The sequence below is a fragment of the Botrytis sinoallii genome (assembly GCF_014898435.1).
Source record: "Botrytis sinoallii strain Bc 23 chromosome Unknown BSIN_028, whole genome shotgun sequence".
NCBI classification, from domain to species: Eukaryota; Fungi; Ascomycota; class Leotiomycetes; order Helotiales; family Sclerotiniaceae; genus Botrytis; species Botrytis sinoallii.
This window is the reverse complement of record NW_024066055.1, coordinates 352,224-637,787: the sequence shown is the minus strand read 5'-3', so window position 1 is coordinate 637,787 and position 285,564 is coordinate 352,224. Positions and strand designations below refer to the sequence as shown.

General features: G+C 37.0%; 61 protein-coding genes across 61 annotated transcripts; 30 read left to right on the top strand and 31 right to left on the bottom strand.

Moving 5' to 3' along the window:
• Positions 1-58,350: 58,350 nt before the first annotated feature.
• Positions 58,351-59,833, bottom strand: EAF02_010978 (uncharacterized protein; the record flags this gene model as incomplete). The annotated part of the gene is made up of 4 exons (XM_038907026.1): positions 58,351-59,349; positions 59,407-59,526; positions 59,575-59,675; positions 59,731-59,833. 4 exons carry the CDS (start codon positions 59,831-59,833, stop codon positions 58,351-58,353), a joined length of 1,323 nt encoding a protein of 440 aa, XP_038753316.1.
• A 561-nt stretch (positions 59,834-60,394) lies between these two features.
• EAF02_010977 (uncharacterized protein) lies at positions 60,395-61,989 on the top strand (the record flags this gene model as incomplete). The annotated part of the gene is made up of 2 exons (XM_038907025.1): positions 60,395-60,553; positions 60,619-61,989. The coding sequence occupies 2 exons, from the start codon at positions 60,395-60,397 to the stop codon at positions 61,987-61,989; spliced, it is 1,530 nt and encodes a 509-aa protein (XP_038753315.1).
• A 314-nt stretch (positions 61,990-62,303) lies between these two features.
• Positions 62,304-63,181, bottom strand: EAF02_010976 (uncharacterized protein; the record flags this gene model as incomplete). The annotated part of the gene is made up of 2 exons (XM_038907024.1): positions 62,304-62,787; positions 62,880-63,181. 2 exons carry the CDS (start codon positions 63,179-63,181, stop codon positions 62,304-62,306), a joined length of 786 nt encoding a protein of 261 aa, XP_038753314.1.
• A 1,024-nt stretch (positions 63,182-64,205) lies between these two features.
• On the top strand, positions 64,206-65,166 carry EAF02_010975 (uncharacterized protein; the record flags this gene model as incomplete). The annotated part of the gene is made up of 2 exons (XM_038907023.1): positions 64,206-64,461; positions 64,562-65,166. The coding sequence occupies 2 exons, from the start codon at positions 64,206-64,208 to the stop codon at positions 65,164-65,166; spliced, it is 861 nt and encodes a 286-aa protein (XP_038753313.1).
• Positions 65,167-65,317: 151 nt separating this feature from the next.
• Positions 65,318-67,957, bottom strand: EAF02_010974 (uncharacterized protein; the record flags this gene model as incomplete). Its single annotated transcript, XM_038907022.1, has 3 exons — positions 65,318-66,555; positions 66,607-67,031; positions 67,182-67,957. The coding sequence occupies 3 exons, from the start codon at positions 67,955-67,957 to the stop codon at positions 65,318-65,320; spliced, it is 2,439 nt and encodes an 812-aa protein (XP_038753312.1).
• Positions 67,958-69,833: 1,876 nt separating this feature from the next.
• EAF02_010973 (uncharacterized protein) lies at positions 69,834-71,301 on the bottom strand. The gene is made up of 3 exons (XM_038907021.1): positions 70,803-71,301; positions 70,636-70,740; positions 69,834-70,461 (listed from the first exon to the last, which is right to left on the bottom strand). The coding sequence occupies exons 1-3, from the start codon at positions 71,109-71,111 to the stop codon at positions 70,057-70,059; spliced, it is 819 nt and encodes a 272-aa protein (XP_038753311.1). The 5' UTR covers positions 71,112-71,301; the 3' UTR covers positions 69,834-70,056.
• A 997-nt stretch (positions 71,302-72,298) lies between these two features.
• On the bottom strand, positions 72,299-72,917 carry EAF02_010972 (uncharacterized protein; the record flags this gene model as incomplete). Its single annotated transcript, XM_038907020.1, has 2 exons — positions 72,299-72,541; positions 72,633-72,917. The coding sequence occupies 2 exons, from the start codon at positions 72,915-72,917 to the stop codon at positions 72,299-72,301; spliced, it is 528 nt and encodes a 175-aa protein (XP_038753310.1).
• A 2,720-nt stretch (positions 72,918-75,637) lies between these two features.
• EAF02_010971 (uncharacterized protein) lies at positions 75,638-77,166 on the top strand. Its single transcript, XM_038907019.1, has 5 exons — positions 75,638-75,908; positions 75,963-76,067; positions 76,122-76,513; positions 76,580-76,657; positions 76,718-77,166. Exons 1-5 carry the CDS (start codon positions 75,753-75,755, stop codon positions 77,124-77,126), a joined length of 1,140 nt encoding a protein of 379 aa, XP_038753309.1. The 5' UTR covers positions 75,638-75,752; the 3' UTR covers positions 77,127-77,166.
• A 445-nt stretch (positions 77,167-77,611) lies between these two features.
• Positions 77,612-78,646, bottom strand: EAF02_010970 (uncharacterized protein; the record flags this gene model as incomplete). Its single annotated transcript, XM_038907018.1, has 1 exon — positions 77,612-78,646. The coding sequence occupies one exon, from the start codon at positions 78,644-78,646 to the stop codon at positions 77,612-77,614; it is 1,035 nt and encodes a 344-aa protein (XP_038753308.1).
• An 832-nt stretch (positions 78,647-79,478) lies between these two features.
• EAF02_010969 (uncharacterized protein) lies at positions 79,479-85,044 on the bottom strand (the record flags this gene model as incomplete). The annotated part of the gene is made up of 2 exons (XM_038907017.1): positions 79,479-79,869; positions 79,922-85,044. The coding sequence occupies 2 exons, from the start codon at positions 85,042-85,044 to the stop codon at positions 79,479-79,481; spliced, it is 5,514 nt and encodes a 1,837-aa protein (XP_038753307.1).
• Positions 85,045-87,255: 2,211 nt separating this feature from the next.
• On the top strand, positions 87,256-89,157 carry EAF02_010968 (uncharacterized protein; the record flags this gene model as incomplete). Its single annotated transcript, XM_038907016.1, has 3 exons — positions 87,256-87,769; positions 87,973-88,915; positions 88,965-89,157. 3 exons carry the CDS (start codon positions 87,256-87,258, stop codon positions 89,155-89,157), a joined length of 1,650 nt encoding a protein of 549 aa, XP_038753306.1.
• Positions 89,158-90,919: 1,762 nt separating this feature from the next.
• Positions 90,920-92,105, bottom strand: EAF02_010967 (uncharacterized protein; the record flags this gene model as incomplete). The annotated part of the gene is made up of 3 exons (XM_038907015.1): positions 90,920-91,257; positions 91,367-91,653; positions 91,786-92,105. The coding sequence occupies 3 exons, from the start codon at positions 92,103-92,105 to the stop codon at positions 90,920-90,922; spliced, it is 945 nt and encodes a 314-aa protein (XP_038753305.1).
• An 884-nt stretch (positions 92,106-92,989) lies between these two features.
• Positions 92,990-95,053, bottom strand: EAF02_010966 (uncharacterized protein; the record flags this gene model as incomplete). Its single annotated transcript, XM_038907014.1, has 2 exons — positions 92,990-94,537; positions 94,694-95,053. 2 exons carry the CDS (start codon positions 95,051-95,053, stop codon positions 92,990-92,992), a joined length of 1,908 nt encoding a protein of 635 aa, XP_038753304.1.
• Positions 95,054-97,476: 2,423 nt separating this feature from the next.
• On the top strand, positions 97,477-100,138 carry EAF02_010965 (uncharacterized protein). The gene is made up of 5 exons (XM_038907013.1): positions 97,477-97,713; positions 97,767-97,792; positions 97,851-97,887; positions 98,063-98,615; positions 98,671-100,138. The coding sequence occupies exons 1-5, from the start codon at positions 97,581-97,583 to the stop codon at positions 99,191-99,193; spliced, it is 1,272 nt and encodes a 423-aa protein (XP_038753303.1). The 5' UTR covers positions 97,477-97,580; the 3' UTR covers positions 99,194-100,138.
• Positions 100,139-100,269: 131 nt separating this feature from the next.
• EAF02_010964 (uncharacterized protein) lies at positions 100,270-101,637 on the top strand (the record flags this gene model as incomplete). Its single annotated transcript, XM_038907012.1, has 1 exon — positions 100,270-101,637. One exon carries the CDS (start codon positions 100,270-100,272, stop codon positions 101,635-101,637), a length of 1,368 nt encoding a protein of 455 aa, XP_038753302.1.
• A 1,788-nt stretch (positions 101,638-103,425) lies between these two features.
• EAF02_010963 (uncharacterized protein) lies at positions 103,426-104,453 on the top strand (the record flags this gene model as incomplete). The annotated part of the gene is made up of 2 exons (XM_038907011.1): positions 103,426-103,875; positions 103,935-104,453. 2 exons carry the CDS (start codon positions 103,426-103,428, stop codon positions 104,451-104,453), a joined length of 969 nt encoding a protein of 322 aa, XP_038753301.1.
• A 501-nt stretch (positions 104,454-104,954) lies between these two features.
• Positions 104,955-105,371, bottom strand: EAF02_010962 (uncharacterized protein; the record flags this gene model as incomplete). The annotated part of the gene is made up of 1 exon (XM_038907010.1): positions 104,955-105,371. One exon carries the CDS (start codon positions 105,369-105,371, stop codon positions 104,955-104,957), a length of 417 nt encoding a protein of 138 aa, XP_038753300.1.
• A 1,130-nt stretch (positions 105,372-106,501) lies between these two features.
• On the top strand, positions 106,502-106,795 carry EAF02_010961 (uncharacterized protein; the record flags this gene model as incomplete). The annotated part of the gene is made up of 1 exon (XM_038907009.1): positions 106,502-106,795. One exon carries the CDS (start codon positions 106,502-106,504, stop codon positions 106,793-106,795), a length of 294 nt encoding a protein of 97 aa, XP_038753299.1.
• Positions 106,796-108,257: 1,462 nt separating this feature from the next.
• On the bottom strand, positions 108,258-109,964 carry EAF02_010960 (uncharacterized protein; the record flags this gene model as incomplete). The annotated part of the gene is made up of 1 exon (XM_038907008.1): positions 108,258-109,964. The coding sequence occupies one exon, from the start codon at positions 109,962-109,964 to the stop codon at positions 108,258-108,260; it is 1,707 nt and encodes a 568-aa protein (XP_038753298.1).
• Positions 109,965-110,537: 573 nt separating this feature from the next.
• EAF02_010959 (uncharacterized protein) lies at positions 110,538-111,869 on the top strand (the record flags this gene model as incomplete). The annotated part of the gene is made up of 1 exon (XM_038907007.1): positions 110,538-111,869. One exon carries the CDS (start codon positions 110,538-110,540, stop codon positions 111,867-111,869), a length of 1,332 nt encoding a protein of 443 aa, XP_038753297.1.
• A 1,112-nt stretch (positions 111,870-112,981) lies between these two features.
• On the top strand, positions 112,982-115,153 carry EAF02_010958 (uncharacterized protein; the record flags this gene model as incomplete). The annotated part of the gene is made up of 5 exons (XM_038907006.1): positions 112,982-113,090; positions 113,157-113,211; positions 113,264-114,460; positions 114,515-114,789; positions 114,846-115,153. The coding sequence occupies 5 exons, from the start codon at positions 112,982-112,984 to the stop codon at positions 115,151-115,153; spliced, it is 1,944 nt and encodes a 647-aa protein (XP_038753296.1).
• A 165-nt stretch (positions 115,154-115,318) lies between these two features.
• Positions 115,319-117,001, bottom strand: EAF02_010957 (uncharacterized protein; the record flags this gene model as incomplete). The annotated part of the gene is made up of 1 exon (XM_038907005.1): positions 115,319-117,001. The coding sequence occupies one exon, from the start codon at positions 116,999-117,001 to the stop codon at positions 115,319-115,321; it is 1,683 nt and encodes a 560-aa protein (XP_038753295.1).
• Positions 117,002-118,456: 1,455 nt separating this feature from the next.
• On the top strand, positions 118,457-119,794 carry EAF02_010956 (uncharacterized protein; the record flags this gene model as incomplete). The annotated part of the gene is made up of 1 exon (XM_038907004.1): positions 118,457-119,794. One exon carries the CDS (start codon positions 118,457-118,459, stop codon positions 119,792-119,794), a length of 1,338 nt encoding a protein of 445 aa, XP_038753294.1.
• A 513-nt stretch (positions 119,795-120,307) lies between these two features.
• Positions 120,308-120,700, bottom strand: EAF02_010955 (uncharacterized protein; the record flags this gene model as incomplete). Its single annotated transcript, XM_038907003.1, has 1 exon — positions 120,308-120,700. The coding sequence occupies one exon, from the start codon at positions 120,698-120,700 to the stop codon at positions 120,308-120,310; it is 393 nt and encodes a 130-aa protein (XP_038753293.1).
• Positions 120,701-123,639: 2,939 nt separating this feature from the next.
• EAF02_010954 (uncharacterized protein) lies at positions 123,640-128,878 on the top strand (the record flags this gene model as incomplete). Its single annotated transcript, XM_038907002.1, has 2 exons — positions 123,640-124,232; positions 124,282-128,878. The coding sequence occupies exons 1-2, from the start codon at positions 123,979-123,981 to the stop codon at positions 128,876-128,878; spliced, it is 4,851 nt and encodes a 1,616-aa protein (XP_038753292.1). The 5' UTR covers positions 123,640-123,978.
• A 487-nt stretch (positions 128,879-129,365) lies between these two features.
• Positions 129,366-133,489, bottom strand: EAF02_010953 (uncharacterized protein; the record flags this gene model as incomplete). The annotated part of the gene is made up of 7 exons (XM_038907001.1): positions 129,366-129,508; positions 129,796-130,794; positions 130,848-131,433; positions 131,498-131,583; positions 131,647-132,287; positions 132,337-132,866; positions 132,974-133,489. 7 exons carry the CDS (start codon positions 133,487-133,489, stop codon positions 129,366-129,368), a joined length of 3,501 nt encoding a protein of 1,166 aa, XP_038753291.1.
• Positions 133,490-134,703: 1,214 nt separating this feature from the next.
• Positions 134,704-136,325, bottom strand: EAF02_010952 (uncharacterized protein; the record flags this gene model as incomplete). The annotated part of the gene is made up of 4 exons (XM_038907000.1): positions 134,704-135,576; positions 135,629-136,035; positions 136,095-136,193; positions 136,256-136,325. The coding sequence occupies 4 exons, from the start codon at positions 136,323-136,325 to the stop codon at positions 134,704-134,706; spliced, it is 1,449 nt and encodes a 482-aa protein (XP_038753290.1).
• A 1,782-nt stretch (positions 136,326-138,107) lies between these two features.
• Positions 138,108-140,629, top strand: EAF02_010951 (uncharacterized protein). The gene is made up of 4 exons (XM_038906999.1): positions 138,108-138,810; positions 138,946-139,138; positions 139,187-139,483; positions 139,533-140,629. Exons 1-4 carry the CDS (start codon positions 138,343-138,345, stop codon positions 140,522-140,524), a joined length of 1,950 nt encoding a protein of 649 aa, XP_038753289.1. The 5' UTR covers positions 138,108-138,342; the 3' UTR covers positions 140,525-140,629.
• Positions 140,630-144,279: 3,650 nt separating this feature from the next.
• Positions 144,280-144,773, bottom strand: EAF02_010950 (uncharacterized protein; the record flags this gene model as incomplete). The annotated part of the gene is made up of 2 exons (XM_038906998.1): positions 144,280-144,340; positions 144,397-144,773. The coding sequence occupies 2 exons, from the start codon at positions 144,771-144,773 to the stop codon at positions 144,280-144,282; spliced, it is 438 nt and encodes a 145-aa protein (XP_038753288.1).
• Positions 144,774-145,460: 687 nt separating this feature from the next.
• Positions 145,461-146,604, top strand: EAF02_010949 (uncharacterized protein; the record flags this gene model as incomplete). The annotated part of the gene is made up of 2 exons (XM_038906997.1): positions 145,461-145,702; positions 145,753-146,604. 2 exons carry the CDS (start codon positions 145,461-145,463, stop codon positions 146,420-146,422), a joined length of 912 nt encoding a protein of 303 aa, XP_038753287.1. The 3' UTR covers positions 146,423-146,604.
• A 255-nt stretch (positions 146,605-146,859) lies between these two features.
• EAF02_010948 (uncharacterized protein) lies at positions 146,860-147,550 on the bottom strand (the record flags this gene model as incomplete). The annotated part of the gene is made up of 3 exons (XM_038906996.1): positions 146,860-146,969; positions 147,041-147,284; positions 147,359-147,550. 3 exons carry the CDS (start codon positions 147,548-147,550, stop codon positions 146,860-146,862), a joined length of 546 nt encoding a protein of 181 aa, XP_038753286.1.
• An 873-nt stretch (positions 147,551-148,423) lies between these two features.
• Positions 148,424-151,228, bottom strand: EAF02_010947 (uncharacterized protein; the record flags this gene model as incomplete). Its single annotated transcript, XM_038906995.1, has 1 exon — positions 148,424-151,228. The coding sequence occupies one exon, from the start codon at positions 151,226-151,228 to the stop codon at positions 148,424-148,426; it is 2,805 nt and encodes a 934-aa protein (XP_038753285.1).
• Positions 151,229-151,707: 479 nt separating this feature from the next.
• EAF02_010946 (uncharacterized protein) lies at positions 151,708-152,216 on the top strand (the record flags this gene model as incomplete). Its single annotated transcript, XM_038906994.1, has 4 exons — positions 151,708-151,790; positions 151,830-152,023; positions 152,061-152,087; positions 152,161-152,216. The coding sequence occupies 4 exons, from the start codon at positions 151,708-151,710 to the stop codon at positions 152,214-152,216; spliced, it is 360 nt and encodes a 119-aa protein (XP_038753284.1).
• Positions 152,217-155,336: 3,120 nt separating this feature from the next.
• EAF02_010945 (uncharacterized protein) lies at positions 155,337-157,471 on the top strand (the record flags this gene model as incomplete). The annotated part of the gene is made up of 2 exons (XM_038906993.1): positions 155,337-157,094; positions 157,442-157,471. 2 exons carry the CDS (start codon positions 155,337-155,339, stop codon positions 157,469-157,471), a joined length of 1,788 nt encoding a protein of 595 aa, XP_038753283.1.
• A 30-nt stretch (positions 157,472-157,501) lies between these two features.
• Positions 157,502-159,963, bottom strand: EAF02_010944 (uncharacterized protein). The gene is made up of 2 exons (XM_038906992.1): positions 159,314-159,963; positions 157,502-159,093 (listed from the first exon to the last, which is right to left on the bottom strand). The coding sequence occupies exons 1-2, from the start codon at positions 159,596-159,598 to the stop codon at positions 157,822-157,824; spliced, it is 1,557 nt and encodes a 518-aa protein (XP_038753282.1). The 5' UTR covers positions 159,599-159,963; the 3' UTR covers positions 157,502-157,821.
• A 430-nt stretch (positions 159,964-160,393) lies between these two features.
• On the bottom strand, positions 160,394-161,429 carry EAF02_010943 (uncharacterized protein; the record flags this gene model as incomplete). Its single annotated transcript, XM_038906991.1, has 2 exons — positions 160,394-160,644; positions 160,946-161,429. The coding sequence occupies 2 exons, from the start codon at positions 161,427-161,429 to the stop codon at positions 160,433-160,435; spliced, it is 696 nt and encodes a 231-aa protein (XP_038753281.1). The 3' UTR covers positions 160,394-160,432.
• A 698-nt stretch (positions 161,430-162,127) lies between these two features.
• Positions 162,128-163,102, top strand: EAF02_010942 (uncharacterized protein; the record flags this gene model as incomplete). Its single annotated transcript, XM_038906990.1, has 2 exons — positions 162,128-162,130; positions 162,213-163,102. The coding sequence occupies 2 exons, from the start codon at positions 162,128-162,130 to the stop codon at positions 162,753-162,755; spliced, it is 546 nt and encodes a 181-aa protein (XP_038753280.1). The 3' UTR covers positions 162,756-163,102.
• A 784-nt stretch (positions 163,103-163,886) lies between these two features.
• On the bottom strand, positions 163,887-165,412 carry EAF02_010941 (uncharacterized protein; the record flags this gene model as incomplete). Its single annotated transcript, XM_038906989.1, has 2 exons — positions 163,887-164,949; positions 165,048-165,412. 2 exons carry the CDS (start codon positions 165,410-165,412, stop codon positions 163,887-163,889), a joined length of 1,428 nt encoding a protein of 475 aa, XP_038753279.1.
• A 1,022-nt stretch (positions 165,413-166,434) lies between these two features.
• On the bottom strand, positions 166,435-167,645 carry EAF02_010940 (uncharacterized protein; the record flags this gene model as incomplete). The annotated part of the gene is made up of 5 exons (XM_038906988.1): positions 166,435-166,659; positions 166,785-166,947; positions 167,006-167,247; positions 167,319-167,486; positions 167,574-167,645. 5 exons carry the CDS (start codon positions 167,643-167,645, stop codon positions 166,435-166,437), a joined length of 870 nt encoding a protein of 289 aa, XP_038753278.1.
• A 2,641-nt stretch (positions 167,646-170,286) lies between these two features.
• On the top strand, positions 170,287-170,970 carry EAF02_010939 (uncharacterized protein; the record flags this gene model as incomplete). The annotated part of the gene is made up of 2 exons (XM_038906987.1): positions 170,287-170,495; positions 170,544-170,970. Exons 1-2 carry the CDS (start codon positions 170,374-170,376, stop codon positions 170,968-170,970), a joined length of 549 nt encoding a protein of 182 aa, XP_038753277.1. The 5' UTR covers positions 170,287-170,373.
• Positions 170,971-171,351: 381 nt separating this feature from the next.
• On the top strand, positions 171,352-173,043 carry EAF02_010938 (uncharacterized protein; the record flags this gene model as incomplete). Its single annotated transcript, XM_038906986.1, has 1 exon — positions 171,352-173,043. The coding sequence occupies one exon, from the start codon at positions 171,352-171,354 to the stop codon at positions 173,041-173,043; it is 1,692 nt and encodes a 563-aa protein (XP_038753276.1).
• A 518-nt stretch (positions 173,044-173,561) lies between these two features.
• On the bottom strand, positions 173,562-174,776 carry EAF02_010937 (uncharacterized protein; the record flags this gene model as incomplete). The annotated part of the gene is made up of 1 exon (XM_038906985.1): positions 173,562-174,776. The coding sequence occupies one exon, from the start codon at positions 174,774-174,776 to the stop codon at positions 173,562-173,564; it is 1,215 nt and encodes a 404-aa protein (XP_038753275.1).
• A 1,072-nt stretch (positions 174,777-175,848) lies between these two features.
• EAF02_010936 (uncharacterized protein) lies at positions 175,849-176,675 on the bottom strand (the record flags this gene model as incomplete). Its single annotated transcript, XM_038906984.1, has 2 exons — positions 175,849-176,325; positions 176,397-176,675. The coding sequence occupies 2 exons, from the start codon at positions 176,673-176,675 to the stop codon at positions 175,849-175,851; spliced, it is 756 nt and encodes a 251-aa protein (XP_038753274.1).
• A 22,035-nt stretch (positions 176,676-198,710) lies between these two features.
• On the top strand, positions 198,711-199,994 carry EAF02_010935 (uncharacterized protein; the record flags this gene model as incomplete). The annotated part of the gene is made up of 3 exons (XM_038906983.1): positions 198,711-199,007; positions 199,061-199,846; positions 199,968-199,994. 3 exons carry the CDS (start codon positions 198,711-198,713, stop codon positions 199,992-199,994), a joined length of 1,110 nt encoding a protein of 369 aa, XP_038753273.1.
• Positions 199,995-201,453: 1,459 nt separating this feature from the next.
• On the top strand, positions 201,454-202,555 carry EAF02_010934 (uncharacterized protein; the record flags this gene model as incomplete). Its single annotated transcript, XM_038906982.1, has 3 exons — positions 201,454-201,714; positions 201,780-202,460; positions 202,529-202,555. The coding sequence occupies 3 exons, from the start codon at positions 201,454-201,456 to the stop codon at positions 202,553-202,555; spliced, it is 969 nt and encodes a 322-aa protein (XP_038753272.1).
• Positions 202,556-203,292: 737 nt separating this feature from the next.
• EAF02_010933 (uncharacterized protein) lies at positions 203,293-204,423 on the top strand (the record flags this gene model as incomplete). The annotated part of the gene is made up of 3 exons (XM_038906981.1): positions 203,293-203,571; positions 203,637-204,308; positions 204,397-204,423. 3 exons carry the CDS (start codon positions 203,293-203,295, stop codon positions 204,421-204,423), a joined length of 978 nt encoding a protein of 325 aa, XP_038753271.1.
• An 818-nt stretch (positions 204,424-205,241) lies between these two features.
• Positions 205,242-208,445, bottom strand: EAF02_010931 (uncharacterized protein). Its single transcript, XM_038906979.1, has 5 exons — positions 207,998-208,445; positions 207,747-207,869; positions 206,782-207,557; positions 206,056-206,719; positions 205,242-205,750 (listed from the first exon to the last, which is right to left on the bottom strand). Exons 1-3 carry the CDS (start codon positions 208,157-208,159, stop codon positions 207,222-207,224), a joined length of 621 nt encoding a protein of 206 aa, XP_038753269.1. The 5' UTR covers positions 208,160-208,445; the 3' UTR covers positions 205,242-205,750; positions 206,056-206,719; positions 206,782-207,221.
• On the top strand, positions 205,503-206,811 carry EAF02_010932 (uncharacterized protein; the record flags this gene model as incomplete). Its single annotated transcript, XM_038906980.1, has 3 exons — positions 205,503-205,757; positions 206,065-206,721; positions 206,785-206,811. 3 exons carry the CDS (start codon positions 205,503-205,505, stop codon positions 206,809-206,811), a joined length of 939 nt encoding a protein of 312 aa, XP_038753270.1.
• A 1,645-nt stretch (positions 208,446-210,090) lies between the features above and the next one.
• On the top strand, positions 210,091-213,307 carry EAF02_010930 (uncharacterized protein; the record flags this gene model as incomplete). The annotated part of the gene is made up of 4 exons (XM_038906978.1): positions 210,091-210,528; positions 210,641-211,354; positions 211,403-212,492; positions 212,541-213,307. The coding sequence occupies 4 exons, from the start codon at positions 210,091-210,093 to the stop codon at positions 213,305-213,307; spliced, it is 3,009 nt and encodes a 1,002-aa protein (XP_038753268.1).
• Positions 213,308-214,345: 1,038 nt separating this feature from the next.
• On the top strand, positions 214,346-217,541 carry EAF02_010929 (uncharacterized protein; the record flags this gene model as incomplete). Its single annotated transcript, XM_038906977.1, has 4 exons — positions 214,346-214,379; positions 214,431-214,470; positions 214,542-214,661; positions 214,709-217,541. The coding sequence occupies 4 exons, from the start codon at positions 214,346-214,348 to the stop codon at positions 217,539-217,541; spliced, it is 3,027 nt and encodes a 1,008-aa protein (XP_038753267.1).
• Positions 217,542-220,449: 2,908 nt separating this feature from the next.
• Positions 220,450-222,086, bottom strand: EAF02_010928 (uncharacterized protein; the record flags this gene model as incomplete). Its single annotated transcript, XM_038906976.1, has 2 exons — positions 220,450-221,073; positions 221,115-222,086. 2 exons carry the CDS (start codon positions 222,084-222,086, stop codon positions 220,450-220,452), a joined length of 1,596 nt encoding a protein of 531 aa, XP_038753266.1.
• Positions 222,087-223,866: 1,780 nt separating this feature from the next.
• Positions 223,867-224,766, top strand: EAF02_010927 (uncharacterized protein; the record flags this gene model as incomplete). The annotated part of the gene is made up of 1 exon (XM_038906975.1): positions 223,867-224,766. The coding sequence occupies one exon, from the start codon at positions 223,867-223,869 to the stop codon at positions 224,764-224,766; it is 900 nt and encodes a 299-aa protein (XP_038753265.1).
• A 1,387-nt stretch (positions 224,767-226,153) lies between these two features.
• Positions 226,154-227,342, top strand: EAF02_010926 (uncharacterized protein; the record flags this gene model as incomplete). The annotated part of the gene is made up of 2 exons (XM_038906974.1): positions 226,154-226,286; positions 226,363-227,342. The coding sequence occupies 2 exons, from the start codon at positions 226,154-226,156 to the stop codon at positions 227,340-227,342; spliced, it is 1,113 nt and encodes a 370-aa protein (XP_038753264.1).
• Positions 227,343-228,007: 665 nt separating this feature from the next.
• Positions 228,008-228,705, bottom strand: EAF02_010925 (uncharacterized protein; the record flags this gene model as incomplete). Its single annotated transcript, XM_038906973.1, has 4 exons — positions 228,008-228,205; positions 228,269-228,446; positions 228,509-228,591; positions 228,637-228,705. The coding sequence occupies 4 exons, from the start codon at positions 228,703-228,705 to the stop codon at positions 228,008-228,010; spliced, it is 528 nt and encodes a 175-aa protein (XP_038753263.1).
• Positions 228,706-233,076: 4,371 nt separating this feature from the next.
• On the bottom strand, positions 233,077-235,556 carry EAF02_010924 (uncharacterized protein; the record flags this gene model as incomplete). Its single annotated transcript, XM_038906972.1, has 5 exons — positions 233,077-234,303; positions 234,351-234,613; positions 234,663-234,918; positions 234,971-235,023; positions 235,496-235,556. 5 exons carry the CDS (start codon positions 235,554-235,556, stop codon positions 233,077-233,079), a joined length of 1,860 nt encoding a protein of 619 aa, XP_038753262.1.
• Positions 235,557-236,849: 1,293 nt separating this feature from the next.
• EAF02_010923 (uncharacterized protein) lies at positions 236,850-239,764 on the top strand. The gene is made up of 2 exons (XM_038906971.1): positions 236,850-237,884; positions 237,936-239,764. Exons 1-2 carry the CDS (start codon positions 236,971-236,973, stop codon positions 239,440-239,442), a joined length of 2,421 nt encoding a protein of 806 aa, XP_038753261.1. The 5' UTR covers positions 236,850-236,970; the 3' UTR covers positions 239,443-239,764.
• A 2,618-nt stretch (positions 239,765-242,382) lies between these two features.
• Positions 242,383-242,787, bottom strand: EAF02_010922 (uncharacterized protein; the record flags this gene model as incomplete). The annotated part of the gene is made up of 2 exons (XM_038906970.1): positions 242,383-242,464; positions 242,549-242,787. 2 exons carry the CDS (start codon positions 242,785-242,787, stop codon positions 242,383-242,385), a joined length of 321 nt encoding a protein of 106 aa, XP_038753260.1.
• A 1,623-nt stretch (positions 242,788-244,410) lies between these two features.
• Positions 244,411-245,684, top strand: EAF02_010921 (uncharacterized protein; the record flags this gene model as incomplete). Its single annotated transcript, XM_038906969.1, has 2 exons — positions 244,411-244,544; positions 244,592-245,684. The coding sequence occupies 2 exons, from the start codon at positions 244,411-244,413 to the stop codon at positions 245,682-245,684; spliced, it is 1,227 nt and encodes a 408-aa protein (XP_038753259.1).
• A 1,393-nt stretch (positions 245,685-247,077) lies between these two features.
• Positions 247,078-248,660, bottom strand: EAF02_010920 (uncharacterized protein; the record flags this gene model as incomplete). The annotated part of the gene is made up of 3 exons (XM_038906968.1): positions 247,078-247,913; positions 248,046-248,308; positions 248,362-248,660. The coding sequence occupies 3 exons, from the start codon at positions 248,658-248,660 to the stop codon at positions 247,078-247,080; spliced, it is 1,398 nt and encodes a 465-aa protein (XP_038753258.1).
• Positions 248,661-256,238: 7,578 nt separating this feature from the next.
• EAF02_010919 (uncharacterized protein) lies at positions 256,239-257,351 on the bottom strand (the record flags this gene model as incomplete). Its single annotated transcript, XM_038906967.1, has 2 exons — positions 256,239-257,211; positions 257,275-257,351. The coding sequence occupies 2 exons, from the start codon at positions 257,349-257,351 to the stop codon at positions 256,239-256,241; spliced, it is 1,050 nt and encodes a 349-aa protein (XP_038753257.1).
• Positions 257,352-280,526: 23,175 nt separating this feature from the next.
• EAF02_010918 (uncharacterized protein) lies at positions 280,527-281,063 on the top strand (the record flags this gene model as incomplete). The annotated part of the gene is made up of 1 exon (XM_038906966.1): positions 280,527-281,063. The coding sequence occupies one exon, from the start codon at positions 280,527-280,529 to the stop codon at positions 281,061-281,063; it is 537 nt and encodes a 178-aa protein (XP_038753256.1).
• Between the last annotated feature and the right edge of the window lie 4,501 nt (positions 281,064-285,564).

The window sequence follows — 285,564 nt, the reverse complement described above, 5'->3', positions numbered from 1 at the left end:
CTTGACGCATTGTTGTAGCTTTTTTATAGTTAAAGAGCTAATATGTATATTACTGGTATTAAATTATTCTTACATTAATTTAATCGAATCCATAAATAATAATCAAGGAATAAATCGTTTTTCAATAGAATATACATAATTGGATAGAATAGAGTGTTTTGGTTCAATTTGAGAGGAAAGTGCAAGAAACTGATTTCTGGGAAGAGATTTCAATTTGAGTCGGGGAACAAAAGATTTATATGAAAAATTTATAGATTCAAGTATATCAATAGGAATATTGAATTTATACATCTATATAATATTCTTTAAAGAATATAGTATCCTAGTTTTTATATACAAAAAGGATTTGGACAATTGGGAAATAGTCTTTTTCTATAATTTAAAGTTATATTTGGAATTTAAAAATTTAAAGAACTAAATAAAGTTAGAGATTTTATAAAATCAGATTTAATCTTAGAAACCTCTTCAACAATTTCGATATCGTTGTAATCAAACAAGAAAACCTTTCCCTCAGGATATACTATATCTATATCAAAATAGTTTGATTTCAATAATTCATTCTTTATGAAAATCTCAGCTTTTTGTTTAGCAATCTGATATTTAAAATCTACCGAATAAAAAACTAGTTAATGAAAAAGTGATTATACTAATTATAAAATTTGAATAAAAATACAAGATTCCGAAAGATCCTTGTTATTAATGGAAATAATATAGTTGAAAATATCAATATAACCTTTAACAATATAAAGTCATAGTAAACCGAAAAATAGATTCTTTTTATCCTTATTAGGGTGATTCTCATTATTAGATCAAATAAAAATATATATAATACATTGAATACCTTCAACCATAAAGCTAAAAGTAATATATTATCTCAATCCAGTATTCCCACCATCAGCTATTCTTATAGAAATAATGTTTTTTGAGATAATCTAGTATCATAATAAATCTAAATAATTGATAAATACTAGGGAGATTATATTATTATCAGATCCTTAATCAATAATACAATAAGATCTGCTTAAAACAATTTCAATAATATATTCCTCTTCTAGAATTGAAACAATTCCCTAAATTCGAAAAGCTTTATCCTGATTAAAGATTTTAATAATGATAGATAAGATCGGGATTTTAATTACCTGCAGATTTATAGACTTGGTAAGATCGATTTATATAATTCGGAATTCTAGTGTATAATTTGTATCATTTGGTAGATATAGAAAATGTTGCTTCATTTGATTTTGATTCAAGATAATATTTGTAATACAAGTATAATGGACTTTAGTTCAGTTATTATTAGATCCAGATTGTATTATAGTATGTAAGGTAGATTTATTTATAATCTCAATAGTAGATTATATATTCTTCTTTTCTTCTTAATAATATTTTTTTGAATCATAAGATATTATAGGTTTTTAGACATATTAGATGAGATTTGATAAAAAATTAATATATCAATTCTAAAGGTTCCCGATTTAAAAGTGGAAAACAAGCTTTTATAATCAATAGGAGTTTCTCCTACTCTTGCTACAATATTGGATAAAGGCTTAGAAGGCTTAATGGATCTTTTTATTGGGATTGAATAGAATATAAGTTTTGAAATGTATTCCTTATATTTATATATTATAGAAGGGCTTGAAGAAGCTTGAGTTAATTGAAATTGAGGTGTGAAATTACAAAATAAAGCTTAAAACAGATTTTTTAGAATTGACTTAGGTTTTTCTCGAGAATAAGAAACGAAAATATCGGGATATCTATTGCGAAGAGTATCCTTTATATGAGTATCCTTTGTATAAGATATAATATATTGATCTCCAATAGTACTAAATATATTATTAAATCTAGCTTTCTTACAAAACAATAAATTAAAAGCTTGAATTTGATCTTTTTGCTTATCATCCATATCCACATCAAATTTTACATTAAAGGAATATATTTTAGATATAGGCATCTTATTATCTGAATAATCTGAATTATCATTGATTTATACTAAAGAGAAAATGAAACCTAATCTAAAAGAAATTGAATTCGGACTAATGGGAGACTTAGGTTTCTGGTAGTCATTTAGATTAATTCGATTATTAGTATTAAATGATTAAGAATATATATAAGCTATTGATATAGTTATAATAAAATAGTTTAAGAAAACCATACTTCTTAAAAACAGCTTGTTCCCAGTATTGAAGAGATTGATTTATACAGTCCAACTTAATATGATTATAGATTCCGTATTTAAAATATAAAGGCTTTTTTGAGTAGTTATATTGTTCCATTCCATTGATAATATTATTCCAAAAGTTCTTTAAATCTAGTTCAGCCTTTTTTGCTTGTATACCTATCGGTACAGAAGCTTGAATATAAGCAAATTGGAATATTGGATTTGATAGTCTCAAATTCGAATTATTGTTTCCTCTATTATTAAAATTATAGTTGTTGTTAGGGATATTCCGATTTTGTTGATTGGAGGATTGGGATTGAAATATTTATCCTAAAAAAGATTCAATTTTCTTTTTGAATAAATCCTTGAGGTTTTGTTTCTTTAAAGTATTAGTAATATAATTAACAATATTGTTTGGATAAGCATCTTTTTTATTTCTATATTTTTCTGAGTATTATATATTATAGAATAGCTTTTATTTAGGGATTTGTAAATAGCATTTAGTTTAATGGATTTTGAATGGAGATCAGGGTTGATAAGATTAATAATAAATGTTTTAATCAAGATTTCTTGAATATTGATTTGAAGAATATCGATATTATATTTAGAGGAAGATATATCTTTATAATCTATTTTTGATTATAGATCCTTAATATATTAATAATATTTTTGAATGAATTTGCTTTTCTCTTGAATTAAAAAGCTTATAGTATTAAAAACTATTTGTATCAAATCTTCATTTTCCTTGCTCGAGAAATGGTTAATAAAATAATAATAAATTTATCTTATAAAACCTTATTTGCTAAGTTAATATCATTTATAACCTTAGAAAACTCTTTATCTTATTTAGTTATTCGCTAATTCTATTAGCGAACTTAAATAGAACAAAATTGAAAAAAGTATATAGCTTATAAGTATCGTTATCAATAGCAAGATATATAGTTTGCTTGGCTTTCTGAATCTATAACTTAATAGTATTCTTTTTTTCGAGAAAGATAATATATTATTAACCTTAACTTTAATCTATTCAGTATGAACTGTTGAGGTAATGAAGTTATTCGATATTGTAAAAGAATTCGGTGAATAGTATATCGAAAGGATTTCTTGAATTTGAAGGATAAAAAATCGAAGTTGTAGTTTGATAAGTAATAAATTAGATTTTCAAAGGGGTTTTATATATCCTTAGCAACTGCTGAGCAAATGGGAGGTAAAGATTTCGTTTTTCAGAACTAAAATAAGGATAATATTGAAAGAATTGAATAATAGTTTGGATTTGCTTGAAGGGGATAGTGCTGATGTCATCCAAAGTGAGATTGAAAATCTGCGCTACAGATTTCCGGAATCAAGAGTAATATTAAAAAGGTGTCTTAAAAGTCAAAAGGAGTTCGTATTCTGGTAGTAAGGTAATGCTGAATTCTTACAAGAAGTGCTATAAAAATGAATATATAGAGTATTTCTGAAAAGAGAGGTATTTGAGAGATAAAAAGAAGGATCAGAAGGAGTTGTTCAAATGCTGGATTTCCATAACTATATAACAATCCTCCAAATCAACGAGACTATATAATATTTACAACTCTTTTGAAAGCTCTTTTGATACCAGTATATTGATCGTTGTACAAGCATTGCCATGTGATGAACTTAGAGATAAAGAGGGTTTCTGAATATTCTTAATTAAAAGACTTAACTGCAAAGAGAATAGAGGTAAGATATTGAACATATCTTGAATCCCTGCGTAGGTCACCAGAAAAGACGTATAGAATAGGTAGATTTATTGGTATTAAGTATAGTGCGTATTCTATTGAAAGCTATGTACAATCCAGTTGACTATATCAATCAAGATGATTACGTAATACGCCTAATGCGTTTAGCCTGCTTTCTGATATAGATAGAGGTTTTAAAAATCCGGGTGCGGTAAGGCAGGAGATTTTGGTTTGAAAACAGAGTTGATAGGTTTATATATAAATTTCGATTTCTCTCGATATATTAAACTATCAGTATATATAGAAGACAAGGTTAATAATCTTAATTCAATCAAATGCCCGGTAGGTTTGATAGAGTGTATTTGGTATATGATTTGGATATAAAGTTTAGTGGAGAGAAAATGAAAAGATAATTGCGATAGAAGATTTTATTATTAATTAATCTATAATCTTGAAGGGCGATTCAAAGGTCTTTTTGGATAAATAATAGCTAATAGTATGTGGTTGAATTCTGAAGAGTTTTGTGTATAATAGTAATCAATTTAGATAATTTATATACTATATTAATAAGATTATCGATTGGCTTTTTGATATCAAGAATAATTATACCCATAGAGGCTGCAATAAGGTTAATATTATTATTAACTTATTGAATAAGGTTTTTGAGTATAATATTATTAAATACTTTTTTTGAAAGAATTGTCTATAAGCAATTTTTAATCTAGTTGTTATTGAAATCAGTATGAGCAAGATAGTCTTCTGTTTTTCAATTCAATATATTAAGGCAAACTACCTTATGGTTAGAATGGTATATAATACAAAAATTAAAGCCAGATAGGAATTCAGCCTATCTAGTTTGTCTTTGATTTAGCATCTTTATTGATATAAAATACTCTAGATTTTTATAATCAATAATAATTTCAAATAGCTTCTGGATTCTATATAATTTGGGTTTCCATTTTTCTAAAGATTTGATAATAATTAGTAATTCCTTATTGTAAATCTTGTAATTGTATTTGGCTGTATTATATTTCGAGAAAAAGTATACAATTGGATATAATCGGTCCTTATCATTATATTGAGAAAGCATTTTGCCTACAGTCTAGTCTGAAGTATTTGTTTCAACGATTGTGTAGTGGTGGTAATTAAATATTGTAAAAACTGAAATGGAGATAAAGATATACTTCAGGTTTTCAAAGGTATTTTTTTAATTAATAATCTAATTCTATATATTCTCTTTTTTCAATAAATGATTCAAAGGTTTTATAATTTTAGAAAAGTTATAAATAAAGTGTTGATAAAAGTTAACAAATTCTAGAAAGTATTGGAGATCTTTTAGCTTAGTTAATAATTTCTATTCGAGAATAGTCTTAACCTTATCGAAATTCATTTCAATATTATTAGAAGTAATAACTAGACTGAGATATTTTGTTTTTTCTTGTTTCGAATTTATATTTATCAATATTAATTTGTAATCCAGTATTAATGAATCTCTAAATAATTTTGTAAACTTACTTTGATAATTTATAATATTTTTAGAATAGATTAAAAATATCATCTAAATATATTATATAATTCTTATTCAGGAAATCAAAAAGAATATGATTGATATAATTCTAAAACGAGGCAGAAGTATTGCAAAGACTGAAAAGTATCACCAGGGATTTGAATAAGTTGAATAAGTTGTAAAAACAGTTTTTCATTAGGGATGCGAAGACTCAACATCTGTACGCGGTGCATCCTACGAACCTCCAGTTCTCTCTTGAGAGTCTACAGAGCTAAGATTGAGTCGCAGATGGAATTGAAAGAATTGGAAAAAAGAGGTTCAGAAATATAGCGAAGGATTATATTACAATTTTACGATAACAATATCTACAAAAAGTTGAATACCAGTTTTAGATGTGGATATGAAGGTTATGGAAGCTCTGGTTAGATTCAATATCTATTATTGATTATTATTTCAAATACAGAAATATAATATGTAGTAGGTCTTTTCTTTTTAGAAGAGTCTTTTCGATATAGAGCTTGCTGTTGCTTTACTCATACTATAACCCTTTTTTATATCCTTTGGCTTTCAGTTACTCGAATACTACAACAACACAATACAAAGAATGCTATCGCCTTCAAATTAATACTATACTCTGGGCATTAATACAGTATAATCGTCCTATATAGTCTTAGACTGAAGGTGGACGTAAATTCAATCAATCAATCAATCAATCAATCAATCAATACAGTATAACGTTTTTCTTTTAATTTCGAATTTTCGAATTTTCCGAATTGATTTATATATAGACAATAGGGCTTAGGATTCGGCCTTGCCCTACTATTTTCAACAGTTTCGATTATATATATCTAATAAGAGCTGAAGGATATCAAGCTTATGAAGATATATAAGGGGCTAGTTTAAAAGAGATAAAGACAGAAAAGAGTGATATCTTCTTTTACTATCTTATTAGCAAGAGGATCTTTTGCTATATTGGAGGTAACTCGGGAGGGGATAACTCTTGCCTTTTATAGAAAGGGAGGGATAGCAAATTGGATTTAGGATTTTAAAAAGAGAAATTGGATATTGGGATACTTTAATTAGATTAGGGGTAGGGGAAGAGTAAGGAAGGAAGTGTTTTAGAGAATGAAGACTATTTAATCTTTATTTGCACTCCGAATAGAGATTGGGTATAGCACTTCAGCATTCGTTTTTACTCCCTCAAATTGAATATATCTACTGTAGATATCCACTAGCAGTTGTTAGGTTCTTAAAGCCTAGCTGTTCTAAATAGTCTTGGACTGAGAAAAGAACGTTAATTAAATCAATCAATCAATCAACAGTTTTTCATTTGTAATCTTCTACAATCTATAATTTATTGAATACAACAATAATATCTAATTTGATATAAACTTTAGTATAGTATAAGGTATCAAAGATTTCTTTAATCAATAACAGCAAATAACGATTCTTAATAGTAATATTATTCAATCCCCAATAATCCTACCAGATTCGAATACCTCCTTCAGGCTTTGCAGCTAGAAGGAGTAAAGCAGCTGATCAAAAACGGGATTCGCGGATAAATCCTTATTTAGATTATCATCAAGTCATTTGCAAACAACTTGAAGCTCGGCTGGGGATATTGAGTAACCTTATTATATAGAGACTCTTTGCCTAGTATAATCTCGATCTTGTGATTCCAAAAGTGTTGTGGCGGGAGCTTATTAGCGAGGGAGGATAAGAATCTAGCAAACAGATTACAAAGTCAAAATAATAGTTTGCTTTAAATCTTTATTGTAAATAGTATAAATTGATTAGTCTTTTTCATAAACTTCTTGATATTGCTTTTTATGATATTATAATATAGTTGAATAGGATTATTTATTACTATACAATATAACTTATAAGCTTTATTTAATTTATTCTAGATTATTTTTTGTAATATAAGCTTTCTAATCTTTATAAAATTAAATAAAACTATTAGCTATAAGGAACTTTATATCGTTCATCTTCTATCAAATATTTCATAAAATATTAGTTAATTCCTGGCGACTACGCCGCTTACCATCAGCGATTTGATCATCAAAACAACAAGCTGGACTGCTCATGCGGCAGCGCTAAGGAACCATATCACTTCTTTAAATGCACTATAAACAACCTAAAGCATTCAGACTGGCCCCTTGCCCCTATAGAAATGCAATCTAACAAGCAGGCGATCATATATATCAAAAAAACTCTTACATATACCTAGTAAGCTCACTCAGCTAATCACCGACTTAGAGTTCTATACTTAGATCTATTCTAATTATTAAAGAACTCTTAGAAAGCAACAATCTTTTCAACAAAGCTTGCTGCCCATCTCTTATAAACTCATCACTCAACTAATCACTCAAATACATTATACCCTAAAAACCGCAAACCCAATATATAATACAAAAGCCCTGCTGCTCGGCTAAACAAATAGCAATCCACTTTCACTTCTTCTCCTTTACCATAGAGATCAAAGCCCATAACAAGCCTATTCACTCGGGAATCAAGCTTTGCCTCAACAACAATCCGAATCAGATGTTCCTTTTTGGAAATAGAAGTGGATCGTATCTGTAGAGGAGCGAATAGCCCTCTGGTATTGAAGTTAATTGCTAAATTCGGTTGCGATGATTATATTGCTTAAATAGTTCTTTATCTTAGCATGTCTAAATACCCTTAGGGAGGTCCAAAACAGACATTAATTAATATAAATAAAAATAAATAAATAAATAAATTAGTTAATTCCTTAAAAAGCTTTTGTAGTAATAGAGGGTTTAATGGGAATAAAAACATTTTGGTTTGTAATAATCTTTTATATATCCTAAAGTCTATAATAATCTATATTGAAACTGGTTTCAGGATTAGTTGGTTTGATATTATCTTAGTACAGATCTCTATTTTTTTATTGATTTGATAAATGTAGTAGCAATTTGAATTGAGTGGTATTGAATTAATAGGATTTATATTATAAAGGTTTTTATCAGTATTCTTTTCTATAGCTAGAGTTGGAGGATTATATTCCAAAAGTATTAATTGGTTTTGAAATGAAAAGAAGGGAGTCTGGAGATTTTTATCAATAACTTCTTTGGTAAAGGTATGATATAGAATTGAAGTAGATTTCTTTGAAATAGATTTCAAAATAGATTTCCTAATAAATATATATAATATTGGATTGAGCATTATATTTATGAGGTCGGTATATTGTTATAATCGGGGATAATAGTTGTAGTAGAGTTAATTGGATAGTAATATCTAAAGCAATATATGGATATGAACTTAAGAATCATTATTATTCAATTAATAATAGAATTATAGTGCTGAAGCTATGGAAAACCGAGGATTATAGGGTTGTGTATTAGAAAGATTGGTAATATAGAATAAGCTAATTTCTTTATAATTGTTAATTCGTAGATTTAATAGTGTATATTGAAATAGAATATCAGAAGTCCTTCTATCTACAAGTAATAGATTGCGGGTAGTAGAGAGAGGATATATAGGGATATCAAGTTTGGATATAAGGGTTCTATTTATAAATCTATATCCCACGGCTTTATTATCTATTAAGCTAATGAGTAGAATGATTATATTAAATATAAAGAAAATTTCCATTAAGATTTTAAAAGATTTGCTATTTATTGTTTTAAGATATAAAGAATCTTTAGATATAATTAATCTTTTAATTCACAAAGATAAGCTTTTTATAAAGAATTTTGATTTGCAACTATAAATCAAGATTAATCTTTTAATATACTTAACTGGGGAATTGAATTTCCACTATTATTCAAATGTATAAAGCCTTCAACAAATCCGTTTAGATTTATACTACCAATAGGAATTAGAAAGATATATCAAAATAATATTGCGGTAATCGAGAAACAATTAGTAAATAGAAATATATTCTAATAAATAGAGTTATAAGTATTGCAATAGGATCCAGGGTTGTAATAGTGATTGGTAATAGGAAAACGGTGAATATTCGGAGTGTATTAGTTTGTAACAAGGGGACGATCAGGGTATTGTATAATTCCTGAGTTGATATTATATTTTATATTGTTATATTGCTTTTCTTTATAGTTGAATTTGATATAATTAGGTTTTTTGTAATAAAAATAGAGATCAAGATCTAGATATTATTCTTTATTGTAATATAATAAGGGTTATTAGTCTTAACAAACAATATCCAATTATATAAGATCTTCAAAAAGATTAGGTGTAGGTATTATAATAGTAATAGCAAGTTTCTTTTTATTAGGTTTTTTCTGATCATTAAAATTGATACCTTAATTTTTATATTGATTATCAAGATAAATCTTTTTCTTTAAGTTATTATAAATATTTTATCATTAGATTATCTATATATCGATATCGATAGCAAAAGGTTTATTGAGGTGATTAACTAAAATATCAATTAATTTTTATAAAACTTTAAGTTTAAAATCGATAACTTGTTATTCAACAGTCTTTTTGCATTTGATAGTAAGTTATTTGAATTCGGTAATAAAGTTACCAAATAGGGTCTTCTTTATTTTACATTTATTGTAATTTATAAAAACTTTGTATAAAAAATTTAGAATCTGGTATTACTTGTTTAATTTATATTAGATACTTATTATAATATATTATTTAAAGGGCTAAAAATCAGAATTATATATATTATCTGTAATTGTATTAAAGTGTATTTGATTATTTATATAAACAAAATTAGAAAGTAGGTTAACAAGAAATATGATTTTCTGAAATTCTGATTTATTTTTGTAATCTATAATCAAGCAGTAATTGATTATACTATAAAAAGTTATATACTGATCTTGATGTTTTATGATATTTTGTTTATTATTATTGAACTTTTTGGGGATAGCGAGATATTTACAATAAAGTAAAGCTTATAAATTATTGTAAATAGTAATCTTCAATATCTCAATTGTGTTTTTCAATTCGATAATCTTTAATTGAATATTGATAGTTTGGGTTTAAGTAGTAACAGCTTGGGCTTGTAATAAATTTATAATCGATTCAATCAATTCAAATACAACTTGAGTAGTAGCAAAGTGTATAGTATTTGGATTATTGAATAGGTTTGTAAAGGGAGAGATATCGGTTTTGATGGAGTTGAGAATATGATTCAAAAAAAGGAATTGCGAAGGTAAGCCAAATGTAGATATTTTTAATATAGGTGCTTGTTTATTTATCTTTAGCATTTTTTAAGATTCAAAATATTAATAACAAGATGTATAATGGATCAATGATAGGTATAATTGATACAATCGGAATAAGGTTGATTGATTGATTGATTGAATTTACGTCCACCTTCAGTCTAAGACTATATAGGACGGCTGGGCCCGATAGGCTCAACAGATAACTTTTTGATTTACAATATTGATTATAATCTTATTAGAGAAATGAAAATAAATATTGGGGAACAATGCCTGTTTATTATATATATTACATATAATAAGAAAATTCTGATGATCAAAAAATTGTAAAGAGATCAAGCCCTTTTCTTATTTCCTTAACTATTTTTTTTTCATTTTTTTTTCTTTTTTCTTTTTTATTATTACTTTTTCCTTTATTACTTTTTGTTCAAAAGTCTTTACTAAATGCCATGCCCTTATAGCGATTTTGGTGATATTGATAAATTTGATAGCTAATTCGATACCTATTTTGATATATAATAGGAATTATATAGTGATTTTCGATAATAATATATTCTGGAATATCTCTTTTCTTTCTGTTTTGTATATAGAATAGCTAATCAGAAAGTATTGTGATATTTCAATATTACTGTATATATATTTATTATTAGAGTGATTAAATCGATATAGATATGATTTGATATATCCATAATTTAATTTCAATTAAAAGAATGTATTAGCAGTATTTCAATTAATTCCAATTAATAGCTTAATTTTCAATTCGATTTTTCATAAAAATAGTTTTTGAATAAGTTAATACTAATTAATTGGATCTGAGTTTATATTGATTAAAAGTTGAACTTTATTAATTGTGTTGGTATTACCATGGGGATGGTGAAGTAATATAGTATTAATAATTCACATTGTTATAATATTGCTCGAGGTTCTAAAAGCTAAAGGCTACAAATGTATATACTATAATACAGGGGTGCTAGCACATACACTAGCGTGGTCAGTTATATGATTCCTATCCCAACACTAACAACTTTTTAAAATTGTTGTATCGTATCTTTTCTAGTTAATATCCCTTTTTTAGTATAACCATCTATACCATTAATCTTTTTCAACCCATTCCATAACCTTAATCTTTATAATATTATTATCAATCAAGTCCTTTAGAACTTGATACAGTTTAGATTTAATTATCGTATTTGCTGAATTAGATTTTTCATTAATCTATTTGATCTTTACAATCTCCTGTTTCTTGTATACCTTTCGAATCGCCATTATATCGATTATTAGTTTCTTTTCAATAATTATACCAAGTTTTATAAAATAATTATATAATAATCTCGAATTGATACATATGATTAATAATATCTTGTAATTTGGGAAGATCTTGTTAAATATACCTTTAATTACTGTGCTAATATCAAAGCCCAAAACTATATTATAAAGCTCTGATGTTAGTACATTCCTAATAACTTTTTTATATTTAATTAACAACCAATAAATAATATTAGCCCTATCGAATTTGTTTATTAGAATAATAATATATTCAATCTGAAAGAATAAATCTTTATTATTAGTAAAGGATGTTGTTGGTATCAATTTGGTGTTGATTAAAGTGTAAAGTACTTCATTCTTATCAATATGATTGATTGTATTATTCGTCTTGATCATTATTAACTATGGGAAGCTAGTACTTGATATAGTAGAAGTGCTAGCGCTAGTGCATACGCTAGTACATACGCTAGTGCAATACAGTGCCCTCTTAGATCACATGATCGATATCCCGACAGATGTATTTATAAATACAACCAATTTGAGAGAGTCCATATCAAGTAAAATAAATTGTAATTCTCTTTCTAAATTATCAATCTACCATTAAATACATTTATTGAGAGTATTAATATCTTTTTCTTTTAGATTGACTATTTATACCGCATATAATAAATCAAAGACTACCTCTGATTGATATATAATTGTTATATATATTTCTCGAACATGTTGTACAATATATTAGTCTTTTACTATCACCGACTTTCTGAGCTTGTTGTATATACCTTGTATATTAAATGATTCTGAATTAACTAAATAAAGATTTTCATATTGTTTTTTCTAATTGAAATAGATCATATCATTATCCTGTTGAATAATTAGATTATTATTAAATTTGAATAATATATCTAGTATAAATATCTCACACTTTTTTGCCATGAATTTAGTATTTCTAAATTCAGCTTACTTACAATCTACAAATATTTTATTAACTACAATAAGTATATTATTTATTTGTAATTTAATAATACTGAATATTGTATCGTCTTTAATTATATACAATAAATATAAATCATAGATCGATTGTATCATCTTAAAAACATTAGTATAATACTTATAATAAATGTTAAACTAATAATTGCCTACTTTCGGGACACCATATAATAATCATACAACTTACAGGATAAAGCCCTCTAGAACATCCATTTCTGATGGTGGTTGAGTATAAAATTTTCGAACTAAATTCGATGTTGATTATATATATACTTATATAATGTTACAAATACTTATAATTATCTTGTTTTTGGGTAGTATTGCTATTATTGTTAGTATAATACATTGGCTAACACATTGTATTATTAGCGATTATATTAAAATAATACCTTTTCCTTAATCTTTCTATACTTATATAACTAATCGAGATTTAAGAAATGTTTTGTTAGTTTTTTTATTTTAATTTTGTTGATAAAACGAGAATTAAAAATCCTTATATTTGTGGGAATATCCATAATCTTTATAAATTGGAAAATACCGTTTTCTATGAGTCCGTTGATCTTTTTTTGTTTTGATTTTATGAAAATTGTTAATAATAAGGTATCAGTAAACACTATATAGTATTTAACATACTATATATCATTAAACTTATTTTCCTTTAATAAAAAAATCAATAAATTCGGTGGGTATTCTATAGATTCGATATTTTTTTTTTTCGCAAAAAGTATTGATTATACTGGAATTATTACTTAAAAGATTTATTGTTACTAAGATTGGGGATTCCTAGATATATCCAAAAGGATCTCCTTTAGATTCCTATTCCTAATAATAATTAATAAAAGGGTAGATATAATTTTACCAGATTTTAACAAAATTGTTCTACTTGTATTAGGTATAGCAAATTATTCTTACTGTATCAATCCAACTTGTACAGATAATATTTATACTGATTTGGTAGATGGTTGGGATTAATCCTAAGGTCGATTCTGTATATCCTTTATATAAGATTTAATCTAAATAATACGGAATTCCGTTGGTTCGCTTGATAGTTATATTGTGTATATCTTATCTTTTATATTTAATAAATAATATAATCCTGTTTATTCTTTATATTCTTTCCATACCCAAATTTTCGAATTAATAGGTAAATTATATAAAGTTATTATAAACAATTTATTTCGCTAATTCAAAGTGTTAGATACTTGTCGTGTTGCTTATAATTTATAAATCTTATTTATTGTTTTCTTGATTACTAATTACTACTGTAAAATTGTAAATACAAATAGATTAGATTCAAACATTTGTGGATATACTCCAAAAACTAGAAGTATTGAAACTAATCCATTTGGTTCTGTAATATCATTTATTACTTTTATAATTATTTATAGCATCATCTTTTTTATAATAAAACTACCGAGCTTGTTGAAAATAATAGTATATACTCTCTTAATGATTGTATGGTAGTGTTCAATTACACCAATTGATTAATATACTTTAACTGGTATATTCTTTGTTCTTGTTGATATGGTCACAGCATATTAAATAAATTCCTTACTTACAAAATTCTTTCTAGTATTATATATAATAAAATCTAATGGATTGGTATAAATGTCTATTTAGCATTTTCAAAACACATCGAAAGTGTGTTTTGCAATAACATTATCCAGCCATTGCACAGCTTAGAATCGTATACCTTCATCAATAACATATAGAATAGAATAAGTATCAATATATATAATATCAACTATTATTAAATGATTGAAGTCAACATTATCTCGTAGATTGAATTTAAATCAACCCAGTGATTTTCCGTACTTTTGATAATGTTAACAGAACTTGTTGAGCTTATCAATCTCAGCTTTTGAGATATCATTGTAGCCAGCTCACTATAGTATTCGTAAAAGTCTATATACCGATAGATAACTAAAGCAATAATATAGATATCGTAGTTCTATATCGATAAGATAACACTCACTACTTTCAATAGTTTGTTATATAAACTACTATATGTTTATTTACCATAATAGAACTGCATGCTTATTGCATCAAATGCAAGGATAACTTTCTCCTATTCTTGCAACGACAGCATCAATGATATTATTATAGTATATACCGAAACAATCCATATCATTAAGTAACAATAGGAATAGTGTTTCTGCATTCATAATATAAAATTCAATAGTTCCTAGGGGTAGATAGAGTTTGATTAATCCGAAAGATTCAGCTCTTCCGATCCCGAATACTACGTTTGCGACTCCTGTTCTGCTTTTGTCTAAAATAATATTCTCGACAATTGTTTTGTATACCATATATTAATTGAATCCTACTATAGACTATTCCATTGTAGCTGTATCAATGATAATACTCTTGAACTCTTAGAGTCATATTATTATTATTATTATTATTATTAGTAATTTTCAACCGGGCCGTATAGGCGAGCCTCCCAGGGGGCATTACGGTTGGGCTAACTGCGGGATGATCTTCTAGTTTACATGATCCCCCTTTCCTAGGGATGGGGTCTCAATACCCTCAGTAGCCTCCCAAGCGATAGCTAGCGCACTTGCGCCTTTGTCTCCGATCCTCTGAGCGCCTCCGTGCGCGCTTTCCGATCTCCTATATAGTATTTGTTTGAAAGCTGTTTTATCCTGTAAGGGTAGCTTTTGTATATATTCTATTGCAGTATGGTATGCTGTATGCTTCAATTTTCTTCCATATAGCTTTTCTAGATCTATCCCCTCCTACTCCCTGCTTATGTTCGCCTGGATCAATCGATCCCTTTCCTTCTCTCTTTCTATTCTTCTGATAGTGTTTTAGGGCATATGCTTTTATAGAAATCTGTTATAGCAATGAATTTAGCGAATTTGGCTGGTGTATACATTAGCTGTTTCAGTAGTCGTTCTTGAGCTGCTTGATTGCAGGGTGGGTATTTGGGCTTGATATCTGGGGGCCAGGTTTCATAGGTCGCGAGGACTTTGCGGCAATGCACAATATGCTCGGGGGATTTGAATGCTCCGCATGAGCAGTGGATTGTTGCTTCCTTGTGTTTAAATCGTTGGTAATAGCTTTCGAAGTCGCTATATGCTGAGCGGATTGCTAGTATGCAGTGGAGAGTTGCTCGTGAGAGTTCTAGTTCCTTAGGGCATTTGTTTGTGCTCTTTGGGTCCCATTTTTGGTACTGTTTGGAGAGCGTTGGTATCTATTTGATCCACCATGCCTGTGCTGCCGATTCCATAGCAGTTTTTGCTATAAAACGGATACCGCTTGCTGTAGATCGATTCGCATGCCCTAAAGCTGATTTTCTTATCCCTTTGTCAGCGAGTGCATCCGCATGCTCATTCCCTTCGATCCCTGTGTGGCCTGGCGACCATTTGATCTGGATCGAGTGCGTTTGCATCAGTTTGTAGCATTTGAGAAAAGCCCACTGCGATATGATAGAGGCTGTGCCTCTCATTCCCATATCACCGATATGCTATCGATGCACATACAGATTTCCATTTGTTTTATACCGGTGATATTTCTGATCGCTACTTAAAGGCCTCGGTATGCCCCGATCGCTTCCGTGTCGAATACATAAGAATTGTAATGTAATCCATTGTTTCCTTTGTATACTATTGTCTATCCTCTATATACAATATATCCATATCCTACTTGCCTACTATCCTTATCGGTCTGTTCCGATCCATTAGAGAAATATAGTGATCTGATCGTGTGTACGCTTGTTCCACCATTCCTGAAACTGCTCTGCCGCTACCTTTTTCGTAAGACCTCTAGTGGGATCCGTTCGACACCCTGGTGTGTAGTGGGGCCCTGCTAAAGTCGTCTCCTTGATTCGGAGAAGGCACTAGCTGATCACCTAGACCTTTGTTCTGGCTGGCTGCAATTGGCCTTCCCTGCTGCCGGAGGAATAGGTGGCTTTTATCCCTCAATGATAAAGCGGGTGTTTTGAATCAATAGTTTGGGTACGGAAGGCTGCTCTCCATTTTATTTATTCTAGTACTACTTCTGCTGATGGGAGAGCACTGTCCCTCATTATCACTGTATTCGGGGTCGTTCGCCAGACTGGGAGGACTCCTCTGATTGCTATTCGTAGGACCTTATTGATAGCTAGAATCGCTTCTCCTAATCGAGCGCTCACTACTACTGGTGTCCCATCTCGGTGCTGTCCAGTGGTTTTTGTTTGTCCTGCGTACCATACCTCTGCCCCATAGAATAGGGCTGGGTATAAGCAAGTGATCACTGCTTTCCGTAAGGATGCTGCTGGCAGAAATGAATTATATTATAACTACTTTCTAGAATATATTATAACACAAAGTAGGTTCGCTACACCTACAGACGCTTTCCCGGCTCACTTGTAATAAAGCCACTAGTACTAGGCTTCTGTAGAATCTTCTAACTACATTAAACCACCTATTGTATGATTACCTTCAGAAGTTCCGGCCAGGACCAAAACCATTCCTTCACGCCTCCATTCCTGTTTGCTCCTTAAGCCTATCTGATACCTCCATCATGCCCTCTGCCCTATAGTATCCGATTATAGACCGACACACGCATCCGTCCTCTCGAGCCATATAGACAGTGTCGCTGTCGCTGTCATTATATGCTACGCCTCGCGGCTAATAACCGTTTCGCGTTACCTTGCCGAATCTCTCCTGCACAACAAGGCCGACTATGTCTCGCAGGCTTGCTATTTCAGACCCCTAGCCAGGCAGCCCTTCTATAGTATTTCCAACCCACTAACCAAAGCTCTGCTTGTAAAATCCACTCCCCCAATGTATAGTTTGTAGTCGAAAGTAGAGCACTAGGAGCGCGTTGCACATGTATATCGTAGGATTGGCCTCTGCCTGAGATCCTCCGCCGCCGTAATACCGATCGAGCGTTGTCGAGTGTGGCTTGCTAAAAGCGTCCTTCCTATACCGGAGCTCCTTCGCCGCCATGCCGCTCCCGCGCACTCGGAGGTAAGGTGCTAAAAACGTCCCTCCTCCTACTCCATATATGCTCCCGCCGGCCCCAGTAGACACTGTCCTAGCCTTTGTATACTTCCTACTACTCCCCTCACCATTTGTAAATATCCGATCCGGTATACCCGCAGATCGTACGTATTGTTGGGTTGTGAAAACTCTGCACGCTAGCGCCCCAGAGGTGTTCTGTCGATTTTCGTTCGTCAAGTTAAGGATATCGGCCCTGCTCCCAACACAGGCTTCAGTCAGACTCAGCTATATTATAGAAGCTTCATTATCCGCTGTTTCAAGGGCTAGTTCCGCTTCGCAGACGCTCTGCCACGATATGCTCTGGCTCTGCTCCCCACACAGATTCGTAAAGGCATGGTTCCGCATCAATCCCGCTCTCATCTCCCTTCCACCGTCGAATGGTTTTCATCTCCGTTTTGCTGGTAGTCCTCTGTTCCGAGCATCTTCGCGATCACCCTCTGGTGATCAGCTGCGCGTACCTTCGCTCCCAGTACGGCCTCCGATTAGTGTACAACCACCACCCGGCTCCAGCTGACTCTACTTAGCTCTCCGATCGCACGATCGAAGGTTCGTAGGATACACCACGTACAGGTGAGAGTCATCGTATCCCTTTAGAGTCATATCCGTTTTATAAATATAGTTTCCTCCCGAGTTCGATGTGTTTAGAGTATAAATAAGTGTTTTATTAATTAATCTCATTATAATCTCTTTACTATTGATAGTCCATTTTGAATAACAAAGCTTAAATATGATTCTTATTCTAGTGAATCTTGAAGTTTATACTAAGCAAAATAAGCTTCAATCTCCTTATTAGTATCAATATTAGATTCCTTAATATCATTTTGATTGGAATCTTTATATTCAACAAGAAACTACTCAAAACCTTTATCAAAATTATTATTAATATTCTTAAACCACTTTTTGTATTTGTGTCGTGATTTATCACACTCCTCCTTATTGTATCTAATTGATTAATAATCATTCTTTTTACAAATAAAACATTTCTTTTAATTCATAATTTGAATAATTATCGATCACCTCATTCAAATCCTTTATTCTGATTATATCCTCCTCTGTGTTAATACTTCCAGTCGATATAGAATGTTATATTTTCATTTGAATAAACCAGCTCCTATGTTATAATAATTGAACAAAGTTTTTCAAGGAGATTTAATATATTGTTAGCTAAGCGAAAACAAGCTAGAGAGTATACTAGTATTGGTGTATATATATTAATAATCTTTTGATAAAATAAATCCTCGATTCTAATTATATTACTAAATCCTTTATATAAATAATATAATCTTGTTACTATCTATTATAGATAATAAGTGATTGATTTCCCATTATTCTCTAATTATGCTATCACACTCTTTAGTATATAGCTTTCTATTACTGTATAATATTTTTCTTATACTCAAGGCCTTCGAATATATTTACAAACAATTTACAAATCTCCTATATCAATATTAGCATAGTCTCTAAATTTGTATAATAGAAATCAGTGCTATATTAATAAGTATAGTAGAGAATACTTTTGGGAGTAGATTGTTAGGTAGATTAATATATTAATAATTGTTAAGAAATATATTGAATTTGTGTATGAAATTGTCATCTTGTTTGTTGTATTTGTTATTCTTATTATAAAGTTTCACAAGATTTCTGAGAAATTGATTAATATTTATAACTTTTGGTGGTGGATTTGGGAAGATCTTTAAAATACTATAATCATATCCTAAATCACCTCCTCCTCCTCCTCCTATATCGCCTTTATCTCCATCGCTATTATTTCTATTATGACTATTTTATGGGAAATCGTTTCCTCTGTCTCCATTACCTCCTCCCTCCTTTTCCTTTACTCGAATCACCATTACTATCAAATAGATCACCAAATAATTGACCACCTCTTTCTTGTAATAATAAAGACAATTGTAGTGGTGGAGAGTCGGGTTGTCGAAAAGATATTTCGAATCGAAACTGTCCATACTGAATTGGTTACAAAGATAATGATTTCTTCTGATTATAGAATAAGTATACGAATAAATTGGATTCACTATTTTCTTATAGAAAACTAATATTAAATTAGAGAACGGATTTATAATAATAGAATGCTTATAATTTTGATAACACTTTTTATCCAATATCAATATTCTTTCCTTTATTATCTAAAGAACTAAATCCTGAAATTATTGTGATCTGAGATAAAACACTTAATAACTATAATAGCCTATATTGATTGAAACCTAATGATCCAGACTGGCTATTCACTTGAAATACCTCGGGTTTTTTTAGTAATATATATATAGAAACTCGAATATCTTTTTCATCTATCCTCTTCTATATACTTTTCAATTGAAATGTAAATCCCTTATCTGCAAATACATCCACAATCTCTTTATCTGACCATTCTCTATACAATAATCAGATTGTATTAACTAAAGTATTATAAACAGGTTATATTGTGTAAATCTTGTATTTTATAATAAACACACCGCACAAATACAGTTTGTATCTCAATTTATATAAAAGATGTATGCCGACTGCTTAAAAATATCCCGAATTGAAATATTCAAATTCACAAAAGTAATCTGACCATAACTCACTATTCATAATACTTCGATCTGTTAATATTTCATTAAAGTTTATACTTACAAAAATCCCTAAAACCTTTTTTATACCTATTTTCCTTATAAGCTTAATAAGATTATCCTACCATTGCTTCAGCCATTAAATTAAATCATCAAATCACATAAAACTAATAATATAATCCGGATTCAGTGCACACTTCCATCCAACATCGTCATCAACATTTAGGCTTATACTCCGCAGAATCAGGTTCTTTATAATGATCCTGCCATATTGACAGATACAGATAGATAATAAGATAAGATGCTTAAATATAACTTACCAAAACTAGCAAAGGTTTATACTTATTCGTGTAAAGATAAATGCTTTAGCTCAAGCTAATAGCTACTAATTCCGTATTCTTCAACACACATTGCCTTAAGAATAAAATATAGATTAAGATTAATTATAAAAATCTGTTACCACATTCCGACTAAACTCGATTTATCAATATTAAACCACATTAGATTAATACTAAACACAAAAAACTGCCGCCACATTGCCAACAGTCCTTATTTACACAAGAAACAGGTATCAAATTATATTGCTTTGATACAAGAGCTTATACCTCTTCAAAGAAATATCAACCTTAGTCACAAACCCACATTGCATTTGAAATTAAGATGCCAGACTCCTGATCTGTGATATCACTGATTAGTGTTGATATCACCATAAGGATGGTGAAGTAATATAGTACTAATGATTCATACTGTTATAATATTGCTCGAGGTTCTAAAAGCTAAAGGCTACGAACGTATATGCTATAGTGCGAGGGCGCTAGCGCATGCGCTAGCGCGGTCAGTCACATGATCCCTATCCCAACAAATTGAAAAAGGATTCTTTGATTATCATTTCTAATAATCCAAAACTGGTTTTATTCAAGGTGGATTGTATTGTAGTAGCCTCTTTTGCTAGTTTATTTGCTAGTTTGTTTCCTTTAATTAATATATGCTCTAATATCTAATTCAAGGATATTTCAGATCCTTTAGTTATAATAGCTTTGGCTGCCTTGATTACTTGAATTTGATATATTTATTCTGAATAATCTAAGAATATTTTTAATTAAAAAAGATCTATTTAATTATCTAAATAAATCTTGAATTTTTTATTATTATTAATAATTGAACTAGTATATTTGATAGTTTGAGTAACTCTATATAACTCTCCATTATAAAACTAATTAATTATTTCCAATATTAACTTATTCTTAATATGAAATCTGATTATTCAATTATATTGATATTATTCCTACATTAATATCTATTTCCTTTTAATGAAAAAAGTATCTATATAAATGTAAATAGTATTTTAATCTTTATATTTAAAAAATAATATTATGAAGTATTACTGCATTTTCTTTTGAAGCCTAACTAATATTAACTTTAAAAGGGATTTCCTTTTTTATAAAGAGAAATAAAATGAATAATCTTTTTAAGAAAGAATAAATTAAATTTTTTATTAATTGATTTTTCTAATTCTATTAAGTTAAATTGGTTTATATAGCTTTCTTTGAGGAGTGTTGATTGCTTTCTAATTAGTGTATTAATATACTAAAGTAGCTTTTTTGATATTGATTGGATATTTGAATAAGAGTTTTGTTAATTAAAAAGTGTATTACTTGATATTTAAGTTTAATTAAATATTTGCTAGTTTTAATCCCAATTCGATTTTTATTAGAAAATTGAAATAGTTTTGAAAACTTCTAATATCTTTTGAAAAATTAGATTTGAAAAATTACATTTTATTTTTAAAATAAGCTTATTCTTTTTATTAAATCACTAATCTGTAATTAACTATATTAGTTATATAAACTATATATAATTATCAAAAAGCTTTAGAACTTAAGTCTTTTTCAATATTTGCTAGTCAAATTATTCAATAAAAGATTCCTTTTACTTGTATAATTCGGATATTAATATGTTAATGAATTTGAGATTTAGATTAAATTATATATCTAATTATTTAATTAAAAATTGAGATTTAATAATATTCGAATTAAATAATATAATTAGGAAGTTTTAATTAGCTTGGATACTGAGAAAATACATTAATTCTGTTTTTATTAAATCAAATTAAATTGTATTTTTCAAACTGAGTTTGTAGATTTGCTTATAGCTTTCTCAAAAAATCTAATATTCTTTTTTTATAAGAATAAATTTGTAATTAAAGCAATATCATTAATATAAAAAAAGAAATTAAATCGATTTTGAAAAAATAATTCTCTAATATATATTAGAAAAGAATTGGAGAAATTAAATTGTCTTGTGATATTCTGATTAAAATAAGCTTAAAGGATTTGATTTGATTATTAAAAAAAAAGTTTTAATTGTTTTTGTTATAGAAAAGAGATTATCCAGAAAATGAGATTTTTGATAATTTTAATTCTTATAAATATCTAATAATTGATTTCTTAAAATATAATCGAAGGCTCCTTTATATCCATAAATAAAACTAAAGTCTTTTTATGGATTTGCTTATTTCTTTTGATTTCAGTAATTAGAAAAGAGCTACATCAATTACTGATTTCTTTTATTAACCTCCAATTTGACTCTTATATAATAAATTAATAATTTCTATTAAATAATCTAATCTTTAAACTAAATCCTTTTATTAATTTTTTCAAGATAATTAGAAATACAATAATTCTATATACTTTTGGGGCTAAGTAATCGGGTTTTGAAGGTTTTTTAGAATCACTCTAATAACTTGTTTTTAGTATTATAGGTGATATTCTAAATTGATTAGATTATTAAATAGATTAAAAAAGATCTATGGAATTGCTTTATATACTTTTATAATGATTTTCTGAATAATTCTATTTAGGCTAAGGGTTTTTTTCTGGATTTTGATTAAATAAGTATTACTTAATTCGATTTGTAAAAGATTAAACCATCCATTTCTTGGATTACTTATATCCTTCCTATTATGGTTTTGGAGTAATAAAAAGAGATAGAAATAGAATTGATCTAAAAACAAAGCATTTTCCTTTAAAAGAGCTTTTTATTAAAATGTCCAATATCCTTTGATCTTGATAATTCTTCATATAAGCTATTACTTTGAATATTGTTTATATATCCTCTTTTTCTAGAAATTCATTCTAATAATTCTTTTTAGTTATTTTAATAGCCTAAAAATACTTGTTTCTAGTAATTCGATATTCTTCTTTAAGGCTTGAGTTCTTCAGATCCAATTTAATTAATTATTTTATTCTTCCTAACTCTTTTCAAAGATCTATTAATTCGGGGGTTTACTATAACTTTGCTTTTCTAATCAACAAAACTTTAGGTATAGAATTTTCAGTAGCTTTTGAATAATCCTTATAAGTTTGCTTGCTGTTTAATCTAGATTAGAATAATTATTTCTTTTTTTTAAATTGTTTAGCAAATCCTCTTCAAATAAAACTATTGATATTAGAGTAAAGAGAATAGAGGAATATAATAATTCTGATTTCAATATTGATTCGAATTTATCCCAATTAGCTAGCTTTATATTGTATCTAGCTAGTAATGTTATATTAAGAGAACTTGTTTCTTTTTTTTTTAGCTTAAATAATATTCCTGTATGATTGGATCCTATATTTAAAAGTGTTTGCTAGTTTTGGATTTGAAAGACAATTCCTTTTGAGACTAATATAAGATCAATAATATTTGGATTAAGGAGATTAATATAATAAAAGATACTGAAATCAGGTTTATTAAGAAGAGTAAGATTCTAGTCTTTAAACCATTCGATTAATTGATTAGTATTTCCATTTTTCTTCAAAAAGGATTTTATTATAAATAATAAGAATTAAAATCATTTAGAAGAATGGTTTTTTATATAATTATTGAATTATATAAATATTTTTCAATTATAAAGCTCTTTTCTTTAACTTAATTGATTTCATTATAAATATTAATTATTTAAAAGATTTTATTTCATTTCGATAATCGAAGATCTAAATATCAGAATCTCTTAAAGAATCGGGAGAAAGGTTAATTGTAAATTAAAGGGTTTTTGAAATATATAATAGTATTCGTAATCAGTATTTAGAATCAAATCTCAAAAGTGTTTATATGAAATTAGAGTATATAATCAATCTTGCATTTGAATAATTATTTCTATTTTTGATAATCCAAGGTTCTTGAATAATAATAAGATTGATATTGAGTTCTATTATAAGCTATAGAATGTTCTTTATAGCTTGTAAATTCTGATTAAGATTTATTTGAATAATTCGAATATTAATATAATTCATTAATAAATGTTATTTAATTTTTATTGAATAGTCTGATAGATTTCGTATATTTTTGAATTTGCTATATGGTTTCCTTAATAGTTTGAGTATTTCACTATTAAGTATTAATAGAACTTTTCTTTAATATTATATACTATATATAAATATATTAATATAATATACTTGCCTTTATATAAATCACAAAAAGAGTTTCTTTTATAATAAATATTTTGATATTCAAATCCTTAACACTTTTAGTATTGTATAATTGATTTCGATTTATAAAAGTTTTTTATTTTTATATTACTTCTAGTAATATATAATCGCTTTCGAATAGTTAATTCTACTTTTAATTTTATAATAAAAGTAATAACTATAGTTTTCTTTTATTAATAGTTTTTTTAAAAACTAATATAAGCTAGAAGAGGATTTCGATTAATTTGAAATCTGGATTAAAGGTTTTGATTTCTTTTAAAATAAGATCTATTCCTTTCAATCCTGAGAATTCTCTTATTAAGATTTTGTAAATAATAACTTTATACCATTCTTGATTCTTTTAAATCCTCTCGAATTTAATAATATTATTCCAAATAGTTTTTCTTTCTAAAAGGAATTGTAATATAAAGGAATTGTTTGCTATAATAATAATATTGTTATTGAAGGATAAAATAACTGCTATAATAACTAGTTTTTTAATTCCATTTTTTTTAAAAGGCTTTGTTTATTTTGTTTCGAATAGTTAAAAAGAAAAAGGAAATAGAGTTTGGGATTTCTAGTTTGATTAGGATTAGGTGTCTTTGAATGATTTTAATCTTTTTGTTTATTAGAGTAGGTTTAATAGCTTTTCCTTTATTAACTAGATTTTATTCTCCTTCTTTTGCTATAATTGTAAAAGTTAATTTAATTGATATTATAATAATTAGAATTAGATTTTTAGCTAGTGTTTTAGCTTAGGATTCGATTTTCGTATAACTGATTCGAGGTGAGTGATTTGGAATACGATAATATTGAAGATTATAATGAGCTTTCCTTTTTTGATATATTTTCTAAAGATCTCTAGGAATCTAATAGCTTCGATTACTTATTATGTGATTAAAAAAGAGTTGAAACTAGTACTATAAGATCTCTTGCTTTTAGAATTGCTTTCTTTAGTATAATTGCCTTGTTTTATATTTTAAATTATTTGTTCTGATTACTAAGAGGTATTGTAAAATACTATTTCTTATTCTGATTGAATATATAGATAGTATTGATTATATCTTGAGTAATAAAAGAATTACTAAATAATTAAACTCTTCAACTTTTCTTTCAGAACTAATTGACTAATTGATTATAAAATAGAACTAGAGATTTCGAATTGAGAATTTCAGAAAGCAAAAAAAGCTTAAAGATATTGAAATACCTAGAATAATAATAGAATAAGTATTTGATATAATAAAGGCTTTAGAAGAAGTCTTTATTATAATTATATCTCGAAGTATTAATGGATTATTGTAACAATTTATATTAGAAGTTTATATTCTTATTTTGAAGATTTGGAGTAAAAATTTTATGCGAATTTTTGTATGAGTTTGTATTAGAGCACCAATAATAATATCACAAACAATTACTGGTCAGAATCACTTGGGGGCAATTGCAATCAATTTGATTTAATAACTATGATCTAAATCGATCGCGAAAGGGTCATATTTCGAAGAAAAAGTTTCCTTCGAAATTTGTTATATGAATCGGAATAAGGTGTTAATGAGACTTTGAAAATAAAATGAGAAATAAAGCTGTGATAGTTTATTTGATGATGGTATAAACTGTTATGGTATAGGTAAAGACTTATATTATATTATAAGAGTAGAAGAGCTATGGAAGAGTGAAGCCCTACTTATAGGAAGTAGGGCGCGCTAGTATTCTATGCCTGAGGCACGAAGGCAACTACAGATCATGTAGTTGGCGCCGTGACAATTTACTTATTATAACGGATATTATAAATTCAATTTATCTCTAAACATTCTAATTATTATTATATTAACATCTAAAACAAAAAGCAATAGTCTCTAGTTTTGTAACGATTCAGTCCCTTTCAGGTTTCTTTTTCAATCACTTAGCTTCTAGGATCTTAGCTTAGCATGTAATTTATTAATGTATATAGTCCGGAGTCCTTACAGTTCTCTTTTTATTCTTTTCTTTTTTCTTTAGTTTTAGATTTTAAAATAGAATTGAATCCTTTTATAACAATCCTTTATATTATCTAAAACTTATCTATACAAACTTTTGCCGATAACAATATATTAAATAACATTTTACCTTTTTTTAGGAAATCTAAATATCGATATTGTATGGATTAAAAGAATCTATACCAAAAAACAAGGAAACATCTTTGAAGGATAGTTAACCAATAATAATTCCCTAATCCTTATATCAATTCTTCAAAAAGATTAAAAAGAGTTACAAAAAAACATATCCAAGCTTTTCCTTACGATTTCAAAAAATCTAATACAATTACAATCTTTCAAAGTAAAAAACTATTGCGTACTCCTCCTCCTCAAGCAAAAGCTGGCCCTTCCATTTCAACCTCAAATCAGTTTACTATCCTCAACAATAACGAAGAAGATTCGGATTCCCCTACTCCTGAAACAATTATACCACAAAAAAGCAAAGAATCAAATAAAGAAAAGCTCCCTACCTAAACCAATAATCTTCTCAATCTTATTACTTAGCAAAATACTACTATTACTAAATTGAGATTGAAAATCAATAATATTTATACCTCTCATTTTTCTAAAAATAACTCTCGAAATCGATCCCCTGCTTCTCAAAAAGCCCTATATCAGTCAGTCCTTAATACAATTAAATCTATAGATCCTATAAAAGCTATTATATACCTTTTGTATAAAAAGAATACTCATCTTATTCCTAATTCGATTTCTTTTCGACAATTCATATTTGATAAATAAGGTATAACTTTCTCCATTTTCTATAGAATAGAGAAGATCCTTTACCTTATAGAAAAGCTTTCGAATAGCAAAACCTTGAAGCTCAAATTATGAAAATATCTGATTAAATATAACCTAAAACAATATATATATACTTTTATTAGTAAAAGGTAATTTATTTATTTATTTATTTATTTATTTATTTATTTATTTATTTATTTATATATAGTGATTAACGTCTAATATCTGACCTCCCAAGGGGTATTCTAGATGTACTAAGGAGCGGGCCTACAGGCCGCTAGCGTTCCAGCCGCTTATAGTAGTATAATGTTAGCTAATCAAGAGCTTGTTGCCTTTGATATTCCTTTGCTTAGTATTGCTTATAGCGATCCTGCAGTTGTTCTGTCTAAGGGTTTGTGATTCTATTTTAGAGAACCTTGTTTCGTATACTATTCGAGTATCGGCGGATGATCAAGTCGATCGCTATCGATCGGGAAAGTGCTCGGAGCGCTTATAGCTGGTCGATATAGATTTTAGATTGATTGAAGTGGAGAGCTTATCCTCGGGGTATTGAAGCAAATTGGAATTCGTATAGTTTCGTATAGTTTGAGCATATTCTAATATAGAATCTGGATTTAGTAAGAAGGTTAGTAAAGCTATATTGTGTTTACAGAATGTAGTTGATATATGCTATCACATCTTATTCGGATTGAAGTCGATTTGGTATAAGCAGCCAATTGTTGTACATCTGATTATTGATTAAATATTGAAAGAAATATAATAAGCTTTTCTCAATCCTGTATATATAAATATTTATACTATTTTTGTGATTGAATCTAATATGATAAATTGCAAAGTCATCATGTTCAATTCGTATCGCTATAAGTTTGTATAGTATTCTGTAAAAAAGCTTAAAGTTTTCTAGTTCCGAGATATTATATATCGATTTCCATATATTATATATTTCAGAGATCAGGCCTCTTTTTTCCTTTTACTATCTATTTTTGGAATACCGATATTTGGCATGTAGGACAGAGCGGGAGCTGCTGACTGTGGGGAGGCAGGATGTGCCAGGGTCAAGCGGCCCAGCCGTGCCCTGATTAGTAAAAGGTAATATAGAATTTATATTATTATTAATATTAAAGGTATAGCTTGTAATCACTTGCAGTCCCTACTCCTTGATCCATTTCCCAAATATAATACACAAGGATTAATTGAAGCCGCTATACAAGTTACTACTAATCTGACCGAGCAATAAATAGCATTAAATCAATACGAAATATTGAGATAAGGCGCAAATCAGTTATTTTGGGAATTCTATCAAAAATTTCGATAATTAGCTAATACTGCTGGAATTCAAGATAGTTCTACTCTTTTCAATAGTCTTCGAAACTGAATTAATATTAGATTAATATATACTTGCGTTATAGAGTTCGCTAGTTTTCAAAGTGTTAATGATTATATAGCTTTCCTTCAAATTCATAATATAAATTATCAATCTATTAAAACTAAAGAATATACAATCATATTGATTACCTGATCGAATCCTACTAATAATTGTATGATTACTTTACAATAGTTACACTCTATATTTAAGACTAATCAAGAAATCCTATAATATTCTATAAATACTGTTTCATCCCGCTTATCATCAAATCACCAATCCAATACAATTTCCATCTCGAATAATCCTTATCATAATTCCCAATCTTGAAAATCTAATAATTCAACAAGAAATTCAATTCCAGTTTAATCCGATTCCCAAATTCAAGAGATTATCAGTATTGATAAACTTTTTGACGAATTTATTAGTAATCTTTTTGATATTCAATATTTAGTGGATTTCGTTTAGAAAAAAAAAATAATAAATATAAAGCTTTCAAACAAGCAATATTACAACAGTATGAACCATAGTACTATATTGTCTTCACTATCCCCATGGTGATACTAATATATTTAAATAATAAAAGAAATAAAGAATTAATATAAAGATAATATATAAATATATTCTATCTATATATCTATTTACATATAATAAAGATTCATATATGAAACAAAAGTCGGATACTAGCTATATTATAACAAATCATATTGAAGGAATCTTATAATATTATGATATCGTTAATGTACGGTTGTGAACAACCTGTTGCGCCACCGAGTGTATCGAGTCGCAATCCAATCGCTTCAACGACAACGATAACGATTATATTGATAATTAAAGTGAGTAAAGATAATAATATACAGTCTATTTATAAAGCAATAACTGATTAATTCTATAAGGAGAATGGAAAGTGATGAGTAACCCTAAAGATTACGAGTGTGATTAATATATATATTAAAACCTTAAGCAAGATAGAATTGAGCTATGCTAATATACTGAAATCTATATATATTAATAATATAATTAAGATTATAAGATAAGTTAGATTTATATAGAAAATCTTTATATCAATTATAAAAATAATCTCAAAGAGAATTACTAAATTCTATATTGATATACTCAAGACTAAAAAAATACCTCAAATACTGAAAAGCATTAAGACGAGTATATTCAAAACAATAGAAACAATATAGGAACACAAATAACGAGAGCAAAACAGCTGCACAATTCTTATAAAGATAGGAAGTGGGCAATAGATAATTGTTAATAACCTCTTCGAATTGTAATTGAAGATTATAGAAATAATTCCTGAATTAAAACTCAAACTAATCCCCTCACTTTATTATAACAGAATGAAATGGATTCTAGGATATAAGATATCAAAGAAATACAAGAACCTCTTATAAAACGAAAATCGTATACGGCTAATCATTGTATTTAATACAGATAATACTCAAATTGCGGAGATCTGATATAATTATATTATACCTTAGATCCCTTATAACATGTTGGGTGTGTTTACAATATTTTCAGATACGATTATTCAAAAAGAGATCAAAGTATAGATAGGAAAGGAATTAATATAATATAGAATCTCTAAGTACAAGGTAAATCCTTTTACAAGAAAGACTAACTAAATTATTAATTTCAAGAAGATAATAAAACTATTCTGGCTATTTAATATTAATGAATACTTGAAGCCCCTTGATAAGTCATAATACCCTCAACCATAATAGCACTCCAATGGATACCAGCTATACTATAACCTATATATGTATTATCACCCAGCTCATTACTCTAGATACAGCAAACTGACTACTAAACACACTAACAAAAAAATCCATAAACAATACCAAAACAACACTCAATATACAGAATACCTAGAACCCTTCCAATCCACGTACAGCAACTGCCCTACAGCACTACAATTAGTTAATGGAAAATTGATTAGGCTCATTTATCGATAAGTAAGAGAAGTCAGAACTACTAGCCAAAAAGAGATTCAAAAAGTATACAAAGAAAAGGCACCTACTCCAACATCAGCTAAACAACCTCAAATGGTCATTCTCAGACCCCTTATACCGGGAACCCGTATCACTACCTATAAGAATGAATAATAATTAGTAAACCGATTACTCAAATAGGCCCGATTAGGGAAGGGTCCCTTTAACAATCCGATTCACACCCCAGGCCATAACCCTCCACACTATACTAATAAAGGGATAAACTATAATATAATAACTATAACTGAAAAAGCCTTCTTATCTCCCAACTCTAAAATAAGCGAGAGGAATAAGTCAAACACTGACAAAGCCGCCACCATCCCTATATAAGTCATATAACTAGTATGAATTCAATAAGAGGAAAGGGGTTTATAATTATATAAGCAAATATAAAGTACAAACACTCCAATCATATTAACCCTCCTACAAATCACTAGAAAAACTGATATGGATATTATCTGTATTCAAGAACCCTGATTATATAATAACTCGGTAATCCAAAATCATACCACATATGATTAATACCAGCCGATCAATACTTGAGGAGTGATTGACAACCCTAAGCATAAGCCACAAATAATCACCTACATATGAAAAGAAGGTAACTTAAAGATTAGATAAATAAGGTAAACCAAAAACAGAAATCTATTTTGGATTAATATTAACAAATACTCGATCCTCAATGCCTACCGCACCCCACTTGATCCGCTAACAATAGAATACATACTCGGACTAGAGATTACCCCAGGGACTGGTACGGTTATCGAAAATAACTTCAATACTAAATATAATCTATAGGAATCTGGAATAGCAATTGCTAATCAAGGTGATATGCTTACATAATGGCTACCAAACAGGAAATGGAATATATCGGACTTCTAATGCCTTTATGTATGCGAGGAGACACATTTCTGGACCTGACCTTTTTTAATTTGATCACCACTACAACGATGATTGATAACGATCTGCACAGCGGCTTCGATTACACTACTTAAATCATTATTATTTCGAACAAAGAAACCTCTGAATACAAGTAAGCATATATTCGGATATACAATTCAGATCTACCCTGCCTAGCAAACATAATGGCTAACCATTTAGTAAACCTCCAGAACCCGAATCTTCGATCTACCTACAATATCAACAGACTAATCACCAAACTTATAAGTATACTAAGCGCCTCTATAATAACTATAAAGTAGAAAGACTTGTAAACCCTACCGATTATTCCTATAATGGATTGATGAATATAAGGAAACACATTGAATATATACACAAGCTAGGAGAACTAGAACTACTAACGGAATAACAATGGTCTAGCAGAACCTATAAAGGGTGTGCAAGTATCGAAACGAGCCTATTGAACTAATGCTTAACAATATACAGAACAATCAGGAAACTATACAAAGTTATAAACTAGTACAAGCTGATTCCAGAAATAGGCTTTAAGGCCCTTTCTCTAATTAATCGAAAACTAGGAGATTATTGATACTAAAAAAAAAGCCGAAGAGTATTTTTACAATGATATTCGATCACTTCAAAGTATCAAATAATCTTATAGCACAATCCTCTACAAAACAGAACTATCAGATAACCTTATTATAGAAAAGACGATCACCACAAAGAAAGTGGAAAAATATATAATAAAGTCAGAAGCATATCATCGGAATCGATCGGATAATCGTTTATTTCCTTAAAGCATACTAACCTAATACAAAGAATATAATATATAAGATTTTCGCAATTTACCTTAGGCTTAAGCTATTACCCTAACAAATAGAAACTTGCTGAAATAATCATACTGCTTAAAATTAATAAAAAGAATAGAATATTTCTGAAATTGTAAAGACTGATTATATTGATATTATATATTGAAAAAGAATTAGAAAGGTATATCACTAGTCCAAATTATATGAATAGCTATAAAATATAATGTTATTAGCCCTCAGTATTATAAAGCACTACCGAAAAGAGCTAATATTGATCTTACAGCTGCCTTTACTTATAATATTAAACTTACTTTAATAATTAGCAAATGGGTATATTAATAACAATAAATATATAAACACTTATAATATATTCCTTAAAGATAGCTTCTATAATGTATAAGAAGCAGGGTTAGCCTATAATGCTTTTGTAACTCATTGATTCATTTTTGACTGGGAGATATATATATATAAAGCTTAAGGGGATTACAATACAGAATTTCCTAATCGCATGTAATATCCCCTAGGGATTGCTACTCTTTCCTATTTTGTATACCCTTTATCTTATTGAGTTTCTCAATTAAGATAGAGTATAGTACTTTGGATATAGTAACAATATAGCTATATATTATATATCTAAAAACCTATCTATAAATATATGTATGCTTTATTAAAACTATTCCAATATATCCTATAATAGAAGATCAGAATAAGGTCTTTTTCGCTTTGGAAAAGTTTGAATTATTTATATATCGAGGAAATATGAAATTGTAAATCCGGCTATAAGAATAAATCGGGATCTAATTATTACACCAATCTCTCTTAAAAACTTACCAACGGAGTATAACCGACCTTACACTAGCTTGGCATCTTTTTTGATCAGGTCTAATATTTCTATAATATATCAAAATATATATTGTAAAAACTATGTGTATTATATTCTATATTGATTAATAGTTTATATAGCTTATGGACTATTTGCAGTTTACTTACAAAAAGCGATTATTATCTGTGTACTTCCCTATCACCCTTTTAAGCTTTGAAGTATAATTCAATAAGCTATATAAACAATACCCAAATACAGACTATATTCCGATTGACACCAAAATCAAGAAATATGTTGATTTAATTAACAAAAACGATTCATAATACAGTACAGAAAGCTTTTACCTATCTATAAGATAATCCCAATAACCACATTCTTATAAAAAGCTGGTCTCCTAATTGAAATTGTTATATTAGAATAAGCCAAACTAAGGTTGTGTTTCGGCTTTAGATAGTGGATGTATAATACTTACTTGTAAACTGATTAAAGCTATATACTAGAAAGAGAGGATGAGATATAGGTATTCTGAAAGGTTCTAATACAAAATTGCAAAGAATGGGATAAGCAATCTTTATTATCGAGTATCTTAGACTTTTATGGCCTCATTTCTCTTCCAAATATCGTATTGATTTAATAAATAGTATGGATAAAGAGGATGTTGTAAAAAACATTCAAGAAATAATAGGACTTAATCTTTTAAGAAGATTACTTTGTATTTTCAGACAAATCTAAACAATATAACGAATACAATTACCGTATGAGATATGGCTTTATAATCTATTGTAACAAATACAAATTGATATTGGCTACGGCTGTGTATACAAATAGTTATATGTTTTTGATATTGAAGCAATCGGCGTGTAGCAGGGATTAAAACACCTCCTAAGCATTATTGATTGTCTCTATTAGGAACGAATATGGTTATATATTGATAGCATCTCAATAATCTAAGAAATATGAGAAAGCGCTGCTGCCTTCTTTCAATGGGTATATTATAAGTATTATCAGCGATATAATATTACAATATTGTAATCAAATGATTCTCTAGGTATACTGAGATTGAGGGCAACGAGGTAGCCAATCATTTCGCTGATTAGGAATACAACTAGACTACTTGACCTTAGCCCATCCTACTTCCCTATAGTCAGCAGCTCCCGCTCTATTCTATATATCAAATATCGGTATTCCGAGAGCAAAATAATAAAAGGAAAAAAGGGGTCTGATTTTCGAAATGTATAATATATAAAAACCAATATATAATATTTCAAAGCCGGAAAGCCTCAAGTTCTTTTATAGAATACTATATAAACTTATAGCAATATAGACTGAACACAATGACTTTGCAGTTTATTATATCAAATTCAATTACAAAAATAATATGAATATCTATATATACAGAACTAAGAAAAGCCTATTGTATTTCTTTCAATATTTAATCAATAATCAAATGCACAGGCAACTGACCACTTACATTAAATCGATTTCGATTTGAATGGGATGCGATAATATATATTAATTGTATTCTGCAAACACAATATAGCTTTACTAACCTTCTCGCTAGATCCAAATTCTATATTAGGATATACTCAAACTACACGGAACTACACGAATTCCAACCTACTTCAATATCTCGAGAATGAGCTTTCTACCCCAATCATCTAAGATCTGTACTGAATAGCTATAAGCACTCCGAGCACTCTCCCAATCGACAGCAATCGATTTGATTATTTACCAATACCCAGATGTATACAAAAATAAGGCCCTCTGAAATAGGACCACAAATCTTTAGACAGAATAGTTGCAGGATTGCTATGAGCGTATTGAACGGGGGAATACTAAAGACAATAAGCCCCTATTTAGCTAAAATTATATTATTATAAGCAACTGGAACGCTAGCAGCCCGTAGGCCCGCTTTTTAGTACATCTAGAATACCTCTTGGGAGGTTAGATATTAGATATTAATTACTATAAATAAATAAATAAATAAATATATACCAGGATTAAAGATTAACCTGCTTTTAGCTAAAGAATTTGTAAGGTAGAACTCAAGGGTATATTTAGTCTTAAGGAGATATATTTTATATTAAAAAATAATAAGAATAATAAGATTATTAAAGTTATAGTAAAAGATGAGATATATATCATTTTACATATAAAACTAGAATACAAGGATTCTGTATTCTTTATGCTTTCTATAGAAATCATTAATAGAATAAAAGAGGAAGTTAAAGAATTAATTATAACAAAAAAAGAAAAATACCTTTTTTGGTATAAACACTTCAATTATCTTAATCCTAATAAAATCAGAAATCTGTACAAAGTTATTACACTCTAGAGACCTAATCAAGGTTTCTTTAACTCTTAATATCTGTAAAGTATATACTCTTATAAAAATGATTAATAAAATCCTAAGTCAATTAAATATATAAAATCTAAAAGACTGGAATTGATTTATTTCGATATTGCTAGCCCTTTCCCAAAAACTATTGAGGATACAATACTTCCTCTTTATTATAGATAATGCTATAAGGGTAAATTAGATTATTCTATTAAAAACAAAAGAGTAATACAATATTCTTATTGAAAATCTAAAAGTAAAAAATTGAACTTACTATAGGAATAGCTATAATTGCTGTCAGAACCGATAATACACTAGAGCTTCTTTAAGTTATTCGAGAATAGAAAACTGGTGTGTGATTAGAGGTTACAATGATTATATTATCTACTAAAATGGCCCAGTCGAATAATAATATATACATTACAGAAACCAATATAAAAAACAATATTGAAAAAAGCTCATTTATCATTAGAGTTTAGAATAAAGCTGTTGAATATAATATATATATTTGAAACCATATTAGTATTGGCTCAATATAAATAGAATTGATTGAAATCTATTTGAAGCATTTATAGATATATTATTAGATATCGATATATACAAGATCTAGGGGAATCGATATTATACTTATATCAATCTCAAAACTATTCTAATAGGATAAAGATATAATAAACTTCGTGATATAATAAGGGTTGGGATATTTCTGGGATACTCAAAAGATACTATCAAGTATATAAAGATTTATTTATTAAAATTAGATTATACTTATTGTTCTTATTATATTACAATTAACAAAAACTATAAAAAGAGGATCTGAATCTCAAACTTAAAAATTGTATAATCGGATCACAAGGTATCAAGAATATAGAATCTGATTGCAGGCCTTGTAATAGATCTAAAAATATCCCTGAATTATTGTTTATTCTAATCGATCTATTAATATCATTAAATAGAATAATCATAGACTCAATAGAGATATACTTATTAGTACCAAAATAAACAAAGATTAGAATATTATATTTTGATAAAACAAATATGAAAATATTTGATAAATAATTAATAATTTATTAAAACTAATAAAGGAAAACAATAAAAAAATAGAGATTACCTTATTTAAAATTACTTCAACTTCTGATTCTATACTATTAAATTTAATTATATTACCTCATAAAACTTTATTATCTACAATATCTATATCCATATCTACTTTAATATTATCAAATTCGAAATATATCTCAGAAAAAGAAAAAGAAATGATAACAATAATATAGAGAATATACTTTTAAGATTATTTGGTTTCTGCTTACCCTCTTTGAATAAATCAGTATCAGAATTAATTGAATATATTATAATTACAATTCCAAATATTTATCAATTCGAAATAAAACGAATAATGAAATTGCTTTCAAGATCTTAACTCTTTTGAAAAATATATTAATAGAAATTGAAATCACTTGCTAATAATAAAAATACTAGGGATTAGGATATCAAATATATATAAAGATATAATAATAAACAAAAGGCATATAAAAGATTAACAATTATAATTCAAAAAGAAATAAATTTATTAATCAAAAATAATATTTAAAAAAAATTTATTTTATTATAAGGAAATAATTTAGTTTTAACAAAATGAATATTTATTATTAAAACAAAAGATAATAAAATAAAATAATTCAAAATCAAAATTGATAATTAAAAGATTTAATTAAATTTTAAATAAAGATTATAATAAAACCTTTATTCTTATAATTTAATTTAATATTCTTTATTTTTTCCTTATTATTATTGTAAAAGAAAATCTTGAATATTCTTATTTCGATATCAAAAATATATTTATCAAATTATATTTGAAAAAAGAAATCTATTTAATATTTCTTCAAAATATCCAAATTTGTTACAGTCGTATTCTATATATACTCCAAAGTCTTTATAGACTAAAGCAAGCTAATAAAGATTAGAATCTTTTTCTAAAAGGAGAATTAATCAAAATGGGTTTTGTATAAAGCCTTTCAGATCTATATTTATATATCAATTATTTATGATAATTATTTTCCTAATTTATATAAATAATATTATTATTATTATTATACAAAAACGAGATATTAATAGTTTTATTATAACCTTTGGCTCGATTCAATATTAAAACCTAAAAGAAATTAATAAGATCTTAGAAATACATATTATTTGTAATAAATCTAAAGAATATTAACTATAAATCAAAAAGATATCTGAATACAATACTTACTTGTTTCAGATTTCCTAATAATCAATATACTTTAAGGAAGATATCAATCTCGGATTACAATTAATTACAATTAATGCTTTCAGATAATAAGCTTATTAATATAAACGAATACTAACAAGTAATCAATAATATAATTATTTTATAATTTATATTAAACCAATATTATATTCAGTTTCAAGAAATTAGCACAAGCTATATCGAATTCTATCAAATATTATTATTATTATTATTATTATTAGTAATTTTCAACCGGGGCCGTATAGGCGAGCCTCCCGGGGGCATTACGGTTTGGGCTAACTGCGGGATGATCTTCTAGTTTATATGATCCCCTTTTCCTAGGGATGGGGTCTCAATACCCTCAGTAGCCTCCCAAGCGATGGCTAGTGCACTTGTGTTTTGTTTCCGATTCTCTGAGTGCCTCTGTGCGTGTTTTCCGAATTCCTATATAGTATTTGTTTGAAAGCTGTTTTATTCTGTAAGGGTAGCTTTTGTATATATTCTATTGTAGTATGGTATATTGTATGCTTCAATTTTCTTCTATATAGTTTTTCTAGATCTATCCCCTCCTACTCTCTACTTATGTTTGTCTGGATTAATCGATCCCTTTCCTTCTCTTTTTTATTCTTCTGATAGTGTTTTAGAGTATATACTTTTATAGAAATCTGTTATAACAATGAATTTAGCAAATTTGGCTGGTGTATATATTAACTGTTTCAATAATCGTTCTTGAACTGCTTTGATTACAAAGTGAGTATTTAGGCTTAATATCTGGGGGCCAGGTTTTATAGGTTGCGAGGACTTTGCGGCAATGCACAATATACTCGGGGGATTTGAATGTTCCGCATGAGTAGTAAATTGTTGCTTTTTTATGTTTAAATCATCGGTGATAGCTTTCGAAGTCGCTATATGCTGAACGGATTGTTAGTATATGGTGGAGAGTTACTCGTAAGAGTTCTAATTCCTTAAGGCATTTGTTTGTACTCTTTGGATCCCATTTCTGGTACTGTTTGGAGAGCGTTAGTATCTGTTTGATCCATCACACCTGTACTACCGATTCCATAACAGTTTTTGCTATAGAGCAAATACCGCTTGCTATAAATCGATTCGCATACCCTGAAGCTGATTTCTTGTTCTTTTATCAGTGAGTGCATCCGCACACTCATTCCCTTCGATCCCTGTATAGCCTGGCAACTATTTGATTTGGATCGAGTGTATTTATATCAGTTTGTGGTATTTGAGGAAGCCCACTGCGATGTAATAGAGGTTATACCTCTCATTCCCCATATTACCGATATGCTATCGATGCATATACAGATTTCCATTTGTTTTATACCGATAATATTTCTGATCGCTGCTTGAAGGCCTTGGTATACCCCAATTGCTTCCGCATCGAATATATGAGAGTTGTAATACAATCCATTGTTTCCTTCACATACTACCATCTGTCCTTTATATACAACATATCCATATCCTACTCGCCTATTATCCTTATCGGTCTATTTCAATTCATCAAAAATATAGTAATCTGATCGTGTATACACTTGTTCCACCATTCCTGAAACTGCTTTGTCGCTATCTTTTTCGTAAAGCCTTTAATGGGATCCGTTCGACACCCTGATGTATAATAAGACCCTGCTAAAATCGTCTCCTTGATTCGGGGAAGGCATTAACTGATCATCTGGACCTTTGTTCTGACTGGCTGTAATTGGCCTTCCCTGCTGCCGAAGGAATAGGTGGCTTTATTCCTCGATAATAAAACGGGTATTTTGGATTAATAGTTTGGGCATAGAAGGCTGCTCTCCATTTTATTTGTTTTAGTACTATTTTTGCTAATAGAAAAAGCGCTATCCCTCATTATCACTATATTCAGAATTGTTCGCTAGACTGGGAGGACTTCTCTGATTACTATTCGTAGGACCTTATTGATAGCTAGAATCGCTCCTCCTAATCAAACACTCATTACTACTAGTATCCCATCTCAATACTGTCTAGTGGTTTTTGTTTGTCCTGCGTACTATACCTCTACCCCATAGAATAAGGCTGGGTATAAGCAAGTGATCACTGCTTTCCGTAAGGATGCTGCTGGAGATCCATTTGTAATCCGGGCTAGCTCTTGAATGTGATAAGCCAATTCCAAGCCTTTGACTACTCGCATTTCAATATGCTGTTTGAATATAAACTTGCAATCAAACCACACGCCTAGCTATTGTAAAGCCGATCCTGGTGCGATCAGTGAGATAGTGCAATTGCAATTTATTTCGCATACCAGATTGATAAAATGCTTATACCGTGTTATATAGATTATCTCCATCTTTTCAGATACAAAGATTATTTTGTTCCTAGCTCCCCAACAGAATATGCTTTTCACATCTCTTGCTAGCATTACAATGTTTTGTTGAACGCTTGCCGATAATCAATATAAACAGATATTGTCTGCATACCCGAATCAGAGTTTAGAGTCTTGCTGGAATAGTTCTGCGAGATAAAGCATGTACAGGACTAGCGAAAGGGGTAAGCCTTGTAGGGTACCGCATTCCACTATACTGTAGCCAATTATTGCTTCATTAAGTCTAACCCTGAATTGCTTTTGGGTTAAGAAGGAGTCAATCAGAGCAATCAGGTTCTATGGGAACCCCTGTCCCCTTATTCATCTCAGGAGTCTGTTTTAAATAGAGCATCGAATGCTTCTTGTACATCCAGCATAACCATTATAATCTCGTAGCCTTTGTTGAGCACTACTTCTACATCATAAACAAACAATACTACTAAATCCATAGCCGATCGTTTCAAAAAGCACCGCAGTGTTGTAAACTGAATATTTCTTGTATTAAGGCTATCCACGCTAGACATCTTGCTATAATCCTTTCAAGGCCCTTCCCAATACAGAAGAGGAGGGCAATAGGCCGCTATAATCATAAGAATGTTCAATCTGTCTTCCCCACTTTTGGTAGCATAACTACCTCTACTTGCTTCCATACTGTAGAAAAGTGATTAAGCTGTAAACACTTGTTGAAAATGATATATAGAACTAGGCCTATTTCCATCCAGATAGTCTTCAGTAATCTCACTGTGATCCAGTTTATCCCCAAGGATATACTCGAGACCCCTATAATGTTACATTCCACTTCCTTTATAAAGATAGGCTCCCCCCAGAATAGTTTTTCCCTATTTTGATTGTATCCGGAGTCCAGAAGATTGTCGATAGCTTTGAAGTATTGCAGAATCTCTGAGCATAGCAGCTTAGCCTTTTCTTCATCCAACATAACAGTACATTCACCTACTATAATCGATAAAAAGCGGTATGTAAAGTTCAGGTCATGCCATCCGATCATTCTATACAGGTCTCGATCTGATTTCATTTCATTAAGGAATTTCCTTTAGTACCCTCTTTTGGCCTATTATATGCATAATAGGAATGCTTTGCATTCTGTAGAGTAATCGCTATTAGTTATGCAGCTCCGGAGGTATACATCTCAAGCGATCGTATAGTCGGGTATCCACCAAGGAGCCGATTTTCCTATCTTCCGATCCAATCTTCCTGTCGTTCTGATTACTTATTGTAATACCTTCTGTATATTTTCAACAACTCGATTCAGAGCTATACTTGTGACTGCTATCTGTACCTCCCGTTTGATTCCCGCTATATTAGCTGATACCATTCTTTGAAATAGAGATAGGTCTTCCTTCCTGATGCGATACGTGTATTGGGATTTCGATGCTAAGCTTGTTCTTTGTATAATGGTAAGGAGAGTATTGTGATCGGATCCACAATGCATATCAGCCCTGACTTCTGTATATATTCCTGGGATATTGGAAAAAACTAGATCGATCATGTGTCCTGCTCTATGTATCGCTTGCCCCGGGATGTTCGTGAACTTGAAGCCTCTATCACTAAACCATTCCGCAAGCCTATTACTACTATACACTATATTCATATCTGGCTCGAATAGTGTGTGATGAGTATTGAAGTTTCCCCCAATGATCGTGTCCCCAGTTGATATTAGATCAAGGATCATCTCCAGGACTCCTGAGGTATTCAGTTCCCTGTATAGGTTTAATAATTTAATTCCGTTTATAGAAAGCCATATATAATCTCTATACTCCTCTCCTACTAATTATAGCACTTATAATCTAGTCTCAGTTCTAATATATATCATTACTTGTGGACGTCCCTACCCTTCCTCGTATATCCCACTCCCCCTTTAGAAGGTCACTAAGGATAGGTATTAGTATCCGTTATATATTTGAGTGTATGTATTGAATACCTAGGGCTCTTGTATATATATTACATCAATCTTTTCCTCAAACACTCGCTGTAATATTGCTGTATGCAGTACAAGGCTTTTCCATATATTTATCCAGGCAATAGATAACGGCTTCGATCTATTCATATAGATCTTCCATTATTGTATTATATCCTCCAATTATAGCCTGATTATTTAAAGCTTTAAGGTTGAGATTCTTATTGATCTTTGCTACCCTATTATAGGTGATACATTAGCCTTGCACATCCCGCTCTTCATCCGTTGAGCTTCTTGAGATATTATTCGCTTGCTCTCTTCCAGTATCGCTTTTCGAATTGCTACCATCTTCATATCGAAAGACTGTATTCATCCTAGATTTCCTTTTCCTTCCTTGCACTATCATTAGTATTTGAATTGTTACTACTAATACTAAAGCAATAGTAATACTAATCTTCCCTACTCATCAAATAATTTAAATCTACTTTCGATCCAGACATATTGTCTTACCATTCACCCACTAAAGCTTGGTGGGGTAGTTATCATGATCCACTAGAAAGAGCCTGCGGTATTCTACACATTGTGTTGGGTAATTATAATCCCCGATTGGCTTATGAATAGATAACAGATATACGCACTTTCTATATATCGCTTCTCTTTTGTATTTTCAGCTTTCATAGTATTGCTAATACCCTGGGTCGTATCTTCCCAAGACTCGTCTTCTATTTACTGGGAACATTTAGATCTCGTTGAATAGGTTACAATAAGATAACTACTCCTAAAAGGATAGTATCCAGGTAATCCGATTCTGCTTATCTACTCCAAACTTGGATCTCACTACCCATACTAAACGTAGTCCCATCTGATACCAGATTTCTTCCCTCATTTGTTTTTCCCCAATTTCTGTAAACATTCCCAGGAGATCGGTAATGATTATTGGGACTCCTGGTGCTATATATATATACTATAGCTCACTGATCGCAAGATCTATAGCTTTAATAGCTGCTATAGCCTATTGCTTATTCGCAAAAAGGACTATACGGGCTTCTGGGGAAGCTATAACTGCCCACCCAGTTCGGATGATTGTTACTACCGCAATAGCTCTAGCCCCTAGAATAGCAATCTCTAGGACCGCCTTTACTAACACCTGTCTGATCCCCCATAAGGACAACTCCATCTTGATTCGTTTGTCGAGTCGAAGGAAAAGTCTTTCATCTATACATTCTAATCTCGGTACTCCACTGATCACCTGCTTGGGCCCGTTTGCAGCCCCTACTTTCACCATTAAGCCAAAGAAAATAGCAGTCGCGGTTTTGGGGGTTTGAAACATCCCCACATACATTTACGTAATTAGCTTCACGCTTTCTGTTGCTAGCTTCGAGTTGAAGATCCCTTTTGTACCATCTGTGATAACTGTTAATACTCTGCATACCAGTTCTCCTGCCAGTCGGCTCAGATCCTGTTCCGCAAATTGCACTGCGAACTGTACAAGGATCGTCTCGAAACTGATAAGTACTAGAACCTCATCTACAATACACTTCCATTGTATATCGATCTTCTTCTGAATAGCTGTCTTCACAGCTGTTTCAATGATGTTCTGGCCGCTCTCGAGCAAGCTTGAAAGGGGACCAGCGCTTTTGTTGCTAATCCGCACTCTCTTCAGAGCAGTAATTGAAAAGTAGTCATCGAAATCGATCGGGGAGCCCACTGTCCCTGTAGATGACGGCTGGCTCGCCGGCTCTCTCTGATTCTGCTGCGACAGCATTCTCGAGCCAAGCAGCTCGGAGCGCTACAGCGATCGCGCTGGTATGTATTGTATAATATGATTTCGGGATATCCGTAGATATGGTTGTTATGAGCTCGTTTGCTATCAAATATCATAGTATTGTATTCAAAAACCTTATAAGATATTTGAGGTCAATTATCAAATAGAAACTATATTTTGGGTCTAAAGGAATTCAATCAAATATTTATAAAGAATATAACTTCCTATAATAGATTATCAAAGTATATACCAATACAGACTAAGCAAATAATAAAACTAATCGAAAAAGTATCTTTAATAAAATAATAATATTCTATAGTAAATCAATCTTATAAATAAGCAAAAAGCAGACATCTATAACTACATCTAATACAAAAACTGAATACATTTCTATAACAATATTCACCAAATAAAGGTAATAAATAGTTCAACTCTTGAAAGACTTAAAACAACTATAATATATCAGAAGTAATAGCGAAGTTCAAATACTCGGAAACAATCAAAAAACACTAACACTAACCAAAAACCCATATCTACACAAGCAATCAAAGCATATTGATATATGTCATCACTTTATTTGGAATCTCACAGAAAAACGCCTAATCAATACCAACTATATCAATACAAATGATATAACTATAAATAAATTAACAAAACCATATACAAAAGTGATATTTGAGAGATTCAAGAATATACTAGGGCTTCAAAACTAATTACAAAAACTAAAAAAGTATACTCTCTAAAAGAGTATTGGAAATTGTAGTATATGCACTACACTACTATACATATATCACTTCCACTTTATAATTAGATTTTATCTTAGTACTATTAATCTACATAGTTAATATTATATGCATTCCATTAGCCTGCTCCTTCATTGTGAACAGCTAATTTGATTGATCTTTCCTTTTTAGAACATTGATTGATTAATTTGCTAATTTTGTGAAAAGAGCTAATAAATAATTCATTGTTTTGTTAGCATATACAGGTCAAATAGAATACAGGGCCTATAATGAGAGCAATTCGATTAAGCGTTTTAAAGTTATTTAAGGAATATAGAATAGAAAAGCGCTTTTTACAAGATATAGATATAGATAAATTATCCTTTAAGATTTCATATAATAGATCCTTTAGAATTTCATTTATTCACTTAATACTTTTGATTATTGATTTCTTGAAAGTATTACTAATAATAGTCAGAATCGAGAATATCTCTTTTAAAATCTTTTTGAAATTCTTTTTTAAAGGTTTTAAGATTTTGGAGTTTTCTTAAAAAGGAATTTCTAATATTTGGATATCAGGGGATATATTGAATTCTATTGAATTATTTGAAAGAATAATTTTATAATCAGAATTAATTTATAAAATTAGATTTAAAGAATAATATATATTATTAAGAATAGGGGATTTTCGTCTTCTCCAATATTAATTTAACTTTCGATCTCTTTACTCAGTATCTAATTGTATTACTAAATCTAAAGGCTTAGATTTGAGATCTTTTAAAAAAGAATATAATTGAAAATAAAGAAAGAATTGAAGGATAAAAATAGAGCTAAAGTAATTTCTGCTTCTTATAATTAAGAAGAAGAGAATATTTAGCTAGTTATTATTATTCTAAAATAACATTATTGTTTTAAAGAATAATAATCAGAAAAGAAGTATATAATTGAATATGTTTATTAATTGTAAGTGTAAAATAAGTATAATGGGTAATTTGTTTATTTGTAATACCATTATATTTTTTAATAGGTATTGGAGTAGGTAGTTTAGTAATAAAGATAATAAATATCAAGGAGATTTGTTATAAAAAGGCTTTATTAATAAATATATAATTATTAGCTTTAGAGTTAATAAAAGCTTAAATTTGAAAAGCAGTTTTTTGCTTCGAAATTATATAAGAAATAGTTATATAAGGACCTTCTATTAGCTTTTGTAAATCAAGATATCTCATATTTCTCAAATGCTTTAAAAGGAAGACTTTTTCTAGAATTTGTTTTTTGAAAGCTTTATTTATTTATTTATTTATTTATTTATAGTGATTAACGTCTAATATCTGACCTCCCAAGGGGTATTCTAGACATACTAAGGAGCGGGCCTACAGGCTGCTAGCATTCCAGCCGCTTATAATAGTATAATGTTAGTTAAATAGAGGCTTATTGTTTCTAATATTCCCCTGTTCAATATTGCTTATAGCGATTCTGCGGTTGTTTGTCTAAAGGTTTGTGGTTCTGTTTCAGAGGGTTTTGTTTTGTATACCATCCAAATGTCGGTGGATAATCAGGTCGATTGCTATCGATCGGGAGAGTGCTTGGAGTGCTTATAGCTGTTCGATACAGATTTTAGGTTAATCGAAATGGAAAACTCATCCTCAAAGTATTAAAATAGATTGGAATTTGTGTAGTTCCGTATAGTTTGAGTATATTCTAATATAGAATTTGGATTTAATAAAAAGGTTAATAAAACTATATTATATTTATAAAATATAATTGATATATACTATCATATTCTATTTGAATCGAAATTGATTTGATATAAACAGCCAGTTACTATGTATTTGATTATTGATTGAATATTGAAAGAAATATAGTAAGCTTTTTTCAGTCCTATATATATAGATATTCATACTATTTTTATAATTGAATTTGATATAATAAACTGCAAAGTCATCATATCCAATCCATATTGCTATAAGTTTATATAGTACCCCACAAAGGAGTTTAAAGCTTTTCGGTTCCGAAATATTATATATTGGTTTTTATATATTATATATTTCAAAGATCAGACTTCTTTTTTCCTTTTACTATTTATTCTTGAAACACCGATATTTAACACATAGAATAAAATAAAAGCTACTGATTGTGGGGAGGTAGAATGAATCAGAGTCAAGTAGTCTAATCGTATTTTGATTAGTAAAACAATTGGCTATCTTGTTGTTCTTAATCTCAATATACCCAGAGGACCATTTGATTACAATATCGTAATATTATATCACTTAATAGTATTTGTAATATACCCATTGAAAAAAGACAGTGGCGCTTTCTCACATTTTCCAGATTATTGAAATACTATCAATATATAATCATATTCATTTCTAATAGAGATAATCAATGATACTTAGAAGGCATTCTAATTCCTGTTATACACTGATTGCTTTAGTATCAAAAATATATGATTATTCGTATACACAGCTATAGCTAATATCAATCTATTGCTTACCACAATAGATTATAAAGCTGTACTCCATACAATAACTATATTCATTATATTATTCAAATCCATCTGAAAATACAAAATAATCTTCTTGGGGAATTAAGTTTTATTATTCCTTGAATGCTTTTGCAATATTCTCTTTATCCATACCATTCGTTAAATCAATACAACACTTAGAAGAGAAGTGAGATTATAAGAGTTTGAGGTATTTAATAATAGGGATTACCTATCTCATTCTTTACAGTTTTATATTAGAATCTTTTAGAGTATCTGTACCTTGTTCTTTCTTTTTAATATATAGCTTCAATTGATTTATAAATAAGTGTTGTACATTTATTATCTAAAGCCAAAACGTGAACCTCAATCTGGCTTGCTTTAGTGCAACAATTCCAACTAGGAGATTAGCTTTTATAAGGAATACGGTTATCGGGATCATCTTGTAAATGGGTAAAGCTCCCTATATTGTATTATGAATCGTTTTACTGACTAGATTGATATATTTCTTGATTCCGATACTAATCAGAATATAATTTGTATTTGAGTATTGTTTGTATAGTCTATTGAATTATATTTTGGAGTTGAAGAGGGTAATAGGGAGTATATAGATAATAATTGCTTTTTGCAAGTAGGCTGTAAATGGTCTATGGGCTGTATAAGCTATTGATTGAATATAGAATACAATATATATAGCTTTCGCAATACATGTTTTAATATATTGTAGAAATATTAGGTGTTGATCAAAAAAGATGTTAAGTTAGTGTAAGGTTGGTTGTACTTTATTGATGAGTTCTAAAAGGGTTAGTATAATAATTAGGTTCCGATTTATTCTTATAGTCGGATTTACAATTTTATATTTTCTTGATATATAAAATAGCTCAAACTTTTCCGAAGTGAAAAAGATCTTATTCTGATCTTCTTATTGTAGAATGTGTTGAATAGTTTAGCAAAGCATATATATATTTATAAATAGGTCCTTAAATATATAATATATAGCTATATCGTTAATATATCCAAAACACTATACTTTATCTTAATTGAGAAGCTCAATAAGATAAAGGATATATAGAATAAAAGAAAATGGCAATCCCTAAAGGGTATTACATATAATCAGGAAATCCTGTATTGTAATCCCCTCAAACCTTATATGTATATATTTCCTAGTCAGGAATAAATCAACAAATTGCAAGAGCACTATAGACCAATCCTGTTTCTTTATACATTATAGAAGCTGTCTTTTAAAGAATGTATTATAAGTATTTTATATATTTATTGTTATTAGTGTGATTATTTTATCAACTATTAAAGCAAGCTTAATATTATGAGTGAAGACAGCTATGAGATTAATATCAGCTCTTTTCGGTAGCACTCCACAATACTGAGGGCTGATAACATTGTATCTCATAGCCATCCATACAATTTGACTGGCGATATACCTTTCTAGTTTTTTTCTAATATACAATATCAATGTAATCAACCTTTACAATCTCGGAAACATCCTATCCTTCTTACCAACCTTAAGCAGCATAACTACTTCAACGAGTTTCCATTCGTTAGGGTAATAGCTGAGCCTAAAACAGGCCACGAAAATCTTATATATTACACTCTTTGTATTAAGCCAGTATATCTTAAAGAAGCAAACAATTGCCCAATCAACTTTAGATAACATGCTCCTAACTTCTATTACATATTTTTCCACTTCCTCCACAGTAATCATTCTTTTCCATAGTAAGATCATCTGATAACCCTGTTCCTATAAAGGGTTGTACTGTAGATTGTCCAATACTTTGAAGTAATCGAATATCATTATAAAAAATACTTCGGCTTTTTTTCTAATATTAATAATCTTCTAGTCTTTGATTATTAGAGGAGGGGCCTTAAGGCTTACTTTTGGGATTAGCTTGTATCAGTTTATAACTTTATATAGTTCCTAATCGTCCTATACATCATTCAAGCGCTTAATTCAATAGGCTCGTTTCGATATTTGTATAACCTTTTGTAGATCTTGTTGGGCTATTACCATTCTGTTAGCAGTTCCAGTTCTTCTAGCTTATGTATATATTCAATGTACCTTCTTATATTTATCAATCTATTACGGAAATAATTGATAGGGTTTGCGGCTTTTCTGCCCCACAACTACTACAGAGGTGTTTAATGTGTTTGTAAATCTGGTGATTAATCTATTGATATCGTAGATAGATTGGAGATCCGGGTTCTGGAGGTTTGTTAAGTGGTTAGCCATTATGCTTACTAGATAGAGTAGATTTGAATTGTATATTTGGATATATACTTACTTGTATTTAGAGGTTTCTTTATTCGAGATGGTAGTAACTTGAATGGTGTAATCAGAACCGCTGTGCAGGTCATTATTGATTATTGTTGTAGTGGTGATTAAGTTGAAAAAGATCAGATTCAGAATGTATCCCTTTGTATATATAGGGATACTAGGAGTTCCGATATACTCTATTCTCTGTTCAGTAGTTTATTGTACAAGCATATCACCTTAATTAATAGTTGCTATTTCGGATTTCTATAAATCATACTTAGTATTGAAATTATCTCCGATAACTGTACCAGTCCCTAAAGTAATCTCTAATCCAAGTATATATTCTATTGTTAATAGATCAAGTGGGGTGCAGTAGGTATTAAGAATCGAGTACCCGTTAATATTAATCCAAAATAGATCCCTACTTCCGGTTTACCTTATTTATCTAACCTTTAAATTGTCTCCTTTTTGTATATAAATAATTACTTATGGCTTATGCTCAAGGCCATCAGCTACTCCCCAGGTGTTGATTGGTTGGTATCAGTTATATATAATATGATTTTGGATTGCCGAGTTATTATACAATCAGAGTTCTTGAACACAAATAATATCCATATTAACCTCTCTAACAACCTATAAAAAGATAATATAATTAGAGTATCCACACCTCATATTCACCCACACAATCATAAGCCCCCTTTCCCCTATTGAGTTTGTATTAATTATATAATTTATACAAGAATAGTAACAGCTTTATTAGCGTTTAACTCACTCCCCTTACTCATTTCAGAATCGGGAAATGAGAAGGCTTTTTCAGCTATAACTACTACATTATAGTTTATCCCTTTATTAGTATAACACAAAAAATTACAGCCCGAAATATAAATCGGACTATTAAAGGGGCCCTCCCCTAATCAAGCCCATTTAAATGATTGATCCACTAATTGCTATTCATTCTTGTAGGTAATGATGTGAGCTCCCGGTATAAGGGGTTTGGGGATAATCACTTGAGACTGTTTGGCTAATATTGAAGTAGATGCCTTTCCCTTACATACTTCCTGAATCTCTTTTTGACCAGCGGTCCTGATTTCTCTCACTTATTGATAGATGAGTCTGATTAGTTTTTCATTAACTGATCATAATACCACAGAGCAATTGTTGTATGCGGATTAGAAAGATTCTAAGTATCCTACATATTGAACATCGTTTTAGTATTGCTTATAGATCTTTCCATTAATATGTTTAACAGTCAATTCACTGCACCTAAAACAACAAACCAGGCAATAATACACATACAGATTACAATATAACTAGTATTCATTGGAGTACTGTTATGATTGAAGGTGTTGTGATCTATTAAGGGACTTCGAGTATTCACTAACATTAAATAACCAAAATGATTTTATTATCTTCTTGAAACTAATAATCTAATTAGCCCTTTTTGTAAAAAAATTCACCTTATACTTAAAGACTCTATATTATATTAATTCCTCTCCTGCCTATACCTTGATTTCTTTTTGGATAATTATGTCTGAGAATATTATAAGTACGCCTAGCATGTTATAAGGGATCTAAAATATAATATAATTATATCAAATCTCTGCGACTTGAGTATTATCCACATCAAACATAGTAATTAGTTGTATACAATTTTCGTTTTGCAAGAGATTCTTATATTCCTCTGGTATCTTACATTCCAAGGTTCATTTTATCCTATTATAATGAAGTGAAGGAATCAGTTCAAACCTTAATCCAGAAACTGTTTCTATAATCTTCAATTGCAGTTTAAAGGGATTATTAACAATTATCTATTACCCACTTCCCATTTTTATAAAGATTATACAGCTATTTCGCTTTTATCATTTGTATTCCTATATCGTTTCCATCATTTTGGGCATGCTCACCTTAGTACTCTTTAGTATTTAAAACACCTCTTCAATCTTAAGCATATCAATATAGGATTTAGTAATTCCCTCTAGAATTGCTTTTGTAATTAATATAAGGATTCTCTATATAGGCCCAGCTTGTCTTATAATCTTGATTATACCATTAATACACACAGATCTCAGTACATTGGCGTGGCTCAATTCCGTTTTACTCAAGATTTTAATACATATATCGATTATATTTACAATCTTTAAGATTATTTATCACTTTCCATTCTCCTTATAGAATTAATTGGTTATTATTTTATAAATAGATTATGTATCGTTATCTTTACTCGCTTTAATTATTGATATAATTGTTATTATTATTATTAAAGCGATTGGATTGCAACCCGACGTGCTTAATGGCATAACAGATCGCTTACGATCGCATATTAACAATATCATAATATTATAAGATTCCTTTAATATGATTTGTTATAATATAGCTAGTATCCGACTTTTGTTTCGTATATAAATCTTTGTTATATGTAAATAGATATATAGATAGAATATATTTATATATTATCTTTATATTAATTCTTTATTTCTTTTGATCCTGGTATATATAGTACTCTAGCTAATGATATCCTTGTTCTATTCTTGTATATTATATCTATTATTCCTTATTTATTTAAGTATATAGCTTTTCCATTAATTGTTATCCTTTGTTGCGGAATATAGATTAGGCTTTTGAAGAGAGAATGTTAATTAGATATATATAAGGTAATGCTAATATCAGCATATTATTACAATAGGAATGCCTTACTAATACTTTCCTTAGTAAGATAATAATGCTTAGAGTCAGACTCATTATCAATAATACTCTTAGTAATATTAAAGCTTGATTCAGCAATATAAGCCTTATATTTCCTATACTTTTTGTCTTTTTACAATAAAGAGGTGAATTGTTTTTTTTTTTTTTATACTTTGAATTAGATTTCAAAAGATATTTAACACATCGAAACTAGAAGCATTTTAGAACTAAATAATCAGATTTATTATAGAATTCACAAATAATAATGAATATATCAAACTCCAAGCTTATATTAATTTTATACTAACAATAAAATAAAACATATTTCCTTCCTTTTATAAAATATACTGAATCTCCAGAGTTTTGTATTTCAACTTTTTTAATCTGTAAATACTTGATTTTATTATTAATATTTAAAATAAATTGATAATATAAATTATATCAATAATAACTTTGTATTTATTAAAGAAAAACAAGGTTAAACTTTGAAAAAGTGATTTATTATATATAAAATACTAGCTAAAGTGTTTATAGATAAAAGCTTTTTTCAAAGATTTTTGAACTTATTTCATATATCTATAATAATTATATTAAGAATATTATCAAAAAAGAAGGTCTTAATCTTAAGGAGATACTTGTTTACTATTATATTATTGATTCTGGAGTATTTGATAACTAGATAATCCCAAAGTTTCTTTACTATATTATATTTGTTTATTAAAATCTTATTATTATTAGATAATAAATAATAAATATAAAATAATATATTAATATTATCCTTAAGAAAAATAACCTTTTTGTTGATATTGAGTCGAATCTTTATTGTAATATTACTGCTGCTATTGAAGACTTAGAGTTTTTTAAAATCCTTAACTAATTTATTGGTGTCTGTAATTTGTATGTATTCCTATAATGTTTTCTTGTATATATAGAACTAGCTTTTTCCTTGGAATTGAATTCTTATTTAATAAATTCAGTATTCGTAATTCTCTTAAATAAGAAAAGAGATACACTTAGAGTAATCCTTAAATCCAATATCTTTGTTTATTTTGAGGTTCTATAAATAGAAAACTTATATTGATAATCTGAATATATTTTGATAATAAATAAAACAATGAAAGAGAAAAAGAAATTGTTTAGGCTATACTATCCTAGTTTTGGATATACTAGTATTTATAAAAAGAAATTCTCTTCAAAACAAGGTAATTGAAAATAATGAATTTTGATTTGTAAATAATGATTTTTAAAGTAATATCGAATATTATATAGTTGGTAAGCTTTTTAGTGTCAAGCTAGAATGGATAATCCTTTCAATAATAACTTGTAGTTTTTCTTACTTAAGGAAAAAGTACAATATAAGTAATTACTTTATTATTATATTTGAGAAAAAGAGTGTAATATAAATAATTACTTCGCTATCATTACTCAGCAATCTGTTTGCTATGCGCATTTTGTATATTGATATCGCATTGTATAGGAGCTTCTTATTGTCAACCTCTACTTTAGTAATATAAACTATTCAAAAAGCTTTTGGCCTTAGTCTTACTATAGAGCTATTAGGCTCATAACCTGTTCACAATGAAGAAGCAGGCCAATGAAATGCATGTAATATTGACTATGTAGATTAATAGTACTAAGGTAAAATCTAACTATAAAGTGGAAGTGATATATATACAGTAGCATAGCGCACGTGCCACAACTTCCAACATTAGCTGATATTGTATTGTAAAACCTTCATTCTAGCTTATTACAATGCTGTACAGCTGTATACTCGTTACTAACCTTATTATCTGCGCTAAATACAGAACCTTTCATTTCACCAGAATATAAAGATTATGCCAATATATTCTCGAAAGCCGAATCGGATATACTATCACTATATCAATTATATAATTATAAAATTACTCTTAAAAGTAATAATGAAAAAGCTTTTAAATATAACCCTCTTTATAAGATATCTCTTGAAAAACTCGAAATAATCAAGAAGTATATTATTGATAACCTTTATAAAGGCTTTATTGAATCTAATCAAACCTTATTTACAGCTTCTATTCTTTTTATAAAAAAAGCAAATAGAAATCTTTGACTTTGTATCGATTTTTATATACTAAACTTATTTACTCAAAAGAATCGATACCCTCTCCCTTTGATTGACAAAATCCTTAACCGCCTTACTAATACTAAGATTTTATCAAACTCGATATCCGTTAAGCATTCTATTAAATTAGAATAGACCCTCAATCCGAAGAATATACAACTTTCTGTATATACTATAGAGCCTACAAATATTGTATTCTTTCTTTTAGTCTAATCAATAATCCTACTACCTATCAATATTATATAAATAATATTCTCTTTGATTACCTTAATAACTTTTATATAATCTATTTGAATAATATCTTGATTTACTCTTTAAATCTTTTGGAATATTAGATTTATATAAAAAAGGTTTTATAATATTTAAGAAATGCTGATTTTCAAATTGATTTAAAAAAGAGCGAATTTAATATTACTTGTATTAAATACCTTGACTTTATAATCTTTATAAAAGGAGTTAAAATAGATTCTGAGAAAATTATTGTTATATACAATTGAGTGTATCCGATTACAATTAAAGGAATCCAGTTCTTTTTAGGATTTTGTAATTTCTACCACCAATTCATATACAATTTTGATATATTAATCAAATCTTTAATCAATCTAACCAAAAATAATATTCCCTTTTGATTCGATAATAATTATATATACACTTTTGATATTCTTAAGGATTCTCTTATTTCCTCTTCTGTTTTATAATATTATCAATAAGATCTTAAATATATATTAGAAACAAATACTTTAGATAAAATAGTGGTGAATATTCTCTCATAAAAGCATAGCGAAGACTGGCTACTTATAGAATTCTATTCGAAAATTATAGCTTCTGCTGAGCTTAATTACAAAGTCTATAATAAAGAGATGCTCTCTATTATAAAGTCCTTTAGATATTGGTGTACTGAATTCATTAATACATTATACTAGATTTGTATCTATATCAATTACAAAGTACTAGTCTATTTTATAATTATGAAAACCTTAAACTCCCAGTAAGTACAATAGACTGAATTCCTAGTGGACTACAATTTGTAATATGCTATTGTTTAGGAAAAGATAATCTATTAGTTGATACTCTTATTCATTATATTAATAAACTCGATAACCAAAATCAAAAGAAAAAATTGTAATGCTATTAGCAATTTCTGAAAGACAATCAAATCGATTCTCTTATTCTGGTTTGCAAGCTTCGATCAGATCCTATCAAAAAAGCTTTTATTCAAATTCTAAATCTAGCTTCGATTTTTCCAGCTTTATAGATTATCAATCATATTCTATTCGCTAATTGCTATATTCCTTTTTTGAAAGTCTTATGGAAACAAGTGTAGAAAGACAATAATCACTTTAGCCTCAAAGATGGACTACTATTATATAAAAACAAACTAGTGATTCCTAATACAAATAACCTTCACATTCTCTTTATCCGAAAAGCCTATGATAATATCTCTATTACATATTCAGATATTCGAAAAACCCTAAAGTTATTAATCGATTGCTATTATTAGTGAGGAATCTCTCAAATAATAGCTTAAGTACTATCGAAATTGTAATACTTGTTGTAGAATAAATATTCTCCGAAACAAAACCCCTAGCTTGCTACACCTATTGCCAATACCAAACGAACCCTGGGAATATATTACTATAAACTATTATAGTTTTAATAAAAACAAATATAAATATAATAATATATTTATGTATTATCAATCGATTTAGTAAACAAGCTATTTTTATTTCTTATAAAAAGACAATTGATTTAATTATAATAACTAAATTATATATTTATTATATTTATTACTATTTCGATTCTCCTTTTTCTATAATATCCAATTGTGGATTTTAATTCATATTAAGTTTGTTTGAAAAGAATTTCAAAGATTCTAAATATTAATATTAGCTATTCAATTACGGATTATCCTTAAATTAATAAACAAACTGAGATCTATAATCAGTATCTTCAAAAGAGATTCCAACCCTTCGTTTCCTATTATCAAGATAATTGGTTAGAGCTCTTATTGATGATGGATTATATATAGCTCATTTTACCTCATAATTCTCTTAGTAATATTTCTCTATTTGAAGTTGTACACAGCTATCCCCTATGAATCTCTTGGGATTGAAAGTTCTATAATATCGAAACCAAGGATAAGCTTAATATAAACAAAGTCTATATTGTAGCTTAATAATATTATAATATATGAAAACTCATTATAAAATATTTTATAAACATTTAAAAAAGAGTCTAACTCAAAACTAATACATATCAACAATCTATCGATTTCAAAGTAGGCGATTTTGTATAACTTGATTATACAATACTATCAAATCGAGCATTCTTCAAAAAGCTAGATTTTCTAATAAACAATAAGTTCCTTATTATCGAAAAGATAAGGCATTCCTTCAAGCTAGTACTATCAGATATAATGAAAATTTTCGATATATTCCTAGTTGAAAAGTTATGAAAGCTATGAATAACTTTCTTTCTAATCAAATAAACAATCCTAATTCTTTAATCAATATTATTAATAAAAAAGAATAGAAAATCAAATAAATTATAGCTTTGAAGAATACTTGTAATAATATTTACTACCGAGTACAATAATATAATTACAATATTAATCTTACCTGATACACTATTAATAACTTTAAATACTCTTTTTACAAACTCAAAGAATATTATCTAACTAATCAAGATCTTCCCGGCCCATTTAAAACACTATCTCAATGATTGAAACACTATAAAGATAATGATAATAAATATAATAATATTATTAAAGATAAAGAAATAAATAAACGCTCAAGGGCAAGCTTTTTTCAAATAGGAAAGTAATATAACGATTCAATCCCTTTTAGATTCCTCTTTTAATTACTTAGCTTCTAGAACCTTAGCCTAGCATATAACTCATTGATATATATAATCCAGAGCCCTTATAGTTCTCTTCTTATTCTTTTTTTCCTTCTTTAGTTTTAGATTCTAAGATAGAATTGAATCCTTTTATGACAGTCCTTCACAAGTTTGTAGAAAGAAACTACTGAATTAACTATAATATTTAGAATAGTAATAATATTATATTTAAATTGATATTACTAAGCTATACTCATATATTAACTTATAATCTTTAAAGTGAATTCAGTTAATAAAGTTATAATATACAGCTAGAAAATATAATTATTAGAATTGATAGAAATCCATAGATATTTTTATTATTAGAAGTAAAATATACTAAATATTCATTTTAGTCTTTAAATCAAAACAAACTTTGACTAATAGCTTTACATATCTAGATAAATGAAGCTAATTTGATATTCAGAGAGAAATTTTTTGATATGTATCTTTAAAGCTCTGAATTCGAGATTTTTAAAAAGATTTATAATACAAGATCAATAAACTTATCTAAGGATTCTCACTAGAGATGATAAGAAATGAACATGGTCGTATATCACCTTATAAATCATATTTCTACTAGACACTAATTTATGATTAAGTTCTATACTATCAAGTAAGATATAATAAGAATAGTAATATGATTTTCAAAAAGTAATTGTGGAATAAATGAATAGAATAAGGACTTCTTTATACTATATAGCTAAAATCTAATTTGATAAACCTAGGAATACATATGGAGTTATGAATCTTGTCAGAAACATTCAATTCGTAGAGTATTCCCAACTTCAATTCCAGCTTCGCTAATTTTGCTAATGGTAATTCCCCCTATCCCAAATAATGTTATTACATCAAAGCAGTAATAGGCGAGATTTCTAATATTCAAGAATAATAATTCTCATAGAACTAGACCATATCGGTGTTCTCGATATTCTAGACCGATGAAAATCATGCTAGAAACGAAGGGTGTGAGAACCGCATTGCAATTGGTATTATACCTGAAATTCAGAAAAAGGTTTTGGATTCAGGACTTGAATTGTTAGGCCTGAAACATATTGTATCAAACGATGAATAGGATAGAAAATTTGCCGATAAAAGATACTGAATAACAATTGGGTATTTGCTTTGCAAAATCACATGTGAACCTGCCGCCTATTGATTAAAATACATCGAATTCCAAAGTATCACTTGTCTTCAGAATCATTGCGCACCCAAAGTTTGTAGCGCTGCCCTTAACTCCTTTACTGCCGTTTCAGCATCCTCAAAATTTAAGGCTGAAATCGCCCATCTTGCATGTTTTTGTGCTTTAGCAATTGCTTCGTCGTCCGTGTTTAATTGACTGCGAGCTTGTGTGACTGGTGGGACTATTGGTGCTGTAAAATTGTTTGATGGGGGAGGTCCAGGTTGATAGGTGTGGTTGGTAGGTGGTATATGTAGATTTCCATGGTCCGATGGTGGAGGTTGACGATAAAAGTCTTGAGGTGCAGTAGCTGACGGTTGTTCTCCGGGTAAAGTTGGGGGCGGAAATGATTGGAAATCTGGAGATGGCTTCATTCCGGGAGATGTTCCGGGAGAAATTCCAGGTGCGGCAAGAGAAGATGTATCCGGTAGATCAAGATCGAACGTGGTATCTGGGGCGGGAGCTGTTGGTAAAGTTGCATCTCGAGGTTCAGATGTAAAGGTTGGAACTTCTGGAAAATATCCTCCTCCTATAGATCCATTCCTATCTTTCGGAGATGGCTCGAGAGGGGGTACATTATCGTCTTGGTCTGCATTATATGGAAAACCATCTCGAGGATATGGTTCGAATGGAGCCGATTCATTGTTTGGAGATCCTTGAGCAGATACTTGTTTAGAGGGATGTAAAGATCGATCTAATGATGATTGCCTTGCTAACTTTGCTTCCAATTGATCTTGCTCACCGGTGACATCTTCCACAGAAGCTTGCTGTGCTTTCTGTTCCCCCAACAACTGTACCTCGGGATCATTTGGATCTAATGGCGGTAATTCATCCTTGGGAGTTGGTTGTGGTTTGGGATTAGATTCATTGGGATCTTTTCCTTCTTTCAATGCTTTGACGATACGAACTGCGTTCCATTTTGCATACTTGATCTTTGCTTGAGTTTCGGCATCCGGTGGTGACCAAATATTCAATAGTTCCAGGAAGGTCGCTGCGGCTTGAAAAGTTTCCGCAGTTGTCTAGATTCTATCAGTCAATGTTCATAAGAATAGATCATTGGGATCGTACTTTGTGACTTTGTTTGCTTCGACAGCTCGATCTGCCCTTGAGAATATTTCCATACCAAATTGTTCGCAATATGCTTGACCTGCAGTATCATCCATAATTGCATCGTTATCTGGGTTCTCGGATTTTATCTGCCACAATTAACTATAGTCCAATTCGCAGACATAGAATTATCATACCCTCTCAAGTTTTTCCATCAAAGTAGTAGTATATTGTAGCGTCTCTGCATCTCCAGTATGTAGTTCTTTCGACAGGATCTGGTTGACGATCCAGTATTCACCTGAGGGAATGGTAATGTTAAAATTTGGGTCGTGCGATAAGACTTCAATACGTACACCAATATGATATAACCGGCTTCGCATTTTCTAGCTGTGCCGCCTTGATAATAAATCGAGTTAAGTCCGCGGTCTTCAACTTTTGGGGAATTTGTGACGCCATCATTGACTGTGGTTGTTGAGTTGAAGATTGGTGGCTCGGTGAGTAGGGGTAGGGTGGGATATGATTAGTGACGGATGAGAAAGCTTGCGCTGCATGTATGATTTGCGCTTGAGTTGAGAGCGGCAGCGAGGTTGAGCATGAAGAAGGTTATTGATTGATTGAAAGATCTACCTAGACGTTTCTTTGTGAATGGTATGATGAGAAAACAATGCGATGCGATGTGATGCTAGAACAGTAAATCTAGCCTTACAATTGAATATGATAACCCCGCCCCTCACTAATTGAATTCTGCCATTTCACCGCTCAATCGATACTAAAGTAGCAGTACGGACGGGAAGCCTAGTAACTCTGTCGGTATTTTACCCCGGATTTCATTTAATAATGATACCTCATCCAAATTCATCCACCTCGTAATACACATCTTGCGACTGTGGCCTTTTCGCATACATAAATACAACAACACCTCCACGTACTGCCACCCTGTTTTCTTCTTACATGTATTGATAAAATTCAATAGCTCCTACAGCTACGCGTAGTAATTACAATTTACAACTATCTAAAATGGTTAATACTGGAGTCATGTCAACTGCAGCTGCAGCTGCGGCTTTATTGTGTGCTTTGCCCGCAGTTCATGCTGGATTGTACCCTAAGAGTTCAGCTGTTTTGTCAATCAATGGAAAGGACTATGATCGTATGATTGCTCAATCGAACCATACTTCCGTAAGTATTCCGCTGATCCTCAATAATTCTGTTGGCACATCAGTTGTTAACCGTCTATCGTACAGATCGTCGAATTTTATGCTCCATGGTGTGGACATTGCAAGAACCTTCAACCAGCTTACGAAAAAGCCGCCAAGAGTCTCGCTGGTCTCGCGAAAGTAGCAGCGGTCAATTGCGATGAAGAATCGAATAAAGCTTTCTGCGGAGGATTCGGTGTTCAAGGTTTCCCTACTCTCAAGATTGTTAAACCAGGAAGCAAACCCGGAAAGCCAATCGTTGAAGATTACAATGGACCACGAACTGCGAAAGGAATTGTAGATGCAGTAGTCGATAAAATTCCAAATCTTGTAAAGAAAGTTACAGATAAAGATTTGGAGAGTTTCCTGGCCGATGCGAACGACACTGCGAAGGCAATTTTATTCACCGACAAAGGAAAGACAAGCGCAACATTGAAAGCCATTGCCATTGATTTCAAGGGCAGTATCAAGGTGGCACAGATCAGAAACACAGAGAAAGCTTCCATTGAGTTATTTGGCATCACTGAATTTCCTACACTTATTTTGTTGCCTGGCGGGGAAGCAGCCGAAGGAATTGTGTATGATGGGGAATTAAAGAAAGATGGCATGGTCAAATTTCTTACACAGGCTGCCGAGCCTAATCCAGATCCACCAGCAGCCAAAGCGAAAACTTCCAAATCCAAAGCAAACAAAAAGTCATCCGCAAAAGCAAGGGAATCTTTCGAAGCAGCATCGGAATCTCACGCCAAATTCGAAAAGCCTGTCACTCAAACAGATGAAACATTGGAAAATCAACCCACTGAATCACCATCGCCAGAAGTTGAAACAGAGAAACCAATTGTACTTCCACCAGCGCCTGCAATTCCTATTCTTACTTCTGAAGCCGACCTAAAAGAGAATTGTCTTGGTTCTAAAACCGGTACATGCATTCTTGCGCTTCTTCCAGGTACCTCGAACGAGATTACGGGCTTAGCTTCTACTTCATTAGCCGAAGTTTCCCATAAACATCATCTACATCAACGAAAGTTGTTCCCATTCTACATCCTACAAGCCGAAAACCCTGGGTTCTCCCAAGTCAAAGAATCTTTAGGGCTGAAAGGCGATGCTGAAATTATTGCTCTCAATGGACGACGAAACTGGTATCGAGCTCTCCCTAGCAAGGGCGACTCCCTAGTTTCCGAGGATGTGACAATCGAAGCAATTGAGAATTGGGTTGACGCCATCAGATTGGGTGAAGGCGAGAAAAAGAAGATCCCCGAGAGACTCATTCCTGAAGAAGTTGAGGAGACTGTTGTGGAAGAAGCAGCTCCGGAACCAGAACCAAAAGCTGCAGATGAGCCTATGATTGTCATAGAGGAGCTTCCGGAAGATTGGGAACCACCAACCCCAGAGCTCGAGATCAAACACGGAGAACTTTAAGTAGGTTAAGTAGGTCTTTGTGAGGGAATTATGGAGTTCTTAGGAGGAATACGGTCTCACGAGTTCTCCTAGAGCGGTAGTTTGCGGCATTTGTTTACAGTTTGCATAGTAATAGTAAAAAAAAAATATCATCATTCATTTTGTTAATAAATGAGGCGTGCGCTAGACTTCTATTAGCCATCAAACGGTTCCCTTGATGTAAAGTTCTTCCATTCCTGCCATCCTATCCCATTTCCATTATGACGCCATTAAAACACTTGGGTATCATCTAATGATGCTGTTCTTCCCTCGTATGATTTACAGATCTGGCCCTACTAAGCCATTGCACCACTTAATATTTTCTTCCCTCTAGTTCTAATCACCCCATCTAGAATCTCTCTGACCTGTTTACACCCATCTACTCCCACGGCCAGCATGCCCTCCAATCTACCGGCTTGTACTCTTGTCTCCATGACCAATGTCACAACTCCGTCACCATCGCCTTCTCCAGCAGTTGCAACCGTGAGGAACGGTAATTCTTGCTCCTCGCCCAAATTTAAGTCCAACAACGGGTCTGCTTTCTCATCATTACTCGAATATGAAGATGTAGAGCCAGCTGTACAAGCGCAAATATAAGAAGGCATTGGAATACCAGCGTCGATTAAAGCAAGAGTCGAGGCATTGATAAGGGCTGAGAGAAGCGAGCCATCTAATGACAAAATGTGAAGGGAAATGAGGATTGTCGAATGAGAAGTCAAAGTAGTAAGAAGATGAGGAGTGAAGGTTGTGGATAAGGTACTTGAAAGTTCTTGGATACGTCTGCAGCGAACCTGATTAGTTTCCGTTCCGCTCGAGCCAGTAGAGTTGAGATTCGCAATACGTAGCGAGTTAAAGAATTGAAGGAGACTCACTTATCATTCCTACCATACTTCTTCCTATCCACGCCTGCGAAGCCTGCGAAACTGATCTCCACTCTTACTTCCGCTTTTTCCCCCGCATTGTTACTCCCACCACCGCCAATTGATCGTAATTTTGAGGGATCGCAAGGCCCAGTCACTGTGCAGAGAACTTGGGTATTACCCATTGAAAGATACGAAGATCCATCGGATGAAGGTTGAGTTGAAATTTGTGCTGTAAGACGGCGAAGTTCGTTCCATCTGCGACCGTCAAGACGGAGAAGAGCAAGAGAGTAGGTTGATGTGTCGAGAGGCATGATTGTGATCTTGAGAAGGGCGTCAAAAGGAGTATGTAATGGGATGTGCGCGTATACAAGCTTGCGAAGTATATGAAATCTTTATGAACCAGAGGTTATGCGAAGGACTCTCTGTTGAGGTGGGGGACTTGTATGAGGCAATGATGTGAATGATACAAGTGTTTCTTGAAAGTTCCCAATTCGTGAAGCTCAAAAAGCTTTGGTAACAAATTATTTTTGTTGATCTTAAGGTTATGGTAGACTTCGTAGATTAGATAAGATTAGATGTGGGGTTATTAGTCAGCTCATTATCTACTACCAGATGACCTTCTCATTCTCAATATCTATTCAAAGGAGGATGATTTCCCTCAACATTCACGAAGGAAAATCTAGGGAGCTGAGCCCCCGATATGATATTTACCAATCTAAGAAGATTGATATCTCTTCATTCATAGTATACACGTACTACTTGATTCTAGTCTTTCTCGTTCATCACTGTAGTCAGTACTCGCGGGTCTCGTGTGTTCTCATCTTCATACTACCTGACTCTAAGTGAATGCTCAGGAAGTTGATCTACTTGGCTTGTCCCTCAAATTTGTTTTACAGAACGTTGCATTGTTCTGTCTTTCAGAAACCTCTCCCTACAAAGCTTATACAAATATATTTTTGTACCCCAATCTCACAAGGCTTGAGCTTCGAAATCTCCGTACTTGTTTCAGAGTCGAAATCCTTCAGCGATACATTCTTGAACTTCAAGATGTCTCCTTCTCATTGGTCTCTTCCCAGAAATTCATATCAAAAGTTTTCCAGCCGCAGATTCGATGGAATGAATCGGCGCTTAAAAATGTTTCTCGGGGATATTCGACGAGTTATCGTATAAGGAGTCACTACCACCTCATTCGTCTCTATTCCTTTTGCTTTCAATGAATATTTTTAGATTTAGCAAATCTTCGGTAGAATCTCACTGCCCACATCATGCAAACTAGATACTTCTTTGATCTTTCTTACTGAATGTTTTCAGACATCTTTCTATAATATCACACCGATGGATACCTACAAGCAATTTTTTTCGACAAGTGGTTTATGTTTGAACACATCTGTTGAGACTCAACCAGGTCTTGAAGTGCAAGATGCTTCTTCAGGGAACACATGGCCATGGTCATCACAGGAGACCCACGCTGGAATACAGGACGAAAAAGTTGCAATATTAGAGCGTAGGCAAATCGCGGGGCTATCGATTGGAACATTTTGGGCTCTGGTCGTCTTGCTATGTCTCATTGTCGGAGGTGGAATAAGTGGAGGTGTAGTAGCTGGAATTGCGGCACAGAGGAATAATTGCAAGAGGGAGCTTAAGCCTATGAGACATTTATGGATTGCTGTTAATCCATCATCTTAGCACAGGTATCAACACAAGTCCGGGGGTGGAGAATTCTGCCGCTTGGGTATGCTCGACAACAACAAACGTCAAATATTCGACGAGTATCGTAGACTCGATAGTACCTTCAACGACAAGCTCAGGATTGATAATAGATAATTCAAATATAGCTTCATCGTCTACGACGTCATCCACGCCGTCTAATCCATCAGTATCGACTGCGCCAACATCCCATTGCTCCGATGAATTTTCCACAGTTAATGATTCTCTCGTTCAGCCCCTCTCTTCAGAGGGTTCAGCTATCAACTTATCAGGCATAGCGCAGACTTTTCGCGTCGCTTGTTACACAAACTATCTGTCTGGCGCTCAATATGGAAATCCAAGAATTTACGACATCATGAAGATATATATGCCGGATCTAACTCAGTGTATGATGGCCTGCGCAGAGTATAACGCGGGTTATTCTACCAATCTACAAGGTGGGATCGACGTAGGAGGGGGCTTATGTAGGGCAGTCAGTATGGTAATAAAGGACAGGGAGTTTTGTTATTTGAAGAATGGGACTGGTGTTAACAACACAGCGAATAGTGGGGGTGATGCAGTCCGAAAAGATAGTGCTATCTTGCAATAAGTAAGGAGTCACACGCACAGGGTAATTCAAATAGAATCATAACATTTTTAATCAAATATCTTCATTATCATTATCTCGAATCAAGTTTCATAACACCACGTTCATCCAGGGAATCTTTCATATCCATAAACCACACCATCATATACCCAAATTACTCCAAAGCAAAACATCTATCTGTACTATCTGCATTATTACCCCACCAATTTGGCATGGTAACGACTTTTCCTGCGCCAAAGAACAAGAAAATCAATAACATGTTCAAATTGAATCCTGCATCGAAAGCAGCGGCAAGGATGTAATTATATCGTGCCCACATCTCATATCTATATCTGTACGCCCAGTAGGCGACAATGAAACCACCAATAATGGAAGAAGTGTATCCGGTGGAAATGTTTCCGTAGAACGTAGAAAGACCGGAGAAGAAAATGGTGGTATTGAAGAGATGAAATTTAGCTTTGGGAAAGCGACGGTGGAGAATATAAATGATGGGTGGGCAAATTGCTCCAACAAGGAACCCGTATGGAAGGGGTTTGAAAATAGGCAACTGGAAAAGGCGTAGAGGTCCGATGAGAACATATTGCGTGCTGGTAGTCAACGTAGTAGCGAGACCTTGTCCAGTCCATTGATGTGTTGGATCTGTTACAGCACCACTCAAATAATCCGCTTTTGAACTGAGCACCCATTTTACGACACCATAATTGATTGGAATACCAATGAAACAGCCGAAGACTTGGGCAAAGAAGGTGTCTCGAGGAGGAATATGCATATAGTGACCAATCTTCTGATCTTGAAGCATCAGCTGTGCACGATACCATGCATCACCAGCGAGGGACGAGTATACCGATGCACCCGAAGGATTCTTGTGTCCGTCGACCGCGTTAACCATCAGGCCATACAAGAGTTCGTTGAAGGTACCGATTGGAAGTTGGAAGTTGGAAAGGGCATATAGCCAGCCAAGTGGGACAACGACCACAACACCTGTAAGAACGGCGATGAAATATGTCCATAAGGGAATAAAAAGATTACCGGTGCCCAAGATTACCATCATAACGACAAAGGTGACAAGGAAGAGGATCAATGACCACCACCATGGCACTTCTTTATAAGAACGTTGGAGGACATTCAATTGATCGCCATATTGGTGGTTGATGGTTTCTCCCTCGACTTTGTTCTTACGACGAGCGTTCAATTTCTTAAGTGTGTCTCTGATCTGTGCAAATCCAAAGAAACAAATCCAACTGATACCGGAAGTGTATGCTGCATAATCAAAGAACATGTTCCAAAGTTGTTGAGTACCGACGTAGATAGGCCCATACTCCTCGTAAGCAGTTTCATTTAGTGTGGCTTGAGGAGTGATGAGCTTAGTGGTAGGATAGGAAGTTCCGTTTTCTGATGATGCATTAGTATTTATCAGAACATCATTCGGGGCATGTGACATACCCATGAAGAGACGATTAGACATCAATTCAAGCTTCCAACTACCCAGACTTCCCCATTTGGCGGCTGGAAGCAATATCCAACAGTTGACTACAAAAGCCAAAAAGATAATTACTTGAGTCCACCAAGGAGTTACAAACAAGCTGTTGGAATTACTCAAACTAGCAATACTTGACCAATCAAGTGTCAGATTTAAGAAGCCCATTCCCCCCAAACCTGAGCCCATGAAATTCGCAACCTTGTTCTTTGGGGCAACCCAACAGAGGAATGCCAAGGACCCAAGCATTGGAAACACGAACTCTGGGAGGAATTGCCATAAAGTGATTCCTGCAAGAACTCCAAAGAATACTTTCATCTGTTTCTTTGAAACACGGGATGGATGTTGTCTCTGCTTCTTTTGAGTTTCAAATAGAGCAGTCTGACAGAGTCTATTGAGATTCGAAGTTAGCGATCATCATTCTCTAACATTCTCACTACGTCCCGCTGCAAAAGAACAAGCTGGAATAGAGCAGTGTACAAGCCTAGTTGAGACAGGAGCAGTATGATTAAAAGGACGTCGAAAAAAGTCTTGAACTTACGCTTGATACCATGGGTATACAGGATCATAGAGCAAGAATTGTCTAGCAATGGCTGCGAAAGAATACCCAATGTATACTACGGACCACATAAAGAATATCGCAACTGCTGGATTAATGGTGATTCCAAAGTAGAGCTCGGCGATAGAAATTGGGGCGTAGGCCAAGTTGTAAGTGGCACCAGATGCTGCAGAAATGGTAACCAACACATGTTCCTTTGTTCCCCATGGACCTGGATTCAGACTAAAGCTTCCTCCAAATGGTAACCAGATGGTCTTGGCTGGAAGAACCTTTGCTAGCCAAACACCAACATAATTCGAACAGATTTGAACGAAGAAGACGGAGTATGGAGCGGATGTCGTACGGAAATGGCTCATTTGTGATAAGAAAGCTCCCGGTGCGACGAATATCAAAGTCAGAAGAAAATAGCGGAACGTGATTGTAGGTTCGGTAGGATCATCCTCGAGACTGACAATTCGGCGAACTTGCCATGGAATATCCTTAAGCAATGGATCATCATCACCAAACCTTCCTGATGTTGGTGTCGCCTTTTCGATGTCGAGAGGTGAACTTTCGACCATAGGTGAGGACTCTTTGACATTTGTTTCGGGATCGATTTTCTCAGTTGGATTACCATTTTCCTCAATGGATTTACTGATTTCGTCAGTGCCAGTAACACTCGATGCTACCCCATCATTTTCATGATCGACAGATGCGGGGGTGATGTTGTCCTCCTGCTGCCGAGGAAAGAGGCGGCTTCTCAAAGATGAAAACCCCATTTCTCCAAGACTGAATGTTGTAACAAGAGAAAATACCAAGAGATGTGAAATGTAAGTGAGGCATGGCAAAAGTTACAAGAACTAGTATATACGCAAAAGAAGTCTCATACCGCCACTAAGCGTGTTCGACATGGAAAAAATTGATCCATCGGTATTGCACCATTTGCCATTCTTATCGCATACTACCTAATTATTAGATTACCAAACGAATATCATTTCGATTCGTGGAACTGGCCGTGCTAAGGTCCCTTAGTACACCCGTGAATAGCCCACAGCGGTGGGGGTTTAACGGGACGTAGAATTCTTAAGAAGTGATCGAGCTAACAATACTGGTAGGGATTTTAGATCTCACGGATCAAGATTTTGGTGTTGAGATTTGACCGTTGTGGGTACAAGTTGAATAAAGTATGGATATATCATGAATAATGAATGATTTTATTTGTTCGTTTAATGCTGAACATAAATGAAGGGGGTAAAGAATACACATCACTGGTATACTAACATTTTAAGCTTAATTGAATTCTCGACCAAACCGATGAAAAAGTATTATTCATATATCGGAGAAAAGATTCCTATTTAGATGATTGCAAAGTCACAACAGCATTTTTGAAAATGACGTGCTTTTTAAAACTCCACAATCATTGAAAATTTTCCATAGAATTAGAAAAATGGTGGTGAACAATTAAAGAGAACGAACATAGTCCATACGTAAGAAGTGAACAAAGTGGAAAGTGTAGGAAAGCATATCAAGAGTGCAAACGTCGATAATAGTGGGAAGTCTTCGGGATTTGATAGTTAGCCGTTGATTGTCTGGCTGTTAGTGATGGAATGATATGATATCGGTGGCAAGTACATGTAAGAGGATATCGACTGATTCAATTTAAGTGTCCGCCAGTCCGAGATCCGGCATTTGTACGGGGTGTGAAGTTGAAACCCCAATCTGCCAACATTTATGAGGAAGCCCAATGATATCAAAACGTCAGCCCTGAGGGAGTTTTACCAGAATTCAGGATGTATCGGAATCATGCTCGCATTGGCACGTATATCGGAAAACATCCGAACAATATGTATAGAAAGTTTCCACGAACTCAAAGGGGAATTGATCATGTTCGTATTGGAAACATGCAGTTGGCGGCGGCACAAAGTAAAGTAACGTTACAATATGAGAAAGTTCAAAGTCTCTATATGTAATGTTCTCTCCTCATTGAAGAGAATGCATATACGGGGGTTAACATCTGCATTCGGCATTTCCTACAGAATCCTACTTGACTTCAAAAGGTGCAATGGCAAGGAATCATTAGATGATTGCAGTTAATTTCGTATTCTGCCGACATCCCGAAACTTAGTTGATGAGTCCATGTAATATTATTTAAATAAAGTTGGTGATGGAAGATAATTTTCCATCACGTTGATTGCCAGTGTCAAGTCAGGGGCCGGTTTCCCATAAAACTCAGGACATGATGCATCAAGGTTGATGTGAGAACAATAATTATAGGATCTATCAAGAAAAGATACAATTCCAAACTTATGTTGAATTTGGCTATGTAAGATATCGTCTTGACGGATTATCTGCTTACTTTCTTTCCATTACATACAAGCCTTTTCGTGCATCCGAAGGACGGTAGGCTTACTTGGCTCTGAACAAGCCTATGGGTATTCCGGGTCTAGTGCTCACACGCCACAACTTAATTTGAACGTACTAGGTAATATACATTCAATCAGCCTTGAGAGCTCATTATGTCATGTCGAGCATCTGTGATATTTCACTTAAATTCAATTTTGAATGATGTAATGTCGTATGAGAGGTGCGTTTTCAAGTAGTTCCAAGTAGTTCTAATTCTCAGCATTATTTCATATATGGCATCCGTGATGGTCTCTTCCGGGCTGAAATACCATCGCCCGCCGTTATTTCTTCCATCTCCCAGAAGAGCTTTTCGTCTAATATTAGATTGTATTGGAGAACAAAGGCACGACCAAACAATTTAGTAAAATAATTATCTCCGTTTCATTAAATCTCATATCGTAGTATATACAGTTTCCAGAAAAGAAATCTCAAAGCATACACAATTCCCAAAACGTTATTTCATCATACGAGAATCCTATGCTGGAAGGGTGTTGTTTGGTAGAGTTCCAAATCCACTCGGGAATATATAAGTCCCACTGGCAACATCCTTTGCAATTGTCGCATTTGGCGTGGTATAAGTCTCAATATCGAAACCCAATGACTTGCCCACGGCAACATCGATCAATCCACTGACAATGTTTCCGAACAAAACACTTCCGGCAGCATTAATGTGTGTGAAATCCGTTGGTGTCAAGTTATACGTCGCAGCATCGGTCGCCCCAATAGCATCGACATAGTCTGTGGATGCGCGGTTAAGATCTATGTATAAGGATCCGATCGATTTAGCAACGGCTATGGTAGCATTGGCTTGTACGGCAAGATCTTCTTTAGCAAGACCTGAACTATTGAAGCTTCGACGGGTCAGAGAAGTGACGAGGATCTAAGTACCCAGGTTAATTAACTCTGTTGTATATTGAGATTGTCGCTGGCACCCCTCTGCCGTATTTTCTGGTCTCCAATGGATAACCCTCCATGTTTTCGATACCAACATAAAAGAGGCATTTGAATATCCCCCATTGTAGAGACTCAAGTCTATGAAAGAGTATTGACTTACTGGAGTTCCACCAGCCGCTACTACATCCTCCGCCATGTTCTTCAAATTGGTCATGTACTCCGCAACTGAGATGTTTGCTGTTGCCTTTTGATCATTGTGACCAAACTAGTTTCACAGGTCAGCACTATCTTATCACTTTTTTCTCTCCGCCGTTCGCCAAAACTTACTTGAATTGTAACAAAAGTTGTATAGTCTGCCTTATACTTTGCTACAGATGCCAATACTTTTGCCCAATCGCCACCATTGACGAAGCTTACAGTCGTTGCACCATTGTGTCCATAATTGATACCTCCAGCTCCATTGCGAAGTGTAGCTAGAAAACCATTACCCCATCCACCACCTGTCAAACCTGCATTTTGAATGGCCGTTGTTGAATCACCGGCGAGTAGAAATGCCGGTGGTGCTACGCTGTAAACAGGGGATGCGAACAATGTAGTAGCCAGACCGGTTAAAAGGAATCCAAGATTGCGAACCATTTTGGGAGTATTGGAAAGTACGAGTTAATCGATCGATGGTCGAGATCACGGAGGGTATTTACTGCTCGACAACTGGGTCAATGGGCTTCAGGAGGGTAGATTCGGATGACTACTCGTGAATAAGAAAGCAGGAATTTGGGGCGGTAGAGGCGGTATATAAAGGATCATGAGATAACCAGCCAACATATATTCCTCCGACATTCGGTTCATCATCGGAAAATATTTTCGGTGAATTATTGACCGATGTTTATCTACGTGTGTTTTCCAAGACGTGTAATGGGTATAGGTACTTGACAGGTACTCGGCCGAAGGCATTCATAATTCTTCCGGCGCGTTTTACCGCGTTGGCAATCTCCCGCAAACCCCGCGTTGCCGCGTAACCCCACTTGTTTTGTTGTAAGCAAAACTTTAATCGATCAGATAATCTAAAGCCTGGATTCAATACTTTATTAAAGTTTTGCTATCTACCTACTCATGTTATTTTGAAAGGCAAATTACTCTCATGCCCTTCAAAAGTCATTTGATTACTCTCATGCCCTGAAATTGAGAGATGATTTACTCTCATGCCCCTTAGATTCTATAGTATAGAATCTATATAGAATCTATAATAGAATTTACTTTATTATAACAATTAAAAAAATTGAAAGGAAAAGAAATAACATAACTAGAATCTATTTATAGATTCTATTTTTCTACTATAGAATCTAATCTAAAACAAATAGAATCGAGTCTCCTCTCATAGATTCTATTCTCCTACTATAGAATCTAGCCTCCTTTTATAGAATCTATTCTCTTACTATAGAATCTAGCCTCCTATTATAGAATCTACTCTTCCTCCATTATAGAATCTAGTCTAAAATGGACAGATTCTATCATAGAATCTAAAAGGCATGAAAATAAATTACCTTTCAATTTTAAGGCGTGAGAATAATTAAATGACATTTGAGGAGCATGAGAGTAATTTGCCGTATTTTGAATTATATACCACAGATAGTCAGATTAGAAAATCGAGGGGGGTCATGAGCGTCCTGCTACTGACAGATTTCTGCGTCCATGACCAGCATGGCTAAAATTCTAGCGTGCACCTCATAACAAACCCAGTTTGATCGTCCATAGAAGTCAATTCTCCCCCTCTCCCTCGGCGGATTGATATCCATCTCAACCTGGCATTCGGGCTCAAATGACACTCATCCTATCCTTTGCTTCCTTCTAACCCAAACCTCCCTCTCTTCATTCTCCGCCCCAGAAATCGGTCGTAGTTGAACTTCCCAGACTTTCAACTTATAACTTCCTCGGTCACCTTTGCCATGAATCAAATCAAAAGACCAGTCATGTTTTGGACATTGTATTCCTACACTCAATCGTATGCCAAAATCCTCAATGTCAAACGGTGTGCCTCGTGAAAGTGGAAAAGAGGAATGTGGACAGCTCTACCAATTATTCAGTAGTGATTCATCAAATTTCCCTTGGAAATATACTCTCAGTCTTTTCATGGAACAGGAATAAGTAAACTAAACTTACATGATCAACGGCATGAAACTTGCCTTGGTATTGAAACACTATAACTTGCTCCTTGGGTCCAGCTGCTACGGCATCATCAAGCTCGACTTCAACTGCTTGAGTACTATTGGTAACAGGTACATGAAAGACTTTGCAACCAGGTGCGAAAGAACCTTTGCATGGTAAGCGATCGGATAGGACAGTATCTCCGGAGGCTGTAATATTCGGAAAGGAAGATGTAGGGCCGGCCAGAAACCAAGCATCGCCAGATCGAGAAGTACCGACAAAAGGGTTAAAAAATGACATGGCTATGTTGATAGTGGTTTGTCATCAAGACGACTATGAATCTCTACCCTGTGGTGCTTTTCCCTGTGGTTTTGAAAATTCAAGCAGAGATGCAGCTTTTACTTAAAAGCTTGCTATCTATTGCTAACCACTCTCTAACGATCTGGTTCCTAGAAACAGCCCTTCACAACGCGAACTCTGTTTTGCAATAAGGATGAAACAACAAACGATCCTCCTTCAACTCTTTGGATTGAAGATGTTGGAAACCATTGGAAAATCTTGATAGCTGGAGTTCTTATCATAGAATTGCGCCACATTGAGACATCCACTGGTGATCCATATCCTCGGATTAGGTAATCCTTCAGCCACATGTGTATCTGTAGGTAGGTATTATATGGCATCCATGGATATTCTGTCTCTCTAAATGTTTCTTCCCCTGAAAGTTTCCAGCAAGTCGACAACACCTGCACTGCTAGGTACTATCGAGTCTCGACGGCTACCTGTGTTGAGTTTGTTGTCTCTCAGTATTCTTAGCTCACAATCAAGAAACATTCAAAGGGGCCCCGGGATTCCCTCGTACTCATATTTGCCTTTTTTGGCAGCTGCTCGTTTGTTTATATATCACCTACTTGCCTTAATGCTTCTACTTGTTTATCGCATCTTTCAATTGGCTTAGCGTACGTCACTGTCTATTCTCATATTCTAAATGATGGATGTCGGTAGCTATCATTGGAGTTCAAATATCCCTACTCTGGATGCTTGCCGCAACTTAACTTTGATTCATCAATGTCATACGATCTTTTCTCCACCCTGAGAAATGAGTCTCGTTCTTACTTCTTTGAGCGGCTCGTTCCGATCGCGCACCCCGAAAACTGAAACATATGTCAAAAGAATGATAGTCATGCCACCAAAAGGACATAAAGATGGAGTGGCTCCTCACGTGCCCAAAGGTGATCTTCTTCGGTTACAACGGAAGCTACGTCCTTGTCTAGTTAGTTGGTCCCTTTTTTCGGATGCTTTGGCGGTATGAATAAACGACATCAGCACAAAAACCATTCGGGTGCCCTTTAGATTTCTCATCAATTGTAATTCATCTCAAGTAGACCTAGAATTCATTTCTACGGAGTACTTGTAAGGGAGTTTGCGACCTCATATATGAGGTAGTTGAACAGGCAGTCCTCGCACGGCTGTACATAGTCAACAAAAGCTATCATTTCTTGATTCTTCTGAGGCATACTTTCATGTTATTCTGCGTAATGACGGCCAAAATATATATAAAGTACTACAAACCTCTTCTTCCAGTTCTCCGGCAGTTGTGAGAGATCTTTTTGATTAAATCAAGAAACTTGTATTGGGAAAGTTTATATGTATTGATTTATCTACTGATTCTACTCTGGTTCGCCAGGAACATTGGAGGACTAACAAAGGCAGAAACTCTCCCTAGTATTGATTATCCATACTGGGGAAATTTGATGCTCATCATCGTTCAAGCATCTTGGCATCTTGGAGAAGATTGATCCCGATTCCCTCGACGCGCCGTTAAAACGATATGTTCTGACAGGTTGTGGTTCTCAGGAGGGATCACTCTTAGATCTATGCTATCCATGTCAATGCGAACACTTCACAACTTCACAAGTCGATTCATTTCATTCATCAAAAATTTCATTGAATATTACGCGGCTCTTTCGCATCCCGTTTCCCATCTATCCTACTGGTTTGTCGCGAATGAATTGCCGGATTGAATCAATCTGATAAAATATGAAGGCTGTCATGAGTAGTCTCGATCTCGACATCTTGTATTACTTGAAAAATCAAAGATGCCCATTGACTCTTCCATTGTTTCTTCGACATCTTTGGAAGAATTGTATCTCGACCTTCATTTCCTCCTTTTCCATGGCAAAGTTAGCCAAGGTATCATTAATTATTTGAACACAGGGGTAACACAGGGTTCAGGATAATATTTCTTGTTCTTCGATAGCATACTCGCCGGTATTATTCCGATATTTATCACTTCGTAAGTTCGTGTTGTTTTACCCTGCGCAAATTATAAGGCGGTATGGTTTAAATGTTCAGATAAACTTCAGGATCTATAGGCTGCTTATGAACAGGCGGTGCAGCATCAAGAGAGTTAGATGACTGTCCAATCTTAATCGGCATTTAATCTAACGTTACTGCTCCGATCCGATCTTGCTCAAACCACTTTTTCCCGTGGAGTTCTATGGATTTCGAAAATCCAAGGTCAATCAATCTTGTCGTCTCACTCTGAGACCAGTGCTACGTCTACCAAGTACGGAGTATACGGAGTATAGGTACTTCCATGTGGACGTCCATGTGGATACCTCAACGCTCAGCGGCTTGAGAGCGGGTCAAATTGAGTGGGTTGGCCTAGAAATATACAGAGACCCACATATCGACCTTATTCAGCCACATTAAGGTACTTGGTATATTCAAATTTCTTTCTTTTCCAATCCTGAGCGTTGGGTATGGAACGAAGGGAGTCAACAAGAAGAAGCATTATTCTAGAATTCGGGGTCAATATGCGTAGAATGATTGTGACTGATGAAAATAGCGGATCCATCACTTCCTTTTATATCAAAACAGGGACCAACGTTATCATTAAGGAATGACCATCTGTGCTCTATCCCCATACAATATCGAAGAATACCCGCAAGATGTCAAGAAACAGAGCTTCGGGGAGCACATTATCATTGCCGGTAGTGCGCAAAAGTATAAACAAATGAAAAAGCAAGAAATCTTCTCCCATTCTTGACGATCGTCTTGATTTTGTAATTTTTTCCCAGTGAATCACTAGGCTGGTCAATCTTCACCTTTCTTTGCACTTCTTAAGCTGCCGAGATGGTGACAGAAGCTTCAGACAAACAAGATGAAATTCTAATCATTACATTGCTGTTCTCTGGGGTTGCGTGTGTGGCGGTTGCTTTACGATGCTATGTTCGAACTAGGTTGCTGAAGGCATTTGGTGCTGATGATGCCATTGCAGTTTGCTCTTTGGTAATATCTATCACGCAGGGTTTGGAAGGGTACCTATATGCTGACATCACATAGTTTCTTTTGTGCGTTGGAGTTGTTTTTACCATGTTGGGAATTAATTCGGGGTTTGGACAACACATCGATAGCATGACCATGGAGCATTACTTGCGCGGATTAAAAGTATGCTTCTCGTTACCAAGTCACGGCTTTACATTTTCTGACATCTTTCTTTAGTGGTGGTGTTATTCGGAAATCATATACCCTCCTACTATAGCTGTTATCAAGACATCCATCGCTCTTTATCTCGTCCGCATCGCCGTGAAGCCAGTTCATATATACACCATCTATATCTCCATGACAATCTTCCTCTTGTACACCACAGTTTTTTTCATTTTCTTGTTACTTCAATGTAGACCGATCTCATTCTACTGGAGGCGATTTGAAGGAGCAACCGATGGGCATTGTTTAGAGGGCTCTACGATAGCAGCTATGGCATATGGCCATGGAGTCGTGAACGTCTTGACAGATCTTACTCTGGGGATAATTCCGGCGTTTATTGTGGCGGATCTTCAAATCACAACAAGAACAAAAGCAGCGGTCGCAATGACTTTAGCATTGGGCTCCATGTAAGCGACGTTGTTCATTTGCCAAATCGATAGAGGTTGCTTCGACAGATACTGACAGACTACCAGTGCTAGCGTGTGCACCCTCACAAGAATCGCATACATTAACGATCTCTTGCATACCAGCGATTATCTCTATTCAATAGCGTATGTTTCCCCTCACACATTATTTTCCGTTTACAATTCCACCTATTAACCCCATATCAGTGATGTTGTTATCCTCTCAATTGTCGAAGCAGCTGTCGGGCTCATAGCCTGTTGCTTAGCGACACTCAAGCCTCTTATCCGCTCATTCCTTGACTGGTCGGAGAAATCGATCGGATCATCTGGAGGCCTTCACACGCGCATGATGGATGGAATGCACCGAAGGCGAACAAAAATGTACGACACGGAACTAAGTCTCAGGCCCGATCTCGCCATTGTCGGATTCACGACGACAGTAATATCGAGCAACGGACGAGAATCACCACCTCTACATCCGAGTATAAGTCAAACCATGGATGTCAAGAGTGACGTGTGGCTTAGTCCGAGGTCTCATGGAAGTCAAAAGTCACACAGGAGGTTAGAAAGTGGGAATGGGGTCCAAGCCGCGGTGCCGGCTTGCCAAATAAAGTAGAGACTAATGGACGTGTATGATACCACTTTTTCACATGATAAATTTCACTTCGTGCGACTTGAGTTTCGTGATTTTTATTTGAATTGTATCTTTGAGCTAACCCGAGGTACATCGACCAACCTAGTTGAATGCTTCAAGATGTATGAAGTGTCAAACAGATTTGAAGCCTCATGGTCGGACACATGAACGAGGTACGCCCATATCATGACAGAACAGACCGGGTTAGCATTTAAACTTCTCGATCCACTCCCTCAGTTATAAATTGATACTAAAATCACATCTCATCGAGTAAATGCCATATCCGAAATGCGCCAATAGTTACTCTTTGGCTCCTACCATGTGCCCGTCCCAACTTTCAACACCGTTCCCAGAGCTTTACAGCCCAGATACCTCCTATCGTTCGATGATCTATATCATCCCTCTTGGTGTTCTCGCCGATCTCATTTGCCTCAATACAATGGCTACTTTCCTGCTCAAGGCAGGAACTAGCATAAAAAAAGCACCAACGCTGCACATGCAAAACTAATCAAGATAACCATCGGATCACTGACATCTTTCAGTTCTTGATTTCCGTCTTGATTAGTGTCAATTCCTTCAGGTCCAGGCATTGAAGTTGTACTGATCATTGATTTACTTAATGTTGTGACCGAGATTGTTTTCACAATTGAACGCGTGGTCTGGGTCGAGGAACGAATAGCAATGGTTGATATTACCGAACTAGTAGATCCAGGTATACTGGCTGGTGATGGGGAGTTTATGGAAGTCGAGGGAGCCAAGCCCACATCAGACGTTATAGGGTGCGAGGTGACCATAGATGAAACGTGCCCCTCCATTGTCCAGACATCTCCCATACTTCCACAAATACCATTGAACATATCAACTGTCGAGACTAGCCCTGCAATCCCACTTTCACTTTGCGCAAATTGTGAACAAGTCTCCATAGCATTGTCAAAGGACTTTGGGATCCAGGATGTGACACTCGCGTAACACAGGCATGAAGCCTGCTGAGAAGGACCCAAAGCCATAAACCCTGGAAGCAGGCCAACACAAGATTGTATCAGAGATAAAGCAGTATTGCAAGCTGGTATCACACTATGGATTTTTGGAGTCGTAATTGATGATTCAAAAGTCGTAATGGGAGAGATGGTAGCAGGCCCCATTGTCGTCATTATATTTCCAATATTACCGCAAAATCCCTCCAAGTTAACAAATGCCGGGTATGCGCTTGGCACGGCTGTACTTGCAAAATCGGCACACGTCTGCACCGCTTTGTCAAAAATTGTCGGAATCCATTTGGAAGAATCATAACACAGACATTGTGCTTGTGCTGATGGGACAAGAGAGGTAAAGCCGGGACTGATCGATTCGCATTTGAAGAGTGTGGAGCTAACTAAGGCACACCCGGAGTTCTGTTGAAGGACTGAAGGTGCGATTGTTGTGAGATCATTTCGAGGTCGCATAGAGTTGACTTGGTAGATATTAAGCAATAGAGAAGGCAAGAGTGGTAGCTTGAGTCTCATTGAATAAAAGCCCTGCCGTCGTGTGTCGCTCAAAGTCGTGATTTGGTGGAGATATAATTGACTTCGTTCTTTGAAGATTCAAAAACAAGACGCTGATTTGTCAGGAGAAGGTGGTACATTCAGTCGTTTCTCGAGGCCAACTTAGCGCCGTGCAGAGAGAATTTGATTGTCCAAGAAGAGGAGATTTCACAGATTGCCCGATGAGAAGATGAATTTATCTCAAGATGTCATTCTTGTCGATGGCTGTAAGTGAACCTCCAAAGGCAGCTCTTTCCTTTTGAAAAAGAGCATGCTTGTCTTGTACCATTCAAGAAGTTGCGATTTGGTAATATTTACCTGACCGTTCCTATTTGAGAAGCGCTTTTCATATTGTCATCACTTCCATGTTGGTTAGCTTGAGTTGGAAAAAAAAGACAACCAAGTGATACTTGATGTTCAAAACACAAGTATAATAGGATAATATTCATATTTATATGATCTCGTGATATCACTAACAATCAATATTCATAGCAGTCATTTTCCTGCTTTCCGCATTCCGCATCCCGCTTCTCGCTGCATGCTTCGTCCCAGTCTTCAAGAAGAAAATGAATATGTACATACACAATACCATGACCGATAATTCCAATCCAGGCCGACCTCGGGACTTTCCAAGTCTCCCAGCTTATCACTTCATGCGACGCCGATTCCATGCCATAAGATATAACTTGCGCCTAAAATCAGAGATATTTTCCCATTAGAATAAGATGCACCTTTGCCATCCCTTCCCCATTCTCGATGTCCAAATGACTTCTTCCTCTGCAAACCTGGCCATCTCCGTATTTGACCATCCACATTACTCAGTCCTATAAAACTTTCTGTACAACAAATGTAAGAATAGATTAACATTTAACCTCATCGCACCCTCAAACATATCCATATACTGGTGGTTTGCGAATTGTGCAGCCAGAAGTGAGTCCATAGGAACTTGAGCCATTGCACCAGTAATGACAATGCTGCCTTTGCTACCCTCAATGGAGAATACACCAACTTGATCACATGAAATTGTAAGATTGATCTTATCCCATTCACGTTCGGGGTATCCTTTCCAGGCGACCAATACACCTTTATCCGATAATGTTCGAGCCGAATATTTGAAAGAGCCGAATTTGTATGTACGACCTGTACGCTCGAGTTCCTTTTCGTGGTTGTATTGTTTGGAGAAAGGCATAAGGAAACGTTTTTTCCTGTTTAATCAATTATTAGCATCGTATCAGCAGCATAGAGCGAATCTCATACCCTTTCTTCTGCAAAGTCATCATGGCTTGTTCGATATAATTATCGTAACTCTTCCTCTGCGACTCAAGCCAATCCGCCTTCTCGCCCAAATTCCCCAATGTCATCTTAACACCTTCTAACTCTCTTTGTCTCTGAACACGACGTCTGCTTTTGGTACGAATGTCAACAGCGATAGCATTGAGGATGTCCTGGTAGAAGTTTTGTCTTGAGATTCTTCCAAGTTGCTCAAGTCTCATGATGTTTTCTAGAGCAGTCCTCTTCAGTTCCCAGTATGACATGGATTTTATGTCTGTTAAAGTATTGACATCAGAGTATGCTCCACGAGTCTTGCTGTCCGCCGAAAATTCCTCTCGTAGTAAATCATGCCACTTCTGGTCATCCTCTGGTGTTATCGGTCTCACCAAAATTTCCATCAGGTTTGGACCGGATTGGACTCGAATGATATACAGAATACATCTCTTGGTCTCCATAAAAAGTGCTTTCACTTCAGCTTCCGGATCGTCCATATCGTGAAGTTTAGGACTCAAAGTCATTTGAATTTCGCCAGAGGAGCCACCTAACATCTCGGACTCATTGTTCTTGGCACTGCCGAGTTCTTGAATAATTTCTCTAAGAACATCATCGCGGTTTGGACAGATTTGTGGCAGATCATCGCAAATGAGGTTATGAATTGCGAAAATATCGGCCATCTTGATATAAAGTGTAGGTTTCGTACGAGCATACAGATCATTAAACTCATCAATATCGAAGGTACTTTCCGCATCCGGCACCGAGATAATATTGGAAAAGATTTCAGTAATTCTGGTAATGGCGTCAGTGACGTAGGCGTTCAACGGCTGCAAGAACATATTCTCGCCACCAAACAACCGTCCAGATGAGATCTGGCCAAGGACTTTGGCAACTTCGCCTAAGTTGCGCTTTTGCAGTGGGGTGAGCTGCCTTTCCACTACACCCATAGACTCAGGAGTGGTCAAAGCTGGGAATAAGTAGAACTTGAAGAACCAATTACCAACAACTTGTAGAAGATTTAGTTGTGGTTCTCGTGGAAATTGTTGGCAAAGCCCCTCAAAGATTTGCTGGCAAATAAAGCGAACACCATAAGGCATTCTATGCAAAAGACTTTCTAAAGCAAGCATGAAAAGATCTGAAATCTCTCTCAAATCTCTTAAGTGATCAATAAACATGTCTCGAGTTTCTGGATCCTTGATTGCTTGATCTCGAGGAATCTCCAAAGCTCTTTGACTTGGTCTACCTGTTCGAAGCTCTTCGTTGTTGATAGCTGAGCGATAAATTTGCATTGGATCACTCTCAAGGTCGAGTGCGGGATCCTCGATAATATTTTCCGTGATGAGAGGGCCTAACAGATCACGAAGGAATTTTCGATCACGAGGAGAACGGGTGTAATTAGCGAGGAGTTTTGTCCAAAAGAAATTACCGCGGAGTAGGTCTTGCGTCGAGGCGAAGTGCTCGATTTCTACTCTAGCAGAACGAGCAATTAATTTGAGCAAGTAGTACTCCTCACGACGCTTCTGCGCATATCCAAACAAACCCATCATCAAGGTTTCGATGCGTTTGCAGTCTTTTTCGGCAGTACCCTGTTCTCGAATTATTTGGAACAACCGGGCAAGGTACTGAGATTGAGTTTGTAAGTTGAAAAAGAGTTGTTGATACAAATCAAGCTTCTTCCTCGAATTCTTGTTGAGAGCTTTCAGATCAAATTGATTCCCTGAAGCCATGGAGCTATTTACGAGAATGTTTCCCGAGTTTCCGCCAAAATTTCGCTGATGCTTGACGACTTCATCCAGTGTAATCTTATTCTTCACCAAAAGGGCAATTTTGATGTCCAATTGATCGATATATTGCTCTGCCAATTCGTTTTGACGAACTTGCTGTACGACAGTCTTTCGCATACGCTCGAACTCAATTTCCTCATTGAAATCGAAATCACTGTCATTGAGAAGATGAACGAAGTTCTTGACGGTATTGACAGGGGGGTTCTTTCCAGTTGTCAAGCTCTTGTAAGCCTCACCCTGTAAACGCCCACGAACGAAACTTTGGATCTTCACAACCTTTTCCATATTCTCTTTGAAGAAACGCTGCTTCTCTACATATGCGGCTCGGACTAAAGAAGCTTTAGCTGCCGATTGGATTGCAACAATGAAATCTTCTTCGGATTCTAATTCTCCCAATACCCCTTCGATATCGTTACGAAGTAGTACAGCACGTGTCAAGGCCTGGAGTTGTATGATTTCTTCTTCATTCGCCTGAAGATCATCCAAGATCATTTCCGTCTTCTGTCTGACCATACCAGCTCTTATCATAGATTGCAGGTCCGTGATTGTCGAGTACTCTGTGACAAGAATGTCGTAATCATCCTCGATTGAGCGTCGAACAAGCATAGCACGAATTAAGCTCTGAAGCTCTACTGTTGACGATTCGTCTTCTTCTAAACCTGACAAAGTCTCTGTGACATCACGGCGAACTGCTCCAGCACGAAGAAAGGCTTGAAGATTCGATATGCTTTCAGAATGACTCTTCAAAGCTTGTTGTGTATCAAATACTTCAAGTCTAAGAGCACCCGCCCTGGTAATTGCTTGAAGCTTTTCCCAGATAGGTGTACATGCATGCAATGCTTCCTGCTGCTGAGAGATCTGGTTTCTTGTTAGCAAGGCCCTCGCAAACCCTTGAATGGCTGTAATTGAAGGTTCTTCGCGATAAAGATCTTCTTGGTCATCTGCAATGTGTTTTCTGAGAATCATTCCTCTCATTGCAGCCTGCAAATTCAACACTGGAGTTGAAACAGCTTTGGATGATGTTTCTTTTTCTTGAGCTACCATCGTCTTTCTCACAAGCATTCCCCTCATTGCTGCTTGCAGATCTGAAACTGAGGCTGATACAGTGAGAGAGTTCAGCTCTGCTTGTTGTGCCAAAATCTCCTGTCGCACAATCATGCCCCTCACTGCAGATTGCAAATCTGAAACTGATGTCGATACAGTGAGAGAGTTCAGCTCTGCTTGTTGTGCCAAAATCTCCTGTCGCACAATCATGCCCCTCACTGCAGATTGCAGATCTAATACTGGGGTTGACACGGTAAGGGTTGACATGTCTTCTTCTTGCTCCATCATTTTCTTTCTCACAAGCATACCCCTGACCGCAGCTTGCAAATTCAGTACTGGGGTTGACACATTAATAGATTTGGCCTCCTTCTCCTGAGCCACCAAAACTTTTCGAGCAAGAAATCCACGAATGCTTGACTGAAAATCTTTGACAACAAATTCGGACTGCTGCAAAGCTGATCGCATCATGCATACCTCTTCTCGGACTTGTTGTCCAACCTTTTTGGCCCTGAATAAGCTTTGAATCTTCTGTACATCCCCTTCACGGCTCTGCCAGAATTTCTCTAGACTCGATTGGTTCTTTCGTACTAAAAATCCACGTGCATGACTTTGTAGGTTCACTGCAAACCGCTTCATATTTAAACGATATTCTACGATTTGTCGCGTAAAGTCCCCACGGATCATCGATTGAAGTTCAACAAGCCAGTCTTCGGTATCCCAAAGCCCTTGCATTGTTCTTCCTAGGTGCATTCGCATACAAGCTCCCCGTATTTGTGCCTGTAACTCCACGATTATAGCTTCGTTCTCACCGAGCTCTCGATCGATTCGCTCCTCCTCGGTTTCGACTGGTTCAGGTTCAGGCTCTGGTTCCGATACACCAAAATCCGCTCCCATATTACCAAAACTCGGCATACTAACTCCAGCTTTATCCAATCCTTTCTGCATTTCTTCCAATTCATGATCTTCAAATTCCAGTTGTCCAACAAGATTACCAATTCGAAAGTCCACAATTCCCTTTCTGAATAATAGCCAACTCAAAGCGTGTATACAATAAATGACTTTGGGAATGTTCTTCTTCTCGTATAAATCGATAAGTTCGAATCGAAAAAGCTCGGGGAGTTGTACCTCATCCAGAAAACGGAAAAACTGAGCGATATTGTCCCAATGTCGAGCTTGTAGTTTAGGATTCCTGAATATTCGTATGCGTTGCTCCGGGTTAATAGCCTCCACCACCTCTGCTAACGTGACCCCGTCTCTCAGAGTTTGTTCGAGTTGCACAGTTGGAGGGATTTCTCGCTTTAATATATCTTCAATCCATTCCTTGGCTTCTCCAATATGACACAGATACTCATAAGCCTGTAAAAATTGTCGCTGTTTGTCCATCCAATTTCTGCCTTCCCAACCATAGCCACCGATAGATTTATTCAAGGTGCCATTTTTGTCCTTTGAAATCGCGCTGCGCTGCAGTCTACGTCGTCCCTGTAATCCTGCTACCTCTTGTTCCGGTGATGTAATGGTAAAATCGTCAGGAGTTGCGGATTGCGCAAACTTTGAGAGGGTTCGAAGTTGACTTGTCGAGGATCGTTCGAAGCTTTGTAGCTCAGGCCTAGTGAGAGGTGAATGGATATGCAGTGGGCCAAGCTTTGAGAGAGCTCCTGCTCCAACACTAATTGAATCTGAACGACTCAACAACATGGAATTGGGTCGAACCATAGGCGGGCGGCGCGTCGGACTGCGAGTCGGACTGGTTGCGGGGCTTATAGGCGATTGGGCAGGGGACTCAAATAATGTTAATTTGGATACATCTATACTCTTTCCGCGATTGTGGTGTTTGATGGACCCCCTCTGGACGTCCACACTTTGTGTTCGAGAATGTGGTTGAAAATTACTTCTGATCACATCGATACTCTTTCCGCGGTTGTGTTGGGCTGGGGCTTTGTCTCTTTCTGGTGGACTTTGACCTGGAGGTTGAGGGAGTGGTCGCAAAGATTTTCTGGCATTCTTGTACGCACTATCTGGACTCGATTCAATGCTCCCTTTCCCGTTGCGATTTTCTGAAGAACTGTACATTCCGGCGGCTTCACTTAAACCTCTCCGACGACTTCCGTACTCACTCGACGTCGTTGACGACAGTATGCTTGTGCCACTTGATTCATAAATGCTAGATGAATTGGAATAGCCACTTGATGCGGTTGATGCGTTCGAAGGTGCCCTCTTGGTCGTATTTGGATTGCCCGTTGTGACAGAGTCGGTTTGTGTTTGGCGTAACAAATGACGGTACGACATTACGGCAATGGGACGAGAAGTCTTGATTTATGGCGCACCAAACGGCAAAGGAAAGGTAAGCGCAAGATGTTCTCCGAGGTGCCGATCATTCACTAAATATCTTGAAGGGTATGTCGCATGCGGTATCCGATTTGCCGCGTAGGCTGCGCGTAGTTTCTTTTAGGTGTACAGGTAGGAGAGATAATCGTGGTTGTTAAAGGTGGTGCAGTGATGGTGGAGTTCCTCTTCCCCTCCAATGTTTATTGTTTACACCCTTCTCGAACAATGGCGTCCGGCGCGATGGATGGCAATGAAAGACCAATTGATGTCGACTTCTCTTCCGCGTACGAAGTATGAATACGTATGGATATTCCAAATCCCCAAATGGTATATCGTAGTCCAAGTTAATCCCTATAGCTATTAAAAGAAGAATTGAAGGTTGAGCAATGTGGAAGGGATTTTTTTCTCTCCAGCCATCAGCATCCAATATTAAGATTATTCAACAGACAGACAAGCTGGAAGAAGTGGTAGCAAAGGAATGGATGTGATATTTCAGTAGGGTATAGTATTGTTATTGTTGTTTATGTTTATGTGTATGTGTATGTGTATGTGGATGTGGATGTGGATGTGGATGTGGATGTGTGGAGTGACGACTGCGTGGTAGTTGGGTATATGTGGTATCGTTATCGAACTGATAAAAGAAGTGGAAGGGATGATGGATGCAAGGTATGATCGATGTGATAGGATGATGGTGGGATGCGTGATATAAATGTCTAACTGGACGACTTGTATTCGGAGATAATTAAATGAGGAAGGAGGGATGCAGGTGGTTTCGATGTTTCGATGGATCCAGAAGAGTCAAGAGCGAAGAGTGAGGAGTGAAGTTTGAATGAAGAGTGCACCGAGTGAAGTTGAGTGAAGTTGAGTGAAGTGAGGGGCTGGGGAAAAAAAGACGTGAATTTCCATCTGTTGATCCGTAAGTGGAAGTGGAACACTTGATCAAGGTACAAATGATGCTTACTAATATTGTTCACATCATCAGGCACCGAGCATTCAGTCAATTCATACCTCACTGTTGAAATAGGGTTTTTTTTACTACCCGAGTACATACCCAAAATTGCTTCTTCTGGATCCAACGCAGGGCAGGGTTCATTTTTGTTTACATTGAATTCTTGCTTTTGCACCGTTCGGCTCCGTTGCTCCAGCAAAATAGGTTGGCGAGGTTGACAACACAGAGAGCGTCTGAACCAATGAACATCCGAAGCGCGGAGCATAAATCCTTGTACCCAGTAGAATTCGTCCATTCCATCTCATTTTCGACTTTTCTGGAGATCTTTTATTATACTTTGGTGTCGGATCGGTCTTACCTTTTTCCACGCTCTTGTCTTACAATTATAGTATCGAGTAGCACGTGCCTGGGTAGATGGGATGATCAATACTACCTTTTTCAGGTGATGAATACTACCTAAGGTTTCCAAGGTTGTACTCTGTATGTATGAAGAATTGGAAAAGGGATTTGATCACCACATACAAATTGATATAAATCAAAATACTTACTACGTATCTACTAGGTACTTACCGTATGTAAGATTACAATAATATACTAGGTATGTACAATAGATATATAAGATATATAAAACATATACCTAGTATGTACAATATTTACCTTTTTTAATACAGGAGCGGAGCGAAAAGCCTCCACGGCAGTGGCCAAGCGGAGCGTCATTTATCGATTCAAGGTTCGTGGACTTCCTCAGCAGCTCGATCTGGTCGGATCATTTATGTCATTCATGTCATTTATTATTTGAATCCATCTCATTGCTCACCTCTCATTGCTCAATCCCAATCCATCCTCATCTGGGCATGCATTGAACTCTTCATATCTTCACGTGACTATCCCTTATCGGCAAACCACTTAGCCATTCTGGGTTTAGTCCCTCGAACCATCTGTAATTTTCGCCCCGCATATTTCACATTCATAATATTTTTTTTTCTTCTCTTTTTTCCCTTTCTCTTTTTTCTCTTGGGAGAAGGAAACTTCAACCCGTCGACTGTACATTTTCATTCAAGAGATTTGATTTCATCAATAACCTCAATTTCTATTCTTCGTACTTCAAAGGTCGACTATCTCTTTGTCATCTTTTCCATTTTTTCTCATTTCTTTGAATTCTTGATTGGAATTCATCCCCCTCTCACTTCTTCCCCGCACACCTGCACACACATCTCTACAACATGTCTCCTCAAGCAAACGGAGATTCCAAGCCGTCTGCTTCAGACTTCTTGGCTCCAGCTAAGCAAGTTTTGGATGCCACAAAGGCTCTCGAAATCCTCAAGGAGTATGAATCTCGCGATGGTCTCAGTATCAATGATCTGATCGATTCCAAGAAGCACGGAGGTTTGACCTACAATGATTTCTTGGTTCTTCCAGGTTACATTGGATTTGCTGCTTCCGAGGTCGTTCTCGATTCCCCAGTTACCAAGCGCATCACCCTCAAGACCCCTTTCGTTTCTTCCCCTATGGACACTGTCACTGAGCACGACATGGCCATTCACATGGCTTTACAAGGTGGTCTCGGTGTTATTCACCACAACTGCTCCGCCGATGAGCAAGCCGAGATGGTTCAAAAGGTTAAGAGATACGAAAACGGTTTCATCCTCGACCCAGTCGTACTTAGCCCACAGGCAACTGTTGGTGAAGTCAAAGATTTGAAGGAGAAGTGGGGTTTCGGAGGTTACCCAGTCACAGGTTCGTACTGCCTTTCTCATTCTCTTACCCCTACCTCTGCACCTTTACATGATTATTAAAACATAATTCAAATAACTTTCGTTCATCCGTATTGACCGCAAGGTCGTGGGGAGACAATTACCTTTTTATGAATTTGGTGTTTCATCTTTACTATCTCATGAAATGATCCTTTCTTGCAGCCGCTAACACATCTGCAAAAACAGAAACCGGAAAGTTAGGCTCCAAGCTTGTCGGTATCGTTACCAACAGAGATATTCAATTCGAAGATGACAGCGCCTCCGTGTCAAGTGTTATGGTTACAGATTTGGTCACTGCTTCATATGGTACTGAATTGGTTGAGGCCAATGCCATCCTCGCCAAATCCAAGAAGGGAAAGCTTCCAATTGTTGACAAGGACGGAAACCTCGTTTCTATGATCTCCCGATCTGATTTGAACAAGAACATCCATTACCCATTGGCTTCCAAACTTCCAGATTCCAAGCAATTGATCTGCGCTGCTGCTATCGGTACCAGACCCGAAGATAAAATTCGTCTTCAAAAGTTGGTCGATGCTCAATTGGACATTGTTATCCTTGACAGCAGTCAAGGTAACAGCATGTACCAAATCGAGATGGTTAAGTATATCAAGGAAAAATACCCTGATCTTGATGTCATCGGAGGTAACGTCGTTACTCGTGAGCAAGCTGCGTCATTGATTGCCGCTGGCGTTGATGGTTTGAGAATCGGAATGGGTAGTGGAAGTGCTTGTATCACTCAAGAGGTTATGGCTGTTGGCAGACCACAAGCTGCTGCTGTCTATAACGTTGCTTCATTTGCTGCTCGTTTCGGTGTTCCATGTATGGCTGATGGTGGTATCCAAAATGTTGGTCACATTGTCAAGGGTCTTGCTCTTGGTGCTACTACCATCATGATGGGTGGTCTCTTGGCCGGTACTACTGAATCTCCAGGTACTTCTTTCGTCAGTCGCGAGGGTAAGCTTGTCAAGGCATACCGTGGTATGGGTTCCATCGATGCTATGCAAGATAAGAAGGCTGGCGCTGGTGCCAAGGACAGCCAAAAGAGCAACGCTGGAACCGCCAGATACTTCTCTGAGGGTGACAGTGTTCTCGTTGCGCAGGGTGTATCTGGTGCAGTCGCACACAGAGGGTATGATGTCCATTAACCATTTTATTTTTCCAATGCTAATAGTTTATAGTTCCGTCACCAAGTTTGTTCCATACCTCGCTGCAGGTTTGAAGCACTCGCTCCAAGACTGTGGACAAATGAGTCTTCAAGCTCTTCACGAGGCTGTTGAGAACGGTACTACCCGTTTCGAATTGAGAACTGCCAGTGCTCAACTTGAGGGTGGTGTCAACATGGAGAGTTACGAGAAGAAGCTTTACGCATGATGTGCTTAGATAACGTTTTATGAAGAGCATGAACATTAAACCTAGTCATCTGGAGGGAAATTCGGATTTATGGAGTTTATTACCTGGCGTTTAAAATAGGACTACATCATTAGTCTTTGGGTGGAGAAAGAATAAAATACATTACAAATACATGTTGTTCTGCATTTGAAGTGAGGTTGACACGAAGTGACAAATTACAACATCAAACTTGTTCTGGAAAGAAACTTGCCGTCGAAATCAACCTACATTAGATGATGGTATTTTGACTCTTCTATCTTGTGTTTTGAATTTTTGCCTCCAGTTCTACAAGGAACTTCAGGTGCTTATGAGAGAATTTACGATAGGAACACCCATCCGATTGGACGAATTTACGACGCATCTATCCACCATCGCAGCACATTGCTGATCTCAAACTCGGCAATGGAGTAGATGATGCAATTCAAACCCTTCATGCATATATGAAATACTTATACAGAACTGGATCGAAGTCTTGGAGAACTAACAAGTGTATCCTTATACAGATTTTTGATGATCATGAGGAGTGATGTCTTGCTCTCGTGGAGCGAAAGAAAAAGCTAGTAGCAAGAAGGAGGAGAAGGAGGAGGAGGTGCTGGTGGTGGTGGTGGCGATGGTAGACGTTAAAGGCTTCACGGTGCTTGGTACAGTAGATACAGTACTATGTGCTTCGCTATTTCAACTATTGAGCGGTTGGTGTGATTAATCGCATTAATTCCATCCTGATCATCTGAACACAAAGATAGGAAATTTGCATTTCATAATTATGTCCCCGCCCTCGCCCCCACCCCCATCCCCGATAAAACAAACTCCTTTTCCGCTCGACTAGCACAAAGCCATTCTCTCCCTCACTCAGATGCTGTGGTACTTCAAGTCCCGAGTGGAATAGCACTTCATGATTGATACCGATTTAATGGCAAAGTCTTTTGCGAGCAAGCCAAACATGGTTCTCCATGTTGGTAGCTTGTCATGTATGCAAGTCTTTGGCGTCGTGGTTTGTCAAAGCCTCTCGTACATGATCACCGTGAGTTAAAGGGCTGTTTGTGACTACCAGATCATCCTAAACGTACTTCTGTGATGGGTTGATAAAGCTGGCGTGGGCAGCGGTGGCGACGAGGGTGGCGGAGCTAAACACTAGGAGGTTTCGTGGTGCTTGGTGGATGGGTCTGTTTAAATGTATATAATTAAATTATTCAATCTTTGAATCTAATTCAATCCTTGAATGCATTCTAATTTCTGAAATTATTTTGATCTCTAATTCAATTCTAGTCTTGAAAACTTTTCTAATCTTTACAGCTACTCTAACTAACATTTAAAGGGGGTTGGAGATTCCAAATAGTTTGATTGTTGGACTACATCCTGGACTTTTTGACACTATGCCTAAGGCTGTTCATTGATGAATTTCTAGTCATTGTATTGTAAAATCTACGTTGTATGAATCACGAGGCAGATATGATGCGAATGAAGATGATTTGAATGGGGAACTGTGTACAATACGGAACAGAAAACCATTTATCTATGCAGGTATAACAAACTCAACCCATGAAGAAGACGTTCGCGAAGTCTAGATTTTCTTCGTTTCGGCCTGTGCAGCACGTAATCCTTTTAAAGTTTGTCGAACCTATCTCCTTAGATCCCTTGGAAGATTTTCGACTTGAAAGCTTTCAACATCACGGTTTCGAGGTTGAAAGTGTAGGGGCCAATAGGTAGTCACTAGAAACATCATCTGGAAGGATGAATACATATCTTACTTTGATGAACCTGGTATCTCGGGGCCAAAGATATGAATTGGTTGAGGTCTGCCAATCTTGACATCGCCGTCAGGATGTGTTTCATAATCCCAATCTGGCTTCCTCGTTCGTGATAGCTCACAAGCTAACAGTACCCCGCATTCCGAGTAAAGATCTGGTTCCCACAATGACTCGATAACTCGACGCTCCACGTAAAAGTAGGAACTCGCAGGCTCCTCTGCCATGAAGAGGGTGGAAACCTTACCATAAAGCTCTTCGCTCTTGGCTTCTAAGCCGCTCGAAAGAATACTTGGTAGGTATGAAAGACTCGTGCCATGAAAAAGCACCATCGGCCCTGTTTTCTCATCATTGGGTTTTTGGGGATGTACCAGAAGAGTGCTTCGGTGCTTGAACAACCACAAACTGATGGGCGGACGCTGGGAATCCGGGTATCATCAACTTACCATTCGCTGGGATCAAGTATCCTCCGTAGTTTTCAGAGAGATGCTTTACGAGTTTCAAGCACTCAGGTGCTTTTTCAAAAGTCTCTGCTATCTTCCGCTTGGGACCCATATTTGCAAAGATTTCGGGAAATCCCTCCGTAAAGTCGTCAAGAGTTATCAATTGGGGAGAGCCAGGGAAACTTATCGGATAGCCACCTCGTAACATAGCATCCGCATAAACCGAACTCAGAAGTAAATCGATGACTTGAGAATTCAATTTGATGGCGGCAGAAATCTCCAAGATAGATCTGGGCATTGAAAGATCGTCGAGGTCATTTTCCCCTTCCTTGCCATTCCAATCCAAATGCTAAAATCGAATTAGTCTTGTCAAAAAGGGGTGAGAATGCTCCATCCTCCTAATCGGAACTCTTGTGACTTACACGTCTTTCAGAAGCAGATTGATACAATCTATTCTGGTCAATCCATCACTATCATGAATCAATTCTTCCTTCTGGACCGTTTCGCGTAATTCTGCTCCTGTCATTTTCCACCATCCCGCAATAGTATTGATGAGAACCGGATCAAGAAGCATTCCTGGTTTCAGGTATCCAATTTGATAGAGTGCGTAAACGGCTTGAAGAATAGGCTTCAAAGAATGGCGATAAAAATTGACCTTCGAAGCGGCGAGCTTGCGAAGTAGTGTTTTCTTTGTGGTGGACATGGTATTTAAGACCTTGCTAAGACTAGATGCTGAAGCCATTGTTGCTCGTGATAATGACCGAGGTGAGGTAAGAGATTCGGTGGATACTGTTGTTGAAATTTCCAATCGCTTTGTATAGGCTTTGTCGAGGTACTTGGGATGAATGAAAGGGTTGACTCGACGATGCTTCATTGGAAACTATCCTTTCTTATACTTATCTATGGTAGCAAATAGACACTATGTCTCGAGGATGGAATGGAATCGATTCATCAACGAGATTCGTGCAAAATCCGCACATGTTTCAAGGCTAGAAATTAACTGAATCAACAATGGGAGAATGTTTCAGCCATCTACAATACTCACTCTAGAGTATCTTTGGGAGTTGCGTAGTCTATTCCACCAAATTGACTAAGGATATTACTACAATCAGACCATCTTATCCTCGAATTGGAACTCAATAGATACCTCCATGATCTTCATGGCCAAAGAACATAACTCCAAGGCCCAGAACCTTCTACTAGAGACTTCATTGAGGTAGGCATCGAGTTTTCCTTCGATAACTTATGCTGCGAAGTTTGACTATCTGTACGAAACAAATCAGGTCTCTAGCATGGCAACTTTTTACCTTGATCAACTTCAATCTGTGTAAAAAAGAATGGTTCGTCGCAGACCAGAGAACAGAGAAGAGTGAGACAATCCCTCTGTGGTTTATTTCTTCCGACTTGACTATCTGCATATGCACATCTTCCATCCAACAAACATGACTTGAGAGCTACTAAGCTTTGAGGCCTCGGAGGATTTAGATTAGAACGCAGAATCAGAACCATCAAACTTCACTAGTATGTGCAGTATTCATTAAAAAAAGTCACCCTTCAGCCGTCACATGAACAAAATCACTCGCCTTTGGATTCAATTCCGTCGATTGTTTATTAACATATGTATATTTAATTCCAACACAACCTTCCATTTTCATCTGGAATAGCATCGTTGCTAACCACACTAGCAACTTCACTTCCAACTCCGGTCTTTGTCCAGAATAATGACCATGGATCAGTCGCATCCTTAATGCTCAACAATCTATCGTAATTCACACCATAGAAATTATGTTGCCAGTCTACCTCCTCAATATCGCACTCCCCAAGATATGCTCCCGTGCCCGGGGTAACAGCTTTCCACGCAAGTTGGAGTTCGCTAAGCTTGGCCCGAGCGGAAGCCATAGTGGTGAAATTGGTAGGATCTGTCCATGAAGTACCTTGCATAGTGTGAAGAGTAGTCTTTCTCCAAGCGGGCAAAACGGCATTATCAACCCCTGCGAAATTTGGTGCATTGATATTGAAACCTACGAGTAATGAAGCATTGTTTCTCGATGAGCCTGACCAAGCATCGAATGTTGCGTTGAATGTTGCTTCATCCTCAAGATATTCTTGTAGAAAGAGCCGGGAACCAACAATAGCGTCATCGGAACCAACCGTTTCTTGAGCGAAAGATGCATCCCATCCTTCGTATAGTGTATCATAGGTGTTGTATACTGGTGTAAAGTCTATGCCGAGTGCAGTGAGTTTTTCGAACCAAGGTGCCAACAAGGCTTCAGTTTCGGCTTGGGTGTAATTTGGAGCCCAGAATGGAGACATAATGAAATAATCCACCCCAAAAGCTGCAGGAGGAAAAACGAAGAAGTAGCTGTAGATTCCTGCATTATTAAAGGTGATAAAACTCTCCCAATAAGCACGGACACCAAGCCAGAAAGCATCATCGGTGACATTGCCACCAGAGGCGAATGTGAAAGTTACAACTGTGACGGGAGTCGTTGGGTAAGCTTTGATTGTGAGAGATGTCGCCACACCCCAAGATGCGGGACCACCTCCACGTAAAGCCCAGAAACGATCGGTGTTTTCAGTCGAGGATGCAGTAACAAATCGTCCATCGGCTGTGATAATACGAGCAGAGATGACCTGATCTGCAGCAAGACCATATACTGAAGTCATAGGGCCGTGTCCTCCACCTTGAATGTAACCTCCTAGAACCCCGACATCCCTTGCTTCGCCGCCAACAACAACCATTCCCTGCTCGCTAGCCGCTTTCATGATATCTACACCAACAACACCACTTCCAGATGTGAAAGCGGGTCCCGTGTAAGGGAAATCCGCATCGGTGTATTCAGCACCCTCATATCTGATATCTTGTAACCAATGAGTCCAAACACTCAAAGCACCTGCTCCACCGGATTTACCAGAGAACTCATGTCCTGTATTCTTAACCACGAATCTGATGCCAGTATTTCTTGCAAAATTGACGGCAAGTTGTATTTGTGCGACATTTGTGGCATTGACTGCGTAAGCGGGATAAGCGCCAAGTGTGCAGGTTGCTGTTGGGTCGCTGGTAGGCATGCAGGTTAGACCTTGATATATTGGGGACATCATGGATGTGGGATTCTCCTCGTGCATGGTAGAGTTAGTCCAATTGTCTGTGACAAAGGCACATTTATCTGCGTTCTAAGTCATTGATTAGTATCATTTCGTTTGAAGAACCAATTTGATCAAGTAAGTAATGTTTTAAGGTAAATTTGGACATTGAAGACACATTTGTTTGGGGAATCGCGTGGGATATTCCACCTTATTTGAAGATTTTGCGTATAAAAGTAGACTCACATAGTCCCAATCATTATAACAGCTTGATGCGATTGGTATAGTTTTAATCAAGGCACCACCAAGTAGGTCATTGAAGATATCCCAAACATCATCCGCCGGCCAATCCGCATCTCCAGGAAAGACTTTACACGCCGATCTAGAAGAAGCAATGCTTGATGCATCTACCGAAGAAGCATTCCCAAATGTGAAAAGCGCTTGCATGGAAGCATTGAGTTGTGCGAGATCTGAAGTTTTCAACTGGATAGTCTCAAAATCAAAGAGTGCTGTTGAAGAAGTGCTATTATCTTGTCTGCGAGCATTTGTAGCAGCAACTAGACCAGCATTGAAAGAAACAAAGTTGTAAAAGAGTGAAGACTTCATCTTGACTTTGACCACTCTGAGATAGTCTCAGATAGGATAGAACAATGGATATGATGAAGGTATGCTAATGAAGGTATACTAATGAAGGCTACAATAGCGATGAAGTGAAAGAAAAAGCCTACGAATCATCGGGATCAACTTGCCTTTTCATATTGAAGACCAGATTCGACATAAAAACCATACAATATAAACGTGTGGATTATCACGATATGTGTGGAGTAGTCGTTCCGAGTTTGGTAAAGCTAGAGACCAAATGGAGATAAACTGCCTTATGGTGTGGCAAGACACGGCGAAAACATCGATACTTGATACCGGATGATGGTAATTGATGTCCGAGAATTGAAGAGTACATGCAAATAGGTTGCAATCACAGATGAGAAGCAGCATTTGCGTGCCGGTGGTGTTTATCTGAATGAAGGGGCGAGAAAAGAGCGGCGAGCGACTAACAAACATGGATATGCGGGGCTAAAGATATCCATTTAGTATGATAGCCGTGAACACCTTAACGTTGAGAATCTGGAGGTGGATATATGTCCGTTCTTTGTGGAAATGCTTTTCTCATCGTTGTAAAGATCATTAAGATAGAATGGAGCTCCGCCTACTTAGTCTCGATCGTTTATTTCTCGGCTGTGCTCTTGAGTAAGAGGTGAAAGGAAAGAGAATGAAGGAGAGGAAGAAAGAGGGACCGGAAGGATGGAATAGAAGAAGAGTCAAAAGATATAGGTATGTCTGTACCCAAGATATTCAAGATGTATTTCAAGTAAGCACATACATATGCAGTGTGATTAAATTTTCAATCTTGCAGAGGAGATCAACTACCACCAAATGCTTTGACGACGACGCCTCTTCCGTTGACGGTTCCTCCATTCTTCCAATTCCCGTCGAGGTAACCAAAATATAGATATGCTTTGACTATTTTTTTAAACACAAAAAATAAGCAACTGAGCCTTCTTAGGAGTCAGGGGCGCTGGCCGGTCGATGCCAAAAACTTAAGATTGTGGATAAATTAAACAGAGTAGTATTGGTCGGGTTCTCTCAGGATTCCTCCCGCACCCTACAGGGCTTATACACATAAATTTTCTTCGGTGGGTCTACGAATTAGTTACTATATCAGAAGGATTCGCAGTGCCCTGCCATCTGTAGATTAATAGCTGCAAGATTACTTCGTAAAATACACTTCGAGTTTGGCCATTAAAACATTATGCACTCGTGTACCTAGTCTCCTAGTGACTTTACCTCGGGTGTACCAAGTGCCAATATAAGCTTATCTCCCACAATTTAGCCACTTATATGTCAAAACATATTCGCCCAGTGTTGAATGCAGGCAGCGGGATGATTCAGCGAAGAAAAAGAAAGGATAGATTGGGATGAACGGGTGGACGTTAGCATACTAGAGAGCTAGAGTACTCTATGTAGTACTCCATCTATAATTCCGGAGCCTCTAGGTCCTGAGTGCGATATCAACGTTGTTACTGTAGTCCACAGGATCAAGACTCAAATGTTCGATACATATCCAAACACCGAGGACTGTACTCCGCAACGTCGTATTCCTGTACGAAGTAATGTCATCGGGACCGAGATAGGCTTATGTTAGGCTTGTTTTGGCAGGCCTAATCTACTTATAACATTTATCCCAGGTTCAAAACGAGCTAACGGCGACTGGCATCTACATGCAGGCAGGCCATTAGCCATGTATCACGAACAGGGGCAATTAGCTTCCGCTCTTAAGCTAAGGTCTACCTCAAACCACACTCTTTCGTCCCTTCAACAATGGACCCCGCGCAAGGATCGGCGGGTAGCACGGGAATTGGTCAGAGCGACAAGGGCAGATCCAACCACTATCCAGTCGTTGTTCTTCCCTCAATTTCGTACGCCTGTCATATCACCTCATCCACTCGATGGTGCAATAGTCATAGCTAGCTTCTACTGTTGCACATTCAGTTGATATTGCTTCACGGATCATGCAAACAAACCGACTGAGATTTTTTGAGCCAAAGACGCAAGGCATGATTAGTGTTAGGTAGATCTCTATCGAGCATGTGGGATATCACCCCAATGGCCAAAATTACCTATGTAAGCCAAGGAAATGGATAGTTGTTCTCCAACTTTGTATTGCTGTCTTTACTTGATAATCCTTTCCTTGAGTAGGATTGAAGTATTCAAACGGCCAAGGGCTTATCCTGCAGATCCCACTTCCCCATCACTCACCCCTGATTGTATTACCCCCTTCTTGGACCTCACTTTCTAGCAAATAGAAGACCAAAATAGCATTTGCACGGTAACACAAAATGTAGGGTAGTATTGGGGTAGTATTGCTAAGAAATCCAGGAGGTCCTAATTCAAATGCGCGAAGGAACAGATTTGTGAATTTTCACCGAGATCTTCTATTAGCGACCAGAGTCCAGACATCAATATATGATATTATCCATCGCTTTCAAACCTTATTTTCTAAACTGATCGGAGCCCCCTTGATGAACTTTCAGTCTAGTGGAGTACCTTTTGCGAGGTACCATCTTCGCCTTTTACAATGGTCAAGCAACTGAACACCGCATGTTTGGTCATCATCGTTGTTTTTGAAGTTGTTGGCTCAATCTTCTGCTTTGGGCGTTTAGCCTCAAGGTTAGTATCAAAACCGCCATGGAAGGGACTGATGATGTGGAGTGAGTCTTCTGAAGTTTGATCTAAACTGCTTGGTTGCTAAATGTTTTTTTAGGTGATATCTGTATGGGTATAGCTTGGGTAAGACATCATTGAGAATTAAGGTTGTCATCTAAAATTGAGGCTGAGACAAATATAGGTTCTATCGGTTGTGGAAACTGTCGCTATATACGGATGTGAGTAACTTTTTTCAAGCAGACTGATGGGGACTTTAAAGTTTCTGGTTTTCGCAATGTCTCTTTATATACGAAAAATTTGCTTCGTAGATACTTTCTGCAGAACTATGGAAGGGCTTATCAACTACGTCTAGATGATGAAGTTTGGTTCCAATCATGCTAACCTGGACACTAGTAACATCGTACGCAAAATATGGCTATAAATCATCAGATCTTGCCCAATTCAATATCGACATACCTACCGAGATGAAATGGTCAATGTTTGATTCCCTTTGCTATAATCCGATCCTCGGTTTCGTCAAGGCCTCCATGATTCTCCTATATCTTCGACTTGGGGGAATAAGACAAACAGTTCGATATGCTTCATATGCACTCTTATGCATCAATTTCGCCCTTATGATCGCCATCTTCTTTGTCGATATGTTTCAATGTGTACCGTTTTCATACAACTTCTACTCGACAGAGATGGACCTGGCGGCTCAGATTAAAGCAAATGCCACAGATCCGGGAATCGGACCTTATGGGCCTGTAGCATCTGGGTTCAAAGATGGGAAGTATATATCGGGCGGGAAATGCATCAATGGTGTCAATTTTATATTGTCAACCGCTGGTTTGACTATTTTGACAGACTTACTGGTTCTATGCATTCCAATCTATATGGCAAAGGATCTCAAAATGAATCCACGGAAAAAGGCTGCAGCAATCACAATTTTGTGTATGGGCTTGGGGTATTGATCATTATTCCCATTTTGTATTTGTCGCGAGCTAACCCTTCTTTTCAAGTGTTACTGCCATCGGAATTTGTCGTCTTGTTTTTACTTATCGTGCATTCTACCCCGATGTTCCAGACCCGGGATTGAATGTCAACAGCACCATATCTCAAATAGAAACTGGTCTTGCATTGGTTATAGGCTGCATCCCTGATCTTCTGCCTCTTTTTCGCCTACTAATACCTGGCTTCTTAAATTTTGCGACCAGACAATCAACTCATCCAGCTCGGTATCCTTACCCCTCAGCTTTCGGTTCCAAAAAGAAGCCGGAAGACCGAAGCGACATTCTCAAAAACACCATGTACGAAGAACATGGACTAGACATTTTGAAGTTACGTCCCAACAATGGATTGATACAACGTGAGACGCAAGTCAGAGGTGCTGCGAGTACCGATAGCTTGACTGGTAGTCAAATAGAAATGTTCGACAAAACTATGGACGACAAGACGGATTCAAAGACAATTATAAAGACAACACATTTCTCGATGAAAGAATCGGACCTAAATGATCCAAGGAACACTTGGAGTAATGTCTGACTTAGTCAATAAGATTTCTTTTGAACTCCTTTGTTTTGGCTTGTTGATTATAGAGTCGAAAGGGCATTTAGCCTGTATGTTTTAGAGCCTGCGAGAAAATCATCGTGTCAAAATCTTTGCGGATTTTGTATGCCGTAAAGGTCATGACTCATGTCTTTTCTATCTTTGGCCGTATTGCATGGTTGTATTGCAATTCATATATTGTGTAAATGTTATACAATCATGTAACTCTGAGGTCTTTTGATGCTGGAAGGGGCGTGGGGGTCATAAGGAGTTTTCCCCTTTGTCTCTATACTCCCAGGCACACAAACTGTACCGCAATGTGTGCAGTGCACACCATAATTTTAATAGCCAGGAGCAATTACTTTGACAAGAGTGACGAGGAGTGTTGCTGGAAATTTAGTATGTACCATTGACTGGCCTCAAAGCGTATGTAGCTTCTTCCCATTTGGTTACATGTATGGAGAAACACTACAACCACATCTATTCCCTTCTTTTGGTGCCTCGAAATACTATGCGACTACAATCAGCCGCTTCTCTCCTTTCTATTTTTCCTTCCGATCCGAGAGAAATCCCACCAATGGGGGTAATGATCTACGACATTACCCCAAAGTTGTGTTGTCAGCTGCGGGGAGCTGCACACAACTGCATTTGAGGCTGGCTTGGCATATATAAAAGAACCAACGACCAGATATTTACGAGACCGACGACTTGGAAAGTTCTTCTGATGTGATAAAGTTCACGTCTGCAGGAAGAACATTTTAAAATGCATTCCGTGATGGAGCAAAAAATTCCGTTTGCCAACACTTTTACCCCGCAGTCCGTCTTGGATGGACTCTGAAGACCCCGGATAATCAAGACAGAGTTAGATCGGAATATCCACGTAAAATTTATAAAGTACACTTGGTCCAGCGTGTGGGAGAAGTTATTCTGGAAGTTCATCTCTGGAAATTGATCAGCCTTTGCATATCTTCTTAATATTTAACTTTGAAAATCAGAACCCTCCAAGCAATTGCCACAGTCGACGTGTGCATAGTGATATTCCTCGAGAGTTCAGAATCCAAGTGACTTCCACCATGAAGTTGTTAGAATTTACTGCCGTGATATCTTCACTGGTTGTCCTTACTCAAGCTGGCAATGGCAATGGCAACGGTCATGAGAAAGCGAAAACCTGCACAATACCCTCAAAATACAAATCCTCAAATGGAACAGCCGATGACTCGCCAGCAGTAGCTGCCGCATTTGTCAATTGCTCATCAAACTCAATTATTGAGTTCAAGAAAGGTGTCGATTACAACATCTTCAGCCCAATCTCCGCAAAGAACTTGTCAAATGTGATCATTCGTCAAGAAGGCAATCTTCATCTTCCCCAAAACATCCCCTATATCCAAAATCTTGTCACAACCTCCAATGCACTTACATATACCACCGCTTTATACTGGTTTGCATTTGCCGGTCCCAAGATTCAGTATGAAGGATCAAAAGACATTACGACAGGGTGGATAAACTCGTATGGCCAAGCATGGTGGGACGCGAATCCCGTCAATGGAACTGGTCTTGCCAATCGACCACATCTCTTTCAACTGAACACTACAAACGGCGGTATGAACTATTTCAAATCACGCAAGCCAATAGCATGGAATGTTCAACTTCTGGGAAGTAACATCCGAGTCAAAAATAGCATCATTGATTCTTTCTCTACGGGTACCGGTTTTCCATTCAATACCGATGGATTTGGTGTCACGGCTACAAACGTTCACATTTCTGATTCTATCATATACAATGGAGATGATGCATGTGCTGTTCAATCTGGTTCTCACAACGTTCTTTTTGAGAAAGCAACGATCGGGTATCAATCTCATGGCTTGTCCATTGGCTCTCTTGGACAAAATCAAGCTTCATTCGCCAACGTATCAAATATCCATTTCCGTGATATAACAGTTGTGGATGCAGTCTACGCTGCCCGATTCAAGAGTTGGATTGGAGGCCAAGGAATCGCAAAAAATATCACATGGGAAGATATCCGCGTGTACAATGTTTCATTCCCGATTTTTGTCACCCAAACCTACTACAATCAAGGGTCTAACGCGACTCAGCTCGAACCTGGACAGATCAGTGGACGCCCGAACAACGCGAGTGTCAATATGGAGGATTTCACGTGGAAAAACTTTCGAGGAACAATTAATACCTTTGAGCCTGGGGATGGTACTTGTGTTTCAGACCCATGCTGGTACGATGCCGGATTGCCAAATTTGCAGCAGACAGAAACCATTATCATCGAATGCAATACCGAGAGTTCTTGCAAGAACTTCAGTTTGGAGAATATTGAGATCTATCCACAGGATTATAGAAACCCAACAGTGATCTGCATCAATGCTACGAGTACGTTGAATCCAGATCTGGGATTCAATTGTGCCAATGGAACGTTTGTTCCTTTGAGTTGAGGTGGGATTTAGAGATGAGAATATGATAAGCTAAGATTATTAAGGGATGAACATTTTCCACGTACCACTGGTGATTCAGAAAAGTGACTTCATTCTATCAATGTGATCTCAGCCCCCACAGTCATCTTTCCAAGTGTTTAAAAAATGAGCCTCAAAAACGCGTTGAATTCTTTAAGCCCACATTCATTTTGGATGATACCTACGGACCTGACGCCGAGGTGTAGATATGAAGCGTCATCACATTTATACGCGGTACATCAAGACATTTATGTGATGTACAAGTTCCAACTCCGTCATTGGAGCAACCGAAGTTCCCACGTTGGATCAACTAATCAATTATAATGCTTGGATAATGAATTATGGAGGTAAATGGAGGAGAACCTGGTGGAAGTAAAGTACCTTTCTGTGCTCAAATATCTCCTGTAAGTATTCTGGATGGAGCTGAAGTCATGCATCGATAGCATGCCGGTTTGATCGAAGAAGCTTTGAGATATATTCCCTACTCTTAGCTTTTCGATGACTGCACAGAAAAGTATATCCAAAATCCAAAACCCACATTTGGCGTCATCAAGGACAAAAAGTGGCGGGGCGCCAAGACGTTTCATAGAAAGCAGTTGACGAAAAAGGAACGAAATTAAAGTTGTTTTTCAAGGGGTTGTGGGGCCTCTGCTCACTGCATTTTTTACCCCTTCATTTTCGAGAAAAATATTTTGGGATCTCAGCGGTAAGAAACTACAATGAGAACATCAAGAACAACAAGAACATCTTTTTTTTTTTTGGATGACATTGATATAAGAGGATATGAGAAGTATATTTGATATGTGTGCCAAAGGTTACTATCCAAAATTTACAATTTCAAGTCAATTTTTCATCTTTTTATTTCATACTCTCGAGACTTTCTTTCCCACTTCTCCAAGAGCTACCATCAAGCCAATCGGGAAGCCACAGTTACCAGTGCACCAAATAAATTGCATTTTTCCCAGATGAGGCTTGACTTCAGATGAATTTGGTAGAAAGGAAATGAAGGTTTAATATATGATGTATTGGGTTAATGCCAGCCATGGTTTTACAAGGATTGGGCCAATGGAGCTTCATGCTTATCCGAATGAAACGTTCTGCTCTTCGCATCAAGCGACTAACAGCATAGCCTTCAACATTAAGATAAATGAAATGGCGACTTGAGCTAATATGTCAACAAGGTACTGTTCATAGATATCAGATAGGTTTGTAAACCACTGGTTCGAAGAATTTCCAGCATAGCAATATATGAATATCTCAACCGGCTGAATGATCGTTGTCCCAGTAGGTATCAAAATCAAACCACATTATCGAATGAGAGAATGAACTGAATTTGAACAGCGCGTCTATTTCCTTTTATCTATTCGCTGGAAAATTGTGGAGTAGAATCTGTGAATCGTATATCTCACACATCTTCTAACAGAAGATCACCAAATCAAGGTTGGCAAACGAAACGTTCATCTAAAGATCTTGTTTCTCTGAAACGGACAAGGGTGTTATTTCGATTCCCCCAGGACTGGCATCATACATCGATTCGATTCATGGCGCGTGCTTTTCAGGTCTATATATTGAGTTGGCTCTCATGGTGGTAACTTTCCTCTTCTCTATTCTTTCTCTCCAAGTTAGTCTTTTTAGCTCGTCGTCTTTATTTTTACTCTCTTCACTTTCTCTAAACACATTCATTTCAAAGTGTGATCTGTGATCCACGACATTCATTTTTACAATTTTACATTCATTCTACTACGAACCTACACACAAAATTCTATCAAGATGTTCTCCAAATCAATCATCGCCGCTTCCCTCCTCACAGCAGTCACTGCTCATCAAAACTTCCATCAATTTTGGGTCAATGGAGTTTCTCCAGGATATCAAGTCTCTATCCGCATGCCACCTTCCAACTCCCCAGTTCTCGATGTAGCATCGGATAACATCACCTGTAACGTCAACGGAAACGTTGTCCCATCAGGTGTCAACACAACCGCCGCAAATGAGGGAGATGCTATCACAGTTCAATGGGACCCCTCTACCCATCCAGGACCTATTCAACATTATCTTTTCGGTCCAGTTGATGATGCGTCCATGGCTACTGGTATCGGTTCATGGTTCAAGATTGATGAGTATGTTGAGGTCAACGGTACTTGGGCCTCCAACCTCATGGATGCTGGAAACATGAGCTACACTTTCAAGCTTCCTACCGGAATGGCATCTGGTGAATACTTGGTAAGTTTTCCTATTTTCATCTTTTATACTTCTCCATAAACTAACAAATCATCACACAGCTCCGCTCAGAGATGCTTGCTCTTCACTCAGCCCAGACTGTCGGGGGTGCTCAATGGTACATTGGGTGTGCTCAACTTTCTATCACCGGTACTGGTGGAGATTCATGCGGACCATCCATTGAGCTTCCAGGTGATTACAACGCTACCGACCCAAGTATCTATATCCCAGATATTTACTATGGCTTTGACATATCCACCTACACACCTCCCGGAGGAGCCATTGCCACATGTGCTGCTTCCGGAGCTGGAGCCACGGGTGCAGCCAGCGCCACAGCTGTTGCAACATCTGCTGTTTCTAGTGCGGCTCCATCATCAAGCGCAGCAGCTCTTTCATCGAGTGCCGTAGTCGCACCAAGCTCTGTCGCCTCATCCGTAGAGGGCTCATCCAGTGCGGTACTCCCATCAAGCTCCGTAGCCGCCATTGTTACTTCTGTACCAAGCACTCTCGTAACAGCCACTTCTACACCAGCAGCCACTAGCTCGGCGGTTGAGGTTGGTGATGATGAGTGTGATGCATAAACTTGACGAGTAATGTATCAAGTGAGGGAAATATGTTTGGATTCTTTTGTATATATATCTAGATCTATTCACTGTATATGAATAGCCTTGGCACTTGTCACTGTACAAATAGAGACTGGTTGAGCTTTGAATGTTAAGTGGTTACCAATTATGAAGTGCATCATTGCCTTGGTGTCAAACTTAGACGGATTGCAAAAAAAAACCCCCCCACTTGCGCCGGGTTCGCTCGAGGATAACAGGATTGGCGAACGAGATAAAGAAGCTTGAAGTCAAAAGAGCCATCAAAACAAGCGTTAAAACGGATGTATTATAAAAGTTCGTTTTCGTTGAATAGTGGAATCAAAGTAGGATGTTACACGCTGGTTTCCGTACATTATATCAATACCAATACAAGAAATGCTTTGATTATTAAGAATATGGAGCAAATCTAACGACTTCATTTTCGGACGTCAGTAAAGACGATCAAATTCCTGCGATGTTAAAAATGCAAGGATCAGCTCATTACTCAGAATGCATCCTTCTCGCAACCTGAATGAGCACCCTTTGCAAATTCATATCACTTCCCGCAGCCGATGATCCCCTCCTACCCATTCCCTTTGCCACTTCGACTAAAGTCTCTCCCAAAAGTCCACCGATATCCTCACCCAATCTTGCCATAACTTTGTTCCATTCCCTCTTATACCGCTCGTGGGTGTCGACTATAATCTTGACATTCTGGTCGAGAGTATCTTGACACTCTTGTGCACCGTTTGTATTGCCAGCTCGAGTTTCCTTGCGGAATGCACGCAGTAGTTCGCTTGTTTGACGGAGAACGGGTTGGACGATGGCTTGGTGGTCTTTTTCGATTTGTTCGAGCTCTGAGTAGTAGGGAGTTGCTTGGAGGATAAGCACGATTTGTTCGTGGGTTTTATCTGACATTGTGATTGATAGTGTATCGTAGCTTTGTAAGTTAAGAATCACTGGGGTGTCTTTTTCGTTGAGTGTTGTTTATTGCTTTTGATAGTCTGGAGAGGTAAGGATAAGGACTCCATGATAGGAAGGAACGACATACAATGGTTTAAATTCCAATGCTTGATTCAATGATAGCCGGATATCTTACTGGCGCTTTACTAATCAACAACTCGAAGGATATTCTGTTATTCCTGAATGTCGAAACTTCTGACTATAGCAATCCGGGATATTTGCAGAGCTAGATGTTATGATCGAGCCCTTGGTTATCCAATCATGAATATTTTCTTACCATGCCAGATGTTAGGGCAGTGAATGATTTAGGGATGGTCCAGGGATGTTTCGAGGCATTCACTCGAATTGCTTGCCCCTACCATAACACAAAGTGAATGTGTGTCTTAACCGTTTCATATGTGACGATACGACTTCAATTTCAGCTCAAGACCATCATTTCTAATCACGGATTCGTACGGTATATGTTCGAGCCTATTCAAGTTATGAATTACGTTTTTCTTCCAGACACCCAATCCAAAATCATCGTTTACATTGATTACTTCAAAATAATTCGAAGTCAATCTAACCTTCGATTGTCTCAACAACTCAGTTGCACTACACCATAAACAAACATTTTGAAAGCAGGAGCTCTGCATCATGAATGCCAAGGAAAGCGCGGCTGGCCAGGTCATTCAAATCCCTCTTGAACATAATGCGCATCGTAATGTACAACAAGCTGACAGAAATTGTAGGTCGCCACAGTGAATACACCTCAGCAAATAAATAGTTCACCCTCAAGCACTCGGCACCAAGATAGGAATGACAATGAATAAGATCGTGGCCTGGGTGCCATTGATCAGATCGCACATAGTGAAGAGATCATAGGTAGGGATACCAAAGTCGATATGAGCAATGGAAATATACCTGCAATCAAATCCACTCCGGAAACATTTCAACTTTTTCGAGATCTGCCACCAGAGTAAAGGTTAAGGATATGGAAGTTTGCAGGTTTGCAGCCACGCATCATTCATGTTTCCAACTACAACAATACGTGGCCAGAAAACGTCTATCTTTGTCCAAGTATGCCGCAGCAGTGTCCTTTGACAATGACGTGTATAGAGCCGCGTGATGTGGTGCTGAAGTTTAATAAGCCCCTGCAAGGTCCCAATTTAAGATCGAAAACTTACATGGAGGATGCTGAGCGACGAGGTCCTCACACCACTGGTACGGAATTAGACACTCAAATTTTTGGCCAAGTCGAAGCCGAAATGGTACGGAGAGAACAGCCAATCATTCATGCCAACCTTAATATCGACGTAATCTGGCCTCATACAGGAGAATGTTGGACAGACATGATCCACCCTATGGGGGAGGGGGGAGGGGGGAGGGGGGATTTATAGGGATGAAGCGGATCATAGTACCAAAGAATGAACACAACTACCCTGCGAAAGTTCTAGGTGTAATGCCTCGCCTAGTTGACAATCGGTCTCTCGGTGTCTATCAATGGGCTAAATCTCTGGATGCCCAAGAGCTTTATTTTCTCCAGGAGGACGACGAAGATTTCAGTATCATCGAAGAAAGCACTCAGGTATCACATCTATGTGAAGTATTTGTGTCAGAAGCATCTCTTAACCAACTAGTATGGGAGGGGATGAGATGCCAGGATCATTAGAGGACATTCATAAGGCACACAAAAAAGGCTTCAACGAATCCCGCAACTTCACGATAAAATTAAAATGTTTCCAATGGATCTAGTTGAATCAGGTATGATCAATTCTCACCTTTCCAATCACTTCTTGAAGCCCAATGTAACTAATGTGAACTTTCAGGACGTCTTGATGACGAAGATCAATGCGAATTAAAAAGACTACAGGCCTGGGAACCACCAAAGATTAAGTACATCAAAGAGTCACAGATCGAGGATATTCTATGATAAAAATCATGTTGCACTTGCCGCAGGGAGTAAGGCTGTAGAGTCACACCAAAGATATGGTGTTCAATACTTCTGACTGGAAGCTGGCAGTAAGATGCTTGTCAATTATTGATTCTGTTGGGAATAATTGAATCTTTTGAGAAGATGAGCTAGCTTGGTGGAATGAACGATCCCCCTGCCCTGCGGTGATCTTATGGTCGGATCACAAACCAAGCCACTTAGCTATATATCTTAATAAAAATTCAATCAAAAATCTGAGTTCCTATTGGGCAATGCATCTACGTGATTGGTATATTTGCATCTGTTTGACCACTCTGTCTTGCACCCACTAACGTGCATCCTAAAAGCTTTATCAGTATATCCAATTGAATAACCAGCCGGTGTACTCATTGGACTTCCTTGAATTCTCAAAGTTCACACCAGTTTATACACTAAAGTCAGAGAGTAAAACAGTGCAATGAAAATGAAACACCGCACAAGAAATATAGCGAGTTGGATGGAATTCACAATATTGCTACAAAACGTATGCATAGGGGTATCACTCCGCTCCTGTCCCGCGCTCAAACAGACGCTTTTATCTCAAACATTTCCTGCCATCTGACATATATTAACTATATGTATGTCTTGCATGATCAGGTCAAAATAGAAGGGGGATACTGTGGAATCCGACGTGTATAATGATCTGTGTGAGTGGGCACCTTACAGCAGCCCACTCCACCCGCGCTCCGTTTACAGCAACTCCAGGACCAATCGCTAAGCCAATGGGATGCTCCGTAAATAGCCAGCATTTCGTCGACGGATTTTCCTTGATAACATCTCTCACCATGCTGTTCGACGAGCTTTGGAAGGGCTCGTGGGTGCAATGTTTTTGATCCTAAAACAAAGACATATCAGTATTGCGCAACAAGTTAAGAGCGTGAAGCCGAACACTAACCAGGATGATAACGGTAAGGCCCATCGGCATCTTGAGATCCAATTTGTTTGAAACACTGCCCACATTTACCGCCTTTAAATTTGAGAGATTTTCTCTCCAACCCCATTTCCTCCAAGGTTGGATCAAGCCTCCGCTTCTTTGGCGATGATGATACACCGGCGACTGATTGGCTTCGAGTTCTTCCGTTCAAAACTTCGTCATTCACATCTGTCAAAATAATCCGAGCTAACGGAACCCCTTCACCTTTTTCTGCCAAGTCCCTCTCATGAGTTAAAGCCCTCTCCGTAACTTCCCTCAACCTGTTCTCAATCTCGAGTGCTTTTTCCAAATCTTTCGACTTCTTTTTTTCTCTTTCTAGTGCTTCTACGGCAGCATCCCTGACGGCATTCGTTGAGGAAGCGCGCGTGCCCACTTTTGTAAATTCCAGTTGTTCATTGGCAAGTTGCTCCTTGAACAACCGAGATCTAACCTTTTCATCTTTCAAAGCCTTTTTGAGCTCCTCGGAGATTGCCATCACGGCAGGCTGAGGAATTTTATTCGGCTGAGATATAGGTGTTCTGCTTCTTGATTGAAACCGTCTCTGATGGTCTAACAGATCCTTTAGTCTTTTCGTTTCCTTCCTCTCATCACTCAACTGCTTTTGAATTATCTCAATATATCTTCTGTCCGTTTTTGAAGCTTGGTCTGCACTATCGTTCCGGGGCATCAATTCTGGCAGAGTATTCTGGGCGTTGATAGCCTTAGCCTGAATTTCCATCATCTGCTGTTGTAAGGTCTCGACCTGATTCCATTCATTTTGATAATTATTTGTGACAGTCTTTAGCTTCTCTTTCGCTGCCTCTAGTTCTTGCAGCAACACCGCAGTTCGTTTCTTTTCTATCATCAATGCTTCTTCCAGAGGACTTTCCTGCTGCAAGGTATCCTCATCGTCACTCACCAAGTCAATGACCAACCCCTTGCCTGGTATAATTCGTTCCTTTCTCGAATTCATAGACATTCCTCTCCGGTCCGTCGACTTCCCATCTACTTTATCATTATTCAAGAGTCCTTTAGTACTCCATCCCTCCTCTTTCTCCTCCTCTACATATTTGTCACCAAGCAAAAATCTTAGAGTGGTCGTTCGCACATGCGGATACAAATTTCCGGTAGCTCTAAGCAATGCTTTGAGGGATTCGACATCTGCATTGTTGAGAGCGGACTCTAGAGACTGGGATTGAGGAAGTGCTTGTAGCTTTGACTGAGGAGCTGGGGTCAAGATTGAGGAGCCTAGTCTAGAGGGTGTTCGAAGAAATGGAGAGGCATTTGATGGCGTAACGGGAGTCAGTGGGTAATGGTTTAGAGGAGCCAGTTGTGGCTGAGATTGAGTGGAAAATTGAGGAGGGTGTTGGGTATTGTGTCTACTAATCTCAGGCGCAAATGGTGGCAACTGATGTTGCGTTGGGAATCCATTGGGATTTGAGTATGGACTGGGGTCAGTTGAAGCTTGCATTGTGGATGTCCACCTTGGTACCGGTTGAGGAGGATAATGTTGCTGCGAACCAAGATCATTCGAGAATATCGGACTTGGCGAAGGAAAGCTTGACTGCTGTGGAGAGGAATTGGAGAGGTTTGGATAACGTGTGTGGAATAACGAAGGATTGAGCTGATCTTGATAAGATGCAGGTTGTTCTGCACAATTCAATCGCACGGCCTTTCTTGACATTTGTTTAAAGCAAAAGCTCACAAGTTCATCAGTGTCTAGGGTGGTTCAATGATTGTTTTACTGGAGAAGGTATGTCAAAAGAATGGTTCGAGGAGGGTTTAGGAAGACGCGTTGGCGGGGAATCGCGATTTTCTCGATAAGCTGCTGCTGTGGAAGGCGCGTAAATGCTTATCGACACGTGACCGGTCCCCTTTTCATGTATTTTTTTTGTCAAGATACCACATCTCACTATCAATTTCAAATATCGTGGGTTGGATGAATATGTCACAGCAAACATATATCAAGTGCCTGATCAATTTTCTCGTTGGAAGGATCTGATTGTGATTGGCTTACGCGGAGGGTTGACCAGATTTGGAACATATCACATCGTGCTTACTCTAGGAAGGGCGGCTACCACTGTCACAATGAATTGAGAATGCGCCCCTCACCATATCAAGCTTTCAAGTATCATATCGAATATTGTTGCTGGAAACCCGTTGCGAGACACTTTCACTAGGTATTGTCAGTTCAAAAAAACTCAAGACTCTCATCAAAACCCCTTAACTAGTTTCAATCGGTTCTCTGGTCTCAAAAATGGGGGCAGAAACCATCAATCCGAAGCTAAATGTTGCTATTATCGGCGGAGGTCTTGGTGGACTTGCTCTCAGTATTGGACTCCTTCCTTATCGTGATGCCCTCAATATCACAATTTACGAATCAGCTCCTAAGTTTGCAGAAATAGGGGCAGGAATTGCATCTGGTCCTAACGCAGTGAATGCCCTAAATCTGATCTCTCCTGATATCCTTAGAGGTTATAGGAAATGTGCAACGTTTAACGAAACTCGCGATCACGATAATGCATGGTTGACTTTCCGGTATGGAACGAATAGTAAAAATGGTGATGGCAAGAATATGGACTTGATTCAGCATGTGGGAGAGGAAGGAAAACCTCTGGGAGATATTTCGAAAATGCTGATAAGAGAGGAGATTAGAAGGAGAAGTTGTGTGCATAGGGCTAGGTTCTTGGACGAAATGGCAGCATTGATTCCAGACGGAATGGCGAAATTCAAGAAAAGTCTAGTGAGCGTTGAAGACCCGGATGAAGACAACGAAGGGTTGAAGTTGACATTCGAAGATGGTGAAACAGTTCTCGCTGATGTAGTGATTGGCTGTGATGGAATCAAAAGTGTCACAAGGAAGTTTGTCATGAGAAACCAATCAATTGAACCGGAGTTTTCAAACGCCTACGCGTATCGAGCTATGGTTCCCAGAGATGTTGCCCGGGAAGCGATGGGAGATATCTTAGCACTAAATGGCCAATCATACCTTGGATATGATAGATATATGATTAGTTACCCAGTTGAGCATGGGAACTTGATCAACATCGTTGCATTGAAGACAACGAAAAATGTCGAATGGGATCAGAACAACTGGTTGGTGCCTGCTACCAAAGAAGAGATGGCGTCCGATTTGAAAGGCTATGATGAGAAGTTGGTTGAATTGGTCTCGAAATACTGTGTTGGAGATAAGTGGGGGCTCTTCCATCTTCCACATTCTCAGAAATATTTTCGCGGAAGGATTTGCCTTATGGGAGACGCTGCTCATGCAAGTACACCCCACTTAGGGGCTGGCTCTGGTATGGCATTTGAAGATGCTTATGTCTTGAGTCGTCTTTTTCAGGATGTCAAGAATAAAGATGATATTCAAAAGGCACTCGAAGCTTATGATACGGTGAGAAGACCAAGGTCGCAAAAGCTAGTTGAATTTAGTAAGAAAGCCGGAGAACTGATCTCGTTTACGCATGTTGATTATGGAGATGATGTGAAAAGGATAGCTGACGAGATCGATTTGTTGTATGAATGGGTTTGGACATATGATCTTGAGGGGAGTTTGGTAGAGGCGAAACAGCTTTCCGGTTTGTTCTAGTCTCTTCTCCAATGATTGTGGATTATTGAGAGACTGCATCGGGCAACATGTAGCGAGGTAGCGTGCGTCCTTTTTTACCTCGGGGGCTGTCATTTGTTGAAGAGATCGTTCTCCTGCAGGACAATTCAAAGGATTGACGGCATGGTTAGATACGGTTAAAGAAATCTGAGATAATATTGATACCTTGCCGTTCTTAAATGGCTGAAGAACAAATTCAGATGAGATAAATGCTGTTTCTAAATGCATGCTTGTAGGCGAAGTGCATTTGCATGTATCCACAAATATACCTAGAAGGCTAGCACAATTCCGCGATCTACATAGAATAGCGTGGCACGGTGGCAGTCTGCCCTAAGTCATGCAACGAGGCCCGATACAAGGGATGTACTTGTAAGTTTTACAAATCATATACGAATGACCTAAAAAGTGGACGACCCCAATCATTTTGAGGAGACCAATCATACATTATATTGGAAAAATCTTGTATTTCAATGATATCAAGACGTATTCGAATAGATTTCTATTATTTAGTTTGAAATTGAAGATCAGATGTGATATCAGGATCACGTGCGGAAAGTGTTCGTGGTCAACAAACCTTATTATTCTTAGAAAGGGGAATAGGGGCAGCTAACGCATGAGGTTATACCAACTTACTTTTGCTTGGATCACTAATCCTTAGGAATGACGATGAATCCACACATCCCATCGTTTCTTAAATACACTCCAAAAAGTCTAGAAGTAATAGAAAAGCTTTTGAGAACTTGTCCAATCTACCCCCGCAATTTAATCTCACCGCTTAGATAAAATAGGTTTAATCTGTTACTAGATGATCCGGATAATCCATAGAAAAAAACTCTATTTTACCACTATTCAGTATTCGGTCCCGGCTATCATTCCCAGTCTGGTTCTCGGGTCCTTCATCTAACCTCATCTAGGTATAGTAGAAGCGTAAATTCTCGGTTGTAAGTTTTCATGAAGCGTGCCTCTAATAACTTCCACCTTTTCCAACCAGTAATGACAAATTCACACCATTGTAATGGCCAACGTCGTTTGAATGAATGGCTTTGATGATTTCAACCAGAATCAACTTCCAACTTCAATCACCGTGACCTAAGATGAAGAGATCCTCGCCCTCGACAGGTACATCGTTTCCGAGTTATCAATGTCAAATATGTTTATCTACTTACTCCACAATCGGACATCTACGACGTCATGAAGCTGTGCGTAAGTCAATCCCCACCACTGCTATCTTCCGCGACGCGGGATATATTAACATTGCAACTCAAATAGACGCTGGGCAGCGACTTTACGGGTGCCACTTTTGTGATCAACACTTTTTCAGATCGTGAGTTGAACAATTGAAAGAGCCAAAATCATTCCTACTAATAAGATCTTAGAGATGCTGCTAGAAGACATTCAAAATCATGCCCGATCAGGGGTGGGAGGCCAATGCCTCAGCCAAGGCCAAGAGGAAAGCAAAAACAATCATGTGACTCTTGTGCACGATCGAAACGAGCTTGTAATCAAGGACGCCCATGTGGGAGTTGTCAATTGAATAACACACCCTGCACTTATTATCGTTCGACGGGAAGCAAGGATGGCCCGCAGCCTTTGCAAGCTATACAAGATCTAGGGTCTTCAAGACAACCATTGCATGGTACCGCACCAACCCATTTTGATCAGGCCAGCAACAATGCGACAGCTTCTGGTATACCATCTCAAGATCCTAGGATGCAGTTTGATTTTCTTCTCCATTACACAAAGCCTGGAAGAGAGTCGCTCTTAGATTTTTTCGGCACCCCAACGGCTGGCAGTATATCGACTCCAACCGTTTCTACCGCGATGTCTTCATCCCTTATGTCAAATTCCTCACTACTTGCTTTTCCCGGTGAATTGGAAGACCTCATGCAAAGCAATGCACTGCCAATACTAGATGATTTTATCTGGGATGGTGAACTCAGTACTCTTCCAATCAACTCGACCCTACGAAGCTCGTCTCAATTGGAAGGCCGGCTCCAGGAACTTATATCGAAACTTACTGTCACCCATCAAAGATTATCCGAGCGTGATGGAGACTTGCCGCCATTCTCCGAAGAAATAAAAACCGTTTTGTTCACTGTTCCTAATTTGATAAATTTCACTCGATTATTTTTTGATCATGGGTATCCTAATTGTCCAATTATACACCAACCTACTTATAACATCGAGACAGTCTCGCTTCCATTGTTATTTGCCGTCTTCCTCATTGGCGCAGCGTATTCTGCACCTCGAGATACGGCTGGCTTAGCAAAGGAGTGCGGTGCTTTATGCGAGGAATTCGTTTTCGAGAATGAAGAAATGAAAGAAATACTTTGTTCGGAACAGTACACTGAGAAATCGACTAGTCTCCAAATCATCCAAGCAGCATTTCTTGTATCAGTACTGCGAAATTGGCAAAATGGGCAACTCGCAAGGAAGAGAATGCGTAACAGGCGATATTGTGATATTGTCAATGGTGCGAGGGCACTGGGATATAACTCAACAAGAAACATGTACGCTACGGGTGTTTTCCCTTTTGATTGGCATGGTTACATTGAAGCAGAAGCAAGAGTTAGGTCAGCTCAGCTTGTCTCTACCATCTTTTATTCGAGATGCTAAATATAAATTAGGGTTATGAGTTGGATATATCTTGTAGATTGTCATTATACTTTTTTCAACAAGTATCCACCCCGGTTAACGATTGCCGAGATGGTCGGTGATATGCCATCCTCGGAAGAAGCATTTGCCGCTACAGATGCCCTCGTTTGCGAAGGGTATTTGTTAGGAACAAATGAGGAACCTCGAGCCGCTCTGGCAACCTCTTTGGAGTGGCTAATGGGAGATGAATGGAATCCAATTCATCATTACGGACTTACAACCCTCAATTTGTTCACGTTCCTCAACGGTAAACAAAATATCCAAGACTACCTGCCCATATGATACCTTTGCTAACTATAGAAGCATTAAATACAACAATCTTCAATCTAAAAGTGACGTCTTTCTGGATCTATAACTCCGCTCGTATCTCTCGAGCTCTCGATAGATGGAAGATTCTTTGGGATAACCATTTAAAACAAGTCGGACCAGATTTCACGAGATATGGGTTCTTTAAGAACTCTCTGGAATTCTGGCAGCTTACTAAGTTAATACTTAAAATGGAGGGAAACATGGGCCAAAAAAACCTCTGTGGCAAGGCCGAGATGGCTAGCGATTCGATGACAGAAATCAATGCCTTAATGGACAAATTTCAAGGGGTCGCCATCTCTTGATTCTGATCTTCATACGTTACGAAGCCCTGGCAAACATATCATATAGCGCTAGGAGTTTCTTCACGCTATAATGGAAACTATACGAATTCACATCGATAGCCTGCAGAGAGCTCTCCTTACAAGATTGCCTCGACTGGAGAGCAATGTATGAAGGAACTAAGAGGCTTAAGCCATAGGCTCTAATGCGCCCTTCCCACTAATCTCGATTTTGGACATCTCTCGAACCAGACTTTTCGTTCCTCTAGTTTCAGTGGCTTCGACCCAATTGCCATGTACTTGAGCTTTTATATGAAATGGCAATTCAACAATAGCGATTGCCTTTTCAAAATCTCTTGTATCAATCACAATCAGATCACAACGATTGGCAATCCTCCTTTCCACCATTGCCATCACCCATCCATCCCCTTCCTTGGAATCTTTCGATCGGGGAATGAAAATCGGTTCTTGGACATGCGAGTCTTCTCCTGCATAGAAAAATTTCGTTTCGCTCGTCTTGTTGTTGTGCATCGCAAGACCATTTAGTCCCTGGTATATATTACTCTTTGCATCACTTTGTTCTGGAATGAAAACATCTAAGAACACCCATTCATATTCCTTCGTCATGAATCTCTCGTCAATTCTCGGAAATTCACATGGGATATCCAAAACTACCAATGGATCCTGTATCTTGGTGCCACTCGGTTGACTCAAATCAAATTCCCAACGTGCGAAATCACCTTTCGTATCCGGATTCGGCATTCGTCCATCATCGGGTGGAAAGAATGGAAAGGCATTATCGTGCACTCTCGAACTTTCCATGTATAATTTCCCATCCTTTCCTTCCCAGGCTCCAGCTGTATGAACTGGCATACAGTTGTTCCACTCATAATATCTCCATTCTCCTTCCTCCCATCCATCCGGCAATGGTGTCGACTTTCTCCTCGGGACCACAATGAACGTAGCAGGTTTTTCATAATCCCATGCCCAATGCTGGCCCCCTTTCTTCATTCTCTCAATGTCCGCTTCGAAGCACCAACATACCAGTATTAACCAATTCTCCGTAATGGCACAATCATGAATAAATGCACACCACGGACTCTTTACCCATAATTCTTCCACCTTTTTCCCTTGCGCATCGAGCGTATATGTAACTACATCCAGCGTGGCCAACCCCTTTGCCTCGTACCCAAATACAACAAGTTCATTCGTAAATGGATCAACCTTCGGATGGGCCGTAAAAGTCTTCGACTTCACTCCCTCAGAGGCAAAAGGATCGTATCCCAAAGTCTCCAACGTATCGCCATCAACTTCATATGGCAACCCCACTTCCTTCAACGCCAACAACTTGTCAGCCCACATGACTAAATTCGTGTTTGCTGTACTATCTACCGCAGCTCGTACACACGGATGATGTGTATATGGATTTCGATATAATCCAAATAAAGCTTTGTTAGCCTGTCGTTCGAGTTTGTACCGTTCGGTCTCGATATACCGCATTTTCATATCGACGATCCCGTTGTGGAAACGAAAGGCGGAAATATTGCCGTCGCCATCGATAGGTACATTTTGTGGGTGGGGTGGAACGAAAGGGTCGCACATGACACGATAAAATGTTCCATTTATCTCTGAGGGGATAGACCCAAGGACTACGAGATTGGCGACTTCACCTTCGAGACGGCAGGGGAGGTTGGAGCCTGCGAGGTCAATTGCGGTGGGCCATCTGGAGGTGAGATTCTGAGGATTTCGGCTGTCATGAGTGGCGGGAGTGTGGGTTGTTGTGGGCAGGGCAACTTTTGAAGGAGGAGGAACGTCGGGAGCATCAAGGCAGAGAATTTTTGTGGATGATGGTGGGTCATTTGGTATCGCCATTGTTTATGAGGTAATGTTTGTAGCAATGAGTGAACTGGCCGTTGATGATAAGAACAATGTGATAGGTAGTGCAGTAAATTGAAGTATTTATATACTACAAACATGACGCACCCTGGGCATCAGCAGATATCATGACCCCAGACGGACTTTTCCCTCACTGCATATATTTATCAATAACCCATATCATCCATGTATTCTTACATCTCCAGATCAAGCGAGTATTACACGCACCACTGACAGCGGTTCCACAGTTTGGCATCCCCATATATTTTAGGGAAAGATAAAGTCCGTAACTGCCGTGAAACTTCACCCCCACCAAAAGTCCCAGAAGTGTTCTTGGCCTTCTCCCCCAAGCTAGCTCCAGAAGCTAACAGTAGCTGCCGAAGGGGTTTACATGTGGGTAAATGGCTTTTCGGATGATAGACATCATGCTGCTAGACCTCAAAGGGTTTGAGACTGCACCGGGAACATCCCTCCTTACCCCATAGTTGTCGAGGGATATATTCTAACCGAGTCTTCTGTCCATGGGTCACGCGATTGATGCATATATAGCGTGTTATTATTGACTTCTTGATGAATTTGTATTGAAAGTATTTCATTCATCCGGTATGTAATTGATCAATGCTTTGGAAGAGGAGCAATATTCTGGCGAATCCTTGCATTGAATTTGGTAATAGTCGGCATCGCACCGTTCCGGTACAAAGTGCCAGTCAGCATTGAGGTTCAAAGAAGAATGATTTGCAGCACGCAAGTGGATTCTCTTGAGATGACACGACACGTGGAGAGCTTGGACTAGCTAGACGTTATGAATGTTCTTGGAAATATCCCTAAGTTTGAGCCCCTGGAAGTTGATGACCGGGAATTTCCCACCTGGACGTGGGGTTTACCGCTCGGCTGTCCGGAGATTTGACTTGCTCAGGATTCTTTCTTCGCGATTGGAGAATAATCAAATTTGATTTGATGGCGTGGCGTCAGCGGCACGAAAAAGCGAAAAAGTCATGACACCCGAAAAGTTCGAATTACCACTGACTAAACATGTTTATGGGGATTTGAGTCCATCATACACTTGATGTTTTCTACATTTGAATACAGATTTATATCATTATGAAAGGTTGAAATATAAGTATCTTTGATCATAGTTTTATTGACCCGCTGGACATTGATACTTCGGATCACTTTACTCGAAGTGCGAGTTTCCGAACTACACAATGGTCAATCTGGCAAGCTTGGAACGAAGATTCTACGATATATTTTCCATGCGGAAGCCTCTGTCAGGAATGAAGGAACAAGCTTCTTTTTCTGCTCGGGGAAGGAACGGCACTCATCAAGAAACCAATTGAAGTAGGGAATTGGAAGTGACGATATGGTATTCCAAAACAATCAAGTGGTTGTGAATCCCTCCCCTTCCTCTTAATCCATCTTTATTCATCAAGTGTTTCAAAAGACGTTGCAATCATGCGAGGAGCTGCAAGATGCATCAATAGGTATCCCTATCTAACCATTCTTCTTATCTTCTCAATTTGCTTCTATATCTTCTTTGTCAGTTCTTATGATTCCCCAGTCCATAGCATCCGGGAGAAAATTCCAAAGCTTCGTTCTTCCAAAGCAACGGAAGATGTTTTCAATTTCCTTCGCCTCGATTCCGCAGCCCTTCGAGCTTTATGCGAAAAGACAGAATGGAATCCAGCCAAAGTTATATTCACATGCGATAATTCCATCGACGGAGTTGGGGACATACGAAACTCGATACTGAACTGTGTACGGTATGCAATATCTGCGGGCGCCGGTCTAGTGATCCCTCGAATTATTCTCCGAAATCCGGATGATATCTCACAGATTCGAACCGGTGAAAGAGTTAGTATAGCTTACATGTTTGACTATTTTCATTTTGTCGAATCGCTCAGGTATTCTTGTCCGCAAATGGTCATATATCCATACATAGATGATGTTCCAAATTCAAACGAGGGAAGAGGTCCTATCACACTATTGCCAGAAAGTTTATTCTCTTCTCCAATTCCGAAAACAGGCTTAGAACTTCCGGAAAATTGGAGAGAATTATTTGAGGGATGGTTGGATGGATATTATCAGTTCGCGACGAATCAGACAATGAATATGCCGGTAACGGTTGAGCTTGGGAGATCGTATTTGCAATATCCGATATATTCTGACGGGGAGGAATTTGCACTTTCTTTTGGTGGGATATTGAAGTTCCGCAAAAATTTGAGGATTCTTGCTACCACTGTTTTGCAGAATATGTTATCCACATATAACGTGTCTGGAGATCTTTCACAGCCGTTTCTCCCTGATACTTTTTTTGGTGCACATCTCAGGACAGAGATAGATACTACAAAATCCTGGCCGGCTGAGGATTGGTTTTATCAGCGTTATGAATTCCAGTCGATACAATACCTGAAGAAATTGGCCTCTACAAACCTCACTCTAGTTTATGTAGCATCAGGCAACGAAACCGAGACCGCACAGTTCTCGCGAGACGCAGCTGCATACCATGTCACTACTAAATGGATGCTACTCGATGCTAAGGACAGGGAACTATTGAGCAAGTTATCATGGGATCAACAGGCGATAGTCGATTTTCTCGTCTTGACGAAAAGCTCCAAGTTCGTCGGAATAGACCATTCGAGTTTTACGTGGAATATTGCGTTGCAGAGACATCAATTTTTGAAGAATGAGAAAGACTACTTGGACGGGCCGGAGTTGTTAAGTGATGAGTTAAGTACGGTGTTTGGGAAGCCAGGTGCGCATCCTGAATACGCAGCTTGTTTGTGGCCTTGATTATGCGGATATTGATTAGGAGTTGCGAAAAGAAATGTGATACTGCTTAGCGTTAAGTTTGGTATGAATGGACAATTATTCATTTTGTTTTCTTGACTCGGAGTACCCATACATTTAGCGTTAGAGAATCAACAAGGCAGTAAAATTATGATCTATATACTTGAAGCGGTGCGGATTCAACGTAACAATAGACGTAAGTCGTTGGATTATAGGTATTACACAAGTACAAGGTATAAAAATGCAAGTATGGCAAAATCGTAATATTATGAGCTAGGACACGCGAAGCTATCGAGATGCCTATGTAAGTACAATGAGTGTAACGGTCGCCAATCGCCTATTCCATTATTCCCTATCCATTCTTTCCGTCTGTGAAACTTCAGTTCCGGCATTAATCCTCCACTGCCTTTTCAAAAATCCAAAGATGTGAAATTTAACGAGTGTGAATTGCGCATGTGCACATATTAAGGAGATATTATGTTGTTAACGTGAGATAATATGCAAGGTACGAGTCGTTTAATGGCCATTGGAAGAGTTGGTAACGGTGGCCTGGGGACGTGAGACACCTCTAGCTCTTCGATCCTCTGCTATTTGTCTCCAGATATTACTAGACCAAATCGCCCAGTTCTTGGATCTCTCAGGTCCGACGCCATCGTTGATCTCAACCTTGTCATGGATAGTTGGCAATTGATTTTGAAATCCCTTGGTAAGTTCATTCATTGTCTCTTCCTTTGCTGTTCTTTGCCAGTCTCTTTGATCTTCCTGTTCCTTGGTGGTGATTTGCCTATCGAGGCCGCAAAAACCGTTGACGGTGACCCAGTAACTTTTGCCGTCTTGATCAACAGAAATCTGGTACCACCATTGGGCTGGATTTCCAGTGGGAAATGTTTCTTTTGTAAAATCATCCATGTTTTTCGATCTTTTTCGAACTAAGTACTTGCTTCGTTAGGATCTCAAGATTGCTATCAAACTATGTGTGAGGTATTGACGATGCTTACCTTTGATTGAGACGGAGACTGTGTGTGATACGTGCGGATATGTGTGAAGATGATTTTATTTGTGTAGATGTGGATGAAGGTGCGCAGATAATGCAGGTGGATAGAGAGTATGAAGAAGTTGATAGAAGCAGGATATTCTTGCGAGAAAATCTGTGTTTGAAGTGGGAGAAATGTATTTTTGTTGGTTGAAGGTATGTTTTGGGATTCGTGATTGAGATGTTGTTGGTTGATGAAGAGGAAAGAAAAAGAGAAAACCAAAGAAGGAAATTCGATCTATTTGAGCACAAATAATGAGGCTCTCAAGGCATCAATGTTCAGAATGAATTACCATTTGGTAGTCATTTCAAGATTATAGATACCAAATAATGCTGTGCATTCTATGAATATTACAACTTGAGGAGAAAATGGAGTCATTTGATGGATTTGTGACTTAAACCTCACTTCTCATGATTCAGAATACTGAAAAGTATATTTTGGACTCATACAAATATCTGCCACTGACCAATGAGGCTTCTCATACATCATAATGGTGAGTAAATTCCAAGATGAGAGTCATTCAGAAGGGAAAATGTGTTGAATAAAACAGAATATTCATTGAATGGTATGATTTGAGCGGACAATGTGATTATTTGGTGACTGGTATGTTGAAATGATGATTCGAAAAGTGATGAGGGGTAGGTGTTGGAGTCATATAAGACTTGAACAGTCAGTGACAGGTTTCTTAGCCATCGATTCCTAGATAGTAGTCATTCCGGAAGTCAGATTCATAAAATATGACTTCGTACTAAATGAATACTGCAATGTGGGCAGAGAACAAAGTCACCGACGGGTATTCAATTATCGACATTTCGAGCAAATGAGTCGAAACCCGATAATTGACCAAATGCGGATTTATACCTCTCAATCATTTTTGGAACAAGAATTTACAGACAATTTACGGAGAAAGTGACAGTCATCACTTAGTTTCTAACAATTCAGAACGCTGAGGTCGGGTATTTTCAGAGCTTGGTCAACATCTTCACAGTGGAGAATATAACAAAGGAGTTTCACTGCAAATTGATTGGGCATGAGAGGATAGTTAAATTATAATCATTGATTGGTGATGGCTTTAGGGGTGCAACTCAAAACCAATTGTAGGAAGAAATTTGAATGCTCTCCAAACTAATCGGTAGGGACACATGAAAGCGAAGACTTTACGACTTCACTCTTCCTACATAGGAAAATGATGGGAAGTCCCTTGATGACATCTGAATATGATAGCAATGAGACCTTATACCGCAAAGAATATAGTCTAGAGTGCATTTCATCGAACATAAAATAAGTCTGCCGTATATAACGCTTGAAGATTGAACACTTGAATCTGCAATGCACCATATTCCATATTCTTCGTGTCAACCATCGTAATGAAAACAAGACAACACAAACTCTTAGCACCAAGAAGTTTGGTTTCGTACGGATTATAAGGGCTTCCATGTGATGAATAATCCGCGAAGATTTGATAAATTACCGAGAAAGCAGGGGATTTTGTCTTCTCAACAGCTGTGTCAAACACACGAACGGTAAAGAATTTGAATTTTCAATCATGGTTTGATGAACTGATCAACACGGGATTCAATAACGATCAGGCAAATCCGCCAGATGCTTCAACAGTAACAGACATTCCGGACTTTAAGATATGGCAAATAAAGGAGATCCATACCCATTTGGCGATCAATGGGGCCGACTCTTGGATTATCTGTATCTTTCGTGGAGAGCAAGATGATGTAATGGATGAGACTCAAGCACACTTTGATGTGACCCCGAACCGCTGGATAAAGGAAAGGAATATAAGCTTGACTGTGCCATTGAAGGGTCAACAGCGGAAGCACGAGAAAAGTACACGTGAATCGTATGGAGGGTTCTTAGATAGACAGACGCCTCGAAAAGAGAGTAGAAACGATAGCAAAGAAAGTTGAACGAGTAAATCGGAAAGACGAGGCAAAAGGATTGATGATTACCAGTACTACTGGTCATGATATCGTATGGTGTGAGGTAGAGACCATTGTGATAAAGTCTATGCTATTTCAGGAAATGGAGTAAGAGTAACAAAAGCTTAGAGAGAATATTTGAAACTGACATCTTCAGTATAAATATTATATGAAGTTGTTGCTGAGAAACGACGGTGTTTTGTGAAGGATCTAGAAACGAGGTCAACCTGGGCAGCTCTAGTAACCTTGGAAGTGGCTGATAATTAGTCTGAAGTGCTTCTGTGGCTGGAGGTTACCTACATGGATGGCCGGGGATTCCAAGGTTGCCCAGGTGAGGTGCTGTGGCGGACGGTGTTGATGATACTCCGAACACCGAGCCAGTTTGCCGAGATACCGATATCGATCCATATCGATCTCGGTTAGAATGATCAAGATTGATAACATTATTTGATTGGACAATAATACGAGTAAATTATATTTCTTTTTTCTTCTCCCAATTTCTACTTGAGTAGTTTTAACTTTCCAAGCATGCAGGTATCGGGCAATATTTACGAAGTTCCTACATTTTTATCACTCTCGTCACTATCAGTACCCCGTGTTTTTTTGTTTGGATTTTTCCGCATGTTCTCCGTCCTTTACTCTCCTTTCATATTTGACAATTATATGACTGGAGCTTTAAACATCGCCATGCGAATTCTCGATGGAGATCCTGTTTCGTAATCGGTTTCGGGTCTTCATATATTGACACGGCCTACCTGGTCTATTCTATCTGTCTATCTGTCTAATCTCTCTTCTCTATACTCTTCTACCTTTCGTGTTTCAATCTATCTCTTCTGTATATAACGATTTTGTAATCCTTTTTGTGTTTTAACATTCTATACCAGAATTCAACTTCATCTACCAAATCCTCATTCATCAATATCTAATCGTCATCGTGTCTACCTTTAGCCGTGATATTTGCCTGCATCTCCTTCAACACAGCCTTCTCTCATTCTTGCTTGGCCTCTTGGACCCCTTGGCCTTGACACAACGATTGATCACACAGTACAAGGACGCCTACATTCTTTTGTCAGTGATGATATAAAGTCGACTTCTCCGACCATTACCCTTAGTATAACACAGTTTAAGTTCAATATACCCCTTCGACGATCGCCACACACAGTCAGGCATGCGCTCGAGTATATCCATCTAATTCCTCAACGAAAAGGCCCTAGTCGCTATCATGGGATTACTCCGCCAAGTCAGAACTTTGACTGGCAAGAATCTCCTTATTACGGTCAAACGACATGCCTTTAGCACATCCATACGCACCTTTATCCTACCAGTGGCCTTGATCGTATTTCTTAGTTATGCCAGGAATTTATTCATACCACCTTCAACTTACGGGATTGGCTCTAGCCAGCCCATTCGATCATTAGAAGAAGGGATCCGAGCCGCGGACAGGTGGACGAATACTTTGGCATTTGTTAACAATGGGTCTAATAGGGGAGATGTTGATGCTGTTATTGCTGATTTAACTTCGCAGGCTAAGTGCTGGGGCAAAGGTGAAACGTTTGACGACGGAGGCTGAACTACTGGATATCTGCAAAAGTACTCTAAGGGGGGCAACATCTTGTTACGGTGCCATTGTTTTCAATTCTTCGCCTTCGGAAGGAACAGGGGGAATATGGAACTATACCATGCGAGCAGATGGCGCATTCGGCACGAAGATTGATGTTACAGCAAACAAAAACGATGCCGAACTCTTCCTTTTGCCACTGCAGCGTGCTGTTGATTATGCAATCGCTTCGAGAAATACAACAATCGATCAGAATGCGTTGCCCACTACCGTCAACGAATATCCGTATACTAGCCAGACTCAAAAGCAACGCGAAACTGCAATTCGGACGAATTACCAAACTGCCATCATCAATATTCTTGGAGTCGCTTTCTTGATTGGCATGGTTGGCGTTACATATCATTTGACTGGGTTCATTGCTTCTGAGCGGGAGCTTGGAATGTCACAACTTCTAGAAGCTATGATGCCGAATCTACGAAGATGGGAACCTCAAGTAGCCAGGATACTTTCATATCATCTAGCCTTTGATATCATCTACATACCAGGATGGATCGTCATGGGTGTCGTTTTGGGAGTAGGAGTCTTTGCCCAAACCTCCATGGCCATTGTGATCATATTTCATGTTCTGGCCGGCTTATCCTTAACATCATTCTCTATCCTTGGTGCTGCCTTTTTCAAGAAAGCTCAGCTTAGTGGAATTACTCTTGCAATTGTCACACTCCTACTTGGTGTCGTAACTCAAGTCATAGACAAGACAAACTCGGGTACTGTGGCAATCTTGAGTTTACTTTTCGCTCCATGTAATTATGTGTTTTTCCTTGTTTTCATGGCTCGATTTGAAAGGCAAAATATTGGCACCAACCTTGTACAAGCTGCGCCAAACAATCCATGGTCACTGCCCGGAATTGCGCTATGGGTTTTCTTAATCATTCAAATTTTTGTTTATCCGATCCTTGGGGCTTTAGTCGAACGTTCCCTTTTCGGAACAACTTCCAAGGGTCGTTCAGTTGTTGGCCAAGGCTCTGAAAAGCATGCACAATCACTTGGGTCTAACACATTGGAAACCGTTCGATTGGAGAACTTCACAAAACATTACCGACCCAATTGGTTTCGAATGAAGACAGCTGGATTTACCAAGATCCCCACAGCTACTGTCGTCGCTGTCAATGATTTGAGTTTGTCCGCAAGTAAGGGTCAAATCCTTGTCCTTCTAGGTGCCAACGGATCTGGGAAGAGTACCACCTTGGATGCAATCGCAGGATTGAACACCGTTACTAGTGGAAGTATCACAGTTGATGGTACAGGAGGATTAGGTATTGCTCCACAGAAGAATGTGCTATGGAATGAACTTACAGTAGAGGAGCATATTCGTATCTTCAATAGCCTCAAATCCACAGGACCTCGGGACAGCAAAGCAGCTCTCAAAGAGTTGATCAAAGCGATAGACTTGGACCGAAAGATCGGCGCAAAATCGAAAACTCTATCTGGTGGTCAAAAGCGTAAACTTCAATTAGGAATGATGTTTACTGGTGGAAGTTCGGTATGTTGTGTGGACGAAGTAAGTAGTGGGTTGGATCCTTTAAGTAGAAGAAAGATCTGGGATATTCTTCTGGCCGAAAGAGGTTCACGAACTATTATTTTGACGACACATTTCCTTGATGAGGCGGATCTTCTCGCCGACCGGATCGCAATATTGTCAAAAGGCACACTTCGAGCGGAAGGTTCTTCTGTGGAATTGAAGGAGAAGTTAGGTGGCGGTTATCGCATCAATCTTCCCACTGGTCACGAACACAAAGAGCCTCCTCAGGTTGAGGGCATAAAGCAGCACATGTCGTTCGGCCAAACGACTTATGTAGCACCAACCTCCAAGCAAGCCGCTCAGATCATTAAGCGTCTCGAGGAAGATGACATCACAGATTATCAATTATCCGGACCAACGATTGAAGATGTATTTTTACAATTAGCCGACGAGATTCGTGCCGAAAGCGACGAAAGTCTACTCATCCAAAACTTATCATCTGACAATGAGCAATCTGGAAAAGAAAAGGATACTGTCACCAAACTCGCAATGATTGGTACTCACGAGCGTCAAGCGTTGGAGCTACATACCGGTCAAAATATTGGGTTCTTCCGGCAAGCCTGGGTTCTATTCAGAAAAAGACTGACTGTTCTTCGACGAAATTACCTGCCTTATATTGCAGCTCTCCTTGTACCGATTATTGCAGCTGGTCTCGTAACTCTTTTCCTGAAAGGGTACAATGGTGCCGGTTGTACTCCAACCGACAGAGTTTCTACATCTGATTCGGAAAATCTCTTCAGTGTTGAGGAGTATGATGTTGTTATCGGGCCGTCCTCAAGGTTTTCGACAGAAGTACTTACTTCTTTGTTTGAACCCTTATTGTTTGGATTGTTTCCTACGCCAGATGAAATCCAAAGTCACACTCATCGAGTTGACACGTTGACTCAATTCAACAGCTACATTGATCAAAATTTCGCCAATGTCACTCCATCAGGATTCTTCCTTGATAACGGTGGTTCACAAACCACACTCGCGTATAAAGGCAACGGTCAGATATTTAATGCTGTATGGGGTCAAAATGTCATGGACATTATGCTCACTAACATATCTATTGCCACACAATATTCTGAATTTGATATTCCATGGGCACCCTCAACCGGTAAATCATTACAACTTGTTGTCTATTTTGGTCTTGCAATGTCCGCTTATCCAGGATTCTTCTCATTGTATCCTACTGTCGAAAGAACCAGGAATATTCGAAGTCTTCAGTATTCCAATGGTGTTCGGTCATTACCATTATGGCTTTCGTACGTTGCTTTTGATCTCATACTCGTTCTCATCTCGAGTGCTTTGAGTGTCATAATCTTTGCAGCTGCATCTTCGGTTTGGTATCATGTCGGCTATTTATTTATCATATTCGTTCTGTTCGGTCTGGCATCGATCTTGTTATCATACGTGGTGTCACTTTTTGCCAGCACGCAACTTTCAGCATTTGCATTTGCAGCCGCTGGGCAAGCGGTCATGTTCCTAATCTATCTAATTGGATACTTGTGTACTTTGACCTATGCTCCAATCAACAAGATAGATTCAACGCTTCTCGTTGTTCATTTCGTCATCAGTGTTTTCACACCAATGGGAAGTCTTATCCGAGCAATGTTCATCGCATTGAATCTGTTTTCTACCACTTGCTCTGGCGAAGAATTGGCTCCTAATCCCGGAGGAATCCTGCAATATGGTGGACCGATCTTATATTTGATCCTTCAGATAATTGCACTCTTCGCAATTCTGATCTGGTATGATAGTGGCTCTGTAGTTGCTTGGTTCCGAAGGCATCGCAAGTCACCCAACGCGGTAACTGATAATGAAATTCCTGCGGATGAAGAGATTGCTGATGAACTCGTACGAGTCAACTCATCAAATGACGGTCTTCGAATTCTTCATCTAACCAAGAGTTTTGGATCTGTAAATGCAGTTGAGAATATAACGTTTGGAATAAAGCGTGGCGAAGTTTTCGCACTCCTTGGACCAAACGGTGCAGGAAAGTCCACTACTATATCATTGATCCGTGGTGATATCCAACCAAGCAAAAATGGAGGAAATGTTTTCGTGGAAAACATTGAAATCAATAGACATCGTGCTGATGCAAGAGCTCATCTGGGAGTTTGTCCTCAATTTGATGCTATGGATCAAATGACCGTTTTAGAGCATCTTGCCTTTTATGCACGCGTAAGAGGTGTTCCAGACGTCGAATATAATGTTCAAGCTGTCTTAACCGCTGTTGGTCTGCAAGCATTTGCTTCTCGTATGGCAGCCAAACTTTCCGGTGGAAACAAACGAAAGTTATCACTCGGAATCGCTTTGATTGGTAATCCAACAGTGCTACTCCTCGACGAGCCATCCTCCGGTATGGATGCTGCTGCAAAGAGAGTCATGTGGAAAACCCTTGCTTCAGTCGTTCCAGGCCGTTCACTCTTACTCACAACTCACAGTATGGAAGAAGCTGATGCATTAGCTGACCGTGCAGGTATCATGGCTAAAAGAATGTTGGCAATGGGTACTTCAGATCGGTTGAGAAGTAAATTCGGTGGTTCTTATTATGTTCATTTAGTTCTCAAAAGTGCACCACATACCACCGATGATGAGATTTCGACTTTGAAAGCTTGGATCAACGATAACTTCCGAAATGCAGTCATTGAAGATAAAACTTTCCATGGTCAAATGCGATTCTCAGTTCCGGTGTCTAGCTATTCTTCAAAGCAATCTGGGATGAAAATGGATGGCGTATTAGACGAAGACGAGATCTACAGTACTGGAACTAGTATCGATGAACCAAAGTTAAGAGACTCGGGGATAGGATCATTAATTATGAAATTAGAAGATCAGAGGGAAGAACTTGGATTGGAGTACTATTCAGTTAGTCCAACAACATTGGATCAGGTTTTCTTAACAATTGTTGAGAAACATAATGTGGAGGAGGAGAATTATGCTGCGCCAAAGGAGAAGAAGACTCTGGGGGGATTAATAAGGAGGAGGAAGAAGGAGTGATGGAGGACGAGAGAGAGGGTCCACCGATGATATTATGGCTGCTGCCTTTCATTGAGAGAAGACGGGGAATGGGCTAGACGATACATACAGCATATGATACCAACAGCATATGATACCATAATTTACGGGATATGATTGTATGGAACAGAGTTCACCAGTTTTGTATATAGAGATATTGATTAATGATTAACTACTAAATGATTTGCATTCGTTCAGCTCAGATTAATCAGATGGTGTTTCATTCCAGTGTAAGCAGGATATCTATCAACATTAGCCACCTTTATAATTGTCATTTTGCATGCACATCCAAATTCAAAACAAGGGACGGGCGGTCTGTCAGACGATTCAAACAACAATTCTTCTACAAATTTTACTTCACCGATCCCCGAAAACGAACGACAACAGTATACAAAAGTCTTCTCTGCGCTTCAAAACCAAGTGCTCTTACCCTCATTTTCCATCCTCACTTCCCTCCTTAAACTTAAACTCAAACAACACCCTTCGCCCACTTTCGAACATCCACCCCTGCGAAATTTGTCTTCGCTTTCCCAATGGCTTCGCCGCCTTCGATTCTGAAACTTTCGGGCGGTCCGAGGTAGCTTTGGCGTATGCCGCCGAGGTCGATGATTACTGTTGGGGGAGGGGAGTTAGTGCGTTGTTGTGGTGTGGTGTGGTTTGGTTTGGTGTGTTGGGAGGAGTGTTTAGGTGGTGGGGAAAGAGGGAAAGAGGGAAAGAGGGAAAGAGGGAAAGAGGGAAAGAGGGAAAGAGGGAAAGAGGGAAAGAGGGAAAGAGGGAAAGAGGGAAAGAGGGAAAGAGGGAAAGAGGGAAAGAGGGAAAGAGGGAAAGAGGGAAAGAGGGAAAGAGGGAAAGAGGGAAAAGAGAAAAACGTGAAAAACGGGAAAAGAAAAATCACTCACCCTTCTGAAAAACAACACCCGGTTCAATCGCCCAAATCTTCAGCGTATGCGCCCCCGCAACCTTCAACGCAGTATGTCTCGTCGTCGTCGTATTCCCACTACTCTGTCCCCAGACATTATCCACCACCGCGCCCGCCCAGCCGACGGGGAAAATCGCCGTCGACACGCTCGAGGGCACGAATTGGATGATCTGGGGTGTTTCGTCGTCGAGGGCGATGGCGTATTTGAGGGTTCTCTCTCGGCCGTTTTGGTTGAGGGAGGGGGAGATGAAGAGGGTTATGTTTGCGAGGGGGACGGGGGTGAAGGTGTACAGGTTGTAGAGGAGGACGGGGCCGTGCGTGGTGTTTTGGGTGGGAGCTAAGACGGGGGAGAGCGTTACGCCGGAGGAGGTGCGCCCGAGACCTGGGAGGGTGATGTAGGAGACGCCGTTTACGGAGGTGGAGGAGGAGGTGTGGTCTGCTTCGATGGCGATGTGGCGGTCGGATTCGACGAAGCCGGTGGTGAAATTTGAGGGGGTGAGAGTGTTGTTTACGGGGAGGAGGACAGAGGGAGGGCCGTAGTTTCCCCATTGTCCGGATTCGCAGGAGGAGGTTATGAGGAGGGTTGCGATGGTGCTGTTCGGGGCTGGAGGCGCGGATGCCCAGTCGATGGAGACGTAGACGCGGGTGTCGGTGCCGTTTGAGCCGCCGGTTGTACCGGAAGTTGGGGAGAGATGAACATATGGTTGAGAGGCGTTGATGGTCCAGCTGCAACCGAGGATTCCGCGAGCAAAGATATCGATGTAACGAGTTTGTGGTCCGTACGGGTCCATGGGAGGTAAAGTCAATACTTCTGAGGATAGCGTGTGATAATTGTCGTCTCCTGATACTGTGGCATTTGATCCTTCGATTCCGACGCCGATGTTTCCTGCGACTGAAGTTTCGAGAGCTTGGACATAGGACATTGGAGGGAGAGCATTACGCATTGGTTGTTGCCAATAATCGTATCCAAGATGGGTTTCTATGTAATTGTAAGTATGCTACTATGATGAATTGAGAAGAAAAGAGACTTACGATCAAGAAAATGATTCCACTTTCCATCAAGCAAATTATGATATCTCTGCGTCAAATTATGATCCATCTTAAAAGCCTCCAATACCTCTTGGAATACCTCATTGGCAGCATTCCTCTTCTGCTGCGTATAATGTGCATTTTTACCAGCGCCAATGTGTATCTGATTGACAACCTGTCCTCCTAGTACTGGCTGTAAAATCATCTCATAATAAGCTGGTTTCCAATCATCTCCCAATTTATCATAAACAGCTTGAGCTTCTTGGGCTAATTCATCCCATTGTGCAAGAATCGCGTCAGCTTCGTTGTAGTTAATTACCGAGTAAACTGTCATATCGATGTTTTCGTACTTTCGTCTCGCAGCCAACATACCATATGTGTCCATAATACTTGAAATATTGGAAGCGTACTCAGGGCCAAACTCTCGAGTTGCCCATAAGTTGAGCCATGTGGGGACGGAATCGTAACCCCATTGAGGTGTATTGTAGGCAAGGTCCATGAAGTGGTTTATGGGGATCTCGAGGGGTTTCAAATCACCCACATTGAGCATCCAGATGCGATTTGCTTGACGAGCGGATGCAAGTTGCATCTGTTGTTGGTATATTTAGTCAGATTTCTACGACCATGACAAAGAGAATTGGGACATTACTAACCTGTTCAACAGTCTTCTCAAGTTGAATAGTATTAATCCACTTGTAATCCCGAGGAGATCCAACATAATCCACATGATAGTAGACACCTATTTCATTAAATGTCAGTAATTTGATCGCTATCCCCCAAACAAAACCAAGAATATACTAACCAGAACCACCACTTCTATTCGTCTCGTTAGTCAATGGTAACCTCCTTACATTCCCAAAATTATCATCCGCCCATAGCAAAGTGATATCATCTGGAACTGTCATCCCCGCTTCATAATACCCCTGAACCTCACTATACAAACACCACATTTGTGGAATCTCAGTTACATTCCTCCCCTCATACACTTCCCCAAATATCTCCCTTTGTTTCGTCACTATATCCCCTAGTACCGAAATAGCCTGCGCTTGAGTCAAAGATAAAGCAGTATCACCGGATCCACGCATGGCCATCGTGAAAAGAGTATTCGCGACATAGGGAGCAGCACGCTCAGCACCGTATTTGAAGAAAGGCGCGACCGATGCGTTATTGGTGTCGTATTCCCATTGTCCATTTCCGCCATATTCTTTGCCGAAAGTAGACCATTCTTTTGTGGCACGCGACATTGGTTCTGTATGACTTGTACCCATCACAATTCCATAAGCATCCGCCAATGGTTGATTAGCGTAATCATCTACATTGAACATACTATCCCATTGAGCGGGCCAGAAGTAATTCGCTCTTAATCTTAGTAGGAGTTCAAAAACTTGGGAGTGGAAGTAATGATTAAATCCAGCACCATATTTTCCTTTTGGATAATTCGCACTGTAATTGTTAGCAGTCATGTCTTTTTGGCCTTAATACTAAATCTTACTTGATCCAATTCGTCAATGCAGGCTGTTCATCATTCAAAAAGAATCCTCTGTATCTCACACTCGGTGTATCCTGAATCTTCAAAATTTGCATCCCTCTACTCGGAGGTTTAGGTGCTGGACTCATTTCTCCAGATCCTCCTTGTAGTCCTTGTCCCGGTCCATGCTGATGTGTCGCATTTGGATCTAAAGCCCAAACCCCATCTTGGATTCTTACCGGAACATCCGCCCACCACCACCAAGGACTGACACCTGCTTGTTCACTGATATCATAGAGTCCGTATATGGTACCCCTGAGATCGCTTCCCACGATCACCATTGCTTCCTGGACACCAGGGAGAGGATTTTGAATTATGACGGACATAAAGGCTTCCCATTTTCCTTTGATAGGATTAGGGTCTAGAAGACCGGATGATATAAGCTGGGTAATCAGTGGCGATTGTGTGAGCGTCCCTACAATAAGGACAGTAGATGAAGGATCAGATGGGTGTAGAGTAGGACCAGTGAAGTTTTGTTCTGGACCAACGGTATACTATGTTGGTGTAAGGATTATTATCTGTAAACTGATTGGATGTGGAATGACATGATGCTTGTCTATCTCTAGGTCTAGAGATTTATCGACAGAGGAAACAAACTTACATTAACATCATTAGTAGGTGCTCTATAAGTATAAAGCACCTGGATTGCACCGCCGCCGCTACTACCAATCGTTGCGTTATGTCCCAAATCACCACCCGGGTTAGCGATATCACCAACCACTCCTCCTTCTCCATTCCCATTATTCCTTTCAGGTGGTGGGTGATCATTTCCATTTCCATCACCACCTGGACCACTACCACCAAATCCAGAACTTCCTGTAGAAACATTTGGTCCAGCATTTCCATCCCAATAAGCCAACGTCAAATTCTCTCCCACAACCTTTCCTAAATCACCAGCCAAATCCTCCGCTACCCTCAACACACCCCACCATTCCTCTTTACTTACTAATATTTGTGCATTGAGTCCTTTACCTGCTATCTGCAAGTGAGAAGATGTGCCATTTGTCGGTTTTGTCGTTGTGATTGTTGGATCTTGGCCTAATGCAGCGATTAATGGCAAGAGAAATGTCAACGAGGTGAGAAAAAGAGGCAGTCTACAGAGACTGGAAGACGTCATTTTGAATGCCAATAATTGAATTGTTGGTCACCGCATCGAATTCTCCAAGAAAGGCATGCAAGCAAATACAAGAGATCAAGCCCAAAAGAATTGTGTGAATTTAGAGCATTGGAATCGGGAATCAAGCGGTACTTAAATACTATAGCAATATTCTCCATAAGAAAATCCGGGGCCCCATATAGCAGCTATATCGCCTGAAGTAAACTTTCTGCAACTTACGGTAAGAGGCGGATCAGAGGATAAAACCTTTGCATATGCAGATGTTGGATAGAGAAGCTCGTGCTAATCGGACCAATCATCTAAGGACAAGCATAGGATAAATGCAAATTCCTTGTATGCGTTTTTGTTGTGCCTGGCAGCGTAGTGTCTTCTTGTAGTCAGGCCAAGCCAAGTTCTAAACTTATCCGTGGAACATAGTAGTGTAGGTCCTTTCAAAAAGAGTGGTGTAGAGATCGGCATAACGATTTTGCGGGGTTGAACATGTCACTTTTCTATTTAGCCTGAATAGAGTAATAGGACAAATCACATATAGTTGCAACAGTGGGAGAAATTGCGGGTAAAAGCTTGTGCGTAACCTAAGAAGGCAACTATTGTAGAAGATTGAATAGTCTAGATTATAAACTTCTCAGGTATAACAATGCATGAACCATCCAGCTCAAGATGACCTTCGCCAACTATGGCGGAGTTACGACGGCTAATATTCCAATTATTTGCAAAAAAAAAAAAAAAAAAAGTATAATTAATCACGAAATATACGAAGCGGCAATGAATACGAAAAAAAGTTTGTTCAGAATTATGGAAAGTGTGTGATGTGGAGATCGCCAACCTTGAAGTACTTACAAGCAAGCCTCCTCTTTCTTTCCCTTTCGACATTCCCCAAGAGTATCTCGTCCGTAATTTTCCTTTTCTAAAATGTAATGCTAAACCTCCCTCATCAATGAAACTTACCAATATCATGCATGAACGCTCCTTAAATCCCAAACGTAGACACTAAAATCAGAAGGCGAATTTTTTAGAGGACATATTAAGTCAAACATATTCCCGAAAGACTTAGCTGTTTTCAGCACGACTCCTCCCCATAATTCTATTGAATACAACCGTGCTGTATCGAAATATCCGAGGTACCAAGAGGTTTATCGAAGTTTTCAAATGCGTGCTTTGAAAGTAATTCGAAACGAGTTCTGTGATATAATCTCGAGAAATCATTCCAATAATCAATTGTTGACAGTAACAGCAGCAACAGATTCCTCAAGGGATGTTTCAATCTTTCCATCTGGGACAAATGCGTACCTGGGCATCTTGGCCATTTTCTCCTCCGGACTCACTTCATTATCTGAGTATATCATTTTCATCGGCTTATCTTTCTTGGACTTCTTCTCGGCGACCTCGGTCTTTGCTTCTGGTTGTGGTCCTGGTTGAGCGACACTTTCAGGAGCAGCAACGGCTTCTGGAGTTTCGGTTTTTGATAGATCGACAGAGTTCCTATTCGGAGGCTTAATACCTGCCTCTGCCATTCTGATAATTTTGTCAATATCATCATCGGCATCTCTAGCCGCACCTGAAACAAGGTCATCAACAGTAGATGCGTTAGTCGAATGTTCCCCAAGACCTGGAGGATGAGGATAAGCTGATGACGTAGCTGAATTTTGATCTTGTCCATTCCATCCATTGCCATTCCAACCGCCCTTTTGATGCATTTGTTGCATCTGGTATGGCGGAATTGGCGGTGCACCAAATGATGGTCTTTGGGGAAGACCAGGCGCTGGTGGTAGACTTGGGGGTCGATTAGGAAGGCCACCATGTGTAGGTGGAGTGTGAGAAGGTGGTGGTTGATATCCGTTAAACGACCCCGGAGGGGGGGAGCCAGCACCATATGGTGGTGGTTGAAACGCATTAGGTGGATATTGCGGAGGGGAGTATTGAGGTTGATAAGCTGGTCCGGGAGGTCCGGAGAAAGGCGGCTGTTGGTTATATGGCTGTTGGTAAGCTGCCGCAGGTTGACTGTATGGTTCTTGAGAAAATGATCCATAACCCGCACCTTGTGTAGCACCATAAGAATTTTGGGGAGTAGGGAAAGGAGAGTTGTTCTGTTCATGGCAGTTAGTATTGAGCTTGTTGGAAGGACTTCAGATAACTTACGAATGCACCGGGACTTTGTGTGGCTGCCAAAGGACTTGCGGCACTAGAAATGCCAGCATCTAATGGTGTAGTTCCACCACTACCGCCATTTGCTGCTTGTTCAGCTTTCCGCGCTTTGTGCTCTGCTAACCTTTTCTTTAAATCTGCTGGGGATTCCACCTTTGGCTTTTTTGATTGACCACCGCCAGCATTGGCAGTTCCTGGAGCAGGATTTCCTGTAGCAGCACGACGATCTTGCTCCGCTTGATAGAAACCTGCAATTATGCGTTGATTATGTGCTTGAACCACATCTTCAGGAATACCTTCCATACCAAAGATTTCGACCTCGAGACCCTGTCTATTTGGAAGAGAGTTGTCGACACTTGCCAAAGTTTCTTTATGCACTTGATTCATATGAACGGAGAGTCCTGCAGATTGCTGGTTAGCTTGAATTAAATGGTGTAAGTTCGGACCAGAGATGACATACCTCCAGCAGTGTTCAATCGTCGACCACATCGTTCGCATTTGAAATGCTTGGCTTTTTGATGGGAAATGAGAATTTTCAAATCGTCGAAATCTCGTTCGCCTATGATGGGAGAATTGTTAGCATCGCGATTGTGCGATGATGGGAATGGTGGCGATACTTACAATAATAACACCAAGGGCGAGCCAGCAACTCCTCGATATCGGGATGACCGCGCTTCTTTTTCCCAACCATTGTATTGATTGAATTAGAGAGGTAGTGAAATGAGAAGTATCTTTGAAAAGAGAATTAATGATAAAATGCAAGACTTAGTATTAAGTAGATAGGTAGGGAATTTACAAGAAGCTGCAAAAAGATGAAGCTGGCGGCTGGCTGGCTGGTTTGATAGATTTCGTATTTCGGCAAATGGGCTTTCCCAATCCGAGATTGGTGCCATAATCACGTGAGCTACTCGAGCTTGGACCTTTTCGTGCGCAAACATAAATTTTACTTTTTTTTTCAAACATCTGAACTTCAACACCAAGGTATTTCATCTCAATGACAACGAAAACCTCAATGTATCGAATATACACAAGCCCAAGTCCGATATCTACTCGATGTCATCCCCATGAAGGAGAAAATCCTCCAACTATGGGCCAGCGTAAGTCAATGCGTAGGATCGAGGTGCAGTGAGTTATAGAGCGTTCCTTCATCCGGCTCAAAATGCCATCAACAATAGCAATACCTTGATCAACCACTCAGCCTTCATTGGCACTCATAGATGAGACTCTTCTTTGAAGAGCCTTTCAATATCTTCGCGTCTTGTGTCGAGATTGAATGGAGGTTGAAATAAGGTATGATCTTTCGGGATTATACCTTCACAAGAGGATATATTGCAAGACTAATCAAAGGACCTTCATAGTCCATACTCCTACTCTTCATGAGAGCCCTACAGGAGTGTGGCTCCTTGCGTACCTACATCTTACTACCAAATAATATTCATGTTTGTCATTGCCTACTAGAATGATCATAGACGACGTGGTTCCCCGAGTGTGTAGTGACTGTACCCTCTTTCCTCCTTGCTACTGTGCCGATGTTGTTTTGGGACACAGTCGCAAATTTCTATAATCTGGATTATCAAGATCGCTGATGAAGTTTCTGACTTTATGGCATGTGAGATTACCATTCCTTCAAAGATCAAAGAGAGAGACTACAATGCTTGATTTTTACATCACTCTTGAGCTTGTTAAATAGGTGTTTCCAGCATGGCTCACACAACATGTATTCTGTTGAGCCCCTGGAACCTTTACCGAGAGTCCTCTTCTAAGGTAGTCCACGGGTCTTTGATGAACAAAGATTTGGGAATAGCTTCAGATACCTAGTTATCAGACTTTCTCACTGTTTTCCTATAGATAGATGTAAAACATGTTTAATCCTTCGTAACCGTGCACTGCAATTGGATCACATTGAGCCCTGCCAAGACATAAGGTAAATCATTGGAAGAAGCGGTGGGGTGGATCTAATTCATTGAAGCTTATGCTCTATTAGGTAAAGTCAGCAGCGGGATTGCGAAGTGATTGATGCTAATACGATAAGAACTCTCATCTATTTTGATACAAGGACTGAGGGAATCGTTGATAGTAGAGATTCACACAGGAGTGAGTGATATCGACTTCGCTAGACAACAAGTTCCTCCAATGTAACTTGATAGAATGATGAGAATAGTAGGGGTGATAATAAAACTAATCGGCGTAAATGATGTATTGTCTTTATAGCTCACACACCATATCATCTCCAATCATCAAAGCACAATCGAAAAACAATATCCGGGTTCTGGAACAAATAGCTACGAGGTGAATCCAAAAGCTAATTAGGAAATCCAAAAACATCAACCACAACTGCATTATATTGGTCGTACGTCTAATAATCTCCATTCTTTTGTTAAGTATAAATCATATGCACCATGCTAATTATCTATATTATCTAACAAATCCATATGAAAATCAAGCTTTCCAATGCTTCGGTACTTTTTCCCTTATCCACAACTTCAAATGTTCCAACTTGTGCCAAGTAACGTCATCCCGTAGATTAGAACTTTCGTCTACAATGCAACTTTGGAAAATACATCATCATAAAATGGGTATTGGACATGTTGAGGTCACAGACCTACCTCTGTTCTACACATAATACATATAATATAGTCCAGTGAATTTAATGAATCTTACTATATTCTCCGTTCATCAAATACCCTCTTACCCTTGATTTTAATTACATGGCTCAAGTCTTCAAACGAAATCTGAATCCTCTCAAATACAACAATCTTACATCAACCCCACATACCAACTACCTCCGAATCACCCCATTGACTTCAAAACAGCAAGCAATTATGTCTTCCGATAACCCTTCCCTTCAGAGAAACATCTCTTCTGTTCACAAGCGTACCAAGCCAAATGAGAAACATCCCAAATTCGGACATCTACCTCTCAGTACCAGTGGTCCTCTAGAATGTGCTTTAACAGGCACTGCACTGCTAAACACACCTTACCTCAACAAAGGTGCAGGCTTCCCGGCAGATGAACGTAGGAAGTTTAAGTTGACGGGATTATTGCCGTCAAATGTCTCGACTTTGGATCAACAAGTTAAGAGGGCTTATGATCAGTATAGTTCAAGATCAGATGATTTGGCGAAGAATACTTTCATGACTTCGTTGGCTGATCAGAATGAGGTTCTATATTACAGAGTAAGTTCTTCATCTTTCTCCAACAACCTTCGTCTTGCACCTGACTGCTCTCTTCGGAGGATGCATGTCTCGAGGTATTTGGACGGTCACGTGTGAAAGGCATGATCATGAGGATCTGTTCTGACTTCAACCCAGTTGATCCAAGATCATATGAAGGAAATGTTCTCCATTATCTATACACCAACAGAAGGCGAGGCAATCGAGAACTATTCTAGAATATTTAGAAGACCTGATGGTTGTTTCCTGAATATTGATGACACAGCTCGAATTCATGATGATTTAGCCCAATGGGGTGGACCAGAAGATATCGATTATATAGTTGTTACCGGTATGTCAAATGCACACAATCTCTCACAGCAGAACTGATACTCCATAGACGGAGAAGAAATTCTCGGAATCGGAGATCAAGGAGTCGGTGGTGTCTTAATCTCAGTTGCGAAACTAGTCCTCACCACACTCTGTGCTGGTATCCATCCAAATCGTACACTCCCAGTTGTCTTGGATTGTGGAACCGACAACGAGAAACTTCTCAACGACGATCTATACCTTGGTTTGAAGAAACCTAGAGTGAGGGGCAAGGAATATGACGATTTTGTTGACAAATTTGTTCAAAATGCCAGAAAACTTTATCCCAATGCATATATCCATTTCGAAGATTTCGGACTTCCAAATGGTAAGATAGATCCCTCTCACTGCAGCATAATATACTAACAAACTTATAGCTCGAAGAATCCTCGACCGATATCGTCCCGAGATGGCCTGCTTCAATGATGATGTCCAAGGAACTGGATGTGTCACCTTGGCAGCCATGATGGCCGGTCTTCACGTGAGCAAAGTCAAGATCGAAGACACACGAATTGTGATCTTCGGTTCTGGAACAGCTGGAACCGGAATTGCAGATCAAATTCGCGATGCCATTGCAGCAGATAGTGGAAAGTCCAAGGAAGAAGCCGCCAAACAAATCTACTGTGTAGATAAGCCCGGTCTCCTGCTAAAATCCCACGGTGACAAACTTACTCATGCACAAATCCCGTACGCACGTGAAGATTCCGATTGGAAAGACAAAGACCACGGTGATCTTCTCCAAGTCATCAAAGAAGTCAAACCACACGTCTTGATTGGTACCTCCACAAAACCCAAATCTTTCACCAAAGAAATCATCCAAGAAATGGCCTCCCACATCGACCGACCTATCGTCTTCCCCCTCAGTAATCCTACCCGTCTCCACGAAGCCGATCCAAAAGACATCAACGAATGGACCAAAGGCAAAGCTTTAATAGCCACCGGCTCACCTTTCCCACCCGTTAAGTACGAAGGCCACGAATACGAAGTCGCAGAATGCAATAACTCGACCTGTTTCCCCGGCATCGGTCTCGGATGCGTTCTCTCCCGCACAAGATTATTGAGTGACAAAATGCTAGTCTCAGCCGTCAAAGCGCTAGCTGCTCAGAGTCCGGCATTGAAGAATCCGGATAAGGGATTATTACCTGATGTCGCTGATGTTCGCGAAATCAGCGTTCGTATTGCTAAAGAAGTAATCAAAACTTCGGTAGAGGAAGGTCTGGCACAGGAAAAGGGTATTCCAACTGAAGATGGAGATTTAGAAGAGTGGATTAGAGAACAAATGTGGGATCCAGTATACAGACCATTGAAGCTTGTGGAGAAGGAGACGGCGAGCAGAAATGCCAGTGGTAAGAGTGGAACTGCTGATTAGAGGTGGTGCGAGTTGCTTCTTCTGTGCTACTCTCTGAATTGTGGATTCGATATGAGATGATAGATTAGATATTACTTTTTGATAGTTAATTTACTTTACCATGGATTGTGGCTCGTTGTTTACTCGTAAGTGAAATGATCATTACCCTGGTGTAGAAGTCTGAGGGGTAACGTAGTCTTTACAAGTATGGTGCGGAATTCCGAATTCCTTGGGCGCTTCAAGACCAGACTGCAATAGTACAGTAAACACGGTGCATCATGATAAATATCTCGAGCGGAGGTTATAAAGTATGATATGAAGTTCAGAAGTTACAATTCCATTTACTGAACCACGCTATCTATGTCATAATATGCGAGCACTGTGTACAACCCCAAAGTTCTAGGGCGCATGAAGGCTGGACTGCAAAGTTACAGTAATCACAACTCGTATGATAAATATTTCAAGTGCAGATTGCATGATACGATGTGAATTCCGAAGTTACAATCTCATTCATTGGACCACCCTATCTACGGTAGGAAGAATATGCGGTTGGAAATATCATCAAAATAGATACCACATCATCAACATAAGCAACACAAACACCCCAAACCAAATAGCCCCAAGGACAGCCATATTATATTGTCTTGCGCAGTGAAATGATCTACAATGACTGTTCCGCGGTAGACTAGGAAGTCCACGAGAATACAAGAGACGATCTGGATCTATGTCAAAAGAATCAAACAGAGAGACATTGAAGCGACATCGGAACATAACATGAGGAAGATTCTTTTGACAGAGAGGTAGAATAAGTCAAAAAGCATTACTGCAAGGTGTTGGCACTACAAAACAAGGATTTCAGAAAACCAATTTTGAATAGAGTGGTTTTCACACATTGAAATCTCATGTTGACCGTACCAGTTCAAGCTGCAGGAAAGTGTGATAAGACGTGGAAGCATACGTACGCTGTGAACCTTTGACCTGAAAACATTTTTCTCGGCCGCAGCCTCTACATTTACCATAGAAGCATGTGCAGTGACGACATCGACGGACAATTCATCGGGAGCCCTAAGATTGTGTTAGTGATACAGTAGCAAGTATGATGTTGATGCAGTCAAACTTACACGGAAGCCGCTGCAGAGTCGTCGACCTCAGCGTCAAGCCGACGATTGCCTCGGGGAGGCCTCAAATTTCGATGAAACTAAAGTAAGAAATAAACGTCAGCCGAAGTGCCATGGCTGAGTAAGATCACCATCCTGTCAACCAACTGTACGTGGCCAAGTCATCATTTCAATAGAACACGGAGAGTTGAGGTGCACCGGTACCCCGTAAAAGCGCACCTTGAAGATGTGAAGCTACCACTCGAGATTCACAGCTCGAGTGTCGGGCCAGATCGCTATATGACGTTTCCGCCGAGCGAATATCACTAGTTCTCATAATCTGATAGTTATCCCCAATCATGTGTAACTGACTACAGTCTGCGTTGGCCAAGGAAGTCCCCCCCAAACACGGGACCGCTGGTTTAGACCCAACCACAATGGGTATCTAGAGGACGAACATGCCTGGCTACACCACCAACCAAGTCCCTAATTCCTGAGAATCGAGGTAGAAGAGAGAGATGGACCAGAAAGAGGTAGGAAGGAAGCAGCTGTGACCGCCTCCAGTTTTAGACGCTCCATGACCCGAGATCATGGACTGATGGGGATGGCATATGGGGAATGATTGACAGGTAGTAGGGAAGATGATCTTACCTGTTCAAATTCGTCGTCAGACATTTTGATGTTTGCGTAACAGCCCTGGAGATATCTGTGATGGTGATGAACAATTAGCGTGTGAGCTTTTCTGAAGAAGGTGGAGTATCATAAGAGAGTAATCGTCTTGAACAAGGTAAAGCATTGTGGAATGATTGGAAGAAAGGAGAAACTTACCAAGAATAGAATGGGATGTGTGTAACTACAACTTCCCAATTGACTGGGAGGTTGGTTTGTTGTGTAAGGAAGAAGAAGAAAGATTGAAAAATCGGGGAGACCAGTCTCTTAAATAGACACTTCATTCCTGCTCGAATGGACAATCGTAGTAGACTATTAAGTTCTTTCCCGTTCTGTTGAGATACAAATTCACTTATCCATGGTTTCTAGCCAGTGATAGCAGAGGGATCGTTGAGTCTTCCTTGATTTGAGCCCTCTGAGTCGCCGGCGATATTCACTTCAATGGCGCAATGGATCGTCCAGCAACTTCTTGAGGGTGAAAAATTTCTCGCACACAATTCTTTCAAAGTTATCAAAATTATCTCATTGGCTTGAAAACTCGTTAAAAAAATTTGAATCTATCATCGTCGTCGTCGTTATCTCATTTCCCAACCTCCCGTGAGCGGGGTTTCCCGTATATTTACTTCGATGCCACGATCTCTTTGTTACATTCAAGACCCTCAAGGTAGAAGTCTCTGCACGCACTTTAGAATCCCTCGAGTTAATTCCTTGATTGGCTTGAATGATTTCGGCATTGAACGATCGTTATCTTGTTACCGTCATCCCTCCTTCAAGCATCACGAGGTACTCGCTCATATGGTGTGGGTTTTCACACCTATATTTCATACTTTGATATTCCATGCGAAAAAGTCTTTGCATGCACACATTAATGATTGAGACTGATTATATGATTGGCTGCCAAGCTTTGTAGAGTGAGCGATGCTGTCGCTGCATCGCCGCTTCACTTTCTAGTCTCTCATGTGTAAGTTTTTTCCTTTCAAGAAATTCACTTGTATATCAGACGTTAAAAAGTTGTGCGTGAAAACTCTGCAAGCACTGCGAATACCTTGATGGTTAAAGGTACCAAGGTGTCTAGGGATGGCGATCGCCGTCGAAGATACTGGTCTGGTCATCACTGTTTATATTCAACGCAAGAAGCTTGGATAAGAATCCAATAGGTAAAGCATAAGATATTCGCAAGTTCAAAGATACCTAATATTTGGGCAAGTAGTAAAAACGCTTTTGTAGTGAAACAGAACCATGTGGAGGTATCTTAATACCAGTGTTGTGAAAGTAAACATCCTATCTCCCGAGAACCTCACCAGTTAGCTGAGAGGTTGATATGGTCCATGTTGTGCCTGTAAACTTCTTTCCAGCTTTTGAATCTCCAGATTGCACATGTCAAAGTGTTTTAGCTCCCCGTAACCCATGATTGTCGTCGGTCTTGCCTGGACCCATCGCTCTCCTGAACGCGACGTTGCGTCAATCTATCGAAGTGTAGGGATAGTAGTCGACTGCTGAGTGATTCTTAATTTGAGTGATCGGCTGATATTCAATAATTACCCTTTTCTTTCCCTTCAGACTCCGCTGTTCCTGCGCCTCAAGCAAGCTAAACACTGGATTCATATCGGCTGGCCAAGTAAAATCACTCCCCACTAAGGCGACTATAGTCTCAAGCCCATGAAATCTTTTCAACAAAATCTCAGACATGTCCTGAATGTTGGAAAAAGACTTTAAGCAAACACGTTTGATGTTATTCCTCTGAGTCAATGATAGGGTGGTTAACACCCTTTGCAAGGTATCCATATCATGAAATACGAAAGTATTTCGGTCGTACATATTATATGTTTTCTCTTGGTATATCTGTCGACATACTCGCCAAAGACACGTCACTGGTAGATTCTTGTAGTAGGCCAGACCTCCTTTGGTGTACGTTCTGTAACGTATGCCATTACGTACTTCAACATCACGTTGAAAGTGGTGATAGAGTACCTCGATGACTTGGGAGGGAGGAGATAGTAGGTCATAGATTTAAGTTCGAATCTGAGGCGGTAAACTTAGGAAGGGCGAGAACGTTTGATTGTTTTGTATGCTATTATATTCTCCCATCAGTAAGTAATACCAAAGCAAAAGGCATTTATTCCTTACACTGGTTTGAGTTCCATAGGAAGGCCAGCTTTTCGCCCTTGGCCCCGCCCCCGTTTTCGCTTTAGCTCTCTTTTACCAAACCGTTCATCCTCTCCATCAGCTTCTCGAGTAAATGTACCCAACAATAACCATTCTCGCCGCTGACTCACTCTTCCAGTGGCTGTCAAGCCTGGTGGTAGAACTGTGAATACTTTTCCTGATGCTAAATCTGTACATCTTGTTTCTCCAATCCTTTGACTGGGTACTTCTGTGGGACTAGTGCTTCTGATTGCAGATAGATATGAATGATAGGACAAGAAAACGGCATTTGATGCTAGATCTGTATAACTTTTCTCTCTGACCCGTTGATTGGGTGGTTCTGCGGGACTAGTTTTCATGATTGCAAATGGATATCATCGAGATCAGTGTGGTAATGATCGTATCGTTACAGTAAGCTGTTAACATTAGATGTAGGTTCTTAGGGGATTTTGCGTCGAAAACGAAACAACAAACACTCTCGACCTACCTAGTAAGCTTGACTTCGCGAAAGTAGCAGCGTAAAAGATGCTAACCGAAATATTGCCTAGAATGATTTGTCCAACAATAGATTTGCAGCTGCTTCATTACCCGTCTGATAAAGAAGTAACTCTAGTTGAAAGTTGAAAGAGATGAGGATTGAAAAGATGTTTGAAACGGAAATGCGTTTGCTTTTCGGCATGCTACATGTTGCAGCCTGGTCATCACGTGCCAAGGGTATGAGTTGTGTAACCTCTCAGCACGTCCAATAAAGTGCTCTTCGCCTCTGTGTCCAATTCATTTCAAACGAAGAAGCAAACTCGTTTGTTGATGCTACAGAGGCGCGCTATAACGAAGTCAATCTACCTCCATTGCTAATCACTCCTTACTTCCATCCAATTATTGTCAATTTTTCAGTATCATATTGGATAGTGATATTTGAGCCAGATAACTTCATTCTTCATATATTTGTGCAGCTTAGATTGATTGATATCTATCAGAACTACTTTGCCCACCGAAACGCAGCTTTAATCAAATTGTTGTGCGTTATACAAGTCGAACTCGCAAAGATGAGAGAGTTCAAGGTGTCGTCTAGTCGTACAAACCTACCCAGACAGCGTGTTGGAGAGACGAGATGGACAGAGTTGAAGTCGAAAAAGGTTCTTCGATCCTTACCATTTCCAATATTTTTATACGCGGGAAGACAAAGGCCACCTCCATCTTGGGGCGTAGAGAGGGATCTTATGACTGAGGAAGATGATTCCAAACATCCAAAAATTCAAATAGGACCGGCTTCTGCCCCGCAGAGACTGTATGGAGTCACTCCACTTCTGTGAAGATTAGCAACTGATGCTAGAATAGTTTGCAACGGGATGACAAATGGTTTGCATTTTTCCCCCTCCCACCAGAAGTACGCAATCAGATTCACAATTTACTCGCACCTATTCCTCAGTACGTCATGGTAAATTATCAACCCCACGAATGCCGCTGGCGACAGCAAAATCACATCCGCTATAAGCAGTGGATCAAAGGTGGCATTTTTTACCAACAGCAATATCCTGTCACCCGTCTTTGGCTGGTGAGCCGACAGTTTTACCATGAAACCAAACACATCAGTCAGTCTGGCTGGAGTTGCAACACCTTTGGATTCAAAAATGACTCTGTTGCGACAAAATTTGTCAGTCATGTATCTTTGCAGCAAGCGAACTCTATTCAGAACATCAGCTTTGGGACAATCGATTCTGCCAGAGAAGTTTATTCGTATACCTGGGGCAAGCTTGCAGGGCTGGGGCTTATCACGATTTGTGAACATTGGTCTTCCAGGGTGCCCCATATTGAGCAGCTGATAAAAGCAAATAGATTGCGCTTTGGGGCCACGTTCGAGCTTGATCTGAAGTTTAAATACACGTCCAATGAGGATATGAACCGTATCTTCCTCCAGAAATGTGCACTCAAGTCTACCTACCGCGCTAGGAACTACCGGCTTAGTGGAGAGGAAAGGAATTTATGTTCTAAAGAAGACTGGCGATGAATGGGAGGCAAGCGATTATGAAAATAGGCGATTGAAGATTCGAAGATGGAAGTTTGAACCACATTATCGCGAACTCAGTAGGAACTGTGAGTTTTGGTGATGGGTTACTCTATGAATATGAGTAGTGTGCTGTCTATCGAGTTGTGTTAAGTAGTCATCTTTTGAATCAATATTGGTATCGATACATCTCAATAAAATCTCACATATATTCAATGTCACCCTGACGGTCTTTAATTATGACTGGTCTAGGCTTTGAAAGTAATTGAAAGTCGAAATGGCTTGAGTGATTTGAGAATAAAAAAATTTTTATGCTATGGAGCAAAGACGAATGATTCAGTGCTTCAATATTATTCATTTTTTGAGTTCTTTGAAATCGCATACCACACTTATTCAACAGACACTTACATTTCCAATATTACCCTCCACACACCCTAAAATTAATCTGTCCCCGAGAAACTAATACTCTTGCTAGTTTTCCCCGCTTGCGCGACATCTAACGCAACATTCGTCGCCAGCTTCTTTTGCTGTGTTGCAAGTTCACTCGAGCCTGATTCTTCGTTAGCATCATCTTTCAACCTTATCCTCTACCCCAAAAGACACGAAGAGGGAGCAACTCACTCCCAGCATTTCCCTGTGCAGTCTGTATCTGAATCCTCAACACATCTGTCTGTAACTTCAAGACCTTGTTCTTGATTTTCCCAACTTGCAACGCAGCACCAGCGGTAGAGCTCGTTCCACCTGCAGCATCAATAGCATCGTTAAAACCACCGGTACCTACTTCAGCATTCTCGGAAATCTGAGCAGCTTTGGTTATTATAGCTAGATCAGCAGCGGAGACACCGGCGAAGTTTGAGGCATCAATCTAGGGGTTTGTTAGGAGCTGAGACTTTCTGAAGACGGGAATAGACAAAGGAAAGTTATGGAGAGAGTGCGTACAGGAAATTTGGCATTGACTTCCGCCAGAGCATCTCCAGCTACTCCGTCAGAAACTTGGAAGGCGCTGTAGTCTCCCGCAGTGAGAACACTAGCACTTGTGGCTTTTGTGGTAGCACGTTTGACTGTATCGATTGGTGCTGCGAGAGTTGCTACTGAGAGCGAGAAAAGAATTGCGAGGTTGGAAAATTGCATTTTTAGTATTTATTAAATATTGAAGGCTGGCCTCAAAGAAGTTCTATGTATATAGATATCGGTATATATGTAAAGGTAAAATCAATAGAATTTAGAAACGGAACAGTCTACAGCACAGCTGAAAAGAATGTATGAATAGTAAGAATAGAACAATGAATGAGATGGAAAACATAGTGAAAGAATGAAGTGAACTTATAATAAAATAATTGCATTATCACATTACTTCATCTTATCTTACTAACAGATGAAAACAATCAGACGAACTATCAAGGCAAATTCATCCGAGACATCGGACTGCTTTGGCCAAGCGAGCATGAAATGCTCCAGTGAAATTTATCTCATAGAAAACCGCTCGCATCACCTTGGCGATGAAATTAAGAGTTAGGGTGAAATGGAAATAGAATGTTACACTGGCAAGAATTTTAGAGACAGTTGATGTGTGAGATTCCCAATAAGCTCCTGTTTTGACAAGGGTTCTTCAGGCGAAGGGGTTTTGCGAAACCCCAGGTTCTCCTCCGGAGATGTTTGGACCACATTATAAACTTTTGGCGCTAGCAAAGTTTGAATTTAACTGCAACACTGAAAGCTATTCTGATTCTTTTCTGAGACCTTGGTATTCTTCCACCGACTTGAAATGCCGAATATGTCGATGCTACTAAGTCCATCAATGTTCGCAAGGTACATGAGCACCCCAGAAAGGTGAAATGAGATGGAAAAAATATTGTGTTTTCTTTATCCTTCACCAAAGTAGACGAGCGCACTTGCATATCCAGCAAATCCATGAGCTCATAACGATATGTATACAAAACAGGGTATCTAAACATTAAACAGCAAAAGGCAACTGACCAAGTCACAACAACTTCATATCCATAATCAATATCTACTCCTCGCCCCACCCCCCTGATTTTCCTTCCATAAACAACAAATACTCTTGCTTTCACACCATCTCTTAACCTCTTTCGGAGCCACCTCCCCATCCCAACCAACTTTACCCAACGCTCCCGTATTCAGCCATGATGCCAAATCTTCCAGCACAATAGGATCGTAAAGCAGTATTTTCTCATGCCAGCTTGGATTTGAGGGATCTTGTGATGGTGGCGCACTGGTGATGGCAGTATAAATATGAGTGAAAAGTTGTGCTTGTTGAGCCTCATCATCTTGATCGTTTTTAACAGGAGATAATTTTAGAGCTTTGGAAGCTTTCCGAATCTGAGATGGAGATCTTCGTGGCGGTGAAGGTGTCATAGGGTGATCAGAATCAGAGACATCTTCGATGGGTTGTTTTCCCTTCTTCGGCTTTTTGGGTGTACGAAGCTCGGAGAGAAGGATATCATTGTCCATTTCCGAAATTGCTACTGAATCTGTAATTTTCGACTTCGCCTTCGACTTGATAGTGGTAGTATCTTTGGTAGACTGTCTACGACCTCTTTGAGAAGAAGAAATGCTGGATTCGACTTGTGTGGATGAGCTGGCTACAGCTTTAGAGATTTCCGATGGCCCTTGAGACGTGATTGGTATGTTACCCTGCAGGACACCTAAGGCCGGACGGTTCTGACTCTCAAAACACTGAACCAATAAATCAATCATCTTTTTACGACTTTTGATTTGTTTGAACTTATATTTCTGAATTTCTCTGGATAGTTGTGGCGTAGTAAAAGATTCATAGTCAGGCATCTTAGCGGTTGTAGTTTTCTTAGGAGTAATTTTGGTGACGGAAGTCTTGGGATTTTTCTTTTGTGTAGAAGAAGTAGAGACATCCTTGGAAGAATTCTTAGGTTGAAGAGGGCTGTTCGACAGTTCCAAACTGATGGCCATCTCAATCGGTCCCATTTGTCTCACTGGAACTTGAGTGGAAGGTGGTCGATTATCTTCAATTTCATCAATATCGAACCACTCGTTCTTAGCAGGAGTGATCCATGACGATGAAGGTTTTTGAGAAAGTATTATTCTGTCCGGCTTTGCAACAGGCGTTTGTGCCAAGTCTACCGTCTCAATATCCATCAGATCCCCATGATCATCACGCGCTGCGATGGACCAAAGATTTCGCTTCGCAGCTATTACAGCCTTCGCTCTTTCGGCTATTTTCGTAGGCGGCGAAATAAAAGGATCGTCATAATCATCTAATGCATTCGATGCTTGCATAGCATCATGCAGGTCGCGTAATAACGAAGGTGAATCCTCTCTTGCTAATTGACTTGAAGTTCCAAATACAAAATCTTGGTTACCGACTTGCTTAAGCGCAGATTCTGGGGAGAGAAGAATTGGTTCTTCTGCGGAGCCCTTTTTCGATTTCGATAATCCTTTTACTGGACTCTTTGACCTTGGTTTGGAGGGCATCTTGAAGCCATCACCTGTGACTTCTCCAGAGGCTGCATTCGGGAAGTATTGAAGCAAGGGCGCAGGCGCATTGTTAATGGTATCATCATCTTCTGTTGTTGCATAAGCAGAAGTTGCAAGGTCCGTGAGAGTTCTGGCCTTCTTCTTCACAGCCTTTTCCTTTGCAGCTTTTGTACCAATTGCTGTAGGAATATTGGTATTAACCAACTCGATTAGTTTCCGTTTCCTTGTTGCAGCAGCTCCATTAGATACACCTGAGGATATCCGCTTCTCAATAGAATTTGCCTCACTACTGCTGAAACCAAAACTTCCCAATAGTTCTGTAAATCCTTGATTGGAGCTCGAGCCGCCAGCTTCTGGACTATCGTCATACTCAGCTAGAACTTGATTCGATTTCGGTGGGGTCCAATTCTTTCTTCTCTTGACCGCCTCAGCTAAACCGAATCCTTCTTCTGCAAGTATATCTTCGACGACAGGAATAGATGCAAAATGCTTGCTGACTTTATCAGCTTTGGGAGTTTCGATCTTGTCCGGATTCGAGGCATTGGTGGTCTTAGTCACTCTACCCTTAGGCATCTTAGGTTGTGCAGTTGTGTCCGCGTCCGATTTCTTAGCTCGCGGCTTCCTTACTGCTTTCTCTTTTGGTATGGATTCACTTCCAGCTTCAACATCGATTTTCTTCGCCCTGGGCTTGCGCGGAGCTTTCTCCTTCACCCCCTCACATGTAATATCATCGGCTTTCTTAGCTCTCGGTTTGCGCACTTTCTTCTCCAATGCCGCCTTTGGGGCGTCTGGCACAATTGCACCCGTAATACCCTCATCCTCTCCGACTCCTCCAAGATCACCCGCTTTCTTAGCTCTGGATTTTCGTGGTTTCTTTTCCGGAATCGTCTTCGTACCCTCTTCTATTCTATCCACAATTCCTTCCACAACTTCCTCTGATTCATCCTCACCCTTCTTCTTTGTAGTCTTCCGGGGTGCCTTTGTCACTTTCTCAATTGGCCCATCTTCCTTCTTCGCAGCGGGTCTTCGTGGAGCTTTGGGCTTCGCAGTCTTCTTTTGTTCATTTTCAACATGTTTCGTCGTCGTCGCTAGTGATCGAGCGGTATCAAATCCTTGCAAAGATCCAGAGGAACCTCTTCGTAATAAAGCTGACGCGCTCGTGAAGGTGGCTGTCGCGTCTAAGGGAATAGATGCAGCACCACTACCTCTTTGAAGGTTGGGGATTTTCTTTTGATTGATCATTTCCTCCAAAGAAGGTAAAGGTGGTGAAGATGCATTGTAAGATACCGATTGTCGCGGCGGCGAAGAGGAAATAATGAAGACATCTGTAGTAGCCATATTGATACTATTACATGGAGGAACTTTGCGCCAGGCGCGATGTCCTAAAAGTAGAAGGCGCAAAACTGCTGATTGAAACTTTCATATAGATATAATGTGAAACTCTAAGGAAGTGTACTGATACGTCAATTCGTAATATTGATACTTGTTGGTGGGCGCAATCTTCACTCTACAGAACCTCGATCTTTGTTTACGAATACGAATAAGCAGTTCACGCCACTGGTTTGAAACCTGACTCGAAAAGTGCGCCAAGTCACATGTCAGTTGTTCCAAGCCGCCTACAATTGATGAGCCACATCACATCAGCCATGACAACCTTGAATATATGGCACCAAGTCAAAAAAACTCTCGCTTACCATAAACCCTCATTTTCCAAGCCCCACGATCGAATTCCAATTTCATTCAATCTCGACGACATCAACGCCAATTTAAGAAATCCCTAAACCTTTCTTCTTCTCACCAACCAACAAGTCGCAAAAATGGAAAACGACAAGGGAGAACTCGTTGATCTTTTACGTTTTTACCAATTTTCGATATGCGCTCACAATTGTTGCGTGGGAAGGTCTTGAAAATGGATTCTAATCTTTAATTCTTCATACAGTTACGTTCCACGTAAGTGCAGCGCCACCAACCGTATCATCAAGGCCAAGGACCACGGATCCGTCCAAATCTCCATCGCAAAGGTCGACGAGAACGGACGCGCTACCGGCGAGAACCAAGTTTACGCTCTTTGCGGTTTCATCAGAGCTATGGGAGAGTCCGATGATTCTTTGAACAGATTGGCTCAACGTGATGGTTTGTTGAAGAACGTCTGGAGTGGTCAATCCCAAAGATAAATTCGCACTATTCGGTTCTTTCGGTAGGATTTCCCTCGACTCGATACGATTTCGATATTATAATTGTTTGGATTCGGGACTGATTGCTTTGAATAGATTTGGGCAATTTTTCTGGCTGGGATACCTGGGAAGGATGGGGATTGAAGGAATAGAGGACGTACATCAAGTGAAGGAAGAATGAGCTTTATGGCTATCATATGCTGAAATAGTCACTTCACATCTGTGATTACGAATCGACGATACATTCCACATCCAACAAATTTATTTTCTTTCTTGGTGACGGTGATAATGATAGTGTGTGGAACGGAGATTTCTTTTAACGTTTAGCACCTTTCGCGTTCCATACCGGCTTTTCGAAACTTCTCGGACCACACTTCAAAGTGACACACTTGTTCGAGGAGTCAGATTGCTTTTTTGATGGTTTTCATTAACCCATTTAGCAGGACAAGCCGGAGAATGATATTTATACTGGCCTTCTGATGAGCTGTGACGTTAGAGCATCTCGTTGGAGCACAGATACGGGTCTGACATTTTTTGGAAGGGATATTATTTGGAGGCCTCTTTTATCACGATTCTTGATGCAATAGAATGACGAGTGTCTTCTGGTTGGGATCAAGCTATCTGCAAAAGTTGTCATAGTTGATTTGTAGGGAGTTCGATTCTTGTGGAAGCATTACTAATATTTATGATTCCCATTATAAGACAATCTGAACCCAATTACTAGTTGAGGTGCTTCCTAGTGACAATTAAATCTGTCGGTTTTCCTTGGATAATATCATAATTGTCCCTCATAACTGGATCGTCTAGTCATGCTGTGCACATTTGACCGCATTATCCGCCTACCCAGCACACATAAGCATTGATGTTCAATACATTCTACGTTATCTGCTCATTTTCTCTTCCATCTCAACGCGTGAGAGAAAGGAGAACATAGTACCATTAGAATGCACCGCCGAGACACGTTGGCACGACATTTTCATTTAATATTCCAATTCCAAAATCTTATTGTCGCCAAAAAAAAAGGAACAGTCAAACTTTTGGGACGGACTCGCCTATTTGACTGCTTGGTTTGTGGAATATATCAAATGTTGCTTCTTACAATACGCAGCCGAAATAAATATTGAGAATTATTTGTAATGTGGCTTTTGCTTTTAGAATACTCATTGTAACCGTTTCATATCTCAATGAATTCTCAGTGATATGTTCGATGGTATACTTGTGATAGAGAGAACAGAATGGGGAGGGAGATATCTGTGAGAGGAATGAGAGTATTTCCCGCGATGAGAGATGTGAAAGGGACGCGTGTGGAAGGGTGCACCGGGAGATAAAAGTAAAATCTACACTTGACACTTTACTTATAATTTTGCGAATCAACATATTCAATAATACATTCCCTCGCCGTCTTTGGATCGAGATAGAAATGAACAACCTTTTTATGTCTGATGCATCATTGATAGTTAGCTGTGCTCTTCTACAGGTTACGTAGTAACATTCCAGAATTGTCGCTTTCTTGCCCTTAAAACCCCCTGGGTAACCTTACTGAAGGGCTATGATCAATAAAATCCAATATAGATCAATTGTCATATGCATACTGCATAAAGATACACGAGGAGATACCATCTGCGTCTTGAACACCTCAGATAGAGATTCCCGCGTCCACAAATATATGTAAACACATACAAACTGATTTATATATTTCTGTATGTCGACGATCCACAGGCTTGGGTTTTGATGTATAGAAACGCGGTATCTGGAAGTCTAATAGAGGAGGAAGTGCAATAAGATTAAATTTCAGAACACACTGTATATTTCGTGGATTTTCTCCAACATATTGTTATATGGGCTTCTTGGCCATGTAATGGGGATGAGGACTTCTGGGTAGACGAGCGGAGAGTAAGTAGATGAGTAAATATCAACTTCTCTTATTCTTAATTTTCCGATATCCTCGACTTCTAATGGATTGTGGAGTGGTCTAGTAAAGTGAATGCACTGGTTGGGGAGGCTTTGTAGTTTTGGTTGATGGATGGTGAATGATGAATGTAAAGCGAGCGAGTGATGGGGCTATTGAGAGTTCTATGATATTATATGTAATGGTGATGAAAATATGGCCTGAAAACATTGAGGAATAGGAGTTCAGATTAAGGTATGTTGTGTATATGGAGGGAGACAGATTTCGTATGGAGGTTGTATATTTCACGGGTTGATGTGATAGATTTTCGTTTGTTGTTCGAGATACAGAAGATTGAGGATTTATGGTAGATTAGATGATACTTTATAGGGGAATTGAGCTCATGTTGTATAGGCTATGTGTGTGAGAGCGAGGAAGGGGACAGACAGGAGGGGACATTGTGGGAGGGAAGGAGAAGGATTACATTTGTGTAGTATTTATATGTAGAGAGAGAGGGGGAGGGAGAGACCTAGAAAGGAGTTAAATATTTGGAATAAATTTCTAGATTAACCATAGATTTTGGATGGCGTGAGCTGGATGCTATATGTATCTCTATTCTCTCAACCTAGCTTATGTCTACTACTCTTTAGGATACTGAATCTAGGCAGTCGACTTTATCCTCAATATTCATCATAATACCTATGTTCGTTTAGGTTAACAACATTATATATCCTTACATTCGGTTCTAAAGAGCACTCCTTTTTATAATTATATATATCCACTACGTTTTCTTCAAAAAGCCGAAAAGTAGCGAGGCAATATAATTTATGTACTTAATATGTTCGAAAAATCGAGTAAATGTATTAGATATATTATTTGACATTTTTATCATCTACATGTAAATAAAAAAGAGGATATGTTTTTTCTAATTAATCCGCAAGTAGATATCGTAAAGTAAGACCAAAATTGTCCTCTATCAAATACCGAACTCTTCCCCTGCATTTAGATCGACGCTAGCTCAAGATAATCAATCGCTTATCTACTTACTGTCGCCAAGCCTTTGTCTCCCGATTGACAGCATAGTGACGTCTTTGACCTTGGATCGAAAAAGCACGCGCTGGTCGCGTTGAATCTCGTGTTCGGAAAAATCCATTTTTCTTTCTTTATTGTGTTGAAGTGATATATCTGTATTATATGCATTGGCGGCGACTTTGAAATAAGTAAAGAAAATTTGATGTTTTCTCTTTCCGCGAGAAATTTATTTTTAAAGCAATCGCCATCAAGATTGACCATTTCACAACAAACTATTCTCTCCCTCTCTCAATTCCTCGCAAAACCACAAACACTGCATCGAAACTGCATATCTACCTCTCAAATCCTCAATATGTCCACCAGAAAAGCAACGGCAGCAGCATCCGCCAAACGTAAAGCTAGTGCCACTCCAGAACCCATCTCCCATCTGAATGGCTCCAAAAAGAAAGCAAAAGTCAGCGACGATGACCACGATTTATCTGAACTCCGACAACCGCATCACAGCGCAAAAGAGGCGGAAGAAAATGGCATTGTGCTGAGGAAATACTATCCCCATGAAATGTGTAATCCGCGCGCCATCGCATATAATAATAACGAATTGGAGAGACCAATTGAGGCTTTACACACTGCGCTTGCGGAAACGGAAAAGGAGAGGAAGGGAATTGATAAAGGACGGGAATGTGTGGTTCATTGGTTCAAGTGTGATTTGAGGACGAAGGACAATACGGCATTGTGGATGGCAAGTCAAAAGGCGAAAAAGTTGGGGGTTCCTCTTGTGGCAATGTATATTGTTAGTCCTGAGGATTTCGAGGCACATTTAACGGCGCCGGTACGAGTGGATTTTATTTTGAGGACGTTGGAGATTTTGAAGAAGGATCTGGCGAAATTGGATATCCCGCTTTATGTTGAGACGATTGAAAAGAGAAAGAAGGTCGAAGGCAGGATTCTGGAATTATTGGGGGAATGGGGATGTTCGCATCTCTATGCGAATATGGAATATGAAGTCGATGAGTTGAGACGAGAAGCTAGGATGGTGAGAGCTTGCGTGGAAAAGGGTATCTGTATGGATGTGATACATGATACGTGTGTGGTTCGTCCGGGAGAATTGAAGAGTGGACAGGGAAAACAATATGCGGTTTATACTCCTTGGTTCAAATCATGGGTGGCGCATGTTCATGAGAATTCGGATCTTCTCGAGCTTTTCGATGCCCCGGAAAAAAATCCTTCCAGTGCGCGCGGAACTTTTGCAAAGTTATTCGAAACGGAAATTCCAGATGCACCAAAGAATAAATCTTTGACAGCAGAAGAAAAGGAACGATTCCGATCCATGTGGCCAGCAGGTGAACATGCAGCCCACGAACGACTCTCGAAGTTCGCGGATGAAAAAATAAATAAATATGGAGACCATCGAAACTTTCCCTCCCTAAACTCTACCTCTTCCCTCTCAGTACATTTCGCATCCGGAACCCTATCTTCCCGAACCGCCATCCGCACCGCGCGCGATCACAACAACACCAAGAAACTAAATGCCGGGTACCAAGGAATCCAAACCTGGATCTCCGAAGTCGCGTGGCGAGATTTCTACAAGCACGTTTTAGTCCACTGGCCCTACGTCTGCATGAACAAACCCTTCAAGCCCGAATACACCAACATCGAATGGGAATACAACGGCAGCCACTTCAAAGCCTGGACGGAAGGCAAAACCGGATATCCGATCGTCGACGCCGCCATGCGCCAACTGAATCACTGCGGCTACATGCACAATCGCAGTCGGATGATCGTGGGTTCTTTTCTCGCGAAACATCTCCTCCTCGATTGGAGAATGGGCGAGAGATATTTCATGGAACATCTGATTGATGGCGATTTTGCGAGTAATAACGGGGGATGGGGATTCTGCGCTAGTACGGGGGTAGATCCGCAGCCGTATTTCAGAATCTTTAATCCGCTGCTACAGAGTGAAAAATTCGATGCAGAGGGTGAGTATATCCGCAAATGGGTCGAGGAGCTGAGGGGGGTCAAGGGAAAGGCGATTCATGAACCGTATGGAGATAAAGAGGCGGCGAAGACGGCGAGGAAAATGGGATATCCGGAGAGGATTGTGGAACATAAGGTTAGTAGGGAGAGGTGTTTGAAGAGGTATAAAGAGGGTTGGGGAGGGCGAATGCGTAGGGTGGGTAGTAGGATTAATAGTATTTGGGATTGGTGGGAAGTTGTATCATATAAATACAAATTAGTAGTGATAATGAATCAATACATCAACGAAGTAAAATAAAGTAGATAAAAACACAACTTAATCCTCCTCATCAATCCAAAATCTAAAATCCAAAGCCCTAAATTCGAGCGCAGCGAGCAAAAGGGGGTTTGGGGGCTTGCCCCCATGAGGAATAAATAAATAAATAAATAAATAGCTTTGATTAAAATATCTACGGATATCTACTCTGATATGGATGTAGATAGATAGAAGAAGAAAGGAAGAAAGTCGAGTAATAAAATCAAAATCAAAAGAGTCGGGTATCTAGGTAATCGAAAAAGTATTGGTATTCGCTTATTTAACTCACCTAACTACCTAGTACCTATCTACCTACCTACCTAGGTACATACGTACAAACTAGGTATGGTATGGTATGGTATATATGTAGCTATCATAAAAAGCTCGCTCGCATACAAGATATCAAGATGTAAAAATGCAAAGATGTAAAAATGCGATTCAGCCCAAAAAACAAAACAAAACAAAACAACCCAATCCAACCCCATTCATCCATCGCTATGCAATGCAATATATCAAAAGACCTTAATCCGTATCATCTCATTTCATCATCTCATTTCATCTCATCTCATCACGCACCAAAAACCCCCTTAACTCTCCTCACCAATTCCCTACCCATTTCATTTCTTCCCTCTCTCGTTCTCCCCACCGCATCTCGATTTTCATAGGCTCTCCTCAAAAGATATTTCATACACTCCCCAGTAGTTCCCCAAGTCAAATACTTATAAGCCTTTGGAATATCCGTTTTCAGATGCGATTGATCTTTTCCCCCCTTAGTTCCGCCAATCAATTCATTGATTCCTCCATGAACTGTAACTTTTGAATCCTGAGCATGTGAAGAATTCATCGATTCGGCTAATTTTCCCTCCGCGACAAGTTCGCAGGATACTTCATCTGCCATACCTTGCAATTGTGCATAGCATAATTCGATTCGCTCTTCGCCCTTCTCAGCCTGTTCGGTACGAATCGCCTGTGCCTTTCTAACCGATTCCAAATTGTGACCTGCGAGCGCCAAATCCACAGCTTGGAATGTTTTTCCCGCTCCATTTTCCGGTTTCAGAATCGCATTGGGAGTTTGACGAATCAATGCCTCGGCAATGCCATCATAACATTCATCTGTTTCGCGTTTGGTATCGTGGATTAATTCGCGAGGATCCGATCCCATGTACGCGCCTCGAACTAATTTGACTCCGAGGGTGAAGTTTTCCTTTTGCGCAATGGCCATGTGGTTTGCGACGACTTGGGGACAGGCTTTGAGATATGCTTGATAAGTGCCATAGATAACTGCTCCTCCTTTGCCGGGCTTATTATATCTCTTCATGTATTTCAAAGTCCAAAGATCAATCCCCGCTTGCACAGCAGCATGTTCCGCATCAAAAGCTAATTTGACACCTCGTTCTGCACCCAGAGCACAAATATCATCAATCGCCTTTTTGAGTGTATCATGACAAACTCCCTTTGCTTCCAAAGCTTGTAGAGCTAAACTTCCCGCTCCAGTAACCTTGATGGAAACGAAATCTCCCGGACCAGCTAATCGAACAGTCGCCAAAGTACCTTCAGCCCAAGGTAAAACTTCATTCTTGACACACTTCTCCACATCGATATTGGCACCTGGCGATTTCTCAACTTCTCTTGCATAACAGAGAAAAACACCTTTGAAACCAAGATCTTTAATTCCGCGAACCGTCTTTTGAACTTCGGCGTGGGTTTCACCAGCACAAAATTGTTTGTAAAAGGTATTTTTGAGGAAGAATCGTAAAACGGGATTGCGATCGGGTGATAAGATGGGATTTTGAGAATGGGCGAGGATGGTCATTATTTTGAGGGATGGTGCGAGAAGTAACTATTGTTAAGAGATGGAATGGTTAGTAAAAGTTTGATATATAAGTGTAACATAAGTAGTAAAGAAAAAACTAATAAAACAGATCAAAATGATTAAATCAAAACGATTAAATCAAAATGACGCTCCGCTGGCCCTCCGGGAGCCACTGCCGTGGGGGCTTTTTCGCTTCGCTCTAGAATTAAAGGGGGAATATTTAAGGTACCTAGTAGATAAGACTTACAGGAGAAGAAGAAATAGTATTGATAACCAAAGATCTTACAACATTACTCAGAGGTAATATTGACAGCGGACTAATCTTTGGCATAGTAGCTGATTTAGATGTTGAATCCGTATTGGATTGTATTGGATGAAGAACATCGGAAGCAGCAGAAGCTGAAGTGGGACTTCCAGTATAAGTAGATTGAAGAGGGGATGTTCTAGAAGATAATCTTCTATAATTTGAAGGTGCAATCAGGAATGGTCTTCGAGAACATAGTAATGCTTTCCGAGATATTAAGTTCGACATGATGGAAAGTGTGAAGGAGTTTTGAAGTCGATAAATAGACAAACAAAGGTATCAATACGGCTTTATGTTTCTCTTTCTGTGGTTCGGTTTCCTCTAAGTTGCGCAATGAATACTGACTGACTGCGAGAAGGACTGATATGTACAAACAAACAGGAATGAAGGGAAAGAAGAATAGAGAAGGAAATCAGGATCGATGAGGAATTTAAATAGGAAAAGAGAACTTGGGAGATACAAAAGAATTCCAGGGGAAAATGAAGAAGAAATCAAAGCAGCGAAATCGGAGGTGTGAGTGAATGGTAAGTACGGTATCAACAATCAATAATCAAACATATACAACACAGCAAAGAGACGAGGAGGGGACATGGAAATGGAAATGGAAATGATGAAGCTTATCGATAACCCCAAACCAACATGCCGTCGACAACCATGAGATCCAAGCTTATCGCGAGTATATCAGGATATCCACTTTGAAATCAATCCATATGATTGGTTGAATGGACTTTCTTTCAATGCTCCCAAGAGTTGTGGGAATTCTACAACCGATGGAAACCGAATGGATGGTGCTTTGATCATGTCGGTGATATGGACATGATGGAGTAAACTAACAAAAACTATTCGAATATTGACGCCGATATAACTCAACTATTACCTTTATATTGGAGATGAAGATGTTTTATCCTCAATCATGATCCGAGAATCGAAGAGAGGAATGGAGATGAAAAGTCTGGAATGAATAATGAAGTGGATATAATTACCATTTAATTACCATTTATTATTATTTTCATCATCATCATCATCATCATCATCATCATCATCATCCATCTTTTCTTCTTCTTATATTGTGGTCTTTTCGGCATCTCTCAGTCTCAGTTCTTCTTCTTCCTTTCCTCCTCCTCTTCTTCCTGTCGTTCCTCCGGTTAAGAAATCTATATATCCCAATCTTCTACCTCTTGCATAACCAACGGCATCTTGTAATAATCCATATCCTATACCAAATGCCAATCCTGTTTTGGCGGTTCTGGCGGCGGTTATGATAGGGAATCGATCTGGAAGAGAGGTTATGTTAGTATTGGTCATTCCTCAATTATATTGAACCTTCTCCCATCAATCATCCGTCTTTTGCCTTCTCCCATTTACGTTTGCTAACCCTCCCCCATACTAAGGGAGAAATTGGCAACGCATCAAAAATACCATTGGTGCAATAATCCATTGATTCATATTGAAATCACAACTCCCCCGCACACAATCACAAGCACAAGCACAACTCCAGAAACCAAATACAACCCCTAAAATACAAACCCCCAAATAAAAAGAAAAATAAACAAAAGAAAAGAAAAGAAAACTCACTCCATAAACTAAACCCTCCCGCAACACTCAAACTAGCCACCACAGTATTAACCACATCCTTCTTTCCCCTCCACCGATCACACATATCCTCAATAGCCAACAACCCTGCCGTCCAAAACGCAATCCTCCCTCCCATCCTCAACCCCTCTTTCACCCCCCCAAGCCCCGTATTATAGTTCTTACTCTTATGATACAAGTACCACCCCGTCGGCGACGTCGGCAATCGATGCGCATTCTCGGCGCGGAAACGTAACGATGCAGCTTGAGAACCGTGGGAGACTCCCAGCGCCATGCCGCAGAGAAAAGATATCGATGTGCAGAGGGGAAGGCGTGCGCCGTAGGGTATGGACATGCGGGAATCGAGGACGAGGGCTTCGTGGTGAGCTTTGCGCCAGGCTTTCATTTGGGCTTCGAGAAGTTCTTCGGGGGTTGGGGGAGGGGTGGTGAGATCTGTGGTTGGGGGAGAGGGGGTTGAGGAATCCATGGTTTTGGAATTGGTTGGTTGATTGCTTGACTGATTGACTGATTGACTGATTGACTGATTGACTGATTGACTGATTGACTGATTGACTGATTGACTGATTGACTGATTGACTGATTAACTGATTGACTGATTGATTGATTGATTGCTTAACTGATTAATTGATTGACTGATTGATTGACTGACTGACTGACTGATTGACTGATTGACTGATTGGCTGATTGACTGCTTGACTGATCGACTGTTTGATATAACGAACTGAAGATTGAAGTAAAATGCCGTGCCAATAGATCAGTGAGGTTGTATTGTATTGTATTGTAGTATATTATATCAAATCGTAAGAATACAAGGCTGGAGAATGGAGAAATCACTTTTTTTAAAGATCAGCTGCTTTCGCGAATTTGATAAAGCTTATCGCGTCGCAAAAGACATTTAATAATTTGAAGCTGATGCCTGTCTATTCTCAATCCGCCTACTGGTACTTATCATCTATCTTCTCTCTTCTGTCCATCCATCTCTTACAAAGAAATAAATTTCAATCGGAAACTAAAATCACCACAAATACCTCAAACGGTCCTGGGCATTATATTGTTCAATCAATAATAAATCATCACACACCTTTTCAGTCTGATTCGAATTCAATTCAATTCAATTCAATCCATATATACAACTCAACAAAACCCAACAAACCAACCCTCAAAATGGTAAGCTAACTTCTCCCCTCCTCTCCCCTCCCTCCCCTCTACACCTCATCTCCAAAACTAACTCTCCCCTCTCTCCCACCAGCCACCCAAACGCAAACTCAGCACCTTCGACCCACCCAGCGACACAAACCTCACCCTCTTCCTCAAACACACCGTCCACACCATTCTCCTCCTCGTCGCACCCACCCAAACCTTCCCACAAATCCTCACTCTCCTACTCTCCACCCTGCAGGAACGCTACCCAGATGGTCTCTCCCCTCTCCCTTCCCCCGGCAACCCCGCAGGAAAATCCACCACCACTCTCTCATCCACCACCACCACTCTCACGGAGCGCAAAATTCCCCTCCCGGACTCGGTCAAAAATATCGCCCTGGCCGTTCCGCTCGATGTGCATGATCTCAAAGCTGGATGGACGGAGTTGCAGTTGGGATTGGGAGATACGCCGGAGAGTGTGGGGGTGAAGGAGGGAGGGGTGTTGGCGTTTCGGTTTTTGAGAGAGGATGGGGAGGAGGAGGAGGAGGATGGAGAGTTTGAGGTGGCGTGGCCGAGTTATGAGATTTATGATGAGGGGGATGAGGATGCGGATGAGAGGACGTTGGCGGGGGGCGAGGAGGAGGAGCTTTGATGGGGTGGGGTTGAGATGGGAAGGGGATGGAAGGGGATGGGATGGATGGGGAGAAATGGAATTGGTATGGAAAATGCAATGGGACGATGAGATCTGCGCGCGGATCTTCACGAGGATGATAGTGTGTACTGGAAAATAATCATGCTGGCGTTATAGGTATGGAGTGGAATGGAATGGAAGGGATATTCTTTCAACCATGAATTAAATGAGTATGAGAGAATGAGAGAATGATTATGAATCACATGCGTTATACAGTAATGACATGGTGGATGCATGACATCTATATCTATTCATAGCTGTTTTTTTTTTTTTTCTTAATGAAATAGTACAGTTGTTAAATCGTAAGTGTGATTATTGTTTTTTGAGATACTAGGTAAGGTAAGGTTAGATATTATTCGTAAAATTCACATCTTATGGTATAATAGAATGATTATCAGTTATTGTTAATTCAAAATTTCAAGATTTCGGGATTTCGGGATTTCGGGGTATGTAATAGTCAGAATTGGATTGGATTGGATTGTAGTTGGATAGGTACTTGTAGTAAGGTTATGAGATACTCGTATTGTAATATGAGATATTTGTAGTATAAGATATTTGTAGTATGAGATACTTGTAGTATGAGATATTCGGAATATAAGATATTTGGAATATAAGATACTCGTAGTATAAGATACTCGAAGTATGAGGGTTGAAGTCGGAATGGGGGAGAGTTGTTGGATATGAAATCTGTAGATATTTAGATACTTATGAGTTAGATAGTAGGTAGGGAGGGAGGTAGGGAGGGAGGTAGGGAGGGAGGTAGGGAGGGAGGGAGGTAGGTAGGTATGGAGGTAGGGGGTTTACTGTTTTTGTTGAATTAGAAATGATCGTAGTGTTAATGTTAATGCTATATTTTATGTGATTTGTGCTGTATGTTGAATTTTGAATTTTGAATTTTGAGTGTTGAATTTTGAGTGTTGTGATTGGGTTGGAGATGGGATATGATGTGATGTGATATGATGATCTTTATTGTTGGATTGTAGGTTGGATTGTTGGATACTCTGGAGCCATCCATATTGTAATCACGGTATTATATATATGTGTGTATTTGTGTATAAGTGTGTATATGTATATATATATATATATCACCCCTCACAACTTCGCCCCATTCTCTCCATCCCCCCTCTCCTCCTCCAAAACCTCCCTCCTCTCTCTAACCTCCACCTCCCTAGGCCCCTCCTTCCCAAACCTCACAAGCACAACTCTCTTCCCATCTCCTTTCCTCCCCCTCCCCTCCAGTTCCGGACCCTGTCCATCCAATCCCAATATCACCCTCCCATCCCCATTTTTCCTCTTGACCCCCAACGAAAGCGGACTCATGACTTTCTCGCCCCAGAAAATTCCCGACCCATCGCCTCCGTCTCCTTGCAGGAATTGCAAGACTTGGCTTCTTTGCGCGGAGAGTTCGTCTATGGAGAATGTGGAATTGGCATCTGTTCCTGCGGGAAGCAAAAATTGAGAAAGTAATTCCATGAGATAGAATTGTGGGGGGAAGAGAATAATTTCTCCCTTTCGCGCTTTCTCCAGCCATGTAGAACAGTAGGCGAATTCGGCGGCAGTGTGTTCGATGCCGCCGTCATGGGTGGGGGTTGTGTGGGTTTCTTCTTCTTTTTCTTTTTCCTTTTCTGTTCCTTGGTTTGTGGGAATACTCTCATTTTCTACTTCCGTCGAGGATGAAGATAACGGGAGAAAATAGATGTACATCTGTGTGGTGAAACGTTTTGGGAGATTGGAAGGGGTGATCCACCGGGTGAATGGATGGAGAGAATCGATATCGGGGATTCCTCCTTGTTGGGCTAGCCAGGTTGAGAAATTGATATTCCTGGAATGGATTTCCTTTCTTGCGCGCGAGATTTCTTTTTCGTTGATGTAGAGGGTTTTCTTTTGGGAGATTTTTTGCTCGGGGTTTTGAGGGGAAGGGGATGGGGAAGGGAGAGCGAGGAGAATTCCACTCTCTTCGAAACATTCCCGGATAGCGCCAAGACGGTATATCTCGGAATTTACATGACGGGAAGGAGAGGAGGGAGAGGGGATGGGTGATTCGTGGTAGGGATCGAGGTTTCCACCTGGGAAGACGTGGGCGGAGGGGAAGGAAGAGGAGGTGCGGATACGATGGAGGAGGAGAATTTGGTTTTGGGGGGAGATGAGGAGGATACTGTGGGGGTGTTAGTTGGAGTGAAGGCACGTGAGGGTATTGTATGAGAATGAGATAAGAATAGAAGAAAGTGGAAATGGTAAAGACATATCACACACCTCGAACTAGGCCGTGGAACAGCAATCTCTTTCTTGGCTTTCCTATCTACTTTAGAACTACTAGTAGATGAAGTATATTGTTTTTCCAAATCAGACTTCGGAGATCGAGAGCCGGGTGATGTCATATTTCGCGGTCTTCTCCCTATTCTGGAGAATGTTCCGAGACTTTGTGGAAATGTAGTGATTCTCGTGGTGTGGAATAATCTATAACGTGATTGTGATCTTCTCACTGTCAACGTTCTGAAGATGGAGAATTGAAATGCTGATGGAGTGATGACTTTGTATATACTTCTAGATACCAATGGAACTGGAACTGGAATTGGAAAAGTAAAGCAAGAGGTATGACAGAACTGTGTTATAGACATTGAAACTCGAGAAGCATGAATAGAGCCACGATTAGAAATCAAGATAAAGGGGTCGCGGATAGGAAGCTTGCACGTGCGGGGAGATGCGCGTAGGAAGAAGCATTTCCGAAAATCTGGGGAAGCTTGATGGACGTGTGAGCCGAGCCGAGGTTTGGAGGTCGGGGATGGTCTGTGCTTATATTGTATGTTTCTTGTGGTTGTGGTGAACGAACGACATATTGAGACTCTGAGGAGAGAAAACTATTATTTAATTTGATTGGAAGATTCTTGACGTAGAGACTTGAGAGGGAAATTGGAGGGACAATGGATGTAGGTATGGAATATTGATTTTAGCGATAGTCCTTTGCTGTCCATCGAGTGTATGGTTGAGTAACGTTGGACTTTAGTTCTGTGGTAGGTTCGTAGGTAGCCTTCGTTCTCAAGTTGTGCGGTAGACATATAGCTATGTACCTGATATCTGCATCAAGCATCTCTTCAAGTTGATCTCGGATTCTTTCCTGGTCAGAACCCAATGTGTGGGTTGAGTAGTAAATATGTGCCAGCACCACAGCATACTAGTTACCATGCTGCGGATCGTTCTCTCCCAGATCCACAAGAAAGACTCCTCAGATGTAGTTTGCATCATTGAAATCGTTTTATATAAATAAAATTGTTCTTGTAACGTCAAGTAAAATCAAAATATGTTAAAATATATTTGTTGTTGTCAGCATCTAATCTAGAAGATTTCTTGCTTCGGTACTGCAGTTCAAGAGAAAGTATCAAATCGAATATCCATCCATCCTAGATCTTAGTAAGATATTTTGCCAGTGCTCTATTCATCTCCATCCATCACTTTCAAACACTTCTCGTGCCCTATTCATCTCCATCCATCACTTTCAAACACTTCTCGTGCAGAAAATCATCCCACAAACTGTAGAAGCAGGTCCGGCCTGCAGTTGCAGCAACCCTATCCAATCCCTCCCCTTTCCCCAACAACCAGAAAAATTGACATCATCAACACCTCTTTCTCTCCCATTCATTCTTCAATTTACAATATCCCATCCTCTCATAATGCAACTTCTCTCTCGCTCCAACTCTTCAATCCAGAATTTGGTTTGGTACAATACAGTTGTATACATGATGATGACCACGAGAGCTTTGCTAAGTAACACCAAATGATTTGTTGCCTCGGAGAAAGAAGTTGGATTGTTGTAGTAGTGTTGTGCGGCGCAATAAGGGATTATCGATAGGGCTCCGGATATTATGAGCTAGGGTATATGTTAGTCTAGGATTTCTTTGATCGAGAGATGCAGGGACTAAGAAGAAGGATGAAAGGGAGAAAGAGATTGGAGAAGGCAGGAATGTGACAGCAAGGCTGGGACTATATACATACATAAATGTTAAGCTTAACTCTCGTCTCAGAAGTCATATCTTTCATTGCCGCGACAAATTTCTCGTTCATCTGATGTCGCATATTGCCCAAGCTTCTAGGAGATTGATTCTCAGGGATAGTCTGGAGACCGTGCATATCAGCGAGATGAGTGGTGCGAAATTTTCTGCAGTACCAGTGTTAGCGTATGATTCCATATTGGCAGTTGGGAAAGAGAGAGCTACGCATTTCGATCCTTGGCATATATCCGATTTTGAACCTCTTGTGCGGTGTCCCTAGTCTTCATTCCCCATTGCGCGGAATAGCTCTCGTCAAGTTCCTTGCTGGTGCGAAGAAAGTAGAAGATGAGTGATGTGATGAAGAATACACAGCCAGTAATCGCAGCCCAGGAGTACTTGGAGTCGCGAAATTGAAAAAGTATGTTGACTATAACGAGAATAGGAGCAATCAGAATGGCGATGAAGGACTAGAGGGTGTATTAGTAGGAATCGAGATTTGGAGCAATAAAGTAGTGAGACGTAAAGGAAACCAAATTACCCAAAGGAGAATTTGTGCAACTTGATAGCTCATGGATGAACCATGGTATGCTTCTTGCTGGAGATACTCTGCTGACATGATGTATTCATTTTCGATGGAGTCATCTTTATGGAGTGTTGCATGAGCTACGCTGTCGACTCTTGATTCCGAAGGTTTAGCGCTTCGGATCTAGATGGAGGTAAGTGAGTACATGTTGTTGGTAATAGTATACTAGGTTTAAGTAAATCCGAGTTGGGGAGTATGAGATAGACTCACTATGCCTGGGTAAATCTTCCAGTTAAAGATGATACTGAAAACCTTTCTAATGGAAGATTTGTAGGATTCCATCATGGATTTAATCATCTGTCAGGCTCTGTGTCAGTGAACTTGTCAACATCAAGGGATGAAATTGTTGTAGAAAATATACAACTGAATTCCTAAAAGCATCTCTGGAAATATCAAAAGAGAAACCTACCTTTGAAGGTTAACTTGTAGAAATATCTTTGTTATGAGAAAGTTCAAACGTGCTGTATGTATGTAGGATGCCTGCTAATATAAAGTTCAAAGTCGATGTAAGTATCTTTGTCCTGTACGGAAAGTTCAAACTTATTGCGATACTTGTTGTTGTATTGTAATAGTAAAAGCAGGGCGGCTCAAAACAGCAAATGCCTTTATGTCTCTTTTCAAAAGATTCGCTTTCTTTCTCCACAACACAGATGTCTATTAGTAATTCCCGATGGGAGATTCTACCTAGAGAATGGTATGGAGATCTCATTACCTAGGGAGTGTCACTATACTTTGGACGAGAGAAAATTCTGCTGAAAAAAAATGAATTTTTCTCGGTTGCTCCAATCGCTTGCCTTGGTTACAGCAGGCGTTAGAAAGTGAATGTTTCCAAGGTTTGCTTTTTGATATTTCATATCGATATCTTCACCGCACAGAGAAGAATTTGCTTGGCGATTTGGTGCCCCTGGGAGAAGCTATCGAATCGACTGGCTGTTTGGGGTGAATTCAGAAGTCTAGCTGAGAGATTAGATTGGCAGGTACATGTAGAGCTGATCGAAAAGATTCCATGAGCATCTCTGGATAAGTTCAACATGTGATGGATTCCAGAATTACCTGATATACTACTGCTTCTTACAGAAGCGTATGTAAGCGTTACTTGATAAGCCAAAGTGAGTTGTGATCTGTAAAAGACTGTATAATTATATCACATCAATTCTCTCATTGACATATTGAGCTCGCCCCTTTGTTTCTAGATTAACGAACTTTCGCTTGATCAATAGACTGTTCTTTCTTAACATGCATTTCTGAGTCCCATCTGGGCAATCAACGAAAACATATGTATCACAAATTACGAAAGACGACTCGTGTCCCATCTGCTAGAACCTAGATGATCGAAACCTATTATGCCGAGCTAATCTGGAAGCCATTCATCATGAATGTCAGATAGACGACTGGGATGGGGCGATAGATTGAAATCAAATAACTATCTCTCTACACCACTATCCAGTTTAAGAATAATAATCCTGTGCTGATTCTGTGCCCTTCAAAATCTGTTATCCTTCAGCCATATATTTCTCATCATGAATCTTATAGACGTGGAGTCCAAGTAACCATTGTCTCTTCATTCATGTGAGCAATAGGGAAAAGAAACTTCTTTCAGATGGTCTTGAATTCTCGTGCCCTTTTGTATAACTATAGGCATAGGATTGCTCTCTTTGATCAATATTGAAACAAATATACACCGGTACTTGAAATTCAAGTTCTCTTATTCATCTGTTTGAGTTAAGACTTCTGTCTTATTCTTATGAGTTCCCCATGCCATAGTTCTCTAGGCTTGAACACTCTCATTCAAGCTCATAAACGCATTTGCGTATTTTTGTTCTTTCAAATCTATCTTGCATTTTCCCTATTTCCCCCCTTCCTCGCAAATCTCTTCTGTGAATTGATTGTAGTGACTATCGGTATCGATGTCAATTTCATAACTTCAAATACAATTACCTGGGTAGATCAAACGATATTATTTTCGGCGACAACTCACATGTCTGTCTACTGATCTCAGAATTTCAACGAGAAAGCTTCTATGATCTGAAATGATGGGTAATACTGAATATCGTTTTGCTCTTCTCGTGACATACTTCATGCTGATGTGATTTGGTGCAGGTTTTCCATAACAGATTGTGTATCTTTGAAGCAGTTAGACAAGAAGAGCTGTGAGCAGGAGCTTGCGCGGTATTGTGATGGACGACTTAAAGATTGAACCTCAAAATTCGAAGCACCGCGTTTTTCCTCAAGATAAGATGCCAGTAAGATGCCAAGCTGGTACTGCGGCAGATTGAAGCATGAATAATCATTTTATTTGCGACAGAGGTCAAAAAAATATGAAGATATTGTGCATTATCAATGTCTCGTCACTATCTAGGCTAAAGAAGGCCCGTGAGGATCACCCATTCTCATTTTGGTGGACTTGAGAAAGAACTTTCCCAGATATTCATACAAACATCATTTTATATAAGATACTCTGTGACCTTTAACTCTACATGTATTGGTTTAATGCTTCCCGGCAAAGCAGTACTGCGTGCCCAAGTTCGACATACACTCGGCAAGGTAATAATACCCGAGCCGAGGTGCACTGTATTGATGTAGCCCGAGAAACTCCCCGCGGATAGGCTACGGCCATCTAACTTTATCCAGTCTCACATTTCATCAGCCAATATCTGACATATTTAATTAATAAGTACACCGCGTTTGAATTTAGTTGATCAAAAGGTGTAGATCATCTTGTTACGTTAAAGTTTGAGCTAGCTTACACTAAAGAAAGTAAATCTCAGCCCTAAATAAATTGGAATGTGGGGTCACCGTTTGACTCACACCTGACTACTGCATGCTTGTAACCTCAGACTTCACTACATGCACCTTCCCCCCTTAATTTATATCGTATTATCGTGTATAAAACAACCAACTTGTTCTCAAATTATCCAATCTTCACTTCGCTTCAAGTACAATTCTGATTCTACTCAAATTTTCATTTCCCTTGATTCTATTGTAATAATAACACAGACAAACCTCCACGATGAGTAACAACGGGCCACTATTTTTCTGGCACCCAGATGATGCCGAATATCCTTTCCTATCTCAGCATTACATATGTGAGTTCACGGATGAGAATGGTCGTACTTTTACTTCAACTGAGCAGTCGGTTTCTCCATTTTCCCCAAAGTTTCTATTACTTATAACTTCCAGGTGGATGATGTTCCACAAAGCTCTCCATTTCAATGACATTCCCACCTCAATCGAAATTCTTGAAACGACGAATCCTAGAAAAATCAAATCTCTGGGCCGCAAAGTCAAGAACTTTGATGAAAAGGAATGGAACAAAGTTAAATTCAACATAGTCATTCAAGGAAATGTATTCAAGTTCTCGAGGGGAGGAAAAGAGTTGAGAGAACAGTTGGAGAGAACGGGGGATAGAGAACTGGTAGAAGCAAGTCCTTACGATAAGATTTGGGGTATTGGAATTAAAGGGGGAGTGAAGGAATGTCAAAGGCAGGAGAGGTATGGGACGTTGGATGGGAAGAGAAAGGAATGGGGAAAGAATCTTTTGGGTTTGGCGATGGTGGAGGCTAGAAGGTTGATTAGAGAGAAGGAGAAGAGTGAGAGAAGAGAGTGATATTCACTTGAATGGGAATACTCCAGTTCATACAGATTGAGACGATAAGTAAGTGTCTTCTGGAAAGTCTAGATGAGAGTTACTACATGTCTTCATCTGATATTAATATTTCATTCTCAGATATCACTTCTCGAATTACTATGGGAAAGGTCTGATCTTCGCAATGGCGCAGTATTCCTAGGAATATCTCATCCCAAGCTTCACTTTCATTGTTATAAATAATCTCAAAACATTAAAGAATTGGCACAAGTACTCGAAGTTAAGGCGCGCTTCCAATTTTTATCTGCGTTCTCGTTAAAACTCATATATCTTCACCTCTTCCCGCTTTTCAATAATTACAACATCAACAACGATTGTCAAACAACCACTTCAATCAACACAATGGCAAATCACGATTTGCTAGCAAATCCTCTTGCAGTTCGCAATCCAAATCCTCTCAGTCTCATTCCATACTCTGTCGCTACTGGATATTACTCTGAAGAAAGTAAAGATGTTTATCTCACTTACTCCAATATCTACCCACACACCCACGTTCCCGGCATTCCTTCGCCTTACAGTCAAGAACAACTTGAACGACGCGCTCTCTATATCACTGGTATTCCACCAGAATGGTCAACTCCAGCTTTTCGCTCAATATTCGAACTCTATGGAGTTGTCGAAAAATGTCCCATGATTTTCGATCTGGCATCCAAATCTACATTTCGCTTTGTGATTATGAAAAATACGGAAGATTGTCTCAAGGCGAAAGATTCAATTCATGGTTTTACGTTGGATAATAATACGATTTACACAACTGAGGCATTGCCTTCAAGCTCATTGTTGAGACTTTATAATTTGGGTTTGGATGAGTTGGGGTTGAACGTCGATGATTGCTTGAATATCTTGGAAAATAATCGGGTTGCTGAGGATTTTGAAGTCGGTGATTTGGATGCTACCGATCAAAATGCTGCACTGAATACACAATACGTCTATACCAGTGGCACTCTTGATCAAGCACCAATCATGCATGGTCACCCATCTCCTCGAACCAAATTACCCATCGTCAAAATCCGAGCAGCAGACTCTGAAACCGAAGTCGAGTTTCCACCTCCAAATATGATTCGCAAAAACAGACCTGCACCCTTAAACCTCGTCGGAGCAAACAACATAACATCTCGCCGCATCTCACCTCTCTTACCTCCTCAATCACCATTCCCAACCCAAACCCACTTCGAATCCATGTCCGAAAACTCTGCATCCAGCCCCTCGGATTCCCTCACCCCCACACCCACCCAAACCGCCTTCAAAACCCAAGTCTCAACCTGGGCCGCCATCGTCAGCAGCGCCTCTCCCAACCACCGAAACGTCGACTTACACCCCTCCACCCCCCGCTCTGGCCGTCGTCTCAACAGCATCGGACGCATCCCCTCCCTCCCCGCCTCCAAACCCATGATCCACGAAGCCCTCTCCCAACAAGCCCGTGTTGTCCTCATTCTCAACATTCCCTCCACAATGACCCTCTCCGACATCTCCAACGCCATCCACGAAGGCCCCATCGTCTGCATCCGCTTCGGCATCGATTCTGACACCGGAAAACGCTTCTCCGGTATCGTGTTCCAGCATGCTTCTGATGCGCAATCTTTCCTCTCAGTGCTTCTGGCGGAACGAGAAGCTCAAGCCCCGAATCGTTTTAGATTTATCGCGGATTGTGTGCGCGGCGAACCGTTTCCAATCAATGATGATATCATCTCGATGAGCGCACCTACTTTCGCATCACGCAGATTGACAATCGTAAAGAAGGCATTCTTTTTTGCATTCACGGGACGCAATCTTCAAACCCTGTGCGAAAAAGAAGTTGGGCGAGAGAACGTACAATTGGTGTTTGTGTATAACGGGGGGAATGCGACGGTGGTTTTTGCAGAGGTGAGCGCGGCGAGGAAGATGAAGAGCAAACTTGAGAGGTTGAGGGAGGGGGCTGGGAAGGTGGGAGGCACGAGTAGTATTTATGAGGGGTTGCAGGTTACGTTTAGTAAGGATCCGTGTGAGTTGGAGGGGGGCTTGAATTTGCAGGCTGCGGATGGGTATTGTGCTTAAGGGGAAAGTTGGTGGGGAGTGAGAGTGGCCTATTTGGAAAAATGGCTTCTGATGGAAGGTTTGCTTTGCTGAATGGCTTTTCTTCCGCATTTTTTGCTTGGTCTCAAGTCGACACGCTCGATGGTCGTGATTATTACATTTTTCACATTTGGCCAAATTGTTTTCTTGAAGCGGAAGATTGATTATAGCCATGTTTTGAGTCGCTTAAGCGTTCTCTATTTCTTTAATTTTGTATTTTGCTATCGAACTATGGATAGAGATCTTTCGATGGAAAGATGTCGAGACCCATGGTGGATATTTCATTTTGCCTTTCTCTCTAATAACACTCCCCTTCTTTTCCAGGCATCTAGTAAGACCTAGCATCATATTACCGCGGGTCACCTTCCGTGGCACCCCTAATTAGTTTTCTTTAACAATGAAAGATAATTCAAATCCCAACCAAACGCCTATTCATGTAACTGATTTCCGTATCCAAATCGTACAAATACCTACTTGTACAAAGTTCCCCCAATGATAACCTATCCAAATACCTTTTGCCAAAGTGAGACAGGAGGCCTCCTTCCATAAACATGATTTGTACAAGCATCCTCATGACCAAATGTTCCCGACCCACTATGCCTCTGACCACTTCCCCAAACATTAATGGGTAATATACCCAATCCTCTTAAGTTTTCTTCAACGACATTTCTATCATTGAAATCCTTAGCCGAAAACCAATAAGGAGATCTTATAGCACGAAATTTCTTCCACGTAACTCTTCTCTCCAATCCTGCATCCATGTCTCGTACTTTGTGTACCTCTTTCAGATTCTCGGTCAGCATCTCCAAGACAATATCGGTTAACATGGCACCCCCACAAACTTCCCCAGATTCCTTCGAATCTACTTCTTCTCCAAACAAAGAGGCCATAGAAGAATGTGAAACACATCTCACGATAGCCTTTCTCAATAGCGGATCAAATCTTCCCGGTGCCCACATGGCATAAGTAGCAAAACTAAATATTCTCGACCATCCCCATTTTTCTCGGATATGAGGAGCCATATATGGTTCATCAATATCGATTCCTAACACTAGACTTATGGGACTAGATCGCTCGCGCTGTTCTACATATCTCCCCGTTGAATTCGGATATCGTCGCGGCAAGGATAGAGAAGGGTGTTCGATTGAATCCATGTCGAAACATTCTTGAATGCTCATTCGAGGCCAAATATCTGGTTCCAGGTAAAAGCCTCCATGATACCAAAGTAATAACCATCTAAAAAGATCGACTTCGAGTTCTGGATGTGTCGCGAGAGTTTGAGAAATGGAGGGTATGGAACGAAAATATGGGATGATATCTGGACCGGGCGATGCGGTATATTGTTTTATTTCCCACTGGGGGTTTTTGGTCGCCCACTCTTGTGTCCAGCCTTTCCAATTAGGCGCCTCAGCCGCGGAAGTGATTTGCCATATTTTCTTCGGCGCTCGAATATCTTTTTCGAGCTCGAGAAGGGAAGATGTAATACTTTCTTCAATTTCGATCAATTGCTTCTCAAGAATAGTTTCTTGTGTGCGATTCGCATAGAGTCGGTAGGGTGAAGCATGTTCGTAAATTGGTGTATCGAGATGTTCATTTAGAGGTTGTTTCGGAGATTCCTGGGGAAATCGAGATTTAAAGATAATGGTAATGAGGAATAAGAGAAATATTGAGTAGAGAAGAGTTCGACATCTGCGAGGATGTGGCAGATGTGACATTCTTGAATTCTGGCATGATGCGAATATAGAAGATGTAAAAAGAGAGAAGAAAGATACCTAGGTATATATAATTGAGGGAAAGGGGGTCAGATGTTTGGATTGTTCGAGATTTGATGTCGCAAGATGTAATGTGGGGCAGGCTAATGTTTCTATTTTTGGATTCGTGGGGGTTAGATTTTCGGAAGATCACGACGTCGACGTCGATTCAATTGATCATTAAGGATATTGAGGATAAAAATTTCCCTAAAAATTTCCCTAAAAATTCGGAATGATACGGAACCTTTTCAAGTGAAATTGCTACTCTTGTTTCTTCAACAGCTATATTGAATGGCTGGATTAAATCCTCGTAGTTTCGTGAATCAGTGTCTGGAATTGCTACTAGATTATTGATTCCGCTGACGTTCCGTTGTTTCGAAGAGACCCTTTCTTGGATTTTCGACAACGAGTATCAGTATACTTACTGTCTCTTATTTCTCCCGCTTATTGCTTGGTCCAGAAGGATATGCCCGTGTGTGGATTGCTGGTGTCTATTTTAGACTTCCATGGCTCGAGATACATCTATCTGCTTCACAGTCACAAGCAACGATATCAATCGCAAGCCCCTTCTTTCTTAAATTGTTTTTACATTCTAGAAAGGGTATTATACAAGTTGACCCCAGATACGCTAAACGCTATTTATCATGATTCTCCAAATCTTGACGATATATGGCTGAAATAAGACGGTGTACTACACAATATGAAAAGACATTGACATTCAAACTTTGGACCTTTACCAGTCCACAATATCCTGATCCCAGGGAAGATCTTCATCCCGAATTTTGGCACAGAAGAAGCCCCTTTTGTTACTCTGTGTGCCAGGGCTTCTTTCCTCACCGACTCGGCCTAAAGTTCGGTCAAGAGCCAGGTTGCTTGATAATAAAGTTAGAAAATTTTGATACCACTCCATAGTGATATTCTTTAACTTTTTAGCTTCTAAACGGTTCATCACTTCTCGGTAATAGATAGCACTCTGGTACTCTAGTACATCATCCATCATACCATATTTTACCATCAATATTCTCCGCCAAACCCTCTAGTCTCTGCTAAAAACATCGATACCACAATCAACTGAATCCCGTATGTGGTCAACACTCTGGAGTGCTTTAATGAAACATGATTTGATATCTTCGTCGTCATCGAACTTTGATTTCCAATGTTCTTTGCCAGCGGTACTTTTTGCCTTTGAAACTTCGTAGATTAAGCACTCCCGGAAGAGAACAGGGTGGTGCAACTGTTTAGCGATTCGAATCAAAGAATCGCTGTTTTGACAGATCGTATCAGTAAATCCGAGACTTCTGTGGAATGCGGAATCCAGAGTATGTGAAAGGGCAGGACGGGCACACAAGGAATCTGCCGAGCGGACGATGTCCTTGAAACTTTCAAAGTCGCGAATGGCGTATGGTCTATTATAAAAAGCGAAGAGTACGGCTTCGAAAGCGCGTCTTTCTCCTTCTTCAGTTTGTGGGGCTACTAGTTTGTTTGTATTCGTGAGGTTTCCGGAATTCGAAGTCTACGATAAATTAGTGTTCATCGCCTAGACGAGAATTGGAAATTTGCAGTCATGGATTGGTGTGTGCATACCGGTTTGATTAGTTCCATGAGCCAAAATCCATCTTCATCAACTACAGAGGTAAAATCATAACGAAACTTTCCTGATGGAGTTGCATGATTCTCTCCCCATTCAAAAGTTGACCGAAAATATTTGGATTTTAGTTTTAAGATCACGGAGTGAGCATAATACACTTGGCCGAAGACATTGAGGCGGACATCATTCACGAAGCCCGGTTGGCGAAGGATTATAGGCTCGGCTATTCTCTCGTTGCCATCGACATCGCGCTTCTGTGAATTTGGATAATTCATGATTAACGATGATAGGTAGTGAAATTGAGGTAGCTCTTTGAAGATTAAGAATGGAATAAGTGGAGGAATTCGAGGGCGTCTTTTGCAAAGTTTTTGTGGGATGCTCAGTAAATTTCGAAGTGCTCAATCCCTTTTTATCTACCTATTGATTTCCATCTGGACTGGGGTAATCGATTGACGGGTGCCAAATACCTCTAGTCACCGCGCTACATGTTAGTCTTCTAAGCCAGTCTTGACCACTGATGCACTAAGATCAGTGCAAGTACCACTTCGAATTCCAGAAGAGTTTCAAACTTGGGTTATCTTCTAGAATTCTTATTCTCTAAATTCATCAATTTCATTATCTACAATGTTCTTCGTCAAAATGTCTTTCACGGACCTCAGTGTGACTCTCTGTTAGCCGAGATGTTTTAGAATCTTTGAGAAAATCTCTGAGGAGTGTTTCCAAATTACTTTTTGAATGACGTTTGAAAAAAGCATACAATTAGCGTTTCAATCTCTGCAGGGCTGAAGTGTGTACTAGGTCAAAAAATACTAAAGTTTCAATTGCAGCAGACTTAACGCCATAGATACTATGTTTAAAATAGACATTTACTGTGCTTGTCTTAGCCATAATGCCTTTTTCTTCACTGTTGCTGAATAAAAAGTATCTCCTACAACGAATAACCACTATCCGAATTTGTATTCTTTCCTATTATAAAGAGTCCATGATGCTCGTCAGAGCCCTTCGCCATGGATTACGCAAACCTAGTTGTCTCCCCACGTGATTATTATCCTACGCAAATTTCGATGATGAAATTGGCGTATTGTGCGTTGAAGGTAAAAAGTTTGTGAATAGTATTGAAAATGGTGCCACGCAGATCCAGATTAAGCTTTTCGCGGGGGAACGACTGATGCAAGTACACAAAAGCTTGTCAGGATCAAAGCTGTAATATAGACCCGTTAGATATGCAACAATACTCTTAGAGGACAGAACTTGATACTTGATTGGGTACCACCTAACACGCAATAGTTTGATAGCTTATAGTTCAGTCTAGTTATGACCTTATGCTCAATCTGGTAGTGCAGTGCCTGTGAAAGCTATTCTCGGCAAATTTCACCCGGTCATTGTGTTGCCTAAAGGGGAATAAGTAGATTTGAAACTTAGAGATTGAAATTAGTTATCTCTAGTCATCTAGTATTCCAATCGCTTGGATCTACTTCATCTAATTCACATTACAAGCTTCGCTCAATCTTACATTTCTTTAAAGTGAAATCATTGATTTGTGTATGCTGAGTATTTGATACATCAAGTCTATCGCTAATACTCCAATAACTCCGATAAAACCCGTTGGTGATAAGATTGCTTCTTAAAGCATAACTTTACAACATACTAACTATCTTCTGTTTAGAGTTGTCCAAAGCCTATTACAAATAACAAATATTAATGGCAAGAATATAAATAGTACTAGTATTATATGTCTTATGATATTCTAATCCCAGGGATACTTCTGAGAACATCCCAATTTTCTCATAGAAAATTTATATATTAGTCCCCAAGAGATAGATCAGAATTCTTTAATAAACAAAGTTCCTCTAGGCCCAACTTATAGAAATGTATTGGTTTACCAGTATAGCCAATATCCATAGTGAAAATGTTGTTATACGATTCTTCTTTAGTATTTTTTATCAATTTATGAGAAGTATTACTTATCAGCAAAACTTCATTACTTTTGATGTTACTTTTTGTAAGGATAATCAATTCGTTGCTGTTGAATTGTAAATCAATAGGTTTATGAGGAGAAGGCAAATTGATCTCTCCCACAACCTTACTCTTCGGGCTTATTCTGATAATTCTTGAGGTACCAGCTACTGCACACCACATATGATCTTGTGAATCCATTATAAAAGCCATTGGATATTCCATGGGATTTTCGAATTTATAGAATAGCCTATCTTTATCTATTCTAATAATATCTATCTCGATATCAAAGTCATAAGCAAGTATGCAATTATTTCACACAATCTTATGAATGTATATCGTTTTGTCATCCAAACTCCAATATATTCCATCAAAACACCGGCCACACATGTATCAAGGATTGGCTAGTTTCCAGTTCTTATCAAGATGAAAGAGTTGATCAGATAAGTTTTTTTCCTTACAAGTCATTAATCAAACTCTTCCTTTGTAATCTATGCTAGCCCCAGTATAACATACGTTATTAGGTATTTTCATATCTGACTACAATTCTGAGGGGAAGCCTTCAGATACAACTCAAGAGTCCGGCTTTCCTGAGCCATAATAATTTCCTACGAACCCGAGCTTATTCTTAGTGACAACAAAGAGTGTTTCTAGGTATTCTAGCATCTCAACATAAAACACTACTTGAAATAGGGTTATTATAACTCTATAACAGATTAAATCACTTTTCCCCCCGCGAAGATAATCCCGTATTCCTTTGAGTATACCTATCACATATATTCTATTCGAAACTATCAAACAGATAATTTAATCATTCCTGACAAATAGTTTTTTAAAGTCTAGATTACCAGAAAGTAATAGCTATATCAATGTCAATCAAACACACAACAAATTTCGAAGGAAACTTTTTCTTCGAAATACGACCCGTTCGCGATCGATTTAGATTATAGTTATTAAACCAAATTGATTACAATTACCCCCCAGTAATTCTGACCAGTAATTGTTATACTACTATTGTTGATATTTCGAATACAAAACATATACAAAAATTCACATAAAATTTTCTCACTCCAAATTACCAGAATAAGAACTAGATTCTCAATATGAGTTCTCTTAACAATCTATCAATACTTAGGGATACGGTTATAATAAAGGTTCCTTTTGAAGCCTCTATTATACCAAATACTTATTCTATTGTTGTCCTAGGTACCCCAATATCTTCAAGCCCTTCCCCGCCTTCTAAAAACCCTTAATTCGAAATCTTTAGCCCTATCCTATCAACCAATCAGCCAGTTAGTTCTGAAAAAAGATTTGAAGAATTCAATCTACTTAGTGATCTCTTTATTACTCAAGATACAATCAATACTATCTATATATTTAATTAGAATAAAAAACGGGGCTTTATAATACCCCTTAGCAATTAAAACAAACAACCTAAAATCTAAAACAATCCAAATACACCCAAGAAAACTATTTTGAAAGCTAGAGACTTTATAATGCTAGCTTCCTCTCTTTCCCAATCACACAAAAAACAATCTAAGTTCTTAGATCTTTTAGAGATCTTTAGAGAATATACTAAAAAGGAGAAGCTTACTATAGTTTCGAATATCATTACCTCTCAAATCATCCATTTGGAAATCACTATATACAAAATCGAATCACAAGCGAAAGTATTAGCTAAACCTTTTCTATTTACTATTATTACTACCACTATATTGAAATCAATATATACTAATATTTCAAAAAAAGGAGAATGGAATTTAGTCTCTAAAGGGAAAAATATTATATCTACTAATATAGAAAAGAAATCTAACCTCATCCAAAAACGAATTATCTTAATCAAGCCAGATTTCCAAACCCTATCTCCTTTTTCCTTTTAATTATTCAAAACAAAATAAATGAAGCTTTTCAAAAGATCAAAATCAAAAGGCCAGTTATTGCAGTAGCAATTATATTTTTCAATAATAATATTATTATTATAACAAATAATCCCTTTATATTATAATTCTTATTGAAAAAAAAAGCGATTTGGAGTAATATTATTAAATTCAAAAAAATCCAAAAGAATCAAGAATGGTACAAAATCATTATTCACAAAATTCCAATTAAAGAATTCTCAGGCACAAAAGGAATGGATCTTATACTCAACGAAATCAAAATCTTTAATCCAGACTTTAAATCTATAGAAATCTTTTTTTAATTTATATCTGCCTGCAGAAGAGCTTATTAATAAGAGAATACTATTATTATTACTTTTGCTACAAAATCAGAAGTAGAATTAGCTATTCGAAAGTAATTATATATTGCTAGAAGTAGTATAAAAGTAAAACAATTCTACAAATCAAAATCAACTATACAATATCAGAAATATCAAGGATTTGGGCATTAGGATATCTATTGTAGAAGGAACCCTTCCTATGGATTATATAAAGGCAAGTATATTATATCAGTATACTTGTATATGGTATATAATATCAAAGGAAAGTTCTGTTAACACTTAGAAGTAAAATGCTCGAATTGCTAAGGGAATCATATAGCAAATTCGAAAACATATGAAATCTATCAGGTTATTCAACAAAAATCGAATATTACTTATTAATGAGTTATACTAATATTCGAATCCTTTAAATAAATCTCAATTGGAGTTTATAAGTTATAGAGAACATTCTATAGCTTGCAATAGAACTTAATATCAACCTTATTATAATTCAAGAACCTTAGATTATTAAAAACGGAATCAATTATTCAAATTCAAGATCTATTATACACTCCAATTTCATACAAATATTATCAAAACTCAATCCTAATTATTAGCTATGTATATTACTATATATATCAAAAAACTCTTCAAGCTATAATCAATCTAGCTTCCGATTCTCCAATAGATTCTGATATATAGATTTTCAATTATCAAAATGAAAACAAAACCTTTCAAATCATTAATATATATAACAAAGCTAATCAAGCTAAAGAAAAAGATTTCATAATTGAAAGATGCTTATATAATATATTTATTACACAAGAAACCATTCTTTTAGATAACTTTAATGTCTATTATTCATAATGAGATCCTTTTCAAAGAAAAACGGAAACACTAATTAATTAACTGAATAGTTTGAAGATCAGAATCTCATTCTTTTAAATAAACCTGGAATCAGTACTTTTTATCAAATTAATTTTCTTAATTCAAGTATTCTTAATTTAACACTAATATTAAAGGGAATCTCTTCTCAAATTCATAATTAACAAATACTTTCAGATATAGAATCTAATTATATAAAAATACTATTCGAATTAAAAGGAAAAGAAGATTTAAGTATTTCTAATACTAAATCAATAGCTAAATACAATATTAAACTAGCGAATTGGGAAAAGTTCGAATCAATACTCAAATCAGAATCCTTATATTCCCCTATTCTATTGAATTTAGAATTAATCCTTTTAACCAAAAAGGATTCCTTAAACTTTTTGAAAAATAAAGATAATTATTATTTAATTTTAGATTAAGTAGTAAGCGAATTTATTAGAATCATTTAAAAAGCAATAGAAAGGTATATATTTAAAATTATTTCAATCAAAAAGGCTAAATCATGGTGGATATTTGAATTGAAAGATCTCCAAAAAAAGCTAAAAAAAACAAAACAAAGAATTGAATTAGATCTAAAGAATTATAGCTCTAAGAAAGGATATCGAATCACTAGAAATAAGTATTTTTAAGTTATTAAAACAGTAAAAAGGATTATTGAAATAAGTTTTTAGAAAAGGAGGATACAAAGATAATTTTCAAAGTAATAGTCTATACTAAAGACTTTCAAGATTAAAGGATATCGGATATTGTAATAGAAAGCTTTTTCGAAGGAAAATGCTCTGCTTTTAGATCAACTCTGTTTCTACCCTTTTTTATTACTCTAAAACCATAATGGGAAGGGTATAAACAATTCAAGTAATAGAAATAGCCTAATTTTATTCAAATCGAATTAAGCAATACCTGTTTAGTCAAAATCCAAGGAAAAATCCCTAATCCAGATGAAATCACTCAAAAGATTATTATAAAGGCTTATAAAGCAATTTCATAAATCTTTTTTATTTTTTTTAGTAAACTTATTAATCTAGAATATTATTCAAAATATTAAAAACAAGTTATAGAAGTTATTTTAAAAAAAGCTTTCAAACTAGATTATTCCCTTTCAAAAGTATATAGAGTAATTGCATTCTTAAATTATCTGGGTAAAATAAGCAAAAGGATTCTAGCTCAACGATTAGGATATTTAGTGGAAACAATTTATTTCCTTTATAAGAGTCAAATAGGAGAATGTTAAAAGAAATCAGTAATCAATATTGTATTTTTATTAATTATAAAAATTGAAAGAAATAAATAAGCCAATAAAAAGACCTCAATATTATTTATAGATATAAAAAGAATATTCGATTATATTTCGAAAAATCAATTATTAGATATTTATAAGAAACTAAAACTACTTATAAATCTGATAGCCTGGATAGCTTTATTTTTTCAATAAAGATAATTGAAACTATCTTTTAATAATCAAATCGAATCTTTCAAGCCAATTTCAATCGGAATATTACAAGACAGTCCGATTTCTCCAATTCTCTTCTTTATATATATTAGAAAGCTCTTTTTATTCAATTCGATCAAGTTTCTTTTCTATATAGATGATATTGCTTTAATTATATATTTATTTATATGGAAAAAGAATATCAAAACCCTAGAGAGAGTTACAAAACAAATCTATAAACTTAGTTTTAGAAATGCAATTTAATTCGATTTGGCAAAAATAGAGCTAATGCATTTTTTATCATTCAAATTGATGAAAAAATATTCAATTATATTATTCAATTTAGAAATAATTGTATTCTAATTTTTTATTAGATGGCTGGGAATATGGTTCGATTTAAACCTCAAATTCGATTAATATGTTAATATTCGAATCATACAAGCAAAAAGTGCCTTCCATCGAATGGCTTGATTAGCTAATATCGAAAAGGGCCTTAATTCTAAAGCCCTTAAATAATTATATATAGTATGTATAATTAGTATAGCTGATTATGGATTAGTGATTTGATAAAAAGATTAAACTCATTTTAAGAATATAATGCAATCGCTTCAAAACCTAGTTCTTTGAAAGATATTAGAAATCTTCAAAACAGTCCCAATCCTTTCAATGGAAGTAGAAGCAGGCCTAAAGCCCCCAAAAATTCGATTAGATTCAAATGTTAGGTAATATATATTTCGTTTAGCTAAACTCTTATTAAATTATTCAATCAATATCGAAAAAGAAATATCAGTTCAATATCAAACCGATTTGGAAGTAATCTCTACTTCTTAAGAAAACGATATAAATCAATCCAATTTAATAGAATTAGAGGATCAATAAATCAGAATCTCAATCCTATTTCATTTAAAAGATTATTCACTTCAACTTTCTTTTATGAAAAAAGGAAATTCCTTTTAGAGTTAATATTAATAATTTATCAAAAGAAGATACTACTATTCTTTACAATATCGTTTTCAATTATAGAGATAAGAATATTATCTATATTTATACTGATACCTTTTCTATTAAAAAAGGAATAGATATAGGTATAGATATAATTGTAATACAATTAAACAATCGAATTTTATATTAATAATAATTGAATATTAATAGTAATCAATTAATATATAATAAAGAGCTTTACAGGATTATTAAAACTATTGAATATACTAGTATAATTGTTTGTATTAACAACAAATTCAAGATATATTCGAATAATCAAGCTAATCTATATTACTTAAAAACACTATTAGACTATCCTAGATAGGTCTATCAGATTCGAACAATCAAAGCAATGGAAATTATCAAAGCAAAAGGAGCTGAAGTATCTTTAAATTGGATTCCAGAATATATTTTAATAAAAGGAAATGAGCTAATAAATAAACTAGTAAAGGAAGCAATTACAATATATTCTATTTCAAACAAAACAAGTTTTGGATTTCTAGATATGATAATTAAAGAATACAATTCAGATTAATGGCTTTCTATTCTTAATTAATATAAACTTAGATCAAATCAATTCCTTTTGATTTATTCAAAGCTATTTCTATAGAAGATAGAATCGAAAATCAAGCTATCAAGCGAAACCAAGTGAAACACTATTAGTACATATTTTCAATTCAATTAGATTATATATCAAATCTTATTTATATCGATTTAAATTCTTTAATAACAAATATATATATGGTAATATTGAGGTTTTACAACATTTCCTTATTAGTTGTTTTATATACAAAGTAGAGAGAAAAGAAATATTCAAGAATATATTATTATCTAAGATTATTATATAGTTTCTACTTTATACAAAAGTAGATATTGAATTAGCTATTAAATTCATCAATATCACCAAAATCGCTACAAGAGTATGGTATCTGGCCAGGGCTTTCATACAAGATGAGATAGAGGAAGGAATAGTAATAGAAGAGGAGAGAGGAGAAGAGAATAAAGAAGAAATAATTAGAGAAATAAGAGAGGGCTTTGATTTCCTTACAATTTCTTAATTTTCACAATTTTCTTATTATATATAATGTGTATAATAAGTGGGCACTGTTCCCTAGCATTTGTTTTTACTTCCCTAAATCGTATATATCCATTTTTGTAGAATAAAAAGTTATCCGCTAGAGCCTCTAGAGGCCTAGCCGTCCTATATAGTCTTAGACTGAAGATGGACGTAAATGAAATCAATCAATCAATCAATCAATCAATGTCAATCAGATAACCAATTGATTTCAAAGTTCTTACTACTTACTCCTTCCATAGACCATATTATTATTGAGTCGAACATTTTGGGTTAATTCTAATAAATATTATATTATTTCTGACTTATTCGAAATAGATTATATATTTGATAATAAATATAATATATTTGACATTGATTTTTTCGTATTGAAAAAATTGCAATGATACGGATCAAGTAATATGTAAATCAACACACAACAAATTTCGAAGGAAACTTTTTCTTCGAAATACGACCTTCTCACGATCGCTCTAGATCATAGTTATCAATACAATTCCATTGCAATTATCTCCAAGTGATTCTGGCCAGTAGTTGTTGTGATACTGCCGCCGACGCTTCGAAACACGAAACGCACGCGAAAAAACGCGTGAAAAACTCTGTTCCAAGACTTCAGAACAGACAACCCAATCTCAACATCAATATGGAACACTCCGATTGTATAGTTGTAGAGGTTCCAAATACTAATCTGAATACTCTTTCAGATATAGATATGAGAGAAGCCACCCCAGACCAATCTATAATACCAAATACCTATCCAGCAATCACTTCCAGCCCTCCTACAACCCCAAATTTGCCTACTTATTCCAGAAGAACCCCAATCGAATTATCAAGCCTTACTTCATCAATCAATCAAATAACCAGTCCTGAAATCAGAATACAAGATTTCAGTATACCTAGCGATCCTTTTATTACTCAAAAGCCAAACAACATCACTCAAATTTTCAACCAAAACAAAAAGCGAAACTCTACTACACTACTCACCAATCCAAACAAGCAATTCAAAATCCAAAACGATCCAATCACTCCTAAAGAAGCTATTCTAAAAGCTAGAGATCTCATAGTTCTAGCTTCCACTCTCTCTCAATCACGTGACGAACAATCTAAGCTATTAGATCTTTTAGAAATCTTTAGAGAATACACTGAAAAAGGAAATCTCACTACAGCTTCCAAAATCATCACATCCCAAATCAATCATTTGGAAACAGCTACACGGAAAATCGAATCTCAAACCAAAGCTTTAACCAAATCGGCTCCCACCAGTACCACAATATCAACATCAAAACCTTCTTACGCTAATATTACAAAAGAAGGGGAATGGAATCTAGTTACTAAAGGAAAAAGTAACAAATCTATTCCAATAGAGAAAAAGACTAGTATTATCCAAAAACGATTACTCTTAATCAAACCAGAAATCCCTAACTCCAAAACCTTCTCGCCCTTAACGATTCGAAACAAGATTAATGAAGCCTTCCAGGAAATTGGAATCAAAGGACCAGTAGTTGCTGCAGCAATACTCTCTCTCAATAACAATATCATTATCACTACTAATGATCCCTTTACAACACAATTCCTAATTGAAAAGAAAGCCATCTGGAAAAATGTTATCAAATTCGAAAGGATTCAAAAAGACCAAGAATGGCATAGGGTTATTATTCACAATATCCCTATAAAAGAGTTCTCTGGGCCCAAAGGAATGGATTTGATTACAACTGAAATCAAAACCTTCAATACAGATTTCAAGCCAATAGGAACTCCCTTCTGGCTCACTCCAATAGCCAAAAGAGCCCACCAAAAAGACGGCGCTATCGTTATAGCTTTTGCCTCAAAATCAGAAGCCGAACTAGCTATTCGAAAGCGGTTGTATATTGCAGGCACTAGTGTCAGAGTAGAACAATTCTACGAATCCAAACCTACTACACAATGCCAAAAATGCCAGGGCTTTGGGCATCAAAGCTCGTATTGCAAAAAAGACCCTTCTTGCGGATTGTGCGGAGGCAAACACATTACAGCAATACACCTCTGTATGGTCTGCAACTTAAGAGGAAAACTCTGCTCTCATATTATCACCAAATGCTCTAATTGTCAAGGAAATCATACAGCTAGCTCTAAAAGCTGTGAAATCTTCAAAGCTATTCAACAAAAAAGCCAACAGCACTAATCAATGTGTTACAATAATATCAGATTTCTTCAAATAAACCTCAACAAAAGCTCCCAAGCCACAGAGAACGTTCTACAGCTTGCTCTTGAGCTCAATATTGATCTGATTTTAATTCAGGAACCTTGGATTCAAAAAAATGGAACCAATTTCTCTAATTGCAGATCGACTATACACTCCAATTTTATACAAATTCTCCCCAACTTCAACCCCGATCTCAAACCCCGAACCCTCCTATATATTTCCAAAGACCTCCGAGCTACAGTTAATCTAGCCCCTCATTCGCCAATAGACCCGGATATACAGATAATAAACTGCCAAAATGAAAGCGAAACCTTCCAAATTATCAATATATATAACGAAGCAGATCAAGCACAGGAAAAAGGATATACAATTGATCGGTCCCTTTACAATCTATCGATTAATCAACAAACAATAATATTAGGCGACTTCAACTCCCATCATCCATTATGGAATCCCTTTTCAAACAAAAGCGCTAATGCCGATCAACTAGCAGAGTGGATTGAAGATCAAAATCTAAGTCTATTGAATGAGCCTGGAGCTACTACTTTCTTTCGAACTAATCTGACAAATCCAAGTATACTCGACCTCACACTAGCTTCTCAAAGCATCTCTTCAAGGATACAAGATTGGCAAACACTTTCTAATATTGGATCCGATCATTCAGGGATTCTATTTGAATTAAAAGGAAAAGAGATTTCAAATACCCCTCTTCAAGAGCCAATAATCAGATATCATACAAAGCTAGCCAATTGGGAGCTATTCGAATCTATTCTACAATTCAAAGCCAAACACTCGCCCACTCTAGCCGAACTAAGTATGTTTACAACAACTACACAAGATTCGATTGATTTCCTTCAAGAAAACGATATATATCGTTCCAAATTGGATCAAGCTGCTAGCGAACTTACAAGGATTATCCAAAAGGCAATGGAAAGCTGTACTCCGAAGGTTATAACAAACAAAAGAGCTAAGCCATGGTGGTCTCCTGAATTGAAAGCCCTTCGAAAAGAACTAGGAAAAGCAAAACAACAAGTTGAATCCAATCTCGAAAATATTAGTTCAAAAGAAGCTTATCGAATTATCAGAAACAAATACTTTCAAGCTATTAAAACAGCAAAGAAGAATCATTGGAACGATTCCTAGAAAAAGAGAACACTCAAACTATTTTCAAAGCAATGGCCTATACAAAGGATTATCAAAATCAAAGGATCCCTGATATTACTTCAGAAACCTCTTTTGAAGGAAAATGCTCTGCTTTTCGAACTACTCTGTTCCCTCAACCTCCTATCACAGCCGAACCTGAATGGGAAGGATATCAACAATCCAACGAATGGGAATGGCCTGATCTCTCTAAAAATGAACTAAAGAACGCCTGTTCGGCTAAAATTCAAGGGAAAACTCCTGGTCCAGATGGTATTACTCAAGAAATCATTACAAGAGCGTATAAAGCTATTCCACAAACCTTCTTTATTTTATATAGCAAGCTTCTCAATATTGGATACCACCCACAATGCTGGAAACAAGCCACTGGAGCAATCCTAAAAAAAGCTTCGAAACCAGATTATTCGATACCAAAAGCGTATAGGGTTATTGCACTTCTCAATTGCTTAGGAAAAGTAAGCGAAAGGATTCTAGCTCAACGATTAGGATATCTAGCGGAAACTACCCATCTCTTACATTATAGCCAAATGGGAGGACGACAAAAGAAATCGGCAATCGATACAGCTCTCCTTTTGAATACAGAGATTGAAAGCAACAAGCGAGCTAATAGTAAGACTTCGGTTTTATTTATGGATATAAAAGGAGCATTCGATCATGTTTCAAAAAATCGATTATTGGATATCTGCAAGAAGCTGAGACTACCAACCAATCTTATCTCCTGGATAGCTTCATTTCTTCAACAAAGACAACTAAAACTATCTTTTAATAATCAAATCGAATCTTTCAAGCCAATTTCGACCGGAATACCACAAGGCAGCCCTATCTCGCCAATCCTCTTCTTGATTTATATTAGAGATCTTTTCCAAAACAATTCAATCAAATTCCTTTCATATATTGACGATATCGCTCTTATCACTAAGTCATCTACTTGGAGAAAGAATGTTAATTCGTTAGAAAGAGCTACAAAACAATTATACGAACTCAGCTCAAAGAATGCAATCCAATTCGATTTAGCTAAAACAGAGCTAATGCATTTTTCCTCTTCCAAATTAACAGCTCAATATCCTATTACTTTACCCAATTCGGAAACAGTAATACCCCAATCTCTAATTAGATGGCTTGGTATCTGGTTCGATCCGAATCTCAAATTCGATCAACACGTCAATATCAGAGCAGCACAAGCGAAAAGAGCCTTTCAACGAATGGCTCGCTTAGCTAATACAGAAAAAGGCCTTAGTCCTAAGGCTATGAGACAGCTATACATAGCTTGTATAACTAGTATTGCTGACTACGGATCGGAAGTTTGGTGGAAAGGCCAGATCAAATTCAAGGACACGCTTCAATCACTTCAAAATCTAGCTCTTCGAAAGATACTTGGAGTCTTCAAAACCGCCCCAATCCTTCCAATGGAAATCGAAGCAGGACTAAAGCCAGCAAAAATCCGTTTAGACTCAAACATAAAACGATATGCCTTTCGATTAGTGAAACTATCACCAAATCACCCAATCAATATCGAAAAAGAAGTGCTATCTCAACACAAATCGGACCTAGAAGCAATGGCTACCCCTCGAAGGAAACGTTACAAGCCACTTCAATTAGATAAAATAAGAGAATCCATAGAACAAGATTTCAATCCATCTACTCTCGAAAAGATTACCCATTTCAACTTCCCTCCCTGGAAAAGAGATACACCTTACAAAGTCAATATTAGTAAAGCCTCGAAAGAAGATACAGCTACTCTTCACAATATTATATTTAAACACAGAGATCAAAATACAGTTTATATATATACTGATGCATCTTCTACCAAAAAAGGAATTGGAATAGGAGTAGGGATAGTTGCAATACAATCAAATGGATCAATCTCTTATCGAAAACGTTCGAATATTGGTATCAATCAATTAGTATACAATGGAGAATTATTGGGAGTTACAAAAGCTATCGAATATGCTAGCACTGTAGCATATGAAGGACAGAAATTCAAGATCTATTCGGACAACCAAGCTGGACTCTATCGTCTAAAAACCCCCTCCGATCACCCCGGGCAAGCCTACCAAATACGAGCAATCAAGGCAGCAGAGGATATTAGAGCAAAAGGAGCTGAAGTCTCTTTAAATTGGGTTCCAGGTCACACTTCGATACAAGGAAATGAAATGGCTGATAAATTAGCGAAAGAAGCAACTTCAATACGGGCCACTTCAAGCGAAACCAGTATAGGGCTACTTGGTATGATAGTAAAGAAACACGACTCCGATCAATGGCTAGAGACTCTCAATCAATACGAATCCAGATCAAATCAATCAGATACAACCTATTCGAAACTCTTCCCATGGAAAATCAGCTCCAAAATCAAGCTACCAGAAGGTACTAAGCGAAATACTGCTAGCGCCTTCTTTCAACTCAAAATCGGCCACGGTTATATTAAGTCTTATTTACATCGATTCAAACTTTCAAACAATAAGTGTATCTGCAACAATATCGAAACAGCTGCACACCTCCTTATTGGTTGCCCAATATATAGAAAAGAAAGAAAGGAAATCTTCAAAGAAATACCAATCTCGAAAATCAACCTACAATTTCTGCTACATACGAAAATAGGTATCGAACTAGCAATCAAATTCATCAATACTACCAAAATCGCTACTCGAACTTGGCACCTATCAAGAGCCGAGATACAAAACGAAATTGTGGAAGAAGAAGAGACAATAAGAGAAGGAGAGAGAGCCATTTTGGAAATGGAAAGAGAAGGAGGAGGATGAGAGAAAAGATAGAAAAGAAAGGGTTTAACCCTCTCTACTCTATATCTTACTATACGCACTTCGTATAGTAAGCGGGAACGAGTCCCCAGTATTAGTTTTCACTTACCCTATTGTTAAAATTCCTAATTTTGTACTTTAAAAGTTATCCGCTAGACCATTTGGCCTAGCCGTCCTATATAGTCATAGACTGAAGGTGGACGTTAATTAAATCAATCAATCAATCAATATGTAAATCAAATACGTATATAGAAAAAGCAATGAACTAGCGTTGCATTAAGATAAATATAGATTATACCATATTAACTTCTTTATAAAGTATAGTAAATAGAAAAGTATAATCATATAAACGATATGATACTTTCCAACAATCTTTGATGTATTAATTTAGACTGAATAAAGAGGAAACTCTCGAAGCTCAGATAGTAATAGCGATAGAATAAGGGTTAACCAACAAAAAGTCTTTGAAGTACAGAAACTTAAATATTTGAAATTTAGAAAGGAGTATACTAGGAGATACGAGTCTTTTCAATGCATTAATTCCATATAAAAACATCAAGCATAGATTGCATAGTTTGATATTATACCGATCTAAATTTGATTTATACAAATCGATTTTCATCCAAATATATACTTTTAAAGGTCAAATGCCCTGCAAATCATTAGGAAAATCTTCCTTTCAAAATATAATAACTAACAGATCGTCTGAATTCGCAAAACTGGAGGACACTTACCAGTTAAGATCGATTTTAAAAAAATTGGGGATTGTGGCCATGGGACCTTGAATCAAGAGTTGGAATGGAAGCGTATTGTTTATATCAATATAAAGCAAAGTTTGAAACTAGTCTTATGTCTATTATATAGATTTTTAATTTAAAGAATATATTAGAGTAGGAGAATTTACCTATAAAACTATACAATAAATTTCAAAGGAAACTTTTTCTTCGAAATACAACCCTTTCGCAATCGATTTAGATTATAATTATTAAACCAAATTGATTACAATTGCCCCTAAGTAATTCTGACCAATAATTATTATAATACTATCGTCGGTGCTTTAAACACGAAACTCATACAAAAATTTGTATAAAATTTTCACTCCAAACCTTTAATATAAGAATATAATTTCTAATATAGATTATTTTAATAATCCATTAATACTTCAGGATATAACTATAATAAAGGCTTCTTCTGAAGCCCTTATTATATCAAACACTTATTCTATTATTATTCTAGGTATCCTAATACCTTTAAACCCTCCCCCAGCCTTCTGAAAATCTTTAATTCGAAATCTCTAGTTTCATTTTATTAATCAATTAGCCAATCAGTTTTGAAAAAAGAATTAAAGAATTTAATCTATTTAGTGATCTCTTTATTACTTAAGATACAATCAATATCACTTATATATTTAATTAGAATAAAAAATGTGGTTCTATAATACCCCTTAGCAATCAGAATAAATAATCCAGAATACAAAACAAACCAATTATATTAAAGGAAGTAATTCTAAAAGCAAAAGATCTTATATTATTAGTATCCATTTTCACTTAATTATATAATAAATAATCTAAGTTTCTAAATCTTCTTAAAATCTTCAAAGAATATACCAAAAAGAAAAAGCTTATTACAGCCTTTAATATTATTGTATTTCAAATCACTTACCTCAAATCAGCTATACAGAAAATCGAATCGCAAGCTAAAACACTAACCAAAAATCCAATTCCAATTACTACAATACCAATTAAATCTAATTATACAATTATAATAAAAAAAGAAGAATGGAATCTAATCAATAAAGAAAAAGCTATTAAACCTACTCCAATAGACAAAAAGATTGAAATCACTTAAAGATGCCTAATCCTAATTAAATCAGAGATTACGAACATTACCTTCTTCTTGCCTATATCAATACGAAACCAAATAAACAAAGCATTTCAGAAAATTGGAATCAAAGGCCTGGTCATAGTAGTAGTAATCCTATTGCTGAATAGTAATATAATAATTACTACAAATACTCCTTTTACATTACAATTTCTATTAGAAAAGAAGATAATCTAAAGTAATCTTATTAAATTCAAAAGGATTCAAAAAGATCAAAAATGGCATAAGGTTATTATTCATAAAATACCTATAAAAGAATTCTTAGGACCAAAAGGAATGAATCTTATCCTTAAAGAAATCAAAACCTTCAATCCGGATTTCAAGCTTATAGAAATATCTTTTTGGTTTATATCAACATCAAAAAAAGTCTATCAACAAGAAGAAGCAATAATAATTGCTTTTGTAATAAAATCAAAAGTAAAGTTAGCTATTCAGAAATAACTATATATTACTGGTATTAATATAAGAATAGAAAAGTTTTATAAATTCAAACTAATTATATAATACCAAAAATGCCAAGGATTTGGATATTAGGATATATATTGTAGAAGGAATCCTTTTTGTAGACTCTGTAGGAGCAAACATATAATATTAATATATTTGTGTATAATCTATGATATTAAAGGAAAGTTCTATCAATATTTGGCTGCTAAATATTCAAATTGTCAAGGAAAATATATAGTAAATTCAAGAATCTACAAAATCTATCAAACAATTCAACAAAAAGCAGATAATACTAATTTATAAGTTATACTAATATTCGAATTCTTTAAATAAATCTTAACAGGAGTTTATAAGTTATAGAGAATATTCTACAACTTGTAATAGAGCTTAATATCGATTTTATTATGATTTAAGAATCTTGGATTATTAAGAATGAAATCGATTACTCAAATTCAAAATCTATTATACACTTCAATTTTATATAAATACTATTAAGATTCGATTTTAATTACTAGCTACGTACACTATTATACACATCAAAAACTCTTTAAACTACAATCAATCTAGCTTCTGATTCTCTAATAGATTTTGATATACAAATTTTCAATTATCAAAATAGAAATAAAATCTTTCAAATCATTAATATATATAATAAAGCTAATTAAGCTAAAAGAATAGTTTCACAATCGAAAGGTATTTGTATAACATATCTATCACACAAGATACTATCCTCTTAAGCAATTTCAATATCCATTATTTATAATGGAATTCTTTTTCTAAGAAAAACGGAAATACCAATCAATTAGTCAAATAATTTGAAAATCAGAATCTCATTTTTTTAAATGAGCTTGGAATCAATACTTTTTATCAAACTAATCTTTTTAATTCAAATATTCTTAATTTAACACTAATATCAGAAAGAATCTCTTCTCAAATTTATAATTGGCAAATGCTTTTAAATACAGGATCTGACTATACAGGAATAATATTTGAATTAAAAGAAAAAGAAATCCCAATTACCCCCAACACTAAATCGATAACTAGATACAATACTAAACTAACAAATTAGGAAAAGTTTAAATCAATATTCAAATCAGAATCCTTATATTTCCCTATTCTTTCTACTTTAAACTCAATCACTTCAACTAAAAAGGATTCCTTAAACCTCTTGAAAGATAAAGATAACTACTATTCAATTCTAGATCAAACAGCAAGCGAACTCACGAAGATTATTCAAAAAGCAATTGAAAGATATATACCCAAAGTTATTTCAATTAAAAAAGCAAAACCATAATGGACACCTGAATTGAAGGATTTTCGAAAAAAGCTAGGAAATACAAAACAAATAAATAAATCAAATCCAAAGAATCTTAATTTTAAGAAAGAATATCGAATCACTAGAAATAAGTATTTTCAAGCTATTAAAATAATAAAGAAAAATTATTGAAATGAATTTTTAAAAAAGGAGGATACATAAACAATTTTTAAAGTAATGATCTATACTAAAGATTTTTAAGATCAAAGGATATCAAATATTTCAACAGAAAACTTTTTCGAAGGAAAATGTTCTACTTTCAGATTAACACTATTCCCATTTCTTCTATTACTTTAAAACCATAATGGGAAGGGTATAAACAATTCAAGAAATGGGAATGGCCTAATCTCTCTCAAACCAAATTAAGTAATGCTTGCTCAGCCAAAATATAAGGAAAGACTTCTGATCCAAATAGAATTATTTAAGAAATCATTATAAAGGTTTATAAAGCAATTCTACAAATCTTTTTTACTCTTTTCAATAAACTTTTTAATCTTAGATATTACTCTAAATACTAGAAACAAGCTACTGGAGCTATCCTAAAGAAAACCTCAAAATCTGATTATTCATTTTCAAAAGCATATAGAGTGATTGTATTCTTAAACTGTCTTGGAAAAATTAATGAAAGGATTCTAGCTCAACGATTAGGTTTTTTAACAGAAACTACTTACCTCCTACATAAAAGCCAAATAGAAAGTTGGTAAAAGAAATCAGTAATTAATGTTACATTATTATTAATTACAAAAATCGAAAAAAACAAGCAAGCTAATAAGAAGACCTTAGTACTATTCATAAATATAAAGGAAGCTTTTGATCACGTCTCAAGAAATTGATTATTGGATATCTACAAGAAACTAAGATTATTAACGAATCTTATCTCCTGAATAACTTCATTCCTGCAGCAGAAACAGCTGAAGTTATCCTTCAATAGCCAAACCGAATCCTTCAAGCCAATTTCAACCGGAATACCACAAGACAGCCCAATCTCCCCAATCCTCTTCCTTATATATATCAAGGACCTCTTCCTATCCAACTCAGTGAAGTTTCTTTCTTATATAAATGATATTACTCTAATTACCAATTCATCTATTTGGAAAAAGAATATTAAATCTTTAGAAAGAGCTACAAAACAAATCTACAAACTCAATTCGAAAAATTCTATTCAATTTGATTTGGCGAAAACTAAGCTAATGCATTTTTCATCATCAAAACTAACAAAAAACTATCCAATCACACTACCCAATTCCGAAACAATTATACCTCAATCCCTAATTAGATGGCTGGGAATATAATTCGATCTAAACCTCAAATTCAATCAACATATTAATATTCGAATTATACAAGCCAAAAGAACTTTCTATCGAATAGCCTGATTAGCTAATATCGAAAAGGATCTTAATCCTAAAGCCCTCAGACAGCTATACATAGCATGTGTGACTAGCATAGCTGACTATGGTTCAGTGATTTGATGGAAAGATCAAACTCATTTCAAGAATATAATACAATCACTTCAAAACCTAGTTCTTCGCAAGATATTAGGAATATTCAAAACAGCTCCAATCATTCCAATAGAAGTAGAAGCCGGCCTAAAACCTCCCAAAATCCGATTAGATTCAAATATTAGATAATACACTTTCTGATTAGCTAAGTTATTACTAAAGTATCCAATCAATATTGAAAAAGAAACTTCAGCTCAATATCAAGCCGATTTAGGAATAATCCCTACACCTCAAAGAAAACAATATAAACCTATTCAACTGGATAGAATTAGAGAATCGATAAACCAGAACTTCAACCCTTCCTTACTCGAAAAGATTATTTATTTTAATTTCTTTCTATAGAAAAGAGATATCCTTTTCAAAGTCAATATTAGCAATTTGTCAAAAGAAGATGTTGCTATTCTTTATAATATTATCTTCAAATATAGGGATAAGGATACCACCTATATTTACACTAATACCTTCTCTACTGAAAAAGGAATTAGCATCGGAATAGGCATAATGGCTATACAATCAAATAATCAAATTCTATATCAAGAGCAAAGCAATATTGATACTAATCAACTAATATATAATGAAGAGCTCTTTGGAGTTACAAAAACTATCGAATATGCTAATTCTATTACTTGCAATAATCAAAAGTTCAAGATCTATTCAAACAATCAAACTAATCTATACCACCTAAAAACTCCTTCAGATTATCCAGGACAAGTTTACCAAATAAGAGTAATCAATACAGTAAAGGTTATTAAAGTAAAAGGAGCTGAAATCTCACTAAATTGAATTCCTAACCACACCTCAATTGAAGGAAATAAGCTAGCAAATAAACTAGCCAAAAAAGCAATTATAATATAATCTATTTCGAACAAAATAAGCTTTAAATTATTAAATATAATTATTAAGAAATATACTTCAAATCAATAACTTGATACCCTCAATCAATACAAACTCAGATCAAACCAATTCCTATCAACTTACTCGAAACTATTTCCTTAGAAAATAGATTCGAAAATCAAACTACCAAACAAAACCAATCGAAACACTACCAACACATTCTTTCAACTCAAATTAAATCATGGATATATCAAATCCTATTTATATCGCTTCAAACTTTCCAATAACAAATATATATATAATAATATCGAGGCATCACAACACCTCCTTATTAGCTGCCCCATATATAAAACTAAAAGAAAAGAAATCTTTAAGGAGATACCTTTATCCAAAATCACTATACAATTTTTACTTTATATCAAAATTGGTATCGAATTAGCCATCAAATTTATCAATATCATCAAAATAGCTATAAGGACATGGTATCTGGCTAGAGCTTTGATACAAAACGAAACAGAAGAAAGAGAGGTAGTAGAAGAAAAAGAAGATACAATAATAAAAGGAGAAAGAGTTATTACAGAAATGGAAGGAATAATAGTTGAAGAAAAAGAAGAAAAAGGGAAAAGTCTTTTGCTAATTTCTTGAATATTATACTTTCTTTTCCTTATTATATGCAATACATATAATAAACAGGCACTAGTCTTTAACATTTGTTTTTATTTCCCTAAATCAAATATATCCATTTTGTAAAATAAAAAGTTACCTGCTAGAGCCTCTAGAGGCCTAGCTGTCCTATATAGTCTTAGACTGAACGTGGATGTAAATGAAATCAATCAATCAATCACCTATAGGGCCTACCGAAGGAAGTCCAACGAGACATGTGTGAGAAGATGAGGACTCTAAGTCATAAATGAGATGATTACTCAAGAGCTTGCATTGCTATAGGAATTTCATCCCAAAGTGTCTTGAAATTACAAAGTGTAGTGCATGATATTCAGATCATATACAAGATTTTAATGGGTGTGAAACATATATAAGATTGAAAGTAATCTTACGTGATGCATGTCGGCAGGCAGTGCTGGTAAGAAATAAGGTCATCTACGTGGAATAGCATGCACGTAAGACTCCACTTCACTCAAACTAAGCTGTTTGTCTGAAATTCAAATGATTTCCTATTTTCTGGCTTCTTTCAGTGATATCGGCTTAGTAATAAGAGTGTTTTCTTCCTGCTCCTTGATACTCGAGACTAGAGAAAATGAGACCAAGATAACATTAGATCAACGCTCGAGAGTTCACCGAACCATCAAACCCAAGTCAGAAGGTTTGTAAGTACTGAAATGCATAATATAAGATAGAAAGAAAGACCATCAAGCGATCATGCCTGCACTTTCTTCTCTCGCCTAGTATCAGATGAAACTGCAATAGATTTTGGAAGAGGGTACGACAACCCTTGCTAATCATTCAAAAGCGTATTTCTAGCCCTGATTTCATTCAAATGAATCAATAATAGTTACCACTAAATGTTGCTGTACTGGGTATTGGCAACTTGAACCAACTCAGAAACATGCTAATACTTAAGCTTAACTCCTTCGTCTTCTCGCAAACGATATCCTTTCCCATCTTTATCATAACAAAAATATCATCAATCTTGTCCCCATCAATTCAAATTCTCAAAGAAATATCGGGATTATCAAATACGTTTAATCTTCACGATGCCTCTAGCCAAAAAGAGAAAGCTTGACCGAGAAGAAAAAGGACCAGCTTCCCCAACCGTCCATACCTTCCATTTGCCTGGTCATAAAGTCGACGTTAAACTGAGTATTTTTGATGGATTGCAGCTCCATGTTCACTCGGTGATTTTGAAGCTCCATAGTGCTTTCTTCCGAAGGTTTCTAGATCCACCCGGCAAGGATAATAAAGATGAGAACACTGGAAGTTTCAAATATGAATGGGCAACAGTCTACGACGATGATGGAAGCTGGAGTTTGTTTGACACCAGGAATATAAAAGTAGGTTTTTGGAATTTCATGAATGGACCAGCTGACTGAAGTTTCACACGTAGCATGACAACCCAAGCTCAAATTTGATGCCGAAACAGATTAAACGTTCCCAAAAACTACATGAAACAGCGTTCATAAACTTCATTGGGACGTTCTACGGGAAGTTATGGGTAATCAAAAATACCGAGGCTTTGCAGCTGGTCACCGAATTGGCCGATTATTATTGCGCTCTTCCAGCTGTTTCAAAATCGATGCATGGAGCCTTTTCCATAAGCCCTGACTTCTGCACAGGAATTTTCTTTAGCAATAAATCGACTTTGCTCGATTTAGCATTGAAATTACGTTCTCCTGAGCTCTTTCGGGAATGCATGATATGCTTGGTTGGAAGGTGGCAAGACAGCACCCACGAATCTCCGATTAAAAGTCAACCTGAGATGCTGTATAACCCAAAACTTGCAAACCCGAAGCTAAACGAGTTAGCTATCAAGTTACATCGCCAAATATGTATCAAAATATCTGCGGCGCAACGAAAAATTGTTTCCTGCTGTCAAGTCAACTCAAATGCTCTAGAAATCAAGGCCAAAATCGAAAAATGTTATCTCGAGAGAATGAAGTTGAGAGAGGGTGAAGAAGGGGTCTACCGTGGCCAAGTTTCACTCCCTGAATATTTTCAGGCGTTTGGAGAAGAGTCTTCGGGAATTTTTGCGCTAGCTGTTAGTGACATATTGAAGAACGAACTTATCTTCAACAAGTCTCTACGGGCTGGAGATATTCTATTTCCTGTAAAGACACATAACGATTTTCAGTCATATTTTCTGTGTGCAGAGATTAAGGACGAAGATCTACCGGTAAGCAATTTTATCACTTCCTGAGGAAACTTTTAATAGGCCCGTATAACCTTCTTTCGTCCGAGAACTGGGATGATGTTACATTTTGGAGGTATTTGAAACACTAACATTATGATACTAGTGGGATCTCAACAGAACCAATTGGTGAGAAACGGTTTCGATGGGGCTGCAATCATGTTAAGCGTATCGCGTTGAAAGGGCCCGATTGAGCTGGCTTTTTTGTTTTACGGCCGTGTTTGTACTGAGAATAACAAGGCCCGATCACAGTTTGCTCATTGAAGTGTTGATATTAGGTAGCTGTGCTCGCAAAAATACATGACCTCTACACGCAGAAGCTTTCGCAGATTGTGATAGTTGTTAGATAATAGACAGGGGTGTTGCTCTTTTCACTGAATGCTTGCTCATACAAACGATCATGGAGCTCATACTCTTGTTAATTAAGACGAGAAAGCAATCAAAGATATAATTATGCAAAACAAGCCGCAAAAACAATTTGCGTGGTCGAAATTTACACAAGTGCTCTCCTGGTGCCCAAATCTGTGATGAAGATGTCGGGACATTCCAATCCTGTTCAGATATCAATTATCAATCAAGTTTGTGTGCGGATGACAGTCATGCTTTCAGCGTTGCGGTCTTCGCAAGCTTCTGTTGACTGTAGATGCTGGCTGCTGAAGTGCAAGTGATGATCAACTGCTCAGGAAAGAAATCTTTTGACGAATTAGACAGACAAGCATTGCAGAGATCCCAAGACTGGACGATAGATAGTTGATTGCTTTGATATCAGATTAAATGTCATCTGATCTCCTGGCATCTACATGCTCAATATTACAAATGGGGAGATATTTCCCTTAGAGACCCGGGAATTAAAAGAATCCATATACGCTTATGTCCCCATATGCACGCATCGGTATTGGATTCACTTGCATTTTGGTGAATTTTTATATTGAAAAATTTAAATAGTGAATTTGTTTTGGGAATGCGATCTTGTGTGTGGAGTGCCGTGAAAGGAAAGAAGTTAGACTAAATTGATATTATATTTTTAGCAAAGGTTCAGAGAAATGGGAAGCCGTCTGCATCTACCCCATTCGTGATCATGGTCAAAAACTTTGCTGCAGGGTATATACCATAACGCCGATATTTATAAGGGTAGCCTCCCTAGCAGAGGCACTGGTGGCATGAAATTCAGAGTCAGAAGCATGGAGGTGCAATTCTTCCTTACTGCTCTCTGACACGAGTAAATATATAGCGATGATTTTTCAACAACACCTAAAGCGATAATGAACACGAGTGGAATATGTAACATCCGAATCCGCAATCTGGGGAGGGGGGTGGGAGACAATTATTATTAATGAATGTCTACTGAACAATTAGAATAATACAGTAACTGAGAGGACACCTTATACGCTGGTTTATTAACAGGAGCCGTAAGTCCCCGCCACGTCGGCTAAATTAGCGAAACTAGCGCCCCTAGATTTCTTACTTAATTTCCTCTTCCTCTTCTTCAAGACTTTTACTTTCAAACATCTCATACTCATAGTCTTTACTTCCGAATTCAAAAATCCTAGCAGCAGCGAATTCATACCATTATAATTTCAACAGCAGCAAATATGGATCAAACACATAGACTATCCCCAAAGCTTAAGGTGTTCTCACTGCCCGACCAGACACCTGATACCAAATTTGTTCTGTTCGGTGAAACAGAAATTCACCTACATTCTACAGTTCTGAAACTGCACTCAGCATTCTTCCGAAAGTTTCTTGACTCTCCAGACAAAAAGCCTGCAGAGCCGTCAGCAGAATTCCGTTACGAATGGGTCAGTGAGATTGAGGAGGATGGCGAATGGCACATGGCTGAGAAATCCCACGCGGTAGGTTCACTAATTCTTCATGATTATTTGGTTTTGAATGACAAATAACCTTGACCATAATGCAGAAGCCAAATGATAATGTCTTGTCGGAAAATACAATCTGGGATATGGAGGTCCTGGTCTTCATTGAGATGCTCAACGCACTATACCGTATTCCATATAAGATCTGGGTGGCCCGACTGTTCATTGTCACCAAGATGGCAGACTACTATTGTTGCCTTCCTGCAGTCTCACACAATCTCTTCGCTTGTTTCGATCAAAACGATAACGAATATGTCGCAGAAAATGCCGTCCGCCTTATTAATATTGCCTACAAGCTTCGTCAACCCCTTCTGTTCAAAGATTGCCTCATTCACGTTGCTGGTTATATGCCTCCTGACTCCAGGAACGCTCATCATGTGTGCAACAGAGTGATCTATGATGTCATGATGATAGTACGTAATGAGATCAATCGACGAGTAGTCGAAGCCCAGCAACGTCTCATGCTATCCACACCTAGCGAGGAACGCTCGAGACTTCTAGGCCATTGTTGGGAGGTTGGCTTTGAGGAAACACAAGGACAACTGAGCTTGCCTTGCTACTTCAGAATTCTGGCGGAGCACGATAGCGAATTTGCCAGCACCCTGTCTGACGTGCTCCATTGCGAGTTACGTTTACCGGAAGGAATCAAGCACGAAGCGGGTGCCCGTGTTCTCAATGATACCGATAACTTTTATTGTGCAAGATTATTGGACAGAGATCTACCAGTACGTAACACCGATTCTCTTGATTTGAGTATATTTTTCTCTCAAAATACTGACGCATATCTACTTAGTGGGACCTCACTGAGACCGACTGGTAAACAACGCATATTGCTCATCTCAAAGACATGTTGCGTGTACTTATCATCCATCCATCTAATTTTACTGCGGAGAACATATTTCAATCATCACATCGAAGGCAATACCAATCAACAAATATACCGTAAGGTTACAGACGCGCAGTCTACAACGGAGCATTACTCTTCGAAGATATCCTGCTATGGTATGTGGGAAAGACAACAACAGTGCGCTCATTTCGCAGAGTGTCGACTCATTTTGGCTGTTCACCGCGTATCTTAAGAAATGCAAAATATCACGTACATAGTAGCTAGTATAAATAGCAATACCAGATATTGTATACCTTGAAAGTTCTTCCGTAATGTTCTTCCGTTAATTGAGATTGTGAACTTGAAGTTTTACTTGAACTTAAGGTATGCTGTTCCAGATGCACTCCCAAGTAGGCCGTGAGATAGGTATCCGCAGAGCAGATGAAGAGTCTTGCAGATACTTTGTAGACATCTTGTGAATAGTTTGTATGATTTCTGCGATCTTAACAATCTTAACAATGATGCTGTCGAATACCTAGATTGTAGTAAAAAGCAAATGACAGATGGGTATTGTATATTGTATTAGTCATGTGATACACTAATAGTGAATAAGGATTTGGATACGCGAGTACCAAAGAGGTCACCGCTGCCGCCATATCAACCACACTAAGGTTTTCGTTTTCAATTTCTCTTCGCCTCGTTTTCCAAAGATCAACCAGCAAAGAACAAAAATGGCAGGAGCTGCTCTATCTGATGGAGGCTCAGCACCCCAGATGCAGATCAAGAAGTATGTCGTCCTGGGCCAACTTCCAGATACCCGATTTCGTCTTTTCGAAAAGATTGAAATTCATGCCCATTCACCTTTACTCAAAATGCATTCTGCCTTCTTTCGAAAATTCATGGATTCTCCAGATAAGGTACCTTCAAGAGCTGGAGCGGCCTTTGTATATGAGTGGGTCGATGAGGTCGATGATGATGGCTCTGGATGGCATGTCGTTGCTGATAGTAACGTATGAAGTTCAAATATTATCTGCCCTCTTATACATAGTACAAAATCTAACTGGGGCGAATCCAGAAAAAAAGTTCAAACAAATTATCGGAAGGCATTTCAGAGCCAGCGACGGAAGTCTTTGTCAGCATGCTTAATTGCATTTATCGCATACCGTTTGAGATTGATTCAGAGCAATTGATCGAACTCACAAAGCTTGCAGATTACTATCGTTTTTTACCAGCAGTGTCAAATAATTTGTATGCTTGTTTCTATATGAGCCCTAAATTTGATATTTACAGAGCACGCAATCTCATCGAGTCGGCGTACAAACTTCGTCAGCCATTATTGTTCAGGGACTGTATTGTCTTCATTGCTGGTACTATGCAACAAATGTCTCAGTTCCTGTACCAGGACAAGAGTTCCAGTATGCAACAGGCTCTGCAACAGGCACTGATGACTGTACGGAACAAAATCTTCGAAATTCATCTAGAAGCCCAAGAAGCAGTGTATACGAGGGCTGGTCAAAGTACTGAGTTGTTCAAGACGATGAAGGAGGTTAGCGTCAAAGTACTGGAACAAGATTTCTTTAACCAGCCATGTTTCTATAGGAAGCTGGTTGATCGGGAAGAGGAATTTTCAGAAGACTTAAAGGAGGTGCTTTCCGGAAAGTTGCAGCTGGATAGTTCAGCCATGGCGGGAATCGGCTATTACGGCGATCATTTTTTCTGCGCAAGTTTGAGCGACGAGGAACTACCAGTAAGCTTGCTTAAACTTTTACTCTTAATATTTCACCATCTTTACATTAATACTCATGACTTGTTTTATACTAATATTAATCTTGTAGTGGGATGCTACCGAAACCGACTGGTAGCTGTTTGTCACTCGATCGCAATGATTGATCAAGATTCCTCCACACTTTCTCCCTTGACCTTTGCACCCGTCAGATCTACTGCAAGACTTGTTCATTCCAACCCTGAGCATCCCGAAATTCTGTGGCACATAGTTTTCTTGAAGCCATTTACCAGTCGGCGGTTTTCTACAAGCGTTACATGAGTGGCCTTAGTAGTCGGCAGTGGTGATGGTGGTGACTAAATAGATAAGGTCAATTTCGAAAGCTTCACATGTTTCATTTCGTTAATATGGGTTTGGGATAATCTGGTTCCAGCAGGTACCATAAAGCTTGCACGTACCTGTTCAACTTCCATTAAAGAGTCTTGATCCAATCTTTTTCTTCTCACTCGATGACCATATTTGTGAAGTTCCTTACCATCGTGAAAATACTCATGCATTTATTCCATGAATTGCATCAACCAAATAAGACGGGTAAGTTGATCAGTAGTCATACTCAAAGGCCTTCCTTGTGTGATATGTAGTCTGAAGAGAAGTGATTATCTACCGCTTAACTCTAACTGTAGTTAGTCTTTGATTAGATAGATACACACGCGGAGAAACCGAATAGTCCACTCAAACAATTTTTCTGATATACTTCACTCAAGGTATAGTTACTGGTCATTCTGATGTATTCAAACGCTGATCTCCTGTAGTGTAACCATAACAAGGCTCGCTGCACCTCTCCCATGTGCTAACGTGTCATCAACACGTGATGTACCCAATGAGGATGGGTTTCCAAGGATTCCTCCGGACACCTGCATTTCCCCGCCTAACGACATCTCATCACTTTAAGCACTTTCATTCTTACCTTCAAATCTTCCTTATATCTTCGTTTTTTCATTTTAGCTGGTGAAGTGAGATATTCAAGGTGTCGTTCTCAAACATTCATACCATATTCATACATTAGCCAAAGCTTCCGGAAATCTTTTGGAAATAGAACGTCGCGCAACCGCGTCAAAATCAGCTCATCGGCTCTGGACGACAATCTATGCTGTCTATTTAACTGTCTCGAATCACCTATTACCTACATTCAAAGCGTACATCTAGTCAGACCCAAGCATGCCTTCTCCCCAAGTTGTGACATTTTCCTTACCGGGACAAAAGCCCGACACTCGGATCACCATTTTTCAGCTCAAAGAATTGCGAGTTCACTCTAGTATTCTGAAGCTATATTCCGCGTACTTCCGGAAGTTTATGGACTCTCCTGACAAGGAACCGGCTCCTCCCAGCGCAATGTGGAAATATGATTGGACTGCAAAGGTTGAGGAAGATGGTAGCTGGTATGTTGTTGAAAGAAAAGGTCAGGAATTCAAGGTCAGTCTGATTTACTGGCGGCTTGACATATGGTAGTGAAGATGATAGATTGTTGAAAGGGTTTCGAACAAAGTCCTGTTTGCATGTGCAATCATGAGATTAACCTTACTGGAATCACCCCAGTGGATTGAATCCTTGAAATCATTTGGGTCTCCAAACACATTTCAGTCTTCCATTTATCATTTGTAATGTCGAAGAGGATCGCCGTATTGCAATATCTTCGACATGACTCCGAGAGTGTGCCATACATAGTTCAGACATTAACTGTGATGGTTATTTGTATCCAATATTCTGACACATGCTACAGAAGCAACGAGGTGCAACTAGTTGTGGTGATCTGGATATTATGGCCTTTGAAAATATCATCATGAGCATGTACCAAAAGCCTTACGAAATTACAAGCACAGAGCATCTGCAAGAGATTACAACCTTGGCCGATTTCTACCGTTGTCTACCCGTGGTGTCAAATTCTCTCTACTCAGCTTTCTTCCGCAGCCCGAAGTTTCTTGCCAGTATAAACGATCATAGGGAGATGTTGCTAGAATTGTCATGTAAACTAAGACATCGCGAACTTTTCAACGACTGTCTCGTTCTGATTTCTGGGTATTGGCCTCCCAACCAGCTACCATTCAAGACAAAAATAGAGGATAAAAGACTTGCAACGCTGGCTGAGAACTTACATAACAGAGTGGGGACAACCCTCGCGAGAAGTATACAGAACGTACTTATGAAAAAATCCGCGCTAGAAGCTGGAAAAATTCTAAATGCTGCGGCATCGGTATTAGATACCACCAAAGGCTCACTTGTACAATACCACGTGAGACTACAGAAACTTCTTTACCTCTCGGATATCCTAGATGATATCACCAAGAACAACCTCAAGTTGAATACTTCTGCAGTAGCTGGACAGGGGGAATATATTAACAACTTTCTTTACATTGAATTGAAGGAGGAAGATATTCCTGTAAGTTTTGAGTGTTAACAGGCATTGATTCCATATCCAAAAGCAGGGCTGATATGTTACTAGTGGGATACAACTGAGACTGACTGGTAAGACCGCAAGAATATGGGTAGGATTTCAATACTCTAGATTGTAGTCCGACCATGAAGTGTTCCTAGTCCTTGACTTTCGTCCACACAATGAAACCATCCTTACACCAAATGCATCCGGAATATTCAATTCACCTCATTCATCGAAGTTTTATTTCTCGTTTGCAACTTCTAAACAGCCGTTTCTCTTTCTTTCTTTTTTGGGTTAACACTTTCTATCCCGACCGTTGCAACTCTAGGCGTGGCCAAAGGCACAGGACTTGTAGCGACAATGCTTGATATTCCACACACGACTTTACGGTTGAATCATCACAATTAAACAAATAAGAAGACACACTGGTGGCTCAATTATTCCTGAATGCGCAACTTTTCATACAACAATAACAACACAATTTCATTAATTAACCAACTTCGCTAATTGGTAGCACCCCTCAACGCCATCGCCCCCAGAACCATGACCTCTAATTCTTTCCTCTCATCCACTTTGCTCTCGATTTTCCCATTCACACCATTCGCACCACCTTTCTTACCACCGCCACCGCCAGTGACATTCAACTTATAAAGTTTCTTCACTCTCGCAATATCCACCATACTCGCTAAAGACTCATCATCAAATGAAACAGGTTCGCCTTCAACTACAGACGAAAGATGTTCCGAGATTTGAGATGCGGAGGATGCGGGTGCTACTTTGACGACAAGGAGAGAAGTGGTGGTTGGGGTTATACCGAAGCGACGGAAAGATTCTGCGATCTTAGGGGGTGTTAGTTTATTCGTTTGGGAATTTTGTTGAATATGATGGCGATAGGAGTGATCAAAGTGCGTAATAAATGTCATTTCATATGATTCAGTGTACCTTGAAACGTGACCATGTATCGATTGAGTGTGTATCAAAGAGAAGAAGAATACAGAATAGGAGGGGGAAAGCAGAAGCGAACATACATTATTATTCATACTCAGCGAGAAAACAATCTCCGAATGAATATTTCGACTCTTTAATCTTTCTTCCAATGCATCATTTATAGCCCTATACGCTGCTGCTAAAATATGTAATTTCGAAAGTACCTACCCACCCTCAAAATTTGAAGTTAGTCACGTGATAATATAAAAATGAATCTGATGGTGGGGCAATGGAGGGGTAATGAGTAATTTGAGATGGTGGAAAGAGGAGGGGGAAGAAGGCGAGAACGTACAACGCTCGCATCGATAAAGGCATATTCGAAATCTGTATTTCCGGTAAGAAGTTGTTGGTGGAGGAAAGAGGCATTGGTGATGTTGCGGTATAAGGCGATGTGGAGGGTGTGCGATTCGGGGAGATGTTCTAGGGGGATGGTTTGGAGAAGTGCAGGCGCCATGGTTGGGGTTTGAGGTGTGAGAGATGTGGGAGTTTCTGTTGTGATCTGGAGGAAGCGTGATTGAGGATTTGTTGTTTGGTTGGCTGATATTTGATCTTGGTCGTAGGCGCGTGGAGATGGTGAGTTTTCGTGATGTTACTGGGGAAATGTGATGAGTCACGTGATATTGACACAATCTGGAATTTGACACAGGCAATGGTGTTGTGATGGTTCTACCTGGTGGCATTTGACTAGATGTACGAGAGATATATAAGAACTTTAATATTATGTCAATGATTTTCACAATTGTCTTATTTCCACACGGCTTTTTATTGTTCGCTTTGTTACGACTGAGGAACTTGGCTTGGCTCGAGCTTGAGTTTCCAAATCTACGATTCATCGCAGTGAGCAGAAGAACATTTTTGAGAAACCAAGGAAATCATTGATATCTTTGTTTTAGCTCTCTGTTCTAAAACTTTCAAGAGAGAAGCATTTTCAATACGAAAATAGACGGCCGCAAATGCATTGTAATTGGATGACTATCAACGAAGCGTTTCTTGGCTCAAAGGTTATTTTCGCGCTCCTCGCTAAAGGTGGGGTTTTCCCATCCATACAGAGTGCCCGGCGACCTTTCGAATCCCGATAGTCAAGGTCTTTCTCTTCTAAATTTGTTAGGAAAGATGACGGTTCCAGAACCAGCCAAGATCTTCCTTTGTGATACCTCAATCACAGGAGACCAATGTGCCAAGCCATTCCTGAGCTGATATCTTGAGACTCTCGTCGTTGTACTTTTTCAATGTTTGGGGATGTGGGGGACAAAGAAAAAGCCACGTGTAAGCCATGTTTTTCAAATTGGCCCTATGGAATGAGGGGAGTGTCATTGCTTGGGGCTGGGTATTTCCCGGGAGATGTGTATTGGTTGAGGGGAAGGGATAGAAAGGGAATTTGTGTAACGGGTGGCTAGTGGTGTTGCATCCCCGAGGGGCGGGGAGAGAGAGCACCAGACTCTGATATCGAGATTCAAGATATGGGATTGAGCATGTATCGTAGATCAGTGCCAGGGAGGGGAAGACATAGTTGATCTTCCCCGGTTCTTACAATAAGGTTGAGGTGATGCAAGGAGTTTAAACAGTCTACCTGAACATTTCTATACGGTCTAGAATCAGAATCGAGCACGGCATTGGGAATGAGCTATAGAATTCTGTGAGGTATTCCTGTACACTTCGGAATATTTTCTGTTATCCGATGGGTAGGTGTGTTTAGTTTGAATACAAAAATGATAAAAAAGGGGGGCCTTTTGAGATATAAGACTACGGAAACATCCAGAATTCAGGGACAAAAAAGGAGAAAGGAGTTCAATCTTAGATTGATCGATCAATGATATATGAGGAAGCTTTTGTTCCAAGGTTATTCTTATGATTCTAATCCCTCGAGAGAATAATATGCTCCTCCTCTTTTAGTATATCGTTTTAGGACGACGTATGTAGAAGCTTTTGTTGTCCCTTAATCCTAAAGCTTGATACATCATTTTCTTTATTCTTGAAATAGAATACCTTAGCATTCATACGCATTATATCTTTAAACAAAGTGGATCTAGATGTTCTATCTATAACAACTATCAATTTTTCATCAATATATTTGACATATGTGTTCCCCTTCATAATAGATGGCCATCATATCTATCTTTACCTTTATGATACTGGCTACACAGATTTGATCTTCTCGTATCATCGTCGTATGAGGGCTGTTCTTCATCTCTCTCCCGTATGTTGAGCCTTGGTTGATGAGTGGCACTGGGGGCTCAATTGTATCAACTCTTTCATCACTTGAATGAAAGAGTAATCGATGCCTGGACTTCAAGGCCGAAACCTTATCCAATCCCTATCCAATCCCATCTCAATCGGTACTAGCGCCCAGATACAATCCAATTCCATTGGCTTTCGCCGTTCACAATGATATTTCATGGTGGTCTCGGTGTACAATTGTCGCAATTCAATTCGCCTCATACTCCAAGTAATCACCAAGAGCGACTCAATCGACAATTTGATTTATTGAATCCTTATACCAATTCTTCATGGCAATTCCAAGGATCAGTATTAGGAGAATCCAATAGTTCCAAAGCATCGGCGGGCAATATAATTGAGAACCGACAGAACCGACGGATTGGGTGTCCAACGGCTTCTTCCACCTCAGTATATAATACGGCGTTTTCCGGCGCATTAATTGCGACGATGCCTCCAAAACGAAATGCTTCAGGTGAACCAAATGGTTCCAATGCGCCGGTGGCCAAGCACATTAAATCGGAACAACACCCCGAAGAATTCTCAAATACTGTGAAGAAGAAGTTGTTGGCGTCAACGAGAACGGGTCAAGCTTGCGACCGTTGTAAGGTTAGTTAGCTAGTCAGTCCGTAGTGGGCAGTGGAAAGATGGGACGAACGATGATGTTGCGCGCTTTCGATATTGGCTCAATTGACTAATGATGATGATTGATTAATTATAGGTTCGTAAGATAAGATGCGATGGATTGGCAGGTGGCTGTTCGCCTTGTATTCAAAATCATAACGAATGTAAAACGACAGATAGAATCACAGGTCGTGCGACATCGCGGGGTTATGTCGAGGGAATTGAACAACAGAATCGAGATCTGCATCTTCGAATTCAGGAATTGGAGCATCGATTAATGCAAAGTGGTGCGGACATCAAACCTGCGAATGGTTATCAGGATTCAGCATCGGGACAATATGGGTATGGTCAATCGTCAAATGGTATGCAATCAACATGGAGTACAACGGGTCCAGCATATACCTCACCAACATCAACCACGGCAAACAACGGCCAGCAGCAAGAAACTAATATGTTTCGCGCACTGCCTGCGTATCGCGCTGGGTGTATGGGTGATAATTATCTCGGAGTGTCGCCTGGAAGTTCTCATCTGAGCGCAATCAAAGGGACGGCTTTGTCGATTTTGGGTATGGAGATTGATATTGCGGACTTTCGTTCAACAGATATAGACGAACCAGACCCTTCGATTTTCCATCCTCAACTATACAATAAATCGTACCAGTCGTTTCTTCAATCGGCCTGGAATGTAAATCCAAGGATTGAAAAGGTTGGATTGCCAGCACGTCCAGAGGCTATCATTTATGCGGAATGGTATTTTCGTGTTATTAACCCCTATTGTCCTCTACTCCATAGAGGTACTTTTATGAGATTGGTATGTGTACTGTAGTCGAGGTATAAGTTCCTTTGGCTAACAATATAGTTATCTCGCATGTATGATGATCCTACATTTCGCCCTACCACTGCTGAGAATGTCATTGTCCATATGCTCTTCGCCATCATGTTCTTTCAGTATGCGACCAGAAATTGGGAAGATGCGGAACAACAGGCAAGTTTGAATTCTCAATCAAATACGCATTATCATTATTGTCTTGGCATGTTTTATCAATTGGCATGCAGTCACACGGCACAAGATGTTCAAGCATTGGCTTTAATCTGCTTGCATCTTCGAAACTTTCCCAAACCCGGGGCCAGTTGGATGCTTGCAAGAATGGCAATGACCCTTGCGATTGAGCTTGGCCTTCACCGATCTATGAAGAGATGGGCACCTGAATCAAACACGCTTAGTGAACTCGATATCGAAATGCGCCGACGAACATTTTGGGTCATCCTTGCTGTCAATGTTACTCTGAGCGGCAAGCTTGGCCGTCCAATGCCCCTTCGAAATGAAGATTACGACGTTGAATGCCCATCACAAATTGATGATGATTACATTCCTGGCGAGGGCATAGATCCACCTAATCCAATAAAATGTAACCATGAGATTGGAATCCAAGGTTTCAAACTTATACCGTGTTATTTGGAGCTTTATTCAACAATCTATTCGATTTCTCGTCAACCGAGTACCTATATTGCGACTGTCAACAGATTGGAAGCAAAGATTCGGGCTTGGAAAGATGACTTACCCCCAGAGCTTGTGAATGGAGAGTTGGGACATAATGAACAAGAGGGACGAGTATTCGCTCTTTATGCTCAATCTTGGTCTCAAGAGTTTCGTCTTCTTCTTCGCCATCCATCAGTTTCTATGACCACAGATCCAGACTTCAATGCGGAGAGTATGAGAATTTGTGTAGAGTCTTCTCGGCAAATGTTAGGAGTTGTTCGCCAACTACAGAAGTACAAGAGTCTTGATACGACTTGGTACAATACTTCTGTTTTTGTTATGGCACTTACTACTACACTTTTTGCGCAATGGGAGAAACGAGGAGGGACTTCGTCAGCTGATTTGGCTGCATTGAGGGAAGAGATGGACATTTGGTTGGACATTATGGGTGACATAGGGTCGCTTCTTGGTACGTGTTATTTCATTGACTTGAAACTAGTTTATTAATTGATGCTAGGTTCCGGAACACGACTCAAGAAAGCTGTGCAAGTTGTCACCGATGGAACACTTGGATTGCTAAGTCGAAATTTACCTGCTAAGAATGACAAGAGCTACACTTCGAATAATAATGGTCAGGAAGAAGTTAGATCTTCGGAGCAAACATCGAACACCAATGGGACTAATGGTTACTCGGTGACTGCTCAAAACTATAATTATAATGAACCAACTTCTGCTACGGGGAGTGCGCCTGCACCTAACTACTCACCCTCCGAAGGTCAAATGTCTCATCAACAGACACCATATCCAGCTGCAACGCAATATTCACCATATCTTGAATCGACTTCTAATACTTCTGATTTGGCATATGCGCAACCAGAGAATCAAGGCTATGGAGGGTATTCAGCCCCAACTAGTGATTCTGTAGAAGCACCATTAATTGCTGCGCTAGCTGCTCAGGCAACTCAGGTTGCCCCTAACACATGGCACAGGAATTCGACTCAGGTCAACACAGCGCCAACACAAGCCTGGCAACATTGGACATCTACCGTCACAGGTAACCTTGAGCCACAGGAATGTTACTCGGCAAGTGCTCTAATGCAATTAGGAGGAAGGGATATGAGCAATGGTGACACAACACAATTGAATACATCGATAGGCGATGTTCAAAACGGAGGAGTTGGTGAGCCTGGACATTTGGGTGGCCAAGTTTCGGGAGCTATCGCTGGTGCCCCCACTTGGCCGCTTAATCTTTTTGATATTGGTGTGAACGGTTCAACGGGTTGATCTTCTTGGATTTTCTATTTGTGGCTATAATGTCTGTGCATATTATGATGGTGGATGGGGATAACTGGCGTATCAAGGATAGGGAAAGATAGAAAAGCATGGTGCAATGGACGGGCCGGTTGGCTTACTTGGAGTTATCGGGCGGTGGAAAGGGGTTACATATCAGGTAGGTGGATTGTATAGTATCGGTTTGGTTGCTTGGATTGGCTTTTGCCTAGGAGATTCCTGTATTATATTCTGTAGACGAAAGGGGGCGAAGGAGGAGTGCAGAGGGATGAATGGAGAGGAAGCCCAGATAGCAGCGAATAATAAAGAATCTCAAGCAATTAACGGTGTGACATCTTGTGATCTGTGATTTGTGATGGTTCATTCATCAGACGGAGACATTTCCTTGAGCCCCTATATCCAAGAACGCTTGAGGCAGGTGATTCCATACTCGGTAGTTTTGTTTCATTTTAGTCTAATTCCTTTGCGAATGAACCGCTTGGGCGTTGAGGCGTACCAGGATACCTAGGTATTCGAGTAGATCCTAACATCTCCCACCTTTCACATGATTGAATAAAGTGAAATAAGATTGAAGACAAATATATGAATGAAGGATAGCCTTGCATGAACGACTGCGTTAAGAGCGGTAGGGGGGAACAGGATTAGTCTTTCAAGGGTCGCGCTAAGAATTCATGCGGAAGGTGGGTCATTTGTATGGTTGGAGTTGACGGGCCAACCATGTTTTCCCGAGAAATGAAACTTTCATGAACAAACCCAAACACATATGGATGGACATATCATGGGTAGATGGACATTATCAAATTCGACAAATACGACCACTTTACGACTTTCCTTCCTGGTATTTGTTTTTAACAGTCAATCCTAATCAGACACAGCTGTATTGTGATTCTTCTTTCGCATTTATTGCACTCTTTAATTCTTACTTAACATCCAAGTCGATCTTGTATAATTGAATTCACTTTGGCGGTCTGTTTACATTGATTTCAGCTGGAGAACAATACATCTAAGAGGAACACGATTGACACCGATAAGATGTCGTCAGGCGCGTCTTCGATCTCTGTCACTGGTATGCATATTATGGTAATCATATGGGGGACCTTTTGCTAACACTTGTCAGTTCGTGTCCGACCTTTTACTATTCAAGAAGCCGCGCAAATGTTCGTACCTAGATACCCAACTTCTGGAAGCCCATAGCACTATACCTTGATCGACTACTTACATATCATAGTACAAAAACCGATGATGGCATATCATTTCTGGGAGAGGGCTCATTGGCAGGAGCTCCTACTCCAAAGCTTGGTGGGAGAGGAATTCATCCTGTCATAAAGGTCATTGATGATAGATGCCTGTACGTATTGCGAAAGAAATAGCACACTAAAGGTCTAACATTGGCAGTGTATTCGATCCTCCACAAGATGCCCCTATAACTCGATTTCAATCGAAAGTAGTATCGAACATGGGCAAACGAGTTAAAGATCAAACATTCGCATTCGACCGGGTTTTCGATGATAATACAACACAAGGAGATGTTTACGAATCGACGACAAGAGGTCTTTTAGACAATGTACTTGATGGCTATAATGCTACAGTCTTCGCATATGGTGCCACTGGTTGTGGTAAAACTCACACAATCACAGGAACGGCCCAGCAACCTGGTATTATTTTCTTAACTATGCAGGAGCTTTTCGAGAAAATCAGCGAGAGAGCGGAAGAAAAACAAACAGAAATCACATTATCCTATCTGGAAATTTATAACGAGACAATCCGCGATCTCTTGGTTCCAGGGGGTAGTAAAGGGGGTTTGATGTTGAGAGAGGATGCCAACCAAGCGGTATCGGTCGCGGGGTTATCGAGTCACAAACCCCAAGACGTTCAGGAGGTTATGGATATGATTGTCAAAGGAAACGAATATCGAACCATCTCTCCAACAGCGGCCAATGCAACATCCTCTAGATCTCATGCAGTCCTACAAATCAATGTCGCGCAAAAGGATCGAAACGCATCAGTAAACGAACCACATACAATGGCGACTTTGAGTATTATCGATTTAGCAGGTAGCGAACGTGCGAGTGCGACAAAGAATCGAGGTGAAAGATTGATCGAAGGTGCAAATATCAACAAATCCCTTCTCGCCCTTGGTAGCTGTATCAATGCTCTTTGCGATCCCCGAAAGAAGAATCACGTCCCATATCGAAATTCGAAATTGACGAGATTGTTAAAGTTTTCTCTTGGTGGAAATTGCAAGACTGTTATGATTGTATGTGTCAGTCCTTCCAGTGCGCATTTCGACGAAACTCAAAATACCTTGAGATATGCCAACCGAGCCAAGAACATTCAAACCAAGGTCACCAGAAACGTTTTCAATGTTAATCGTCATGTCAAGGATTTCTTGGTCAAGATTGATGAGCAGATGGCTATGATCAATGAGTTGAAGGCTCAGCAGAAAGATGCTGAAGCTATTGCATTTGTAAAATTCAGGAAGCAAGCAGAAAAGAGAGATGCCATCACACGTGAAGGTGTAGCGCGTATTCGTGCCGCCTTTGAAAACTCAGTAAACGATCGACAAGAAAAGGTCAACCAGATGAAGAAACTTCGACAAATCGAACGTCGCATCAGTGTGCTATCATCCTGGATTGCATCATTCGACAACGTTTGTGATTCTCGGGATGATGAAGAAATGCCTCCTAATTTGGCATCTATGCGCAAGACAGCTCAAGGTATTCTTCTCGAATTGGAAAACAGCCGTCAACATTATCATCAACGAATACACAAATTAAACTGGGAACGGGCCATCGATTCTGCTTTACAAAACAGCGTTCGTCAACTTGTTGAGATTGATGGACGTGAGGATGGCAACGATATCGCTTGCTTAACTAGAGAAACAGAACTCTTGAAGGCTAATGCTGCACGAGATTCATTCCAATATGTCTTAGAGCAAGAAAAGGGTGTCGATGCGGGTGTTATGCAAGTGCTGCTCTCTGCCCAATTCGAGATCATGTCTTCGCTTAATGACGTTATTGGTATGACTGAAGAAAATGCTGTGCAACATGGCAAGAAGACCATCTCAAAACTTTTAGAAACATGTTCTACAGCAGCCGCTTCAATAGTAAAGCCAGATGGGTCTATGAAGATTACGGAAAAATTCGCACCTACCAAACGAGGTACACCGAAACGCAACAAGCAGATCAATCTCTCTTTTGATGGGGAAGCACAATCACCAATTAAAATGCCCTCTCTAACAGTGGCACCACAAATTCCATCTCCGATGAAATCCTCACCGAGGCGTCGTAAGATAGTAGTAGGTAAGAAAGGACTTTCTTTCACACCGAAGAAGACCTCCAAGCGAAGTGTCAGATGGCGAGACGATGACGATTCCGGAGCCTTGGCCGAGTTCGAGAAAACACCCCAGAAGTTTGAATCCACTCCGGATGTATCGTTGGTCGAAGAGACTATTACCCTACCACCCTTACCATCATACCTAGGCGAGGCTTCCACGGACCCCCTGGGCTCATCACCTGTTCCCACGGCTCCACTAACATCCCTTGATATTAAGCCCAAGAACAATCGATTCCAAGCAGGATTCCTGTCCAAAAAGCCCCACTCGGCTTCGCCGCCTCCTCCAACAATTACCAATCTCTCCCCAACGTCTTCGGATACAGAACATTCTCCGTTGAGAATCCTCAAGAACGGTTTTAGTCCAAATCGATCCCCCCTTCGCGATGTAGATGAAGCCGCCGAGACGGCTGGAAATAATTCGGGAGACGAGACGGAGAATTATAAGGTGGGAAAATTGGATGGCGTTAAGATTGGTATGGCGCTTAAGAGACATGGTAGTCTTTCAAGGTCGGGACATAATCATACGAATTCCGAGGGTAATCAAAGAATCAGAAGAGCAAGAAGCCCGACAGCGGCTCAGCTTGCAACAAGCCCGAATAGCGAAAATCAAATGTTTACGGCGAGTCATGCGAGACGGATGGTGAAGAGTGACAAGGGGGATGCATTGAGCAGTGTATTGAGTCCGAGAACGGCACCGGTAATTAAACATGGCCATAGTAGACGAGCAACGGATTCGGGCAGATCGGTGTCTGGTGGTCATGGGCATGGTCGTGAGGGTAGTGGAAGTTTGAGAGTTAATGCTGTTAATGGAGCTGGTGGTGGTAGTATGAACAAGGAGGCGAGAGGAAGAGAAAGTGTCATGAGTGCTATGGGGAAGGGTGGTTGGAGATGAGAGAATGAGGATTCGATGAATCATATTGAGGTTAATGTGATGGTGCAATTTTCCTCTTGACAGTGCATCGGGGTTGGGTGGCGTTGGTTTGGTTTGGATTTAGAGGTCTAGTTGACTTCCTTCGTTTACTCAAAATCGTACATAGTCCAAAGACGCAAGGGATTGCGCGCGATTCCATCTTTGCATTGCTAGGGCGTTTGGTGTTGAGATATGAGGGATTGAAATGAATATTTTCTTTGTATTGATCAGCTACAGAGTTTTGTAATTGGAATCGGGGTTGAGGACTGGTTGGATTGAGATGAGATGAGGTTCAGGGGAAAGGAGTGGTGATGGTGAGGATGCGGATTGGAGATCGGAGTAGAGATTGTAGAGATTAACAATGTGAATATGATTATGAAATTTATGCTTTTGGGGGGTTGGTGATGTAGTGTCGTGTGGTGTGCTGTGATTTCTGTTTCTTGTTTGATATGAGGTGATGTGATATTTTTTGTGTTTTGTGAATGTTTAAGTGTGGTGTGATTGATATGTGCGAGTTTGTATTGCAGGAGATAGGGGATTTCATTTGCTTGGATTGGAGACTTGAAGACTTGAGACTTACACTTGGGTTGTGATTGTGATTATGAGTGCAGGGTATATAGGAATTTTGATTTGTTGTTCTATTTTTTGTGGGTGAGGGGGGGGGGATTTTTATAGAATGATAGTAAAAAAGGGGGGTTAAAGGAGAGGGAGGGAGTGAAGAGAGGAGAGGGATAGGTATAAGGTATCGGGAGATAGGAGGAGGTAGAGGGAGAGGGAGAGGGAGAGGGAGAGGGAGAGGGAGAGGGAGAGGGAGAGGGAGAGGGAGATTGGCATAGTGGAAAGTTGAAGTGTAAAGATTGGTGGAGTGTGAAAGGTGAAGATTGAAGTATAAGATATAAAAAGTAAAGGTTGAAATATAGAAATTGAAATATAAAGATTAAAGATTGAAATATAAAAAATCAAAAATAAAGATAAAGAGGTAAAATTAAAGGTGTAATGATAAGATGTAAGTAATGGAGTGTAAAAATTGAAGTGTGAAGGTTGAAGTGTTAAGATTGAAATGTAAAGGGTAAAGGGTGAGATATAAGTGATAGAGTTTGAAGATTAAAGTGTGAATGATGGTAGTAAAGCGATGTGAGATGTATGAGAGAGAAGGTACTGTAGTGGTAGTGGTAGTAACATAGGAAACTTGGATTGAAATGGGAATAGGGAGAGAAAAGGAATAAACGAAGAAAATGGAAAGTGTACTACCCATATTATGTTTCAATTTCTTATCAACAAAAAAGACGGAAATAAAATTGAGCATTTGGAATGTATGTATGTAGTTATGTATGTATGTATGTATGTAGTGTATGTATTATGTATGTATGTATTTGTATGTATGTATGTATGTATGTATGTATGTATGTATGTATGTATATATGTAAGACTTACCCGACAAAATAATTAAGGTGATTCGAATAGTAGATGGATTTATTCTATTTTAGATAGTGATGAGGGAGGGACAAAATTGATGAGAAGGAAAAAAAATGATTGGGTCGTAAGATGTTGAGAGGGTTGAAGAGGGTTGAGAGGGTTGAGAGGGTTGAGAGGGTTGAGAGGGTTAGAGGGTTGAGAGGGTGAGAGGGTTTGAGAGGGTTGAGAGGGGATGGTGTTTGGGAATGGAGTGTATGAGTAGGCAGTAGTACCTAGGTAGTGAGAGGGTTTTAGGATGTGGTATGGCTTTGTTGGTGATTTGGGATCAGTGAGTAGCTGGTATTTGTTAACGAGTCATTTTTCTTGATTCAAAATTTAATCATATACTCGAGTCATCAAGTGTCACACAATCGAAGTGGTGCTAGCAAAAGGGAAAAGGAGATATGTGGAATGCGACCTCTTGCCCCCGAGGAAGTTTCCGCACAGCTCCACTGCCGAGCTTCAGGCTCCGTATGCATTATACACGCAATAGATTTGAGAGCGAAGGGTTCGAAAAATGAGGGATGGTGGATGGAGAAGAGGAAAGAGGGAAGAGAGAGTGGTGTTACATCACGTGATTGTATGCACGCACAGAGATTCGGGGGCTTGGCTGGTGGACCCCTGAATAAGCGAGGGGGAGACAGGGAGGGGAGGGGGTATGGAGAAATGCGCCAGGAAAGAGATTGATGGGTGGGTTTGGAAGGGAAGTTTGAAGATTGTAGGGTGTGTGTGAAGTTTTGGAGGATGAGATGAATGGACTACATGATGGATGGATGGATGGATGGATGGGATGATACTTTAGACTAAGTAAACTAGAAGACAAGATACTTCGAACCAGAAAACATACGATGATAAAGTCACATAACAAACAGACAAATTTGAACTAATAGTAATTATTTTTTAAAACTCGACGCTAACTAAATATGTTCCTTGAAGATTCAATCACAAGAGTTACGAGTAACTCGTAGAAAGCAATCTAAAGGATGACCCTCAATTCAAAAATATGTATCCAGCCAATGAGATAACAGTAAAACAATCTTGGGTTGTAAGGAAAATGTAGAAAAAAGAGTGTGTGAAGGGAAGTGATAGTGGGAATTATTTGGATATGAAAATGGAAGGAAAGATTTGTAAGGAAATAATGAAAATGCCCGGAAAATCTAGTATCTCTCTATCATATTAAATCCACCCATAATTGCAGCTAGAAAAAGAAAGAAAGAAAGAAAGAACCAAGTAAAGTCTGCTACCAAGTACTGACCCCAAAGAATACAGTTGATGTGATGGGAATTCATAAACACAGCTCTGGAATACTAGTGATTCGGGACTTTGATCCAGTGTTTTTGTCTTGGCGTTTAATCCTGGAAGTAAACAAAAATGTCGCTTTTTTTGAGAATGCAGTATTTGGGCAGACCTATCAACCAGCATAGCCATACTTTCTTTATATCTCGTGGCTGTCATAACATCTTGGTTGAGGTACATTCAAGTACTTTTCGCAATGATATTCTAGATCACAATAAGTTTCTCTAGTATTGCGGCCACATTGGCGCCTTGAAGGATATGTTACTCCCTGAGAACTCTCCACGACTTGGTAACATGTTCCTCTCTTGCGAGTCTTTATGGACATTCCTCTATACCATTTGGGATTTTCTTGGTCGTTGTGGGTTTCTATATCACAGTAAAAATACCTTTTACCTGGCACAGTACTGTTTTGACAGCGATGTGAATGACGATTTCGATAAGTGCACTTCAGACCCTCTCCAAGTGATACGGCAAATAGAAGATGGGCACGAAACTCTTCAGGTCCCTCAGATACAGAATTGCTTGCGGGATATTGATCCAGATATTGTCTTTGAATTTGAATCTTGTTCAGTTCCCAGTTTCGTCTTTCAGATTTCCATCGTTCATCTTTTATTACACCCTGTGCTACTTCCGGTAAAGGAATAGAACTCGGCCCTGCACCAGGACCCAAAGGAGCGTGGCTTGTAGATGGTATTTGATCATAACTTCCTCTAATATCGGAGGTTGTAACTATATTCGGACCCTCGATGCTTGTCGAACGCATCTGTGACTGGATTCAGATACGGTTGGCATGGGGTTAAATACTAATGAGCTTTCACCACCAGCGGGAGTAGTGCTATGATGTGATATGCTGCAACCATCTTTCTCCCTTGAATATCCGCTTTCCCATTGTCTAATCCTTCGCGGATGCCCGGGATCTTGGGAATTTCCTACAGGAGTTCGTCGTGGATATGCACTCGTCAGAGATGATGATTGCCAAATTTCATTCGGAGGCGTATTAGCACTGTGAAGATCCCCTTCATCACAATTTCTGTTTGCATACTGAGTTTGCTGCCCATCAACAGATTGCGTGAATGGTTGTTCAACCACTTGTGTCGCATGGGCACGAGGAGCGATTTCGGTCTCGGGTATTGTGAAACCTCTGACATCGGGTGATTGTGGATGATATGAAGTTTGATATGATTCAAATTCCACCGGGTCTCCTTGTTGCCCGTATCTTGAAGTTTGAAAGCCAGGTGAGCGAGGTCCAGTTAAATCGGGCGAAACTGTATGATATTGAGGTTGTGGAGGTTTATATGACTCATACTCTACAGGATAATTTCTTTGTCCATAAGCTGGAGTTTGAAGACTCGGAGACCAATCTAGGCCTTCAGATTTGCCAATTGCTGCTGTATCTGGTGGAACCGGGACAAACTCAGGTGTCCGTTGTCCGATTGAAGGAGTTTTCGAGGCGCGCCTTTTTCCCTTATTTCTCGATGCTCCATCATTGTATGATTGAGTTTCGGTTTCGGTTCTCCGATCTGGACGCTTTTGATCTGTAGAAGGTTGTGGCCTGACACTTGGCGATGATCTATTTGATGAATGCTCCTGTGCTTTGGAAGAAGACGCTATATTGCCAACTGTTTCCCGGCCCCGAATTTTATTGTAACAAGCATCGCAAATCTTGCCCGTTGAACCATCATGTTTTCCATCTCCCGGACACTGTTTACCATCAAGACGTTTTGCAGAACATCTCTTACGTGTATTGGTGCTCTCCTTTCCTTTGTGAGAAGACATGTCAGAAGGACGAATATGTTGGCACCACTGACAAAATAGATACTCGAGTGATCTAAAATAGAGAGTGAGTAGGTCACAATAGTTTATGGAAGATACACGTCTTCACGTAACTTACGATTCGGAAACGACGGGATTGCTGATGGTAGGGTATTATCGTGAGTAGGACTCAAATGTCGTATGAAAAAGAAGCGTAGAGTGTTCAGCCGAGCCAAGTGAAGATCTTATCGAAAAGTCCGCAGCAATTCCGAGGTAGTCTTCATTGAGTTTGTAGAAGTACCTGTACCACGACGCAGTAGCGAGACAAGAATGCAGAGTGAAGAGCTCTTCTTGGTAGTTTTGATTGTTCTGTAATGTGCTCGTAAATTGTGCAAAGTGTTGCTTTTTTGAAATGGTGTTGTGAAGAAAAAAGAAAAGCGATGCAGAGGGGGAGACCGGGACTATTTGAGCTCATCGAGAGGTGGCAAATCGGGTAGTATGAGTGCGATCATTGCGTCAATAATGATTTAATTATGAATGAATTACACCAAAAGGGACAATTTGCCGTCATTTCTGGGGGGAAGTGCGTCAGTGCAGGTGTATTGAAGTATGAATATGATGAATGAACAGGATCTTGGGAATCCGAACACTCATAACTTGATTCAATGGTATGAGGTGAAGAAAGATAATAGTAATGACTGCAAGAACACCCAAATTTCTGACTGAACGGAATCAAAGAAATGTGCAATGACTAAAATGACAAATAATTACAACAAATTTGAAGTTCAATCATTTATGCGATTCGAATATCTAAGTCTCATGATCTTCACTTAATGAATATTCAGTCAATCTTGTTACCAAGAACTCACAAGTTCTTCTACAATCAGGAATCATAAGAGTAATGTAGATATGAATCAGTAAAATCGATATTCAATTGAAATGGAGTCATACTATCTTTGAACAATCTCATGAACATGAATGTGAAGGTATCATTTCCCTGTTTGGAATCTGTGACAGTAGGATTCGGCAATGCGAATCATTGATGAGACTTCACCAAAAGAACAATAATAGTAGGGTTATGACCATTCCATTTTAATTTGAAGGGAAGAGTGATCTTGAGTGTCATTGACGAAGAAGGATATTGATGAAGGTACTTGGGGAGTCCGCAAAGTTGGGATTTGAATAAAAGGAAGGCTACTCGAAGTATGAATTCGCCAGGTATGACCTTCACCACGGTAGCCCACATCGTGTGGGATTTTGAAGTCGCGAGAATGGTATAATGACTCGATACACTAGAGCCAGCATGAATCTTGAGAGTACAAGCGCTGCGCAGTTGATGTAGAACGTTCTACTATAACTCACATAATTGCAGATGTGACCATTTCGTGGGTTATGGCTCATTCAATCAATGCGCTTTGATAAATCGATGTAGTCATAGTCTGCTCGAAGAACGGTAATATTCACAAGATATGTATGAGTTATCACACTCCATTTCTCTTTATGATTCCGACAGTTGGACCACGCATGCAAATTTTGCTGCCATTCTGTTGCTTAAATAGCATGGGACTACACGCTTCCTCCTTTTCACTTTCAACATACAATGATATCAAAGACAGCAATAATTCGAAAAACTTCTTCAAGACCCCAAAAGCCTAAGATCCCGGAGAGAAGTTCCATTTTAACTTTGCCTTTACTCAAAACTGGAGAAGATCAATACCATTATCTCTTGATTTTATCGTGGTAAGATTATTAGCTCTTGAACTCACATTATATGGTCTTCAGTGCTTATTGATTTTATAGCAACATGTCTGATCGTTCCAATGGTCAGGAGATGAGACGGCGTCAGGAGTTTGATCGTTGGCTGGTGGAGGACATAGTGCCATATGTGATAAGAGATCTGCCAGGACAAGTTAATGAAATGCAGGCATATTCACCATCCAATGATCTAGGAAGTCAGCTCTACCAAAGAAATAGTCCTCCAATGATATCGACTACTACAGAAAGTCCTCCTGCAGATATCTGGACAGGAGGTAACGATTATTCGACAGAAGCTGGATATTCCCAAGATGGACGGTTTGTGCCCAGGGAACAATACCTTCCCTTCGATTCAGATCTAGTGTATGCTTCTCCATTTACTGGATACCAAGCTCAAACTCCTTCCGTCGATGTATACCAAGTACAAACTCCTTCAGTCGCTGGACACCAAGCTCAAACTCCTCCAACGTATGATTCTGAGCCATCGGGACGTGTAGAGGAAGAACACGGAGTCACATATGCACAATCGCATTCGAGTGGTCGTGAATTGGAAGAGGGATGGCACCAATATCCGTCAGGAGTATGGGAGTGGCTAGGACAAGGCGCTCCACCCGAATACCAAGAGACCCAACCGCAGTCCGCCCGTAATACACAGGTGTCAGGAGCCGGACAAAATTTGAATCAAGAAGCATACGCAAGAGTTAGTGCACCAAGCAGCCAACGTTACTCAAGTCCTTCTGTTCAGCTGGTAACAACTCCGAGCCAGTTTCTTGATGCAATCAATTACTCGCCGCGATCATGGGAGAACATGACAAATGTGTCCGACAGCCAATCTGAAGATCAAAATCACTCAGTGGCTGGAGATGGTCAGAGAGTGTCCGGTAACCACAGAGGTAACCAGAGGAATCCACGAAGAGCCCATCAAAGGAGGCCGCAACACACGGTGTAAAGCACGACGCAGCTGTATCGCTTCTTGGGATGAAGGGATGAGATTGACGACTTTCCTAATCGTCATGAATCTATGATGAAGTCAAACGCATGAGGGGATGTTGAGATTCCAAAACTGGGATCAAATTAACTCCCCTCTATTTCATTACACCTTTCTTCAATTTTTTATTTCGTTGTATTTTTTCTTGGGAATGTATGTAAGCAGTGACGGAAAGACTGATTAATGATGGAGCTTATCTTGAATTCTGTGATTGATGGGCTCCAAGTTTCGGAGGCTTGGTTCTTGTTTGGGTTGTTCGTTGTCGTTGAGGTTGGTGGGTGTCGATGGAGGGATCAGACTTTCCCCTTCTCACCCAGGAGTCTTGACGAAGGGCTTAATATTTGGAAGGCAGCTTGCTTGATCTATTTTTGAATGTAGGGACTAGTTAATAAATGCATTGGACTTTTTATATGCGCCTCCTCAATGAGTTCGTGAGCTGTCGAGGTATTGAGAAGATACTAAATTCGGAATGCAAAGTAATCGAAGCAATGAGGTGTGACTGAGAAACAATGTGTGCGAGGTATGAGTATTACCTAGCCAATTACACATGACTCTGGATTATTAGGACAGTGAATACATACTTTCTCAGTGAAACATCACACCATTCTCAACTTTGCATATCCATAACCTACAGTGAAGCATCACAAGCCATAGATTTAAGTAAAGTCAAAAGCCATTTCGAGCTGCATAATGATGATCTTCAATAGAATAACAAGATTTTGAAAGCTTTGAAGTTGGTCGTTCTAAGAGATAGGAAAAGTCAGGGAGAGAAGAGAAATGTAAAATCATGATACTTTGACCCCGGATCTGAGTTAGTAGCCATTTCTTGAGCTGCCAAAGAACATCGATAATGGTCTGAATTCCTTTCTCGAAGGACTCTTAAATTTTGGCGATTTACTCCAGTAGTTGTCTCACATTCCGTCAGTCATTTGTCTTCCAATACTCATATTGACCAAGTGGTGTTCATTATTAGGAGTCATGATTTGAGCCGTTGAATCATTCCTCTGATTTTTTGCATCCATGGGAAATTTCTGCTAGAACTAGTCATGAATATTTCAAGTAATGTCTTCTTCTCCTTTGACTCCATCCACACTTTAACACTCATAATGCGACAATTGTAAGCCTACAGGTATGATTTGGACAGTCATTCACGAACTTTGGCAATTGGAAACACTCACTCCGTTAGAACGAGTGACTCGCACAATTTTGACATATACCCTTCTTGATTTCCCAAAGTTTTCCTGTTCTTGCTTCCTGCTATACTCTCTTTTTCAGAAAATCCATCCATCCATCAATCCTAAGAAATTTCAGCATTTAACCCAACATCATAGATATCAACCCACTGATTATGTCTTTAGGCCGTTATCATCTCGGAAGCAGTGGCCGTCATGGCCAACTCGATGAATATGGTCAATCTCAACAGCAGAATTATGGCGGAGATCAGTCTCGCGAGTCTAACTTTAGAAGTGGAGACATCCAAGGTCAATACAAAATCTCCCAGGTGTTGAATCGAGCTGGGCTCCAACGCAAAAATAAATAGCTCTGACATTTTCTTAGGAACATACAACCATGGCCCAGATAGGAATGCCATGAATCTCCCTCCTTTGAACCCGACTGATAGCATTGCTCCATCACCACATCCGACAAACAACTACCGTCTACCCCCAATCAGCTCGGTCCTGAGACCACCTGCTCCATATACATATCATTCAGCGCAGGCCTCTAGTACTACGATCCTAAGAACGCCAGAGAATTTCCACGTTCCTGCAGCTCGCTTGTATTCTAATACGACTAGTCAGTCACAGCACTATCTAGCTTCCGAATTAAGAAGTCGTGAGGCTCCTTACCATCCGAGTGATACAGGACGCTCTCAAGAATCTGGCAGTCAAAAGTACCCCCTAAATACACATCAACTACACGCTTTGAAACACGAAGGCAACAAGGGCACGGATTCCATGCAGCAATTTCAGGCTGTTATTCCGACTTCAATGCAGAGATCACTTCCTCCTTTGGGTAGGCCAGGAAGAGATATAGCTACTCCATCGTCTAGACGGGCAAGAAAAGATAAGTCTCGGAGAAGACAAGAGCCGAGAGAAAGATCGAAATCTTACAGCTCTGATGAACTCGCATTTATGCCGCCCCAACAGCCATCACAAGGCTATTGCGAAAGCCTTCGCTATCACGCAACTGTTAAAAGCCCACAGGTCGTTGAAGACAACAGTCGTGCGACAGAAGAGATGCCAGCGGATTCTGACATGGAGTGTCTTCTGCCGACATGTAAGACGCGGATAAGTAAGAATGCCTCTTTTGGGGCATGTGGATCACATCGTGATCAATTATCAACTTGGGACTTCTCGTATTGCGAGGCAGAGATGGGACGTGCAAGTAAAGGAGAGGTCTTTTTTCCTAATGGACAATGTCGGAACAAAAAGCCGTCTGGTAAAAACCGCTGGTGCGCGTATCATGGATTTAAAGCTTATCGTTGGAGAGACGAATTTATGGCTTCAGACTGTATGAAAGATGGGAAGTGGTTTTAAGGGTCGCCACACGAGTACTGCTCATTTTCCTCCTGAGTATGGCTCATCGGAGGCGGGACCCTCGGTGCGGAGGGGACGAACAAAGCGAAGATAAGCCAATCCTGCTTTTTCATATCAAGTTTTCATATCTTTTTTCATTTTCTCTGGAAATCTGGCTGTATTTTGGAGTGTAATTATTCGCAGTGCTACTGAAAGCGCAGCGGAAATCGCACAGCAGCACCTTCGATTTGGGCGGGGGCTATTTTGAGTTGGATGTTTTTTTGTTATTCGATGCTTTTGGGATCAAACAGGTGGTTTTGATCGGTAGATTAGATATTGCTGATACATGATCGCGCGCAATTTGTATTTATTCTCTACTGATATAATCTAATAACTGATTCTTTCTTCTGGATGACTCTCTGAATAAATGCTGTGCTGGATTTGATGTGCAATATTACGGAGATGTCAGTGTGAATGGTGTCTTGGATTGAGATTGATGAGCCAAGGATTTGTTCCTTGATGTTTTGTTTTATATTATTGGGCATGGTGTAGATTCATTGAAGATTGATAGAAGTTTCACCATTCGACTGTAGAAGTTCTCACATGACAGAAAGTTAATCACAAAACGTTCTCACAAAGGTGTAAAGGTAAACTTGTAGATTCAGGACTCGCGCATGCACAAACGATTAAGATCCCACTATTTCATAGTTCTCGGTACGTTGTAATGGCATAGGCATTCTTGGTAACAATCGCCCGTCATGGTAAAGCTTGCCTGTACCCAGAAAGATGAACAACATAAAGACTAACGACGTATAGTAGTAGTCTGATTTACAAAGCGACATTACGTAGAAGAAAGTCACGAAACAGGAAAAGGTGAGGATAATCTGGATGAATTTGAGTGTTAGTCTTCATATGCTTGTCATACCGCACACGGAAGATGAACGTACCATTTGTGCACTGAGAAGAGCTAACTTGAATCTGTGTTCCAGCTGACGGTTCATAGCCTTGACTTGAATGGAGAGATCAAGACAACGAGTTCTATCTTGCATTTCATGCTTGAACCCCACTTCATTGATATTGAGGTCGTGCTGCTTCTGCATGACTCTGATTTGCTCAGTTGCATCTCTGTATTTGTAAAGTCAGAGATATTGCCACGCAGCGAACAGGAGACAAAGACGACAACTTACAGTTTCTTTCCATGACTGAGTGACTGGTTCTCATGTGTGCCCGATCTCCATTTGAGAAGCTCTTTTCTACCGATCCATTGTTCCTGAACCTCAAATCAGCAAAGGAGCTATGCTGAGTAAGATCTCACACTGAATCGAAAAATTCCCCGCCCAGCATCTCGCAAAGTCTTCCCGGAAATTAATCTGGCGCTCGCCATGCGACAGTGCGACGGGAAGTCGTGAATCCCCAATGGTACCTCCATCCCCGGCGACCCGAAAGCCACACAGACCAGGAAATTAGCCACCACCTCGACCCATTACAGATCTGGTCTCCACACCAGGATAGACTTTTGCACACACAACATGATAGCTGAAAACACACAATCCGCCAAGGAGAAGCTTCCCCTGGCACCGTGTACGCAGGTTTAAGGTTCCGAGGAACCTATAGAAATATTGCCTATGTTCTCGGTGTATTGCTGCGAATTCGATTGGTGACTGTGATTCCACCTCACTTGAAACCATGTGTGATTGAGATAGGCCGGCAGACGGGAAGGATCGAGACAGTGTGTGAGGATAGAATCTTACCGGTGGTATATCAGGATCAATTCGATCATCACAATGCGAATCCCGTAAATATACATATTAGCTGTGGTCCAAGAAGCGTTGAATGATTTAGAAATGGCGAATGGAAATTGGAAGGTTGAATTACTTGTCTTTGAAATGTGGAAGACATTTCAACCAGCGACTTGAATGGAAGAAATTAAATGGAAGAAATATAGATATAAAAAGCTTCAAACTTCGCAAAGTTTGTGATTTTAAGAAAGATGGAGAGAACTGAACCGTACCGACAAGAAGGAACACTTAAATAGGAAAAATTGAAAATGTGCGTGATCTTAGCGAGGTTCAAATTTTCAAGACTGCGCCATCTTTGAGTGAATATCAACAAGTTAAATGAGCATGCGATCTCGTGATCTTGTATTTTTGTTGGGGCTAGGCAGTGTTGATTTGTCTTCCTCGAAAGTGAATATTGACTCGACGAATCTTCTGCTTGAGGAATTAATATTTTGGGAGACAGCCCAGAATCTTGCAGCTGCGTGCCACGCTAATAAGAGAGCTGGACTGCTTATGTAGAGACTCCGATTTCCTCTGATTCTTCATCTTGGTATGAGCCTTCGATCAGGATGTTCTGCAGTGTCTAAGACTAAGGTTGGTTTTGGTACGCCTCGAAGAGGGCTACTATCTACATCAAAGATCTAGGAATAATTTGTACTCAAGGGACAAAGCTATCAATCAAAACTATAGCAATAAAATACCTCGGCTTTGGATCCTTCTTTTTCACTTTGAGATGGTAGATTACAGGTGAATACTGAGTGTACGATGAAGAACGCGTTTGAGCGGCCAATAACTGGACTGTATCCAGTTCATAAGTGAACGATATGCCCTCTTTTAGTACCTAGGTAGCTTTTCTCATACTGACATATCACCGATGTTTGACCTCTTCTTCAGAGCCCCATAATATCACCACTTCAAAGAAGCTGAATTGTAATTCACGATATGGATTCGTTTCGAGCCTAGAAAGATAGCTTGTTGGAAAAGCTTGCTTAATCGTTCAACATCGTATGGACGAGCTTTTCATTGACACGCAATCAGACGTAGTCTTCAATTTACCCCTCGTTCAGTTGAATGATTCTCAGATACCTAGACGCAAGGTCGAGAGAAAAGAGCTCTTAATCGTTTCCGTCGGAAAGCAACAACCAGCATCAGAGAGTAGTACATGAAGACCGATATCAACCACTCATACTTCCACCTCTGCCACTTCTCGGCCATCTCAGTCATCAGTCCAAAGCAATGCACAAGTTTCAAAATCTTTCCAAAGCCACTCATTGAGTATTTCACCTAACGCAAAATACTCGTTGCATGAAAATCCAGAAGAGAATCAAACAATCCAGAACCCGCGATCCAATCTCAAGGCTCGCGGGTCTTTTTGTGATACCCGACCCTCCCACATGCTAGATATGGGCACAAACGATCGAAGCAGATGAATTATTTGCTAATTGGCCATGGTTACATTATAAGATCTTGATTTTCTAGAATTTTGAAATCTCTTCTCAACCACCTTTTCAGATCTATATAAATTCCTGTACATACTAGGTACCTATCACTTGAAATGAATTGATTTGAAGATCTGAAGTCGATTTGCATGCATTCTCCTTTCGAAAAATTCATAAGGTTAGTTGGAATGTATCTAGTTTATCGTCTGATATAGACAAGCGCATTATACCCGATTTCGGTTATTCAAACGAACATGGATATCGCACTCCTAGTAATAAACTGTTTGGTGTACCAATTGTAATGTGCAGAAGATCGAGTGCCCACAACAAGGATTCTAGAATGTCTCTTAACTACCTACCTTACATTCATCCATTAGATTGCCTGAGATCCGGAATTCTTAATTACTAGCAACACTCGATGAGATCTTACAATCATCTCAAGAGAAAAAAACGATGCAACTCAAAAACACATTACTTTACGGTACTGGAAATGCGTTGTGCATGATCTCAGCTAAGCACTACTCTACCCTCTCATATCAAAGATCTAAAGTTCCTCGATCGTTGATTACATCGATGGAAAGCCCTCGAAACAGAAGACGATGTAAAGTACCTATTCAGATCTTGACACATTGATCTTCAATGACTCTACAGGAACTCCTGTCTGATGGATATTCGTGATGCCTTATTAATTCTGAATTATCTTCCACATCATTTCTCAGCAAAGAACTGAGATTTTAAAAGAATCGGCGCAAAAGTTTTATAAAGAATTCTTTCTGATCATGATCGTATTCAGTGATACATCCACAACTGCTTACAAAACAAATGGACTACTTCAATTCAATCCAAACATCATCAGTATAAATTATAGCTGTGATAACCATCATGTTTTGGCTACGATACGATACGAACCACCAAGACCGTATATTTACGACAACCCAAACACCCGAGTTTCAATCTTTGTCTTTCGGGACTCTCGCTAACTTGATGTAAATTTTGAAAGCAAAAATTCTGGAAATATGTCGTGAATGATTGCAGTACTACATACCTACTGTCACGAATTGACCGTCTGGAGTCTCTATCTCCCGTACATGGTCGTAAATTACGGCTCTGAGACTTCGCTTACCTCACATCAAGAGTCTTAACCGTACCCTCAACCGCTCCTCGCCGACAAATGCGTATACAACCACTCAACCACCCCAACTTCCAAATAATTCTCCATCTCAAAATCCTCATCGACCTTTACCAAGACAACTCATCTCAACTCATCACACGAACTATCTCCAAAAACCCCTACCATTCAAAAACATGTCCTCCCCAGCAATCTCCCGCACCACCATCGCTCTTCAAAAACACCGCTTATCATCCCATAGGCTGTAGCGCATACATGGCACTCCTATACAAAACACCTCTCCTGCTGCATAAAACACACTCCACAATGCCTTATGCTCATTGGACCCATCATTCTCTATCTCTTTATGCTAGCTCTTCATCAAACCTATGTGGGATATAACGAGGTGATGCAGAACTTCAAGAGCGATGCGGATATGGATATAGGAGATTCGGAACAGAGATACACTCAGGAAACTAATCACACGGCCGGGAAATCGGGGAAATCAGGGAAATCAAGAGAAAGAATCATCGTGGTGGAGGGAAGGCTAAGAAGATGAAGAGCAAGCGAGAGGATACGTGCACTGGCAGCTCGAATTCCGGAGAGAATTAAGTGCACATTGATGGTTGATTGTGGTGATGGAGAATCATCTCTCGGACGACTGGGATGGAGATAGATCCTATGGTGTAGAGCTTAAGCGACAGAAAAGATAGCTGTTTAGTTATATATGACTGGACCAGGTTTTGAGACGGGGTGATGATGGGAAAGAAATCGAATTGAGATGATATTTTGGTAATCTTATATAACTTCCAATAATCTACTTCCTATCAACTCAATTAACATTCTCTATAACATCACATCACATCCATTAATTTCTTACTCAATCGTCAAGATCTCATTGTTCACCTCCATGATATGATGCCTCGATTAAATGCCTCGATTGAATACTTAATGCTAGGTAGCTGAATTTGATTCCCCCAAACCTTGCACGAAACAAGCGATATTGTTTTGTGGCGGGAAATTTGAATTTCATCTGATGCCAGAGTGGCATCTATTATCAACTGTTTAAGTTACTGTTCAGCCATATTACATGGACGATCACCATTTAAGCTTCTCTTACTGTCTAGTTTGGAAATTTGAGATCTGAATGGGTGGTTATTTTATCAATGAAAAAGATACCTATTTTTACCCTGCCTTGCTATCACCCGCCTTTTCCATCCATTCTACTCATTAACATATCATAATTTACTCTCTTGAGGCTCCAACCGTTTCCCATGGATGTCGTATACATTTTCCGTGATTCATTTCCATTTTCATTTTCATTTCCGCCCCCAGGCCTTCCACCGAAACCAGATTCCACATTCACGAAGATCCCCAGATCGTGAGTATCCCTCACCCCTCAAATCTCCTTCTCTTTAATAAACCTTCTCTCAAGTAAAACTCGTTCCTCCTGTTCCCTGTCCCAAATTACTAACCGCAAGTCCATTACTCAATCTTCTTCCTCCTCCAGGTCCCACACTTCCTCCTATCATTCCAATCGGACTACTCATATTTTCTTCCATTCTATTAATCTTACTCACGCTCGATTGTCTTCGCTTACTTATAGCTTTAGAAAGTGGTGCACCATCGACAACATCTAGTGCTTCTTCGTTAGAATCTCTTCTAATCCTCTCATCATCACCTAGAACTGCGGTTTCCTCATCAGGTGGGAGGAGTGGTTCTTCTTCGCTGTCATCATCGCTTGTACCACTCTTGCTAAATCCTTCCATTTCTTCTAAATACCAAATTGGAATTGCACCAATCGCTGCGATTGTTCCAAGCAAGAAGTAAGGAGTAATAATATAACCTTCTTTCAATCCCCAAGTGAAAGCAGCTCCAGACATGGCTGGTCCAATTGCTCTTCCAACTGCAGAAATAGATACTGCAAAGCCGTTCAATGTACCCAAGATACGAAGACTAACTGCCGAATTTGTGAGGAGAATAACACAGCAAGGAAAAGCGAAGATAACCGCAAAAGATTTAACAATCAAGATTGCGAAAATAATGATTTGTTGCCAAGTTGATGATTCGATGAGTGCTGTGTATGGAGTAACGAAACAAATAATGGGGAAAGTTACAGCACAAACTTTGAAGCAATTCAATACACCGAATTTACGAGCTGCGGGTGGGAAAATGACGAATTGAATGAAGCCACCCACGACACCATAGAGGGTAAAAATTGTACCGATTCTGCCCGAATGAAGACCGAAACCACCGGAGAATCTGAATGGGAGTTGAGTATTTGATGGATCGTGGATTTGACGAGGATGATGCATGAAAACTGAAAGGATTTGATCATAAGAGACGGAATGAAGGGCGAGAAATGTATAGGCAATGAGATTAATGACTGATTGACGTGTGAATACCTCTCGAAGACTTGGGCGGGTAACTGGAGCTTTCGATTTGGAAGATTCAAAGTTATCACCAAAAGATTCAGCGGTATCCGAACCAGAAGATGTAGGTCTGAGAAGTGATGCTGATGATTCATCATAGGCTGGATGCCCAGGAGTGTGGTGTCTGGGTCGAGGTTTACAACAGAGCACTTTAGAAGAAGTAACTAATTTCTTTCCTACTTCTACTCCCCAGTCTTTCTTATTACGTTTGGATTCTAGAGTTTCCTGGCATTCGTTAGTGGGAATGTGAGGAATTGATTGTTGAAGCATACCCTGAGGAAGAAAAATCCAGTCGTGATTCCAATCATGAAAAGGAAACTGGCGATAATATTTGGTAATGCAAAAGGAAAATTGAGGAAAAATCTATTATTTCCGAAAAGTCCTGGAAAGTTTTGTGCTGGTCTAGCAAAGAATCCTCCGAAAGATGGACCAAATATAGAACCAAGACTCCATACTAATGGCATGATGGAAAATGCTCTTGGTTGTAACTCTTTTTCAGGAACCATTTCGGCTACCATTGTTCGGATAATTCCAACTATTTTTTATTAGCTCATGCGAATTCTAATTCGAGGAGAAGGACAAACCATTTCCGTTAAATGCTCCTTGCAGTGCTCTAGCAATGATAGCCATAGGTAAAGTTACTGACATGCCCCATATGATATTTAATATCATTGTACATGTCAAGCCCACCAAGATTGTAGGTTTACGACCAAATGTATCGGAAGCCCTTCCCCACATGATAGCTGTCATGCACTGAGCTAATGAGAAAACAGCAGATGCTATACCTGCCCATTTTGCTACATCTTTTTGTTCCACTCCAAAACTTTCAATCATTTCAGGCTAGTCATGGGATTAGTCACATGATTTTTTGGTGGATTTCCTCGAAACTCACTAGATATGGAAAGACTGAAGTCAAGGCGACTGGTTCTGCGAATCTACATATTGCTAATCAAATTAGTATGAGTATTTGACCTATGAATGAATTTTTGAATCGAAAATCGCCAATTGAGCTGTCGACTGAACGGGCTACACTATAATGGTAGTTGTATAGACGGAATGATACATCCGACTGAGCTTGGTCTGAAGAATCACAGTCGAACAGAAATTCCATCACATCCTCAAGATCTATTCCAATCACATTCGCAGGGAGGAGAAACAGTGACCATGCAGAGAGAGATATTCAATTGATTCTTCTCCAGAAGGATGTAACTAGGTAAAGGATATGCATGATCTTCGTCAAGAGATGAAGTTTTGGGTGACAATGTTACATTGTTTGGCGGGGTATTTTGCATTTGCATTAACCGGCCTCCCGAGATCAACCATGACCATGATTTTCATCATTGCAACGAAGAAACTATCAACGATTTGAAGATCTGCTGGACATATGTAAACACGACGAGACAAATTGGAAACTCACCAAGAATTGTAAGCTGGGCCACGGGCAATTTTGCTGGACCTGGACTCTTTCTCTTGGCCATGTCGTTGGCGGTAAAGATTACTTTCTCAGCCTCCTCGGATCTACGGTCTTTTTTCCGCCGCAAGCATAGAAACCACAAGATATAAGATCGTGGAATGATTTTTGATTGAGTGATATTAGATTCGAACTGTACAAGAGCGTAGATGGCTAAGAAAACGACCGTTTCAATACATGATGTTGAGAATATCAGAAGAGAGCAGCAAGAGCAAGCTGAAGAGACTACCTAATAGGTATATAAGTGATGATTTGTCAGAGAAGTCATGCTTTGAGCAAAGAAAAGAGTCAAATCAGGTAGAAGTGGTGGGTGGGGCAGATGATATATCAATGCTGCAGTTCCTCGTAATGCCGCTTTTTCCGATTTCCGATTAGTCTGAGTGCGATATCACCGTCTTTATGGATTTAATACGGTTTTAATACGATCTACCATGTTGAAATAACCCAATACGGACTAATAGATTGAAATGGAGAAAATGTATGGGTGTTTATTGGTCGATTGAGCAAATGATGAAGAATTGATTCATTTGATTGGAGAAGAAGGTCCCCAGGGATTCTACGCCGATTATCGGTTCAATCACGTGCTTATGCTTTCTTTCTCTTTGCCTCCATGATTGTTTGTCCCACATGTGTTGGGACGATAGATTGATGGTGTTACTGTCGCACCACCTGGGCACGCAGATGTAATTGGTTTGTCAGCCTTGTTAACGCCATATGGCGTCCATCACTTGAATCAGACTGATCCATGCAAATATGGATATACCTACTAAGGTATGTGAATGATGGAGAGAGAGTATATTTACCGTATTTTCACTTGAAACACTTGAATAAAAGTGTATTTCTTTATTATTTCTCTATTATTTCTTTATTGTTTCTTAGTCATCTTCATTGTTATTGGAAAGAGAAGTATGAAATATTTATATACAACTTCACTCCAAACAATCTCGAATCCCACTCTTTGTGTACTAGATACCTCGTACCTCACATGCACTCCAATAATTACCTAGATATCACATGGACCCCCGGCCTCGTGAATCATCTCATTCCTTTCTCTCTCCCCTCCCCTCCGATACCATCTGATAGGTTGATCTTCGGACGTACGTTTCTCCGCTTTTTATGTCTTATCAGTTCCGACTCCAGTCAAAGCAATCGTCGTCGTTATCGTACATATCAGGAAGCTCTTCTTTAGCCTATGGGAAGTGAATACCATCTGGGTACTAGCTCATGAATACCACCACCCTCTCCGCATAACTTTTACTCCGTGGATGATATAATTGCCCGAGAACTGGGTGCACCTTCAAATAACGCAATAGGTACTTACTTTCTCGTCACAACCACCTTCACATCTGAGAAATGTTTTGATTGATGATTTCTTTCCTCACTCTTTACACCATCACTCTCACCTCTCACTAACCGTCATCATGGGTAGAATCCTAGATGAAAAGAAGATGGAGAATAATGAACGTACTCCATTGATCGCCACGGTCATCGTTGGCCAACCTCGACAAAGATATCAACATAATACCATTCGTCGATTCTTTACCATCGCAGCAACTTGTTGTTTGATTGTCGCCGTCGTCCTCTTCCTCCTCCCTTTGTCTTTCTTTCCTCGACACCACAGACATTGGCATCACGATAAACATCACGGAGAATCGTCTGCCATCACTTACGAAGAACTTCAACAAATATTGCTCGATACACCAAAGGCCGAAAAGGCAAGAGAATGGAGTAAATATTATACATCCGGTCCACATGTAGCTGGTACAAATTTAAGTCAGGTCACTTGGACTCAAGAAAGATGGCAGGAATTTGGCATTGATTCGGAAGTCATCGCATATGATGTTTATCTCAATTATCCGCGTGGTCATCGACTTGCCTTGTACGAAAAGACAATGAATAAGAATTCCAAGGTCGAAGAATTAAAGATCAAATTCGAAGCTAGCTTGGAAGAAGATATTCTGGAAGAGGACGAGACTACTGGTTTGGATACCAGAATCCCAACCTTCCACGGATACTCTGCATACGGAAATGTCACCGCACCATACGTCTACGTCAATTATGGTACATACGCAGATTTTGAGGATCTTGTAAAACTCAATGTTAGTCTCGAAGGCAAGATTGCTATTGCAAGATATGGTGGCATCTTCCGTGGACTCAAAATTAAACGCGCACAAGAATTGGGAATGGTTGGAACTATTCTTTTCAGCGATCCCGGTGATGATGGGTCAAATACAGAGGAAAATGGAGCTATTGCATACCCAAATGGACCAGCCAGAAATCCAAGTAGTGTTCAAAGAGGAAGTGCTCAATTCCTTAGTATTGCACCTGGAGATCCGTAAGTCATCATTCCCTCAAAATTATGTAACAAAGGACTAATCATCTATAGAACCACTATTGGATATCCTTCGAAACCTGGAGTTCCACGTCAACCTGTCGATGGAAAAATCCCTTCAATTCCTTCCCTTCCAATCTCTTACGTCGATGCTATACCTATCCTCAAATCTCTCAATGGTATCGGACCCGCACCAAAAGATTTAAATAAATGGTGGGATCGAAACCTTGGCTTGGCGTACAAAGGAGTAGAGTACAACATTGGTCCCTCACCAGATAATCTCGTTCTCAACCTTGTCAATGATGTTGAATACGTCACAACGCCTATCTGGAATTTGATTGGTGTTATTAATGGAACATTGTCAGATGAAGTTATTGTCATCGGAAATCATCATGATGCATGGATTGTTGGTGGTGCTGGTGATCCAAATAGTGGTTCTGCAGCTCTCAATGAAGTTGTTCGAAGTTTTGGTGTTGCTGTTTCGAAAGGATGGAAACCATTACGTACCGTTGTATTTGCCAGTTGGGATGGTGAAGAATATGGTTTAGTTGGTTCAACAGAATGGGTTGAAGAATATCTACCTTGGCTCAACAATGCTAATGTTGCCTACATCAATTGTGATGTTGGTACTAGTGGACCTAAATTTTCGGCATCGGCAAGTCCTCTTCACAATAAAGCTTTGGGTGAAATCTTGAGCTTAGTTCAATCACCCAATCAAACAATTCCAGGACAAACTGTTGGCGACCTTTGGAATGGGCTCATTAGTACCATGGGAAGTGGTAGTGACTTTACCGCTTTTCAAGATTATGCTGGTATTCCATCGATTGATCTAGGATTTGGACCAGATGTTAATCATGAAGGTGGTGAAAAGGCTGTCTTTCATTATCATTCTAATTATGATTCATTCTATTGGATGGATACCTATGGAGATCCAGGATTCCATTACCATGAAGCAATGTCCAAAATTTGGGCTCTTTACACGGCTAAAATGGCAGAAACACCGGTTATTTCCTTCAATGCTACTGATTATGCCAATGCATTACAGGGTTATATCAGCAAAACCGAAGCCAAATTGGACTCCATCATGATTGGATCTTCTACTGAAGAACAAGATGAAGAAGCTCGTTTCCGTCCTTCCAGTATCGCAACCAAGGGTGACATCAACACCCTTAAACTTTCCTTCAAAGGTCTTCACAATCGTGCTACCGCATTGAAAGATGCAGCAATTCGTCATGATTCTACCGCCGCCGTTCTCGCTGAACAAGCAGGTCAAGATATTCCATGGTGGAAAATTGTATCCAAGGTCAAACTTTACAATCAAATTCGAACTGTCAATGAAAAATACAAGTATCTCGAGAGAAAATTCTTATACCAAGAAGGTTTAGATGGTAGATCATGGTTTAAACATGTTGTATTTGCACCAGGATTGTGGACTGGTTATGCGGGTGCAGTTTTCCCAGGTTTGGTAGAAAGTATTGATTCGGAGGATTACGAGAATGCGGAGAAATGGATTGGAATTATTGGAGAGTGTTTGGAGAATGCAGCGGAGTGGTTGGCTTGAGATGAGAATTTTGGATCAAGTGGGTTGGAATAGATACAGCGACTTGATTAGAGAGTTGATGATAATGATGGGTGGGTAAAGATACATGGATACATACATACACGATGGTTCAGTGGAGGATATACGAAATAGTATAGAGACCAGACGTAGATAGATATACACAGAGAGGTAGAGTCGAGAAGTTGCTTTGTTTCATTCTTTTCATTTCTTTTCTATACCCCCGTTTTTGGGTAATAGATATTGAATGAATGGAAAAAGTAGACGGACTAGGCTAGCTAGATAGGTAGTCATGAATAAATGAAAACTTTATCTGAAATGAATCTTTCTTCCATTCTTTTTTCCTCATTCGTTCATTCATTTATTTGTTTAAATGTAATGCTTATAATGCTCGTGATGGTGATGATGATTAGAAAATCTAAGCATATTACATTATTCTACGTTATTTTACCTACCTAGTAAGTACTCAGTAGTTAGTAATACTGTATTTAAACCGCAGATTTTAAACCGAAGATGAGGGGTACTTGGAACTTTGAAAGATGGGAAGGAGAAGGAGAAGGAGGAGGAGAAGGAGAGATTAGTTTGGTATGTATGTATTTATTGAGTGAGTGAGTGAGTGAGTGAGTGAGTGAGGTTTTGATTGGTTTAAATTTGGTTGGTTTGGATTTGGTTGGTTACTATTGTTGTTGTTGTTGATGATGGGATGAGGATGGGATCGGGAATAGGGGATGGGGATCGGGGATAGAATAGAGAATGGGAATGGGAATGGGAATGGGAATGGGGTTTGGGATTTGAGAGATGGTTTGGTGGTTTTGAGTATGTGTGTTGGTGTTGGTGTTGGTATTAAAAGGTAGGTGTGATACGACGTGATGCGATGCGATGTGGCGGTATGGTCATTGGGCTTTGGGCTGCTGGATTTTGGGCTGCTAGAATTTAGAGGTATGGGGGAGGTGTGTTGCACAACTATGGTGGTGTGGTGTTGTGGTGTAGTGGATGGAAAGTGGTGTGTCGCACAAGATAAAGATTAGGAGGTAGATGGTAGATGGCGGATGAGTGGGGATGAGATGGGTTATGACACTGCATATAGCCAGCTAGTCAGGTACCTAGATATATATGTAGCTAGGTATTGAGAGGTATTGAGAGGTGATACGATACAAACATTTACTAGGTAGGTATTTAGGTATTTAGATAAGTATGATTTGAGAGTTTTTTTGGCGGGCGGGGGAGGGAGGAGAAAGGAAGGAGGGGAAGGGGAAGAGGAGTGGGGGGGGAAGGGGGGTAAGGAGGGTTTGATTTGATTTGGGTTGGGTTGGGCTGAGTGGATGGAAAAGGGGACAGAAAGAGGATACATAAAGGGAAAAGGGATGGAGAGAGGATGAATGGAGCGATGGAGGGATGGAGGGATAAAGTAGAAAGAATGGAGACATGGAGAGATGGAGGAATAAAGTAAAGAGAGAATGGGATTTGGAATAGGATTTGGATTGAGATTTTAAATGGGATGGGGTAAGATTCAGAGATTGAGAGATGAAGTTAGACATATAAGTGTGTAGGTAGGGTGATGGATAGAGAGATGAATAGAGAGATGAATAAAGAAATGGATAGGCAGAATCGAGAATGAGTGAGTAGATATATACAGAGCTACCAAATGAGGTGGAATTGTTGGGTTTGATATAGTTTACATATACATATAGTATTTTTAAAAAAATAATGAATTATTAAAGATTGAAAATAATTGTATAGTGATTAAGAAGTAATTATCTCGCGGGCTAGAGATACAGATATTGGAAATAGATACAGAGATGTAGGAATTATACTTTCTTGTATTGAATGACCCTAAAAAGCAAAATCTTCGAGCGCAGCGAGCTATGGGGGTTTAGGGGCTTGCCCCCATGGATTGAATATAATAACTACGTCATCTCGAATCATATTGGTAATGTATAATTTTGCGAATCGGATTATATACTTCTAATGGAATGTAAATGTAGTGGGATTGGATGGGTATGAATGGAGATAGATATGGATGTGATATTTCTGAAGCCTTTCTTTCCTCTTCGCTTGTTCTTGTCGTTGTGTTGCTGGTTCACGAAATACAGAAATGGGCGGAGGAACTTGTATGGAGATGCGTGTGTGTGTGGTATATTCACAAGAGATGGATAAATTAGCTTGGGTTGAAAATGATCTTGAATTCTGTGTTGAATTATTTTTTGGCTATTGGGTTTGGAGAATGGAATATTGGAAATATGATATGTTTGGGCTGGGTGGAAATGGAGGTGATGGATTTGGATTTTTTGGAGTGGTAGATGTATGGATATCTAGAAGAAAATTGGCGTGTTTTGATAGATCAAAATGTTGTTTGATATTGTATAGGTTAGTTGGTGAGAAAGATGATGGTGAAATTATAAGAAAAAGGTATGAGAAAAAGGAGGGGTTGGAAGTATATAAAGTTGAGGTTTGGATTCAGGTCATCATTTATGAGTGTTCAACGTCGAGAAAACAATCTTGGGTTTTGTTTTATTTTTGATGTGTCAGTGAAAAGGAGTTCGGCTCTTGACCAATAGATGTGGAGGAAACTTGACACAGAGAATATTTTCGCTTCGAAGAGACATGCTGTTAAGAGTGGAAAACTAACAAAATTTACAAAAAACATCAATTTCTATCATCCACATAATCACAAACAAAAAGCTTTTTTAAATAGTATCTTTCTTTCATATCAATAGATGGACCAGCCAATCTTTCATCTAATACACCTAAGGGTTATCCACAAAGGCCCTCCTAATTAACAATCCCATTCCATCACAATCATCCATAACCCAGAATATATGCATCCATACTCCCATATTCAATGATTCATTTCCCAAGATCCCAAATCCCCAAAATAACAACTCTCCAAGCCTTAACTCCCATCCTGCAGCCTCCAATTTCTCGTTCGTTTCAACTTCACCTTCAATTCCCATCATAAATATACATACACTCCAACAAATCCGTCTGGATAGCTCTCAACGTAAGGAGTAATTGCTTGTACTTTCTATTATTGTAAAAACATTAGTAATCATTCTACCAAATCTATCCCAGATCCCCATCCCCCTCAAAAAAGCAACAACAAACTCACCCACGAATTCTCGATCTCCCATAAAAATGACATCGCATAACCAAAGTTTTCAAACGCAATGCTTCCTCAATTCGCGCAACGACATCGTCGAGAGCAGTGCGCAGAATACCCAAGATAGAGTCGTTACCAAGAGCATTGCGGTAGTGGACTACGAGCTCGTAGAGTTCGCGGTAGTGGGATTCGAAGTCGATGAAGATTTCGGGGGGGACGACGTTGTGGGAGGGTGTGTAGCGGGGCATTTTGTTGTTTTTTTTGGTTTTGGGGAGAGGAGGTGAGGTGATGGAGGATGGGTGTGGGTATGGGTGTGATGGTTTGGGAGGGGATTTCTGCACGCGTATGTGTGGTTGATGGCGATAGCGACGGCGATGGCGATTGCTAGCTTTCCGTAGAATTGTTGATGCGTGGATATTGCAAGTGAGAGCTCTATGCTGGATGACTTAATTTAAATTGACAGATTGTAAATCAAATAAGAATTAATCGCAAAGCCGACAGATATGGAAGATGAAGAAATGATGCGCTTTTGATTCCCAAAAGATTTTGTAAGTTTCGTCAAATGGAAAATACCATAGCAAAAATGCTAGACGAACGAGGAGTGGTAGTCTAGAATGATGAGACGTCTGGATTGAATTGAATATTAAGGGTGGCGTGAGATTCAATTGAATTGAATTGTGCGGGGTGAGCGTATGCGAAGTTTTGTTTGTGAGAGGATTTTTAGACGAATCGCGGTTGGGGATTTGGGAATTTGTACGGAGATTCAGAGATTTGGGATTGTGGAGATGGAAGAATTTAGATGAGTTGAGGGGTTTCGATGTATGTGGAAAGATGGATAAAGTTTGTAACTCCACAGGATAGTTTGTGTGTAAAAAGTTGAGCAACTCAGGTTAAAGTCATATTGATGCGACCTTCGGCAGGCAACGAGGTGAATCGAAGTACCGAAAATATCGCCTTTTTCACTAGATGACCTCTTATAATGCTGAGTAAACTTATAAACTATGGAATCCAGTATCTAGAGAAGTGGACGGAGAACATATTGTGCATCGATGAGGATTATACGTTTCAATGAGTGAATCTGGAATTTTGTATAGGTAAATTCCCTTACTTGGAAGATCTTTCTCTAGAGCTAGAGTTGGTCTTCGAAGTATGGTGGTATCAGGGAATTGAAGACCACTGGTATAATATCTAGTCACAATCTATGTACCAAGATCTTTATTACGGATAAGATCTATTGATTATTGAATTCAGATGAAAGAAGACTTGAGGAAAAGAGGAAGAAGACGAAGAGATTGAGGAAGGCTGGACGACAAAGAAGGATCTAGCCGAGTCGAAGAGGCCCAAATATCAAATAAGTGGCACTGGAAAGGTTGTTTAAGATCATTCTCGAAAGCTCGAAGGACTAACACAGTATCTGGATGCGTGTAAGACTATCCTATCACTAATTTTCAGAATAGAAAGAAACCTCGAAGAAGCCACGGCATCCAAGTCCACAGACCTGTATTTTTTTTGTTTACCCCGGCCGTATAGATCTTCGGTATGTATACCGCTACGATGAGAGTTGAAGCACTTGTATGTGTCAAACAGCAAGATAGCTGTCAATCTTACCAGTCCAAGATTGCTAGCCGTATCTTTGCTTTCCTTTCAACATAAACCGTACCGTTGTCAAATGGTACGATATATAAGAATGGAAAGGCCACCCAAGCTGTTCAGATTTTCCTTAATCATATAACATCCAACACACTCCCACATCATCTGAAAATTAAAACCAAAGATACTGATTTTGATATCTAGCCAATCAACCATAACAACAAAAGTAATTCATCACACACAAAATTGAGCCATCTACTTGATAGAGTAAATTGGTAAAAATGCCTAATTTAGAGGAATCCTATGCTTCTATCATCCCCCCAGAAACAACGGAATTAGCGTCGGGACTCTACACAATCACAAATACACCATGGATTGCTCAAAACGCCCCATCAGATCCCATAGACTCTTCAAAGTAAGTTGTTTTAAACTTATCACCTTAACCAAACTGACGAACTCTAGGATCGATTACGATGATCTAACCAGCGTTACCATTGGACCTTCCACTAGTCCCATCCGTGTCACCTGGCCCCTTGCAGTCTTCTGCATGAACTCTCTCTTTTTTCGAAGCATCTTCATGCCAGAAACACCCACAGTACCAGATACCACACCTTCTTACATTCGTGCTCTCCGCCTAGAACACCAACGCACAAATAATATCCCATTTCCATGCACCACACCTGCCGAAACCGACGCTTTTTCCATCTTCGTATCATGGAATACAACCAACGAGTTAAAGTCTTCAACAAAGTTTGTTGGAATCACTAGTGTTAACGTTAACGAGCGCATTCGGCAGTACATTAAGCTTTGGGATCAGATGATTGAATGTTACAAGCTCTCACAATTCCTGATCGCGCCTAAATTCGCCAACAAGATTATCGACACAATGATCTGCGCTTTGAGAGAAGAATGCGGATGGCAAACTCATCGAAGACAACTAGAAGATGAAGACGATGAGAATATTCTCGCGACTCCTGGAGCCGCAGAATATGACGCATTAATTGATCGCCTATCTCAACTCACAACCGAAGGAAACGATAACTTATTCAATCAAACACAATCGTCAACCACCCCGCCAATAGTAGATCAGAACGACACTCCGAATCGAAAAACCAAACTCCTTCCCCCGGATGCGAGAAATATTCTAGGTGGATCACCTGCGCAAATCTCCCATTTGTATGCATCTACAAACCCTGACTCTCAGCTACGAAAAATGCTCGTCCAGATGATCATCAACTATTCTGTCCGCTATCCCAAATACTATGCTCAGCCTTCTAGCTTCAGTACTCTAATCACCGGCGCGGAGTCCGGTACACAGGAAGAGCTTTCGGTCCCGATGGAATTTATGATTGATTTATTGAGTGCTTATGCAAAGCTAGGAAAAGAGGCGAGAGATAGAGGATGGAAAGAGCGGGGTTCGGGATGTGTATATCATGAGCATAAGGATCATGTTGAGGAGATGAATTGTCAGGTTCAGAGTGCGAGGGAGAGGAGTAATGCAGAGGGAGGTGGGGATGTGACGATTTCATCGGCGGTGGGATATTCGATGGGTTGAGGAGGTTGGGATAGCTTTGGGGGTGGTGTGATGGTTGCGGTTGTTGGAGAGTATGGATGAAGTTGGTAAGGTGGAGAAGTCTTGAGAGTCTGTGAGATAGTTACACTTCGTGCAGTCTTCATTACTCAATGAAAATCTACTGGATGTCTCTGAATTCATTTCTGATTCCAAACACTTGTTCGAAAGTTTTGAATGTAATATCCCATTGTGATCCAAAGAACTATAACTGGCGCTTATCAAAAGGACTTTTAGCAGCAGTTGATACCTTTCAAAAGCTCATAAAAGCATCATACTTGATCTCCTTGTTGCCAAGAAGTTACTATCCTCTCAAAAAGAACGAAATTCCTTTTTCGCCCCTTATCATACTTGTAATTGAAAAAGCTTTATTCCTTCCAACAAAGTCTACACAAGCATTAGTGAAGAGAAAAATGTAAAATATAGTTTCATCTCACTGAATCTAATACAAAGATAATGAATGCTCTTCACCACGAAGACCGCTAAACAATTCATAGTGATGGTGATAATTTTTCCGGTCGTGGAGTCACCTAGGGCGCCTCTACCGCAGTCGCGGATATTCCATCACGATGACTTCATCGTATGAAGCTGCTGGAAGGTACTAGACAAGAACTATAGATTGCTGGGGTGAAAATGACGAGAGTGTATGGATAAAATTTATTTACAAGCGTTGATTTTGTAAGAAAATCTAAATTTAGAGGATAAATTGTTGTACTGGAAACTTCCGATAATTCGCATCCAGATAAGATGAGGTTCTTTACTTCCGTGACTAGACGAAAGGGTTCATTTGGGCCAGAGAACAAGTCCGGGACTGTAAATTCTTTGATGAATCATTTCACTTTGATTTATTGATATGAATTCTCATTTATTGAAAGGGAGCAAAAACAGAGTACAAAAAATTGAAGTGATTTTGTTCGGAAAGGAATATGCTGGGAAAAACTATCAAAGGTAATAAACAAAACTTCAAGGTGAGAAAGTTAATTCACATTATACTAATCACATTCAAGCTACTTATTCATTATCTGGGAACAAAGTATAGTGTTCATTGATACATGACTCATAATAGGATATAAAGCTTTCGGAGTCGATTTGAATTAGTCTGAGGATTTGGAACACCATCACATCCTTTGTTGTATTGTCTTCGAGTGGTCTCACTTGCTTTATAGCATATATCAATGGAACCTTTATATCATGATATCATCTAGCATATAAAATGTGATAGCTGAATGATTAAGATACTCCCTATGCTCCTGATTGTATCTCTGCCTGGCACTCACAAATCTAAAGGTACTAGATTAGGCTCCCAAATCATTTCCAAATGCCTACCCCCCCAAACAAGATACTCTTTCACCGAAATTCTCTCGAAAAGTCTAGCCCTTTATTCCTCATCTCGACAGTCCTTCCCCATAGCATGAATGTGATATCTACATCTCTCATGTTCCCAAACCATCGATGCCTTTTCCCATTCCTTGAACTCAATAGCAACGCTTTCCGGATCTACTTTCTCTTCATCTCTCCCAAACTTCATTGCTTTGAGAAAACGAGAGCGTAGAGTAGGTCGAGGTGGGAGGGGCATTGGCGAGAGAAAAGGATGTTGATTTCGAATATTGTAGTGATTGGCGAAGGGATTGTGGGGAATATGATGTGGAGAAGGTGCGCGGTGAGAGATGGGAAGGTGGTGATTGCCAGCATGAAATGGACCTCCTTGAGGAATCGAATAGAATGTTGGATTGTTATGAGGATGAGTTGGCGGTGGATGAGGGTGAAAGTGTGGGGCAGGTGCGATTCCAGTGGATAACGAAGGTGCAGCGTTGTGCATATGGTGGACGGTTGGTGGCGGGGGATGTGCATTCAGAGTAGTTGGCGGAAAATCAGAAGTAAACAGTGGATGACCAGGTTGAAAATTTGGATGCGGAGCCGTTCCATCGTTTGGAAATTGAGTATTCTGGTCATGGGGCAGAAATAGGGGGTTCAGCACTAAGGGATTATGAATTCCACGTCTGGTTCTACGGAAATAAGGGGGTGCTCTCGGACGTCGGTTAGTGGTAACGGGAATTCGTCTCTCTTCAACAGAAGGAAATAGTATGTCCTTGATTAGAGCTCGTAGCGGTGATGATTCGACTGTGTTGCTATCCACCAGCTTTCGAGTCTCCTCTGTCTTGTTGAAAAGTGGATCTTTCGCCGACTTGACAAAATCCATCGCGCACCCATTCTCTATAGGCCAAGGTTAATGCATCCATCATATAATTGGCGAATTTCGATGCTCCGATATAATCGGCGAGAAATAACAACGAAGTAACTGGAACCATTTATACTTATGGGCTTGTGTTCGAAAGTGAGTATTACTACGTGTGGTATGCTTTCCCAGACATTTAGCATTTCTAATATCCTTAGTGTAGAGCCATGCAAGGAACATTTCGAAACTTTCAGGTTGATAATCTTCTAGTGAGATGATACTTTCACGACCACATTTCCATAGACCAGAACAAAGAGGTTTGAAATATTCGGCTTGCGTGGCCAATAATCCAGCAATTGCTGTGAATTGGACTCGTTGTTTTCCAGTTCCTACGTTAATGGAGACGATCTTGTTAAAGTTTTTTTGATCATCACTACATCCGCGATTAGAAACTTATCACTTTCTCTATCAATTTGAGGAGCTTACATGTCATAGCCTCCGCTGAGGGGCGCCAGAGCGCTCTTGGTAGTTTTCGGCTTGTCAGGTGCTTGATATGTTGCAGCTAGAATTCTGGATATTCTGAGTACATTTACACGAGAAAGACCACGATGCCCAGATCTTCGAATATAAGCCTCTAGTATTTCACTCATTCCAGCTAGAATTGTGTCGTCTGTATCTGAAATTATCGCGTCAAGCTGCGACATTTCATTGGCAGGATGAGGCCAAGGTATAATACCGATATTGTGATTCGGAACCAGATTTATCCCCAGTCCATTGGTGGCCATTTTTATGATAGATGAGAACCGAGATTTATGCTTCGGTGAACCGTTGGGAAGTACAAGAATTTCGTTAAGAATATCGTTCTTGAGCTGAGAATATGAGTAAGAAATCCTTGAGATTTGTGGCTTTCTCCAAATTAAGATAGTTCTAAATAAATGGAATCAAATGGATAATCGAGAGACCTAAATAGATATTCTTCAGAGCTACGGTCGAAGAAAAAGCCAATGATACAATAGATTCTATCACAGTACAGCTAAACTTTGGAGATTCGAGCGACCGTATTTGGTGTTCAGGTAGGTGTACGTTCGAAACGTCTAAACAAGCACTGGAAACATAGCCCGCTCTTAAATTCTAGATTTACCTGCTCAATTCTCAGACTTTTGTTTGCTCGAGATCCTTCATTCTTTCAATCGCGCTAATGAGATCCCTAGAGCATGAGACTCGCCATATGATCTAATGCCAGGAATGTATTTTCTATCTAGACTCCACGTTTAGACTCCTATACTCTCAGGACCAGGCCTGAGACTAGCTTTAGTTCCATTAAAATAAGGACCTATTGAATGATTGCCTGTATCTTTGTTTGGAAATTTCTGATCTTTGAGATTAATGAATTGATGATACCACTTACAGAATATGATACGCTCAGTTGGACGTGAATTCTAAGAGTTAAACAGACTTAGAGATTCTTTCATTGATTTTAGCTTGAATGCTGATATGATAGTATTACTTGACATTTGAAACTCAGTCATCTTTTGTGTCCATTTATTCATGTGTCATAAGCGCAGCAGGAACATGAAATATGACTGTAGACACATGATGTTTCTATAGTAATGATTCTTTGTTCCTTTGTTCCATGCTTTCTCTATATCAAAGTTGCCATAGAGAGTCAGATGATGTTACAACTAAAGCTCCTAGCATATAACCTCATTACAAATAGTCTTTAGTGAGCAGTCCCACCTCCCATTAATCCACCACTCTCATACCGATAACCCAGATCTTTCATGAATTGCCACTATTAATCAACGTGATTAGCTATCGAATCATAGTCAAGCTAGCTGAAGTAAGAGTGATCAAAGATCTAAGATCCATGAGAATCTAGTTCGCTCAAAAATTCCTGTTGATAACAAGAAATAAACTATAAAACTTGCTTTTCATTCCATCTGTTCATGTTTATAATATATTGAGTAGTAATTTGTATCATCCTGATGAACATTCACATTGATTAATCTTATCTTCTACAATTGACTCTTGTCAGCAAAGTTAACTCATATTTGATAATTGAGATTCACACACAACAAATTTCGAAGGAAACTTTTTCTTTGAAATACGACTTGTTCGCGATCGATTTAGATTATAGTTATTAAACCAAATTGATTACAATTGCCCCCTAGTGATTCTAACCAGTAATTGTTATGCTACTATCGTCGGCGTTCCGAACACAAAATATATACGAAAATTCGCGTAAAATTTTCTCATTTCGAATTATTAGAATAAGAATTAAATCCTTAATATGAGTTCTTTTAATAATCCATTAATACTTAGGGATACGGTTATGATGGAGGCTTCTTCTAAAGCCTCTATTATACCAAACACTTATTCTATTGTTGTTCTAGGTATTCCAATATCTTTAAGCTCTCCCTTGCCTTCTGAAAACCCTCAATTCGAAATCTCTAGCCCTATCCTATTAATTAATCAGCCAATCAGTTCTGGAAGAAGATTTGAAGAATTCAATTTACTTAGTGACCTCTTTATTATTCAAGATATAATCAATACTATTTATATATTCAATCAGAATAAGAAACGGGGCTCTATAATACCCTTTAGTAATTAGAACAAACAATCTAGAATCCAAAACAATCTAAATATATTTAAGGAAGCTATTTTGAAAGCTAGAGATCTTATAGTGCTAGCTTCCTCTTTTTCCCAATTATGTAAAAAACAATCCAAGCTTTTAGATCTCTTAGAGATTTTTAGAGAATATATTGAAAAGGGGAAGCTTATTACAGCTTCAAATATTATCATCTTTCAAATTACTCATTTGGAAACTGCTATATGTAAAATCGAATCACAAGCAAAAGCATTAGCTAAATCTCTTCCGCCTACTACTGCTATTATCATTATATTGAAACCAATATATACTGATATTTCAAAAAAAGGAGAATGGAATTTAGTTCTTAAAGGAAAAAACATTACATTTACTAATATAGAAAAGAAATCTAACCTCATCCAAAACGAATTATCTTAATCAAGCCAGATTTTCCAAACCCTATCTCCTTTTCCCTTCTAATTATTTAAAACAAAATAAATAAAGTCTTTCAAAAGATCAGAATCAAAGGGCTAATTATTACAGCAGCAACTATATCCTTCAATAATAATATTATTATCACAACAAATGATCTCTTTATATTACAATTCTTATTAGAAAAGAAAGCGATTTGAAATAATATTATCAAATTCGAAAGAATCTAAAAGGATTAAGAATAGTATAAAGTTATTATTCACAAAATCCCAATTAAAGAATTCTCAGGCACAAAAGGAATGAATCTTATACTCAATAAAATCAAAACCTTCAATTCAGACTTTAAGTTTATAGGAATCCTCTTTTAGCTTATATCTGTTTCTAAAAGAGTCTATTAACGAGAGGGTGCTATTGTTATTGCTTTTGCTATAAAATCAAAAATAGAATTAGCTATTCAAAACAATTATATATTATTGGAAATAGTATAAAAGTAGAACAATTCTACAAATCAAACCAACTATACAATATTAGAAATATCAGGATTTGAGTATCAGAATGCCTATTGTAAAAGAAACCCTTTTTTATAAATTATATAAAAGTAAGCATATTATATCAGTATACTTGTATATAGTATATAATATCAGAGGAAAGTTCTATCAATATTTAAAAGTAAAATACTCGAATTGCTAAGAAAATCATATAGCAAATTCGAAAACATACGAAACCTATTAGGCTATTTAATAAAAATCGAATACTATTCATTAATGAATCATATTAATATTCGAATCCTTCAAATAAATTTCAATCGGAATTTACAAACTATAGAGAATATTCTATAGCTTGCAATAGAATTTAATATCAATCTTATTATGATTCAAGAATCTTGAATTATTAAAAACGGAATCGATTATTCAAATTCAAGATCTATTATACATTTCAATTTCATACAAATATTATTAAGACTTAATCCTAATTACCAGTTACATATACTATTATATATATCAAAAACTCTTCAAGCTATAATCAATCTAGCTTCCGATTCTTTAATAGATTCTGATATACAGATTTTCAATTATCAAAATAAAAACAAAACCTTTCAAATTATCAATATATATAACAAAGCTGATCAAACTAAAGAAAAAGATTTTATAATCGAAAGGTGCTTGTATAATATATTATTATATAAGAAACCATCCTTTTAGATAACTTCAATACCCATTATTTATAGTAAAATCCTTTTTCAAAGAAAAACGGAAACACTAATCAATTAACTGAATAATTTGAAAATCAGAATCTCATTTTTTTAAACAAACCCGGAATCAGCATTTTTTATCAAATTAATCTCCTTAATTCAAGTATTCTTAATCTAACATTAGTATTAGAGGGAATCTCTTCTCAAATTTACAATTAACAAACACTTTCAGATACAGAATCTGATCATGTAAGAATATTATTCGAATTAAAAGAAAAAGAAGATCTAAATACTTTTAATACTGGATTGATAACTAGATATAATATTAAGCTAATAAATTAGGAAAAGTTCGAATTAATATTCAAATCGAAATCCTTATATTCCTTTATTCTATCGAATTTAGAATTAATCCTTCCAATCAAAGAGGATTCCTTAAACCTTTTAAAAAATAAAGATAATCATTATCTAATTCTAAATCAAATAGTAAGCGAATTTACTAAAATCATTCAAAAAGCAATAGAAAGGTATATACCTAAAATTATTTCAATCAAAAAAGCTAAACCATGGTGGACATCTGAATTGAAAGATCTCTGAAAAGAGTTAAGAGAAACAAAGCAAAGAATTGAATCAGATCTGGAGAATTATAGCTCTAAGAAAGGATATCGAATCGCTAGAAACAAGTATTTTTAAATTATTAAAATAATAAAGAAAAATTATTAGAATAAGTTTTTAGAAAAAAAGGATATAAAAACAATTTTCAAAGTAATAGCCTATACTAAAGACTTTCAAGATTAAAGGATACCGGATATTACAATAGAAAGTTTTTTCGAAGGAAAATACTTTATTTTCAGATCAATTCTGTTCCTATTCCTTTTTATTACTTCAAAATCACAATAGAAAGGGTATAAACAATCCAAGCAATGGGAATGGCTTAATTTTACTCAAATTGAATTAAATAATGCCTATTCAATCAAAATTTAAGGAAAAACCCTTAGTCCAAATGGAATCACTTAAAAGATCATTATAAAGACTTACAAAGTAATCTCACAAATCTTTTTTACTCTCTTTAATAAACTTATTAATTTAGGATATTATTCGAAATATTGGAAATAAGCTACAAAAGCTATTCTGAAGAAAGCTTCCAAATCAAATTATTCTCTTCTAAAAGCATATAGAATAATTATACTTTTAAATTATCTGGGTAAAATAAGCAAAAGGATTTAGTTCAATAATTAGGATATTTAGTAGAAACAATCTATTTTCTTTATAAAAGTTAAATAAAAAGATGCCAAAAGAAATCAGTAATTGATATTGTATTTTTATTAATTATAGAAATTAAAAAAAACAAGCAAGCCAATAAAAAGATCTTAATATTATTTATAAATATAAAGAAAGCATTCGATCATGTTTCGAGAAATCAACTATTAGATATTTGTAAGAAGTTAAAATTGTCTACAAATTTGATAGTTTGGATAGTTTTATTTCTTTAATAAAAACAATTGAAACTATCTTTTAATAATCAAATCGAATCTTTCAAATTAATTTCAATTGAAATATTACAAGGTAGCCCGATTTCTCCAATTCTCTTTCTTATATATATTAAGGAGCTTTTTTTATTCAATTCGATCAAGTTTCTTTTCTATATAAATGATATTGCTTTAATCACATATTCATTTATATAAAAAAAGAATATCAAAATTTTAGAAAAAGTTACAAAACAAATCTATAAATTTAGTTCTAGAAATGTAATCTAATTCGATTTAGCAAAAACAGAGCTAATACACTTTTCATTATCCAAATTGATGAAAAAATATCCAATCACGCTACTCAATTCGGAAATAATTATACTCCAATCTCTTATTAGATAACTGAGAATATGGTTCGACCCGAACCTCAAATTCGATCAACATATTAATATTCGAATCACACAAGCGAAAAATGCCTTCCATTGAATAGCTCGATTAGCTAATATCAAAAAAGACCTTAATCCTAAAGCCCTTAGATAATTATATATAGTATATATAACCAGTATAACTGATTACAGATTAATGATTTAGTGAAAAGATTAAATTTATTTTAAGAATATAATACAATCGTTTTAAAACCTAGCTTTTCGAAAGATATTAGAAGTTTTTAAAACAGTTTTAATCCTTTCAATAAAAATAGAAGCAGGCCTAAAGTTCTCAAAAATTCGATTAGATTTAAATGTTAGGTAATATACATTTCGTCTAGCTAAACTCTCATCAAATTATTTAATCAATATCGAAAAAGAAATATTAGCTCAATATCAAATCGATTTGGAAGTAATTCCTATTCCTTAAAGAAAATGATATAAATCAATTTAACTTGATAGAATTAGAGGATCAATAAATCAGGATCTCAATCCTATTTTACTTGAAAAGATTATTCACTTCAACTTCCCCTTATGGAAAAGGAAATTCCCTTTAGAGTTAATATTAGCAATTTATTAAAAAAAGATACTACTATTCTTTACAATATCGTTTTCAATTATAGAGATAAGGATATTATTTATATTTATACTAATACCTCTTCTATTGAAAAAGGAATAGGTATAGGTATAGGTATAATTGCAATATAATCAAATAATCGAATTTTATATTAACAATAATTGAATATTGGTAATAATCAATTAGTATATAATAGAAAGCTTTATAGAATTACTAGAGCTATTGAATATGCTAGCACAATTATCTGTATTGACAATAAATTCAAGATATATTCGGATAATCAAACTAATTTATATTGCTTAAAAACACTATCAGATCACCCTGAACAAGCCTATTAGATTCGAGTAATCAAAATAGCAAAAATCATCAAAGCAAAAGAAGCTGAAATATCTTTAAATTAGATTTCAGGATATACTTTAATAAAAGGAAATAAACTAATAGATAAACTAGTAAAGGAAGTAACCACAATATATTCTATCTCAAACAAAACAAGTTTTGGATTTCTAGATATAATGATTAAAGAATATAATTCAAATCAATAGCTTTCTATTCTTAATCAATACAAATTCAAATCAAATCAATCCCCTTTAACCTATTCAAAGCTATTTCCATAAAAGATAAGATCGAAAATCAAACTATCAAGCGAAACCAAGCAAAACACTGCTAATATATATTTTCAATTCAAATTAGATTATAAATATATCAAATCTTATTTACATCAATTCAAACTCTCTAATAACAAATATATATATAGTAATATTAAGGCTTCATAACATTTCCTTATTAATTATTCTATATATAAAGTAGAGAGAAAAGAAATATTCAAGAATATATCATTATCTAAGATTACTATACAGTTCCTACTCTATACAAAAGTAGATATTGAATTAGCTATTAAATTCATTAATATCACTAAAATCACTATAAGAGCATAACACCTGGCTAGAGCTTTTATACAAGACGAGATAGAGAAAGGAATAATAATAAAAGAGGAGAGAGGAAAAGAGAATAAAGAAGAAGTAATTAGAGAAATAAAAAAAGGCTTTGATTTCCTTACAATTTCTTAATTTTCATAATTTTCTTATTATATACAATGTGTATAATGAGCGGGCACTGTTCCCCAGCATTTGTTTTTACTTCCCTAAATCGTATATATCCATTTTTGTAGAATAAAAAGTTATCCGCTAGAACCTCTAGAGGCCTAGCCGTCCTATATAGTCTTAGACTGAAGATGGACGTAAATGAAATCAATCAATCAATCAATCGATAATTGAGATTCCAAAAATAGTAAATAATAATATACTATAAAGAGGTAGCTATCTTCGATCATTTTTTGAATTAGATTCATCTGTTGTTTACTTTTAGAGCAAAAATGCTTCATGTTAACTTTGAAGTATTGCTCACCAGTCATAATAATTATACTTTAAGAAAGTCAAGAAATTTGATTGTTCTACTACCGGTTGATCATAACCTTGGTAAACGATTTAATTCGCATATGATAAATTTTCTTTCTTTGAATGAGTCAACCTTGCATTTAGTGTGACACTACTGTAAACCCTTTAAAGTACTCAAGTTTTGCAAAAGTTCAAAAGCTTGCATCTTTGAATTTGAAACCAATCAGGCCCCCAATTCCTCTCACATAAACTATTCCAATCAAATATCTTTATCTCTGCATCCGATAATTTCACGATCCAGAATCGGATTCGGGCTTGGGGCACCTCTCCCCGACTCTATGAATGTGATAGTAGCACCTTCGTGAAGCTCGACAATCTGCGCTTAGACGTATAGAGTCGGTGCCTTGGCTAATTTGATGGACTATAGTGAAGCTACGCATCATTTCATTCATCAAATCTTGGTGAAATTCTACCGGCATACCCTCCTTGAGCAAACCATTCAGCTTTTCGTAGTAAGGATGATGATCCGTACTCTGTTTCATGATTTTATCCACAAGCATCTTCCGGAGCAGCGAATCTGCTTTAGTCATGGAGTAAACTCGTCGGATCTGGTGGGGCAAAGTACCAAGCATTTGTCTAATCTCTTGTCGAGGCAGATTCTTGTCAAAGGGGTCTCGATGTTCACCTGCTTCCCATCGATGTTCAACATCGCCACGATGATCTTCCTCATCATCACTTTCATCTTGGTCATTATCAGAATGATCGTGATTATCTTCGGAATTGTAGACTTCCAAATGTGGCGCGGAGACTTCGAACGTTGGTTCCAGTTTTCCTCGATCTTTCGTTTCATTATCGATAGCTTCGAGTAACGCATCCATGGTGGCATTACCAAATGCCGGAGCACCTAGGAAATCTGCCAAAAAGTAGCATTCCAAAAGCCGATCCCAAAAATTGACGTATTCATCAAGCTTCTCTGCCGTTATTGCCGCCGTATCGGGCTCTACAGTGACAGGAGAAAGTGTCTCTGAGGAAAGAATGTCGCCAGTTGTGTTCCAGACGAAAAAGGCTTCCAATGCTCCGATGTCTTGTTCGCAGAGATTGATAACGAGAGGTTCGCTCTTGGCATGCTGTACTAATGAATGAATTTCGATTTTTACGCGGAAATATTCTGAATGCAACGCCAAGACTTTGGATGCAAATTGGAGTCTCAATTCCTCTTCATCCTTACCTACAATCACTTCGACTGTATTATTGAAGTTATGACTGAGTCTGCTGTTAGTTAATCTTTATGATAAAAAGTCTGAGTATTGCAATTTTATAACTCACAGATATAGAACTATGACTTCATTCATGATGTCCTTTACCATTGCCGGCGATGCGGTAGGATAGCGTAAGTCTGACATTTCTGCAAACTTCCCGTACTTGGAATAACTGATTGTGTTTTCAGTAGTCACAAGGAGTTAAATGAGACTTAAATACACATGTGAAGGTGCTGAGTAAAGAATTTTAATAACAAGAGGGTGGAAGTCGATTAAAGTCGTAGGGTTCGAGCAGTACAGTACGGCTCGGTTCGCTTTGGATTCTATTCGTATTTAGGCCCCAAACATTTTATCAGATTATTGGTTAATAATTTGATGCATTCTCTTTACGTACCAATGCTAGCTCTATGATTGAAAGTCTGGTGAATGATCAATGTTGAGTAAAAGTCAATATTGGACATACATTCTTATATAAATCATCACCCTAACACTGTCACTACACTTGTAAAGATTCATTCAATACAGCTGCATTCTCTGTTTAGTTCAAAACATGCATTCAAGGGTCAAGGATCATTAAAGATCTAACGCATTTTCTTGTTTTCTGACTGCTTACATTAACAAGTCTTCTTTCAGCTCAGTACCTAGCTACCTCAAACTCAAACTACAACGAACTTGATGTTTTTTTCTGCAATCTTTTCATGAAGACAATCCCACAGGCAATCTCTTACCTTATATAAACTACACCACTCGAGCACTAAAGACTTGGACACCTCAACCAAGTTGATACCAACAGAAGGACGCAACATTGTCCAGATATAATCATGACCTCCAAGGTTACACTTAATCTGTAAGGCCCGGATAATTATTTCGAAGAGATCTTAAGAACTGACTTTCGAGCAGGAATGCATTTTGCAAAGTGTTTACGATAGTCATTGGTCGGAATATGCCAGACCGAACAACTATGGTTAAGGTTTCAGTTTCTCTTATAGCAGCGCAATCATTCTATTTCAAGACTGCATCTTCGCAGCCATGGATTGGTGGAGAAACAGATACAGTACAAAGGAGTCAAATACACACAACAAATTTCGAAGGAAACTTTTTCTTCGAAATACGACCCTTTCGCGATTGATTTAGATTATAGTTATTAAACCAAATTGATTACAATTGCTCCCAAGTAATTCTGATTAGTAATTGTTATAATATTATTATTGATATTCTAAATACAAAATGTATATAAAAATTTGTATAAAATTTTTATTTTAAATTATCAAAATAAGAATAAAATCCTTAATATAAATTGTCTTGATAATCTATTAACACTTGGGGATATAATTATAATAAAGGTTTTTTCTGAAGTCTTTATTATATTAAACATTTATTCTATTATTGTTTTAGGTATTCTAATATCTTCAAGTCTTTCTTTGCCTTTTGAAAATTCTCAATTCGAAATCTCTAGCCTTATTCTATCAATTAATTAGCTAATCAATTCTGAAAAAAGAGTTAAAGAATTCAATTTATTTAGTAACCCCTTTATTACTCAAAATATAATTAATACTATCTATATATTCAATCAGAATAAGAAACGATGCTTTATAATACCCTTTAACAATTAGAATAAACAATTTAGAATATAAACAAAATAATTATATTAAAGAAAGCAATCCTAAAAGTAAGAGATCTTATAGTATTAGCCTCAATTCTTTTTTAATTATATAATGAACAATCAAAACTATTAGATTTTCTAAAAATCTTTAGAGAATATATCAAAAAAGAAAAGCTTATTATAATCTCTAATATTATTATATTCTAAATTACTTATTTTGAATTAGCTATATGGAAAATCGAATCTCAAGCTAAAATACTAGCCAAAAACCTAATCCCAATTATTATAATACTAACTAAATCAATTTTTGCAATTATAGCAAAAGAAGGAGAATGGAATTTAGTCAGTAAAGGAAAAGCTATTAAGCCTATTCCAATAGACAAAAAGATTAAAATCATTTAAAAATGTCTAATTCTAATCAAACTAGAGATTACGAATACTATCTCTTTTTTATTTATATCAATATGAGATTAAATGAATAAAGCATTTCAGAAAACTGAAATCAAAGGTCTAGTTATAGTAGTAGTAATCCTATCTCTGAATAGTAATATAATAATTATTATAAACACTCCTTTTATATTACAATTTCTAATAGAAAAAAAGGCAATCTGAAACAATCTCATCAAATTTAAAAGAATTCAAAAGGATCAAGAATGGTATAAAGTTATTATCCATAAAATCCTAATAAGAGAATTCTCAGAATCGAAAGGAATAGATTTCATTTTAGAGAAAATCAAAATCTTCAATCTGGATTTCAAGCCTATAGAAATCTCTTTTTGACTTATATTATTATCAAAAAAAGCTTATTAACAAAAAGAAGCTATAGTAATTGCTTTTATAACAAAATCAGAAGCAAAGCTAGTTATTCGGAAACAATTATATATTACTAGTATTAGTATAAAAATAGAAAAGTTCTATAAATCTAAATCAATTATATAATATCTAAAATGTCAAGAATTTGGATATTAGGATATACATTATAGAAAGAATCTTTCCTATAGATTTTGTGGGGGTAAATATATAATATTAATATATTTATATATAATATATAATATCAAAGGAAAATTCTATTAATATCTTGCTATTCAATACTCGAATTGTCAAGGAAATTATACAGCAAATTCAAAAACCTATAAAATCTATTAAGCAATCTAATAAAAGGCAAATAACACTAATATATAAGCTATATCAATATTCGAATCCTTCAAATAAATCTTAATAGAAGTTTATAAGCTATAGAGAACGTTTTATAGCTTATAATAAAACTCAATATCGATTTTATTATGATTCAAGAACTATGAATTATCAAATATGGAATTGATTATTCAAACTCGAGATTAATTATATATTCCAATTTTATATAAACATTTCCAAAATTCAACTCTAATCTCCGATTATATATTTTATTATACACTTCAAAAACTTTTTAGGTTATAATTCATTTAGCTTTCGATTTTCTAATAGATTTTGATATATAGATTTTTAGATATCAAAATGGAAATAAAATCTTTCAAATTATTAATATATATAACGAAGCTAATCAAGCCAAAAAGAAAGGTTTTATAATCGAAAGATGTCTATATAATATATCTATCTTATAAGAAATTATTCTATTAAACGATTTTAATACTTATTATTCTTGGTGGGATCCTTTTTTAAAAAAAAGCGGAAACGCTAATCAATTAGTTGAATAGTTTGAAAATCAGAATCTCATTTTTTTTAACAAACCTGAAATTAGTATCTTTTATTGAATTAATCTCCTCAATTCGAGTATTCTTAATCTTACACTAACATTAAAAGGAATCTTTTCTCAAATTCAAAATTGGCAAATACTCTTAGATATAGAATCTGATCACTCAGAAATATTATTCGAATTAAAAGGAAAAGAAGCTTTAAATACCCCTAATACAGAATCGATTGATTGATTGATTTAATTTAACGTCCCGCTTCAGTCCATGACTATATAAGACGGCTAGGCCATAAGGGCACTAGCGAGTAACTTTTGAAATACACAATGGAGATAGAATATTGGGGGAAGTGAAAACAAATACTGGGGCATATTGCCTATTATTGTATGTAGTTTATATAATAGATTTTGAAAAGAGTTTTACTTTTCTCTTTCTTCTCTTTTATCTCTTTTCTCTTTTTTCTCTTTTCTTTTTTGTATTTCTTTTTTTATTTCTTTAATTGCTCTCTCTCCTTCGCTTATTGAATCTATTTCTTCAATTGTTTTGTTTTGAATTTCGGCTTTAGCTAGATGCTAGATCCTTGTAGTAATTTTAGTAGTATTAATAAAGTTGATTGTTAGTTCGATGCCTATTTTTGTATATAATAGGAATTATAAATTGATTTAAAATATTGGTAGGTTTTTGAAGATTTCTTTTTTTTTTTCTGTATATTGGGTATTTAATTAAAAGGTAGACAGTAGTTTCGATATTATTACAAATATATTTATTATTAGAAAGTTTAAATTGATATAGGTAGGACTTGATATAATTATAGCCAATTTTGAATTGAAAGAAAATACTAGCGATATTTCGCTTGGTGTCTTTTGATAGTTTGATTTTGGAGTCAATTTTTTATGAGAAGAGTTTCGAATAGATTATATTGGATTAATTCAATCTGGATTTATATTGATTGAGAGTTTTTAGCTATTGATCGGAATTGTATTCTTTAACTATCATACCAAATAATCTTATACTAGTTTTGTTTGAAGTAATCTATATTGAAGTTGTTTTTTTGCTAATTTATTTGTTATTTTGTTTTCTTGTATTGAAATATAACCTGGGATCCAATTTAAAAAGATTTCTACTCTTTTTGTTCTAATAATCTCTATCATTTTGATTACTTTTATTTGATAGACTTATCCTGAATAATTAAAAGAGGTTTTGAAACAATAAAGTCTAGCTTGATTATCTAAATAAATCTTAAATTTCTAGCTTTTATATGCTATAATACTAGTATATTCGATAGTTTTTGTAACTCCAAAGAGTTCTTTATTATAAACTAATTAATTTGAGTCAATATTAATTTATTTTTGATGAGAAATTACTTTGTTTGGTTGTATTACAACTATTCCTATTCCTATTCCGATTCCTTTTTCGGTAGAAGATATATTAGTATATATATAAACTATATTGTTATCTTTATATTTGAATATAATATTATAAAGAATAGTTATATTTTCTTTTAAAGCTTTATTAATATTGACTTTATAAGAAATTTCTCTTTTTCAAAAAGGAAAGTTATAATAAATAATCTTTTCGAAAATAACTGAATTAAAGTTTTAATCTATCGATTCTCTGATTTTATTTAATTGGAGTGGTTTGTATTGTTTTCTTCAAAAAATAATTATTACTTCTAAATCCAATTGTATTAAATAATAATTCTTTTCGATATTAATTGAATAGTTTGAAGCGAATTTCATTAATCGAAAGGCATATCATCTTATATTTGAATCTAAACGGATTTTTGCTAGTTTTAAACCTGCTTTAATTTCTATTAGAAGGATTAGGGTAGTTTGAAAACTCCAAGTATTTTTTGAAGTACTAGATTTTGAAATGATTAAAGGATATTCTTGAATTTAATTTAACCTTTTCATCAAATCTTCAATCCATAATCTATAATACTTGTTATACAAACTAAATATAATTATCTTGTAGTATTAAAATTAAGACCCTTTTGTGTATTAGCTAATCGAGCCATTTGTTGAAAGGCTCTTTTCGCTTATATTACTCTAATATTGATATATTAATCGAATTTGAGATTTGGATTGAATTAGATACTAAGCTATTTAATTAAAGATTGGGGTATTATTATTTCTATATTAGATAGAGTAATTGAATATTAAGCTATTAATTTGAACAAAGAGAAATGTATTAGCTTTGTTTTAACTAAATCGAATTGGATTGCATTTTTTGAGCTGAGTTCATATAATTGTTTTGTAGCTTTTTCTAATGAATTAATATTCTTTTTCCAAATAGATGAATTAATAATCAAAGCGATATTATTAATATAAGAGAGGAATTTGATTGAATTCTATTGAAAAAGGTTTTTGATATATATTAGAAATAGAATTAGCGAGATAGGATTACCTTGTGGGATTTCTGTTGAAATTGGTTTGAAGGATTTGGTTTGATTGTTGAAGGATAGTTTTAATTGTCTATATTATAGAAATAAAGCTATCTAAGCAATAAGATTTATAGGTAATTATAATCTTTTATAGATCTCTAAAAGCTGATTTTGGAAATATGATTGAAGGCCTTTTTTATATTTATAAATAGAATTGAGTTTTAAGGCCTTTTGCTTATTACTTTCGATTTCTATATTTAAAAGGAAAGCTATATCAATAGCTGATTTCTTTTATCAACCTCCCATTTGACTATAATATAATAAATAAATAGTTTCTGCTAAATATCCTAATCGTTAAGCTAGAATTCTTTTGCTTACTTTTTCTAGATAGTTGAGAAATACAATAATTCTATATACCTTTAGTATTGAATAGTCTGGCTTTGAAGTTTTTTTGAAGATTACTTCAATAGCTTATTTCCAGTATTGTGGATGGTATTCAATATTTAGGAGTTTATTATATAAAATAAAGAAGGTTTGGGGAATAGCTTTATAGATTTTTATAATGATTTCCTAAGTAATACTATCTAGATCAGGAGTTTTTTCTTTTGATTTTAGTTAAGTAAGCATTCTTTAATTCGATTTAGGAAAGAATAGGCTACTTCTATTTGTTAGATTGTTGATATCCTTTCTATTCTAGTTCTAAAGTAATAGAAAATTAAGGGAAAAGAATAATTCGAAAGGCAGAGCATTTTTCTTTAAAAAAGGTTTCTAAAATAATATCAGAAATCCTTTGATTTTGATAATCCTTTATATAAACTATTGCTTTGAAGATGGTTTGAGTATTCTCTTTTTCTAGAAAATCATTCTAATAGTTTTTCTTTATTATTTTAATAACTTAAAAATATTTGTTTTTAGTAATTCGATAGATTTCTTTTAAATCATTATTTTCGAAATTGAATTTAACTTATTGTTTTGCTTTTCCTAATTCTTTTCAAAGAACTTTCAATTCAAAGAATTATTATACCTTAGCTTTTTTATTTATAATTGTTTTCGAAATATAACTTTCTATTGCTTTTTGAATAATTCTTATAAGTTTATTAGTAGCTTGATCTAATTTCGAGTAATAAATATTGTTTTCTTGTAGGAAATCTATTGAATCTTGTGTAGTGATTGTGAACATTTCCAATTCGGTTAAAGTAAGCGAATGATTGGTTTTGAATTGTAGAATAAATTCAAATAGTTTCCAATTAGTTAGTTTTATATAATATTTAATAATTGATTCTTGATTAGAAATATTCAAATTTTCTTTTTCTTTTAATTCAAATAATATCCCTAAATAATTAGATCCAATATTTGAAAGTATTTGTTAATCTTATATTCTTAAAGAAATGCCTTCGAAAATCAATATTAAATCAAGTATACTTGAATTTGTAAGATTAAATTGAAAGAAAATATTAATTCCAGATTCGTTTAATAAAATTAGATCTTAATCTTCAAATCACTCTTCTAGCTAATCAGTATTAATACTTTTATTTGAAAGGGATTCTATAATGGATAATGGGAATTGAAGTCGCTTAATACTATTATTTATTGATTGATTAGCTAATTATAAAGAAATCAATTAATTGTATATCCTTTTTCTTGCATTTGATCCGCTTTGTTATATATATTAATAATTTGAAAGGTTTCGTTTCCATATTGACAGTTTATTATCTGTATATCCGGATTTATTAGAAAATGAGGGGCTAGATTGATTATAATTTTGAAGTCTTTAGTAATATAAAGAAGAGTTTGAAGTTTGAATTTGGGATTGAAATTAAAGAGAATTTATATAAAATTGGAGTATATAGTCAATCTGCAATTAGAGAAATTAATTTCATTCTTTTGAATCCAAGATTTTTGAATTAGAATCAGATTGATATTTAGTTTAAAAATAAGCTATAGAATATTTTTTATAATTTGAAAGCTTTTGTTGAGATTTATTTGAAGAAATCTAATATTGTTGTAATATATTAATTAATATTATTAGCTTTTTATTGAATTGCTTTAAAGATTTTATAGCTTTTGGAATTAACTATGTGATTTTCTTAATAATTGGAGTATTTGATAATAATATAAAAACAAGCTTTTCCTTTTAGATTACAAATTATATAGAAATATATTACTATAATATATTTGTTTTTGCATAATCTATAAAAAGAATCTTTTTTGTAATACAAATTTTAATACCCAAAGTCTTAACATTTTTGGTATTAAATAGTTGGTTTGGATTTGTAGAATTGCTTTATTCTAATACTAATACTTGCAATATATAGTCGCTTTCAGATAGCTAATTTAGTTTCTGATTTTGAGATAAAGGTTATTACAATAGCATTATCTTTCTAATAGGCTTTTTTAATTAATAGAGTAAGTTAAAAGGGAGTTTCTATTAGTTTGAATCTGTATTGAAGGTTTCGATTTCGGTTATAATCAAATCCATTCCTTTAGGTCCAAAAAATTCTTTTATAAGAATATTATAAATAATAATCTTATGCTATTCTTGATTCTTTTGGATTCTTTCAAATTAATAATATTCTTTCAGATAGCTTTCTTTTAATTAGGAATTGTAATGTAAAGGGATTATTGATAATAATAATAATATTGTTATTGAGAAAGAATATTATTATAGTAATTACTAATCCTTTAATTTCAATTTCTTGAAAAGCCTTATTAATCTTGTTTTGTATTATTAAAGGCAAAAAGATTTTGAGATTGAAGATTTCTGATTTGATTAAAAAAAGTCTTTTTTGAGTAATTTTAGGCTTTTTTTTTATTAGAATAGATTTATTGTTTTTTTTTTAGAAACTAGATTTCATTCTTTTTCTTTTGTAATATTGATATAAGAGGGTTTCGGGATTGGATTGATATTAATCGAAGAGGGTTTAATTAAAGCTTTTGCTTGTAATTCGATTTTTCGAGTTGTGGATTCAAGATGTGTAATCTGAGAGGTGATGATTTTGGAAGCTATAGTAAGATTGCCTTTTTCAGTATATTCTTAAAAGATTTTCAAAAGATCTAATAGTTTAGATTGCTCTTTGTAAGTTTGAGTAAGGATAAAGGCTAAGAGAATAAGATCTCTTGTTTTTAGAATAGCTTCTTTTAAAATAATAAATGTAATTTGAATTCATAATTATTTGCTTGGATTATAAAGGGGATTCAAGGGGTCTCTTTTTTTATTTTGAGTGAATAGAATTGATTTGATTAGACTTTGAGTAATAAAAAGGTTGCTAAATAGATTGAGATCCTTTATTCTTATTATAGAGTTGAATGTAATTAGGGAATTAGGGATCGATATTGGTAGCTCTTTAAGGGGACGGGAGGGGTTTGCTGAAGCAGGAATGCTTAGAATGATTGTGGATAAGAGGATAATAGATTAGAGGCTTTAGGAATAGCTCCTTTCATTTCTATTTTATTAGATATTACAAAATCATTGAAGCGATTTATATTGATATTGTATCTCTAGAGTATAAGGTTTTTGGAGAAAATTTTTATGCGATTTTTCGTGTAACTTTCGTATTTGAAATACCGACAATAGTATTATAACAACTATTGGTTCAAATCAATTGGGGATAATTGCAATGGAATTGGTTTGATAGCTATGATCTAAAACGATCGCGAAAGGGTCGTATTCCGAAGAAAATAATTCCTTCGAAATTTGTTGTGTGGCTAATACAGAATCGATAGCTAGATATAATACTAAGTTAACGAATTAGAAAAAATTCGAATTAATATTCAAATCAGAATCCTTACATTCCCCTATTCTTTTTACTTTAGATTCAATCACTTTAATTAAAAAGAATTCATTAAACCTTTTGAAAGATAAAGATAATTACTATTTAATTCTAGATTAAGCAGCAAGCGAACTTACTAGGATTATTCAAAAAGCAATAGAAAGGTATATATTCAAAATTGTTTTAATCAAAAGAGTTAAATTATAGTGATTATCCGAATTGAAAGATTTCTGAAAAGAGCTAGGAAAAGTAAAGCAACTAATTGAATCAAATCTAAAGGACTCTAACTTCAAGGAAAAATATCGAATTATTAGAAATAAATACTTTCAAGCGATTAAAACAACAAAAAAGAATTATTAAAACGAATTTCTAGAAAAAGAGAATATACAAACCATATTCAAAGCAATAGCCTACACCAAAAATTATTAAAATCAAAGGATACCGGATATTTCAACAAAAAGCTTATTTAAAGGAAAATGCTCCGCTTTTAGATTAATTCTATTTCTATCTTTTTCTATTACTACAAAACCATAATGAGAAGGATATAAACAATCCAAAAAATAGGAATAGCTCAATCTCTCTCAAATCGAATTAAGTAATGCCTGCTTAGCTAAGATATAAGGAAAAACCCCTGGTCTAGATGGAATCATTTAAGAGATTATTATAAAAGCTTATAAAGCTATTCCACAAACCTTTTTTACTCTTTTCAACAAACTCATTAATCTAGGATATTATTCTTAATGCTGGAAACAAGCTACTAGGGCCATTTTAAAGAAAGCTTTAAAACCGGATTATTCAGTTTCGAAAGTATATAGAGTTATTATATTATTAAATTGTTTTGAAAAAATAAGCAAAAGGATTTTAGCCTAGCAATTAGGATATTTAACGGAAACTACTCATCTCCTATATAAAAGTCAAATGGAAGATCAACAAAAGAAATTAGCAATTGATACTACACTTCTATTAACTACAGAAATCGAAAGAAACAAGTAAGCCAATAAGAAAACCTCAATATTATTTATAAATATAAAGGAAGCCTTCGATTATATCTCGAAAAATCGACTATTAAATATTTGTAAGAAATTAAAACTACCTATAAATCTTATAGTCTAAATAGCCTCATTTCTTTAATAAAAACAACTAAAACTATCTTTTAATAATCAAACCGAATTTTTCAAACCAATTTCAACTGAAATATCACAAGGCAGCCTAATCTCTCCAATTCTTTTCCTTATATATATTAAAGACCTTTTTTTATTCAATTCAATAAAATTCCTTTTTTATATTGATAATATCGCTTTAATTGCCAATTCTTCCATATGGAAAAAGAATATCAAATCTCTAGAAAGAGCTATGAGATAAATCTATGAACTTAGCTTAAAGAATACTATTCAATTTGATTTAGCAAAAACTAAGTTAATGCACTTCTTATCATTCAATTTAACAAAAAACTACCCAATTATATTACCTAATTCGGAAATAATTATACCCTAATCTCTAATCAGATGGTTGGGAATATGGTTCGATTCGAGTCTTAAATTTGATTAATATATTAATATTCGAATTATACAAGCCAAAGAAGCATTCCATTGAATGGCCCGATTAGCTAATATCGAAAAGGGTCTTAGTTCTAAAGCTCTCAAACAGTTATATATAGTATATATAACTAGTATAGCCGATTACGGATTAGTGATTTAATGGAGAGGCTAAATACAATTCAAGAATATAATGTAATCACTTCAAAACCTAGTTTTTTGAAAGATATTAGAAATTTTCAAAATTGTTTCAATTCTTTTAATGGAAGTAAAAGCAGGCCTAAAACCCTCAAAAATTCGATTAGATTCGAATATTAAACAATATGCATTTCGTTTAGCTAAACTTGCAACAAATCATCCAATTAATATCGAAAAAGCATCACTAATTCAATATCAAGCTAATTTAGATGTGATTTTTACTCCTCGGAAAAAACGATATAAACCTACTCAACTGAATAGAATAAGAAAATCGACAAATTAGGACTTCAACCTTTCCTCATTCAAAAAGATTATTCATTTTAACTTTCTTTTATGGAAAAGAGAAATCTCTTTTCGAGTTAATATTAGCAATTCATCAAAAGAAGATGCTGTTATTCTTCATAATATTGTTTTCAAATACAGAAATAAGGATACCATCTATATTTATACTGATACCTCCTTCACTGAGAAGGGAATTGGTATTGGGGTAGGCATAGTGGCTATACAATCAAATAATCGAATTCTATATCAAGAGCAAAGTAATATTGGTATTAATCAATTAGTATATAATGAAAAGCTTTTTGGAATTACAAGAACTATTGAATATACTAGCTCAATTGCTTATACTAATCAAAAGTTCAAAATCTATTTGGATAATCAAGCTGGTTTATACCACTTAAAAACTCTTTTAGATTACCTAGAACAAATCAACCAGATAAGAGCAATCAAGGTAGTAAAAGTTATTAAAGCAAAAGGAGCTGAAATCTCATTAAATTGGGTTTTTGGATATACCTTAATTGAAGAAAATGAGCTAGTAGATAAGCTAGCCAAGGAAATAACTACAATACAACCCATCTCGAACAAAACAAGCTTTGAACTATTAGATATAATTATTAAAGAATATACTTCAAATCAATAGTTTGATATTCTTAATCAATATAAACTCAGATTAAACCAATCTTCATTAATTTATTTGAAGTTATTTCTATAGAAAATAGATTCCAAAATCAAGCTACCAAGCAGAACTATTCGAAATATTATTAGTATATTCTTTCAACTCAAATTAGATTATAGATATATCAAATCCTACTTATATTATTTCAAACTTATCAATAACAAATATATATACAGCAATATTGAGATATTACAATACCTTCTTACCAGTTGTTCTATATATAAAACAAAAAGAAAAGAAATCTTTAAGAAAATTCTATTATCCAAAATCATTATATAATTCCTATTGTATACAAAGATAGGTATCGAATTAGCTATCAAATTTATCAATATTATTAAAATCGCTATACTATTTACAGCGGTTCTGGATCGATTCAAGGCGGACGATGATCTTCCAAACAATTCACTACGCAATCAAACATATAAGGGGACCCTCCCCTGGAAAAGAACAATCTCGGCTAAAGAGGTAGAAAAGCATGTTATAGGAGCCTTATGTACTGTATCAGGAGTAGATCGAGCTACTATATGTTTTCCTTAAGGCATACTGACTAAGTGTCAAGTCACTATCCAGGAGATATTTGTATTATACCTAGTTCTAAATTATTACCCAGAAGGATGGAAGCTAGCGGAGATAATAATAATTCTCAAGGTAAGTAAGAAAGACAAAACATCATTACAGTCGTAACAACCAATAGCCCTGATCTTCTATATCGGAAAGAGTCTCGAACAGTATATAGTTAGTCAAATATCTTGAATAGCTTTGAGATATAAAGTAATCAGTTTACAATATTGCAAAGCGTTTTCCAGAAAATCAGAGATAGATCTAGTAGCTATTTTTACTTATAATATAAAGCTTATATTAATAATTGATAATATAGTTTCAATTATTATTATAAATATATAGAGAGCTTTTAATACTTTTTTAAAACATTGACTCTTAACTGAATAATCAAATAAGGATAGCCAACTTTATTATTCAAGTTAATAGATTTATTTTTTATAAACAGAAAAGTCAGAGTGAAACTCGAAGGTATTATAATTAAGGAATATTTAATGGTATATAGTATCCCTTAGGGATTTCTATTATTATTTATACTCTATATGCTCTATCTTATTAAATTCCTTAATCGAGATATGAAATTCCGTTTCAATTATACAAATAATATTACAATCTATTATTCTTCCAAGTATTTCTCTACAAATATTAGGATTTTATAATAACAAGTACGGTAGATTATTAAATAGGGTAAAAAGAACAGAATCCTATTTATCCCTAAAAAGTTCGAATTATTTTATATTATCAAACAATATAATACTACTAAGTTATTATTAATAATAAATCCAAATCTAATAATTACTTTAGTATTAATTGTAATGAATAGAAGCATTTAGTTTACTTTAAAAATGGTTAGGTATTTTCTTCGATCGCCGGCTTTTGTTCTTATAATATATCAAAACACATACAGCGAAAGCTATGAAAGTAGCCTTGTATATTAGATTGATTGTTTGTATTATATATAAGCCACCAGCTTCCTCTCTAAGAAAAGCAGTGATCACCTATATTCTCCTAGTAATACTATTTGGCATGGAAGTATAGTATGTTAATAAATATAAACCTAGTCTAGGCCAAAGTAATCTAATATAAGTATAGATATAAAAGATCATTTCTATTATATTAATAAAATAATCAATATTACTATAAGAGGAACAATTCTAGTATACAAGACTATACTGATTACAACTCTTATCAAAAAAGCAGGCCTACTATTAGAAATAGTCGCACTAGAATATACCAAACTGCAATTCGCATTCCGATTAAAAACGATCGATAATCAATACTTGATAGTAAATCATTTGAAGTTTGTAATACAAAAATACAAACAAAAAGCAAGTACAATAAGAAAGCCTTTTACAAAAATCCAGTAGCTCAGTTATTTCATTCCAGAAATGTAATGCTTAAAGCTATTCTACCTGCACTTTTTGAATAACTATAAAACAAATTTAATAAAGGAATTAACTAAAAAAAAAGCAGCTCAAATCTTCAAAAAGTAGTAATGATAACTTCCACTCAAAAACTATACAATCTTCTCTAACAGATCAAACAAATCATTGATTACAAACATTGTATTAACTACAGATATATAATATATTACAATAATACTCAAATAACCTCCAGATTTAAGCAAATCCAAAGCAACTTATATATATTCAATACAAAAGCGATAAAAGTATAACACAGATTAAAGCATCTAATCACTATACTTGAAGATCCTTTGAACAATCGGATCTGGATATATATTAACAGTATATCGATTATCTAAAGTATATACAAAAACATATCGCTCATAACACAATAAACCTTCTATAAGTATTACAAAGCAATAAAACAATTCGATATCAGAATAAAATGATTACCTGGATATATAGAGATCGAAGACAATAAGGAAGCAGATTGCTTAGCAAATATAAACGCAATTAGGTTTATGGACCAGGTAATCGATAAGCTATCAATAATCAGTGGGGTCCGAATGATTGTTTATCAGAAGCACCTACATACAGAATCTACCTAATGGGAAGAGATAAACTCCTCTTTTTCCGCTAATTATAAGAAATGGTCTTCTAGATATAGTATAAAGGAGCCAAAGGAACTAACTCTACTAAGAGTAGTCTTATATCAATTGATAGTTATAAAAACAGATTATAGTAATTATACCGCTTATTATTAGTGATTTAGTTATTAAAACAACAAGTTGGACTGCTTATATAATAATGTTAATATTGTTTTTATATAAAAAATAATATAATAATATATCTTTTTATATATATATATATAGTTCTATATTCATATAGTATACTAAGAGCGAATCACAAGATCACATGATCAAATCACATGATCGTCGCTTAAGAGAGCTCTTAGCCTAGAACGGCCTGAAAATCAATTCTTTATTAGCTCTTTATTAGTTCTTTCAATCCATTCGTAGTAAGATCGACATAGTACTAGCGAAATCGAATAAGGAATAAGAAAGAAAAGCTTTATTTGATGGAATGGCCGGATTAGGAAGAGATCTACGAGAAATAAACGAAAGTGGAAAGCTAGATTAGTAGGAAAAAGCATAAAATAAGGCCTTTTCCCCTCGAATATAGAAAAAGAAAATAAGAATATCATATACTGTTTCATGAAAATCACGTGTTTCATAGCTATTTAGTTGTTAATACGAGCCAGCTTCCCATAATAGACTAATATTAGTCTATTCCCTCTTATATACTATATACTCATATACTAGCTCATGACCTACGATAGGTTATGAGCCCGGTATCTCATAACTACGACTAAATACGACCTATACACGTCGATATTCGATTCGAAAAAGCAAGGAAAGGGTCGTAAAGACCGAAAAACAGTCGAAAAAGCGCCCGAAATCCGAGCATTCGTCGAATCGCGTCTAAAATTCATTGAGTTGATACGTATTCACTCAGTCCAGACGCCACATACGTCACATAAGCGTATCCATACGCTAGTACGAGTTCATATCGATCCCGAATCCCTCTTCGAGCTCTTAGCCTATTTATATATACGTCATACCATACCCTTGTCGTACTACTAGATAGTATAAATAAGGAAGAGTACTATACAGCACTAGGCATACTAGTATTGATATCATACCTCACTGCCATAGACATACTAGTATATATATATATACCACACCTCACCGTCGTTGGCATACTAGTATCAATACGATACCTCACCGAAGGCATAATACAGATCACTGCCATACACATACCATATCAATACTACACGTCACCGGGCATAGTGGAGTTGAATATCACACCTCACCGGAGGCATATACCCTTGTCGTCGATCCATACCTATATACCCTTGTCGAATATATATACCCTGTCGTCGCATATAGCTGTCGATCTATATATACATCTGCGAACCCTAAATACACTTCGCATATAGCTGTCGATCTATATATACATCTGCGAACCCTAAATACACTTCGCATATAGCTGTCGATCTATATATACATCTGCGAACCCTAAATACACTTCGCATATAGCTGTCGATCTATATATACGTCTGCGAACCCTATATACACTTAAACATACTGTCGATCTACTATATATATATATGGAAGTAATCCAAAACTACCCTGATTGGACAGTAAAAGGGTATAATAAGACGCTAGATAATAGGGAATACGATATAGTACAATACGAAGAAAAAAGAAAAAGGTTTTTAAACGAATTATACCACTTTATTATATACTCTATAAGAGTTTCATACCATCCAATAGCTTTAAGGAGCGAAAGCCAGGATCATTTAGATACGCTAGGCATATCTGATTCCACTTATAGCTTAACTGTATATTATAATTACGATTTAGAGGCTATTAGTGGGAACTCTAATCTTACTAGCGAAGAAGCCTGGAATTCAACATATCTTCGGAGCGTACATATTGAAAAGGGGCTAAATTCGAATCTGAATCTAATTCAAATCGAAGACCAAAATATCGAATTAATATTCAGCTTAGCGAGAAGAGAGGCCAGTCGAATACGATCGCTTCGAATCCCTGTATTCGAAGAAATATCAAGGACTACAATATAAATTCCTATTCCCCTGTAGACCATTAGCTCTTTTAGCCTTCCCATATAAGCCTGTGTCCCTGAGACTAAACCTAGTTGAGCTGAAAGCTAGGTCCCTAGAAGCTATACGCGCACGTATACGTCATCCATAGCGGATCGTATAGCAATACATCTCATACGAAGGTGCCCTAGCTTGAATAGACTTATATATAAAGGTTTATATAGGTTTATATCAAGAGGTGGCAGCTAAAAACTAATATCTCGTACTAATAAACGTGAAACATAAAAATCCCATAAAAGATTCTGATTCTATAGTACTTACCACACTATATATATATAATATAATATTCATATAAATAAAATAAAATGAATATGAATCAAGGAATCAAATATATTGGTCCTAAACTGAATGGTCGATCTAATTATATAGAATGGTATCAGAAATCTAAGCTCTTTTTAGAAGCTAATGGTTTTATGCCCTATATAGACGATTCAGAAAAAGGCCCCGAAAGAAAATACTATTTTAAAGACAATAATACGCCTATTTCGAAAGAGATTCACCTCAAATATAGCGAAAAATTGAAAGAATATGAAGATAAATCTAAAAGAGCTCTAGCTACACTAAAATCAATAATATCGATGGATTTAGTTGACAGATTTAAGGATAAAACTAGTCCAGTAGAGCTCTGGGATACTATAAATAAAATTTATGGTGAAACTTCTCTTGATATAATAGGGAGATATTTTAATAGGTTAATAGAATCAAATTATAATGATTTTAGTAATATGGATGAATATACGAACCACATACTCTCATCCTATATATACTTAAAAGAGTTAAAATTTGAATTGCAAAAAGCTTATGTAATATGGATTGTATTTAATGGTCTAAACGATTCATTTGATTCGTTTAAATCAAGAAAAACTGAAGAACTCTCGAAAGACTTAAATAATAATAATAATATTGATTTAGATAAGCTAATATCTGAATTAATATTCGAGGAATCTAGAATGATAGGTTCTATAGAGTCTAATAGAGTAATAAAACCACAAAATACTATTCCAAATTGTACTTTTTGCAATAAAAAGGGGCATTTAGAGGAAAAGTGTTTTAAAAAGCACCCAGAACTCTATAATAAAGACTATAAAAAGTCTAAAAACTCGTCTAAAAACAGTAAAAAATCAAATAAAAAACTGTATAAAGTAACTAAAGAGTTGAATAAGCTTAAAAGTCTAATAGGACCAATAAAAATAATAAAAAAACCAATCAAAATCAAAATCAAAATAATAAAAATAATAATAATAATAAAAAAGAAGATAATAAAAGCTCTGATATTGAAGAAATAAACCAGGCCTCTCCAAAAGACTTCGATATAGCGTCTAGTCCTGAATTGGAAAACAATATTATGACTGTATCCATGCTAGCCAATCATACTAGCCGATCTAAACATAATATTATAATAGATTCAGGAGCTACAGAGCACTACTGCCCAAATAAAGATTGGTTTATAAATTATAAAACATATAAAGTCCCAAAACAAGCTAATGTAGCTAATGGAGAATCTATATTAGTATTAGGGCATGGGGATATTCCTATTATTATAAATAATAAAAAGATATTCATTCGAATGGTAAAGCATATACCAGATCTAAAATTAACATTAATAAGCACTAAACAAGCCGCTAAAAAGGGATGGGCAAGCGAAATACTACCCCCTGGAAACATATATAAGTTTTCGAATAAATCCCTTAATATAAAAGTGAATGCTAAATGGATTGATAATGCGAATGCGATATAAATTTTGATTTATTAAATCAAAATAAGAATACTATTTATAATAATAAGAATAAAGATTCTAAAATAGATCAAATAAATGAATCTAAAAAGGAATCTAAATCTAAAAAAGAATCTAATAATACGAATCCAAAGGATTTAGACCTATGGCACAAACGTCTAAATCATATAAATAAGGATTATATTATAAAAACACTAAATTTAAAAGATTCTAAAATAGATTTAAGTCATTGTGAAGCCTGTATATATGGCAAAATGACTCAAAATATTAGTAAATCCCTTTCGAATTTGAAATTAGACAAATTCGATAAAATTAGTACTGATATTTGTGGACCATTTAAAACGCCAGGTTTAAGAGGAGAAAAATATTTTATTACTTTCACTGATTGGGCTACGCGAGGCATATGGGTATATTCAATAAAATTTAAATCAGATGCTTTTAATATACTAAAAGAAGTATTTTATTTGATATATAATCAATTTAATACTAAAATAAAAGCGATAAGACTAGATAATGCAAAAGAATTTAATTCTGATCAATGGAATTTATTCGCTAAATCTAAAGGAATTATACTAGAATATATAAGTCCTCACCATCACTCCCAGAATGGAATAGCCGAAAAATTAAATAGATATCTAGTAGAAAGAATACTAGTATTTATAAAAGATAAAAATCTACCAATACTTCTATGGCCTAATATACTAAAGGGTATAGTTTATATTAAAAACAGACACTATAATAGAACTATAAATAGCTCACCCTTTAAGTTACTATATAATAAAGAACCTGATATAAACCATATTAGGGTTCTAGGATCTCTTGGATATGTATTAAAACATAAAGAAAAAAGAGATAATAAACTTGATTATAAATCAGAAAAAGGAATTCTAGTAGGATTTGAATCATCAAAGAATTTATTATTCTATATACCAAATCGAAATAAGATAATGAGTTCTAGTGATTTTATTATTAAAGAAGATATGATTTATTATAATAATAATATCAAAAATAATCTTACTATGAAAGACTTATTAGAAGGGATTAATATTGAAAGCCCTGAAACTGATAATCAAGAAGAAGAGGTAGATAAACATAATAATATATATAAAGATTTGAATAAAAATATTGATTCTGATAATTCTAATATTAATAAAAGCAAACTAATGGTTGAAATTCCATTTAATTCTAATTTGCCTACCCCTGTTAGACAGTCTAAGCGTACGCGAGGGGTAGAACCGCAATTAGATATATATAATCTCGCTTATTTGCAATATATAGAACTAGGGAATCAAGATTATAAATTCAAATTAAATAATATTGGTGACGATCAATATAAAGAAAATATTTTATTATGTTTCAGTATAAAAACTGAAGGAAAAGTAATAATAAAAAGGCCTTATAATAAAAATCTAATAACTCCTGAAACATATTCACAAGCTATAAATTCCGATCAAAAGGAATACTGGGAAAAAGCTATGAATTATGAAATAATGACCCTAGAAAAGAATAATACCTGGAATATTATTAAAAAGAATAATAATATAAAAGAGCTAAACGTCCTAAAAACTAAATGGGTCTATAAAATTAAATATTTATCTGATGATAATATTGAATTTAAAGCTAGATACGTAGCTAAAGGATTTGAACAATTATATGGATTAGATTATTTAAATACTTTTGCTAGCGTAATAAAGCAAATGGCCTGGAAATTGATATTTGCACTAGCTATAAATAAAGGGTGGTATATATATAAAATAGACATGATATTAGCTTTTGTACAGGGAGATATTGATAAAAATATATATATAACAGCCCCTGAAATATATCATAATAATGATATAATACTAAAGCTTAATAAGGCTCTATATGGATTAAAACAGTCCGCTAGAATATGGTATACTACATTAAAAAGCATATTAAATAAATTAAATTTTATAAATATAAAATCAGACGAATGTATATTCATAAATAAGTATTCGGGATTAATACTGAATATATTCGTCGATGATATTGCTATTGTAGGCTCTAGCGAGGTCCTAATAAAAGATTTTATTAAAAATCTTAAAAACTATTTAGATCTAAAAGATCTAGGTCCAATAAAAGACTATTTAGGTATTCAAATAAAATTAAATAAAGATTCTATTGAATTATACCAAGAAGAATACATAAATAAATGTCTAAAAGACCTAAAACTAGAGGATTGTACCCCTGTAGCTACACCTATGATCGCTAAAAATAATATTAAAATAAATCCAAATAAAGCGGATTTAGATAAAATAAAATGGGCTCAAAAAGCAATAGGGAAACTACTCTATTTAGCCCTAGGAACGAGATGGGATATCGCTTATTCTGTATTAAAATTAGCGAGATACACATCTAATCCTAGTAAAGATCATATAGTAGCTATGAAAAGAATATTTAGGTATTTAAAGGGGACAAAAACCTTAAAAACAATATATAAAAAGGATTATAAAAACTATATAAAAGGATATTGCGATGCGGATTATGCTGGAGATAAAAGCTCTGCTAAATCTACTAGTGGATATATATTTTTATTCGCTAATGGACCAATCAGTTGGAGGACTAAATTGCAATCTGTCGTAGCACAAAATACGGCAGAATCCGAGCTAATTTCCATAAATCTAGCCGCTAGAGAAGCTATATATTTAAAGCGTATTTTGCAGGAATTAAATCAATATAAACAAGAGAAATTCCCATTATATACAGATAATATGTCAGCTAAAGCTATATCTGAAAATCCTATATCACGATAGAAGTAAACATATTGATACTAAATACTATTATATAAGAGATCTTATAAACAAAGGGTATTTAGACCTAATTTGGATTTCTACCGAAAACCAATTAGCTGATGGTTTAACTAAACCATTAGAAAGAATCAAATTATCAAGATTTATTGATATGATTCAAAATTATAATAATTATTGAAAATATTATAATTTTTATAAATATATTAATACTCTTTTCCTATAAGTAGGTTTTTAATGAGACTAATATATATATATAATATTGGTACTCTTTCCTACAAAAAGGTTTTTAACGAGGTTAATATATATATATATAAGATTAATACTCTTTTCCTATAAGTAGGTTTTTAATGAGACTAATATATATATATAATATTGGTACTCTTTTCCTACAAAAAGGTTTTTAACGAGGTTAATTAATATATATAGATTATATTCTAAAAAGATAGTATATATTAAAGGGGACTATTGTTTTTATATAAAAAATAATATAATAATATATCTTTTTATATATATATATAGTTCTATATTCATATAGTATACTAAGAGCGAATCACAAGATCACATGATCAAATCACATGATCGTCGCCTTAAGAGAGCTCTTAGCCTAGAACGGCCTGAAAATCAATTCTTTATTAGCTCTTTATTAGTTCTTTCAATCCATTCGTAGTAAGATCGACATAGTACTAGCGAAATCGAATAAGGAATAAGAAAGAAAAGCTTTATTGATGGAATGGCCGGATTAGGAAGAGATCTACGAGAAATAAACGAAAGTGGAAAGCTAGATTAGTAGGAAAAGCATAAAATAAGGCCTTTTCCCCTCGAATATAGAAAAAGAAAATAAGAATATCATATACTGTTTCATGAAAATCACGTGTTTCATAGCTATTTAGTTGTTAATACGAGCCAGCTTCCCATAATAGACTAATATTAGTCTATTCCCTCTTATATACTATATACTCATATACTAGCTCATGACCTACGATAGTTAAGGAACCATATTATTTCTTTAAATACATTATAAACAATCTAAAATATTCAGACTAACCCCTTACCCCTATAGAAATACAATCTAACAAATAGGCAATCATATATATCAAGAAACTCTTATATATATCTAGCAAACTCATTCAACTAATCACTAACTCAGAGTTCTATACTCAGATCTATTCTAACTACTAAAGAATCCTTAAAAAGCAATAATCTTTTCAATAAAGCTTACTACCCATCCCTTATAAACTCATTATTCAACTAATCACTCAAATATATTATACTCTAAAAACCGCAAATTCAATATATAATATAAAAGCCTTATTATTCGGCTAAATAAATAATAATCTATTCTCACTTCTTCTTCTCTACTATAAGAATCGAAGCCTACAATAAGCCTATCCACCCAAAAACCAAGCTCTGCCTCAACAACAACCCGGATCAAACATTTCCTTCTAAAAACAAAAACAAATCGCATCTACAAAAAAACAAATAGCCCCTAGCATTGAAGTTAAATTGCTAAATTCGATTGTAATGATCACGCCACTCAAATAGTTCCTTATCTTAGCATATCTAAATACCCTTAGGGAGGTCCAAAACAGATGTTAATTAATATAAATAAATAAATAAATAAATAAAATCGCTATAAAGACATAGTATCTAGTAAGGACTTTGAATAAAAAGTAATAGAGAAAGGAGTAATAATAGAAGAAAAAAAAGGAGAAGAGAATGAAGAAAAAGTAGTTAAGAAAATAAGAGAGGGGTTTGACCTTCTTACAATTTCTTGAGTTTCAAAATTTTCTTATTATATACAATATATATAATGAGCGGGTATTGTTCCCCAGCATTTGTTTTCACTTTCCTAATTAGATTATATTCAATATTGTAAATTAAAAAGTTACCTGTTAGACCCTTAGGGCCTAGCTGTTCTATATAGTCTTGGACTGAAGATGGACGTTAATAAAATCAAATCAAAAAAAAAAAAAAATTGGTGGAGAAAGCACCATAGAATTTCCAGACGTGTCATGTTCAACATTCGAAATTTTCATGGTGTGGCTGAACACAGGTCATATCAAAAATGCGGGCACCTTTCGTCACAATATTGACCCAGACCACTGGCCACGAAAACCACTGACAGAACAGCTCTCCGAAGATTGGGATCAACTCATTAGTTGTTATCTGATGGCCGACTACATACAGGCGCCAAGATACACGAACCATATAATGAATGCTCTCATTGAAACATTGAAAAAGTTCGAATGGGTTCCGGTGAATGACGATTTCCCTCTTGAACCCTTGTGTAATTCGTGTATCAAAAGCGTCAATATCGTCTGGACCGAGACTGTTGCTACGTCACCTCTCAGGAATCTAATTTTAGACACTCTCGGTTTAACACATCACGCTCCTCGAAATATGACGGAGACACTGTTTCTTGCTTCCCCAACACCAGAGACACTAGGCGACAGTCTGACGGTGCCAGAAGATTTTCTCAAATCGTTACAGCTTCATACTCAAGTTCAAGCCCCGTGGGGGGCGCCTAAGAGTGCCTACCACATTGAGGAAAAGCTTCCGCGGCCAAATTAAAATGAGCCTGGTAAGAACTTTGCCTCATCCCTGAAGAGTGCGAGAGAGTTCTAACGTTTAGATCACAGGAAGTATCCTGATAGTTCTGATTCTTTGGACGTTAAGAGTCCACGAGTAGACTACCGGCTCAAGACAGTTTCATCAGCCGAAGCAATCGACGCTCGGTGATTGAACTTCTAGCTCGACTCAATCGAATACATGGTTACTGTGCTGATTGACGCGGGAATGTCTGCTGGTAGGGATCATTACACTATCGAAAAGATCCAAAAGTTGAAGCAATAACGTTTTGGATACCAGTAAATAATCAATATAACTTTTTTAAATGATATGAAGATGTCTAAACTTAATGTTGGTGTCTTTAGTTGAGTGGTACGAAGGGGATGATTAGCTAGTGAGTATCGCGTTCAAAAAATTGAACGAATGAAGGACGAGGTTCCAAATTCTGTGTACTTGCGATGCCTCTAATACTCCCAGATGTGTAGTTGTGATCTTGAAATTCGAAGATATTTCCATCAATTACATTTTTAGCAGTAGAAAAATACCACTTTGACTGTTCAAATCTGTAAACCATTCAATTCCCGCTTTTTTAAATGGTTTATTGCGCTGAATTTGCAGTGAATTCACGTAAAGTCGTCTCCTCGTTCCCATTAAAACTATGTATCTCTCCGAGTTAACAAGCATTCCAGAAATCATCTAATGAACCATGACTTCACACACAACAAATTTCGAAGAAAACTTTTTCTTCGAAATATAACCCATTCGCAATTGATTTAGATTATAGTTATTAAATCAAATTAATTGCAATTGCCCCCCAATAATTCTAATTAATAATTATTATGCTACTATTATCAGCACTCCAAATACAAAATATACACGAAAATTCGCGTAAAATTTTCTTATTCCGAATTATCAGAATAAGAATTAGATCTTCAATATAAACTCTTTTAACAATTCATCAATATTTAGGGATACAGTTATAATAAAGACTCCTTCTAAAGCCTTTATTATATCAAACACTTATTCTACTATTATCCTAAATACCCTAATATCTTCAAGCCCTTCCCCACCTTCTGAAAACCCTCAATTCAAAATCTCTAGCCCTATCTTATCAATTAATCAGCTAGTTAGTTCTGAAAAAAGATTTAAAGAATTCAATTTATTTAGTAATCCTTTTATTATTCAAGATACAATTAATACTATCTATATATTTAATTAGAATAAGAAACGGGGCCCTACAATACCCTTTAGCAATCAGAATAAACAATCTAGAATCCAAAACAACCCAAATATACCCAAGAAAGCTATTTTGAAAGCTAGAGACCTTATAATGCTAGCTTCCTCTCTCTCCCAATTACACAAAGAACAATCCAAGCTCTTAGATCTTCTAGAGATCTTTAGAGAATATATTGAAAAGGGGAAGCTTATTACAGCTTCGAATATTATCACTTCTCAAATCACTCATTGGAAATCGTTATACACAAAATCAAATCATAAGCGAAAGTATTAGCTAAATCTCTTTTACCCACTATTGCTATTACCATTATATTGAAACTAATATACATTGATATTTCAAAAAAAGAAGAATGGAATTTAGTTCCCAAAGGGAAAAACATTATATCTATTAATATAGAAAAGAAATCTAATTTTATCCAAAAACGAATTATTTTAATCAAACTAGATTTTCCAAATCCTATCTCCTTTTCCTCTCTAATTATTCCGAAACAAAATAAATGAAGCCTTTTAAAGATTGAAATCAAAGAGTCAGTTATTGTAGCAGTAATTATATCCTTTAATAATAATATTATTATTATAATAAATAATCCCTTTATATTATAATTCTTATTGGAAAAAAAAGCAATTTGGAGTAATATTATCAAATTCAAAAGAATCCAAAAGGATTAAGAATAGCATAAAGTCATTATTTATAAAATCCCAATTAAAGAATTTTTAAACACAAAAGAAATAGATCTTATATTCAACAAAATCAAAACCTTCAATCCAGACTTCAAGCTTATAAGAATCTCCTTTGGCTTATATTTACCTCCAGAAAAGCTTATCAACAAAAAGATACTATCGTTATTGCTTTTACTACAAAATCAGAAGTAGAATTAGCTATTCGAAAGTGATTATATATTACTGGAAATAGTATAAGAGTAAAACAATTCTACAAATCAAAATCAACTATATAATGTTAGAAATATCAAGGATTTGGGTATCAGGATGCTTATTATAAAAGGAACCCTTCCTATGGATTATATAAAGACAAGTATATTACATTAGTATACTTGTGTATAATATATAATATTAGAGGAAAGTTCTATTAATACTTAGAAATAAAATGCTCGAATTGCTAAGGGAATTATGCAGCAAATTCGAAAATATGCGAAATCTATTAGGCTATTTAACAAAAATCGAATACTACTCATTAATGAGTTATACTAATATTCGAATCCTTCAAATAAATCTTAATCGGAGTTTACAAGTTATAGAGAATGTTTTATAACTTGTAATAGAATTTAACATCAATCTCATTATAATTCAAGAATCTTGGATTATTAAAAACGGAATCGATTATTCAAATTCAAGATCTATTATATATTCTAATTTTATATAAATATTATCAAGACTCAATCCTAATTACTGGTTATGTATATTATTATATATATCAAAAACTCTTTAAGCTATAATCAATCTAGCTTTCGATTCTCTAATAGATTCTGATATACAGATTTTCAATTGTTAAAATGGAAATAAAACCTTTTAAATCATTAATATATATAACGAAGCTGATTAAGCTAAAGAGAAAGGTTTTATAATCGAAAGGTGCTTGTATAATATATCTATCATATAAGAAACTATTCTTTTAGGTGATTTTAATATCTATTATTTATGGTGGGATTCTTTTTTGAAGAAAAGCGGAAATGCTGATTAATTAGCTGAATGGTTTGAAGATCAGAATCTTATTCTTTTAAACAAACCTGGAATCAGTACTTTCTATCAAACTAATCTCCTTAATCCAAATATTTTTGATCTAATATTAATATTAAAGGAAATCTCTTCTCAAATTTACAATTGGTAAACGCTTTTAGATATAGGATTTGATTATGCAGAAATACTATTCGAATTAAAAGGAAAAGAAGATTTAAGTATTTTTAATACTAAATCAATAACTAAATACAATATTAAGCTAGTAAATTGAGAAAAGTTCAAATCAATATTCAAATCGGAATCCTTATATTCCTTTTATTCTATTGAATTTAGAATTAATCCTTTCAATCAAAGAGGATTCCTTAAACCTTTTGAAAAACAAAGATAATCACTATCTAACTTTAGATCAAGCAATAAGCGAACTTACTAGAATTATTTAAAAAGCAATAAAAAAATGTATACCTAAAATTGTTTCAATCAAAAAGACCAAACCATAATGAACATCTGAATTGAAAGATCTCCAAAAAGAGTTAAAAAAAGTAAAGCAAAGAATTGAATCAGATCTAAAGAATCATAGCTTTAAGGAAGGATATCGAATCGCTAAAAACAAATACTTTCAAGCTATTAAAATAGCAAAAAAGGATTATTGAAATAAGTTTTTAGAAAAAGAGAATACAAAGACAATTTTTCAAAGCAATAGTCTATACTAAAGACTTTCAAGATCAAAGGATACCGGATATTGTAATAAAAAGCTCTTTTGAAAGAAAATACTCTGCTTTCAGATTAACTTTATTTTTATTTCCTTCTATTATCCCAAAACTATAATGGGAAGGGTATAAACAATCCAAGTAATAGAAATGATCTAATCTTATTCAAATCGAATTAAGTAATACCTATTCAATCAAAATCCAAGGAAAAACCTCTGGTCTAGATAGAATCACTTAAAAGATTATTATAAAGGCTTACAAAGCAATCCTACAAATCTTTTTTACTCTTTTTAGTAAACTTATTAATCTAGGATATTATCCGAAATGTTGAAAACAAGTTATAGGAATTATTCTAAAAAAAGCTTTCAAATCAGATTATTCCTTTTCAAAAGTATATAGAGTAATTACACTCTTAAATTGTCTAGATAAAATAAGCAAAAGGATTCTAGTTTAACGATTAGAATATTTAACGGAAACAATCTATCTCCTTTATAAGAATTAAATAAAAGGATGTTAAAAGAAATCAGTAATCGATACTACACTTTTACTAATTATAGAAATTGAAAGAAATAAGTAAGCTAGTAAAAAGATTTCAATATTATTTATAAATATAAAGGGAGTATTCGATTACATTTCGAGAAATCAACTATTAGATATTTATAAAAAGCTAAAACTACCCACAAATCTGATAGCCTGAATAGCCTTATTTCTTCAATAAAGATAATTGAAATTATCTTTTAATAATCAAATCGAATTTTTCAAACAATTTCGATTGGAATATTATAAGACAGCCCGATTTCTCTAATTCTTTTTCTTATATATATCAGAGAGCTCTTTTTATTTAATTCGATTAAGTTTCTTTTTTA

Bases quoted from the DNA above. Each gene is read 5' to 3' on its own strand.
- EAF02_010923 (XM_038906971.1), top strand. From the start codon at position 236,971: ATGGGTAGAATCCTAGATGAAAAGAAGATGGAGAATAATGAACGTACT. The intron at 237,885-237,935 runs GTAAGTCATCAT...AATCATCTATAG, and splicing joins AGTATTGCACCTGGAGATCC to AACCACTATTGGATATCCTT.
- EAF02_010931 (XM_038906979.1), bottom strand. From the start codon at position 208,159: ATGGCGCCTGCACTTCTCCAAACCATCCCCCTAGAACATCTCCCCGAA. The intron at 207,870-207,997 runs GTACGTTCTCGC...GAGGGTGGGTAG, and splicing joins CCTTTATCGATGCGAGCGTT to GTACTTTCGAAATTACATAT. The intron at 207,558-207,746 runs GTATGTTCGCTT...ACACCCCCTAAG, and splicing joins CGCTGAGTATGAATAATAAT to ATCGCAGAATCTTTCCGTCG.
- EAF02_010965 (XM_038907013.1), top strand. From the start codon at position 97,581: ATGGTCAAGCAACTGAACACCGCATGTTTGGTCATCATCGTTGTTTTT. The intron at 97,888-98,062 runs GTGAGTAACTTT...CCTGGACACTAG, and splicing joins AACTGTCGCTATATACGGAT to TAACATCGTACGCAAAATAT. The intron at 98,616-98,670 runs GTATTGATCATT...CTTCTTTTCAAG, and splicing joins ATTTTGTGTATGGGCTTGGG to TGTTACTGCCATCGGAATTT.
- EAF02_010971 (XM_038907019.1), top strand. From the start codon at position 75,753: ATGGTGACAGAAGCTTCAGACAAACAAGATGAAATTCTAATCATTACA. The intron at 76,068-76,121 runs GTATGCTTCTCG...ATCTTTCTTTAG, and splicing joins ATTACTTGCGCGGATTAAAA to TGGTGGTGTTATTCGGAAAT. The intron at 76,514-76,579 runs GTAAGCGACGTT...ACAGACTACCAG, and splicing joins ACTTTAGCATTGGGCTCCAT to TGCTAGCGTGTGCACCCTCA.
- EAF02_010973 (XM_038907021.1), bottom strand. From the start codon at position 71,111: ATGGTTCGCAATCTTGGATTCCTTTTAACCGGTCTGGCTACTACATTG. The intron at 70,741-70,802 runs GTAAGTTTTGGC...CTGTGAAACTAG, and splicing joins CAACTTTTGTTACAATTCAA to TTTGGTCACAATGATCAAAA. The intron at 70,462-70,635 runs GTAAGTCAATAC...CTGGGTACTTAG, and splicing joins TAGCGGCTGGTGGAACTCCA to ATCCTCGTCACTTCTCTGAC.
- EAF02_010951 (XM_038906999.1), top strand. From the start codon at position 138,343: ATGGCTCAAGTCTTCAAACGAAATCTGAATCCTCTCAAATACAACAAT. The intron at 138,811-138,945 runs GTAAGTTCTTCA...ACTTCAACCCAG, and splicing joins ATGAGGTTCTATATTACAGA to TTGATCCAAGATCATATGAA. The intron at 139,139-139,186 runs GTATGTCAAATG...GATACTCCATAG, and splicing joins CGATTATATAGTTGTTACCG to ACGGAGAAGAAATTCTCGGA.
- EAF02_010944 (XM_038906992.1), bottom strand. From the start codon at position 159,598: ATGTCGAACTTAATATCTCGGAAAGCATTACTATGTTCTCGAAGACCA. The intron at 159,094-159,313 runs GTAAGTCTTATC...TCTTAACAATAG, and splicing joins ATACTATTTCTTCTTCTCCT to TTACTTCTCGCACCATCCCT.